The sequence below is a fragment of the Lissotriton vulgaris genome, chromosome 6, assembly GCF_964263255.1.
Source record: "Lissotriton vulgaris chromosome 6, aLisVul1.2, whole genome shotgun sequence".
NCBI lineage: Eukaryota > Metazoa > Chordata > Amphibia > Caudata > Salamandridae > Lissotriton > Lissotriton vulgaris.
The window spans coordinates 73,972,227-74,260,584 of record NC_141694.1 but is presented as its reverse complement, the minus strand read 5'-3'; the positions used below and the strand labels follow the sequence as shown (position 1 = coordinate 74,260,584).

At 46.0% G+C, this 288,358-nt stretch overlaps 2 protein-coding genes across 4 annotated transcripts; both read left to right on the top strand.

Moving 5' to 3' along the window:
- The first annotated feature begins 64,157 nt into the window (after nucleotides 1–64,157).
- WWOX (WW domain containing oxidoreductase) lies at nucleotides 64,158–66,257 on the top strand. Its single transcript, XM_086925943.1, has one exon. It carries the CDS (start codon nucleotides 64,752–64,754, stop codon nucleotides 65,997–65,999), a length of 1,248 nt encoding a protein of 415 aa, XP_086782069.1. The 5' UTR covers nucleotides 64,158–64,751; the 3' UTR covers nucleotides 66,000–66,257.
- A 51,959-nt stretch (nucleotides 66,258–118,216) lies between these two features.
- Nucleotides 118,217–278,473, top strand: LOC147706814 (uncharacterized). 3 transcript variants are annotated; one of them, XM_086925941.1, is made up of 7 exons: nucleotides 118,217–118,571; nucleotides 128,735–128,858; nucleotides 144,054–144,155; nucleotides 176,522–176,638; nucleotides 184,789–184,905; nucleotides 223,913–224,020; nucleotides 276,158–278,473. In XM_086925941.1, exons 1-7 carry the CDS (start codon nucleotides 118,548–118,550, stop codon nucleotides 277,312–277,314), a joined length of 1,749 nt encoding a protein of 582 aa, XP_086782067.1. In that variant the 5' UTR covers nucleotides 118,217–118,547; the 3' UTR covers nucleotides 277,315–278,473. The 3 variants fall into 3 exon arrangements, with proteins under 3 accessions (XP_086782067.1, XP_086782066.1, XP_086782068.1); XM_086925940.1 differs by having other exon boundaries at nucleotides 128,732–128,858; XM_086925942.1 differs by lacking the exon at nucleotides 144,054–144,155 and having other exon boundaries at nucleotides 128,732–128,858.
- Nucleotides 278,474–288,358: the final 9,885 nt, after the last annotated feature.

The window sequence follows — 288,358 nt, the reverse complement described above, 5'->3', positions numbered from 1 at the left end:
TCGCCACAGGAGCTGGTGGTGCGTGCAGTATCAGTGCAGAGGTCATTGGCAGGATTTCATTGAGCAATCGCGTGCTTATGAATAAACATGGGCCATACATTATTCCAACAATTCCACAGCAAGTTATCTCATGAGAAGACCCAGCAGATAAAAGGTATGCGAGGGGGAGGGGCAGTCCAGCGGTAAAGGACATCTTTTTAGTTCTACCGCGCTCATGTGAAAATGTTATACAATGGTGAATGTGCACACTGGTTACAAAATGCATTTACCAATCAGTATAATCTGTTAAGAAACGCATTACGGAAAGAGAAAAAGCAACACACTATAATTTTATTTTTTTCCATGAAGGCACTAGTGTATATTAGATCTTATTACATGTTGCATCCTCACCAGGATATTTTCGATATCAGAAAGTATCGGAGCATCAACAAGGCCCTGCAAGCCTCTTCTCCACTCAATATCACTTTCATATTTAGCCACAAATACAACATATAACTTAGTAACGCGCAATGTTTAACTCTGCAGAACAACGTTGGCATAGAAGTTAACAAACTCTTGGAAAGATAACTTTTTAGTACTTTTATATAGCGCAAACTTGACCCGGTATCGGAGCGCTTTACATAGCACCAGTTGCGTTGCATAAGGACACATTCAGTTTTTGATAGGCACGGGCAGATTAAGTGATTTGCCCAGAATCACAGGATGTTCAGCGTCATTGCCGAGACTTAAACTCGGTTCCCCGATTCAAGGTCGGCCACCATAGCCGTTAGACCAACTCCTCTCCCCATTTAGAAAGATAAAGCAAGAGTGATACGCTACAATAAAAACTACTTTGGATGAGGACATATGGTTGGACTGTTTCACCTAGAAGCAATATCTGCTTACAGAGGAGCTAGTCTAGGTTTTAGACTCACCAGGATGTCTTCAGTTAGGGATAAGGGGTTAAATTCATCAGCATCTGTTAGCGCGAACACACTTCTAGATGTGGCTTGAGTTAGTTGTGAAATACGAAATCTACTTAAAACTCAAAGAAAGCTTAAAGAGTTTGCCTTCATCTTACCACACCAGTCACACTGGGACCAAATTGTTGCTCTTTTAAAAATACAGAATAATTCTTATTTGATGGGTGTCTGAGAAAAAGCAAAAACTGTATTTTATTTCTCATAGAATAATAAAACACACTGTGCATTTAACTGACATCAACAAAAGTACATTTGCAGGCTAAAGAGTCTATAATTGTTCACTCTAATGATTGCTTTTTTATATCCGGCCTAAAGATAGCTTTAGCCGTCTTGCTGGTCTTCCCTTTTCCCAAAAAATAATTATGCTCCCTCCACACAGTACAAGATATTGGGTCGGCAAGCTCCAGCCATTGGATACCTTCAATTTGAGAGACTGCATTTAGCTTTTCACACCACAGCCGCTGAAAATAAATCCCCCTTTGTTAAGCAACTGCAGGGACCTGTATTCCCCAGTGGCTTCTAGTATCTATGTAGAGTAGGGTGTCATCACTTTAATAAAATATTTTTTCTTAAATTGAAGCCTATGAGATCGACTCACTATCTTAAACCAGCTTTGGCACATTTATATTACATGGAAAACGAGTATAAATTAGTCGTGAGTTGACCATCATGGTGTTAAATTTTTAGATCGAGGAAGGCGATGCTAAACTTGCTCTCTGATAAGGTGAATTTGAGTCTGCTACAATTATTATTGAGCCAGTGGAGAAACTGCAGTAATGCCTCAGCCGAAGCATTCCAAATAATGCATATGTCATCTATATAATGCTTCCACAGGGCAATGCCACTTTGGAAGGGGTTATTGGAGTTAAGGATGCATCTCATTTCGAGATCGTACATGTATAGGATAGCTAGATTGGGAGCAAAAACTGCTCTCATTTAAGTACCCCGGACTTGGCCGTAGAACTGCTCATTGAATAAAAAGAAATTACCACTGTACCGCTATAACACTTCCTGTCCTCACTTTGGCCCCCAGGTTTGCCGACATCGATCCTTATCAGGAAGTGGCAATCAACTTTTAACAGTGAAGGGACTAAATACCCGCTGCAGACTCTGGTTTCCCGATTGCTCGGTAAGATCTTCCCACACCCAGCCTTGGTTTTTATCAGCTACGAGCCGAACTCCCGCCTTAACTACGGTTCTTTGAATTGCAGGATCCCGAGTTAGATCTGCAAAGCCCTACCCACCAGCGGCTTGCCACTGAGCCCCCGCCATTGAGTCCCTGTTACTTTCAGTAAATTAGTAACCCTTCGGTTTAATTAATTATGTACTGCATGATCACATTGCGGATTAGAGGCATCACCCTGCTCTCGCTATCATTCAGTTTATCCTTACTGCTCGCGGCTTCACCCGTTTTTAAATTACCAACACACAAGACCCTTTAGCCAAACCAGTACAGCACCTCCCACTGCGGTAGTCACTATGTAATTAGGCTTTGTTGGTTTACACGTGCATCGTGTTCTGTGCATGGATTATAATTCTGCTCACATGTACTGTTTATTGAGACATCAGGTATCACTCTCTCATCGGTGTAACTATAGCACGCCAAACCAAGCTCATGCTCAGGCCTCAATCGGTCTAGAGGCAACTTAAAATGCACCTGTATGAAATTGTCTCCAATGCCGTCAACACTGCGCCGTGACTCTCAATTGTTTTTAATTAGTGTCACCTACAAAGCTTATGATCAGGTCTCAATCATTAAAAAGGCAACTAAAAATGTGTATATGAAAATGTCACCAATGCTTTCAACACTGCCTTACATGCTCTAATTCAGTTTCATTTTTCACTTCTCTTTCCCCCCCTTTTTCTTCCCTTATTGAAATTTTGTATGTAATACTACCCAGTAATTGACCTCACATATCGATACCCTGAAATTGACAAACATGAAGGGCAATGTTGGCACAAAGGCATGTTTATTTTCACTGTCCTGAAGATGATCCCATGATTTCTCCCTAAGGGATCGAAACGTTGTCGTCACTTTATGTACAATATGTGTCTATTAGCTCCGGATTACAAAATACAATGGTACTCCTCTGAGAATCAAGTGTAAAAATACTATTGTACATAGACTTCGTGCTCTTGCCTAAAAACTTTCTCCCGCCCCCTTCTTTATATGTTTCCCTTGTATGTTCTTAAGTTGGATGCAGGTCTCGTCTCACTTGTATTTGTTGTTTAAATTCTTTTGTTTAAACACTAAGGGGGTCATTATGATTGCGGTTTTTCCGCATCCTCGGGCCGGCGGAAGCCACCGCCGGCCCCGAGGATGTGGAAAAACCGCAGCGGACTGACCAAAGACCCACCGCCACATTAGGATGGCTGGTGGGTCCTGGTTTCTGTCCGCAGCTTTTCCGCCGCGGTCGGATTACAACCGCGGCGGAAAAGCTCTAATATGGTGACGGTGTCTCTCAGACACCATCCGCCATATTAGAAAGGGCTATCAATTATGCTTTTCCGCGGCGGTTTTTCGCCGTGGAAAAGCATACGGAACTTCACTGCGGGGGCCCGTTGCGGGCCCCCTAGGTGAAGGGGGGGTGGGGGGTGCACATGGGGGGTACCACCCCCCTGCATGTGCATGCAGAAAGCGGCAGGCACCGCGCGGTGCCTGCCTCTTTCTGCATGCACATGCAATGACTGCATTTTTAACATTGCCGCGGGTGCAGCTTGAAGCCGCACCCGCCGCAATGTTAAAAATAGAGGATGTGACCGCCAGGGTGGCGGTCACATCCTAATTGCACAGGAGGGAACTCCGCATGCCATGCGGAGGTTACCTCCTGGTCTGGGGTCGCGGACGGACGCAAGTCCGTCCGCGATCCTAATGAGGCCCTTAATTTTGAATAAATGCTGTCTGGCTGGACAAAGACCATATTGTCTATTTAGCGTATGTTATCCAAGAAAAAACCTTCTTGTCCTTAGAGGCCACTGTCTTTAATAAAAATCTATACACCCAAGGGCCCTAAACCTATTGCCTTTGGGTTCCCTTGTCCTTTTTTTAATAGGATGAGTTTCATGATGTTACCTCTGTTTAAGATGTCACAATTTCCCTGCATTTCGTATTCTGGGGTCCATATTAGCTGGTACGTTTCCTGGGCACTAGTTGTCATTCCCCTTCTTATGTCTTTATCCTTCATACTCCTAGTCTGAGATTTGACTTGAATGGGAATATGGATGCTTAGTTGACCATCAGAGGGACATTGCTGCTTGGTTTGTATATAATTTTGAGGTAGTGCTGGAGTGCGTTGAGCTGCCATGTCTTTTACTGGATGACGAGGTAGTAAAGTTGTGTTTACTTTCTCAGCATATGTAATTGCCTCAGTAACAGATTTCCAGTCATTGGTATGGTTAGGTTCCCTGAATACCACTAGTTCCGTTCTTTGTTCTTTAGTGCTTATCAAGGAACCTAACTTCATTACAACTCGCCATTTTGGAGCTCCTCATCCTCTTTTCCATCCTTGTTTCCTTCCACCTTTTTCTCCTGTGTAACTTTTAATTTTTACTCAGTCGTCCAAGTCAGTTAGAGATAGAGCATGACTTGACCAAAGATGTGCTAGGTCATCTATGTTTGATTGCAAATCATATTGGCTAACTTCTTGTCCTTGCTCAGCAGTGTGTAAGAAATAGTTGCTTGGTCTATCTTGGTCTCCCTGTAGCTATTACTTGAGGTAGGTAGTAGATGTAAATGTAAATGTAAATGTAAATGTATAGGCATTTATATAGCGCACTACTTACCCGGAGGGTCCCAAGGCGCTTCGACCGCTGCGAAACCCTTCCTGGCTTCCCTGAGAGATGGTCCCTTAATGGGTATCTCCAGGGTGAGACCAGGCATCCCCGGCGGTCTGGTGGGGCCGTTAGTGAAGATGAGGCAAGCTAATGCCCAGAGTTGCCGAGTGTGATCGCTGATCAGAGTGGGCACCGAGGCGAGAGAATTATCGAGTCCGCTGACCCTGGTCCAGAAACCTCATGATGTTGATGTTCCAGAGAGATACTGATGTCCCTTCCTTTAGTATGTATTGTTGCGGTTGTTAAAATGGTGCTATGTGATGGAAATACCCAGACTAGAATAATCATGTCCTGAGTCGCTAGCTTCTCTATCTGTTTGCTCCGGTCCTGTGTCTCAGTGGAGTTTAGATTTGAGTTTGATGTTAATCTCTTTATGGTAAGTTCTTGATCTTCCTCCTCCCCCTCTTCCCCTCTTGATGTATCTGCTTTGCTATTTTTTTTATATATATATATATATATATATATATCAATGAAAAAACCATAGGTTATAGACCATATATAGTTAGGAATTCGCATTTACAAAACCTTATTTTACTCGCACAAAACCATTGAAATTCCATATATAGTTAGTTGCACTAACTATATATCGCGCACCCGCAATCCACTGCTGATGATGTCACATATTACATCATTCATGACATGGTCAGTGACATCACTGATGACATCACTGATGACATCTCAAATGACATCACTGATGACATCACTGATGACAACATCCAGTGACTGTATGTTTCTGTAAAGTTAAAATATGTCTTACATATTGAAGAATGAGTGGATGTATAAGTGTCTGGATGAAGGATTTAGTAGGTGCATGACAGACTGTATGAGTGAGTGATTAAATGTGTCTCACTGAGTGCATGGGTTAGTGACTAAACTGTCTTAATTTGTGCATCATTATGTCTGTTGTTCTGTAAACTGTTGCATGTGTTGATCAGTAGCTATATGAGTAACTATATGGGTTATTGATTGGTTGCCCAAGTATTTGTATGGGAGACTGAGTGTGTGTGTGGGTGGCTGGGAGGTGTATGACTCTGTGCATAGATGTGTGAGCAGTTGATTCACTAGATGTATGGGCTCAAGAGTGCATGTGGAAACAGCTGTATGGGTGGTTGACTGTGTGCATGAGTATATTGGTGAGTGAATGGATATCTCAGTGGTACATGTCAAAGTAAGTACATATGTAAAACACAATACATGTGAGAGTTGAGATATATAAATAACTGAACATAAGAGCCAGTGAATGTGTGAGTGGCTGTATCGATCACTGTGAGCTTGTATCAGGGATTATATAAGAGAGTAAATATGTGTTATTATATGTTTCAATAAGTAAGATGTGTATAACTGTATAGTTGAGGAAATGGAGGTGTGATTGATTCTTTGCATGACTGACTAGGTGTGTGAGTAACTCCATGGATGAGTGACAGTCTGTGAGTGTCTGTTTACACTGATTGTATCTAAGGTTATATTAGAGTCTGAAGAGGTTCATCGTATTATCACATGAATGATATCATCAGTGATGTGATCAGTAATGTCAAATGAGATGTCATCAGTGATGTCATTTGAGATGTCATCAGTGATGTCATCAGTGATGTCACTGACCATGTCATGAATGATGTAATATGTGACATCATCAGCAGTGGATTGCGGGTGCGCGATATATAGTTAGTGCAACTAACTATATATGGAATTTCAATGGTTTTGTGCGAGTAAAATAAGGTTTTGTAAATGCGAATTCCTAACTATATATGGTCTATAACCTATGGTTTTTTCATTGAATTTCAATGGTTTTTTAAAAGCAAATTTCTAACTATATATGGTCTATAACCTATGGTTTTTTCAGTGAATTTCATTGGTTTTTTAAAAGCTAACATCTGTAGCTGTAAAATGTATTATTCTTTAAATCCCAAAATATATATAGATATTTATTGATCATTTTTTTAAAATATTTTTTTCTTCGCTTCTAGTTCGCGAACCGGGAAGCTTTCCGTTAGCTCATCTTGATGCCGCGATCTAGTCCGCGAACCGGTCAACGTTACGTTAGCGGAACAGTGACGCGTCGCGGAAGCGCGACATATCACGTTATCGCGTAATGCGTCTAATGACGCGTCGCGTTAGCGCTCCCGGAAGTGCTCCGGACCGCGAACCGGAAGCGATCTGGGACGCGGCGCGCGCCGCGTAACGTAAGCGGAACAGGTCATGTGACTTGTTTATCAAACTTCTCATTGGTTCATTTCACTTTTGGTTTCCAAATGATGTATGACTAGGTCATGTGACCTAAAAATAACACTTTTCATTGGCTCAGAACTTTTGTTTTCCCCAAATCATGTAATCCCCTCCTTATTTCCTCACTCTGACTTTCATCTTGGTGAGAGAAAGACCATTTATCTGAAGATCCACAATGGCTTCCATTCTTGCTGCAGCTGGTGCACCCCCACCACCACCTCCACCTCCTCATAAGAAGAGAGGACCACCTAGTCAAATTCTGACTAACAGAGAGGAGGAAGATGAGGAAGAAGAAGAAGAGGAGAGAGAGGAACAACAATTTGTTGATGAGTTGCCCCGGGTTTCTAAACGAAAATCCAGTTTTATCTGGCAGTTTTTCACCATCCCTCCTGGAACAAAGAAAGTGAATGCAAAATATGCCACCTGCCTCATCTGTGACTACAGATTGTCGAGAGGCACAGAAAAGAAGTACAGTATGGGGAACTATACAATGCATCGTCACATGAGCAGGTGGCATCCCAATAACTACAGCCGGGCTGAATTAAGGGATCTTGTAGACAATCCGACGGCAACTCCTGTGGCAAGATCTACATCCACATTGTCTTTGACGGGAAGAGAGGCACAAGAGACTGTGCCAAACATCCAACCTAACTTTCAGCACATAAAGTTAACTTGTGTTTACTGTGGTGAAATGCTGTCCTATGGCAACATGAGCATCAACCTCATGAACATTGCATATGAAAATCATAAATGCCCTAATGCACCCAAAAAGTAATTTTCGTTTTTTTGCTCCAGTTGAGCCGTTTTGAAAGCCTGTTTTTTGTTGTCTCCCCTCCATAAAAAAAACAAAAAAAACATAAAACAGTTCTAAAAATACAAAAAAATCAAAAAATGTTCAAAAAATAAAAAAAAAATATAAAACAACAAAAACAAAAAAAAACAGTTCTTTTCAGAACTACCCCCCCTTTCAAACAAAATTGCTAGAATGTTTATCACTCTGGCAAGCTCTATTTCTTTTGGTTCGCTTCAAGTTCGCTGACCGGTTCGCGAACTTTAAGCGAACTAAAAAAATATTTTTTTTAAAAAAAGAAGAGTTAGTATAAGGGAAGTAAACAGAGAATAATGTAAAAAGAAAGACAGCTAGAGAGAGTAAATGAGAGATAGTGTCAATGACATCATCAGCAGTGCATTGCGGGTAAAAAGAGTGGAAAACATTTACCTTATAATTCTTGTTACCTTTTTAAAATATTTTTTCATACTTTCAATCTGTAAAACAAAGAACAAACATTTCAAAAAATATTAAAACATGTATTTAAAAATTAGAAAAGACAAGGGAAAAGGTTCAAAAACAAACAGTTTTTCAACAACTTTAACATTTACAGAAGTCTCTGCTTTTCTACGTCCCCTACACAATCCTAAAGATATATATTCGAAAGAAACTGTATCTTGATGTTGCTGAACTGAGGCCTATTTTGCAACATGATGTTTTTCTTGCACTGCTAATGTCTCACAATAGTGATCCAATAGCAGCGCAAAAAAGATGTAAAGCCATCATAAAATTGTGTCTAACATTGTAAATGATTGTTTTAGGATGCAAATAAGATGTGTGCTTTCAAGAGCTTTCTTTGTGGTGAGGCCTCTTTTTTTTTTTAAAAAAAAAACACTACCCAGAAGTACAGCACTCTAAGCATTAAAATTGATATTTACAGAACTCAGCTTACCCATATGTACCACACATTTCTAAATGTATATCATAAGGACAAAAAGCATAACATTAATTATACATGTTAAATGGTTTATTTTTGCTGTTCTCAGAATGTATCAAATTTCACTTAAATCAGTGACTTGAAGGTATTCATCATGTAACAGCGGGGAAAAAAAAACACAATCAAAATGACTGTGTTTAAAAAACCCATACAACCTAATAAATCTGATTTCAAAACTTCTTAAAATTAACTTACTTTCAATGACGTCAAACGATCTCCTATAAACAGCATCCACTCTGTTGTGCTTTAAATATTTTCAGCCCGCCACTTTCTGAAAGAAAACCTCCATCGATACGTGAAATATGTTACATAGAAAAAAAACTTCTCTCATTATATCACATGTTTCCACTAGGCCAAATCATGTTGCCGCGATTCGCAAATCTTGTAATTCTTCCAATCAAATCCCGACATTTTCTATTTTCGCAACTTTCAAAAATAAAATATTTGAGATTATTTTCACAATCCTGGACTACTAATATCTTACTCTTCTTTGTCACTCATGTTCTCCTTTTCCTATGACACTGATACTGCTTACTATGAAGCAGACTTACTTGCATCAGGTTTATATAGTTGGATTTTTAATCGAGACAGCATTGCAGACTTACATTCCCTCTACTTAAAATTTTGGTTTTAAAAACACCAGGTAAGAATTTTTAAGGTCAAACGGCAATTTTTTTTTGAACGTTACAACAGAATCATTACAGAATGACCAGCCGTTTCCAGACTTTAAGTAAGCTGTATAATGTCCTGATGTTGTTGATGGACCATCGTGATAGATAATTGCTACAGTAACAAAAGTCCTCCCTGATATTGACAGCTGAGAAGCCACAAAATTTTTTATTAAAGTTGACAATTTTGATCCATCAGGCCTACATCGTTGCATCATTAAAATGACATACTGGCCATATCTACGTATAAATAATGTTGACATCATATCACATTTACATTGGCTACACTCCATGTTGTGATCCGCTGCATTTACTAGCTTATTAAAGGAGACTGATTTACTGTCTGGCAAAGTTAAATATATAAATCTTTCTGAGTCTACACTAGTAGTACTTGATACCATACAGTTCTCGCAGTCATGCTGCCATTGATAAGAAAGCCCAAACAGGTGATCTACATCTACACCCTCAACTTGCAATATATCAAGCATATACATTAAAAACTCCTGACAATCTTGCTGATTATTTTCAGAGAAGTCTGTTTGACCTGAACATTCATCTAACAGATAACGAACTTCAGACACACTTTCTACTTTTGTTCGATCAGTGCTACATTTCTCGAAAACAGAATTCAACAAACAGCATAAAATTTGTTCAGAATTCAACAGAATCTGTTCTTTTAAACTCTCTAGTGAAAAGAGAACATTAACCACTACATTTGCATAGCAGTTGACACCAGAACTGTTTTCAAATTGAAAACCGACAACATCTTCAACAGAATCCACTTTCTTTCTGCTAACAATTTTCGGTTCATTGACTTTTAGTCTTTTTGCAACAACCTCCCTACTATTACTGCTATTTCTACATTTGCGGCCTACCACACGTTTCTCAAACAAAGGATATTGAGGCAAATGTGGCGCATACTCTCTTCTTAACCTATTGTATTCCTTAACACAATCTAGATCCGCACAAATGTTTGTGACATCACAGTCAATCAAGTACAATCCCGATAAAGTTCTAACTCGTGACAATGCCACATATGCCATACCCTCCTTGAACACAGAACTGCCAATATTCACCAATGCACAGTCTACACTTAAACCTTGCGATTTATGGATTGTCACCGCATATGCCAAGCAAACAGGAAACTGTTTACGGCGAACATATAAATCTTTAACAAGCAAAAACCTAGCAGAACAACGACCAATTTGCTGTACTTCCTCAATGCCATCAAATTTAATTTTTAAAAATTCTATTCCATCTCTATTTCTGTATTTCTCAAAATCAACAACATTACCCATTGATCCATTTACCAGACCTCTTTCTACATGTAAATTCCTTCTCAAAATAATTCGGCAATTTAAACACACATTCAAAGTCTTTTCAAAACCCGCTGTTTTAGATATAGTCTTCTCTAATGAATCCAATTTTGATTTCAAATTGTCTGACAAAATAATTGTTGATCCCATATGCTCTAATTTGTCGATAGCTTCAAGTTTCACAATCTCTTGCTTTTCTAAATTCAACATTTTGTTGTTGAAGATGGCACATTCTGCAAGAGTTGGCATGAGACATATCCCGGATTTCTTCTCAGTAATTTTCTGAAAAATATTCTCAGGCACGATCTCTTGTTTGGGATACAAATTTGACAGTAACCGTGCATTTAAAGCTTCTTTCCCATGCTCGGTCACTTTTCCAATTCTAATATCTTGTAGAATATTCTTGTAATCTTCATCCTTTGCCTGACGCATATTTTGATGCAGTTCTGCATAATTGAAGTTTAACCATATATTGACGTTGCCAATGCTCCCTAGGCACTTCCTGGTATCTTCATGCGTGAGTATTTTGAACACAGGTTGACCTTTTACTGGTGTCAGCTGTAGAAGATCTCCGAAAACAATAATGTGTTTCCCACCAAATAAGACATCATATTCAGTTTTAAGTACTTCTTGCATTCTCAAATGCACAAAGGCAAGCATGACATTGGAAACCATGCTTACTTCGTCAATGATAAGTAGTTTCATTTTCCTCAAAACTCTTGAAACTTCACAGCAAGCATCTCCAGATAACTTGTTGTATTGTAATTTGTTGTCATGCTCCACCGGCAGCATCAATAGACGATGCAAAGTAATACCTTTAATATTATGTGCTGCCAGTCCAGTAGGAGCGGTGACAACACAAGACAGCGATGACTCAGTCCTTTCCTGCAAATAACAAGAGATTGCTTTAATGAGGAAACTTTTTCCAGTTCCCGCTTCTCCACTCACGTACAGTCGGACAGGCTTCAACGACGTACACGAGCACTCTTTCTTCTCATGACTTAATCCGTGCTCAATTTCCTTGGTAACTTCATCATATATTTTCCTCTGCTCAACGTTGAGTTGTTTTTCCAAGTCTTGTAAGTTAACTGAATCCTCCTGAGCATGTGCCATGGCTCTTTCTACTTCATTCATAGCAGTGGCAGCTTCATTTTCGATAATAGGTCCTCCAAGTGGATCTTGACTCAATGAAACAGAACTCTGACTGTCCTGAGAACTGTCTCTGGCAATCTCGGCTGCAATCGTTGCTTCCTGCTCAATTTCCAAAGTTAGCATTTCTTGATATTTAGAAAAAGCAGGACATTCTATGGACTCCTTGGCTGCATTGAAAGAGTCTTCGTAACAGAGGAAATCTCCAAGCAGTTCCTCTTCTGCACGCCAAGGCTTGAAAAGTTGCAAAAGTGCTAAATAGAAAAACTCCTTTTTTTCTGGAGATTCGCCACTTAATTTTCGATGGTTTACTAATTGGCATTTTCTTTGCTTGACCAGGCATCCCTCACTTCCAATTACAGCATACACTCCTTTCTCAATATCTTCTTTGATGTTCCTCTTGAATATATAATTTTGGAGAACCTCATATAGACAAACATTCTCAAGGTGACTGCTTCGATTTGGATAATATGTATCCAACATGTTGGTCTTCAAAATGTCGGTACTGTTTGGTTCCTTTTCTGCCAAATACTCAATTTCCCGAACAGGTTTTAGAACTCGATTTCGCGTTGCAGCAAGACCAAGACTCGCCCAAACGAGACTCCTGGATTTGGCATAGAGACTTGCTGAAGACAATCGATCAGAACATTCGTAAGCTCCGATTTCTCGATGCGACAACATCTTCAGACTGAAACTTTACAACTTCTTGCTGAGGCTCTTTTCATGGGAAATGTCCTCCCACATATCCTTCAGTTCAGTCTTTTCTTTTTTGGTGATGTAAGATGTCACATACCGAGCCACAGCCATACAGTTGTCAGCCACAAACTGTATATCCATGTTGGCATTCCACATGGACAAAATCACTGGGTTGTAGTCATTGATGTACTTGGACTCTTCGTTCCTTTTCAAATTGTATGTATTCTTGGGTGATTTCCTCGTCACATTATGTCGCAGCGAAGACATCAAACTGTTCACTCTTCCTTTAGAAATCACCGGTCGTGGAAAGTTGAAACGACATTTGGTGTAGAACTTGTCCTTGTTTCTGAATTTACGACGACAGTACTTTCCACAACGATGGCTTTGGAAACGTAGAACTTGTTCTCTTAGACTTTTCTTCTCCGTTGCGTTTGGAACAGCACACGTAGAATACTGTTCGATGAAATTCATCACTAAGTCATCCGGATCTGTTCCAAATTTAGGTGCATCCTTGATCCACAGCAACATATGTATATGAGGGGCACCTCTTGCTTGATACTCCTTTCTCCAGAAGAAATCCAACACCTCTCCAAGAGGTGGATTCTTTTTATTTGTGATGAAAGACATCATAGCTTCAAATCTATGATTGAAGTACCTGCATACATTCACAGGATCCAAAGAACACAGTTCTCCAGGTGTCTTGAATTCAATGTTTTCAATATTTCCATTTGCCTCTCGTAGAAATTCAAGTAAGTCATCCCAGCCATACTCGGCACAGCTCAGAGTGAGGAACCATGTCGGAGTTCCTAAGTTCCTCAGCATACATTTTAAATCACCATGACGACGGTACCAGTACTCATTAGTACCACGCTGACACGCCATGAGATTAATTAAGTGAGAATCCAAAATACTGTCTTGGACATTGACTTTATGCATAAAGTCACTTGCCGAGATGTTTCGCATCTGTATACCACTTTTTAAGATGTGGTTCACTGCATATGACAGTCCAGACAGATCGCTTTCAAACAGGAGATGAAACAAATAGGGAATGCATTGCCGAAACCTAGGATCTTCTGCATACAATCGTAAAGTCCGGTATTCAGACGCAGGAATTTCACGAGGTCGCTCATCATATCTTCCTCCTTGACCTGTGGGAAATAGCTGTGGGAAACACCGAGCTTCCAAACTTTCCTCCCAAACACTAATGGGACTCCCTTTGGCTTGTTTCATTTGAAACAACTCAATAGCATTCCCCATGACTTCCTTGGAATGCAAAGGATGAACACTATAATGTTCATATATTTCTTCACTTTTAGAGGCCTCTACTTTCTCAATTTGGCCAGCACACAAATCGCTATCCTCTTCATCACTTACTTCCTCTTCTGCAACATATACATTCTTATAGTACTTATTATTTTTCTTCAAATACACTGTTGCCTTTTTGACTTTCCTAACATCCACTAAATCTTGCCATATTTTCTTATTCTTTGTCGGAACCCCATTAACCAAGATAACCAGAGGTTCCTCTTCCACTTTTTCTATTCCAATTGTGTTAATGTTTTTGTTCAAATCTAGAGGCAAATAAACAACTCTTCCCTTTAATCCTCTCTGTAAATCTGCTGGAGGCAACTTCCCTGTCTTTGGCTCCATTCTTACAATAGCCTGAAAGGGATGGATACTTTGAATCAAAATAGATTCATAAGTATTTAAATCCTTCAATTCAGAAGGAATCTCAACCAATTCCAGATTATTATGAACTGCCCTAGCAGGCATCTGGTTTTGGTTTAATTTATTACAACAATAAGTACACACACGTTGATCCGATCCCAAATCAAAATAATTTTCTACCATCAAGTATGTGGCTAAATCCTTCCATTCACTATTATTTTCCCTTTCACTTTTTGCATATAAATCCACTACCTTAGTCTGATTCTTATAATAAGTGCGTCGACAACATACACAAGTGAAATTTGGCCTCTCACTTGATTTCATCTGAAACGTGGCAATTTCCTTCTGAAAATTATCTGTACTGGAAACCTGTACATTATCTTCCACATTACCCTCTACTTCAGGGTCAATTTGAACATTCTCATCTTTACTACCAAAGTAACGAAACTCAATTTCTTCACAAAGATTCTTCACATCTATTTCAGAACCATGCAAAAGAGCAGCACATAACTGTTTAAGCATAATTGCTGGACTCTTAGCATAATACAACATTCTCACTAATTTTCTCACTTTATTATGATGCACTGCTAGCATCCTGAAATGATGAAAAACACTCTGGCATACTCTCCTGGAAAGACAAGCCAGTGAATGACCACGCAAACCTGTCATTTGTCTCACTCTGCAAGGATCTAAATCTTGCAACAACTTCATTTTCTGCTTCAAACTTTTCTTATTAAATGTCCGTATAAAATCACAAAGCAAATTGATGGAAACCTGTCGCACACTGCAAATAGAACTACACTTCCAAATGTACACAGGACCCTTAGGACGTCTTCCTAAAACCTCATCACTTAGCGCCTCTTCTGTCTCTGTTGTCACAAGTTGTTCTTTTTCAACTGGACAACCATCCTTCACTTCATAAGCTCGACCACTTATGTCAACTGCATGCACCAAATCATTATCCTGAAAATAAGTCTCCTCATTAAAAAATGCCTCAGAACTTGAACTATGCATCCATTCTCCAGAAAAAACTTCACAAAAGTTAGTACGATTTACTACTCTCTTCCATCTACTTTTTGTTTTGAAATCAGAAATTACCTTGCTTAGTTTCCTAATTCTATTGATTACCAAAATAAACAACTTTCGCTTGATTTCAAAAGCATGATCAATAATTTTCTCTACATTTTTCTTCTTCCTATAAAATGCCGCTTTCTGTTGGCCTTTCTTTTTAATATTTTTCAATAAATTAACTAATATCCTATTACGGAACATTCGTTGTCGAATGTCCCTAAACTGTTGTTTCCTTCTACTATCATGCACAGAGTTATCTCTTCCTCTACCAGTAACATTTGTGATGTGTCTCTCCTTTCCATTTAAATAACTTTTGTTTTTGTGAACAGACACATTTTTTTGAGCAAAATTTTTTTTACTACAAATATTTCTTAAGAATGATTTCGTGCTCTTACCCGGACCTTTCTTGGTGTTTTGACAAGTATTTGGGGAAGAGGACTGCTGCAATAAAACATCATCCTGCTGTCTTTGACGTTTTCTAGCCTTTCGTATTCGACTTCTGGAAGGCATTTTCCAAACTATGAAAGAATCTGCAGTTGAATCTGTGAAAAAATATAATATAAAATGTTATTAACCACTATTACCAAACAGTAAATAAATAACAGTCATCTAAAACTTAATGCCGTACTAATTATTTAACATAGCAAATATTTTCCACCAGCACTGCATCACAAAAATGACACTCAATGGTACAAAACAGGCATACAACACTCATAAATCACTCCCTAATATTTTAAATCATTAATTCAGGATGACGATAAGATGTAGCCTATCTAAAGGTTTGTTTAGGCCCAGATCTTTGGACTGTGGTGAATGTGTGTCATTGATCCACATTCAGTCCATCACCTGTTTTGTTTATTTGAGGTGAGGCCAACACATGGTTGCAGATAAGATTTTCACTGAAAAAAAACCAAGGTAAAAAAACATGTGAAGGCCTACCAATGAAGTAAATCATTAAATGAAAACCAATACATTTCTGGAAATATGCACTACTAGTGCTTCATAAGATGTTTTGGGTCATATTTATAAGTTATTTGAGTATCTAGTATGCTATTTTACATTCTTCATGGTCCAAATTTATTGTAAATACGCTCCCACCTGCGGTTGGCAAATTTAGATTTTGATTATGGGAGTTAGATAGGCATGTTAATAATTTCCCAAAAATGGTATATAACCCCAAACAACCTTTGTAGCAAATGCTCTTAGCCATGTTATCCACCTCCCATTGGATAACATGGCTAAGAAGTGCTTGCAAATGTGATAAAAAAAGGCCTGCAATGCATGAATATCGCAGAAAAATCAGCGATATTCATGCATTTTCCAGCAAATGCTCTTAGCCATGTTATCCACTTCCTATTAAATAACATGGCTAAGAACTGCTCAGGGCACCATGAGGAACGCTTTCCATTTAAAAAGGGAAAAATAACATCAAAGACACTAAAATGCCTTCTAAATATGAACCCAAACAACCTATGAAGCAATGTGGAAAGAACTGCCGCAATGCATGAATATAGCAGAAAAATCAGCGATATTCATGCATTTTCCAGCAAATGCTCTTAGCCATGTTATCCACTTCCAATTAAATAACATGGCTAAGAACTGCTCAGGGCCCCATGAGGAACGCTTTCCATTTAAAAAGGGAAAAATAACATCAAAGACACTAAAATGCCTTCTAAATATGAACCCAAACAACCTATGAAGCAATGTGAAAAAAAACGGCCACAATCCATGAATATAGCAGAAAAATCAGCGATATTCATGCATTTTCCAGCAAATGCTCTTAGCCATGTTATCCACTTCCTATTAAATAACATGGCTAAGAACTGCTCAGGGCCCCATGAGGAACGCTTTCCATTTAAAAAGGGAAAAATAACATCAAAGACACTAAAATGCCTTCTAAATATGAACCCAAACAACCTATGAAGCAATGTGAAAAAAAACGGCCACAATGCATGAATATAGCAGAAAAATCAGCGATATTCATGCATTTTCCAGCAAATGCTCTTAGCCATGTTATCCACTTCCTATTAAATAACATGGCTAAGAACTGCTCAGGGCCCCATGAGGAACGCTTTCCATTTAAAAAGGGAAAAATAACATCAAAGACACTAAAATGCCTTCTAAATATGAACCCAAACAACCTATGAAGCAATGTGAAAAAAAAACGGCCACAATCCATGAATATAGCAGAAAAATCAGCGATATTCATGCATTTTCCAGCAAATGCTCTTAGCCATGTTATCCACTTCCTATTAAATAACATGGCTAAGAACTGCTCAGGGCCCCATGAGGAACGCTTTCCATTTAAAAAGGGAAAAATAACATCAAAGACACTAAAATGCCTTCTAAATATGACCCCAAACAACCTATGAAGCTCTAACAGTACATATCCTGAAATTTAATTCATTTCAAAATTCGTTTTTAAACACAGCATATAAATCAATTGTATACCTGCATTCATGAAGAAATAACTAAAAATGTCCTTGAGACACATGAAAGTGTTTTCTGGAATGCCCTAGCACCATTTTTGGGACACTATTAACATGGCTAGGTAACTCCCATAATGAAAATCTAAATTTGCCAAGCACAAGTGGGAGCGTATTTACAAGACACTTGCCCCATGAGGAACACTTTACATTTTAAAAGGCGAACATAACATCTTAGACACTCAAATACCTTATAAATATGGCCCAAAACAACCTATGAAGCTCTAGCAGTAAATATCCAGAAATGTAATTGATTTCTGAAATCGTTTTTAAAAGCAACATATCTGTTTCAGCTTACATAACAGACCATGAAATGGCCTCCATGTATTACAATATCTTGTGTTACTGCATGCCAGAATGTTACACCAAATATGCCATTATAATTTCTCTATGAAACTAATTCTATTAGTATATAACTAGAGACAAAACCACATTTTAAAAACACAGCTTTCTTCATCATTTTCTCCTTAAATCATACTATTCTCTATCTAAATTAAATAAATCTTTTCTCACCTTAGCAAATATTTTTTGAGTTTTGAAAACAGTCTCAGAAATACACCAAATTGTCTTCAGCAGAAGAAAAAGGATGCACTCCAAAGGCTGCAGCTATTGAAAGCACAGAAATACAGATATTCTTTTCACATATCTATCATATTAGCCAATCATACCTCTTCCCTCACTTTTTTCAAATCAAAACCCTTCCCCCCTCTGCCCTGTCTGCCTTGTTTCCATAGCAACCACCTCCTGGAAGACCTCTCATGTTTGCAAATTCACACAACAATGTTTCAATTGAACTCTGAACTCTCAGTGCACCTGCGTATCCAGTGCAATCTTTCATTAATTGTTTCTTCCTTGACCATTCAAATTACATCTTTCAAAGAACACATCCATGCACCCTAACTTTCTGTTTTCAGAAATGGAAATGCACCAATCACTGCTAATGAATCATTAGCATTGTAAATCCACAGTTTTTTTTCTTTAGAAACTCCTACTGTTTCAACTGCCCTTTCATTACCACACTTCATCTGACTGCAGAACAACCTTCTTCAACCATGTTTAACGTCTGGATTGTTGGACATAGTTACATCCACTGGGCTCAAAGGTATGCTGAGAGCAGAAATTTACACAACCTCAATTTACAAGATGTGGAAATTAAGTGGTTGGGCCAAAGAGGATTAAAATGTCACCAATTGATACCATTGGTGAAAACCTTTATGCATTTGCCAAAACCTGACCTGTTAATAGTGCACTGTGGAGGTAATGATTTGGGCACTTTGACAGGGGTAGGTCTGGAAATGCTTTTAAAGGACACCTTTGAGCAATTAATGGCACTTTTTCCTCAAACTGCCTTGGTATATTCCAATATATGCCAAAGACAGAAATGGAGGTGGTCCAACCAATTTTGTCCACAAATTGAGAAAGCGAGGAAGCATGTAAACAAATCTGTTTCAGCTTACATGAGAGACCATGGAATGGGCTCTCTTTACAACAATAACTTGCGTTACTACATGCAAGATATCTACAGAGGAGATGGAGTTCACTTCTCAGATGAGGGCAACAGAATTTTCATTCTGAATTTAAGACTGTGCATTGGTACCTACTTATAAGTACCTAAATGTACCATAAACCCAAAAGCTCTTCTCAGAGCTACCCTACATCTGATCACTCACAATTATTATTTTTCTCTAACTTTTTTCACTAATTTTCCACAAAATTCGCTCCCCGGAGCGCTACCCGGTTCGCTAACCGAAAGCTAACCTCGCGGAATTTTTTAAAAAAAAGTTTTTTTTTCCGCACATATAAGCCTCCTCAGCCACGCTCAGAAAACCTAGGGGGTCAAGATAAGTCTAACATGACCCCTTCTACCCATTCTAAACATTATTTGCCCTCCATCTTGTATCTTAATGCGAACGAAACACAAAATGGTGGACTCCCGTAACGCTTAAGGTTCGCTAACCGGGCAGCTTCCCGGAAAGCGGTCCTAAAAAAAGGCGGGAAAGTAATTTACAGAAAAACGACTAGAGACACTCTCACCAAATATAGATTAGCTCATACTACATAACATTCCCTTCCATTCTCACAAATTTCATTGAAATTCCATTTAGCCATTTAGCCTGTAGACCTCTCCAAGTACCGTGAGGTAAATTACTTCACAAAACACATCTGAATTGTTGGAATTGACAACCAATGAAAATGTTACTTTCATTTTCTACTTTTATTACCTGACATTTAATTGGTTATATACCTGTATATATATAAAGGGAGAGAAGGAAACACAGCCATTTTGACTACTACTTCTTGTTGTACCTCCTATTTCAATAGCTTCAAAAAACTTCAACTTCTTTGTGAAGGTAAGTTATAATTTAATATATTGTGCACTATGACTTAATATAGTAGACTTTTTCTGCTAGATATACACTATCCCTCTGTAGTAGTAATGTATTTAGATAGACTTCTCTGTTATAGTTATCAATGGAGTAAGGCTTGTCTTGGTTAAATCACATACACTTTTTTATAGTCCTATTTCCACTCTCATACTATACACTGCCAAAAGATAAATTCACTGATAAAAACTGCCTATCTAAAATTAATCCCAACAGTGCCCTATCTCTACTAATATATATTTTTTTAATCCAAATTTCAGGCAAAATGGAAGGCGAGCAGCAAGTTTCTTTTGAGATGGACCTGGAAGAGAGCAGCCAGGAATTAATAGAACCAATTGACATGGAATTTATGGATGAAAGCTTGGATAATGAACTGCTGCAATGTGTCCAAGCAGTAGATGCCCTCCTTGCAAATGAGGACATTTTACAACCTCACAGATTGCAAAGAATATTTCAAGAAAATAATGACATTTCAGACACTGAAATGTTAGAAAGTTTAATAAATTATGAAAAAGAATCAAAATAAAAAAAACACTATAAAAAAAAAAAAAAAAAAAAACAAGAAAAACAACAAACAATTAACATACAGTACTAGAAAAGTCTTTCATTCTTTTATCCATAAAGTTCGCTGCTCAGAAAGCTATCCGGTTCGCGAACTTGGCGCTTACCACGCAAAAAAAAAATTTTTTTTTGGGACCCTCCTAGGCCCTTTTAAAACCTCCACATAAAACCTAGGGGGTCAACGAGGATCTACTATGCCCCCTTATGGTAATTTCCCCCTTTGTTTTGGCCTCCTCTTGTCTCTCGATCCTACCGAGAGACAAGATGGCGGCCGCTCCGGACTGTTTAGAATGTTGACAGACACCGGAGGGCCAATCAGCTTCTCATCGCAAAGTTCCGTTACGCGAAAGGTTCGCTAACCGGATAGCTGCCCGGAGCGCTGTTACAGATATATATCTTGATTTAAACGTTAATTTCTCAAAATCCACTGAAGCACATATATTGAGACCTAGCAAAGGCACATCGGGCTAACAGTCCCTACAATTTTGCCAAGTTTCGTGAAAATCCATTCAGCCGTTCGGGCTAAAAGTGAGTCCAACCGCCCTATGGAAATTAACATGGGAAAAAGGTGTTTTGGGACCCCCCTTTTTTCTCGGCCCCCCCTCCACAAAACCCCCCCAAATTTTCAAGGGCTGCTCAGAAACAAAATGTGCCATTTTCCTGAAAATTTCAGCCAATTCCGTCCACAAACGCCAAAGTTATTAGGCATAGAATTTTCAGAAATCCCATAGGGAAAAAATCCTAACTATATATACCTACTGGCGACCGCCAGTAGGTAATATATATATATATATATATATATATATATATATATATATATATATATATATATCCAAAAATACTGGCTCTGCACCTCCAACACTGGCGAACAGAAAGACCACGGCGAGTCCCACAATTTCAGGCAAGATGTTTATTTAATTGATTATAGCACAACGGTCTGACGCGTTTCGGGCGGATGCCCTTGCTCACAGATAGTTTAAGCCGGTGTGTGCCATTATTTTTAAATGAAATAGTGAACACCATGTGATAATGAACATAGAAGACATACTACTCACAATGTCTAGAATTGTTGAATTCCTAGCAGAAGGGTGAAAAACATGTAAAATCTTAAACTGAATAAATTCAGTATTGTTATTTTGTATCAATTATTCATTTGAGACATGTCGAAATAATTATATCTGCCTAAATGCAAGATAAACGTTATAATAGTCTAATGGATATTTGTGCAAAATTGCAAATGTAAACATATACTCAGTAAACATTATATTTCCACCGATGTAAACATATTGACTGTGCAAATATACGCAGTTTTGATAATATTAATTTATCGATTTGGTAAAAAAATCAATAAATATTAGTTAAAATGTTATCAAAATTAAATAACATACATATGATTAAGATTTGAACAGTTCATAAAAATTTAGAAAATATTTTTTTTTTGTAAACATCAGAATTGTGCAAATACGCAAAGAATAATATAAATATATACAATAGACTATAGCAATATATGTACATGTCTGAAATGGTATAAAGAAATAAAGAAACTTGGGACATCTGTAATGATGGCAACCCTTCTTTATATGTTAAACGACTGTATAGAGATGTATGTGAACAATTATGTGTAATTTATACCAACAAGAAAAAGCCCCAGGTGCATTTTCATGGTGCAAAAAACCCTATAAAGCAGTTACTGCACCTAAATCGAAAATATATACAGTTAAAAAAAGAATGGCTGGGAAACAGTGTCTATGTTTTACTGGTATGGAAGGTGTTAATATTTGAACTGATATTTATAAAACACAAACTAGAATTTAGGATCAGATACAGTTAGAGTTTGGAGACAGTTGCATATGTTATAAAAAATGATAAAGATCTTCCATTTGGGCCCTTACTGTCTAATTCTAGGATCATCTTAGATTCCAATTGCCTGAGCATTTTGTCTCTGTCGCCTCCCCTACGTGGCTTGGGGACAGCAACTAATACAAAGTACGTAAGACAGTCAAGATTTTTGTTATGGACCATCTTAAAGTGCCTCGCGACAGGATAGGCGCTATCATTATTTACAATAGCTCGGAGGTGCTGTAAAATTCTGACATGCACCTGAAGCCCGGTGCTACCAACGTACCTCAGGCCGCAGGTGCATGCCAAAACGTAAACAGCATACTCTGTTTTGCAATTAAAGATGCCCATGATAGGTGACAGAGTTGGACTAAACGGAGTGGCATACTTGGTGGTGTTGATGCCAAACCTGCATGCTCTACAACTGGAACATTTGGTAAACCCCAGCCGGGGTTTTAACCAAGACTCAGGTTTTAATAGTTCAGGGAAAGCGTTAGATACATGCTGGCGCATAGAAGGACCCTTTATACACTATTATTGAAGGTATTAGTTATGCCCTTTGTATAGCTGTTCTGTTATTTTCTGCACATACACATTCTATGTCTCTGCTTCTGTAAACTTCCAGTCATAGAGAAGGTAGGCATGCTAGCCCTGTGCTTTTCACCACACACCATTCAGTGTACAGTCTTTGAATCCCAGTGCCAATCCAGTGTTTCTTTGTTCCTAAGTACGGAGAGGCTTTTCAGTCTGCTTGGCAAATCATTAAGAAATTGGAAATGCTTAGTCTACCTGTGCTGTCCTGATCCTCAGCCACCCAGTCCAGCAACTGATAGACTCTATCTCTCTGTTTCAATCCCCTGAGCCATACATGGTCTAGTTTCAATACCTCAACATCATGTCATCTTTCTCTCTTCTAATGTCTATCCCCCATCCCCTCTCTCTTCCTCTCTGAAGGTGAGTTTTGGTGCCTTCTGACTACAAAAGACCTCAAATTGTGAGGGAAGCTGTAGACTCAAAAAGTGTTGAGGAGATCTGACGCTGTGGAGAGCACTGAATCTCGACCAGCCACTTCAGAAGTGCCTTTGAAAAGTAGTAGCACATACAATGTGCAAGGCAAACTGTACTTTTGAATGGGAAAACTGAATACCATTGCAAGGTTTGAAATGTTAAATAAGTTAATGCGCGAAAATGAAACGTAACACTTAACAACAGTTTCTGTTAAAATGATGTACACAACATTAACCTATTGCTCCCCCAACCAAGTCTTTTAGACAATTCAGCTATCTTGCTTACGATATATTGTTACTTCCTATGGAGGATTTATTGTTAGAAATAAAAAATAGGAACTCTAGGGCTCGTTGTACAAAAGCAATGGGCATAAACCAGTTGTGTTACTTGCACACGGCTTGCTTGAAAACATGGCATCATTTTCAGATGCAACTAATCAGTAATACCACAGAAACTACATTTGCAGGAGGTCACAAAATATCATGTTTCATGAATATTAAGGGGAAGTTTGGCGTCCCCATCCCCATCCCTCTGTGCCTGTGTGTGAATGCAGGGATGGAGACTTATGAGAGACAACAGACCTCAAATCTCTATGTTTGCATTCCTTCCAAAAGATGTTTTTTTAAAGCAAGCCCTGTCTCCAAGAGAGGCTTGGGCTGGTATAATGTTGGCCCCTATACTACATTTTAATTCATGTCACAATGGGAATATTCATAGTACGATAGTGCCCTTGCCGTCATAATGTTGGCCCTGGCTTAATGGTGGTAATATTGTGAGCATTCGTTGTGCAATGGTGCCGAGGTACCAATATAAATAATTTGGGATGCATTCTAGTTGATGCACACTTAGAGAAGAGGGAGGCCAATGCAAGTGAACATAGGCAATGTGTAGACTAGTGTACATGCTGAGTCAACAATCTCTCAAAACCCAGGATGGATAGGTCTTTGCTAATACTTGAATTTTGGAGAGGAGGTTTTGCACAGTCAGACCTATTGCTTCTTCTACATAGCATTCCCCCTCCTACAGTCCCCGCAGTGGTTTGGTGCACCTTGTGATGTCATGAGCAGGGTAGCAGAGAAGAAAATAGTGTCTGAAGTAAAGGGACCAGTAGCCATGGAAGGATACTAATGACGACATGGCCGTCATGAGGAGGGACTAACAGGCCTAAAACCAATTGGATGGCAGCATTTAGGACCATACCAATGAAAAAGATGGGCGGAGCTTCCACACCATACTGTATACTGCATGCCTCACAAAGCGGGGAGCGCATGCGATGCAACACTAGGGTAGATCTAAAAAGAGTTCTTTTTTCAAATTGGCCCACAATTTATTCTTTGAATGTGACTCTCCTTTTTGCCTCTGTGAGTACAACAAATGCTTAGTAGTACGCTGTGATAAGCCTAATTGCTCGCCCACACTACCACAAAAAGAATGTTTTAATTATCTACTTTAGCCTCTGTAAACCAATTGGGGACCCACTGGACTCTCTGCACAGGATACTTCTTGTTAGTACACTATATAGAAAGCCAGCTTCCTACAGAGTCATTCATACTATCAAGGAGCCAATATTAAATACCCAGCCTGGATTGATTATCAATACCCCTGAGCGGCTTGTGTTCTATTTAGACACCACCCCTTTTATTAATAAGACAAAAGAGATTTCGTAAATTCCTCAGACAGGCTATTTGGCTAAATTTGATTTTTCCATTGCCCCAGTGGACTGCAGTCAGTGTTTTAACGGTTTAAAAATCTGAGCTATATTCACAGTGGGTTTAGGCGCTATGGAAAACAAACACACCAGAGGTACCCGGAGCTGGGCAGGCTTATGTGTTAACTCAAGCACGGTGAGTCTGGGCGCTGTCCCCCGCAGAGCGACAGCAGGAAACTCCAGAGCACAACCCCGAACAGAGATGGTGAGGATTTTATGTAGAGCAAAGTGGATCTAGGCAATATTTATTTCAGAGAGAGAACAGGAATATTAAAGGAACAATAAGGTAGGACCAAGAGCAGTTGTAGACGCTACCCAGAGCATCGGGTCTAGGCGCTAATCCACTGCACAGCAAGTGTATGTGCTATGCACAGCACAGTGGGTCTAGGCAATATCTATAGCAGAGTGGATATAGGAATATTAAGGGCATAATAAGATATGACCCAGAACAGAAGATGCCATCTAGGAGCAGCAGGTCTAGGTGCTACCTATTGTGGCGCCAGTGCATGGGCTAGGAGGAACACAGTGGGTCTAGGCACTATGGAGAGCAGAGCGACACCAGGAATAACCAGAGCAGGGCAGGAGTAGTTGATATTTTAAACACAGTGGGTCTGGGCACTCTCTCTCTTTCTCACACAGAGCGACAATAGGAATATCCAGAACACAGAAAGTTACAACCTCGAGCAGAGCGGACGAGGGTCCTATGCAAAGCCAAGTGGATCTAGGCACTATCTATAGCAGAGAGAGAACAGGAACATAAATGGCACAATAAGGTATGACCCTGAAAAGAACAGATGCAAGTGATATCTAGAGCAGCAGGCTTAGGCGCTACCCATAGCGGAGCCAGAGGAGGGGCTATGAAGAACAATGGGTCTAGGCCACGGGTACTCGCAAACTTTCTCTCGGGGGCCAAATCTACAGTGTGGTTTGTGTTCTAGGGACGCACCGGTGGGGGTGGGGTCAGTGGGTGGGGCTAGACCAACAAAAGAAATTGTGATGATGAGGAACCCAGGTCCCTGCAGCGGACGCCTTCGTCCACTGAGCCACCAGACCCGGCATGCACACATCTCTCTTTCTCTTTTTCTCTCTATCTTGCTCTCTCTCTCTCCATCTCCCTCCCTCTCTCTCTCTCTCTCTCTCCCTCTGTCTCCCTCGGTCTCCCTCTCCCTTTCTCTGTCTCCTTCACTCTGTCTCCCTCACTGTCTCCCTCTTCCCTCCCTCTGTCTCCCTCTCACTCACTCTGTCTCCCTCACGGTCTCCCTCACTCTGTCTCCTTCCCTCTCACTCCCTCTCTCTTTCTCTGTCTCCCCCACTCTGTCTCCCTCCTCCCTTCCTCTTCCCTCACTTCCTCCCTCCTCCCTACTGTCTGTCTCCCTCCTCCCTCTCTGTTTCCCTCCTCCCTCTCGGTCTTCCTCCCTCCCTCCTCCCTTTGTCTGTCTCCCTCCTTCCTCTTTGTCTTCCTCCCTCCCTCCTCCCTCTGTCTGTCTCCCTCCTCCCTCTCGGTCTTTCTCCCTCCCTCCCTCCTCCCTCTTTCTGTCTCCCTCCTCCCTCTGTCTGTCTCCCTCCTCCCTCTGTCTGTCTCCCTCCTCCCTCTGTCTGTCTCCCTCCTCCCTCTCTGTCTCCCTCCTCCCTCTGTCTGTCTCCATCCTCCCTCTCTGTCTGTCTCCCTCCTCCCTCTGTCTGTCTCCCTCCTCCCTCTGTCTGTCTCCCACCTTCCTCTGTCGGTCTCCCTCCTCCCTCTATCTGTCTCCCTCCTCCCTCTGTCTGTCTCCCTCCTCCCTCTTTCTGTCTCCCTCCTCCTTCTGTCTGTCTCCCTCCTCCTTCTGTCTTTCTCCCTCCTCCCTCTCTGTCTGTCTCCCTCCTCCCTCTCTGTCTGTCTCCCTCCTCCCTCGGTCTGTCTCCCTCTGTCTGTCTCCCTTCTCCCTCTGTCTGTCTCCCTCTGTCTGTCTCCCTCTCCCTCCCTCCCTCCCTGTCTCCCTCCTCCCTCTGTCTGTCTCCATCCTCCCTCTCTGTCTGTCTCCCTCCTCCCTCTGTCTGTCTCCCTCCTCCCTCTGTCTGTCTCCCTCCTCCTTCTGTCTGTCTCCTTCCTCCCTCTCCGCCTTCGTCCCTCCCTCCCTCCCTCCCCCTCTGTCTGTCTCCCTCCTCCCTCTGTCTTTCTCCCTCCTCCCTCTCTGTCTGTCTCCCTCCTCCCTCTCTGTCTGTCTCCCTCCTCCCTCTCTGTCTGTCTCCCTCCTCCCTCTCTGTCTGTCTCCCTCCTTCCTCTCTGTCTGTCTCCCTTCTCCCTCGGTCTGTCTCCCTCTGTCTGTCTCCCTTCTCCCTCTGTCTGTCTCCCTCTGTCTGTCTCCCTCTCCCTCCCTCCCTCCCCCTCTGTCTGTCTCCTCCCTCTATCTCCCTCCTCCCTCCGTCTGTCTCCCTCTCCCTTCGACTGGGTGTTATCATGAACTGAGTCACTTTAAATGTCTTCAGGAAGGAGACTAATTAAAACATTGATTGACAAGAACGCAGAGTCATCTCAGCATTATTAGTAATGGATGAGTTAAGTGGGCCTGATCAATAAATTGATTGGTTTTTCACTGAGGGACGCTGTATCCAAAATTCTGAGCCACTCAGTAAAATTAACTACTCTCCCTACAATTATAGGCTCTATTTTGTCATTTCAGGGATATCACATTATGGGGCTGAGTTGTGCTTTTATTTAATGACTCTAGGGTTGAGGTGCCATGTAATATTATTTGCTATGATGCCACTGTAGGAAAGTGCCCTTTTCCATGATTAACCCCCACATTTTGCCTGATATTTGATGCACTTATACTGAGTGTGCACTGGGCCCCTGCCAATCAGATTCCCAGTGCCTGTGTTCTTTCCCGAAACTGTACCTTTGTTTCCAAAATTGGCACAACAGTGGTCTACATGTAAGTCCCTTGTAAAAAGTACCAGTGGTGCCAAGGGCCTTGTGACCAGACAGTATCTCTAAGGGCTGCAGCATGTATTGTGCCACCTTTAGAGATCCCTCACCTAACACATACACACTTCCATTGCAGACTGTGTGTTTTGGTGAGATCAAAACTTAATAGTGAACATGGGCCACATCCCTGTGTGCCATGCCCACAACACACTGCCTGCAGTATACGTATGGCACCCCTTTAGCAGGCCTCACAGTCCCAAGGCAGGGTGCACTATACCACAGGTGAGGGCATAGCTGCATGAGCAAAATGCCCCTACAGCGTCTAAGTCCGACAATGTAAGTGCAGTAAAGCATTATTCAGTACATGATCTGGGAGTTTCTCATAATGAGTGCCACAGCGCCATGATGGCTTTACTGAATGCTAAGTAGTTGGTATCATACTCATCAGCATAATAAACCCACACTGATACCAGTGTTGGATGTATTACAAAATGCACTAAGAGGGCATCTTAGAGATGCCCTCTGAAAAACAACCAACTCAACAGTGTGCCACTGACTGGTCTGCACCAGACTGACACAATCAGACTTGTTTCTGGCCCTCCAAGGTGGGAGCCCTTGTGTTCTCGTGGGTCAGGTACAAAGCCTGCTTGGGGTGGAGGTGCTTCTCACCCACCTCCAGACAGGAACAGCCCAAGTGAGCCTCAAAGGCTTCCCGCTCTTTGTTATAGTGACCAGAGCCTCTTCAGCTAGAGGAGATGCCCGCCCACCTGACCCAGTCCCACTTTTGGTGGCAAAGTCAGTGAGAAAATTAGTAGCCAGGAGGGGTGTGTCTCCTCTCTGCCAAGCCCACCCCTCAGGTGCCCTAGGCTGAGGTGACCGCTGCTTAGAAAATCCTCCATCTTGGAGGGTGGGATTTTTGCAATCAGATTTGGGTATGTCCCCTCCCCACAGGGAGGGGGCATTCAAACCATGTGGTCACCCTAAAGGTCAGTAGCCCATTGGCTACTAACTTCCAGTGCTAGTAACGCCCTTAAATTCAGTATTTACGGACTCCCCTGAACCTTGAGCCTCAGATTGGATGGACCAAAGAAGAAGACGACCACTGTCGGGCTAGGAACTGAACCGCTGCAGAAAGAACTCGTCAAGAATCCTGCCACTTGCAACTGGTTAGAGAACTGGACCTGCTGTCCTTCCAGAAACCCAGCAAGGTCTCCAAGAGACCTTTCAACCTTTGCCAAAGCACCAAGAACCTCCCTTTGAACTACAGCCTCTAGTCACCAGCTCCCGCCAGTACAGGAACCGCAGCAGCTGAGGACCGGAACGTGTGTCGAAGCGACTCACTGTTGCAAAAGAACCCCAAGACTGTAGTGACAGAGCAAGTGACCTTGTCAACCTCCACCACCACCACCTGCCCGACCGCTGCCTCTCGGTGGCGGTCCAAAAATGGCAGAACTCACCCATTGCCTGCGCATCTCCATCTCCACGACCGCTGGGTTGGCAGTGCCTTCACTCAATCTACAGTAACCTGCTGACAGCAACCGTGACGGTTACTGTGTTGGCAGTCTACTGAATCCTATCCCGCTTCATTGTTCTCCGCTGACCGCAAGGGTAAATATAATTGCCGGTATCGACCGATGCGGCATAGATACTGGAACTCACACCTTTGTGGGTTCCGACAGTCCCGCCCTTGACTAACATAACATTGTGCCCAGTGTTGGCCCTAAACACTCTGGGACTAGAAGAGTAAGTTGAGTTCTTACCTGCCAATGCTTATAACTGTGTTCTTTCCATAGGATTGCTTTGCCTTACCTTGCCAATCTATTGCAGACAAAAGCTTAACTTGTACTATTGCAAAGTTCTATCGTTTTCAATCCAATACAAAAGTATTCCTATTCCCTGTAAAGATTTGTTCACTGCCTTGCAAAACAATTCCGACTGCATTTTTGTAGAGTATTTTCTACTTTTAAAGAACAAGTTACTTACCTTCGGTAACAATATATCTGTAATAAACATAGGTTATTTATAGATTCCTTACCTTAGAATTACCCTTAGGCATCAGACTGGATCCAGAAAGTTTTTCGTCAGTAGTACCCCTGTCGTTGAAAGGTGGTGCCGGTCGGCTCCGCGTTCATCGTTGCCATCCTGGTCGCCGGGTGAAGTTGCGGTAACTACATAGACGCCGCCCTTGTGTGCGCTGACATCAGTTTTGTACACGACTTTCCACGCCAGAAGCGAAGACCCATGCAAGACACTGACCACTGGTGCACAAAACTAGAAAGGGAGGCTTGGAAGAAAGAGCTTGTAGCTCATTCACCCTGCAGGCAGAGATGATGGCCACCAGAAAGGCAGTTTTCAAAGTTAGAAGCCTGAAAGGACAGTTATGTAGCGGCTCAAAGGGAGCGTACATAAGATATGTAAGAACCAAGTTCAAGTCCCACTGGGGCATTATGAAGGGAACAGGAGGAAAAAGATGAGCAATGCTCCTAAGGAAGCAAATTACAACAGGGGATTTCAAAAGGGATGGCTGATCAGGAAGCCTAAGGTAGGCTGAAATGGCAGGTAGCCCTTAGAGTGGCCAAAGCAGAACCCTGCTAGGCCAAAGAAAGGAGGAACAAGAGAACCTCAGAAAGAGGGGCAAAAAGGGGAACAACAGCCTTTGCTGTGCACCATGTCACAAATTTGTTCCATCTGCAGGCGTATACCATCTTAGTGGAGGGACGCCTAGCTGCCAAGATAACATCACAGACTTCGGGAGGCAGGTAAAACGACGTCAACTGTCGCCAATCAATCTCCACGCAAAGAGGTGGAGGCTGGACAGGTTCAGGTGGAGGACCGTCCCCTGCTGCTGCGATAGAAGATCCCGCTGAAGAGGCAAACAGATCAGAGGATCGATGGCCATGTGTAGCAGCTCGGGATACCAGACTCTTTGTGCCCAATCCGGAGCCACTAGAATGACTTGAGCCCGGTCGCCCTTGATCTTTTTCAGCACTCTGGGCAGAAGTAGTATAGGCAGAAAGGTGTATTGAAGACCACAACACCACTCGCGACGAAAAGCAGCGCCTAGCGAGTGCCGCCTTGGAAATTCCAACGTCGAGAGCTGCTGACATTGCGTGTTCTCTTTGGTGGTGAATAGATCTAACCAAGGCTCTCCCCACTGATGAAAGAGACCTTGCACCACCTCTGAGTGAATACGCCATTTGTGATCCATCATGCAACTGCAGCTGAGTTTGCCCTCCCTGGCATTCAGGGAACCTGCCAGGTGTTGAACCACCAGGGATATACCCTGATGTTCCAGCCATGTCCAGAAGCGGAAAGCCTCTTGACATAGGGTCCACAACCCCAAACCCGCCTTGCTTATTGCAATACCACATGGCGGTTGTGTTGTCCAGGAACACCTGCACTACTCTTCTCCGGACAGAGGAAAGGAATGCTTTGAGTGCAAGACGAATTGCCCGAAGCTCCAGAAGGTTGATATGGAGTCCGGACTCTGCCAGAGACCAGAGGCCTCTGTTCTCCGCCTCCTCCATGTGGCCGCCCCAACCCAGAAGTGATGCATCGGTCACCACTGTGAACTTCAGTTGGGGAAGGGAGAGGGATCTGCTGTTGACCCAATCCTGGTTCGTTATCCACCACATCAATTGGTGTGCAGTGCCCTGCAAGATCTTGACGCAATCTGACAGGTTCCCCTGATGTTGTGCCCACTGGAACTTCAGGTCTCACTGCAGAGCCGGCATATGCCATCTGGCATGGTCCAACAGCAGGAACCAAGAGACCATCAGGCCAAATAGCCGGAGTGTCATCCTGATAGAGGCTGAAAGATCGGAATCATAGCTCGAATATCGCTGTTCTGGAGGATAGACCTGAAACTGTGTTGTGTCCAGAATCCCTCCGATGAAAAGGGGCTTCTGAGAGGGAATCAGGTGTGACTTTGGCACGTTGATGGAGATCAACAGCCAGTCATTGAGCTAGGGGAAGACTGGAACCCCTGATCTGCGCAGATGAGCTGCGACCACTGCCATCACTTTTGTGAACACCCGAGAGGCGCTGGTAAGGCCAAAGGGGAGCATGGTAAATTGAAAGTGCTCTTGGCCTACCATGAACCTCAGGTAACGCCAGTGGGCCGGCAGGAGGGGGATGTGAAAATAAGCGTCCTGCAAGTCCAACGCTACCATCTAGTCTCCAGGGTTGAGGGCAGACAGGACCTGAGCTAGCGTCAACATTTTGAACTTCTCCTCCAGGAAGAATCCGGTGACGTTCCTGAGATCCAAGATAGGACACAGGTCTTTATCTTTCTTGGGCGCCAGAAAGTAGTTGGAATAGCAACCACAACCTACTTCTGGGACAGGAAAGCGCTTGATGGCTCCCTTGTCCAAGAGTGCCGAAACTTCCTGTTGGAGAAGGGCCAGATGATTCTCCGACATGCGATGGTGCTGAGGTGGCATTGATGGAGGGGTAGTCCCGAAGGGGAGGGAGTAGCCCCTTCCGGCTACTTGGAAAGCCACCTGTCTGACGTGATGGTGCACCAGTGGGGGAGGTGATGGCGAATCCTGCCGTTCACTGGCGCTTGGTGGCCCTGAAATTCGGACTAGGAGGGTTTGGAGGCTGCTCTGGAGGGGGCTGTGGTGGACAGGCCGTCCGCTGGCCCCCAGAACAATGGCGGTGGTTCCCACGTCCCCGGCAACACAGGGGCTGGACAGCTTGCGCTGGCCTGGGCTCGACGTGGTGGGGCACCCCTTCCATAGCCACGAAAGTGGCGAAAGGCAGACTGCGCAGGGCGGGTGGTGGAGAGGCCCAAAGACCTGGCCGTAGCCCGAGAGTCCGCTAAGTGCTCCAATGTGCTGTCGCCCTTATTGCTAAATAGGCGACTGCCATCAAAGGGCTTGTCCATAAGGGTGGATTGCAAGGTCAACTAACACTCATGGTTTGGGAAATCTCAGGAGACACAAACAAATTGAAGGACTTTCAGCAGCAGCTGCTGAGTTTATACAAAAGGCTTCGGCTCCTTCCACCCGTAAACGATATTGTGCTGCATGAAAATGTTGGGTGGGTTGGTGCCTTCAACGGGACGGGGATCCGGCGGGATCCTTTTTGAAAGATGCCCTGATTTTCTATCAGAATGTGTAAAATCTGGATTATATTACAGATCAGTGTTGTGACCGGGTTTTTGGTTCTATTTCTAGGTGATGGTGACTTTAAGGTTGCTACCATCCTAGATCCCTATTCTTAGCTTGTTTTGGTCCTTTTCAGTTCTTTTTCCAGACCTAGAAGCATAAACTAGAGGATAGCCGCTTTATATGATGATAGATCCCTTATTTCTGACTCTAATCCATCTATTGCCTATTGGCTTTGACATAATTATGTGTCCTTTCATCATTCTACCTATAGTAGAGGGTGGATCCTGTAGTTCTGACTTTATATTACCTATTGGTAGGGTTTGTGTATAGAGCTAAGTGTCTATTTCATCCTTTTCGGGCCTACAAGGCCCAGAACTAGAGAGACTCCATTTTGCTTTCTGCCTCTGCAGACTGAGATGCATGTAGGTCAAGTGTGATGTTTTAATTATGAGGTGTTGTTCGCTCTTTGCAAACTAGAGAGAACCGTCCGGAGCTGAATCTTATCAAGAAGTGTCCCTGAGCTCAAGTCTCTAGACGAAACAAGCAGTTGATCACTGTGGGGGCGTCTGGAGCAGGGAGCCTGGTGCATGGATTTGGTAGGAGGAGGCTACTGGCTGGAACTTTCCACTAGGAGAGAGCATTCCATATTAGCGAAGTGCAGAAGAGGCAAAGTGGTCAGTTGGTTTTTGGAATGGTTCAGTTCAGTTGGTTTTTGGAATGGTAGAGTGCAGATGGTGTTTGGAGCTGGAGAGAGAAGGCAGATGGTTTTGGAGATGAAGAGAGAAGTCAGATGATTTTTGGAGCTGAAGAAAGCAGTCAGAAGCAGTTACTTATCAGAAGGAGTTGTGATCGGTTGGAACAGGCAGTTAACAGCTGGAGTTTGGAGTGATGCCTTTTGGAAGAGACTGAAGTTATATCGTGGATTAGTCTGTGGGAGCAGCTGGAGTGAGTTGGACATTGGAGCTGGAACAATCAGACAGAGTGAAGAAGCTAGTGGAGCGAACGGTTATCAGAGCGGCAGAAACTATATCATTAGACTGAAGTTGGAAGGTGAAGACAGTTCGTGGGGAGAGGAATCCAGTGCAGAGTGATCAGCGCAGATGTGTGTCCAAGAGTGCAGGGGAGAATCTGAGATGAGCCAAGGCACAGACGAGAGAGGAACCCAGATGACAGCTAGAACAAGACTTCATACTAATCAGGTGGTATCTGTCCTGTTATATTAGTGCCTATATATATATATATATATACATACATTAATCTTGTTCTTTATTTCCTAAGCTATATTCCCTACTGTATTGTTGCATTGATTAATCCTTTTTCTTTCAGCGGTGTGCAGTCTGTTATAATCCATTTCCCTTTTTAGTTATCTACAGTTCCTGTCAGCTATATGTGGATGTGTTAGTAATAAAGCTTTATTCCTTGGATGTGTCTATTCCCCTTTATTTTTCAGGCTATGTCTAGATTGCTAGTTATTGTGATGTTATAATTTACTATTGTCTAATAAAGGAACCCCAGTTCTTAGTGAACAGCTGTGCAAGTGTTATTATTCATGAGAAGTTAACCTTTCTTCTAGCCAGATGCTGTAATGGTAACTGATGGATCAAAAGGGAGAAGGAGCGCCTAAATCAGAAAATAACCTTTGCATATTGTAATTTGGCCATTCTTAGGAAAATATAACAATTGTATATGAGACATCCCCAGTAGATATTAGGTATATAGAGAAACTTCCCAACATAGAAAGAGAGAAAGAGCTGAAGGTATTCATAGGACAGTGATCGTCGTTGTGTAGCGGCTTTAATGAGAGCATTGATTGTGATCAATGTGTATACCCACAAGATTGTGGCTTGAGAGAGCACCGGAGGGACACGGTGTGTAATGAGATCGTCGCTAGGGAAAGTGCCGTTAGTGAGAGCATTGACCGTGGTCAATGTGTATAATCACAGGATTGTGGCTTGTGCGAGCACTGATTGTGGTCAGTGTGTAATGAGATCGCCGCTAGGGAAAGTGACGTTAGTGAGAGCATTGACTGTGGTCAATGTGTATACCCACAGGATTGTGGCTTGTGCGAGCACTGATTGTGATCAGTGTGTAATGGTAAGTTATCGGAACTGCCCCCTTCACTATGAGTAGGAGGGTAGCATAGTCTGGGTCTGAGTTGCCGCGAGATTATAAGGTAGGAGTGTGGTGTAGAGCATGGAAGTCCTTAGTAATCAGTGAGTATTCCTAGTAATCCTATAGATTTAGTAGTGTTTTTGATGATATGAGCTTGTATATTGCTAATTCCCCATCCTCAGGTAGGTACCCAGGTGCCTTGGTAAGTAGGTCCTGAGGAGGGAGGTGGTTACTTTTCGGCTGGATTGGTGGTGTCTTGGTGAGCTGATTCTATCTGGTCTGAAAATCCGGTCGTTACAATCAGTGAACAACTTTAGATCTGCACTGTCAGTCAGACATAATCCCATAGATGGGAAACCTGTTGGTGTTCATCCGGAAGTATGCAAACTTCTAAAAGGAATAAGGGTAGCTCGACCTCCGAGACCCAGATATAATACCTTCTGGGATGTGACTAATGTATTATCACTGTTAGAGTCATGGCCAGAGAATAAAGATCTATCTTTAAAACAACTTTCAGGTAAGCTTATCATGCTTTTGTGTCTTATTTCCTGCCAATGAGTATCAGCTGTGCGCACATTGGACCTAGCAGTTAGGTTATTTTCTCCACATGGTGTATCCTTTATTTAATCCAGGAGAACTACGACTGTCACACTCTATTGATTACCCAGCATTTCCTCACAATGATAAACTGTGTGTGGTTACATGTCTGAAGATTTATGAAGAATGTACCTTGTCTCACAGAACCAAACCCATGGGTCAATTATTTATGTCAATTCAGAAACCTTTCAGACATCTGTCAGCGGCTACATTAGCTTGCTGGGTTTGTTGGGTCATGTCTGAAGCTGGATTAGACATATCTGTGTATGGTGCTCATTCCGCAAGAGGCGTAAAAGCGTCTAAAGCCTTCGTCATGGGATCCCAGTTAGAGGATATCCTTAAAGGGGCTGATTGGTCATCTAACTCCATGCTTAAAATATTCTATTACAAACCTATTGTACGTGCTTTACAGTGTGTTGTTGGTGAGCTTTGAGCCAGCATAATCTGAACCTCCGGTCCTGACACAGAATAGAACATTTTCCTGCATATGCAACTAGAAATTAAGATTCTATTAAGGACACAGAGGCGAGGATTATTCCACCCGTTGGGACAGAGTTGTATTTCAACTGTCATGATGTTATATGATTGAATTTGACATGATTGTTCTCTCCCTTGCTTGATATGCTTAGGTTCATACATTCCGTAGTAGTAGAACGCTTTATTCGATTTCAGAACAATATAAAATCATAAAAGCAAAAATCAATATATACAATTTCATATACATCATAAGCATGCAGTAAAAATAGTATTAAACAATGTGTGTAAGCACACATATAATAAAGCCTTACATCCATACTATAGTTCTGACAGCTAATAATGCAAAGTCAAGCATAACGGTTAACAATGGTCTAATTTTTAAAATTACTGTTGATCTCCATAAGTGGCTCGAATTTTCAAACAGGTTTTTAGATACATGGCTATGCATTTGGCATTTGATATTGTATCTAAGAATTGTAACGCCATAAAGGCAGGACGGCATCTTCTCAAACCGAGGGACAATAGGATAGGAATAATCCATTGTTTGCGTAGTACATCATAATATTTACAGAACAGTAGTACATGTATATTTGACTGTTCAGAGGTACCGTCACATTCCGTAGTATTTAAACTTGCTTCTGATTTCTGGGAAAGATTCGAAAACAAAACTGAGTTCTGGAGATTCCTAGCTAGTTGACAATCGCTGTCACATTATGGAAAAGTTGACTCTGCTGAGACCCTGTTACATGGAGTTTGCTCTCCATTGAGAGTTGGACCTGTATCCTCTTTTGATTGCACTACAAAAAAACTGCTTGTTGCAAAGAAAGAGGCAGTAAGATGGTGCCTCGCTATTTTGTAGACATTGGGACTGTTCTGATTGGTGTTTGATGGAAGCGTGGTTCAAAGGCTCATTGGACTAGTAGAATGGAAATGTTTTCCTGCTTTTTGATTGGCTACTTTGTTAATGAGTAGTAAAGATTGAGAAGCATAATCCTTACCTCCATGCCATTAATAGAATCTAAAATGTTTGTCGCATATGCTGGAAATGTTTCTATTCTGACATGCATTGGCCTAACCGACAAGCGCAATTCATACTGAAGGGGCCACTCATCAGCGATGACCCTTTGGCCTTGCCTTCTCTGTTTGGTCGGAATAAAAAATGGTAATAAAATCCTTTTATTACCTTTTTATTTTTCCATCTTTCTGCGCAGCAAGAGGGGGGCGCTCTTTCACTCCCTGGGTAGGACCGCTATTGCCAGGATACACTAAACATGTGGCACTTATAGGCGTGACATTTTCTCATGACCAAAATCTTGCAAAAAGTCTATGGACACAGACAAATATCAGAAATGACAGCCATTTGAGAAAGGAGAAACGTAAGCTCTTCAGCAGGTGCTTTTATACCTACCCACTAGACACCAGTGGTATCCACGATGGGGTAACTTGACTGGTTCTCACCAGGTTTTGTTACCCAGAATCCCTTGCAAACCTAAGAAGTTGTAAAATAAAAATAAAAATAATAATTTTCCTCACATTTCTGAGGTGGAAAGTTATGTAATCTTCGTGGATCCACATAATTCCACACACTCTCCGTTCCCCAAAGTCTTCCGAGAAAAATGGTACTTCACTTGTGTGGGTAGGCCTAGTGCCCGCGACAGGAAACGGTCCAAAACGTAACATGGACACACCACATTTTCACTGTGAAAACGGACCCTTTTTTGCAAAGCCCCTAGCTATAAGTTTAGAACCCTAGGTCTGGCAGCACCTAGCAAACCTATCCACCTTTGAAAACTGGACACCCAGGTAAATACAGGATGGGGGGACTTGTCTGGCTCTCACCGGGTTCTATTACCCAGAATCACTGGCAAACCTCAAAATTTGTCCCAAAAAAACACATTTACCTCACATTTCTGTGGTGGAAAGTTCTGGAATCTGTGTGGATCCACAAAATTCCACTCCTACCGCATTCCCAATAGTCTTCTGAGTAAAATGTTACCTCACTTGTGTGGGTAGGTCTAGTGCCCGCGACAGGAAACGGCCCTAAACGCAATGTGGACACACCACATTTTCACAGTGAAAACGGACCCTTTTTTTGCAAAGTGCCTAGCTGTAGATTTTGAACCTTAGCTCAGCCGGCACCTAGGGAAACCTAGCAAACCTAAACATTTTTGAAAACTAGACAGCCAGGGTAATCCAGGAGGGGGTGACTTGTCTGGCTCTCCCCAGGTTCTGTTACCCAGAATCTCTTGCAAACATGAAAATGTGTCCAAAAAACACATTTTCCTCACATTTCTGTGGTGGAAGGTTCTGGAATCTGTGTGGATCCACAAAATTCCACCCACCCCGCGTTCCCCATAGTGTTCCGAGAAAAATGTTACCTCACTTGAGTGGGTAGGCCTAGTGCCCGCGACAGGAAACGGCCCAAAACGCAACGCTGACACACCACATTTTCACAGTGAAAACTGACCCTTTTTTGCAACGTGCCTAGCTGTAGATTTTGAACCCTAGCTCTGCCGGCACCTAGGGAAACCTAGCAAACCTATACATTTTTGAAAACTAGACACCCAGTGGAATCCTGGATGCAGTGACTTGTCTGGCTCTCACCGGGTTCTGTTATCCAAAATCCCTTGCAAACCTCAAAATGTGCCCAAACAAAAAACACTTTTCCTCACATTTCTGTGGTGGAAAGTTCTGGAATCTGCGTGGATCCACAAGATTCCACCCACCCCGCATTACCCAAAGTCTTCCAAGAAAAAAGATACCTCACTTGTGTGGGTAGACCTAGTGCTCGAGACAGTAAACCGCCTAAAACGCAAAGTGGACACACCACATTTTCACAGAGAAAACTGACCATTTTTTTGCAAAGTGCCTAGCTATAGATTTTGAACCCTAGCTCTGCCGGCACCTAGTGAAACCTAGCAAACCTATACGTTTTTGAAAACTAGACACCCAGGGAAATCCAGGATGGGGTGACTTGTCTGGCTCTCGCCAGGTTCTGTTACCCAGAATCCCTTGCAAACCTCAACATTTGTCCAAAAAAACCCACATTTTCCACACATTTCTGTGGTGGGAAGTTCTGGAATCTGCCGGGATCCACTAAATTCCACCCACCCCACGTTCCCCAAAGTCTTTTCAGAGAAATGGTACCTCACTTGTGTGGGTACGCCTTTTGCACGTGACAGGAAAAGGCCCAAAACGCAATGTGGACACACCACATTTTCCCAGTGAAAACTGACCCTTTTTTTTGCAAAGTGCGTAGCTGTAGATTTTAAACACTAGCTCTGCCGGCACCTAGGTATACCTAGAAAACCTATACATTTCTGAAAACTAGTCACCCACGGGAATCCAGGATGCTGTGACTTGTCTAGCTCTCACCAGGTTCTGGCACCCAGAATCCCTTGCAAACCTCAACATTTGTTAGAAAAAACCCATTTCCTCACATTTCTGTGGTGGAAAGTTCTGGAATCTGTGTGGATACACAAAATTCCACGCACACTGCATTCCCCAAAGTCTTCTGAGAAAAATGATATCTCACTTGTGTGGGTACGCCTAGTGCCCATCACAGGCAAAGGCCCAAGACCTAGTGAGGTGACATCAAAATTACCTATCACAAAACAACCTGGTTTTGCAAGGGGGGGGTCACCTGGGTTTTTGGTCCCGTGCTCGGTGGCCAGCCAGGGAAACCTACCAAACCCACACATTTCTGAAAACTAGACAACCGGGGAGTCTAGCAAGGTATGGCTTGCATGGTGTTAGAACTAGCTATTTCTGGTTGGCTAAGGCTGACGCCAAAGCTAGGCAGAAACCACCATTCTAGTCAGGACAAGGGAGTCACACGCCAAGATAACCCCTGCTCACCCCCTTGGTAGCTTGGCACGAGCAGACAGGCTTATCCCGGAGGCAATGTGTAAAGCATTTGCGCACGCACACAACAGCAACAACATCCTAGGCACACCACAAAAGGAACTCCACACAAGGTTATATAAAATAACTTTTGTATTGTCAAAACACTTCAGATAGTAATCACACAATATACATTGTGCCAACTGGCACGGGCAATATTCACAAGGGATTATTTACACAGGACAGGGCCAAATGGGCCACTGTCAGAATCAGCACTTAGTAGAAATAGCACTTCTAGAACATAGAATATAGGATATAAAATCACTGTAGCACAAAATAACAATTATAGATCACAACCAGTAACTACTGGTAACAGGTAAGTACCACCTACGCAATCCTAACCACCTTAGGAGACTGTCACGCAGGGAACCAGGACCTCACTAGGACCACCTATACTGGAAAGAACAACCACCTAAGTATCACAATACTATTAGGGGTATAAACAAGAACACATTACACATGATGCATAACAACATTCAAAGGTGTAGGGAAGGAAAACACATGATGCATAAAACATACATTCAGCGGTGTAAGAACATGGCACATGATGCATCAAAAACACATTCAGAGGTGCAGGGAAGGAAGAACACATGATGCATAAATCAACACATTCAGAGGTGTAAGAACAAGGAAGACACATGATGCCTAAAAACACATTCAGAGGTGCAAGAAAAACCACACAGTTGCGCAAAACTTACATAAAGGCCAACTGGCCTTGTTGGGGCTAGGACGCCCCGTGTCCCAAGGGCAGGGGCCTAAACGTGGCAGCTGCCCACTAATTGCTGGGCAGCTGGGAATCAAAACGGCGACAGGGTCCTCACTGACCCTAGAACAGAACTGCGCCAAAATGTAGGAGCCACACAGGCTCTGGGCAATCGACTGCACCCCTGGAGCCCACTGGCCCCTTACACAATAACAGGTGCCCCCAAGAGCCTCTCTGGGGTCGCAAAACTAAAATGTGGGCAGGGAGCCTCTCAGGGCTCTGAATATCCTGGTGCCGCGTGAGCCTCTCGGGGCTCTGAGAACAGCATGCGGCCTTCGCTGGAGACCCTCGTGGACTCGAGATAACAACCAAAATGCCCCCGGAGCCCTCTTAGAGCTTTAAAACAATAATGCCCCAGGGTGCTGTGGCTGACCGATGGAGCGGCCCTCTGCCATCTGGGGCCGCTCTATGACCACTGCTGAGCCCCCAGGCGCCCACACTCACCGGGCTGCTGTGGCGGGGGCTCCTCCTCGTTCCTGAACTGCTCCTCTCCACCTGGGACACAGGAGAGCTCCCGCACCTCGGGACTCTCCTTCTCCGTCGTCAGGGTTTCTTCTTGGCCGGCAGGCAGGGCTCTCTTCTGGCGGAGTGCACAGTAGTGCGGGTTGAGCTCCAGTCAGGCTTCCGGCTTCTCCTTAGGCAATACGTGCAGCCGGCGCCCCAGCCATAATTAGGCCGCCATTTCCTGATGTCCTCGAGGATGCTCCTTCAGTTGCCGGGCAACTCCCAGCGAGCACCAATCCTAGAGCGGCTCGAGGGAACGACGTCACGGGGGGGGGGGGTCCCGGGCCGGCAGCCAGTCACATCGCGGCCCGGGAATGACGTCAGGGGTGGTCCCGGGCCAGCGGCGGTTACAAATAAAGCGCTCCCAGCGCTCGGGATGAAAGAGAAGCGCTCCCAGCGCTAAAGGCAAATACAGCGCTCCCCAAGCGCTTTAAGCAAGATAAAGCGCTTTTAAGCGCTAGAAGCAAAAAGGAAGAGCTCCCAGGCGCTAAAGGGACCACCAAGCCCCCAGAAAGGACAACACAGCAGAAAGCAGGTCCCAGCAACAGGCAATCCCAAGATAAAGCGCTTCCCAGGCGCTAGGGGGGCAGAGATCATCAAGCCCCCCAGGGAGTACTCTCAGCAATGCAGTCCAGCAGGCATCCAGGGGCTGGGCAGGGCCCAGGGAGGCAAGCCTTCCCCTGAGCCCAAGCAGCAGCACGCCCCTGGCAGGATTCAAGTCAGAAACAAGAACATTTTGGAAGGGGACAAAGCCCCTTTTTATACAGAGAAATCCTTTGTCTAGCAGGGTGCAGGCAATGTGAGAACCAGCTAGAACTGGTTATAGGGAATTCCTTTCACTGGCCAGGCTAGGGACATCAGACACACCCCAGGGGGTCGAGCCAGCATTGTGTGGGGAAAACCCAGCCCCATTCAGGACCCTCAAACCAGACAGTCAATCCACAAGCAGGCCCAGGCTCACTCCTGGTGCCAGGCTCCAGCCAATCACACGCCAGGCACAAATTACACAAATATGTCACTTCTAGAAGTGGCACTTCTACACTAGACACAATCATGCCGCATATATCATTGCGCAGCATTCAATCTCACGAGTTCGCACATACCCAACTCGACCCTGCACTCCCCACACATCAGGAACTACCATGGGCATACATATTCCCAATTCATTCCTATGGGAGGGCAGGTCACTCACCACACATACACAGAGAGCTCACACACTTTACACTGTACCACAGTGAAAAAGTGCGCAGAGGCCTAAAATCACCAACACCAGGTCACAGAAACAGGCTAGGAAAAAGCAAAAAGTCTTGGGGTGAACCTGCCAAAAGGGCTGGGTCCAACACAACCCCCTTCCAGCCAAAAAGCAGGGTAGACCAATCACTCCATTGATGGGCTTCCCTGCTTTGGGCGACAAAACATGGACACGGGCCCGCACGGCAGGGACACCGTCCGGTTCTACGCCATTCTGAACCCACATGGTTACCTCCAAACCAGAATTCTCTGACCCAACTAGGATACCCCACTGGTACTCCCTAGTGGTCCACAGCCAGGACCAGGCCCTAGGCCATCCAAATGTCACAGGTCCTGTCCAATCCACAGAGTGGGGGGAAGTAACCCCTGGCACACAATAGCCATTCTCCACTCTCCCTCTCAGTGTAGCTACAACTACCACTGATCCTTCAACCTAGGGACCATACCCTCAGGCTGACCAGAGGTCACGGGCAAGAATGCCCCACCCTACCTCTACTTCTGGGGTTCCGCACCCTCCCAGGGAAGCATCCACCAGAGCACATCTCTCCCACCAGATCAGGACCTCTCTCCATCACTGGTCTACCACCTGGGATCTGGAAACTATTTCACTTCGGAGGTACAAAGCACACAGCAAAGTCCCTCTTCAAGCAGGTGGGGGACACAGCACACAGCAAAGTCCCCATTCCTCTACCTCAGTGGAAACAACAAACTGCAGGTGAGCCCCAGATCACACAGCAAGGGCAGCCCCCCTCAGTCTCTTCAGCTGATCTACTGTGGCAGAGATTCCTTCTTGACCTGGAAGTTCCCTAATCTCCCAACCTAGGATCTAAACCCTCAGGTTGCACCGGGGTCAGAGGCAAGAGCACCATCCCTCTGCACCCCCTTCCAGAGTTCTGCACCCTCCCACCTTGGAGCGGTACCCCTGGAAGCCAAAACCGGCCAGGACACTGATTACAGATGCCCTTCCCTCCAGATCAGGCTGAACCTGAACCTGGCCTCCCCCCTCCTCGGGGAGCAACCTCCAGAGGCCCCACAAATGGTCAAGCACTCTAGACGATATATGCAAGGAAGAAGGGGTATCCCCGACTAGAGTTCCTAATTCGGGATGGGTATGGTATTTGAAAAGAAATAATTAGGAACTAATATTTAGACAAAGGACATAAGCAGACTAGTGACAGCACAAACTGTGATTATACAAAATGCATGGTACAAAATTATTTTATTAAATATTCATTATGGTAAAAAAACATTGTTGTTTAAGTATACATGATTATTGTGTGCATGCCTCCATTATATATGTGACTTTATCTACATATACAGACATATATTGTTAAATCTTATACATATTTCATGATTGACAAAGCGGAGGTTTGTTTTGGCACATATGTACATTAAAACATGGCTAAGTATGTCTTCTACGCGCGTTTCGGCTGAGGGCCTTCGTCAGGGAGCCATGTAGGTATCCAAGTGGACCTGAATGTGTGATAGGTGTAGGTTCTCACACGGTTGTGATCAGAAATGGATAGTCTGTCTTGAAGACTTGAGCGCTTTAATGTGTTTTATCTATCTGTTTCCGGTTTTCTATTTTCACATCTCTTGCTATTTAAGAGTGAGCTTCCAGTATTAAGCTGTGATTCCATCCATCAACAGACCCCCACCTTGAGAACCACTAATCCCAATATACAGGTTATCAACACATCACCTACTGGGCATCAGCAGCACGTAGCCCCACATCAAATAGGAGGTTCCTCACAGCTTAATACTGGAAGCTCACTCTTTGTTGTAAATATTTTTGTCCACCCTAAGCGTGGAAGGGTATTCTCAGATGTGAGACCCTTGCTCATTGCACCATCAGGATTCAAGCAAACCGGGCCGAAGACGGCTGTAATGCCAGAAACCGGTCCCCGGGAGCTTGTTTCCTTCCCAGTGTAAGAATTGGCTTTTGTAGTTTGGTTTGCCCTGTTCCCATCATGCACTGGGACAGGAACAGACTAATTTGCATACAGCCAGGTTCTGAAACTGGGATGGTGCAGTGAGCTAAAAAACGGTGTTGGATCTAGCCCTGATCTCTTGACTGGGTGAGAGCTTTCTGCTTAATTCAGAGACTCTGTCCCTCACCACCCCTTGTTGTAAATATTTTTGTCCACCCTAAGCGTGGAAGGGTATTCTCAGATGTGAGACCCTTGCTCATTGCACCATCAGGATTCAAGCAAACCGGGCCGAAGACGGCTGTAATGCCAGAAACCGGTCCCCGGGAGCTTGTTTCCTTCCCAGTGTAAGAATTGGCTTTTGTAGTTTGGTTTGCCCTGTTCCCATCATGCACTGGGACAGGAACAGACTAATTTGCATACAGCCAGGTTCTGAAACTGGGATGGTGCAGTGAGCTAAAAAACGGTGTTGGATCTAGCCCTGATCTCTTGACTGGGTGAGAGCTTTCTGCTTAATTCAGAGACTCTGTCCCTCACCACCCCTTGTTGTAAATATTTTTGTCCACCCTAAGCGTGGAAGGGTATTCTCAGATGTGAGACCCTTGCTCATTGCACCATCAGGATTCAAGCAAACCGGGCCGAAGACGGCTGTAATGCCAGAAACCGGTCCCCGGGAGCTTGTTTCCTTCCCAGTGTAAGAATTGGCTTTTGTAGTTTGGTTTGCCCTGTTCCCATCATGCACTGGGACAGGAACAGACTAATTTGCATACAGCCAGGTTCTGAAACTGGGATGGTGCAGTGAGCTAAAAAACGGTGTTGGATCTAGCCCTGATCTCTTGACTGGGTGAGAGCTTTCTGCTTAATTCAGAGACTCTGTCCCTCACCACCCCTTGTTGTAAATATTTTTTTCCACCCTAAGCGTGGAAGGGTATTCTCAGATGTGAGACCCTTGCTCATTGCACCATCAGGATTCAAGCAAACCGGGCCGAAGACGGCTGTAATGCCAGAAACCGGTCCCCGGGAGCTTGTTTCCTTCCCAGTGTAAGAATTGGCTTTTGTAGTTTGGTTTGCCCTGTTCCCATCATGCACTGGGACAGGAACAGACTAATTTGCATACAGCCAGGTTCTGAAACTGGGATGGTGCAGTGAGCTAAAAAACGGTGTTGGATCTAGCCCTGATCTCTTGACTGGGTGAGAGCTTTCTGCTTAATTCAGAGACTCTGTCCCTCACCACCCCTTGTTGTAAATATTTTTGTCCACCCTAAGCGTGGAAGGGTATTCTCAGATGTGAGACCCTTGCTCATTGCACCATCAGGATTCAAGCAAACCGGGCCGAAGACGGCTGTAATGCCAGAAACCGGTCCCCGGGAGCTTGTTTCCTTCCCAGTGTAAGAATTGGCTTTTGTAGTTTGGTTTGCCCTGTTCCCATCATGCACTGGGACAGGAACAGACTAATTTGCATACAGCCAGGTTCTGAAACTGGGATGGTGCAGTGAGCTAAAAAACGGTGTTGGATCTAGCCCTGATCTCTTGACTGGGTGAGAGCTTTCTGCTTAATTCAGAGACTCTGTCCCTCACCACCCCTTGTTGTAAATATTTTTGTCCACCCTAAGCGTGGAAGGGTATTCTCAGATGTGAGACCCTTGCTCATTGCACCATCATGATTCAAGCAAACCGGGCCGAAGACGGCTGTAATGCCAGAAACCGGTCCCCGGGAGCTTGTTTCCTTCCCAGTGTAAGAATTGGCTTTTGTAGTTTGGTTTGCCCTGTTCCCATCATGCACTGGGACAGGAACAGACTAATTTGCATACAGCCAGGTTCTGAAACTGGGATGGTGCAGTGAGCTAAAAAACGGTGTTGGATCTAGCCCTGATCTCTTGACTGGGTGAGAGCTTTCTGCTTAATTCAGAGACTCTGTCCCTCACCACCCCTTGTTGTAAATATTTTTGTCCACCCTAAGCGTGGAAGGGTATTCTCAGATGTGAGACCCTTGCTCATTGCACCATCAGGATTCAAGCAAACCGGGCCGAAGACGGCTGTAATGCCAGAAACCGGTCCCCGGGAGCTTGTTTCCTTCCCAGTGTAAGAATTGGCTTTTGTAGTTTGGTTTGCCCTGTTCCCATCATGCACTGGGACAGGAACAGACTAATTTGCATACAGCCAGGTTCTGAAACTGGGATGGTGCAGTGAGCTAAAAAACGGTGTTGGATCTAGCCCTGATCTCTTGACTGGGTGAGAGCTTTCTGCTTAATTCAGAGACTCTGTCCCTCACCACCCCTTGTTGTAAACATATATAATGGAGGCATGCACACAATAATCATGTATACTTAAACAACAATGTTTTTTTACCATAATGAATATTTAATAAAATAATTTTGTACCATGCATTTTGTATAATCACAGTTTGTGCTGTCACTAGTCCGCTTATGTCCTTTGTCTAAATATTAGTTCCTAATTATTTCTTTTCAAATACCAAGCACTCTAGACGGTCAAATGCCCAGCGAACCAGGACTTCTGCACCCTCCACTTAGCAGCGGTACTGCCCAACACAGGACCGCCGGAGTTCTGGTTACAGACACTCCCCGTCCTCTAGACACAGGAAGATCCTCCTCAAATGACCTGTAAGTACAGCCTAGGCCCCTGACCTGGGGCTCCCTTAGGGAACCCTCCAGGCCCTGAGACAGGGTTTTGGGCCAATGTGGGACACACCGTCCCACACTCACTCCGCCTCCACTGAGACAGGACGTGAGCCCCTACACCCCTACCATCCTACTGAGACCTAGCTGGGATACACATGAACCTCTTCACCTACACAGGATCATCAGATACACAAGCCACTACTTTTAGATTCACTTCCTAATGCCTCTGCAAGACATCTCGCACACCGCCAGATGTCCACCTTCTCATCCAGTTGAGGTTCCGTGACGATTTGAACCCGTGTTTTCAACATTGTCGTAAATACATAATTTTGGTATCGGTGAACCGCAAATGATCCATTTAGCATATCCTGGTGTTTACGCTATGCAACGAGCAAGAGCACTCCTGTTATGAACACATTTCTGATCTACCCATGGCATCCATCTTAGATTACGGCAGCCATTTTGTATTTCTTGCCCTCACATAGTCAATGGACACGCAGTGACCTCTTTCACTTAAGGACACGTAAGCTTTAGCCGGAGATTCACCTTGCTAGTGACACGTGCACCTTAGGACAGAACACGCCATGGCCGCATGACTCGGCAGAAGTTGCCTCCTCTGCCTGAGGCCAGTCCTGCTATACTGGTTCTCGTGTTCGTTGGCCTGATCATGATTAGGCGGCCGAAGCTGGTAGCCTTACCCATTTACGACCCACAAACATCTCTTATCCTGCTTTTCTATCTTCTACACCTGGCTCTGCTCCTTTCCTTCTGGGCCTTTATTAGGGGGAGGTAACGAAATTTACGATGAGGCGGTCCGGCTCGTGAATGAAAAGTTGACATGGGATTATGATGGAATAGTGGGAACCCCTCGTTCGTAATGTTTTGACATCAGATATTGTTGACGATTCCTGTGCAACGCCAAATATTTATTGTTTAGGACACAAAGGTTTAGAAATGTACTAGCATGTAAAGAATTTGCCTCAAGCCTAAAATTTAGTATATAAGGAGCAACCCACTTTGTACAAATCGAACAGGCTCCTAGATACTGCCCGTGTGTAGTTTCTGTGACTTCTGTGTCCCTGCAGTAATAAACCTTTGGTCTTTGACGCCACCATCGAGAAGCCCGTGTTTCTGTTTATTTGTGCACCGAGACAGGTAGAACTCCGGGGTCTTCGGGTGTTATCCCTGACACCTCTGGATGGAACCAAAAAGTCCAGAACTCCAATTGGCGCCCAACATGGGGCGACGTCATTCGGTACCGGTCCAAAAGCCTGAAGAGTTCGAGAAGCTTCGTGTGAAGATTCCAGAGGGAGGCGCCCCACTTCATCGATCCCGGCATATCGCAAAAGTGGCCCGACGTTCTCTTCCACGAGGGTTCCCGTTCGGACGGCTGCAGTGGTCCGTTGCCTTGACCGTCGCCCTGTCTTGGACCCGAGGTGCAGTCCTTAGTCCGGCGAGACGTGACGGGTTTCTCCTTGGTGACGTCTTCAGTGCCTCAGTTAAGTATTAAGTGGTTGCTAGTTGGTTACTTCGTAAGGGTTGCTCCTGTTTGGATAATCCTTTTTAGTTCTTGGTTTGGTTTGGTTTCGTAAGATTATCACTGGTTGTTCTAGTTACGATAATCATTTGGTTTAGTTTGGGTATCGATACATTTGTTCGATTTGGTAGGCCTAAGTTCTTGGTTCGAGTGCGCACCTTTTTGTTTGTGTTTGTCTGTTCTGTGTTCCGGGTTATAAAATGGTAAGTCGGAAAAATTGTATGTTGTCGTGTTTTGGTTGCAACAGTGATTCCCGGTTGGAGGACTCATGTCTGGTTCCTCCGATTGGATCTCCTCTTTATGATCTGTATTGTAAGTTTGGAGTGGGTCCTATATCTTATAATGAGGTGTGGATCCGATATACGGAGAAAGACGGTGTCCTTAGTTGGCCACTGCATGGTAGTTTTGAACCTGAAGTTCTAGATAATTTGGAAATGAAATTGTTTAAGACGAAAGCCCGGCCGGCAATGTTTGATTCTTTCCGTTATTGGCGAAAAGAATCCAAACAGAGAGAAATTAAAAAGTTAAAGAGAGAACAGAAAGAGCAAGAGTTGACTTTAGAACAATCTGCTAAGCAGTTGCAACTCAACGAGTCTGAGAAAGCAATGTAAGTGGCCAATAGAGAGCGTAATTTAGCGATAGACAAGTGCTATCCTGCCTTGCCATCAAGTACAGCTAAGATAGTAGAGGACCCCGAAAACGATCCTCTGTTGTCTTACTTGTTACGATCACCCCCACCGTATGCACAGGGTGCTACGGCTCCACCTTTACCGAATGTTCAATTACCGGTTGCTGGATAGCCTGGTATTCCTGCTCCTGCTCCCCTGAATCAAGCTCTTGTACCTCCTGTGGGCAATGCTAATGTTCCTCCGGCACCCCATCTTCCAGGGTTGCCAGCTCCTTTGCCTATGCCTGTATCACTTACACCTGTTGTTTCACAAGCTACTTTGCCTGCTACTCCTACTGTTCCTATTTTATCTGTTCCAACTGCTACTTTACTTACGGCTTCTGCTAGCCTTATGACTCCGCTTTCTGTTCGTCGGAGAATCACTGATTCTGTCTCTAATATTCTATCTCCCTTCTATAAAACTTTAATTAAGACTCCTGCCTCTGACTCGGTGCAGAGACGTAGTCAGCTTCCCAGTACTGAAGAACGGGGAATATTAGATTCCACAGCTCTTAGATGGATTTCAAAAAGTGGAAGATATAGTACTAGAGATGTATTAGATACATTTATGCATTGGAATGAACCGACACAGCGATATGTGTTTGATGAAATGTGCTCCCTTTTGCGTGAGGAATTGGAAGAGGATGACTCTGAATCAAATTTAGACGAATTAATTCATATCCAGAAAGAATTTGCTGCAGGTATGATAGTTGGTCAAAATATAAAGGAAGCGATGGAATGATCCATCCCTTCGTTCACCGAGGGAGTTAGAGAAACGTAGTACGAAGCAGAATCGCCAATATCCAATGAGGGAGGTTCCTCCAATTTGGCGCGAAGCTGTACAAGCTGATGTAGCGAATGGTATTGCTGCCGCTCCGGCCCAATTCCAGAGAGTGTGGATACACATTCCGTGGAAGCGAGCCGAAGTGTTAGCAGTGAAACAGGCCTTGCCAGATCCGCGTAAGAATCCAGCCGGATATTACAAAGAGTTAGCGCAGACAGTTGAAGCTTGTGTGATGAATTTAGCGGACATTGACATGTTATTTGGTAATGTAGTTCCGCAACCGATTTGGGCTAAAATTCGTAAAGAGAATCATCCAGTTGCCCTAGGTGGTGATTGGGCAGCTATAATAGCAGCGGATGGTCAACAAATAGGTGGTTCCAAACCCGAACCTCTAATTGCTGATTTACCGGGTAGAATAATCGATTTAATGAAGACTCTGATGCCAGCATTGCGCGTTAACTGGGACAAGTTGTCCGCATGCAGGCAAAAGAAGGACGAAAGTGTCTCCGACTTTTTCACAAGGTTTGAAGAGACTTTCGTAGATCATAGTGGTCAGGATATGAGCACGGAAGGAGGACAGAGACTATTTGTTGATAAATTTGTACACAATCTGTTACCAGAGCTTAGTAATAAATTGAAAGATTCTGAAAGTGCGTGGGCTGTCTCTACGACTGCGCAAATACTTGCAACTGCCCAGTACTATGAAAATAGGGATAAAGAGGAGAAGGAAAAGTCAGATAAGAAAACGAAAGATTTAAAAACTAAAGTTCTTTTGCAACAAGCATATCCGCCTCGCACGAATCAGATTAATACACAACAAGGGTCATATCAAAGGACAGATTATAGTTCTCAGAGACCGCAATACCAATGGAATTAGTGTGCTTACTGCAAGAAGGAAGGTCATTATAAAAATGAGTGTCCAGTCTTAGCGCAAAATAATGCTGCAGCAGCTCAGAGAGGTCGTGGTGGTTCTATGCAAAATTCTAGCGGTCGAGGACGAGGTGCTATGCCTCCACAAATGAATGATCGCCCTTCTAATCATTTTGATCAGCGAAATGGACAGTCTGCCCAGCAAAATAGATCTCAACAGTATCATGTTGAAGACTACTGTGAAGCTAGTGAGGAATTTCAGCAAAGTGAGTACTAGGACAGCCATAGACAAAGAGAGGGAGTAGTATCAGTTCCAGTAGATCAGAGTGGGCCTTATGTCGCAGTAGCAACATCAGGTGTAGTCGAACCGTTTCTGTTGGATACTGGTGCAGCAAAAAGTTCTATCATACATGCAAAACTCCCTGGCGCACCTTTGTCTGGCTTAACAAATGTTTCTGTAGGTTTTTCAGGCGCCCCTGTTTACAACCCCGTATCTGGTCCTTTGTCTATTTCTGTTGGACCCCGTCAATTGAAAGCACCCTTGATTTTGACGACTGGTTGTAATGAAAATCTGCTTGGTTTAGACTTGTTAAAACGCCTGTACGCGACATTGTACTGTTCTCCGGCAGGAGTACAGCTTACACTGGGTAAGAGAATCATTTCTCTAATGTATTTGTCGATGGATGCGCTCCCACCAGAGCTGCGTTCTCTCCCTGATACTCTTTGGGCGACTGGTCCTAACGATGTAGGTCTTTTAGAAATTCCACCATATGTAGTCACTTTGAAAGCTAATGTCAAATTTCCACTAATCCCACAATACAAGATCTCTAGTGAAGGTGAACGGGCGCTTTTATTGATTGTGCAAGATTTGATCAAGAAAGATGTAGTGGAAGAAACTAGAGGAAATGTCTGTAACAGTCCTGTATTGCCAATTCTGAAACGCACTGATCCTTCAAAGCTTCCAGTCTATAGGTTTGTAATTGATCTTAGAGAGGTTAACAAAATTGTGATCCCACAGTTTCCTGTGGTTCCAGACATTACCGCATTGTTAACGTTGATTCCTGCTACAGCCACATGGTTTTCAGTTATCGACTTGAAGAATGCCTTTTTCAGCATTCCGATAGCCGAAGAAAGCAGAGATATTTTTGGCTTCTCTCTGGGAGGTCGAAGCTTCAGGTTTAAACGTGCTCCACAAGGCTATTGTGAGAGTCCATCCATTTACAGCCAGGCATTAAAAAGTCAGTTAGATTCCTTTGTACTTCCTCCTGGTTCTGCTTTAGTGCAATATGTCGATGATCTTCTAGTAGCTGCCGATGACAAGGAAACTTGCAAAGCAGCTACAATTTCCTTATTGCATCATTTGTCTAGTCTGAATCACAAGGTGTCACCTTCGAAAATGCAATACTGTTGCCAAGAAGTGACCTACCTAGGCCATCTCTTGTCAAAGGAGGGAAGGAAGTTGACCCCAGAGAGAATAAAAGCAATTACGCAGATGAATGTTCCTAGCACACAGAGAGAAGTACGTGCCTTTTTAGGTATTACCTCATACTGTAGGCAGTGGATCCCAAATTTTTCTCTTTTGGCAAAACCATTGGTAGCTTTGACTGGGAAAGGTGTTCCGAGTCCGGTGCCATGGTCTGCCGAATGTCAGCAGAGTTTTTCTGAGTTACGAAATGCATTGTGTTCAGCTCCTGTGTTGGGTACACCTGACTACAGTAAGCCATTCACGCTCTATGTTCACGAGAGAGAAGGTTGCGCGTTGAGTGTTCTGACACAGAGATTTGGTGATAAACAACGCCCTTGTGCGTATTTTTCATCAACATTAGATCCGGTAGCTAGAGCGTTGCCTAGTTGCTTGAGAGCTACAGCAGCAGCTGCGGCCTCCATTCGAAAATCTGCTGGTTTGGTCATGAACAACATGCTAGTGGTTATGGTTCCTCATGCAGTGGACACACTCATGAACCGAACCAAGACTCAGCACCTTACCAGTGCTAGATTATCAGGCTATGAGTTGACACTGCTAGCGAGTCATATTCAGATCAAAAGATGCAATGTATTGAATCCAGCAACATTGTTGCCGACTAATCAGGAGTCGAGTGATTCGGAACCACATTACTGTTGTTTCAGAACCGAGGAAGAGACAAAAGGACGAATTGATCTTAAAGACACTCCGTTGTCAGATCCAGATGGCACTTGTATGTTGATGGGTCTTGTTTTAAATTGGAGAATGGTGATGTGACTGCTGCTTACGCAGTAACGACTTTGAGTACGATTGTGGAGACTGCAAGAGTGAGTCAGAATTCTGCCCAAGCTGCAGAATTGATTGCACTAACGAGAGCGTGTGTTTTAGCTAAGGGAAAGAGAGTAAATGTGTTTACAGATAGTCAGTACGCGTTTGGCGTGGCCCATAGTTTTGGCCGTTTGTGGAAAGAAAGAGGTTTCATTACGTCCCATGGGACTAAGATTCAACATGGTCAGCTAGTTAACGACTTGTTGGAATCTCTAACCTTGCCGACTGAAGTTGCGATTGTGAAATGCAGTGCTCATAAAGCATATTTACAACAAGGGGTGGTGAGGGACAGAGTCTCTGAATTAAACAGAATACTGCAGGGTATACTCAGACATGAGTCCCTTTCTCACTGCTCCATCAGGATTCAAGCAAGCCGGGCCGAAGAAGGCTGAAATGCCAGAAACCGGTCCCCGGTAGCTTGTCTCCTTTCTGGTGAAGAATTGGCTTGGTAGTTTAGTCTGCCCTGTTCCCATGATGCACTGGGCCAGGGACAGACTGATTTGCATATAGCCAGGTTCTGAGCTGGAATGGGGCAGTGAGATAAATAACGGTGATGGATCAAGCCCTGATCTTTGGACTGGGTAAGAGTGGTCTGTTTAACTCAGACACTCTGTTCATCACCACCCCCTTATCTAAATCGTGCTCATAAAGCAATCACGGATGATGTTGGTCGTGGAAATGCTTTTGCTGATGAGACCGCTAAACAGACAGCTAGGAATATTATGAGTAGAATGTATGTTGCAACGTCTGCAAGATGGATTTCTGAGTCTGGAATGTGTGAGGACACAGTGGAAAGCGTGAAAGAAATTCAGAAAGAGGCGACTGAGGAGGAAAAGCTTACATGGAAAGAGAATATGGGTAAATTGGACTCGAGTGGGTGTTGGATTGATTTGTCGGAACAACAGCGTTGAATGTTGCCTGATGCGTATGTGCTTGCAGTAGTAACGATGGTGCATGGAGCAGCGCATATCAGTTCTAAAGGGATTTGTAAGATGTTGGCTCCAGTCTGGAAGAATGATGGGATTAGTAAGTGTGCAGAGAGAGTGGTGAGAAATTGCATGGTATGCCTGATGCATAATCCTGGCAAGGGAATCCCCACACCCGCTGGTCATTTCGCTCCTCCTTCTTGCCCCTTTGAAGTGATTCAGTTAGACTTCATTCACATGGATCGTTGCAACAATCTAAAGCACGTCCTAGTGGTAGTCTGTGCTTTCTCCAGATGGATCGAAGCATATCCACTAAAGGACAATACTGCCTTGTCCACTGCCAAAATCCTTCTCAAAGAATACTTCCCCAGATTTGGAATGCCACGGATTGTATGGTCAGATAATGGAAGTGAATTCATAGGGAAAGTTATGCAGAGTGTGTGTGCCGGTTTAGGGATAAAACAGAAGTTCCACAGTGCGAATCATCCCCAGTCTGCTGGTTTAGTTGAGGGTTACAATGGCACCCTCAAACTGAAACTTGCTAAAATACAAGCATCCACGGGTTTGCCCTGGCCAGATGCACTACCTTTGGCTCTGTTATCCACAAGAGCGACCGTGCATTCTAGAGTAGGACTTAGTCCGTATGAAATAGTTTTTGGCCGTCCTGCAAATGTCTGGGGGGTACCTAGACCGAAGGAATTTAAACAGCTGGAATACCCAATGTTAATTGATTACCTTTTCGATTTGACTGCTAAATTGAGTCTTATTCACCAACAGGTTTTCGATGCATTGCCAAAGCCACCGGAGAGTCCAGGTCATCAGCTGAAACCAGGTGACCAAGTGGTCATCCGAAATTTTGGACGGACAAGAAACCTCCAACCCAGATTCGTCGGACCATTCCAGGTGTTGCTGGCGACGAGAACTGCTATTCGTGTGGCTGGCCGAAAAAACTGGATCCATACAACGCATGTCAAGCGTGTACTTCTGCCGCTTCCTTATGACAACTGGGTGAAGAAAGGAATCGGTGCCTCTGAAACTGAACAAGTCCCCAGGTTCATCCCTTTCAGCGATGCAGAACTAATCACTGACTCATCGAACTTTGACTCCCTTTCTGAAACTACTCCTTTGAACTCTGAACATTTGTCCTCTATATCGAAAGAACATTTGCCATCTGCGAACTTAAACATTGCAACCCCTGCTGAAAATACACTGTTTCCAGATCAAACAGCTCCTGCAAAACTGAGATATAATTTACGATCTCGCAATATGGACAAATAAAGCAGGAAACTGCCTATTTTACACATTTAAAATTCTGATACATTGCCTCCAGCCAGGAAGTTTGCTAATACTTTGTATTGTTTTGTTGTTTTAAAATTGCCTTGCCGTCTGGGTAGCCGTAGGGTCGTGGCTGTGTGCCTAGTTAAATCTGCGGGGGTCAGACACAAGGTCGATCTTTCTGTTGGTTCTGGGAACTCCCAGGGCTGATAGAGGCATTTTCATCTACGTACACATCATCAGTGGTCGCGAGCGGATTGTAGAAGATGGAGCTTCCTGAGCTGCAACGAGAGAATGTAATTTATGTTCGCAGAAATAGACTTTACAAAATTCTTCACAGCAAATGCTTTTTGATGCAATGTGCAGTTACGTTTTTGATTGTTTTAATAACGTTGGTGGGTGGAATCGTCTTTGGTGTGCATTTAATTTTTACACCGGTAACAACTACAGTACCTCTCCTTGATCCTGTTTCTTCTACTGTTGCTTCTATGCATTCTTTTCACTCGTTTCCTGAACATGAACAAGCTTGACGCTCAGAATTCATTAACAACACTTTTGTACAGCTCTTGCATCAACACCAACTGGTAGTTAACACAACAGACTGCTGGGTGTGTGGCCTGATACCCCACACTATGGATAAAGGCATTCCCTATCTAGTCTTGCCTTTCAGCTATAATGGATCATTTCAGGCCTTTCAGACCATTTTTGCCTATGCCCTTGAGACCTATCCTCCGCGTCCACCACGTTCCACTAAGTACAACTCTGCCAACAAAGCTTTAGTCCAGGGAATTATTGACATGATTAAAGACGTCAATAATACTCCATCTTACCCTAGAGATGAATTACGGGTATATTTGAGTTGGAATGCCACAGAGTATCGCATTAGTTTGGGAGAAAGCAAGCGTAAGAGCTCCACTCCAGTCTGGGTCGTACCTCACCGAGGTCAAGTCTGTTTTCAAGGAAATGGGAGAAATCCGAGAGCTCAGCTAGGGAAGAGTGAGTGCGTTGAGACTTACGTGTTTCCGTCTAACTCTTCCCCTGCCTTTCTTACTGCTAGGGGTACCTACTTCATCTGTCAGGACAGAGCGTATACATGGTTGCCTGCTGACTTTTCAGGTTCATGTTATATTGCTCGACTGTTGCCTCCAACATACACTGCTTCTTCAGATTACCACAAGACCAGAGTAGCAAGAGGTGTTTTCAGCAAGGAAGATACCGCTGGTCAGGAAGCTGGAGACTTTTTCAAAGGTTTCCTTCCGTTCTGGGGGCCTATGGCCAATAGTAGAAATCTGCGTCAGCTAACACGGGTAGTTGAATCTACTATTACAGAAACTGCTGGTGCCCTTAGTAATTTAACAGCTGAGCTTCAGGCGGATCGTCTCATGACGTTGCAGAACCGTATGGTTCTAGACGTAATACTTGCAGATCGAGGTGGGGTATGCAGAATGATCCAATCGAGCTGCTGTGTTTTTATTCCCAATAATGCTCCGACTGTCTACGAAGCGATCTCTAAGCTACACAAGATTTCCGACTCTATACACGTAGACAAGGGGAACTGGTCCTTAATGGAGTGGCTTTGGACTCTACTATCAGCGTGGGGATGGAAGGTTCTGATGGTCATTGGTATCATCCTAGTATTCCTGTTCTCGTGCTGCCTTATTATCCAATGTGGTCCCGCTTTGTGTAGTCTTTGTGCTGCAACCTGTTTCAGAAAACCACCTGCGTTTGGAGAAAAGGTGCGAGAAAGGATGATGATACAACAACATGTCACTGACCTGATGAGCATAGAGTTAGACTCGGACATAGACCGAGTAATTGCCTATGTAAGGGCAAAAGGAGGGTCTGAGGTTCCGTGACGATTTGAACCCGTGTTTTCAACATTGTCGTAAATACATAATTTTGGTATCGGTGAACCGCAAATGATCCATTTAGCATATCCTGGTGTTTACGCTATGCAACGAGCAAGAGCACTCCTGTTATGAACACATTTCTGATCTACCCATGGCATCCATCTTAGATTACGGCAGCCATTTTGTATTTCTTGCCCTCACATAGTCAATGGACACGCAGTGACCTCTTTCACTTAAGGACACGTAAGCTTTAGCCGGAGATTCACCTTGCTAGTGACACGTGCACTTTAGGACAGAACACGCCATGGCCGCATGACTCGGCAGAAGTTGCCTCCTCTGCCTGAGGCCAGTCCTGCTATACTGGTTCTCGTGTTCATTGGCCTGATCATGATTAGGCGGCCGAAGCTGGTAGCCTTACCCATTTACGACCCACAAACATCTCTTATCCTGCTTTTCTATCTTCTACACCTGGCTCTGCTCCTTTCCTTCTGGGCCTTTATTAGGGGGAGGTAACGAAATTTACGATGAGGCGGTCCGGCTCTTGAATGAAAAGTTGACATGGGATTATGATGGAATAGTGGGAACCCCTCGTTCGTAATGTTTTGACATCAGATATTGTTGACGATTCCTGTGCAACGCCAAATATTTATTGTTTAGGACACAAAGGTTTAGAAATGTACTAGCATGTAAAGAATTTGCCTCAAGCCTAAAATTTAGTATATAAGGAGCAACCCACTTTGTACAAATCGAACAGGCTCCTAGATACTGCCCGTGTGTAGTTTCTGTGACTTCTGTGTCCCTGCAGTAATAAACCTTTGGTCTTTGACGCCACCATCGAGAAGCCCGTGTTTCTGTTTATTTGTGCACCGAGACAGGTAGAACTCCGGGGTCTTCGGGTGTTATCCCTGACACCTCTGGACGGAACCAAAAAGTCCAGAACTCCACAGTGCCTCTGCAGGACCTCCTGCACACCACCAGAGGTACACCTCCCGTGCAAGCTCCTTTTATCACAAACAAAAAAAACTGACACCAACTCCTCCAGTTCAACACACTACTCATCCACACACTCCCCCTCCAGACTGGTAAGACAGTTCCTCACTGCCCCTGACTCTCAACCTGTACTCCTCTTACCTAGCACCAGGCACCATACTCTTGGAACTGGTAATGGGATTTCACGCACTGGACACATTTTAGCTGCCACCACTGGATCCTACCATACTGTGGAATCCAGACACACACACTACACTCGGGCGATAACCACCCTCCTGAGCTAGTCATTTCTCCTCCACACTCCCTCTCTTCCATCTACCCACACAGGGACAGGGATTGGACACTGGACCCAGCAAGTAATTCCATATCTATGGGAACCTCCCCCTCTATTGGCGTCCCGCCCTGTCATTTTCTCTCATCTGCCACTAAACATAAAGCGCAGGAACACCATTTGAAAATGACACTCTTGAGGAAAAACAAAATCACAAACAATAATCCCAACATGTGACTATCTAAAAAATGCAGACTTTTGTAATGTAGCCAGCTGTCGCTGTGGCACTGCGCAAACACAAGTCCTAATCCTCACCGCTGTCCAACAATGTTAGAACTGGCTATTTCTGGTTGGCTAAGGCTGACGCCAAAGCTAGGCAGAAACCACCATTCTAGTCAGGGCAAGGGAGTCACACGCCAAGATAACCCCTGCTCACCCCCTTAGTAGCTTGGCACGAGCAGACAGGCTTATCCCGGAGGCAATTTGTAAAGCATTTGCGCACGCACACAACAGCAACAACATCCTAGGCACACCACAAAAGGAACTCCACACAATGTTATATAAAAATAACTTTTGTATTGTCAAAACACTTCAGATAGTAATCACACAATATACATTGTGCCAACTGGCACGGGCAATATTCACAAGGGATTATTTACACAAGACAGGGCTATATGGGCCACTGTCAGAATCAGCACTTAGTAGAAATAGCACTTCTAGAACATAGAATATAGGACATAAAATCACTGTAGCACAAAATAACAATTATAGATCACAACCAGTAACTACTGGTAACAGGTAAGTACCACCTACGCAATCCTAACCACCTTAGGAGAATGTCACGCAGGGAACCAGGACCTCAATAGGACCACCTGTACTGGAAAGAACCACCACCTAAGTATCACAATACAATTAGGGGTATAAACAAGAACACATTACACATCATGCATCACAACATTCAGAGGTGTAGGGAAGGAAAACACATGATGCATAAAACATACATTCAGCGGTGTAAGAACATGGCACATGATGCATCAAAACCACATTCAGAGGTGCAAAATCAAGGAAGACACATGATGCATAAAAACATTCAGAGGTGTGGGGAAGGAAAACACATGATGCATAAAACAGACATTCAGCGGTGTAAGAACATGGCACATGGTGCATTAAAAACACATTCAGATGTGCAGGGAAGGAAGAACACATGATACATAAATCAACACATTCAGAGGTGTAAGAACAAGGAAGACACATGATGCATAAAAACATTCAGAGGTGCCAGAACACAACTCAATAGCGCAAAAACACATGATGCCTAAAAACACATTCAGAGGTGCAAGAAAAACCACACAGTTGCGCAAAACTTACATAAGCCACCACCTGTGGCAGTCCCTAGGCCAACTGGCCTTGTTGGGGCTAGGACGCCCTGTGTCCCAATGTCAGGGGCCTAAACGTGGTAGCTGCCCACTAATTGCTGGGCAGCTGGGAATCAAAACGGGGACAGGGTCCTCACTGACCCTAGAACAGAACTGCGCCAAAATGTAGGAGCCACACAGGCTCTGGGCAATCGACTGCACCCCTGGAGCCCACTGGCCCCTTACACAATCACAGGTGCCCCCAAGAGCCTCTCTGGGCTCGCAAAACAAAAAATGTGGGCAGGGAGCCTCTCAGGGCTCTGAATATCCTGGTGCCACGTGAGCCTCTCGGGGCTCTGAGAACAGCATGCGGCCTTCATTGGAGTCCCTCGTGGACTCGAGACAACAACCAAAATACCCCCGGAGTCCTCTTAGGGCTTTAAAACAATAATGCCCCAGGGTGCTGTGGCTGACCGATGGAGCGGCCCTCTGCCATCTGGGGCCGCTCTATGACCACTGCTGAGCCCCCAGACGCCCACACTCACCGGGCTGCTGTGGCGGGGGCTCCTCGTCGTTCCTGCACAGCTCCTCTCCACCCGGGACACAGAGGAGCTCCCGCACCTCAGGACGCTCCTTCTCCGTCGTCAGGGTTTCTCCTTGGCCGGCAGGCAGGGCTCTCTTCTGGCGGAGTGCACCGGAGCGCGGGGTGAGCTCCTGTCAGGCTTCCGGCTTCTCCTTAGGCAATACGTGCGGCCAGCGCCCCAGCCGCAATTAGGCCGCCATTTCCTGACGTCCACGAGGACGCTCCTTCAGTTGCCGGGCAACTCCCGGCGAGCACCAATCCTAGAGCGGTTCGAGGGAACGACGTCACGGGGGGGATCCCGGGCCGGCAGCCAGTCACAGCGCGGCCCGGGAATGACGTCAGGGGTGGTCCCGGGCCGACAGCGGTGAAATCTTCGGGGCAAATGAGAGGTTGACACCCTCAGACGTGGGCAATGTCGGGTGGGCACCGGCCTTTACAAATAAAGCGCTCCCAGCACTCGGGATGAAAGAGAAGCGCTCCCAGCGCTAAAGACAAATACAGCGCTCCCCAATCGCTATAAGAAAGATAAAGAGCTTTTAAATCGCTAGAAGCAAAAAGGAAGCGCTCCCAGGCGCTAAAGGGACCACCAAGCCCCCAGAAAGGACCACACAGCAGAAAGCAGGCCCCAGCAACAAGGCAATCCCAAGATAAAGCGATTCCCAGGCGCTAGGGGGGCAGAGACCATCAAGCCCCCCAGGGAGTACTCTCAGCAATGCAGTCCAGCAGACATCCAGGGGCTGGGCAGGGCCCAGGGAGGCAAGCCTTCCCCTGAGCCCAAGCAGCAGCACGCCCCTGGCAGGATTCAAGTCAGAAACAAGAACATTTTGGAAGGGGACACAGCCCCTTTTTATACAGAGAACATTTTGTCTAGTAGGGTGCAGGCAATGTGAGAACCAACTAGAACTGGTTATAAGGAATTCCTTTTACTGGCCAGGCTAGGGACATCAGACGCACCCCAGGGGGTGGAGCCAGCATTGTGTGGGGAAAACCCAGCCCCATTCAGGACCCTCAAACCAGACAGTCAATCCACAAGCAGGCCCAAGCTCACTCCTGGAGCCAGGCTCCAGCCAATCACACACCAGGCACAAATTACACAAATATGCCAACTTCTAGAAGTGGCACTTCTACACTAGACACAATCATGCCGCATATATCATTGTGCAGCATTCAATCTCACGAGTTTGCACATACCAAACTCGACCCTGCACTCCCCACACATCAGGAACTACCATGGGCATACATATTCCCCATTCATTCCTATGAGAGGGCAGGTCACTCACCACACATACACAGAGAGCTCACCCACTTTACACTGTACCACAATGAAAAAGTGCGCAGAGGCCTAAAATCACCAACACCAGGTCACAGAAACAGGCTAGGAAAAAGCAAAAAGTCTTGGGTGAACCTGCCAAAAGGGCCGGGTCCAACACATGGGTCTCCCAATATTTCCCTACCGTACTGCCCACATATGCCCCCCATTTTTTTAGGGAGGGCAGCTCCCCCCTCCCTGGTGCCTAGTGGGTGGATCCCTGCTTGGGGCATGGATCCACTGGGGAGGGGTACCGTTGGAAAGGGGGATTCTCCCCTTTCCAATGATACCTCTCCCGTCTTTCTACGTGCTCGGTGCTGAGATAGCCCCCTGAGCACCTAGAAAGCGAAACCGAAATGAGCAACTTGGCTCATTTCAGTTTTGGTTTCACTGAAATTACATTAGCGCGACGTGTGCGCTGATCGTCATTTCAGGGAAACCAGGGGGGGAGGGTGGCGCCTCGGGAGCTGGGGAAGCTCTTCCCCAGCTCCCAAGGCTGTTGGGCGGTAAAGGGAATCCCTCTGCTGCCCCCACCAGAGAGATCACTGTGTTATGGCATCGGACACGTTGGAGCCGTCCGATGCACATGACCACTTCTACGTCAGACAGCTCCAGCGCCTCCGATGCACAAAAGGGGTTAACCCACTATAATGAGGTTTGTTTACCTTAACTCATTCAAGTCTGTTTTCTATGTTCATTGTCATTGTGCGTTCCATATCTGGAACCTGCTTTCATGTGTCTATGTTCCACATGCTTGTATCGTTGTAGAGAGTGTATCTTCAAACATGATTATGTTTGAAGATGCATCTCTCGTGATGCCGCTCTCCAGTTGTGATCGCAGCTGTTGGTCAGCCACTCACTGGTTGCTCTTGCTGGAGAACGGCAGCACTCCCGTGAAATGCTGTCTTGAAGAATAAAGCCTACATTTGGATGTATCTTGAACTTGCCTACTACTTCTTTCTGGATTATTATTGGATACAGCATACTTTACACCCACTGACTGACCAATCCATATAAAATAAAGTTCTGATATATGCTGGCAGGCTCTTTGCAGGAGGCACGTTAATCCACTGAGCTATGCATATAAAATACAGTCCTGTAATATGCTGGCAGACTCTCTGCAGGAGACACATTAACCCATCGAGCTATCCATATAAAATAGAGTCCTGTAATATTCTGACAGACTTTGTGCAGGAGGCGCATTAACCCCCTGAGCTCCGCCTCTCTCCAGTGGGCCCCCTCTCTTCCCCTCCCCAGCCTAATTTCTGACTTACCAGGCCTCACAGCCCTTGGAGATAGAGCCCCTTGCTTCGGAGCGCCCCTGGAGCTGCAGCTGAACTGTTTGCAGTAACAGAAGAAGTCACTTCCGGACTGCAGCTCAACTGTACGCGAGTCATGCACACAAGGACTCCACTTCCGGAGGTTGTGAATACAGATCTACGCATGCGCTACCCACTTGGTGCAGGTACCCAGGGATGTCACTTCATGAGGCATGCGCAGCACGAAATTTCCGGATGTAGTCTCACAGAGGAGACTCCCAGAGACGTCACTTCCGGAGCAAGATCGCCCGGGCGCCCCTCGGGTCAGTAGGTTATGGTAAGATTGGAAGTTAATAACTGCGCACGCGGTGAGTGATCTCCTGCTCAGTGGAACGCCTGCTTTCGCGCATAAGAGCTGTGACCCTCGCGCGTGCGCAGGAGAGCAGTGTTGCCTCAGGCTGGGGCAAGAGTGAGTTCTACCCGGGGCGGGTGAATTTTTAAGAAAGTTTAAGTGCGAGAACCGATTATTAACGTGCGTTATGTTTTATCAAAATACAATTCGATTTTGTGAGAATCGCTTTTAAACAAAATATCTTGTTTTTCCACCATACATGGGGCGAAGAGCAGTTTCTCGTCTCTGAGCATGCGCAGGAGGAGTCTTCCGCGTCCACCGACGGACACAAGCCGATTAACTCGACTTCTGTGACCGCCCTCTCGGTGCCAGGGCTGGAGGCGTCCTCTAGGTCAGCAGCAGACAGAGTAACTTCATAGCCAATCCAAGGGGCAGGTGGGAGATCACCTTTCTGCATATCCCAGCTCACCTTAAACCTGAGGGTCACCATCTTTTCAGACACAGCTCCAACCTGAGGGTCACCATCTCATCAGACACAGCTCCAACCTGAGGGTCACCATCTCATCAGGCACAGCTCCAACCTGAGGATCACCATATCCTCAGGCACAGCTCCAACCTGAGGGTCACCATCTCCTCGGGCACAGCTCGAACCACCTGAGGGTCACCGTATCCTCTGGCACAACTCAGTCCTCTCTGCATCAACCATATCCTTAGTAGCATCTGAAGCCCGTGCATCAATGCATCTCTTCAAATACAGCTCGTGTTGTATGTAACCTAATATCTTGAGGCACAGAACCTTTTCTGTGGTGAGGCCTGCCTAACGCTGTGGGCACTTGCACAGCTGCGCCAACATAAGCTACTCATTGCTATCTCTAGAGGCCCCAGCAGACAGCTGCCATCCATGGCTGCCCTGAAGTACGCTGGCCTTGAGGACACTGACAGCGAGGAGGAGCTGCCTCCGGGCTGGGAGGAGAGGAGCACCCGCGACGGATGGGTCTACTTTGCGAATCATGGGGAAGAGAAGACCCAGTGGGAGCATCCCAAAACTGGCAAAAGAAAGCGCGTGGCAGGAGAGCTGCCATACGGTTGGGAGCAGGAGACCGATGCTAATGGGCAAGTATTCTATGTGGACCACTTGAACAAAAGAACAACTTACCTTGACCCGCGGCTAGCCTTCACTGTCGAAGACGGCCCTGTAAGAGCCAGTACTAGGCAACGGTATGATGGGAGCACCACAGCCATGGAGATACTGCAAGGCCTTGATCTGACCGACAAAGTGGCTATTGTCACTGGAGCAAACTCTGGCATCGGCTTTGAAACAGCCAAATCTTTTGCTCTGCATGGGGCAACTGTTATCTTAGCATGCAGGAACCTGGTGCGAGCAGAGGAAGCCAAGCGCCAAATTTTGGAAGAATGGCATAAAGCCAAGGTAGAGGTGATACCCTTGGATCTCGCATCCCTCCGCAGTGTTCAGCATTTCGCAGAAACATTCAGAGCCAAGAATGTGCCTCTTCATCTGTTGATCTGCAATGCTGCCATTTTTGGAAGCTCCTGGAGCCTGACTGAAGACGGGCTGGAATCCACCTTCCAGACAAACCACCTAGGACATTTTTATCTCGTTCACCTTCTTCAGGAGTCTCTGCGTCGCTCATCTCCTTCAAGAGTTGTTATAGTGTCATCAGAATCTCACAGGTTTACAGATATTAAGGATTCCTCTGGGAAACTTGACCTTGGAGTGCTTTCTCCACCTAAGAGGGAGTACTGGGCAATGTTAGCATACAATCGGTCAAAACTTTGCAATATACTGTTCTCCAATGAGCTGAACCGCCGTCTCTCTCCCAAAGGCGTGACCTCCAATGCAGTGCATCCAGGGAATATGATGTACTCCTCCATCCATCGCAGCTGGTGGGTGTATACCCTGCTTTTCACCTTTGCCAGGCCATTTACAAAATCCATGCAGCAGGGTGCAGCAACCTCTGTATACTGTGCCATCTCCCCAGATCTGGAGGGTATCGGAGGAATGTACTTCAACAATTGCTGCCGCTGCTTGCCCTCTCAAGAAGCCCAGACTGAGGGAACGGCTGCAGCCTTGTGGGAGCTGAGTGAAAGACTAATCCAGGAACGACTTGGTGTGCAGGCAATATCATAATGAGGATACAAGGACTCAGGCTTTCAAATTTACTGCTATGGACTAATTGCATGTATATGACTTCATGGCATTCCAATTAAATCAGACATAGATGAGCTTCTATTAATTGTACGCTTTACAAATTAATAATACACTTTAAAGTGCTACTGGGAAATTAGGAATACATTACCAGTGAAATGGGTAATTTTTTTCTGGGGACAGTTTTAGTTGATTTTGATCATAGCCTAATTAAAGTTTAAAATAAAGTGTAACAATGTATATTTGTCTCCAAATAATTATTAAAGCATCTTTGGGTGTACTCTTCTGTGCTTCAGTAAGGTGGAACAAAAGGGGTAACATTTCAGCGAATGGGGGGGTGATCAGCTTTTAATGTTTCCACTTTTGGTAAAAGGATCACTATTTAATTTAAAATTCAGTTATTGTTTAAGACAAGAAACGAGAGAAAGGCCCTTCATTGCCATAAATGTAAAATATTCATATAATGCACAATAATTTATATTGGTGTGTTAACTTAAACGGCTTTATGTTATTTAAATTAGTTGTAAGCACTCCACAAAAGTTATTACATGAAGAAACACAAATGTTATAGATACACATAATGAATTAATAAGAAATAACGAAAAAGGTGCCAACGTGAGGTCACAGTGTCCATTAACCTCATAAGTGCTGCGCCCAGTCCAACGGCCGACGGCACCACTACCTCGGGAGTGCTGCCGTTGGATGTTCCAGCTGCACCTGCGCAATGGAACGTTCAGCACTGGAGCTGGACGTTCCATAGCAGCTAAGGTGTTATTTAACATAGAGTTTACGAAGTCCTTGATAATCAGGTTTCTTATAAAGTGCGACTACTCACCCGTAAGGGTCCCAAGGCACTGAGTGTGTGTGTTTGTGTGTGTGGGTTCTGCAATTCAGTTGAAGAGCCAGGTCTTGAGGTACTCCTTCAACTGTGTCAGTGATGGTGATTGCCTGAGGTGCAGGAGAAGGGAGTTCCAGGTCTTTCCAACAAGGTAGGAGAAGGATTTTCTTCCAGCCGTGGTCTTGCGGTTCCGTGGGATGGTGGCCAGGGCCAGTTGGGCCGAGTGGAAATGTCTGGTAGGAATCTAGAAGGAGAGGCGGTGGTTGAGGTATGCAGGTCCGCTTTGTAGGGGATGCGTGAAGAGCTTGAAGGTAATTCTTTTTGTTGATAGCCAGTGAAGGTCTCTCAGGTGGCCAGTGATGTGGCTGCGGCGTGGAATGCTGAGGAGGAGTCTAGCGGTGGTGTTCTGGCTGTTCTCCAGTTTCTTTAGATGGGTGGTGCCCGCATAGTGTATTTCCATAGTAGAGTCTGCTGCTAGCGCATGCATTGGTGACTGTTTTCCTGGACTCGATGGGGAGCCACTTGAAGATCTTAAAAAGCAGGCGCAGCATGTGGAAGCAGGCAGATGAAACAGCATTGATTTGGCGGTTCATTGAGAGTGAAGAGTCCAGGATGATGCAGAGGTTTTATGCATGGTCTGTGGGTTTGGGGGGGGGGAAGGTCGGATGTTAGGGTTTACCTTTTTTTTTAAAATTAGGTGAAATGCGGTGTGGTCGTATTCCAATGGTCCGCATGAGAGTTCATATGCTTGGAATGTCTTCACTCTAAAATTTAGGGAAATGTCCTGTATAAATCTTACATTCCTCAATACCATATGTATGCTGCTGACGCATTTCGTCCTCCAACAGAAAAAAAAAGAATAATTTTACAGAGGTCATCCTCAGGGTGTTACTCTATTGTATGTGGACAGTGTTCATAAAGCATGAAGTGCAAAATGGAACAATCAACATTGTGCGCATTTTTTTTTTTAATTTACACATTAAACAAATAAATCACAGTACATACCCAGCAATGTTCTAGGATTCGTGAACATAAGAGCTGTGAGTTAAATAGATAGAAATAATCAGTAGGATGCACGCTCAGTACCCATTACACACACTATGTAGGAAAATAACGTGCTCACGTAAATGAGTTTTGTATATTTCAAGACGCTGACTAGGAAAAAGTACCCATTGAACAGTTGAATGAAAAGCCGAATAGCACTCATGAGAAAGAGGGTGGGGGAATTGTTGAGGTTTGTTGCTCAAACTATACCTGAAAGGTTCTTCAGTGGCTGACATCCGGTAATAGTGCTGTCCTTTAATTGCTGCGATAATTAGCTTGAGGGAATCACAGATGCTCCAAGAGCGCACATGTTCAGGTGTTTCTTGTGAGTCCTCAAACCCACTGGTTACCCTTTTCATTATGGTCCACTCTTTCCTTGGTTTGTCACTTTGCTTTTTTATGAAATGGGCTATCCATCTTTCTCCAAAGTGAGGTTCTGGCAGTTTCAGGTGATGTCATTGTGTGCTAGAGGAGTCTGGGAAATGGCTTTGCTGTTCCGCATTAGTGTTGATTGTGTTCAATTGTAAATGGAATCATCACCTGGAGCGGTTATGTTGAGCTAACGGGTGTCCATATTAAAATATATTACTGATTTCTGATAAGTCATTTAAACTTATTTGTCTTAGTAAAGCAGAGTCTACAGCACTGCTGTTACTACAATTTGTCCATTTGGGGTCGAATACAGAATGCTGGTGTTCCAAAAATGATTTACCGTTGGGACTGTAATGTGTTTGTAGCAAATTCTGGATTTATGCTGCCCAATTTTATTTCTTGATTTGATTTGGATTCTCCTTTTAAAGAATACCAGATGGACAAGTTATGCACTATATATCTGTTAGACCTGGCATCCTTGGTGTGGTTGCCCCTGACTTTTTTGCCTCCTAACATCCTGTTTTAGTGACCTTATTTTTGATGGTGTTAGGATTCTGGGCACTTCTAACCAGTGCTGAAGTGCATATGCTCTGTAATCTAAACATGGTAACATTAGCTTATCTACAATTGGCATATTTAATTTACTTGTAAGTCCCTAGTAAAGCGCACTATATGTGACCAGGGCATGTCAATTAAATGCTACTAGTGGGCCTGTTATTAACAAAACAAAATACCTCTAGGACCATAAATTCTTGGATTACTCATTACCATGGATCTAGCTATTTTCCACGGCAGGTTCAGTAAATGAACAGTATAATTTGCAATTTTTTAACATTTAAGGTAGGTACACAACAACACAATTAATTTTTCTTTATCCATCAATGAACACAACAAAACGACCTTTTCTCTTCAAATATTCCATTCATCTTCTGTGTTTTAAAAAAAAATTGAAATATCCTTGAATTTCCCAACAAAGCACAGTTTGATTACTTTTTATATTCTATTTGTACATACAATCTTCATTTCAAAATAATTTTTTGATCGTTTGTGAAAGAATTATAGACAATATTCAAAACCAGTGCATGTCAATATATACAGTGCATTCCACATTTAGCTTGTTTGGTCATAATACTACTTTTTGTCTCTACCAGGATACGCAAAAATAGTACTCCTTGGTAATTTGTCACTAAGTGGCCCTTAAAAATACTAGGCTCAGAGAGTCGTTGTAATAATATTCAAAGTTTAGGCCATCCAATTTTTTGCTAAGCTTGTTGAGTCCTTATTAGTATTCCTATTTGTTACTGATACTCTGAGTCCTATGAAAGTGAAAGGTGAATTGGATGGGTGCTGACGAGTTTAGACCTTCGTGCTGGGGACCAGGAGGATTTCAAAGAAGGTCTTCCTCAGGGCTGGGACTGTGAGTGTAGGATTATTGTGATCTAGTGTGGTTGAGATGCATAGATTCGGGTTTCTCCATCTGGTCATCGGAGTCTTGCATCTTGGTACATTTTGAGTCTTTAATTCTTTAGTTCTTCTGTTTGTTGTTGTTTTTTCAAAGCGACTGTGTGGAATTTCAATCACTCGGCTCCGTTACTTCCTACGGCGGCTTTCATGCCTCGTCAGTTTCTATATTAAAATATAATGCAGATTTCTGATAAGTCATTTAAACTGTTTTGTCTTAGTAAAGCAGAGTCTACAGCACTACTGTTACTACAATTTGTCCAATTGAGGTCAAATACAGAATGCTGGTGTTCCAAAAATTATTTGCCGTTGGGACTGTAATGTGCTTGTAGCAAATTCTGGATTCATGCTGCCTAATTTTATTTCTTGATTTGATATGGATTCTCTTTTTAAAAAATACCACATGGACAAATTATGCACTATATAACTGTTGGACCTGGCATACTTGGTGTGGTTGCCCCTGACTTTTTTGCCTCCTAACCTGTTTTAGTGACCTTATTTTTGATGGCATTAGGATTCTGGGCACTTGTAACCAGTGCTAAAGTGCATATGCTCTGTACTATAAACATGGTAACATTAGCTTATCCACAATTGGCATATTTAATTTACTTGCAAGTCCCTAGTAAAGTGCACTATATGTGTCTAGGGCATGTCAATTAAATGATACTAGTGGGCCTGCAGCACTGATTGTGCCACCCACATCAGTAGCCCTTAAGCATGGCTCAGGCCTGCCACTTCAGATTCTGTGTGCGCTGTTGTAAACTGCCATTTCGACCTGGCAAGTTCACATACTTGCCAGACCCAAACCTTCCCTTTTATTACATATGTCACCCCTAAAGTTGGCCCAAGGCAGCCCTATGGGCAGTGTGCAGTGTATTTTTAAAGGTAGGACATGTACTTTTGAGTTTTACATGTACTGGTAGTGAAAAATTGCTAAATTCATTTTTCACTACTGCAATGCCTATGTCTCCCACAGTTTAGCATTGGGAGTGCCTTAAAACATCTTAAGTGTAATTTCCAATTGGGAAAAGATAGAAGTTTGGTGTCTCTGGATTCACAATTTAAAATCACAACATATGGTAAAATCAGATTTTAAGTTGTATGTTGGAAGACGCCCCTTTTAGAAAGTTGGCATTTGCTTACTTTAATCAGTCTCTGCCTCTGACTGTCTCTGAATACACAACTGGGTTGGGTGACAGCTGAGCTTTGTGCATTCCCCCTATACAGTCACACAAATGGATCTGGGGTGTGACATTTGCTTCCGGATAGCCCATCACCAGGCATATTGGCCTTCCTGGGGAAGATTGGGAGGGAGGAGCTGACACTTGCACCTGAATAGGGCTGTGCCTGTTCCCAATCAAAGAGACGCATACCTCCACCCCCCCTCCCCCACTTGTAGTGCGTCTGGATCCAGGACAAGAAAGGCAGGGACCTTGTTATGGTCAAAGGTCTCTTTGATGTCTCCCCCATTTCAAAGGCACATTTAGGTATAAATACTGGACCACTGACACCACCAATTCAGATCTCTACTGAAACAAAGGACTATTTGCCTGGAAGAAGACCTGCTGTGCTGTGGGAGGGACTGCCACTTTGCTACCTGCTCTGTTGTGTTGGCCTGCTGCTTCTTGTCTGGGAGTGAGAAAGACTGGACCTGTTTACTGCATCCTTCAAACCAAGATTCTCCAAGGGCTTGTTGACTTGCCTCCTGTTATCTGAAGTTTCTAGGTTGGAAAAGACCTCTTACAATTCTGATGGTGTTGTTGGATTCTGCCATCTGTGTTTTACCTTTGCCTGAGGTGCCCCACTCAAGTCCTGAGCCTTAGAAGTGGGTTCTAAAGCAGTTTTCTGCAAAACTTGACGAAGTGACACCTTTTACATTTTATTTATTTAGTGTTTTCTATAGCTAGAACATGACCCAAGAGTGTGTGTCAGAGCGCTTCACAGTTTAATAACATTCAATTTCTGAAGTTATACAAGTCCTTTAAGTAGACTACCAGTCGTAATTATTCATTCTTAAAGTGGCAATCAGCACTTACAAAAAATACACATTCTGATGATTGCAAGAGATCAATTCTTGTTACAATATTACGCGTCCAGTCAATTACACCATGTGGCTTTTTAGAAGTACCTATCCTTACCAAATCACCTATCATCTAGTGCAGGGACTGAATGTATCAACAGAGCTGGTTATAGGAGATAAAGCTAAATCAATGATAGCGATCTGGAATACGCTATCCAATGTTTCATTGCCATAAAATTATAGGGACTATTATCCTTCGTAATGTAATCTACTGGAACGGCCAATTTTAGAAGATCAAGAGATTGTCTGTTGCGCCGATCGGAACCAACGCAGTGGCCGCCGATGCAGTGCGATTAGCAACTGGCCCGGGTTCCTACTAGGAGGTTTGACGGCACTGCTACGATTGTCGACTTCGCAGCGCCGACCCTTTCACACCAACTGCTAGGCTTGACTCCGGTGGATTGACCCGACTGATTAAATCTTAACCGACGCATAGAGTATTTGACCTAGACTCTTGCTCCATACAAAGGTACTTTTTCAGCGGACCCTGCATGGGTTCTGTATCTGGCATGCCCTCCATCGCGGTCGGCCCGAACTTTGTGTTCATCCCGGTCTAGTACGACCTCAAGAAACCTTTCCGCGATATTGACTTCTAAGCACTGTTTTGGCATTTAATCTTTAAAAATTCATATCTTGACTTACACTGATGGGATTTTTGTTGTTTGATCGTGTTCTACTCAGATACATTTTCTTTATTTTTCTAAACTGGTGTGGAGTGTTTTTGTGGTGTTTCACTGGCTTACTATAATTAAAGTATGCACAAATATTTTCCACATTGCCTCTTAAGTTATGCCTGGCTGCTCTGTTATAAGCTACCAGAGGGTGAACACAGGTTAATATAGGTTGTATATCTGACTTACCCTGACTAGGATTGTGGTCCCAACTTGGGCTGGATGCAAACCTCTGCCAACTACAGACCCAGTTTCTAACATTGGTGATCAGCGGTGAGAATAGGACTTGTGTTTGTGCAATGCTTTACAGTAATTTGGTGTACACTACTATCCATGTCTGGACCAAATCGAATCAATTGTTTCTGATCCTCATTGATATTTTTTCCCTACTCTCTCTCATTGGCATTTTTGATTTTTCAAGTCTCCCTGATTTGCATTTTTGCCTTTTACTCTAAAACATGTCTCTGATTGGAGGTTGTGCATTTGGACCTGCAAGAATGGAGTTTGAGCTGGTCAAACTTGAAGGTTACTCTGTAGCCGAACTCAAGGATTTCTACAAGGAGTTTGGACTTTCTATAGAAAACACCATCAGAATGGTAGAGCTGCAAAAGGCACTGAGATCATGGTCTGCCATTCTTTGTTAAATGGAAGAGCTGGATGAGGAGGAGGATTCGGACCAGAGTCTTAAGAGGAGGAGGGCAACTTACTTCCTGGATTGAGGGCCACTTCCAGGGCAGGGGGCAGTGTGTCATCCAAAGGCCTGTCCCCAGAGTAGTTGAAGGACAGGAGGGAAGAAACAAAGTTCATTTTGGAGATAGCTAAGCTCACATTGGAGAAGGAAAAACCTTAAAGGAGAAAATGCTAGCCTTGGAGGAAAGCTAAACGTGATTAGCCTTTGACAAGGAGGAAACGAAAGCCTGGTTGGCAAGTGAGGAAAAAAAACTAATGTTGGCTCAGGAGTTGAGCCTGTGAGAGCTGAACATCAAGGCAAGGCTGGTGAAGTCCACCAGTGATGGTGGCAGAACTTCTTCAGTGCCCTCTGACAAGGTGGTACACATACCCAAGGGTCTGCTGTCTGATATTTTGATGGGAGACGACATAGATCGATGGTTTGAGGACTAAAAAATTGCACTCCAAATGCACAAGGTCCCTGAGGCAGATTGGGGGGGGGGCTAGTGTTTTTAGACATATCCCTAATGAGGGGGGGGACACTACTGGTCTTAGAAGGGAGTGACAGCATGAGGTATCCCCCCACAAAGGAGGCCCTTCAGAACGTTTGATCGGTCCCCTGAGAAATAAAGACAGAAACTCAGGGATAGTCAGAAGATTTACCAACAGACCTGGGTGGATTGTATGGATGTTTTTTGAAAGGCACTGTATGGTTGAGTGAAGGGCAGTGAGGTAAAGATTACCTGGGGTTGTATACTTTGTTTGCAACAGAGCATAATCTCAATCTTTGGTTTCCAGATCTGTGACAACACCTTGTTGATGGTAAGCTCCCTCACCCCAGAGAGCTTGCTAGGGAGGCAGACCACTGGGTTAGTACCAGGATCCACAGAAATTTATCTGGGGAGGGTCCTCACCAGAAGAAGGAGGGGGACAGAAAGAGTAAGGAGTTCTCTAAAGGGCTCCAAACTAGTACTGTGGGTCAGGGTCCCTGTTGATAAAAAGACAAAACAGTTCCCTGAGAATTAGTCTACAGGGAAGGCTCTCATGAAGTTCTATGAGTGCCAGCAGGAAGGGCACTACAAAGGGAATGCCAGGTCTCCCAGGTGGGTCCAGCCCGCCACCGGTAGACAGTCACTGTGGTTGGATAGCGTAGCGCTTGGGAAGGAGATTGCCCAAGATAGTTTTAGGGGGAATGAAGAATTGACCCTAGTGCCCCTGGGAGGTCCCACATGCATAACAATACTATGAAGTACAGTCAGTGAGTGTCTATCAATGGGCAGAGGGTGAAGGCTCTGAAAGACACAGAAGCCAGCATGAAAACCATCAGATGTCATCTGGTACCTTCAGGGCAGGTAGCCCCTAACACGTTCCACCAAGTTGTTGCTGCTGACAACCGTGAGAGACACTACCCTGTGGCTCCCGTTCCCTTTGAGTGGGGGTGGGCCTCAGGTCTGCTTAAGGTAGCCGTGAATCCGTCCATGCCTGTGAATTGTCTGCTGGGCAATGACCTGGAGCACACCATCTGGAAGGAGGTGGAGCTCAGGTCACACTTGGAGATGATGGAGTTACCAGAGTGGGTGTGCCTGACCACACAGTCCATGGCAGCTCGTGAGGGTGGTTAGAAGGACCTGGACCATGGAAGAATGGCCAAGGTACCTGCCAAAAAGAGGAAGAGCAAGGGGTGCTGCAAACCCGCTTTTGAAATTCTTATGGACCGGGAGGAGGTGAAACATGAGGGGGACACCCTCGTACCTACAGAGAAACATGTGGCTTAACTAGAGAACCTGCGTAAACTGAGCAACTGGTAGCTGGAAGGGTGTCCCTCCAAGGAAGAGTTCTGCAAGGAGCAGAAAGAGTGCCAAATTCTTAAGGGAATTTGGCAGCAGACTGAGGCCCAAGCAGTTGGTACCTCTGGGCAGCCCCTGATTTACCGGGATAATAGTCTCCTGTATAGTGAGCCTAAGACTCCTGAGCCTGGTGCAACATGTGTGTTGGTGGTACCCCTGCGCTTCAGAGCCTTCTTACTGGGTCTGGCCCATGATTCCCTCTCTTTCCAGCATCGATTTGTTGTGTTGTGGCACTTGATCAGGCACCAGGACGCCCCTTTGCTGGGGCAGCTGTGCGCCTAATAAAAGTTATTAACATAACATAACATAACATAACATAACATATGCCACTGGCAGGCCATTTGGGGCAAGACGAGTCCCTTCATATAGCGACCGCTGCGCTGCAGTGAGAGCGACCCTTGACCCTGTCTCCAGGCAGGTCATCCCCTACGCCGCGCAGCTCCACCTGACTGCGTCCATGTCCCTGCCCAGCTGCTGCTTCTGCCCGCCTCAACCCGCAGGCTACCACCTGCGCCTCATCCCAGGTGGCCAGTGGTAGACCGTAGGTTTGCTTTCCTGCTTCAGACTTGCATTGTATCTTGTATTGTGCCCCATTTGCTTCTGGGACCGTCCGTATGGTATTTTGTATTTGTATTTATCTGCTTCTGTGACCATTCTTCCCGCTTGCTATTGTCTGCCACTCTCCCCACCGCTGCGGCCCCGCCCTCGCTCTCCCTCTCGTCGTTTTAGACTTGTATTTGTATTGTATTTACATTGTGCCCCATTTGCTTCTGTGACCGTGTTTATTGTAGTTTGTATTTATCTGCTTCTGTGACCGCTCTCCCCGCCTACTATTCTCGGCCACTTTCCCCGCTGCTGCGCCCCCCCCCCCGCGCTCGCCCATTCGTCGTTCCCACCTCCAAGCTGCTCCTCCCTCCCAACTCCCCTTCTTATGGCGGCCACCGCACCGAAGGTCCACCTAAGGCAAGCCCGTCTGCGCCCATCCACGCCTGGACCGTGCCCAGTGCCAGAACCCCTGGTCCACGCGAACACCACAACTCCGGACTCTGCTACGATGCCAGCACCCTCCACGCACTCAACCCCGGACGAGAACACACCTGCTACCAGGCCTCCCCGAAGCGCACCCAAGGACCCTTCACCTGCCAGAACTGCAGCTTTTCCAGCATCCGGCCCACCAAACCGCCAACCAAAGAACCCAACTACCTCAGATGCATCCTCCTCAACACCCGCTCCACCTGCAAACACGTCGTCGAACTCTGGGACCTTCTCGACTCTACCTCCCCAGACGTCGCCCTCCTGACGGAGACCTGGCTGAACCCCACCTCAGCTCCCGACATCGCCGTAGTCATCCCGGAAGGCTGCAAGATCACCCGCAGGGACTGTACCAACGGCGTTGGAGGAGGAATCGCCATCGTCCACAGGAACATCCTCAGAGTCTCGACCAACACCGACGACACCCTCAGCACCGCCGAACACATGCACTTCCAGGTCCACACCGACCCCAACACCACCCCCAGAGGAACCCTCGTCTACAGACCCCACGGACCCCGACCACAGTTCAGCGACTCCATCGCCGACTTCATCAGCACACACGCCCTCGCCTCCACGGACTACATCTTCCTCTGGGACCTGAACTTCCACCCCAAGAACAACACCAACTCCAACACCCTGATCGACAACTTCGCCAAACTCAAACTCAGACAGCTCGTGACAACACCCACCCACGCCGCCGGCCACACGCTCCACCCCATCTTCACCGCAAGCCCCCAAGTCACCTTCAACCACACCACCGAACCCCACTGGACCGACCACCACTGCATCCACTTCACCTTCAGGAAGCCCACCACGCACCACCGCACCCAACAGATGCCTCGACGCGGCTGGAGCAAAGTCACCGAAGACCAGCTAACCACCACCCTCGCCCAGAGCCCACCCGCCAACTCCACCGACCCGGACACCGCCACCCGCAACCTCAGACAATTGATCGACAACTGTGCCAACACCCTCTCCCCGCTCAAGACACCCTCCAACAGCCACACCAGCAAGAAAGCCACCTGGTTCACCAAACGAACATGCCAAAAACTGGAGATGAACTGGCTCCGCGAACGAACACCGGACAGCTGTGCAGACCACAAGAATGCCACTCGCAGACACCATCAACTCATCAGAGCCGCCGAGAGGGCCTCATTCAAAGACCGCCTAGATAACAATGCACACAACAGCAAAGAGCTCGTCAACATGGTGAAGGAACTCTCCAACACCAGCTCCAACACCAACGACATCCCGCCTTCGCAAGACCTGTGCGACTCGCTGCCCACCTTCTTCCACCGCAAGATCGCCGACATCCACGACAGCTTCAACGCCCCGACTGCCCCGACAACCACCGGTCCCACGACCACCACCTGCACCAACCGCCTGCTCTCCTGGACCAGCATCAACGAAGAGGATACAAGCGAGATCAAGAACACCATCCACTCTGGATCACCGTTAGACCCATGCTCTCACCACGTCTTCAACAAAGCACGCACAGCCATCGCACCCCATCTCCGGAAAGTAATCAACAGTTCCTTCGAGACAGCAACCTTCCAGGAAAGCTGGAAGCACGCCGATATCAACGCCTTACTCAAGAAACCCAAGGCGGACACCAAGGACCTCAAGAACTTCCGACCCATCTCCCTGCTCCTGTTCCCGGCAAAAGTCACAGAGAAAATCGTCAACAAAGAACTGACCCGCTACCTCGAGGAGAACAGCATACTGGACTTGTCCCAGTCCGGGTTCCGCAGCAACCACAGCACTGAAACTGCGTTCATTGCTGCCACCGATGACATCAGGACCCTGCTTGACAACGCAGAAACAGCGTCCCTCATCCTCCTGAACCTGTCAGCCGCATTCGACACGGTCTGCACCGCACACTACGAACACACCTACACGGCGCCGGAATCCAAGAGAATGCCCTGGACTGGACAACATCCTTCCTCTTCATCAGAACTCAGAGCGTCTGCCTCCCCCCCCTTCTGCTCCAGTGCCACCGAGATCATCTGCGGCTGCCCCAGGGCTCTTCCCTCAGCCAGATGCTGTTCAACATCTACATGGCACTCCTAGCCCACGTCGCCCGACAGCACAACCTCAACATCATCTCCTACGCTGACTTCATCCAGCTGATCCTCTCCCTCAACAAAGACCCTCACACCGCCAAAACCAACCTCCACAAAGGCATGAAGGCCATCGCCGAATGGATGAGGAACAGCCGACTGAAGCTGAACTCGGACAAGACGGAGGTCTTCATCTTCGGCTCCACCCCTTCAGCCTGGGTTGACTCCTGGTGGCCAACAGCACTAGGAACAGCCCTGACACCCACCGACCACACACCAACCTAGGGGTTATCCTCGACTCCACCCTCTCCATGACTAAACAGGTCAACGCTGTCTCCTCATCCTGCTTCAACACCCTCTGAATGCTTCACAGGATTTTCAAGTGGATCTCCATCGAAACTAGAAGAACAGTCACCCAGGCCCTTGTCACTAGCAGGCTGGACTACGGAAACGCCCTCCACGCAGGAACATCTGCCAAGCTCCTGAGACGACTGCAACGCATCCAGAACGCCTCGGCACGTATGATCCTCGACATCCCCTTCCGCAGCCACATCACACCCCACCTGAGAGACCTGCACTGGTTCCCCGTCAAGCTCCTCATCCACGCACACACAGCTCTCCACAACACCGGCCCAGCATACCTCAACAGGCCGACTCAGCTTCTACACCCCCACCCGCCAGCTCCGCTACACCAGCCTCACCCTCGCCACAGTCCCCTGCATCAAAAGAACGACCACCGGCGGCAGACCCTTCTCCCACCTCGCCGCTAAGACCTGGAACACCCTCCCCACCAACCTACGGCAGACCCAAGGCCTACTGGCCTTCAGAAGACTCCTCAAGACCTGGATCTTCGATCAGTAGCAGCACCCCCCCAGCCCCCAGCGCCTTGAAACCCTCACGGGTAAGTAGTGCGCTTTATAAGTGTCTTGATTGATTGATAGCTACACGCTAGTGTTCCCCAACTGTATTGATTCTCACTCCCAGATAATAGAAAACACTGCCCTCCCACACAGAGGCTCAAACACAACGAAGCAAAAAATAAAATAAACACCACCTGGAAAGGGATTTCACTTTTATAAATTGAATCACATCAAAGACTGTTTTCAGAATAAGGCATGGGGTTTTATTTGTGCAACACTCTCTAACAAAAAGGCTTTCCCAGATGTTAAATGAACAACATTCACATGTATATAGAGATATATATGTCAAAGGTCCAAGGTTCCCACCTGTTGGAGACGCACTCTGACATCCACTGCAGCAACCTTCATGAGGTAAAAGCCGGAATGGCAGGCGGATCAAGTTTACAGCATGCCTGTCGATTCACGCCAGACGCGTTTCATGCTCATTGTACTCTTCAGCGGCGCGACAGTCATTTTGGCATAGAGGCCACACCTCCCACTTAATAATATGAGCCCTCCAATGGGCGACTCGAATGAGTCTGCATTGGTTTGTGGGTCTTGTAGTGTGTCCTTCAGTTATGTGCCGCTGTCTGAAATGTTTCAAGCCCACCAATGGGCCTCCACTCACAACTCCGGCTTGTCAATCCTCCATGGATGCCTCCACATTGAGACTCCATGATTCGGAGCTCCGTGGCCCCAAATTTCCGGGTGGTGCATCTCCCGCTGCTGGGAGGCCGCGTATACATCAAAGCTCCAAGGTTCCCACCTGTTTGAGACACACTCTGACATCCACTGCAGCAACCTTCATGAGGTAAAAGTCGGAATGGCGGGTGGATCCAGTTTACAGCATGCCTGTTGATTCACGCCGGACACGTTTCGTGCTCATTGCACTCTCTAGCCGCGTGACAGCCATTTTGGCATAGAGGCCAAAGAGATATATATGTATATATGCAAGCAATAATATCACAATTATAAGAAGGCAAATGCAACTGTTAAATGCATGGCAGATAATAATATGAAATGAAACACAAGTAGATAATGCTTGACGTCCTGCAAGAAATCAGAAAAATCTGAAAGATATATACACTAAATACATCAGATGATTACAACCGCTGAAGACCTGGATGTGCACACAGACACTCACACATCGCAAAGGGCCATATGTATCATTCCAAATTGCGATTGCAAACACCGAAATTCGCAGAATTTCGCTGTTTGTAATCGCAATTGGGCTTAATGGTGTGTATTAAAGAAAAACTGCCTTGCAAAATAAGGAATCGCAAAATTTGCGATTCCCTATTTTGCAATTGCATTTTAGTGATTGCAAATTGCGATTCCTTAAATGCAATGTAAGAAGCACAGAAAAAGTGCAATTTGGCCTTAAGGAATCGCAAATTACCACCAACTTCAAGTTGGTGGTGTTGTATAGCATTTGAGGACTCTAATGTAATTTTCCCGATTCATGCCCTTATATAGGTATAAATCACCATGTCCTTATATAGGCATAGAAATCATAACCATATTTGGACATAGCTCATGCAGTCCAAATACGGCATGGCTACTTCCACTAGTTCCGAAAATCCACAACGATTTCTTGGAAAACTCAACTTCAGCAGTTAGGGACTTCCCCTTTCTTGAATATTGATTTGTCCAAGAACTCATGGAGTTTTCAAAGAACTGAGACACTTTGATGATGTTATTATGTCCAACTTTACGTCAAAGTCGGCACCTTCAAGGTATAAATATGCCCACACTTGCACTAGCAAACACACATTGGTTTGGAGCAGTTCGACTATCTACTTGCCCGACGCATCCTGCTACAGCAAGTGTCGAAAGAAGCCGACCCTCCAGCAGACGCACTGAGAGAGACGCTATCTCCTGCAGAGAGATCCATCTCCAGTGTTTCCAAGCTCCCCTTGCGGGGTGTTGGGAAATCGAGTCCCGAGACAGAGAGATACCAGACCTCCTTCATTCTAAACCAAGGTACGGAGCTGATTGGACCCCAAGAGAAATCTTGGATAGATTCTTGGCAAAAGAATACTAAACTTATGCTACACCACACTTACTTCTTCCCTCGTACTAGACTTAGGTTAGGTACATCGGGTAGGCGTATTTTAGAAGCACCAATTGAGTACTTTTAGGGCCATATGTATGAAGCTCAAATGGGTTTGCAAACGCCGAAATTCGCATTTCGCTAAATGGTACGTATGAAAGAAATCTGTGTGCAAAATAAGGAATCGCAAAATTTGCGATTCCTTATTTTGCGATTGCATTTAAGGAATCGGAAATTTTGCGATTCGCTAAATGCAATGTATGAAGCAAAAAAACTTTGCAAATTGACCTTAAGGAATCGCAAATTACCACCAACTTCTAGTTGGTGGTAAGTTGCGAATTCCTTGAAAAATGCACATTTTTGCATTTTTCAAAGTGCCATGTGATGCACATACATGCCCTTCGGGCGTGTATGTGTGCCACATGTGCACCTATGTATATTTCGGGGGTGCAACAGGGTGTCCTTTGGATACCCCTGCACCTTTGAAATTATTCTCAATTTGCGATTAGCAAATTGCGAATCGCAAATTGAGAATAACTTCCCATTCATTCCTATGGGCCTCCTGTCCCATAGAAATTAATGGAAAATTATTCCTTAATTGCGATTCGCAATTTGCTAATCGCAATGAAGGAATTTTAAGAAATCGCAAAAAAATGCGATTTTCTACATACATCCCAATTTGCGATTCTGAAATAGCGATTTCTAAAAAATCGTTATTTCAGAATCGCAAATCTGGATGATGATACATATGGCCCTTAGTCTTTATTTATTTATGTATGTATTTTATGGCTTAGAAACCATACTATGCTTTTACAATATTATTTTATAATACTCTTCTGTACGCATTATACTTTACAGTAAGTATTACGATTGTAGCAGTTCATTTCTTCTGCATGAGAAAGAAGACTGTTCAATAAATACTTTTTATTGAAAACGCCCGTCTTTCTATTTTCTCTGCATCTCTGATGAAACGAAGCATGCACGAATGACTGAGTAAAATATCTATCTATTGTTTCCACGACTCTGAAGATCAGTTTTATCTTGGGGAAACAAAGTTGTCATGTTTATGCTGTTGTCAGAAACGAATCCCTTCTTGTGAATTCGAGAAAGTTTCTAGTGACCTCTGAGCTAGCTGGCACTCACAATTAAGTCTAATATATTCGATAGAGACCTAGTAGACATAAGTCCTACGTCAAATCTATAGGATATATTATTCCAATGTGCACACCCTATTGGGAATATAGGAACTACACTACGGTCGTATTTTGCAATTTCTTTGAAAAATTCACTTTTTTGCATTTTTCAAAGTGCCATGTGCCACACATATATGCCCTTAGGGCATATATGTGTGCCACATGTGCACACATGCACATTTCATGGGTGCAACAGGGAGTCCTTTTGACCCCCTGGCACCCTTGAGATTGCATTCTCAATTTGCGATTCTCTAATTGAGAATCACAAATTGAGTATGTCTTCTCATTCATTCCTATGGGCCTCTAGGCCCATATGAATGAATGGGGAGGTATTCCTTAATCACGAATCACAATTTGTGATTCGCAATTAAGGAATATGTAGGATTCACAAAATGATTTGCAAATCCTACATACATAGCGTTTTGTGATTCTCAAATAGCTATTCGCTAAAAATCGCTATTTGAGAATAGCAAAAGAACATTGTGATACATATGGCCCAAATGAAATACTCAAAGAAAACACCTCAGATGATTATATCCAATGGCGACTTGAATGTGCACACAGACACACATTACAATGGCGATTATAGCCACTGGAGGCTTGAATGTGCACACAGACACTCACACATCATAATGGCAATAATCAAAAACAAGATACTTCACCGGCTTCAAACTTCATCTTGGCCCACTCCGGACTGGGGGATTCACAGCCGGGGTCAAGAAACTCCACAAAAGCGTGAGCTGCTGCACTGTACATGCGTCCGTCGTTCAGTCCCAAATCCCAGTTTCCAAGTCAACAAACCCCAGCTTTATAATCTCAAAACACAATAGAATGTTCTGAGAGGCCCTCCTCGGCGCCAAGGAAACTTACTGGAATTGGACACTTTCCACGCAAGTATTCCAAAGGCAATAGACTTTTAACGTTCCATCTGTACTTTTGTTGTATGGCCATTGGGATCATTGTCGACATTGCTAAGTTAGCATGAGCTTCGCTGCCATGATGCTGCTTTTGCGCACGTTACTACAAGGCTCTGTTTTTGCAAGATTCTGTTAATGCCTTTCACATGAGAGCTTTTCACGTTCTTCGTTAAAGTTCCTGGTGCTTAGTCTGAACACAATGTGCAAGGTCGAACAGCAATGCCGCTTGTTATTGTGTTCTGATCAGTCCTTAGTACCTAGACATAACATGCTGCACTCAGCTGCAATGTTGGAGGCTCGTGCTTTGATATTACGGGGATACCAAAGGGGATGATCGACAGAGCACTTGATCAAATCAAACACTCACCCCCAGTCAACTGATCTGGGTTTAATCCATCACCATTCTTTAGCTCACTCCACCACCCCAGTTCAGACATGGCCATATGCAAAACAGTCTGACCCTGTGCCTCATGGGAACAGTCCAGCCCAAATTGCCAAGCCATGTCTTCCCTGGACCGGAAACAAGCATCTTGGGACCGGTTTCGGATTCATAATCCTCATCAGCCAGGCTATCTTGAATCCAGTGGTAGAGTGAGCAAGGGACCCACGTCTGGGCATACCCTGCCAACTTAGGGCGAACAAAGCGATACCAAAGGGGATGATGGACGGAGCGCTTGAGCAAATCAAACACTCATCCCCAGTCAACTGATCTGGGTTTAATCCATCACCATTCTTTAGCTCACTCCACCACCCCAGTTCAGACATGGTCATAGGTAAACCAGTCTGACTCTGTGCCTCACGGGAACAGTCCAGCCCGAACTGCCAAGCCATGTCTTCCCTGGACCGGAAACAAGCATCCTGGGACCGGTTTGGGATTCATAATCCTCATCAGCCAAGCTATCTTGAATCCAGTGGTAGAGTGAGCAAGGGACCCACGTCTGGGTATACCCTGCCAACTTAGGGCGAACAAAGCGATACCAAAGGGGATGATGGACGGAGCGCTTGAGCAAATCAAACACCCACCCCCAGTCAACTGATCTGGGTTTAATCCATCACCATTCTTTAGCTCACTGAAGAGGGCTGAAAGCCCGAAACCGGTCCTAGGATGCTTGTTTCCAGTCCAGGGAGGACCTGGCCTGGCAGTTCGTGCTGGACTGTTCCCATTGGGCACAGGGTCAAGACTGATTTGCATATGGCTGGGTCCAAACTGGAATGGCATGGTGAGCAAAAAAACAATGGATTTAGGCCCAGCTCTCTGTACTGGGGTGAATGTATGACATTGTTCTGCATTCTGTCCATCAATTGTTCTTTTTGCATTTGTCACCCCGAGTGGGACGGGTATGCTCAGACGTGAGTCCTGTGCTCTCCATGCCACTGGAGTAAAGCTATCCTGGCTGAAGAGGGCTGAAAGCCCGAAACGGGTCCTAGGATGCTTGTTTCCAGTCCAGGGAGGACCTGGCCTGGAGGTTCGAGCTGGACTGTTCCCATTGGGCACAGGGTCAAGACTGATTTGCATATGGGTGGGTCCAGACTGGAATGGCATGGTGAGCAAAAAAACTATGGATTTAGGCCCAGACCTCTGTACTGGGGTGAATGTATGACATTGTTCTGCATTCTGTCCATCAATTGTTCTTTTTACATTTGTCACCCCGAGTGGGACGGGTATGCTCAGACGTGAGTCCCGTGCTCTCCATGCCACTGGAGTCAAGCTATCCTGGCTGAAGAGGGCTGAAAGCCCAAAACGGGTCCTAGGATGCTTGTTTCCAGTCCAGTGAGGACCTGGCCTGGAGGCTCGAGCTGGACTGTTCCCATTGGGCACAGGGTCAAGACTGATTTGCATATGGGTGGGTCCAAACTGGAATGGCATGGTGAGCAAAAAAACAATGGATTTAGGCCCAGATCTCTGTACTGGGGTGAATGTATGACATTGTTCTGAATTCTGTCCATCAATTGTTTTTTTTGCATTTGATATTGCGGGGAGGCATGTAGTTTCAACAGACACATGGAGAGATTATTTTCCAGAGAGAAGAGCTACGCTGTTCCTATGATGTAAACCTTGCATCTAGGCTTTAAGGTATGGGGGTCTGCAGTCAAAGCCCAGATATCTTACCTTTTATAAAATAAACTTCATAGTAGCAGGGGAGGGTTGTTAGGTCTTATGGTCCTTGTTCCACTTCTTTATAAAATGACTAGCAGCCCGTCTCGACGTTGTCCGGGTATGAATTGCTACCGGCCAGTAGTATATTGTTTTGTAGGATTTCGTTTTGATAGCATTTCTTATCTGTGACAGGCCTGTGAAACGCTCCGATTCACAGTGCACTGCTGATGCACTTAAGAGTGCGCGTTCAGTAGTGTGTGAACTCGAGTTTCCTTACTTTATTTTTCCTTGCAATAGTATATAGCGCAAACTCGACAACATGGCATGAGCACAATTTATATTACAGAAGAACACATTCATTTGTGGTAGGCACGGGGGGACAAAGCGATTTGCCTGGAATCACAGAATGTTGAGCTGATGCCGAGATTCGAACATAGCTCCCCAGCTCTAAAGTTCGCGATTCTAGAACTTGTGGCGGGAGGTGTGTCTACGGTGTATGTCGGCGTTGGCCATCAATGAGAGAGACCTGTGCATTTTTCAAATGGGTGGTGAAAAAATATGACTTTGTTGGTGGAGATGTTGGCAGCCGTGCCACCAATGTACTTACCGGAGAAGGGTAAACACCCATTATTCCGCAACTTTCTTTCCACATACCATCACTCCGCATACTTTCATTAGGAAAGTACCATGACTCCGCAATGCCATTATAACGCATGGTATTACATTTGATATGCTTTTACCATGCGTACATTTACAACGAAATTCGTTGCAAATGCATGAATGGTAAAAGCATGGTTTTTTTAATGTTTGGATAAGGTAAGTTTGGGTATAGGGCTATATGTTTTGGGGTACTGAGGTATATGTTTTGGGGTGTTTGGGTATTTTAAGGTTTCAGATATAGATTTGGGTTATGGGGTACAGGGGTAGTTTTAGGGTTTAGAGATAGGTATGGGTTTTGGGGTACAGGGGTATTTTTAGGGTTCAGGGCTAAGTTTGGGTTTTGGGGTACAGGGGTATTTTTAGGGTTCAGGGGTAGGTTTGGGTTTTGAGGTACAGGGGTATTTATAGGGTTCAGGGCTAGGTTTGGGGTTTGGGGTACAGGGGTATTTTTTGGGTTTAGGGATAGGTTTGGGTTTTGGGGTACAGGGTATATTTATAGGGTTAAGATGGGTTAGTGTTTAAAGGTGTTGGGGTATTTTAAGGAGTAAGGGTGGGTTATGATTATGGGGTGCAGGGGTATTTAAAGGGAGCAGGGTGGACACCCGGGGCTGGAATGCAGAGAACCTGGGAAGAAAAAACAATTAAATATTGGGCACTACGCTCGTTTTTTCCCCGTAATCCTGCGTCCCGCACACGCCGCCAGCACACGCCCACAGCACACGATATGAGACATGGCATGAAGGGCGGAACGTACCACACGCCCCCAGCATTTGTCACACCCACAGCACAACAGAGACACGCCCACAAGGGACTACTTTGCTGGCACGGTTATTTTAACTTTTAAATGTATATGGTGGGCGTCTGCATAGCCTATGTCCTTCTGCTGCAACTGCCCTTTCCAACGCTGTATTGGGTGTTGTAATTGGTGCTGTGGTTCCTGAGATTATCCGCCTCAAGGGTTTGGGCTCTCTCGTTATTATATTAGTATAGACTTCCCCCCTTTGTGCTTTATTGCATTGTAACCATGCTAATTATTTTGAACTTATGCCTTTTGCTGCTGGTAGTGGCTCATATGCTGTATTACAGAGCACAATAGTTGAAATAAACATTTTAAACTATACAGTGACTCTGCCAAATCTTATTGTGGACAACTACGAGTGAGAGAGCGAAAGAGTACGTATGGCTACCGCGATTCCGGAGAGATTCGGGAGTGTTGTGTCCTGGGTTGTCTAATCATTGGAAGCTTTGTGATGTAGGAGGAGTATCAAATGAGGCACTATAGCTAGTCTGTCTTTGGACTTTGGGTACTAAGGTGGTAGGTTGGTGCACCCCTATGCACCGAAGTCCTGTCTTCCGGCGCATAGTTCTGTGTAGGTACAGAATCCCTACAACACTTTCACATGTTCCAGCCTTTATCTTAACAAAGCTTACGAAAGTCTGTGGCAGTACATTCAACAATCTCCAAAAGCACAGAAAACAAAACAACCTTGAACGTGAATAGCCTAAACAACTTGAGTAATCTGGGGGTCTGCCTTTGCGCAAAGCTCTAGCTAGCTGACAGTCAGCATTCAAGATGGCATGAGGGCATGTCAAAGCCAATAGTAAGAACTTCATAATACTTCTCAATGTACAGCGCAATGCACATTTATGCACTACTGCCTTTAGCACTGCACACTTCCTCTCCCAATGTACAACATAATGTGCATTTAAGCACCACTACTTATAGCACTGCACTTCAAGACCAAGAAGTACATTCTACCTCTCTCTTTCTCCCATGCTTTCAAATGCACATCCAACACGTTCTGTTCCTGGCAAGGCTGCTTCACTCTGTGAAAGCTCTCCCACTGTAAAACTACAAGATTACACAAAAGAAATCTTCAAGGAAATGTTCAAGTGCATGGAAAAATTACGTCATACATTCAAACTAAGAGAAAGTAAAACACCAAAAGTCAATTAAAATAATTTTAGTCAAAGGTCATCACTTGGTTTCAAAACATAGGAGTCCCTCTAGCACTACATTCCACGCCATGACCTTTGACTATCATAACATGTTATGTTTCATTGGCTACCCCAATATAGGCCTGAGTAGTCTCCTGACCCTTCACCTACAGTTACCGTACCATTACACTACATATCAGGGTTTGGTATTGACCTTTTACCTAGTTAAGCACTAAATCAGATGTTGTGTGGTTTTCCCCAAAAACTACCCTCATTAATTTTGTATGAAGATTCTCGGAATCACCGCAGGATTGCCATCTTCTGCATAATAACTATGTATAATGGTTATCCCTTCCGTCATCCTCGGCTGACATGACACAGCAAGGTAGAATCCCCTGAGGGCACCTTTTTGGTATATATACACCATATATTTGCCAAGGCAAGCAGAGGAGAAAGACTTCCATGCTGATACACTGATGCGAGACGCTGAGGTTCCTGCACGCAGACACTCCTGCTCGCAGTGGTCTGACATCCCTTGCGGGGTGTCCATCTCAAGAACAAAATGGGGTCTCACAGTCTCTCACTTCAGGTAATGGGGTTGGCTTCATGCTAGGGGGATTCTTGGCTCTACACGTACATACTTGCTAGATACACTTAGATACATCTAGTTAGGGTTACTTCTTAGGAGTATGCATTGTTACTGTCATGTATTTATATGCTTGCATATATTTATTGTTTTTAGCACTATAGTAGAACTTTACCATACATTTAGTTGGTGCTTATAATCTTTTATATCTGTTTCTGTCTTATGGTTGTTTCAGCACACCTATTTTACACTAGAATGACGCTAGTTCAATAAATACTTATTGAAAACATCCCCACCATTTATTTCTGTGTATCTCTCTGAGACAAAGTGAGAACAAGTGACTGAGCGAAAAGTACTGTACTGTTTTCACGATCCTTGATGGGACAGAGTTGTCATGTTCAATAGTTGCCAAGGACTATTCTCTCCTTGGTAAGAGGAGTGTACAGTGGCATTGCGAGCTTGCTGGTATACAGGCAAACATACCCAGTGGGTGTGTCTGGAATTAGTCAAGACACCAATCCCACAGTCTATGTTGCCTAAACGCGCAGATCCTATATAGGTTTATAGGAACTACATGACAAACATACATATCAAAAAATCAATCGACTGTGTCCCACTCCTGCGCTGCTTCGGGCGTTACAGGATTTGAAAGTAACGTTTCTTGGGTGGGTGCTTCACGGCAGGGCTCACCCCGATGATAGGAGATTGTGAGCAGGTAGCTGCAACTGACTCAACGTCCAAGTTCGCAGCGGCAGGACACCACCACTGCTCCCGAATGTACAAGCCTCAGTCCAGGTACCAACCGCAGTACGCAGCCGTTTGACTTACTTCTAGTGGTGGCTTTGGTGCATGTCCCAGGAAGGGGCAGGTATAATCTGCGCCTCTGGCATGATGTTCCGCAAGTGCCAGCTAGGCGTCTCCTCAGTCGCCGGTCGGGCGCCTCACGTAGAAAACATGTGGGTGCAGCCCAGCAGTGTGGAGTCGTTTCCGCGTCAATAGTCCATTGACCAGGAGGGCAGCATGGGCACCTCCACATCGGCGCAGATTCCAAAACGGTGTGTGCCAGAGTCACCTCCTCGGACCCCCGCAGCGGCAGCTTGGTAGGCCTGCAAGCGCCGTTGTCCCTGCATTTTAGGTGGGGCAGGTGCAAGCCATCATCACTAGTGAGCCAACAGTGTTCACATTGGTCTCAGCAGGTCTCTGTAGTATTTCCTTTCAAATATGACAATCAGCAGAAGAACTAAGTTGAAGATTTATTCCATAAGAAGAGCACATCCAAGTACTTCAGTGGCATATGGAAGAATGAATACAGTGGTACATAACAGAATCGTAACAGTGTTCCAAAGAACATAGAACAACAGTATTCAAAAGGATACACAGGGATGCAAGCATGTAAGAGCGAGACACTTAAAGGGATATACAGGATACTACATATCCTCCCTTTTTCTAAAATAACAAATACCTACTATCCTCCTTTTTCTAAAACAACAAAAACAAAAAAACAACAAAAAAAAGATTGTATAACCAGTATTATTACATAGAAATAACAAATTCCTTCAATTTCAAAGATTGCCAAACAGATCTTAAAAAGAAAAGTTATGAGTAGCAAATACATCTTGAGTAGCAAGTGCACCGTAATCCATCAGCAAGTTGATAGATCTAAACCCATGCTACACATCATGGTACAATTTGTACTTCTTTCGAGATCAAAATAAATTATGTTTCATAAAAACACATTACATTTTTGTTCATCCACCCAGGATTAGTTTTAAATAGCGGCATTCCACATCTCATGAGATTAGACTTAACACTACTTAATATGTTAACCTCAGAATAAGCTTTAAGCAATTGGTCCAAAATAATGCAAGTAAAAACATTGTCAACAGACATAATATTCATAACTGAACAACTATTCATGAATTTCTGTCAGCTTGAACAATTAATGAAACAATGCGGACTTTATGAATTCTGAAACTCACACACTTTCAACCTTATATAATGAGAAAAATTCCTTGAACTTACCAATCTTACCTAAAAAACACTTACGGAAACTCACTAAGGACCCACTCTTTTGCGTCTTCACTCACTCCAGTAACTAAAACTTGTTCAGAACTAAAAGGATCAAGTATGATATGTAAATATCTCTGATCCCTCCACCCTAAACCAGAACAACCATCAACAGCAACACACAATTTACAAGATGCAGAGCGACCTTTACACTTTCAAGCAAAACATTTGAAAACCCCAAACCATTAACTAATTCCTTATCCCACATTTCCTAATTATTAAATATAAAAAGAAAATCAGAATCAATGGAATCTGAAGAATTTCACCAACTAAGACAATGCACAAAGGTTAGCTTTTAACATCCTTGTCAACAACCATCACCATATTGCATTGAAACTTTTCAGGAGCAGAAGATGAAGAAGTATCGATGTCAGACTCATATTCAGAAGAATCAGTATCGTTAATACAGGCTACTTTAAATGACTGTGAAGAACTTCTATTGCAGACTTTAGCATAATGCCCTACAACCCCACAATTGGAACACTTAACAGATCTAGCAGGACATTTCTCGAAACCTGCATTGTGGTTCTTATCTCCACAACGATAACAAGCGAAGGAAAAGGAATCATTGTTATTATACGTTTTCCTGGTGAAAGATCTTGTATCAAAAGACCTTTTTTGAAAATTCTTATTGGATTGAAAATTCTTGTCACCCTTCTTGTCTGAAACCTCTTTGCTGGTTTTTACCGAAATGTTGTTAACTGTAGGAGTAGAAGTAGTAGTTCCAGACTGATCAGCTAAAGCTTTAGAGCTTCTATCAGACAATTCAGCTTTTTTCAACAAAGTTATCACATCCTTTAGACTAGACTCTCCTTCAATCCATAGTCTATCTTGGATACTGTTATTCCTAGAGCATACAACAACTTGATCACGAATAAGTTCATCGTGTAGTACTTCAAATTTGCAATGCATGGCTAGTAATTTTAATTGTGAAACGTACTCCTCAACTGACTCATTTTCCAGTTGTTTTCTTTTAAAGAATGCACGTCTGGTAACACCAATTCAAACAGTAGGAGAATAATGCACAGTCAAATCAGATATTGCATTTTTGAAGATGTCAGTATCGCCTGCTCTTTCCAGTTTCTGCATCTGATTATAAACTCTCAAGCCTTCCGGACCCAAGCTATGTAAAAGCATACGCATTTTGCGTTCAGGAGACAAGGATCCAACATTATCCTCCAAAGTGGCAATGTAATTGAGAAAGTATTCTTTCCATTCAGACCATTTTATGATTGGTTCACCAGGTGATGTCAAAAACTCTTTAGGTGTGCTAATGTTTATATTGATACATGAAGAAGATGTAGGCGTGGAACTATTAGAAGAATTACTAGTAGAAGCAGGAGTAGTGTTGCTCATATTGCCAGTAAAAAAAAAAAAAAAAATATACGAATGAAGAAGGAATAGTAGAAAAATAAAAATAAAAATGGAATAAACTTACAAAGCTGCTTCAAATTCTTAAGAACGCTGCAAAAACCATGAAATTGAAGAAAGGAAACTTGAAGAAGAACGAAGTACTGATGTGCTCGTGTGTAGAAATTCAACTCGGCATTGAAACCGGACGAAAAGAAAAAAATCCAAAATGGAGGTACGTGGGGTAACGCAGCGTGACCTTTGTTTATCCAATGAGAAGCGTTTCCCTCAATGCGTCTGCATCAAGCGTTAAGACGCTGATGTTTGCTGAATATTATTGGCGTTGCTAGGAGACGATGCAATGACGAACAACAGATGACAAACGTATGACGATGCACGTTTGCGCGAGTCAACAGCAACGGAATGAAATTGAAGAAAAACAGAGGAGGCGCGAGTGTTAAGTCTGCACGCGTCGACTCACTGCCGATAGTAGCGCTGAAAAGCATCGGAGGTTGCTTGGCAACATGCAACGTGTGACGTGGTGCGAGCGCTTGATCCGTGCACACACGCGTTGCTAGGAGTCCGACAACAGAAGCATGCGCACAAAAGGGCAAACTTAATTCAGAGGTAAACACTTTCAGAAAAAAATGAATACTACGACGAAAATGTCGAGTTAACTTGAAAATAGAAGCAGAATAGAAAACCAAACAGCTTAGGTCGTACTCACGTTGAACAAAACAATGTCCATGCGAGGAGGCGCTGCACGCGTCAACAGCAAATATTGATTCACAAATCCAGAAACAATTTGATAGTTTGTTGAAGTAAATGAAGTCCAATAATAAAAAAAAAATGTTGGCAGCAATTGTAGTTTAAACCAAAACAATTTTCATGAAGAAGAAAACAGGTATGATGAATGAACAAATCCACTGAGGGTTGGTGTCATGAATCCACGAAGAAAGAGAAAAAAAAATAGTAGAAGTTTCAAAAGGTTGGTTCTTTTAAGGTATCCCAATCGTCGCCAATTTATTGTAGTATTTCCTTTCAAATATGACAATCAGCAGAAGAATTAAGTTGTAGATTTATTCCATAAGAAGAGCACATCCAAGTACTTCAGTGGCATATGGAAGAATGAATACAGTGGTACATAACAGAATCACAACAGTGTTCCAAAGAACATAGAACACCAGTATTCAAAAGGATACACAGGGATGCAAGCATGTAAGAGCGAGACACTTAAAGGGATACTACAGGATACTACAGTCTCCTTGTTGTACATAGCCCCACAAGTGTTCCGGTATACCATCGCCTTAATTCACAGTTTCCTAATTGGTATCTTTCAGGGCACAGCCGGCGTCAAAACAGCTCAAATTAGCACAGCAGGTAGCATTCCAGTGGGGGCACTCTTTTTGGTGTTGACTTATGGGGATGAGTGTGCTGACGGCAGTCCCATCGCCCAACAATATCCTCTGCTCCCAGTATTAAGAGCTGATCAGTTCACACAGTGACCACCTATCAGCAGGGCTGTGGGGGCCTCATCCACAGCGCAGCTCGCCACAATGTAAAGCGCCCAGGACAGCAGCAGGGCACAACCAATGCCAGAGGCACTGCGCTGCAACTCACACAGTCACTGCAGGGCCTCCAGGCCCTCCACATCAGCAGCTCTGCTCTCCGCCGGGGGGGGGGCACATCACCTCTGTTGCTCCTCAGCAGCGGGAGTACACAAAGCACCACCTGCGCCGTGAGGGCAACGGCTGTGTAATCTGTTCGTGCGCCACCTCCACTCATGGCACATCCCCTCCGATGCGGCCGCCAGCAGATGTCCCAGGAGCCGCAACAGACGAAGGTGAGTGGGGGACACAACGGGGGTCCGGTCACTCCGTGCCCCACACCCGCAGTCACCTCGCCAGGCAGTACAAACTATCACGGCTAACAGGCATTCGCTTATTCCGCCTGCGCCATGTCTTGCGGCCTTATGGGCGGAGCTAAGCCCTGGACTTGCCTGAGCTCTGTCTGCCCAGGGGATCACGTCCTAGCCGGGTCACCATGGCGGTGTCTGCGGGGCAGGTCCCAATCCAGGTAAAAACAACAGCTAGGAAAAGGGCCACTCCTCCGCTGATATTGCACCTGACAGGGGACCCAGAGGGAAACTTCATGTTGAGTACAGGGCCTGCTTGGGGGAGCTTCCAGTGGAGCTCTAGCCCAGCACGTCCTGCTCCATCTTGGCCATAGCCCCGCCCCCTTTGACAGACTACTGATGCACTCTGACTTGATGTGCCCATGTCCCTGCCAATCAAGTTCCCAAGGCCTGTGTTCTTTCCCCAAAACTAACCCAAACCAAATTGGCATCTCTGGCCACAGGTCAGCCCCTGGTGAATGGTACCACAGGTACCCAGGTCACTGTGACCAGGGAAGACCTCTAAGGGCTTCAGCACTTATTGTGCCACCCTTAGAGTCCCTGTACCTTTACACTCACACACTGCTTTTGCAGGCTGCTTGTTTTGGTGCAGTACAAAGTGAAGAGTCGGCATGGCACACATCCCTGTGTAAAAACCAAAAAAGGGCATGCAGTTCCTATGCAGGTAAGGGGGGGAGGAAGGGAGAGAGAGTACTGAAAAGTTGATAGGTTATCCTGTTAAGAAAGTAGGGAAAGGGGAATCCCTCCTTTCGGAATTAGGGCCCTCACACACCCAGCCAGCTGGATGTCATGCTTCATCATAGGGCATGCTCCTCGTCAGGTCGGCGCTGCAATACCTGCTGGGCACCCTATGAGGGGCTCTTTGGCGGAGATCTTTTATTCCTTGTCGTATGGTGTCGTGGGTGTGAGGGACCTAAAAAGTGTAGATGTTCTAAAGTGGCTGTCAGTAGACCGTGTGGGTTAAAATAGGAAATGGAAGTCCAGACAAAATAATTTTAATGAAACTGGCTTCCAACCTGGTTAAAAATAGAGTGGCGACTACCTGATGTAATGTGTCAGGATGTTGCGCTCAGTTCCATGTGGTCAACATGTTTCTTGCCTGGATGTCAGAGCGATCTAGTTGCAATTCTTCAGGACCTAAGAGAGATTTTAAATCTACACTAAAAGTGGTGTTCTAGTTCTCCTAACCTTGATCTACCACACAGTACACCTAAAGGTGAAGTACCTGTAGATTTTGTGGCCAGCCTCTTGGGATACAAACAACAAGGTCAAACAGTGGTCATAGTCTGTATTCCCTTATTCAACACCATTCTCTCTTGTGAATAACACCATGTAAAAGCATGTAATTTGTGATGTGTCTCATATGGTGAATTAGTAAGTAAAAACTGGTGACATATTAGGTATGACATTTACATGACAAAAGAAATTGTAAAGTGGTAAAAACTCTGCCAGGATGGATATCCTGTATTAAAAATAGTAGCTTACGTGTATGGCTAATATTGGACACACCTAACAGCTATAATAGACTGGCCCTATCAACTTCCGACAGGTCAAGACACACGGAATTTCCAGTGTCCTAGAGGAAGTAATAGTTGTATAGAGAATGTGATATTGATAACGATTGGTAGACGGAAGCGTTGATCCAAAGGCACCGGCAACACAAGCTCTCACACATAGTGAGTAGGGTTAGTTAAACAACACGTCTAGTCAGGGAGATGTTGTGATCGGTCCGAGGCCCCAACCCCCCCAGGCCCAAGTACAGACACGCGTCTCACCCCCGCATCCCAACTGTGCCATGTACCAGCAGTGTGTGAGGACACTGTCGGAGGAGATGTTGGGGCGGACCGCGTGTCCATGCTGAACACCGGATCCTACGGAGGAGGGTCCCCGGCTGTGTAGCTCGTGTCTGCTACTGCAGTAATTAACCTCCGTAAGCTCACCTTATGGTGTAAGGTCGGCTGTGCGGCCCTAGCGGAATACTGAATAGGAAAAGGGTAGGTACTCACATGTAAGAACCGCGTAGATGGCGGGAGACCTACCCCAGCGCTGCCATAGCCGGGATGTGCTAATCGCCACAGTTGTATCGGCGATATAGTCCTGGAGCCCGGCAGGCAGCCTGGGCGGCCAATCACCCGCGGCCACTCACAAGGACATAAACCTCCCGGATGGAGATGCTAATGCGGCCGCCATGTTGTAGGTATGGGTGATAGGAGGGATTACTATGGGGGCCATCTTGGAGTGTGGAATTAGGCCCCAAGTGATAATCATTGTCACTGGGTTGCGTCACGGATGGAGATGGTGTGGAGGAAAGGTGAGTCACAAGATGTACAGAAAAAGTAAAAGTATCACCATTCACAATAATACTGCCGGGGTGGATGATGGAGCCAGAGGGTCATGAGATGGTAAATCTATTACACCTCCATTCCATTGCTGTGACCACTTGGGTCATGGTTCAAGGGGGTTGTGATTGGTAGCCTATGGCGGAACCAGTAAGAAAAGCACATGCAGGTGCCAGTGGGGGAATCAGAGACATCAGGGCTATGGTCTATTCAATGTGTTCCATGGGATGTCTTCGTTGAGTCCCTGTTTGTCAGTGGCCAGGCGGTGTACCCACCTTTGTTCAATCCTAAACAAAGCCCCTGGAGTTATCAGTGGGTGAGCCTCCAGAATCACCTAGTACGTAGTGTCAGTGCATGTTTGAATGTCTCGAAATGTGTGTACATTTTCGTGGTGACTCGGTGACATGCGATATTACTCACTCTATAACAACGGTACTGTCATGATCCAAGGCAAAGACACCTGTCTCTCGCTCTTTGACCACCTCTGCCCCTCCCTACTCCCCTCCTCAGCGACCGGGTTATCCCCTGACTCTTCTTCTAGCTCCACCCATTACTCCCTTTCTCCTCCCCTGACCCCCGTACACTCCAATAGGCTGCACCGTCGAGAAGCACAGGTCGGCCCTGTTCCCTCCCCGTCTCCTGTGCCCTCCTCTCCTATTCCTCCACCCTCACAGTATGCCCCCCCTTCATCACTTCAGCCTTACCTCTAGCTAATACGCTCCTCGTCCAATCTGCACCATCCCAGTACTCCAATCTCTTCTCCTCTCCCATATTCCTACCGTCACCCCCTTTTTAGTCCACCTCTCATCCAACCTTCTCCCCCAGTTAACTTTCCCTACGCTCCCCTTATTCCTCCCTCCCCCCTCTTCTCTACCCCCTCCTCCCCTCGTTATTCACCCCGATTTCTCCACAAACCCATTGCATCTCTCTCCTTCCTCCCACTCCTCCAGCAATGCTGTGCTACCCCCTTTCCCCCCTTGGTAACCCTTTCCAAATCCCTCCCTCGGGCCCAGCAGAACCCCTTCCTTTCTTCAACTTCCCTTTCTCCCAACCCCCTCATTCTGCCAGATGCCTGTTCCCTCACAGCCACCTCTTTTAGCTGACAGGACCTCTTCAATCTCCTCCCCTCTTTCCCTCCCAAACCTCCTACATTCCCATGACTCCACACAGTCCTCCCCTCTCCTTCTACCCTACTGCCTTGATCCGCACCCATCTCCCCTAAATATGTCCTTAATTTCTTTCCTTCTTGCAACACCAACAAAGACAGCGCTCCCTTCACCTCTGATTCACCAACTCCCGCCCTCAACCTCCACCTTTCCCCACTTTTGAACCCTATATCCCAACTCTTCTCCTGTCCCCCCACCTCTCCCTGCCTTCCACCACCAATTCCACCCCCTCCTGTTTCCATCGAGCCACCCAACCTTCTGTGCTCTGCCTTACTCTCTCTGGAAAATAAGCTAGGCTCTCTTATCACCTCCATCTCCCAGCTTGTAGCTGCCATTTCACTTTTAAGCTCCAAGATTTCCACCTTCCCATACACCTCTACTCCTTTGGAAAACCCTCACCTTCCCGCGAGATGCACCTCGCCCCCTCACCCCACTATAGCCAAGCTCAACCTGTCATCTGCAAACTTCGTTAACTCACACAAGCCCTTGAACGCCACCCTTCTTCAACCTGCATCTCCTAGTAACCCTACTATCTACACTATTCCGACCATCTCCTCTGTCAGAACAAAGCATCCACCTAAACCCTCCCGAGCACCCCCGTATAAGTACAATATCCCGATCACCCTTCAGAGCGCAAGTGCCCCGTCACCAAATAAGTCTTGACAGAGCTGTGCTGTCTGCTCCACAACTGCAGATCTGCAGTAAAACACAAACTTGAAATCTCTGATACCATCACCCTTCACAATATTGACATGCTCTTCCTCACAGAGACCTGGTTCAACGATACCTCTCACTCTATGTTTGATCTCCTATTACCCACAAGGCTATTCTATATTTAGGAATGACAGAATTGACAATGTTGCGGGAGGTGTTGCAGTCATCTTTAGAAACTCCCTTTAACTTAAGGCTTCTCCTATCAGCTCCTCCCACACCTTTGAATGCCTTTCTCTTGAGCTTTAACTGCACCACCGCTCACCCCTCAGATTCCATGCCATTTACCGCCCGCCATGTAGCGGCCCTTCATTTATGGAGGAAGTCACTGACTTCATCAGCAACCAATACTCGCAAAGTGACAATCAGACCTTCGTGGGTGACTTCAATCTCCACTGTGGCTTACCGCAAGACTCTTCTGTGAACTCGCTGGCCACCTTCCTCTCTGCAAAAGATCTTATCCAACACTGCACAGAATCAACACACTCTAAGGGCTCAATCCTGGACCTTGTTATTTCTAAAGCAGGCATGCTTTTTATCTCTACCCCTTCATGTAGACTGGTCTGACCACCTCCTCATCCAACTCTCTCTTCACCTACCACACTCTATAACTCTTGGCCAACCTAAGAGGGCTACCTCCTGGTTCCGTGATGCTAAAAATATTGGTGTCGGTTCCCTCTGTGAATCAGCTTTGTTATCACTTCCAAGGCTAGTTCCAAACCTAGATGTTGACAAACTCACCTCCCAATGTCTCACAGTCCTTGCAGTCGAAATCAATAACGTTGCTCCTCTCCAAAGCAAAAAGATAAGGCCCACTCCCTCAGCACCTTGGTTCAACAAATCCCTCTATGAAGAAAGGAAGCAGCTAAGATTCCTGGAGAAACAATGGAGGCTAGCGCCCTCCACCGATAATTTGGCCACGTTTTGTTCAGCAAGATCCAAGTACCACAAGCACATCTTCCTTGGGAAAGCGTCGCACTTCAGAACCCTCCTTGACTCAGCCAAAAATAGACCCAAAAAACTATTCGATCTCATGAAGATTCCTAACTGCTCTCCCCCAACCTCCAAGTTAGAGGATTCTACAAAGAAAGCAGCGGATTTCGATATATTCTTTGACGAAAAAGTGAAATCCCTTGTGAATCAGGTCCCTCATCCTACCCCTCCAGAGGAGCGCAAATCCATAACCATTTGGCAGAACTTTGACCCCATCTCTGAAGATGCCCTTCTCAATTGCATCCTCGAAACAAAGCCCTTTAACCATTCTCTGGACCCCATCCCCAGTGCCATTGCCATTGACTTCTATACCCATTCTCTTTTCTATTGGACCACTCTGGTCAACCTCTCCCTCTGTCAAGGCTCTCTTCCTGTCTCCTTCAAAACTGGGCAGGTCCCCCCTCTGCTTAAAAAACCCACTGCTGATGCGAATGACCTCAACAACTTCCGCCCCATCACTAACCTACCCTTTCTTGCGAAGAACACAGAAAGATGTGTAGCGAAACAACTCTCTTGTCATATCAAGAACAATGATCTTCTTAACAATTGTCAGTCCGGCTTCCTCCAAAACTGCAGCACTGAAACAGCCCTGCTGCAAGTGGTTGATGACGCACTGACGATACTCGATTCGGGGGGTCCTGTCTTCTAATTCTCCTTGATCTTTCTGCAGCCTTTGACACTGTCAATCATAACACTCTCCTCAACACTCTGCAACAGAGAATGGGCATGGAGGGCACTGTGCTTAAATGGTTTGCTTCCTTCCTCTCTGATAGATCCCAAATGATCAAAATAGCGAACTGTCTTTCCTCCTTTGGCGGTAGATTAAGGTGTTCCTCAAGGCTCTGTACTTGCACCCACATTGTTCAATCTCTATTTAGAACTACTAGGAAATCCGGGATCCACTATCATCTCTACGCAGATGACAATCAAATCTACCTCAAGGTTGCCTCCACTCACGATCTCGCCATCCTAAGCTCTGCTCTCAACTCCATTCAAAACTGGATGTCAACTCATCAACTGATTCTGAATCCCTCCAAAACTGAATTCCTCCTCCTCTCCTCCTCACTTTCTCCTCCCCCGGTTCAATCATGGATGGATCAGATGAATCTACTTAACAATAAACCCATCATTGTCGACAGCGCAAAATCCCTTGGTGTCATACTCGACAAAAAACTCAATCTAATCTCCCACATCAATTCCATTGCAAAGTCTGCTCGATACCAACTGCGCCTTCTTTGGGGAATTCGTCGTTTTTTCCCAGAGCAAGACCTTAAAACCCTGGTGCAATCACTGGTCCTCTCCAGACACGACCACTGCAATTCTCTTCTTACTGGCCTCCCCAAATTCCACCTGTCCCCCCCTTAAATCTGTTCTCCATTCAGCAGCTCGTTTCATTTATGGGGCCAAAAGAAGCGACCACATCACACCGATGTTATCCACCCTCCGCTGGCTTCCCATCGAGGCTAGAGCTATCTACAAGACTGCCTGTATCACCAACAAAGCCTTGCACTCCTCCTCTCCTCGCTACCTGGCGAATAAACTGAAACTCTCTGGAGGCTCTAGACCATCTCGTAATGCTGAAAATTTACTGCTTGAACCTCCCACTTTCAAGAAGGATAGATCGATGGCCCAATCCTTTTCAGGCAACGCAGTGAGAATCTGGAACTCACTTCCGCCTCAGCTCCGGACCACCACCTCCTCCCAGGCCTTCAAAACTGACCTAAAAGTTCTCCTCCTCCAAATGTAATTCCCGCCCTCTCTACTATCTGAAGGAAGACTTCCCATTATTGAAAATTCTATTCTACATGACTATGGAAGTGCCTTCCCAGTGTGTTCTTGTGGTTGGAGTGTTTGCCATTTATTGCAGTATTATCCTTGTACCTGTGTTTGGTACTCTTTTGTAACATGCACACGCCACTTTCTCTTGTAACACACTGTTAGCTACCTCTCAGATTTTGTTTGCTTTAGATACTTGCACAAGTGCCCCCATTGCCTACGTAACGTTTGTTCTTGTGCTTGAGTGTCTGCCATATATTGCAGTATTATACCTTTAATTGTACTTTGTTTTCTCTTTTAACCTGCACACATGTCACTTTTTCCTCCTGTATTGCACCGTTTGCTACCTCATGTATTTTGTTTGTTCACAATTGTCACTTTTGCCTCATGTAACTTAACGTTTGCTTTTGTAATTTGCTCACTTGTAATTTTCTCCTCATGTATCATTACTGTTCCTATTGTGAAGCGCTCTGACGCCTTCGGGTAAAGTCTGTGCTATATAAAAACGCATAAATAAAATAAATGCGTATTTTGATCATCCTAGTAGTCCTGCCGATGAACCAAAGGTTACAGGGGCAGGTGATCATATATATGCAATTAGTGGTATTTCAATTGGTATGTCTTGAAATGAAATCCAAAGGCTGGGATTAAAGAGACTGGTGATGCCAGCTGGCCATTAAGGAACCTAGCGCTTATTTACTTTTTCATTTATTTAATGCATTTTTATAAAGCGCGGACTTTACCCGAAGGTGTCCGAGCACTGTACAATAGAACCAGTGACGTCGAAGTAGGGATGCTACTACAGCTGGGTCGGTGCCATCAGCAGATCTGACGAGGAGTTCTGCATCAGGAGCGAAGGCTTGAAATGAAACCCAAAGTCTTGGATTAAAGACACTGCTGGTGCTGGTGTACTATCAATAGACCCACCCCATCTGTCTTTATACCCCCGCGTTTGCACGCATGCGCCTAATTATGCTCAGCCGCACTATGGTCCATGTCTTGGCCGCATGTATTTTTAAGCTCCCCACTCTTCTGCCGGTTTAGTGTGCATGCGTGTGATTGCACGCATGCGCTTTCAAGATCCTTCGGCGAACACTACTACTGCTTGAGCAGCGTTAACTGCCGTTCACCAGGGAGAGCCCCCTGCCTTGCGCTCAGCTCGGCCGAGGCTCCCAGGAGAGGCCCGCACAAAGGCGAGGAGGGCTGAGGGGAGTGAGGGGGGCTTTTCAAGCTCCCCCGCCGCCAAAGAAAGGCACCCATTCACTACTTGGAGATGCAGCTGCCTTTCCAGCCCCCCCGCCTTTGTTTCACAGTGCGCTGCCCCCCTACCCTTGTTTCACACTCCCTCTCCAATCCCTCTCTCTCTCTCCTCACTCACCCCTCTCTCGCCTCTCTCCCCTCTCCTCACTCACCCCTCTCCTCACTCTCTCCAGGCCTGACTCTCTCCTCCCCTCTCACCACTCTCCCCTCTCAACACCACTCTCCTCACCACTCTCCCCTCTCCTCACCACTCTCCCCTCTCACCACCACTCTCCCCTCTCACCACCACTCTCCCCTCTCCTCACCACTCTCCCCTTTCCACTCACCCCTCTCCTCACCACTCTCCCCTCTCCACTCACCCCTCTCCTCACCACTCTGCCCTCTCACCACTCTACCCTTTCACCACTCTCCCCTCTCACCACTCTCCCCTCTCCCCACTCTCCCCTCAACACTCTCCCCTATAACAACTGTCTTCTCTCATCCCACCTCACCAGTATGCACTCTCACCACTCTCCCCTCTCACCATCACTCTCCCCTACCCTCTCTTTTTCCCCTCTCTCCTCACTCTCCCATCACTTTCCCCTCCCCCTCTATCGCCACTCTACCCTCCCTCTCACCACTCTCCTCTATCTCACCACTCTCCACCCTCTCACCACTCTCCCCTCTCACCACTCTCCTCTCTCTCTCCTCTCTCTCCTCCCCCTCTCCTCACTCTCCCCCTCGCTCTACCATCTTCCTTCTCTCTCCTCACTCTCCCTTCTCTCCTCTACCCTCTCTCCTCTCTCTCCCCACTCTCCTCCCTTTCTCCCCTCTTTCCTCACTCTCCCTTCCCCTCTCCCATCTCTCCTCAAGGTACACACAATTGTCAATGAGCACTAACACAGCATCATTTATACCATTCGGCATTGGTCAACACCACTAGAGCATCACTCAGCACACCAAATCATTAAACAGCATCAAAACACAGCATCATTCACCACCATTACACCATCTTTGATCACCAGCACTGCATTAGGCATTACTAATACAGCATAAATCTGCAGAACTCACACTACAATTATAATATGCCCCTCAAGCGGGGCACAAATTCACCACCACAGCATCACTGAACGCCACAGCATCACTCGTCACCACCACAAAATCACTCTGCGCCACCACAGCATCAATCTGTGCAACCATTCAACAACAACTGGTTCAAATATGTTCTCTCAATGTTTCAAGCTTTATTACAAATGTCGCAAAAAGATGTTAATATTTCACTTCTGTTCTTGGATTTTCGTCACAATTAAACACACTGAGCATAATCTTCAAAAGTTATTTACAAAAGTTTAAGCTATTGCCATTATAAATTACAATAAATGTTATTTAAGTATTAATCATTTTAAAAAAATGAAAGCCAATGTTATTTGTTATATCAATACATGTAAGTCACGAAAATACAAATGCTATAGGTGTCACATTTGCAAAAGTTATAACTAGTGCCAATGTAAATGACAAAGCTATTGAGGTGAGAGAGCTGGGAGGTCTCCGTCGGCGGCACCCGCCTCGGCGCAAGATGGCGGCTACAGCCGCCCGACGCGTTGCTCTAACTACCGGGGCCGCTCCAGACGCCAGGGGATCTTGAATCCCTGGGAACTGCCCTGTCGAGTCTTGCAGGGGCGATTCCGCTTCATTACCGCATATCCACGCCTTGCTGGCCCACTCAGGGATTGTGCGGTGTAACAAACAACGCCCCCCCCCCCTGCCGCCCAGCGTCCACGCCTACGCGAGTCCCCGGCTTTGGGCCTACCGCCGGGGACCGCCGTACAGCTGCTGGTGGTGCCAGGCTTTCTCCACCCTGCTGCAAGCGGCACCTATACGCCACCACCTAACGGCCCACCTTCCCCCTGCCTGATCGAGTGGCTGGAACACAGGGAGGAGGTTTTAAATTATTCACACATATGGATTCGAAGCTCTTTAAGGGACTGCTCCTATTGGTACACAACAACTGAGCAACAGTGTTGTGGTGCAGTAAAAAGCGCTTAAGGCTGGGCGCAGAGTCTACAGAGCTGGCAGGCTGTTTGTTATTCAGCCTGCCTGACCTCAAAATGGCCGACACTTATGACATCTCCTGTTAATGAAACACACTGGAAGAGCTGAGCAGAGCAGGAGCTCGGCGATAGGGTCCTGTGGTCGGAGGAAGGTGATCTACGGCGATCGGTGACACGGAGAAGAGCGGACCACATGGGAACCCGAGGCTGGAACCTTTGGGCCCTTTAACCTTTACAACTGGTTTCATCTCCCCAACCTTGTCGCACTGCGCTAACAGTCAGGAGGGCCGTGAAGGAAGCCACATGACCATCAGGAGGATGCTGGTGCCTCTTCTTCAGCTGTGCAACAAGTAGTGCCAGCTGCACCGTTTAGGCCGTTTACAACTGCGCAGCAATTAGTGCCAGTTGCACCGTTTAGGCCTTTTCAGCTGCGTAGCAAGTAGTGCCAGCTGCTCCGTTTAGGCCTTTTTACAGCTGCGCAGCAAGTAAGTGCCATCTGCTCCATTTAAGCCTTTATCTGCTGTGCAGCAAGTAGTGCCAGCTGCTTCTCTTAAGACAATTTTTTCAATGTAGACAGTTTTGTTTGATTGCGTTATGACTCACGCTGCGTCGCCAGCAGCCTGGACATTATGGACTATGCATTCAGGTCATCTGTGCTGGCCCCATCCGAGATGGCCAGTTGGACAAGGAGTCTGCAAGACTTGTAGGGCGCCAGGCCAGTAGATATAGGTTGGTGTTAGAAATTGCTTTTCATGTAGTATGTTCTCCGCACCCTGCTCTGAGCACCTCTACTGATAGTCTTAAGATGTTGAGGCTGGTGTGCACACCTAGGCTTTGCTAGTCCCAAACGGCACATTAGCTCTGATATCCTCACCTTAACGTCCAAACTATGTGCCCCCTTTATGCCCTTCTATTTCTCTTTTCCACCGCTTTCCCAGTAACACCTTCGTCTTATCCCCCCCACACTCCTTCGCCACATTTTACCATCATGGCCACCCCTAGAGTTAAGGCTGGAACTAATTGCTACAAAATCATTTATCCTCCCAGCCTGTCTAAAGCTGCAACTAAACGTTGGAAACATAACACTATTGAACGTTTCCCAGATTCCCTTTTCGTTGATCAATTTTACAATAGTCGTTTTGGGAGGCTTAAAAATGATTTCATTTTCTTCACTCACGACATCCCCTCCTGGTCCAACAGTTTTTACTATTCCCTTAACGTCACCTCCTCCTCCTCTATCCCCCATGGGAAAAAACTAAAAATTTCCCCCTCTGCTTGCTTCAAAGGTAACCTCACTATCTCACTCTATAACAACTGTACAGTCTTGATCCAAGGCAAAGGCAACTGCCTCTCGCTCTTTGACTGCCTCTTCCCCTCCTTACTCCCCTCCTCTGCAACCGGATTTCCCCATGACTCTCCTTCCAGCTCCACCCATTACTCCCTTTCCCCTCCGCAGACCCCACCTCACTCCAATTGGCTGCTCCCTCGAGAAGCACAGGTCGGCCCCCTTCCTTCCCCCTCCCTTGTGACCTCCCCTCCTATTCCTCCCCCCTCACAGTATGTCCCTTCACACATCACTTCAGCCTTACCACAAGCCAATACGCTCCTCATCCCATCTGCACCATCCCGATTCTCCAATCTCTTCTCCTCTCCCATATTCCTTCCCATCACCCCCATTTTTAGTCCACCGCTCCTCTGTCCCTCTCCCCCAGTGTACTTTACCTATGCTCCCCTCATCCCTTCCATCCCTCCTCCCCACCCCCTCCTCCCCTCGTTATTCACCCCGTCTTCTCCTGAATCCCACTGCATCTCTCTCCTCCCTCCTACTCCTCCAGTAATGCTGCACCACCCCCCTTCCCTGCCCAGTAACCCCCTCCACTTCCCTCCCTCGGGCCGAGCAGAACCACTTCCTTTCCTCAACTTCCCTTTCTCCCAACCCCCCTCACTCTGCCAGATGCCCGTTCCCTCACAGCCACCTCTCCTAGCTGACAGGTCCTCCACAACCACCGCACCTCTTTTCCTCCCAAACCTCCTATATTCTCATGACTCCACACAGGCCTCCCCTCTCCTTCTACCCTACCGCCGTGTTCCACACCCCGCTCCCCCTAAATTTGTCCTTAATTCCTCTCCCTCTTGCAACACCAACAAAGACAACTCTCCCTTAACCTCCGTTTCACTAACACCCGCTCTCACCCACCACCCTTCCCCACTTATGAACCCCATACCCCAAATTACCTCCTATCCTGCCACCTCTCCCTGCCTGCCGCCACCTACTCCACCCCCCCTTGTTTCAATCGAGCCACCCAACCTTCCCCAACCCAACCTTCCGTGCTCTGCCTCATTCTCACTGGAAAACACGCTAGGCTCTCTTATCACTTCCATCTCCCAGCTTACAGCTGCCATCTCACTTTTATGCTCTAAGATTGTCACCCCTTCTTGCACCGCTACTCCTTCCCAACTTCCCACGAGATGCACCTCGCCCCCTCGCCCCCTCACCCCAGTACAGCCAAGCTTAACCTATCGTCGGAAAACTCTGTTAACTCACTCAAGCCCCCGAACGCCACCCTTCCTCAACCGGCATACCCTAGCAACCCCACTATCTACACCATTCCGATCATCACCTCTGTCAGAACAAAGCATCCACCTAAACCCTCCCGAGCACCCCCTAATAAGTACAATATACCGATCACCCTTCAGAGCCCTAGTGCCCCCGTCACCAAAACAGTTTTGACAGAGCTGCGCTGCATGCTTCACAACTGCAGATCTGCAGTAAAACACAAACTTGAAATCTCCGATACCATCACCCTTCATAATATTGACATGCTCTTCCTCACAGAGACCTGGTTCAAAGATACGTCTCACTCTATATTTGATCTCCTATTACCCACAGGCTACTCTTTATTTAGGAATGACAGAACTGACAACACGGGGGGAGGTGTTGCAGTCATCTTTAGAAACACCCTCCAACTTAAGGCCTCTCCTAACAGCTCCTCCAAAACCTTTGAATGCCTTTCTCTTGAGCTTCAATTGCAACACCGTTCACCCCTCAGATTCCATGTCATTTACCGCCCGCCTCGTAGTGGCCCTTCGTTTATGGATGAACTCACCGACTTCATCAGCGACCAATACTCGCGAAGTGACAATCAGACCTTCGTGGGTGACTTCAATCTCCACTGGGGAGTACCGCAAGACTCCTCTGCGAACTCACTGGCCACTTTCCTCTCTGCAAACGATCTTATCCAACACTGCACTGAATCAACCCATTCTAAGGGCGCAATCCTAGAACTTGTTATTTCTAAAGCAGGCATGCTTTCTACCACTACCCCAATTCATGTAGATTGGTCTGACCACCTCCTCATCCCATTCTCTCTTCAACTTTCACACTCTATAACTCTTGGCCAACCCAAGAGGGCCATCTCATGGTTCCGGGATGCCAAAAATATTGATGTCGGTCCCCTCTGTGAATCAGCTTTGTTATCACTTCCAAGGCTCGACCCGAACCTAGATGTTGACGATCTCACCTCCCAATGCCTCATAGTTCTTGCAGCTGAAATGAATAACGTCGCTCCACTCAAAAGCAAAAGGTTAAGGCCCACTCCCTCAGCACCTTGGTTCAACAAATCCCTTTATGAGGAAAGGAAGCAGCTAAGATGCCTGGAGAAACATTGGAGGCAAGTGCCCTCCTCCGACAATTTGGCCATGCTTCGCTCAGCAAGATCCAAGTACCACAAGCACATCTTCCTTGGGAAAGCGACACACTTCAAAACCCTCCTTGACTCCGCCAAAAATAGACCCAAAAAACTATTCGATCTCATCAAAATGCCTAACTGCTCTCCCCCAACCTCCAAGGTGGATGATTCTACAAAGAGAGTAGCGGACTTTGCTATTTTCTTCAATGAAAAAGTGAAATCACTTGTGGATCAGGTCGCTCATCCTACCCCTCCAGAGGAGCGCAAATCCTTAGCCATTTGGCAGAGCTTTGACCCCATTTCTGAAGATGCCCTTCTCAAGTGCATACGAGAAACAAAGCCATCCAACCATTCTCTTGACCCTATCCCCAGTGCCATTGCCATTGACTTCTATACCCACTCCCTCTCCTATTGGACCACTCTGATCAACCTCTCCCTCTGGCAAGGCTCCCTTCCTGCCTCCTTTAAAACTGGGCAGGTCACCCCTCTTCTTAAAAAACCCACTGCTGATGCGAATGACCTCAACAACTTCCGCCCCATCACTAACCTTCCCTTTCTGGCGAAGATCACTGAAAGATGTGTAGCAAAACAACTCTCCCGTCATATCAAGGACAATGATCTTCTTGACAACTGTCAGTCCGGCTTCATCCAAAACTGCAGCACTGAAACAGCTCTACTGCAAGTGGTTGATGACGCGTTGAGGATACTCGATTCAGGGGGGTCCTGTCTCCTAATTCTCCTTGACCTCTCCGCAGCCTTTGACACTGTCAATCACAACACCCTCCTCAATATTCTTCAACAGAGAATGGGCATGGAGGGCACTGTGCTTAAATGGTTTTTATCCTTCCTTTCTGGCAGATCCCAAATGATCAAAATAGCGAACAGTCTTTCACCTCCTGTGGCGGTAGGCCAAGGTGTTCCCCAAGGCTCGATACTTGCTCCCACACTGTTCAATCTCTATCTAGAACCACTGGGAAATCTCCTAAGTAAATCCGGGATTCACTATCATCTCTATGCTGACGACACTCAACTCTACCTCAAGATTGCCTCTACTCACGATCTCTCCATCCTAAGCTCCACTCTCGACTCCATTCAAAACTGGATGTCAACTCATCAACTGATTCTGAATCCCTCCAAAACTGAATTCCTCCTCTTCTCCTCCTCACTCTCTCCTCCCCCGGTTCAATCATGGATGGATCAGATGAATCTACTAAACAATAAACCCATCATTGTCGACAGCGCCAAATCCCTTGGTGTCATACTAGACAAAAAACTCAATCTAATTCCCCACATCAATTCCATTGCAAAATCTGCTCGATACCAACTGCGCCTTCTTTGGGGCATCCGTCGCTTCTTCCCGGAGCGGGACCTTATAACCCTGGTGCAATCACTGGTCCTCTCCAGACTCGACTACTGCAATTCTCTTCTTACTGGCCTCCCCAAATCCCACTTGTCCCCACTTAAGTCTGTTTTCCACTCAGCAGCTCGTTTCATTTATGGGGCCAAAAGAAGCGATCACATCACACAGATGTTATCCACCCTCCGCTGGCTTCCCTTTGAGGCTAGAGCTATCTACAAGACCGCTTGTATCACCCACAAAGCCCTGCACTCCTCTTCTCCTCGCTACCTGGCGAATAAACTGAAACTCTCTGGAGGCTTTAGACCTTCACGCAATGCGGAGAATCTACTGCTTGAACCTCCCACTTTCAAGAAGGAAAGAACGATGGCCAGTGGCGTAACGAAACTTGAGGGGGCCCCCCTGCAAAGCACATGGAGGGGGCCCCCCTCCCCCGGCGGCCCGGCCCACCACCTACCACTTTGCCCTACCACCCTGAAATCTAGTATATTTTGATTTGAAACCTCCAACAGTCGTCCATTCTGAAAATACTGTGCCTACTGTTTAAAGTTAATGGTCCTGAGTAGGCATAGATTAAAGAGTGCACAGTGAGTGATGCAACAGTGTGAGTTGGGTAAGAGGAGCGACTGCAGAGTGAGTGAGGTGATCATATGTAAGTGCAGAGTTGAACGAAAGAATGCATGGTTAGTGATGGGCTTATTTGAGTGAGATTGCAGATTAAGCAGTGAGGGGGACAGGTGAGTGAAGTGTGACATGAGTGCAGGGTGAGTATGTGCTTGTGTGCCTGCAGGGTGAGGGACAGGGTGAACAGTGCAATTGCATTGTGAGTGCAGAGTGATGACTGTGAGTGCAGGGTGAGCGGGTGAATGGTGTGAGTGCATGGTGGTCAGTGTGAGTGCATTGTGATTGCTGCGAGTGCAGGGTGAGCGTAAAAGTGAAGGGTGAGAATGAGGAGTGGTACAAGTTAAACTATTGTTATTCTGGCATTAATAGTGATCAAGGGTGTAAGAAATAATGTGCTGATCCTGCAACAAACTTCTAGTATTATGATTAGGGTTGCCAGCTCATTATTTTGATGCCTCATACAGGACAAAAATAAGCAGTCACCTAAAGCTGTATTTTCAGCATTTATCTGTGCATACTTCGAACAGCAAATAGAAATAGAAAACACTTTTAACTGTGTTTTAGGGCTGCCTGAATGATCCATGACTGATAATTAAAGGGAACAAAGACAGAAAAGTCACATTACAAATGAATACATACATTTTTATTTATAACCCTATTTAGTGTTAAGACTAGGTCATTCAGTGTCTTTAAACAACAAATGGCTGGCATTTTTCTTTTATCAACCTTACTTTATATTCCATTTCATGAAATGCCTTCTCACACTACAGCAGTAAACGTAAATGTCAAATGTAAGGAATAGGCCCAGGGAGTACTGGAACCAGAAAAGCTAAGCCTCTGTAACCAGTTTACAAAGGTTTGTAAATACAAATGGTCTCTGTCCTCGAGGCAGTTGCCTTCAACTCCCTTGTTTCTGGGCCTGGAAGCTCAGGTCACCTGCACCCACCGCACATGGCACGCACCTTTTAATGTATGAGGTAGGACCCGGCGAGAGAGTGTAGCGATGCCTGTGTGCGCTAGAGCGCTGATGGGGCCCCTAGAGGCTGGAAAACAGGGGCTGCTGCTGGGGGCATAGCTGCCAAGGTTTCAGATTGCCATGTGTGACTGTTGATGTATGTTGGATCCCATCATGCGGTCAGTTGTCTATTACTGACACTTCGGACAAGTGGTTCTGTAATGTTCAGCAACTGTGTCCCCGTGTGTCTAGCACTGAATGGACACATAGATGCAAACACAGCGTTTCAGTGGAGGCGAGTGTTTAAGGAAAGGAGCATACAGGAGTTGATGGACACAGCACGTGAGACAATAACGTGTGCTACAGACATCGATTTAGCCTCACACGTCTGTGAGGGTGAAATACGAACACCCCATGTGTGATCACTAACATCCACAGATGTAGCGCCTAAATGTAGCAATGAAAGGGACTGTGAGTGCCACAATCACAATCTCTGCGTCTGTTGACGAAACCACCACTAACACACTTCTAGCAACCACACGCACTTGCCATTGGAGAATTTTTGTAAAAAAAGAACTTGCATGCCCCTTCTATTCATCAAAATTATGGACAAAGGAGGTAAGTTCTTGTAAAAGTGTTTGATTTCTACACAGCAACACTTTCTTTTCTGAAATGCAGTAAAACGTGCACCTTTTAATAACGTGGAAAAGCAGGAGTTAATGCTGCGATAAACCCAAATTTTATGTTCTAGTATGAATCAGGGTGTGTAGATTGGTAATTCAATGTTTGATGTTACTGTAACTTCATTCAATGAAATCAACAAGAATAAAATGCCAACAACTGTTTGCAGAAAAATGTGAGGTGGCATATTTATTTACCGGGCATAAAAGAACATTATGTGATATTTTTGCACATAGGTTGGTGATATAGCGATGCTAAACATTCTAATAATATTTTATGAAGCTAGCTGAAGATACAGATGCCTTAAGTGGTACCTCTAAATCTGAGCCCGCTGGGCAAAGGTGAAGTATGGCATATGACAGTATTTCCACCCAGCGTGCGCATCCTGCTGTGATATTCTGCCAGATGCAACAGCCATCAATGTGTACCTTGCTATGTGTAAGCAATATAACTAATGTTGCATTGCTATATTTAAATAGTATTTACAGCAAATGATGTCACATCATCATCATACCTGACTTTACACCTTCAGTTGATGTCAACCTCACCATGCGGCTTCAATGTTTCAATTTCCATAAAGTTACCAGATGACGTCATCGTGGATACTATGTTCACAGTCCTTGTCTTTTTCATTTAATAACCTAATGCATTCTGGGAGTTGTACTCTGATTTTATTTTAGCTGAACTAGTTTGACTGACACAACTGAAAACAATGGTTTGGAAAACAAAACTGTGAGACTAGATAGAGCATGGTGCCCCTTTTGACATGCTGCCATCTGGGGGCCTTAGCTTTACAGCAAGGACAGACAACCAAACTGTATTTGTTCTCCAGGCCTAGCTGTGGTCAAGACACCATCTCAGCTCTAGAGCCACCAAAGTAACTAAGATCTGAGTACGACCTTTACAAATGAACAAGGTCACCGAGATTATTCGGGTCTATGGTGTTTTCCTCATTCTCATGGGTTTGTCCCATAATTCAGCATCTGCTGTATAATTTACAGATTTCACCCAAAAAAAAAAGTCGCTGCACATGCTTCCACATACCTGGTTATCTTTGAGTTGCTGATAGCTACATTCATGTGTTAAACTAGCACTAAGGCAGGCAGGGGTTGTGCATTGAAAAGGAGGTGGACTGTCACAGGTTCAAATCTCGGTGGGTTCACTCAGCCTTTTATCCTCCTGAGGTCGACAAAATGAGTACCATTGAGTTGGTAACAATAAACATCTGTTATTCAGCACCAAGAAGCCTACGGGTGAAAGTCCTCTATAAATATACGTAATGGTATGTAATTGTGGGGAGGGGCATCTGTATGCACAGAGCATTCACAAAGGCTGGGAGGCTGCCCCGAAGTGAGGTGTGCTGCAACCTCAGTGGGTAGGGCCTGCTTCTACTCTGCAGCTACTGGGGGGCGGAGGGGGGGGGAACCTTATCAAGAGAGAGGGTCACAGATTAAGATCTCATTCTTCCACAGGTGATGAAAGGATTACCATTTTAGAGAATACCCGTTTTTTACTGTAGCTTCAAAGCACAATTAAATGTGTGGTCTATATTGTAAATGGTGACAGTACGCTCCATTCTCCATAGTTAGAACAACTGTGATCATGTGAATCTGCGGCTGCAGCATTTTCTGCAAAATTATGTATTTAGTTCACTGTCCGCATAATTTACTAATTGCTGCATAATTAGCAGATTTCAACCTTTTATTTAATTTCTAGCTGAAATGGACCAAGGATTGCTGAAAAAGAAACTGGTAACGTTTCAGTCCTGCTTGCTGTGTCCAGGTATTAAACGGGCATGAATGAGGTTAAACTTTTTCCTCAGACAGCATCAACAAGATTTGAAACGACAAACTAGCAAAGTAATACTGCCACAGAATAAGATGCGTTATGCAACACAATTTACCTTTTTTGCCTCATAATTTAGCCAACCATGCTGCATAATTTGGTCTACCATTGCCACATAATTCCAGTGGCCCTGTCCATTAACTTGGGGAATGTAAAGTGGAACTCACTATAGCGTTTTCTGAATGTAACATGCACACAGCATAAATAGTCTGGTTAATGTTCTTCACACACAGAAACAGATGCCTAACTACTAATGTGAGGGACTATAATCTGGTGAGTGTGCAGTGCACAGACTACAGCTTAGTGAATGCTCAATATAGCCTGATAAATGTGCAATGCCAGCTATGTAGTGTACACTCTGGTCTGACACCATGTTGAATGTACTCTATATTTTTTGTGAGAGCACTTTACTAGTCCCAATAACCAACAATACCACCTGATTAACCACTGACCGTGGATTCAGAGTAGTGTACTACTCGCCATAAAGTTCTTCCGCGCCTGATCAAGGGTAGCAAGCGCTATATAAATGCAATTAGATTTGCAATTACAATATAATATAGACTGTGAAACGTACAGAAAGTGAGCTATAGTTTGGTGAACAGACAATGCAAACACTCACTTAGGGAACGTACAGGCTGAAGTCTGGTGAATGTACAGCATAAATGAAGGTAAGCATACAATCTAGTGCTGACTGTACAATACACCCTGTATGGACTGGTGACTCACTGCACACATTGCATAGTGAATATCTCTGCCTACTGTATACCCTGGTGAATTTACAGCTTATGCACAGACAGAAATACTATCTAGTGGCAAATACCTGGGGCTGTCTGGTGAAAGTACAGTGTGCTAGTGCTATGCACTCGTGAAAGTACAGCATACACATAGGAAGATAACTATCCACTGGTGAATATGTAGTGGCGCCAAGTGCACACTCTGGTGAATGTAGAATGCATGCATTAATGCATGTTAATGTCCAGGGCTTGTCTAGTGAACATAATGTGGCACACTCACAAGAGACCACTTCGAAAACTAACATAACTGGCAGCTGTCGGCGTTAAGAGGCCAAGGCACTGGCAGACACTGCACCCCACCTTAGAACATCAGCTAACCTTGGCAATACACTAGCCAGGTGGAGACTAAACTGATCACAACCAGGTAGGTTGGTGACTGTTTAGCACATATTTTTTATTTATTTTAGAGTTTTATAGAGCGTGAACTTGACCCGTGAGGGTATCAGAGCGCTTTACAGGAATTATCACAGTGTACAAACAAAGTCAATGTGCAGAAGTATACAGAAACTGTACAAAGGGGTGTATTTACAATTAATTCAAACACACTTTTTCATACCATGAATTCTTAATTCTATTAGTAGTCTCCCACCCTTTCGTTATCTGATGTTGTTACGCCCATGGAAAGCAAAGGTCATACTTTTCTTTGAATCTTCTGCACAAGCATTGTTTTCTCCTTCGTTACTCCATACTCTCTTAAATTCCTCTGTATGTGTTCCCCCACCCCAAATTATATCCCATTTTCAAAGGCATCCTCTAGCTATGTATGTTTCTTTCTCCGCCCCTGTGAACCAATCTAAGTCTTCCTCCCATCCCCGGAGATATGGTGGTCTGGATGCCCCCACATTTTGGCTATATTCCTTTTTGCCACTATTGCCACTACTTTAACCCATATCACTGTGTACTTGGGCTGTATTGTTTTCTTGACTATAAAAGTGATGGTGTTTGAACTCAGCCATCATCTGGAATTGCTTGTGCCACAGCTACCAGGGGTTGAACAGAGTATCAACGAGACTTGAATTAAGACATAAGCAGTGTATGTTTATTAAGTAGGTAAGGGTTCCTACATCCCAAATTAATACCAATTTATGAAAGTCTGAACTAAGATAAAGCAGTTGATTTTACTTTATTTCGCACACTACATTGAACTTAGAAAACATACTATCAAGCTGGTGTCTTATGTGCAAAAAGCTCTAAGTTATGGACTGGGCTAAATGATGTAAGAAATGTGTGAAGTTTTCCCTGTACACTAAACAATGTCTATTCGAACAGAAAGCTATCTATAGAATCTATATAACACGCAATTGCAAACATATACAAGAGGCATGGAGAAGCGATATTCAGATATGCAGACAAATGCTATTTGTTACTTCAGAAGTGAGCCTATATAAAAATGCGTAAAATTAATTAGACAGAGGTTTTTTTTAGCAAGGTTTGACTGCCGTGGTTACTGTTTAATTAAACTTAAAATCTTGCAGCCACTTTCGTTAAACTCAGGCATTCATGGAATGTAGGGGGATCACCAAATCTTGCCATTTCCTTCACAAAAGAACTTGCTTTCAGTTATTCAGAGCACCATTTCATAAATAAAAAGACTCAGAGGCCCGGACCAGTCGGGGCCCTGAAGTGCGCACCATTATTAAATGAAGAGGCTTTAACACCCCCCACCCCACTGTAGAAACACCCCTCCCCCCCCCCAACCTGGCAACCGGGAACCTGCATCACTTACTGTCTGGCAGGGGACGGTCCTTCTTAGTCTCTGGCGCTGCGTGGCTGAGTCTGAGACCTGGGGCTGCCTAACATCAATTCCGATTTGCCGCGCACCCACCACTTCCTATTTCATTAATGAAGACTGAGGCCCGGCTGGGGGCCCGCGCGTGCGCAGTTGAACTTTCACACCTTTTGAGAAGAGCCTCTGAGGCCCGGGCAAATTTCGTACCATTTAATTTATTAAGAAGCCGGGGCCGGTGTGTGGCCCGTGCGCACAGATTCATGATGTTCATTATGAAGCTTGCCACTTGCTGCCTGGCTCTGCTGCTGAGTGAGCCGAGGGGGGCCCCCACCCGGAGCATTGGGGCCCCGAGGCCCCCCCGCAATGCGGGGGCTGCGGGGGCCTGTGTTACGCCCCTGACGATGGCCCAATCCTTTTCAGGCAACACAGTGAGAATCTGGAACTCATTCCCGCCTCAGCTCCGGACCACCGCCTCCTCCCAGGCCTTTAAAAGGGACCTCAAAGTTCTCCTCCTCCAGAGACACCTCCAAAAGTAATTCACGTCCTCTCTTTTATATGAAGGAAGACCTCCCACTACTGAAAATTTCTTCTTTTCATGTCGATGGAAGTGCCTTCCCAGTGTGTTCTTGTGGTTAGAGTGTTTGCCTTTTATTGCAGTATTATCCATGTACTCGTGTTTGGTACCCTCTTGCAACTTGCACTCACCACTTTGCCCCTGTAACACACGGTTTGCTTCCTCTCACATGTTTTTTACCTTTGATACTTGCACAAGTGCCACCTTCACCTACGTAACGTTTGTTCTTGTGCTTGAGTGTCTAGCATATATTGCAGTATTATACCTCAAATTATACTCTATTTTCTCTTGTAGCCTGCACACTTGTCACTTTTTCCTCCTGTGCACTTTTTACTACCTCATGTATTTTTGGTAGCTCACATTTTTACTACCTCATGTATTTTGTTTGCTCAGAAGTGTCACTATTACCTTGTCTACCTCATGTATTTTTGGTTGCTCACAATTTTTACTACCTCATGTATTTTTGGTTGCTCACAATGATCACTTTACCGTATGTAACGTAACGTATGCTTTTGCAATCTGCTGTTCGTGTAATGTTCTCAGTTTGTATCATTTCTGTTCCTTTTGTAAAGCTATATAAAACTGCATAAATAAAAATAAAATAAATAAAAAATAAATAATGCTTGTTTAGGACTTGTGCCCTGATTGACATGGCTCATCAACTCCGAGAAATGTTTGTCTGCCTGTCACAAAAAAGAATGATGAAAATCCTGCAAACGGGGCCATGATATTGTTCCGCTTATGGGTATTTTGAAAGTGGTTTAAACAAAAACATGTAACCATCCTGCCTTGAGCAGTCGCAATTACAGCAGGGGATAGAAGAAAAATGCAATGTAAAATAATTAACAGAAACAAAAACAGTTTCAATGGTTGACGTAAATTCCAATCCGCAGCCGAAAAGGCAACAGCATTGGTACAAAACATCAGCGTCCAGCCCAGATAGGACGGTGGAAGAACGGTTTCTCCGTGTGAGAAGATGTGACATGCCCGAGTTGCTGACTTTGGAACAGGGTTCGAGTCTCTGTCTCAGCTCGTCATACTGTGATTCTGGCAAAACAAAGTAATCATCCCAGTGCCTAAAATATATATATATATATATACATATATATATTCCTGACACCTTCGGGTAAAGTCCGCGAGAGATAAAAACGCATAAATAAACCGAAGCACGCATGCGCAAAGTGAGTGACACGCGTAGGGTGTGCACAGCCAGACGGGGAGCACGAATAGACAGGCAGAACCTCCATGAATCGGCACCCCTCTGACGTAGAGGTGTACAAAACGACGGGGGTGTAAATATAGTTAGAACACCGGCTTGCCATTAATGATCGCAGGGCTTCGAGGCGAGGGATCCTTGGGGCGCATGCGCCTGGGATTAGTATGGTAGGTCTGCGCATGCCCAGGAGGCTACAGACTGTCTCCGCCTCTGTCAGAGTTTAGTACCCCGCACGGCCCCTCCTCGCGGCGCTGTAAACTCTTGTTGCCACCCCAAACGTGTATGGGGTGAGGGTCGTTTTCTGGCTGGGGGTGTGTGTAGTGAGCCGCGTGCCCCCTCTCGGTGCTGTGCTAAGGGCCTGGCGTCAACTGCAGGGTTCAGACCCGTCTCCCAGCTGGGTGGTTTCTCTGAACTCGCCCAGTCTAGCCCCCCCCCCCCTCTTTGTGTGAAGGGGCCCAGCCCCCCCTCCAGACAGAGGCAGCGAGGGGCGCCTGTCAGCTCCACTGGCAGCCTGGAGGTGCACCGTCGCCATCCAGCATGTCCTAACGGGAAAGTACTACAAGTACCAGCATGCAGTGCGATCAGAGCAGCCGAATCACTGCCCTCTTGTGAGCCAACCCACCGGTGCCAGGCAGAACCCCCACCTCTGTGCAGGCAGGGTGACCCCCAACACAGATCCGGCAGGAAAGAACCCCACCACAACCTCGCCCATGTCCAGCTAAGTCCACATCTGCCCCGGTGCCACCCACCACTGCCCAGCCAGGTCCCATCCCTACCCTGGTGTAACCACTGTCCAGCCAGGTCCCATCCCTACCCTGGTGTAACCACTGCCCAGCCAGGTCCAATCCCTGCCCTGGTGTAACCACTGCCCAGCCAGGTCCCATCTCTGCCTTGGTGGAACCCACACTGCCCAGCCAGGAGTCCTGCCTCTGTCCAGACAAGGCGCCCACCTCACAGCTCTGCACCTGTGATGCCAGTGGCTCTGATCGCAGGAGCAGTCACAGCTACATTCGGGGTCTCCAGGGACAAAGCAGCCCAACCATGTTCAAGAGACAGTCTGTGCAGGTGAGGGGTGCCTGGGGGTGCACTGGGGGGTGTGCCAGGGAACGCGCAGAGGATTGCGCCAAGGGGTATGCCAGGGTGTGTGTTTTTGGGAGTGTGGTCTTGTGAGTGTGCGCCAAGGAGTGTGCGCTTAGGACTGTGTGCCAGGGACAGTGCCATGGTGTATGCCAAGCGCTGTGCCTAGAAGTGTGCCAGTGCCTTGGGGTGCACCTGGGAGTGTGTGCCTGGGAAAGTGTGTCTGGGAGTGTGCAAGGGATGGTGCCAGAGAGTGTTAATGGGAGTGTGCGCCTGGGGGCATGCCTGAGACAGTGCCAGAGGCAGTTCCTAGGAGTGTGTGCCTGGGAGTGCGCCTGGAGCGTGCAAGGGACGGCGCCAGGGAGTGTGTGCCAGGGAGTGCTCATGGGAATGTGCATCTAGGAGTGTGCCTGGGGGCGTGCCAGAGACAGTGCCTGAGAGTGTGTGCCCTGGGACTGTGCCCTTGGGAGTGTGTAAAAGTGATGGTGCCGGGGAGTGTTAATGGAAGTGTTTGCCTGGGACAGTGTGCCAGGGATAGTGCGTGGGAGTGTGTGCACTGGAACAGTGTGCCTGGGAGTGTGCCAGGGATAGAGCGTGGGAGTGTGTGCCAGGGGGTGTGTCAGGGACAGTGTGCCAGGGAGTGCGCTTGGGGGCATGCCTGAGACCGTGCCAGAGACAGTTCCTGGGAGTGTGTGCCAGGGAGTGTTCATGGGAGTGTGCTAGGGATAGTGCAAGGGACGGCGCCAGGGAGTGGGCCAGGGACAGTGTGCCAGGGAGTGTGCCTGAGACAGTGCCAGGGACAGTTCCTGGGTGTGTGTGCCTGGGGAGTGTGTGTGCCTGGGGGAGTGTGTGTGCCTGGGGGAGTGTGTGTGCCTGGGGGAGTGTGTGTGCCTGGGGGAGTGTGTGTGTGTTCCTGGGGGAGTTTGTGTGTGTTCCTGGGGGAGTTTGTGTGTGCCCCTGGGGGAGTGTGTGTGTGCCCCTGGGGGAGTGTGTGTGTGTGCCCCTGGGGGAGTGTGTGTGTGTGCCCCTGGGGGAGTGTGTGTGTGTGCCCCTGGGGGAGTGTGTGTGTGGTGTGTGTGTGTGCCCCTGGGGGAGTGTGTGTGTGTGCCCCTGGGGGAGTGTGTGTGTGTGCCCCTGGGGGAGTGTGTGTGTGTGCCCCTGGGGGAGTGTGTGTGTTCCCCTGGGGGAGTGTGTGTGTGCCCCTGGGGGAGTGTGTGTTTGCGCCTGGGGAGTGTGTGTGTGCGCCTGGTGGAGTGTTGTGCGCGCCTGGTGGAGTGTGTGTGCGCGCCTGGGGGAGTGTGTGTGTGCCTGGGGGAGTGTGTGTGTGTGTGCCTGGGGGAGTGTGTGTGTGTGTGCCTGGGGGAGTGTGTGTGTGTGCGCCTGGGGGAGTGTGTGTGTGTGTGCCTGGGGGAGTGTGTGTGTGTGTGCCTGGGGGAGTGTGTGTGTGTGTGTGCCTGGGGGAGTGTGTGCGTGTGTGTGCCTGGGGGAGTGTGTGTGCCTGGGGGAGTGTGTGTCTGTGTGCCTGGGGGAGTGTGTGTCTGTGTGCCTGGGGGAGTGTGTGTGCGCCTGGGGGAGTGTGTGTGTGTGTGCCTGGGGGAGTGTGTGTGTGTGTGCCTGGGGGAGTGTGTGTGTGTGTGTGTGCCTGGGGGAGTGTGTGTGTGTGTGTGTGCCTGGGGGAGTGTGTGTGTGTGTGCGCCTGGGGGAGTGTGTTGATTCGAGGATGATTCCCAGGTTGCATGCATGGTCGGTGGGGTCGGGGCTGCCCCCAGTGCCGTTGGCCACCAGGAGTTGTCCCAGGCTGACGGGTTGGAGCAGAGGATGAGTACCTCCGTCTTGTCCGAGTTCAGCTTCAGACTGCTGATCTTCATCCAGTCGGCAACGGCCTTCATTCCTTCATGGAGGTTGGCTTTGGCGGTGATGGGGTCCTAGGTGAGGGAGAGGATCAGTTGAGTGTCGTCTGCGTTGGAGATTATGTTGAGGTCGTGCTGTCGGGCGACATGTGCGAGCAGGGCCATGTAAATGTTGAACAGTGTCGGGCTGAGGGAGGATCCTTGAGGTACTCCGCAGATGATCTTGGAAGCTTCGGAACGGAACGGCGGGAGGCGGACGCTCTGGGTTCTGCTGGAGAGGAAGGAGGCGGTCCATTCCAGAGCCTTGTCTCGGATTCCTGCGGCGTGGAGGCGTGCGCGTAGTGTGCGGTGGCAGACGGTGTTGAAGGCGGCGGAGAGGTCTAGGAGGATGAGTGCTGCAGTCTCCCTGTTGATCTGAATTCTTCTTCCTCCCTGTGGGAAAGGGTCTCCACCGCTTCAGTAAACGAGGTCACCCTCTCATGCAGCTTTGCCACATCCAGGCCCAAGTCCTCCAAAGACTGCTCGTGTCGCTTAACTGTATCCACCGACCTTGCTGTGGTCGTCTCGCAGGAACCCCAGATTGAAGGAGACCTGGTCTATTTTGTGTTCCAGGACTTCCCTAGAGGAGTTTACAGTGGTATGGTCGCGATCTAGCTTGTGTGCCGGTGTCACGGCCTGTTCCCCTCTTGTAGGGACCCTCGGCCCCTCAGCTCAATGCAAGGTCATCTGTCGCTGGGAGATCCTGCCAGGGGGCTGGTCCCCTCACCGGGCACGTGTGGCCCATGTCAACAGCTGGGGCCCACACTGCCCCCAAGGTGCCGTGTGTCACAGAGACCATCGGGTCCAACAATGCTCTCTGTCCACTCTGGGAGGTCCGCCACCTCTTTTTGTGCCAACAGCGACCCATCGGCCACTCAACACATCCTCGTCATGGGCAGCAAGTTGAGGCCCTCTCCAGCCCCAGCATGGCCGGGCTGGGTCAGTCTCCTCCTGACCCTACGTGGCCTGCACAAGCTGTCTCTACACTCTGACTGGGCACTGTAGGCGGCACAGCGCCTCCAGTGTCAGCAGCAGAGGTGGGCTAAGGGACCCACCCACTGCTTTACTTCTATCGGGGCCCACCAGGAGTTAATTGATTCAGCCTGCCCCAGGCTGCAGTGAGCCCCACAGTTCTGACCTTGCTACATGAACCTTCCTGATAAACCTATCCCTAAAGAGAATATCTGCCTTCATGAGTCCTGTGGCATCTGCTGTGCTTCTCGGATATCCTTTGGGATTGATATCATTGGGTTTCCATCTGATCTTTTTCACTCTCTACGCAACTCTTCTGGGACTGTGGTGTATTACGCCCTTGAGTCTACCATCAATTGCAGTCCTTTCTCATTTACCTTGAAGGTCGCTCATGGTGGACAGTACTCACCAGATCTTTCGTTTGCTCCACCTGTGCTTAGTATTCCTTATACCGCCACTCCTTCCTCACCCACTATCGCCATACTATCCTTGCCGCTCTTGTCCCTAAACAGTTCACGAAGTGGCCTCTCCTGCATCATCTGCACTCCCCCTTGACTGGAAAAAAGGTTTAGACTGAACGGTGCCTCTAACTCCAGAACTTGTGCACCCTTCTGACTTCCACTATATCCGTTACCTCCTCTCTCACCGCCTCCCAGTTTGCTGCTATCCTTGGTTTTGACTATGCTCGCTTACCCCTCGCTACTACAGCCTGCTCCATTCCATTCTTCTGCTCCACACTTTCTGCTTCCTTCATGCAGCAAGTAGATTGTGCTCCTATCTAGGCCGTTTCAGTGGCCTCTTTTAAAAGGGAATCCTGGTCGCCGACAGCTGCCCCTGTATTTTCTTAGTGGAGCAGCAGAGTTGATCCTTCGCTAGTTTGTCCATGGCTGAACTGGCATTTCATCTCAACTCTTGCACTCTGGCCACAGAGTCATCCATGGCCTCATTCCTTCTCTGCGACTGGGGGCAGTATTTGTGATGCACCATTGCGAAGTTGACTGGTTCTGCACATCTGTTGTTTACCTTTGTCTCTGCTCCCTGATACACATCTGGGACGCCATGGCTTTGTTTATCTTTAGTAACAGTGAAGTACTTGAAGATACGTAGCCTTACCCTACCTAAAGCTACTGATTAACAAATTCTTTTTTTCTCCTAGAGATAAAGTTTTCTTCATCAAAGCAACTAGGTAGTTATCAAATAATTTCACCTATTCCTCCCAGTCGATTGGTGGTGGACCTCACCTGACAGAAAACACAGAGGGTGGGTGATTCGTGAAGAATCCATTGCAACTTAAACAACTCTGATAGTGTCTGTGTCCTGAAGTTGCTGCTGCTGAGTTTTCCTTTAGTAACCTCCACGTGCCTGTGAAGGCGGCGTGGATGATCACATACTTCCAGGAAGTAGGTGGTACCCTTGCTCTGAGGTTGGTGACACGGTGTTGAAGGAAATGGCACAAATAGGGTCACCCGGGTCACTCACGACCACCTCTCAGCCTTCCATACTGAATGAAGAGTCGGTCAAATAGTAGAGTATACTTGTTTATTCAGGTACACTCAGAGTGGAGCCCAGTATGCCCAGTTGCTTAGGAGTGCTGCAGAGGGACTGACCACAGCAAGCATAACAATACATTATGTACACTTCAAAACCAATCAAAGCACGGCCATTATGGAATTTTCAAAGGAAATGCCGCTGGACAGTAAATTATAAAGGAGTAAGTTTCGATTCTGAGGCCAGGCACACATTATCTGCTATTCAAGGTCACTCTGCCTGTGCCCACCACTAGACAAGTGGGAGAAGGCCTACACCTAAAAAGAAAGGTATGCGCTAATAAGAACAGTGCATTCATTAGTGTAACGAAACTCCGCTCCGAAGAAACATAACTAAGAGAAGGCCATTTCTCAGAAATGACAAAGGATTAGTTTCGGTTATGATTCAAAATGGTGGCCATTCACAAAATGGTGCAGCGAATGCTAACTTTACATAAACAATGCTAAAGCATATTTTTCCATTCTAACATAGATCCTGAGTGTGTAACTGCCTCAAAATATCAACCGGAACCAGCAGCCTAAAAACATTTCAATATCAGCAAGAGTCATTACAGTAGAAGAGGAGGCTTCTGTTAATTTCTTATAATATGCAATAGGATTTTTCCTAGGGTCAGGCAAATGAGTCTTAAGAGACAAAACTTCACTTCTTTTCCACGGAGTATTAACCCATTGTTCCTGAGACCTAGTAACATTGCCACAACCATCCGTTAATTCCAGTATTTCTGGATGATATATGGGATGAACCTCCCGCATCAGAAACTAAGACACTGACCTGGGACTTTCCTCATGCAGTCATCCCCTATAAGCTATTATTGTTGCAACATTAGAAAAAACCTGTCCTGTCCCCGATTTAATAATATACACCCAATCTCTAATGTCATTTAAAATTTGAGGCACTTCCACTTCAAAGTACTGTTGCCAAAGACCAGTTAATGTAGCAAACATGTGTTTAAGTGCATGCTGGTGTATAAAGGGCTCAAAATCTCTCATAGTTGCCCAGACATCATCTACACTATGAATAGGATTACGGGCCCACTGTGCAGCCTGATTAGCTATTACCCGTTTTTCGTCATCTTCCAATTCAGATCGCACTAACTGACCAATGCGCTCCTTAAATTTCGTCCAGTCCCTGTCCTGAAATCCACGTACTGGTGTCCCGCTTATTACTAATGCCGGAGGATGAAAACCATAGTAGGAGAAGCAACAGAAGTGACGGGCACTAACATCACTGATGGTTGCGTCGCAGGAGAAAGATCTGGCAAAAGGGAGGCTGAGACAATAGGTGTGGCAGGGGTACTAACAGCCACAGTCGCCCCAGATGTCAAAGACACAGAAGGAAGAGGAGGAGCCAAAGCCACAGCCGTTGACTGAACAGTAGATATATGGACAGAAACAGTAGACTCAACTGTAACGGGTGGCTGTGAGGGCACCGGAACAGTGAGATATATTCTTTGTGGGGCATATGGAGCCGTGGGTTGGGTATTTCGCAATTCTTCCATGAAAATATCTTCTTCCTGCACCACATATGAATTATCTATTTGCAATCGGAACCTTCTATCTTCACATTCAACAGCTTTTTCCTGTTTCTCCTTGTCATATGAAACCACTTTTTGAGTTAGTGTCTGCATTCTTCCCTTCCGAGCTTTCTTTTCTGCCTTCAATCACTTCTGTCTAGCTGCTCTCTGCCATGTTCGAATAGAATCAAACATAAATTGCCTACTTCATCTCTTAAACAACTATTCTTGTAAATACTTAATCTTTTGTTCATCGAAAGTGTCCGTCGGAGGCCACTGCAACTCAGCTTTGTCCCTCGTATATTTGTGCCATAATGTACTAAACATAATAAGGCCAAGACCATGCTTCACATACATATCAAAATTCAGAGTGCCTTCTGGAGGTGCCGGCTGACTTTCTCCCAATCGAGCATCAGCAGAGCAACAACGACAACACAAGGAAAACAACTTACTTACAATAGGCATTCTCAAAAGAAAACAAGTTCACTATTTTATGCCTAGCAAAACAATTTCAATTGCTTCTGTCCCAAAGACAGTCCTTAGACTGTACCAAACACAAACCAAAATGGTACCATATCCACAAAGAACTAAAACAAACTCACCTGGTATACGCAGTTCAAACAAATGAATTCTCCACTGCCGACTCTTCAGACCAAACGGTCAGATCCAAGGGTTATGCCGTTCAGGACTCCAGTCAGGATGACCACTGGGCGAGGCATTGTCCGGCAGGGCAGAAGGGGCAGCTGTGAGTACCAGGAATTCTTTGTGCAGGGATCCCTGATCCGTCCCTCCGACCCGACGATGGCCTCGACCTCCCCCCCCCCCCCCCCCCCCCCCCATCCGCACAAGGGGATGGATCACTCACCTGAAGGAGTCCCTGTTTGGGCACCAACTGAAGGAAATGACCGAAATGGAGTCACCTGTGTCACTCACGACCACCTCTCAGCCTTCCATACTAAATGAAGAGTCGGTCAAACAGTATAGAACACTAACCAATACTTCTTTATTCAGATACACTCAGAGTGGGGCCCAGTCTGCCCAGTCGCTTAGGAATGCTGCACAGGGACTGACATCAGCAAGCATAACAATACATTATGTACACTTCAAAACCGATCAAAGCACGCCCAGTATGGAATTTTTGAAAGGAAATGCAGCTGGACAGTAAATTACAAAGGAGTAAGTTTCGATTCTGATGCCGGGCAAACATTATTTGCTATTTAAGGTCAATCTGCCTGTGCCCACGGCTAGAAAAGTGGGAGAAGGCCTACATCTAAAAAGAAAGGTATGCGCTAATAAGAACAGTGCATTAATTTGTGTAACAAAACTCAACTCTGAAGAAACATAACTAAGAGAAGGCTGTTTCTCAGAAATGGCAAAGGATTAGTTTTGATTACGATTCAAAATGGCGGATATACACAAAATGGTGCAGCAAATGCTAACTTTACATAAACAATGCTAAAGCATATTTTTCTATTCTAACTGTGCACTGCTGTATGGTGCATGAGTGGATGGCTGATTGGTACAAGAGTAGCGCTAGATATAGTTTCCTGATTGGAAACAGGGAGACTGTTCTCAGTCCTTCACTGCCTAGGATGTGCTGTAGAAGCTGAGGTCCTCTGACGCGTCAGCGTGTTTCTTGGCGTACTGATTCCTTGGTCTGGGAGAGTAGAGCTGTGGAGAAGCGGAGAAGTGTGGCTCAATGATTAGAGCGGCAGACCCTGATGCAGAGGTCTAGCCCGGGACCAGGGTTCAATTCCCCGCCTCGGCAGGTCTTGGGCTCAAAATTCCACGGACCTGATAATTCTCGCGTCGGTGCCTATTCCAATCATGGAGTCCCACTCTGCAACTCTGGGAAATAGCTTGCTTAATCTCCACAACGGCCCCACACAACGCTAAGGATGCCTGGCCTCCACCTCGGGGGTGCCCAGGAGTGGACGCCTCACAGGGAAAGCCAGGATGGGTTCCACAGCGGTATTCGTACAAGCGCCTTGAGACCCTTGCGGGTGAGTAGTGCGCTATACAAGTATCAATTTACATTACAATTACATTTAGAGCTGACTGTTGGAGGCCTGTATCACGGGTGGGACTCGCAGCCCCTAACTAGCTTTGGCAATAGAGGTGCAGGCACGGAGTGCTAGCTCTTGACCTGTCCTCCTGATATTCAGGATGCTCCTCCCAACAGAGCATCTGGGTTCAGAGCCACCATATTGTGATCTCTGGCCACCAGTTACCTCAACTACTCCTGCGGGTTGGGTGCCAACTCATCGCCAAAATACTTTGAAGCTACTGGGAGGCAGGACTTACCAGGAACGTATTAATTGAGCTGAGCAGTGTGGTGGAGCCACTCCCTGGCCATTCAGGAGACAACTGACAGCGAGAGCTCTCAGCACATTAATCATGTACGTTCCTAGCATGGAAACTTAAGCCCTGAACACCCCTCACCTCTTACATTACAGCAACATTCTGATCACATTTCTATACATTCCACAATGGCATTGGAGGGAGGGCACTTTTATGTGAAGTGTTGTTGTATCCCCAAGTTCCATTGATTTTCAGTGGAGCTCTCCTGCCATATATCAGTAGTGTTTTAATTGAGCACAATGTTTGCTTATCACTTCTTGGTGGTAAAAGATTCTATACTGATTGCTGGTAACTAGAAATTCAGACCATGGTAAAGAGGGAAGTTGTTAGTAATATCCTAACATTGGACATAAGAAGTTGACTTAGAAGAGAGAGAGGCAGCGTATTCCATGTCCTTGTGGCTGCCACAGAAAAGGATCTACCCCTGTAGCAGACCTGCAGAATTTAGTAACAGTTAAAAGTAACTTGAGCTACGATGGGTGAATCTAGTAATTGTATGCAATTTAAATTTGTTTGCCGTGAACTCTGTGATGCCTGGGTAAATAGCATTGTGGTAATATATAGTATATAAATAGAATAACGTTTTAAAAGGATTTATTTGTGAACCGGTAGCCAGTGCAGCTTTTACAGGTTGGTGGGATACAATCCGAGAGCCTGATTTAGATCTCGGTGGATGGGTTACTCCATCATAACGGTGATGGATAATCTGTCCGCCAAAGTATACATTGCATTACATCCTATGGGATGTATATCTCAGTGGAGGGGATAGCCATCACCGTTGTGATGGCGTGACCCGTCTGCCGAGATCTAAATCAGGGCCAGTTCTTTGGCTGGTTCTCAGATATTCTCAGTGAGCCAAAGACGGGCAGTGAGATAGCTGGATGCAGATAAAGCTACAGCATCCTCATAGTCCAGTCGCTGTTGTACCAATGCTTACACAACAGGTATGTCAAGATTTTCGTCTGTGAAAGAAGGGATGCTAAAAACCTTTCTAACTGAAAGAAATAGGGGCTGGTGATTTTTTAGACCGGAGTCTTTAACCCCAGATTAGAGTCAAGCTGGATGTCTACGTTGAGGACTGAAGATGAGGGAACATGCGAAGGGCCCAGGATTGCTGCACAGGGCAGGTGTTCAGTAGTAAGGGTTCCTCAAGTTTGCAGCAGCTCAGTTTTTGTAGGGTTGAACGTTAAGTAGTTGGTGGCCATCCAACAGCAAGTAGAGGATACGTGGTCTGCTGCTAAAGAAGTTTGTGTCCCCTTGAAATGAAGGAGGAGATACCCCAAGAATCATTTGTGTATTGTGAGAGTACAGGTAGAACTTCACTCTGATCTGAGGAGCAGATAGCTTTTATTGATTGTGCTACCTTTGGGTTGAAAACTAAAGGTACCTAGAGGTGCCTAGAGGTTCCTAGAGGTGCCTGGTGCCTCTTCAGCTCTGGATGGGATTGCTTGTGGATTCTTACACCCTTCATTGACTTTTAGCAGACATGGCAAAGTCAGGGAATTCCTGATGGGGCTTTGGGGATGGTGGACCCATGACTGATTACCCCCACACCCTTGAACCCCCACTGAACTCTTGAAGAATCCGTGTTTAAAAGTGTGCTGTGGATTGGGTGTAGTGCCTCATGCTGATGCAATGCTGGCGCTACCCACACCTCGCTGCTCTGCTGGTAGCATGGCGTAATTGAACCTGACCACTCTGAGTTGACCATCTTGGTGATACTCCAGTGAGATAAACATGCTGCTTCTCTCATTCTGTACTTTTTTTGGAGATTTAAGTTGCATATGTGGCTCTTAAACCTAGAGATGCCGTTACGAGGGTGGTCAAAGAAAAGTGTACTGAGGGAATAACTTCCTACTTTTCAGGAGCCGGTGACCTTCCATGACGTGGCCATGTACTTCCTGGAAGAAGAGTGGCGGGGACTGGAGGAGAAGCAGAGGCAGCTCTTCCGGACCGTGATGGAGGAGATTCACCAGGCCCTAGTCTCGCTGGGTAAGGACGCGCCAAAAATATGAAGAAGCCAAAATATACTGTGCATTTACCTCCAGTGACATTAAACTGTTCACCTAATAACAGTACATTGTTAGAAAAAGGGAAGGGAAGGGAACAAGAGATCACATAATCCCCCTGTGCCATTGAAATGAAGAGAGAAACACCTACCCCCACTGCCATGCCACACCCTTGGATGCAGCAGTCAAGGCCTTTCCCCTGATGTGATCACTCTGTACTTTGTCCACTCTGGATTGCCCAGGTCTCTCCTTGGGATGGGTATTTAGAGGTTTGGGAAAAGATCACGGGTATCTTAGGAGTTACTGTGGAGCTGAGCTTTCTGTTAAAAGCTGTAGACAGTGAGAGGCTCAGCTGTGAGATGTTTGTGTCTCATGTGAGTGAATGAGGGTCTGGGGTTAGCTGAGGCTGTTGTATGTTTTGGACCAGTCCGCCATTTTGGATCTCTAGAAACGTCTTTCCCCTGAGGTAGCAAAATGGAGGCTAGACGGAGAGGGACTTGTTGGCAGAGATTTGCTGCTATGCTCTGTTGTGGGGATGTGATCCTCTCCTAGGAGTCCGCTCGGTTCCACGCATGTGCAGTGGTACATGGAAGAGGTCGGTGCCATCCTGTCCCAGCCCATCCCTTTAGACAGGCACACCTCTTACCCCACCTATATTCTATTGTGATACTTTGTCGTTGTGGTGTAGAAACACTCAGGAAGGAATTATCGAGGGTTGAGTGGGCTTTCCTTGGATATAATTTAGTCTGCGAGGCAGAGAGGGCTCGGCTGGCTCTGGTCTCCATAATGCGGAGGGAAGGCGGTTGTCAGCACTTCCTTGAAGTCCGAGGCATCGATGTCTTGGATTCCACATGTGCTCAGCGGCGTTAGGATGCAAGCTTTGGGGCTGTAAATCATGTACTCCTAAGGATCCCTACTTTATTATTATTTACTAGTTGGTGTAGTCTTAGGTTTAGAAATATAGGGGCACATGCATCAAGCATTTTTGTCTTCACAAACGTTTGCAAACATAAAAAAAGCTTTTCAGAAACAGCAAACTCTATTTTGCGATTCGGTAACCTGTTACCGAATAGCAAAATGGGTTTGCGATTCGCTATTAGGAAGGGACGTGTTTCGGGCATCCCTTCCTAATACCGAATTGCATCGGTATGCATGAATGTTTTGTGACCAAAATGCGTTCGCAAAACATTCATTTTTTACCACCTATTTTAAGTAGGTGGTAACCCATTCACAAATAGGAAGGGGTCCCCAAGGGACCCCTTTCCCTTTGTGAATGTTTGTAAAAGCTTTTTTTAAGAGCAGGCAGTGGTCCCACGGACCAGTGGCTGGTCATAAAAAATGAAAGGAAAACGTTTCCTTTTTATTTTTGTAAAGCAGCCCGTTTTCCTTTAAGGAAAGCGGGCTGCTTCACAAAAAAAAGATTGCTTTATTTAAAAGCAATCATGAACTTGGTGGTCTGCTGACCCAAGCAGGCCACCATCCCTGCAATATTTGCAATTCCTAGGGAGTCTCAAATTGCGACCTACCTCATTAATATTCATGAAGTAGGTCATTTGCGACCCCTAGGAATCGCAAAAAGTGTTCAGCACACTTTCATGCATGGCATTTTGCGCTTTCCTAATTGCGAAAGGCAAGGATTCTCAAATAGGTAATCGCAAAACTATTTCCTCATGCATCTGGCCCATAGGGAATAGTTTTCTAGAACCTCTGTTTCTTCTCCATTGGTTGATTTGGGTTTTCAGACCTAGTTGAAGGCAAACTTTCTTGGAAGGTGATATCTGGTGATCTCAAGAGATGGCAGTGGGGTGGTCTTGTCCAAGTGAGGGAACAACTCAGAAATCTACTTGTCCCTTTTGACGCCTAACAGTGAAGTGGCAGATTATGGCAGATCACTCATGGCATCAGATCTCTGCTGACACCCCCTTTTGGCAGACTTCATCTTCGGAGGAGCCAACCAAAGATTGCAAAGGCGTAATAATGATATGGGCGAATAAAGAAGGTTCAGGGCAGGATTGCCCAATGTGATATTGTTTAAGGGCTATCGCCAATGTGGATTGCGCGTGAAGTAGCAAGTGCGACCACAGTTTGAGTAGAAGGAAGGCTGAAGAGAGGATGGTCTGTGCTAGAGGTGGGGTTTATTGGTGATGTTCTCATTGTTCTTTTGCATCTGACAAATGCTCCAGGTACTTCTCAAGTTCAAAGCAAGTTTATTTAGACCAATGGCCTTTAAACGTTTTTAAAACTACATTAATACAAATTATAGTTCTTAAACATCATAAAAAATGTCAAGTGAAAACACGCAATTGTCCTATCCACAATACATATACACAGATCACCTAAAACTATAAAACAATCTTTCAGCTGTATTCACTTTTGAGGAATTCTTTAACTTTTTGAATAAACTTTCCCATGGCACAGGCTATGTCCAAGGTACTCATTTCTGTTAAAAGGTTTATTGCCTGGCCTCTATTTATTAAATTGCACTTTTTAAAAATAGGGCACAACAGTTCTTTTCGTATGTCTACCACCTTCGGACAATCTAGAAATATATGTAAGATGTCACAAGTTGTTCCCAAGGTGCAGCCACACTTACCCTTATTATCAATCATAAATCCAGGTACTTCTTTGTAAAGTGAGAAACAGTACACTACACTACACCACAACAAAGTGAATACATTATTTGATGCAAATTACATTCATCCCCATTGGAAAATATTACTTCACTGTGCTGAAATATTTTGTGATGACTCCCCATCTGATGCCATGTTAAGGTTTATGACCCTCTCTGATTAGGGCAGGGCGCTAATATATCCAGGTTTGGATTCGAACATGACTCTGATTTTGCCACTTTTCCTCAAATCTACAGACTCTGCAGCCAGGACACCCTCCGACTGCAGACCAAGTAGTGTAAAGAAGAACAATAAACAAGGCGGTAGCCTCTGTGAGCACAGGGTCTGAACCCACGCCCCTGTTTTCATAAGATCCGCCCCAAGACTGCTTCAATTTAGGAAAGAGTTAAAGATCCATGTGGTTCTGCTGCAGCGGCTGAGGGATGCAGGGGTTGAAGGGACTGCCCTGTCCCTAATGTCCTCTTTTCTGGAGGCTAGGGAGCAAAAGGTGTTCTGGGATGGCATACAGTCTGAGAGTTTTCATCTCCCCTGTGGAGTGCCTCAAGGATCTGCGTTGTCACCAATCCTTTTTAACTTGTACATTGGCCCCCTAGCTAGTCTAGTTAAAAAACACGGTTTTGGACTGGTATCATACGCTGATGACTCTCAGCTTATCATCTCCATCACCGATGATCCAGAAGTCATTGCAGTTACGTTTCATGCCTGCCTCACTAACATTATGAGATGGATGGGCCAGAACTATTTAAAAATAAATACAGAAAAGACCGAGGTGATGGAGTTTGGAATAGGTCAGTCTATTTGGATTCAAACCTGGTGGCCTAAGCAAATGCATTTTTCCTGGGTATTGATAAATTTCAACTACAAAAACTGCAATCCTTGCAAAACGCGGCTGCCAGACTTCTTCTGGGGCTGCGTAGAGGACAACCAACATCAGCTGGAATCAGATCACTACACTGGCTCCCTATTAAACAACGTATTGAATTTAAAGCGCTAACTTTGGTATATAAAGCAGTAAATGGGGGGAGTGCAGCTGATCTTCAAAAGCTTTTTATAGCCTATGTTCCCCCACGAGCACTTAGATCGGCTACTCAAGGATAAATAAAAACGGCAAAATTTAGAAGAGCTAGATGGGGCGGTCGAGCTATAACACACTGTGCAACTACGCTCTGGAACAAACTACCTGAGATGTCAGCTGAATCTCCAGCTTTTCAGGAACAATTTGAAAACCTGTGTTTTTTACAGCTGCATAGGTCATAAGCATTCTCACTGTGTCTCTACCCTCTCACTTCAGCGCCAAGACACCTCGGTATTCAAGCGCTTTACAAGAAAAATAAACTTAAACATAAACATCCACCTCTTAAAGAACCCTACGTCACTAGGCAGCCACAAGTCAATAAATAGAGACCTTTCCCATCACTCATTACTGTATGCTTCCCTTTCACCTTGTACAGCGCTCCGATGGTGTTTTGTGGCTACGTTTGTGCTATACAAATAACAAATAAATACATACAATGGCTGGAATCAGTCCGGAGGCGGGAGCTCCAGGTTTGGAACCCCCTGTCAGCTTGTGCACAACCACAAACATTCATCTTTAAGGCTATTTTGCAACACGTCTGAAATCTCTTTCCACAGTGGAAAAGACTGGAAATGTACTCCTGAAAAGGGTGGGAGTAAAAGTTTTTGCCATGATGGGGAAAAGGGGGTGTAGGGAACATGAACTTGAAATCACTCAGCAAAAGTTTTCATATGCAAATGTACGCATGTATATATCCTCATGCAAATATCGACTTCAGAAAAGTTTGGTTAGAGTTAGGGTTCCAGGCCTTCTTCTGTAAAACCCTGAGAATGCATGGAAGGTGTAAACCTGCACCATATGCAAGGGCGTATGCCAGCCGGTAAAACTTAACTTCCTTTAGGAATTCAGCCCATGATTTATTCTCTTGTTCCTTGTAATGGCTTCTCACAGATTCTCCATTGTTTATATTTTTTAACATTGCATTCATAAACTCATTTTGCTAAATGAGACCTTGAGCAAATGGTAACTAACGTTGCCCTGTAGATAAACAATTTTTTTTTCAAGTTTCACATTTTTGTGTAAATTTTAAATTGAAAGCAATCACCAGTCTTGCTTTCCGGCTTCCTCAGGGACTTCTCTGTAATCAGGTAGCGTCTGGGACCATTATAAGTAGGGCTCCCGGTTTTATATTATTATTTTTTTTAACATTCCTGTCTGTATCTACCCATATCTATATGTTAGCTATCTCATTGGCATTTATCTATATGTATCTTGAGAATTAATGGAGTCATAAAATTGTACAGTTCCACATATATCTAACTGCTCAACATGCACTTGTACTTTAATGCCTGCCTCGTTTCAGCAAATTAAGCAGCTGAATACAACAAAACACAATAGCCACGGCTACATACTAACAGTAGATACAAATATATGATGACAGATTCCTGTATTTAAGGAACTCTCATCCTGTTTTTAGGTCTCGCGACCTATCAATGCGCGCAAGCGCATTGAGCGGAGCGAGAATTCATGTCTCGAAAATCCTCGTCAAACCAAGTGCTTCGTTCCTGCGGTTTTCTTTAAGTTCACGTGAATCACGTGACCAAACAAGCACGCGCATTCACGGCCAGCCCAGCACATCAAAGGGCTTCTCCTCCACTAATTATTCATGGCCGGCCGCAGCACATCAAAGGGCTTCTCCTCCCCTAATTATTCATGGCCGGCCGCAGGCCGGCCATACTTTCAGTTTCCCGGCCGCTCTCCCCAGCCAGCTTCACACCGTGTCGCATTTCTCCTCCCCCCTCCCCTTCTTTGCCTTCCTTCCGTCTTGTTGTAATTTCTGTATCTTTCTTGCTGTTACTTGGTGTCTATAATTTGTTTAACAAGTATTGTTGCATTTGTTTTGCTTTGTACGTTTCTTCTAGTCCAACCCAACTAGTTTTATCACTGAGGGCATTTCCAGAACTTTAAAGAAGGAACACTCGCTGCTTCGATCCCGTGCCCCTCAGTGTCTGCTCGGACTTTGGGTCCCACTCCAAACCTCTTCGACGTCCTGACATCTGCCCTTTGCACACCGTCTCTTCCAGCCTTTCACCCTTTGTATTTGCCCTTCCAACCACTTACACTCCAGTGTGACACTCGCTGCCATCTCGTGCCTCTGGTCGTTCATTCTCCGGCTCCCCTTTTAAAATCTGCCCCTTCCTTCTCGTGCTCTTTGTTACCTGCCCGTTTGTCACATACCCTCTCGTGTCTGCCCCTCCACGAACCCCGTCTGATACCTGTGCCCCCGCTATTTCTTTACTCACACCTCTAGGGTACCGCTCGGCCTCATTTCTCTCTTGCCCCTGATATAAATACACCCGCCCGCAGCCTTCGGGAATGTCGCGACGCCCTTAGCACACTTTAGCAAATCCTTTCTCGCTCTCGTTTCTGTTGAAGGAACGGAGATGCTTTCAAGTTAAAAGGGTTGTTCCACGTGGAACAGTTTCTTGTGGGAATGTGGTCAGTTCTGCAGTCAATTATTTCCAATTCGAGTATTTACCTCCCCTTTCATATCAGCGTAAACAAAATGCTGACTTTGTTTCAAGGCACATCCTTGTGTTTATATTGCTGCTTCCTGATACAGGAGGGCGTCATTTCCCCCTACTTTCTCACCCAACACAGCCTTTACTTTCATTTATCCTCCCCCTCCCCAGCCAGCTTCCCCCAGGCCGTAGCAGCACTCCTCCCACACCAGCACCTCCCCTCTCTCTCCCCGCAAACACAGCCCGTGAATACATAAACTGTACTGCAGCACAATTCGAGTATTTACCTCCCCTTTCATATCAGCATAAACAAAATGCTGAGTTTGTTTCAAGGCACAGCCTCGTGTGGAAGAGAAAAAGACAGAACATGTCCTATGTGAGGAGAGTGGTTGGGTCCCACGTTTCGGCGGGAGCATCAGCTTATAAAATAAGTCCAGCTTCTAATTCCTACATTCATCATGGACGCGTCTTTTATCCATGCTGAACAGTGCCAAGAGCGCTCCCTGTCTGCGTCTTCCCCCGCACATCATGCCACACTGTTCACACACAGCTCAACAGCACAATGGCTGAAGGTTTGCAGTCTACATTAGCTAGAGTTCGCCTGGCAAACAGCAGGCAGGTGTGGGAGCTGGGGGTGCAAGGAGTGAGGCTTCTACTGGGCACTCAGAAACAGAAGATCGCCCACCGAAGCAGCAGAGTGATAGCTGCAGGGTGTTAAATGGGCCGGGTCCAGCCGGTGCTCAGTACCGACAGTTCTAAACAGCAACTGCTGAAAGGGGTCCATATCGGGCTCTTCATGTTTGCCCTCAACCGCAGGGTGAAAAGAAATCTTAACTCTGCAGTAGTAGCACCTTTTATCTGTTCATGCATCTTAAGTCAGGTGTTAAGGACGTGTGTACATGCTAACGCTCAGCCCCTCCTTTCGACTGTCAAGAGCCAGTCTATTTTGCAAGAGCACACTCATCTGCCATCTAACTTATCTTTTATCCAACCTAAGTAATTGGCCATGGCAGGGGTTACTTCTTCCAGTATTTCAGCAATGAGCCTAGTCTCTCATATGGCCTGGCCTGCACCGTAGTTGGGAAACAAAGTTAGAAGAATCTGTTCATTTCAGAGAGTTTGCCTTTGGAGAGGATGCACAGCAGTATAGCAAGGACAATGTAGCCAGTGTAGCAGACCCGACCCATGCCACTCTTGAGTGAGGTAGTCGTGGATAAGCCCCCATTCCGCAAAAGAAAAGTGCCTACCCTTCTTGATGTATGCATCTCTGAAACACCATACCAGTGGGAAGACGATATTTACGAGGGAGTAATTCGAAATGGTTTGCCTCTACACCAATGTCAGACTTGCTCACTTCTGCCCATAAATATACTATGGTTGCCTGCTTTCTGGCATTTATACATAGAAGTATGAAGCACACCTTGGTATCAGGATAAAGTCCATCTGCAAATGCACAAATCAGCTTGAAGGAGGTGTGAGCAGTGGGAGTGATCTTGATCCATTTTACAGCGTTATGGGACTGACAGGTGACACAGGACAGTCTAAGAAAACAAGCACTGGCGTTGCCAATAGTTCTCGCAGTAGGAAAGTTGGAGCCATTGGTTTTGTAAATGACAAAGCCCTTTATGTTTTTAAAATGAAAACAAAAATAAAAGGCATTGTTTTTTGCAATTGAAATAGCTCCAACTTTCCTGCTGCGAGACCTATTGGCAACGCCAGTGCTTGTTTCACTCTCCATGGTCTTTATCTGCTCTGGGCCTGGAATTCATGAAGGACTCACAAGAAGCATTATTTTCTTTATTTTTTTCTCTTTTAAAAATAAATACAGAAAGGAAACACATTGTTTTCTATCTGTAAAAATCAGTAAACACTGAACACTGGAAGCCTTAATTATAAGTAGCCTCAGATTGTTACATTTTACAAGCACACACTTTTTAAAAAACTCTGAAACCGCAGTGCGTAATGCAAGCATAGTTTACAGTTCGATGCATGTTCTCCCGATAGTACAGGCTTTGAACTACAAATACAAATCTTGTCTCCGTTGCAGGCCATCCTCTTCCACAGACCCACATGGTCTGTCTGTCTGTAGTTGGCGCCTATGGGGTTGGGTCTCCTTGTCCAGTCTCCGCTGATAGGAATTCTGCACCCCATGATGGCTGCGCACCACAGACGCCCATCTAACCTAAACATACAAAGGGTGACCAGAGTCCTGGATTTGCCGGGACAGTCCCAGTTTTTCACCAGCTATCCCGGCAGATTTCGGGGAAATGTATCTCATGTCCCGGTTTCTAGAGAGGGTTGACTGAAAACGGTGGGAGATGCCTTTTTTATGTTTTCTAAATCAGGGATAGTTAGCACCTGTATTAAGAAAGCAATTTAATGAACATGCCTGCTCCTGGCTTTAAAATGCATTTGATATATGTTCTTACTGCCTCTTCTGAGCCTTTCTGCTGAGGAGCGCTGTCATTCTCTGCACTTAACATAGAGTAACATTCTAGTCCTTTTTTTATTTTTGTGAAATGTTACGGTTTTTGGCTTTAAAATGTTTGTCACCCTACATATACGGCTTGTGCCTTAGAGGACTGTAGTGGACTTCAAGAGAAATAGATATGTACAGTGAAGCAAAGCTGCAAAAGTCTCCCTTTGTGTCACCCAAACCAATGAGGGATCCTAATGTTTGCAGCTCAAGCAGGCAGGGAAAGGGCTTGCTTTCAGTGACCATGAGCAGGGCGCGTGGTCATTCATGAGATGTGTCCTTCAGAGCATATAAGTGCATCCCATACTGAGTCAGCCGCACACACTAGCCTGGACACAATCCTTGGTGGTACTAGGAGGTTATGGCTGCCAGGGGCCCCATTGCAAGCACAGAAAATAGACCCCGGGGCCCTGCAGTCCCTTAGTAGAGGGGAGCTCACCCCTCACATACCTCACTGGTGGTTAGAGGTAAGATTATCAGCCGGGTATGCGGGCTGACAGCTTTCATGCCAAAACATGCTTCACAAGTTCGAGAGATGGCTTTAGTAAAGATTCAGTGCAGCATGAGTGGGTCCATCGACTCTTTGGTGCAGGCCCAGAGTGGCAAGATCCGCAATGAGCTGACTTGCCTCCATAGTACCATTTAGTAGAAATTTATTATAAACAACGTTTTTGCACAAACAAGTTAAAACCAAGGGCTTCACAAAATGCACAGACTCCCACAGAAGGATGTGCAAACCTGTGGGAAGGCTGCTTTCCTCAGCACGACACTTACAGAAATGAGACTGCAAGGAAGGGACAGTCTTCCATCATGCTTTGATGGGATGTCACAGAGGGCATCCAGGGACCTGCCACATCCCTGCCCTTCCGGTATCAGACCCGCCAAAATCTGGAGGCAGAGCTCCCATGAAGCCACCTGAATGGGCGAACGGTGTCAGCCGCAGCCCTGTCTAGCACACGTTTCCTGGTTAACAGAGATGCCTGCAGATCACACCCCAGAGAGAGATGAGGCATGGCCTCTCCTTTACGGGCCATGGCGCTTGTGGCACATGCATAGTCCTTGGCTACTGACCTGGTGCTCGATTCAGGAACGAACTTGGCAAGTAACTTGTGGATTACGAGTGACTGGGTCAAGACAGCAGAGCCGTTAGGTTTGAGGCTGTCGCGGGGCATCGGTTCACTGCATGTACCCCCTCACTGCAGTGACGCAGACCAGATAACATGTATCGAGGTGCACAGGCTGGTATGGCCTTGGCTCTGACACCCTTGTGCCAGTGTGAGCAGAGCTGGCCCTGCAGTCCCACCCTTGAGTTGCATGAGATCCTACGCTGTGGAGCCCCCCCACCCCGATGTCCGTGAGCAGTGCCTCTGACCTGCCCATCCCATCCCTTCCCCAAAGACTAGGCCCAGGCTGATGTGGGCCTTGGCCCTGACACCCTTGTGCAGGTTTGAGCAGATACCTCCCCCTGCAGTCCCACCCTTGATGAGCACCAGTCAGGTCCATGCATTGATCCTTGCTGTAGAACCACCCCTATGCCCCTCAATTTCTGTGAGCATTGCCTCTGGCCTTCTTATCCCCTCCCTGAGGTCAAGTCCCAGGCCGGTGCTCTCAAACCCAGTCTGAGAAGGCAACAAGTAAAGCAAATGGTGGTAGTAGAAGGCTTGTTGGGCCCTCTCCTCCCGGGCCCTGGTGCCATTGCACTTGCTGCACCACCGTTAGCAACACCCCTGAAGGGAAAAAGAAGGAGCTGAGTGATGAAAGGCTGACTCTTAGTGCAGACTTTACACATCATAAGAAGATGCATTTCAGGAGCAGGGACAATCTTTGAACTTGAAATGAAGACTAAGGATTCAAGCAGTGGAAGAAATACCCATTCCAACCACATTTGCACCTGGACAACTCCACTGTTTCCTGCCCAGCGCCTGATCACTCTGCAAACATGCCACTGAGATCTCAACACCATCTTCCCTTACGCCCAACGTCGCCTTCCTCACCAAGACCTTGGTCAACACTGCATTCACACTCCACATTGCCATGGTCACGCCCAACAGATACAGCACAGCACACCGAGACTGCATCAGCGAACGCAGAGGTCGAATCGCCATAATCGGGAAAGAAAACATCCACTTCACCACCACAGCATACAACACCCCCTGTTGATGGAACACCTCAACTTCCTACTCAAACAGACCGCAAAACCACGATCAGAGGCACGCTCACCTACAGACCTCCAGGTCCGCACCCCAGCTTCTGCAACACCATCGCAGAATTCATTGCACCACAAGCCATCGACACCGAACACTACATCTTCCCCAGTGGTCTCAATTTCCACCTCGACGACCCTAACTACGCCCACAAAACCAACCTCCTCAAAAGCATGAACAACATCGACCTCTCCCACCTAGTCACCAGCCCTGCACACAAGGCAGGACGAATGCTCAACTTTATTTTCACAATCCGGGACAGAGTCAAGTACAGTCATGTCACCGAAGTCACCTGGACAGACCACTCAATCTTACAATTCACCGTCACGGGAGCAGCCAGCACAGACACCAAGTGCTCTGCACCGCACACCCCAGCTGGAACAAAGTATCTGAAGGCCAATAGGCCAATGGACTGACACCCTCAACACCTCCCACCCTGACCCCACAACCAATCTTGATCAGGCCGTCAAGAACTTCACCGCCTGGATCACCAACTGCGCCGACAGTCGCTCAAATCAAACCCACCAAACTCAAAGATCCACCAAACATGTCAGTTGGTACACCTTGGAACTGAGAACAACGAAACACAACTGCAAGCAACTAGAAAGAAAATGGCTCCCCAGCAAGAGGCCCACAGACTGCACCTACTTCAATACACCGCTCAGCCACTACCACCAACTCCTGAAAGAGACGAAAAAGAATGTCCTAGCCGACCACATCGAAGCCAGCCCCAAACACAGCAAAGAACTGTTCAGCATAATTAAGGAGTTCTCCAACCCCTCAGCCACCGAAAACATCCTCACCCCTTCCCAAGAACTCTGTGACACCCTGGCAGACTTCTTCCACGACAAGATCTCCACCCTCTACAAACACTTTGAACGCCAACCCGTCACCTCTGACATCCTCCGCCTCCACGCTCCCTCAGATGCAAACTCCAACCACCGGACCATTGTGTGGGCCCAGCTTTCCGCACAGAGCACCACAGCCATCATGCACTCTGTCCACTCAGGAGCACCCACGCACCTTTGTCCCCACCACACGTTCAACATCTGAATCAGGACAATCAGCAATGAGCTCACCGGCATCTTGAACATATCCATCACCTCGGCCACCTTCCCAGAAGAATGGAATCCTGCTGAAGTCGGGCCCCTCCTCAAAAAAAACGTCCATCGACCCCAACGGGCTGAAGAACTACAATCTCATCTCTCTGCTCCCTTTTCCTGCCAAAGTCCTCGAAAACGCAATCAAACGCAACTTACGGAATATCTAGAGAACAATGATCTTCTGGACTCATCCCAATCAGCATTCCATATGAACAACAGCAGCAAAACCATTCTGATTGCAGCCACGGATGACATCAGAACCCTCCTAAACCTGATCCTCCTTGACCAATCAGCAGCTCTTGTCACCATGTCCCACGGAACCCTGATGAAGAGGCTTCATCGAATTGGAAGTCAAGAGGAACCCGTCAAATGGATCGCATCCTTCCTCCTGGTAGAACCCGGAGAAACCACCTGCCATCTTTCACCTTGGAACCCAAGAACATCCTCTGCAGCATCCCTCAAGGTTCATCCCTTAGCCCAATGCACCAAACATACCGTCACTCAAACGCTTGTCCCTAGCTGCTTGGACTACTGCAACACACTCTACCTAGTAATTACCAGCCACCTTCTGAAGAGACTGCAGACCCTACAGAACTCAGCGGCCAGACTCACCTCGACCTCCCTAATTGGACCCACATCACCCGCACTTCAAGAAACTCCATTGACTCTCCGTCCACGAGAGATGTCAATTCAAGATGCTGACCCACGACTATAGAGCGCTGCATGATCAAGGACCAGAATATTTCAACCAACGCCTGAACTTCCACCAACCCTCCAGACACCTGCGCTCCACGTCCCTCTCCCTCGCACACACGCCCGCATCAGCTGCCGCAACAGTGGAGGACGCTCCTTCTCCTACCTCGCCGTCCTGGAATCACCTCCCCCTGCACCTCCGGACCTCACTCTGTCTTCAGGATTTCAGAAAGGCACGCAAGACCTGGCTGCTTAACCAGTTCCACCCGAGCCGCAGGGCTATCAGCGCCTGGATACCCTCGCTGGTGAATAGCAGTGCTCTATAAATCCTGTTTGAGTGATTGATTGATTGGACCACAGTGCTCTGTGTACTGAAGGCTACTTTCTTGGTGTCCCATCGTTGCTTTGATGAAAACCCATACTATCTATCACCCCTTGCACTAGCGCCTGCTAATATATATATAGTAATGGTAGTTTTAGTACAAAGAGTGTTGCCAGCTGATCAGCGGATGCCTGTCGAGTAATGTGTTGAGGTGAAGGGCGGGTGGGAATCAGAAAACGAATGCGTCCTCGTAGGAGTAGTCCGGCAAACAAGGTGGTTTCTTTGATGTTATGTAGGTAGGTTCCAAGCAGATGCACAAAATCTAGGGTTGTGCTTTCACCCTTTATGTGCTGTTTGTTTAAATATTAAGTTGTACTCCTTAACATGTGAAATCAAGGAAGAGGGGACTTATTAAGATGTACTTAATGTGAAGAGGGCTTTTTTAAATTGAAAAAGTGTGAATATATACTTTTGTTCTCAGCAGAGATAGACTGCATTGTCTCGCTGAGAGTAGAAGGTGGCGCCATGAAACAGTCTGAGGGTGGCATTTCTTTGTTTGCTTGGCTGTGCTACTTTGGAGTTGTGTTGAAAAAGAATTTGAATTCGCTGGTATGTAGAAAGTCATTGTTTATTGAGGCAAAATAGGCCAAACTCTGAAGATTCAGTGATATAAAATGGGAAAGAAGTTGGCAGAAGAGCAGAAGTGGTTGAACGTAGACTCTGGTAGTTGTTGCAGGAATACACGTCTCAGAGTAAGTACGCAAAATACTCTGCAAAGCTGTAGCACAGGGCTCTGAAGCCGCTCTACTCACTGTGTTCTTACAATATATATATATATATATATATATATATGTGTGTGTGTGTTCCTGCATGGTGTGTCCATAGGAATATTGTGTGTGTTCCTGCATGGTGTGTCCATAGGACCATTGTGTTTGTTACTGCATGGTGTGTCCATAGGACCAATGTGTGTCTTCCTGCATGGTGTGTCCACAGGACCATTGTGTGTTCCTGCATGGTGTGTCCATAGGAGCATTGTCTGCGTTCCTGCATGGTGTGTCCATAGGAGCATTGTCTGTGTTCCTGCATGGTGTGTCCATAGGACCATTGTGTGTGTTCCTGCATGGTGTGTCAATAGGACCAGTGTGTTTGTTCCTGCATGGTGTGTCCATAGGACAATTGTGTGTGTTCCTGCATGGTGTGTCCATAGGACTATTGTTTCTTCCTGCATGGTGTGTCCACAGGACCATTATGTGTGTTCCTGCATGGTGTGTCCATAGGACCATTGTGTGTGTTCCTGCATGGTGTGTCCATTGGACTATTTTTTTCTTCCTGCATGGTGTGTCCATAGGAGCATTGTCTGTGTTCCTGCTTGGTGTGTCCATAGGACCATTGTTTGTTCCTGCATGGTGTGTCCAAAGGACCATTGTGTGTTCCTGCATGGTGTGTCCATAGGACCATTGTGTTTGTTACTGCTTGGTGTGTCCATAGGACCATTGTTTGTTCCTGTATGGTGTGTCAATAGGACCATTGTGTGTTCCTGCATGGTGTGTCCATAGGACCATTGTGTGTGTCCCTGGATGGTGTGTCCATAGGACCATTGTGTTTGTTACTGCTTGGTGTGTCCATAGGACCATTGTTTGTTCCTGTATGGTGTGTCAATAGGACCATTGTGTGTTCCTGCATGGTGTGTCCATAGGACCATTGTGTGTGTTCCTGCATGGTGTGTCCATAGGACCATTGTATGTGTTCCTGCATGGTGTGTCCACAGGACCACTGTGTTTGTTAGTGCATGGTGTGTCCATAGGACCATTGTGTGTGTTCCTGCATGGTGTGTCCATAGGACCATGGTGTGTGTTCCTGCATGGTGTGTCCATAGGACCATTTTGTTTGTTCCTGCATGGTGTGTCCATAGGACAATTTTGTTTGTTCCTGCATGGTGTGTCCATAGGGCCATTGTGTGTGTTCCTGCATGGTGTGTCCATAGGATCATTGTGTTAGCTACTGCTTGGTGTGTCCATAGGACCATGGTGTGTTCCTGCATGGTGTGTCCATAGGACCATTGTGTGTGTTCCTGCATGGTGTGTCCATAGGACCATTTTGTTTGTTCCTGCATGGTGTGTCCATAGGACCATGGTGTGTTCCTGCATGGTGTGTCCATTGGATCTGTGCTGAGCACATGGTCTAATCCTGAGTGTTTTCTTCTCTTGTGAAAGGCCATGCCATTATCAACTCGGACGTCCTCATCAGGATTAAGGCTGAACAAGGGACGGATCTCTGCGATCGGCGAGTGCTGCAGACACTAGATTGCAGAGCTGGTAAGTTCCCATGTTGTGTGTAACCTAGTTAGGCATGATTGGCCTCGGACATGTGCAAATAGTTCTTTGTCTGGGCTTTTTGAAGCTGTCTTTTAGCCAGAAGGCAAGACAACTCCTATCTGTTTGTGTAGCCTGTACATGCAGTGCTTGTGGACCCTTCACCAAAGCACTTTTATAACAGATTGAGATGCACTAGCATTAAGGGGACACTTAGGCGTGATGCAAAACAAGGTAGAAAAAACGGGATCAAATCTGTTTCTTTTGCTGAGATATTTAAAATTACCATGTGGAAGACTCCGCTAATATGGAGGCAAGTCAGCTCTTTCGGATCGAGCGACATTTGGCCTGCACCAAATAGTTAATGTACCAACTCATGCTGCAGGGCACACATTAGACTTAATCTTTACTGATTCCAGCTCTCTAACTTGTGAACAACCCCAGCCTTTACTCTGAAGAGAAGACTCACTTATCTGGTTCAGGTTTCCTAAGCTAAGTATGATTGATAAAATGTCCAAACCCATAAAAATGTATCCAGACACCACCGGAAAATTACTCCGGACTCTTTCGCTGAGGAGTTTGAGTATATGTAACACCAGCAGATTCTGATGTCAATCAAGTGCTCTTAGATTATCATAGAGCTTTAAACTCGGCTCTTGACAAGATTGACCCTCTTAAATTGTGTACCAATTCCAAACTGGGGTCTCATGGGCTTTGGTACACACCAGACCTAAGGACAGAGAAAGCGTCTTGTAAAAAATTCAGAAGACGGTGGCGATGAACCAACAATTCAAGTGGTGAGGAGGCTTACAGAGCCGCTTTAACACTGTATCATCGCAACACAAAAACAACTCAGAAAACCTTCATCTCCAACCAGATCTTCCAGGCCCAACATTTGTCCAAAGTCCTATTTAAAGTACCTAATGATTCCATAAACCCTGGAGCCTTCTCTCAAGAAATGCAAGCGTCGCAAGCACTCTGTGATTCGCTGCTCAGCCAGTTTGAAGACAAAATCAAATATATTTACCAATATTTCCCTACCCCTCCTGAGGAGATTAATTTCATTTGACCCTCCTCTGGCAGTGCCACAAGCTTAGGGAAGTGCAAAGCTTTTTCTTTGGAGGAATTTCAGAAGGCGCTTGCATCAACCAAATCAGGTTCTCCATTAGATATCTATCCTCCCAAGATCTCTGCTGCTGTCTTCAAGCAGCCTGCCCCTACTATCTGTTCCTTATTTATTTTTATTTTAAGTTTTCTATAGCGCGAACCAGACCCAAGTGTAGGGTAACAGAGCGCTTTACAAAGTGAGCAAGGAATGAAAAGTACATTTGATAACAATAAAACCAACAGTAACAACGGAAAATAAGACATAAAAAAACATAATAAAGTTAAGGGGATAAAGGTAGGGTAGATAACCGCTCAACGATAAGGAGTCAATTGGAGCTTGTGCAAGTCTTATCTTCTAGATGTCATAAGAGGAAGAGTATAGATGAATTAGAAGTTGAAGCTGGCATGGTGTTTATGCGGATTTTACAGGAGGAATTCGCTCATCAGGAAAGCTTTTGCTTCTTTTTTGAAGAGGGGCGTAGAGGCGATTTTTCTGATGAATAGGGGAAGAGAGGTCCAAATTATTGGCGCCATTCCCGAAAATGCTCTGTTGGAGGTTTTAGTTTTGTTGAACCTTGCGGGTTTCAGGAGTAGATTATCTGTGCTCCTAGAATGTCTGTTTCCTCAAGATGGTGTGAGTTTTTGGGCTAGGAACTGTGGGGTGTTGTGGTGTAGCGCCTTGTGAGTAATGCAAGCCATCTTTAAGTGAATACGAGCTTCATAGGGTAGCCAGTTGAGTGCCGTCAGGTTTGGCGATATGTGGTCAAATTTCCTTGATCCTGTAATTAGTCTTGCTGCGACGTTGAGACAGGCATTTAGGGGTGCGGTAGAGATTTTGGGAAGCCCTGAGAGGGTGAAACACCCTTACTCCAGCCTTGAAATGGCCAGGCCTGAACTGCAGATTTGAGGTCGGGGATCTCGATAAATGGCTTCATTTTTCTCCGATAGTTGAGGTGAAAGCGGGCATTTTTAGCCATCAAGTTAATGTGCGCTTGCATGTTAAGGTTCTTATCCAGAGTGATTCCAAGTGATATTGTGGAGTCTACCAAGGTTGGCGTGCAATTCAGAGCAGTGATCATTTTGGTCCATTCCTTTATTTCTTGTGAGTTATTGGGGGGGAGATTAAAAGAAATTTAGTGTTTTGTGAGTTTAGCTTGAGGAAGTTGAATGTTAGCTACTGTACGTCTTTTTCGAGGGCTAGATTCATTAACTTTATCTCTTCATGTTAGGTGATTTTAATGTAAAGTTGGGTGTCGTCCGAGTACATGCGGAGGAGATGCTCGCCTGCTGTAGTAGATCAGTTAGTAGTTCGACATATAAGTTGAATAGTGTGGGTGACCAGATAGAGCCTTGTGGCACTCCTAGTAGGTTAGGTGAAGAAGGAGAAAGGATCTTGTTGGTCATGAACGATTGTGTTCTATTTTCCAGAAAGGATTTGAACCTTAGAAGGACTGTGCCAGAGAAGCCCATCCTGTCCTCTAGTCTAGCAAGCATGTTTCATTGCGGTCAAGAGCTAATAGAGCGTCGTATACTATATGTAGGATGGCGGTTTCAGTGCTACGGTCAGGTCTAAAGCCCGATTGGTAGATGTTCAATAAATTGAAGTTTCTGATGTGTAAATTCAGTTGTTACTGAACACATTTTTCCAAGACCTTTGCTAGCATGGGAATGTTGGTTATGGGTCGGAAGTTGTTTGGGTCAGAGTTGCTAGCTGTCGTTTTTTTTAGGATAGGCGTAACTTGACCAGATTTTAGGCAGTCCGGGATGTGACCTGTGATAGCGAGGCATTATTGATCTTGGTCCAGAGAGGGGATATGATATGATAGATGTGGGGTCGGCACTTTGCTGGGACAGGGTTATTATAGTGGTTGTTGAGTTTAGTGGTTGCTAGAATTTTGGTGAGATCATTGATATCATAACATTTGAAGTTGGACTAGTGAGAGTTATTTTTGGGTAGATATCGCTTAAGTAGTACCAGGTTAGTGGTTTGACTGATCTTTGGGGTGTTTACGTTGCTTGCTGCCATATTGAGTTCAAGTTCGAGGGAATTCATTTTTGCTGTGAAGAATGTGGAAAATTCGTCACTACTTAGCTGTGAGGTTGATGTTAGGAGTAAAGATTTAGCCAATTTGTTTGATTGTTGATTTAGAATTTCGAAGAGTTTTTTTGGTCTATTTTTAGCATTCTCTAGTTCTGATTTGAAGAAGTATTTTTTTGATTTTAGAATGCTTTTCTTGCTTTTCGGAGTAGTTTCAGCGGGGGGGTGGAAGGGGTGTTGCCTCCATTTCTGTTCAGTTGATCTGAGTTTGTGTCTCTCCTCATTCAGGGCTTCTCTGAACCATGGGTTTTTATCCTTGTCAGGAATTCTTTTGAGTTTTGGCGGTGCGGCTTGGTCGAATATTTTGGTCATCGTGGAGTTATAGTGATCATTGAGGGCATTGACGTCTCTTATGTTATTAGGGGGGATATAAGCCTTCTCACATTCGGAGGCAAGCTTGTTCCAGTTGATGTTCCTTGTGTCTCTTATCCATTGTTTAGGTTTAATTTGTTGTGGGAGGATTTTCTTGTTACAGGAAGGGATTTGGAAGGTGATAATGTGATGGTCTGACCAGTCACAAGGGGTAATCGAGATCGATTCAATAGTATTTAGTTTAGAAATGAGCCAGTCTAGCGTGGCACCTTTTGAGTGAGTGGGCTCAGCGACCGCTTGGATCAGGGAGATCAATCTAAAGAATAAGTGGCAGAAGATTTACCAAGGGAGCCTATGCCTTAAAAACTCTTCTTCTCCTCTTTAACTTAAAGCAGTAACTTGTGGCAAAAAAACCGTGGGACTGCCATCAGTGCCTCTTCAACATGGAAGGCGGGTCCGGTCATGCTGATTCAAGGAAAAGAAAAAGCCTGCTTGGTTCTGACCAATCTCAACACTATCATACAATCCTGCTGCTGTCCCTGCTGGGCAAGTGCCTGGAAGGACTATTCCACACCTCTTAGGTTACATTCAAGTAGGATTCCAGAATGGAATGCACAACATTACGAAGAGGCAAATGGAAAGTCTAAAGCAAGAAGTGCTGAGAAGTATGAGCTAAACAAAACTAAAATACGACAGTAAGTTAATAAGATTCTGGACAGGTCCCAATCTGGGCTTTAGGCCATCACACAGCACAGGGGCACCATTGGTAGCAGTCACTGACCATATTAGGCACTCTCTTGATGCTAAGTGTTAGAAATGGGATCTCTGGTTCTCTAAGGCTTGCCCCAAAGCTAGGCAGAGACCACCACTCTAGTCAGGGCAAGGGAGTTACACGTCAAAGGTAACCCCTGCTCACCCCCTTGGTAGCTTGTCACGACCAGTCAGGCTTATCCCGGAGGCCATGTATAGAGAGCGGACGCACTTTACCCTGGGCCACAGTGCTAAAGTGCCTGGAGGCCTAAAACCACTAACACCATGTCAGAGCTTAAGGCAAAAAGTTCAGGGGTGAACCTGCCAAAAAGGGCCAAGTCCAACACTAAGTTACCATCCACGCTTGTGCTGCTGGACTTGTCCGCAGTGTTTGATTCTGTGACTCGTCCTAGGCTCCTTCACAGGCTGCAGGAGATTGGAATTCATGGGACAGCACTACATTGGCATGGTGATTACCTCTCCAAGAGAACCCAAACCATCACTCTGGTTCTTATAAGACTTGCACCATGATGCTAGCCAAGGGCGTGCCCCAGGGCACTTGTCTCAGCCACTATCTTTTTAACATATATATTGCTTCCCTTGCCAAGACCGTAAAAGCCTTTGGTTTCGAAATAATATTGTACGTGGACGATACACCGCTTATAATCTCCTTTGACAAAGATTTGGGCAAAATGAAAGAATGTTTTTCCGCTGGGATGATAGTAATTGCTGCCTGGATGATGGAGAACTGTCTCTAGTCGAACGCCGGAAAAACAGAGATTATGCTGTTTGGCAAGGCCCAACAGTTATGGGCATCTGATTGGCAAACCTATGAACTTGGCACAGATCCAACATCTAAATAGGTTGTCAAGTTCTTGGGAGTCAGTCTTGACCAACCTCTTACCATGAAAGAACAGGTGAGGTCCATCACAGGCTCCTGTTTTCAAACCATGCGCTTGTTGAGAAGAGCCTTCCTATTCCTCCCCCTCACAGTGACGAAAACTTTAGTTCAGGCTCTTTTTGGTAGCCGACTGGACTATGGGAAAGCTCTGAAGTCCTCGGCAAATGAGATGTTGTTAACAAGTTGTGCAGAACACTGCAGCACGTCTCATTTGCAATCTTCCATCAGGGACTGAATCTGCTCCCCTCCTGCATTCCCTGCATTAGCTACCTATCCAGAAGAGAATTATTTTAATAAATTGCTGCCCCACCTAGCTTCGAAGCTTGCTTACTATCGCCCTTCTTGACTCCTCAGGTCCAGTGATAAAGCTCTGCTCACTGTTCCATGGGTCAGTAAGTCCCGATCTGGGCAGGTCATTCTCTTACCTAGCCCCTCTCTATTGGAACGAGCTGACGCTTCATATTCGAACATGCTCTGATCACTTTCTGTTCAGGAAAGCACTTAAGACAGCACTGTTCTAACTTAGCTGCCTCCTCTTGCCTATGACCTGTTGTTGCACCGAAATACCCCTCTCGGGGTGATTCGTAACATAACATAATAGTAGTACAAGAGTTTGGATCTGCCATGTTTTCTGGGGGGCAGCTGAGTACGGGAACCTGGATAGGGTGCAACCTTATACCATGCACTCCTGAGGTGAGCCCTTACACTCGCCTTCAGGATCTACAGTCGGGGACCAGCCTGGCACTGAAATGCTTCTTTCTTGTAATTATAGACACATGCTTGTCCGGATTGGCCACTCCAGGGTGATTTGTTACCTAAACAAAAGGGTCCAGTTCTGGTGAGAAGCTTGCGTCTTGGCCCTTGCTTAAGAAGCTGTCAGAAAAACAGGCAGTTTCTCCCAATACTTCTTTACCCAGTGTTGTACCCCATGTGGGAGAGCACAAGGCAAGCAGGGGCGACTGGATCTCCGCTGTGGAGACTGCAGTAGCTTTCCTCAGTCCTGGGGCCCGTCCTAGTACAGCTTTAAAAACTGGGCGACTACAACTCCTTTAACACGTGGCCTTCTGGGGTAGCAATGGCGCGCGGGGACCGGCTTCTCAAGGAGGTTAGTGTGAGGGTGCAACAAGGTTAGTAATCGACAATACAATGAAAGCTCAATGTCTGATTGTTCAACTCAGTCCTTGTCTTTAAAGAAAAGAAAGTGCTTTAATCCACTTTAAAACAAAGCGCTATACATTATAGGATGAAGGAATCTATGAATCTCTGGTTGAGTAACCACTGTGCCTTGGGTTAAGGGTACTCCTGATGCTCACCGTCCGACTCCCCTTCTATGATTAGGTAGGTGGCCAGGCTCAGGTTCAGTGCTCCCCCCCCCCCACCCCCTCCATGCAGAGTTGTGCTCTCAGTCATAGTGTTCCTCACCAGTTTGACTTCTCGTGGTGGGCTCACGGTCATGGTCGCAGCATGAGTCCATCCTCCTCTCCCTCTCCTCTGCAGACCAATCAGCGGCCCTGGTGCTCCCATCCCAGGAGCAGATGCAGTGACCCCTCTGCAGAGGCAGACAGCAGTTGCAGACAGGATTGCTGACATTCTTTGGGGAAGGCAGGTCATCCATCCACCCATCCATCCCTCTATCCATCCATCCATCCATCCTCTGTCCATCATTCATCCATCCATCCCTCATCCAGCCACCCATCCCTCCCTCCATCTGTCCCTACCTCCATCCTTCCATCCAGTCCTCATTCATCCATCCATCCCGTCTGGCTCACAGTTTGATGCCAGTGTGGGTGGTGATTATCCCATATCCATCCGCTGATTGTGGTGTCATATGTTCTATAGCAATCCAAGCTGGAGCAGGTGAAGTCCTGCTTGGATGTCCCGCTCTCCTGAGATCCATCGAAGCTCCTCCCAGGCCTCATCATCCAGTAACCTACATCTCATGTCCACCTTTCTTTTACCTGTGTTCGCTCCTCCTGGAAGTTATTCATTAATGTTTTCTAAGTCAATTATATATTTTTATCCCTCACTGGTTCCACTGGAACTCCATTTTCTCAAAGAGGATGTTTCCTGTATCTCCCTAAATTGCATGTGTATTGTCCTAGCATTTGAAACAACAGCACATTTTTTAATTGTAGAGTGTCTTGCAGGACATTTTCTTACTTTCATTGTTTGAATGACTTTATACCCTCTGTACCACATATGTCCCCACCGTTGAGATACTTATATCCTGTTTCTAAAATCTATACGTCATACCTGTCCCGCAGTGGGGTTTTCCTTCTTATAACCTTCTACCATCCTATCTCCGGCGTGGCTGCTCTCCTTGCCAGTCTTAATCATGTCGGATCTGGCCATGTGTGTGTTGGGTCTCTACTGCATATGAATGCAGGGTAACACCACGGTGCCTGCTCTCCATGCCAGTCTTAATCATGTCGGATCTGGCCATGTGTGTGTTGGGTCTCTACTGCATATGAATGCAGGGTAACACCACGGTGCCTGCTCTCCATGCCAGTCTTAATCATGTCGGATCTGGCCATGTGTGTGTTGGGTCTCTACTGCATATCAATGCAGGGTAACACCACGGTGCCTGCTCTCCATGCCAGTCTTAATCATGTCGGATCTGGCCATGTGTGTGTTGGGTCTCTACTGCATATGAATGCAGGGTAACACCACGGTGCCTGCTCTCCATGCCAGTCTTAATCATGTCGGATCTGGCCATGTGTCTGTTGGGTCTCTACTGCATATGTATGCAGGGTAACACCACAGTGCCTGCTCTCCATGCCAGTCTTAATCATGTCGGATCTGGCCATGTGTGTGTTGGGTCTCTACTGCATATGAATGCAGGGTAACACCACGGCGCCTGCTCTCCATGCCAGTCTTAATCATGTCGGATCTGGCCATGTGTGTGTTGGGTCTCTACTGCATATGAATGCAGGGTAACACCACGGTGCCTGCTCTCCATGCCAGTCTTAATCATGTCGGATCTGGCCATGTGTGTGTTGGGTCTCTACTGCATATGAATGCAGGGTAACACCACGGTGCCTGCTCTCCTTGCCAGTCTTAATCATGTCGGATCTGGCCATGTGTGTGTTGGGTCTCTACTCATGCCAGTCTTAATCATGTCGGATCTGGCCATGTGTGTGTTGGGTCTCTACTGCATATGAATTCAGGGTAACACCACGGTGCCTGCTCTCCATGCCAGTCTTAATCATGTCGGATCTGGCCATGTGTGTGTTGGGTCTCTACTGCATATGAATGCAGGGTAACACCACGGTGCCTGCTCTCCATGCCAGTCTTAATCATGTCGGAACTGGCCATGTGTGTGTTGGGGCTCTACTGCATATGAATGCAGGGTAACACCACGGTGCCTGCTCTCCATGCCAGTCTTAATCATGTCGGATCTGGCCATGTGTGTGTTGGGCCTCTACTGCATATGAATGCAGGGTAACACCACGGTGCCTGCTCTCCATGCCAGTCTTAATCATGTCGGATCTGGCCATGTGTGTGTTGGGTCTCTACTGCATATGAATGCAGGGTAACACCACGGTGCCTGCTCTCCATGCCAGTCTTAATCATGTCGGATCTGGCCATGTGTGTGTTGGGTCTCTACTGCATATGAATGCAGGGTAACACCACGGCGCCTGCTCTCCATGCCAGTCTTAATCATGTCGGATCTGGCCATGTGTGTGTTGGGTCTCTACTGCATATGAATGCAGGGTAACACCACGGTGCCTGCTCTCCATGCCAGTCTTAATCATGTCGGATCTGGCCATGTGTGTGTTGGGTCTCTACTGCATATGAATGCAGGGTAACACCACAGTGCCTGCTCTCCATGCCAGTCTTAATCATGTCGGATCTGGCCATGTGTGTGTTGGGACTCTACTGCATATGAATGCAGGGTAACACCACGGTGCCTGCTCTCCATGCCAGTCTTAATCATGTCGGATCTGGCCATGTGTGTGTTGGGTCTCTACTGCATATGAATGCAGGGTAACACCACGGCGCCTGCTCTCCATGCCAGTCTTAATCATGTCGGATCTGGCCATGTGTGTGTTGGGTCTCTACCTCATATCCATGCAGGGCAACACCTGCGTGGCTTATCGTGTAGTTTCTATATATCCTATACAGGATCTGCGCGTTCCGGATAACATAAACTGTGGGCTTGGTGGCAGACTGGCTCTGAGCACCCCCACCAAGAATGTTAGCCTTTCTGTTTTCACTAGCTCACAGTGCCACTAGAATCTCCTCTTATCGGGGAGAAAATAGTTTCTAGCATCCTTAGAACATGACAACCCTGATCCCCCCAGGATCGTGGAAACATTGTACTACTTTTGGCTCAGTCACTTGTGCTCACTTGTTCGGTCTCAGAGAGATAAACAGAAGAAACAGTTGGGCGTCTTACAATAAGAATTTATTGCACAGTTGTTCTTCTAGTGTAAAATAGATGGGCTGCAACAACCGTTAGACAGTAGCAGATATAAATGATTAGCAGTGCAGTAAAAATAAAAGGATAGTACAGATGTACCATCTTTCAATAATCATGAATACATACATGAATATAAAATGCATGATAAAAGTGCACGTACTCCTACAATGCCTATCTAGATGTACCTAAGTGTACCTAGCATGTGAGTAGGTGTGAAGCCAAGAATCCCTATAGGATTTAGTCTAACCCCATCACCTGAAGTGTGAGAAAGTAGGAGCCCATCCTGGTCTCAAATTGGACACCCCACGAGGGATGTGTTAGACCACTGTCAGCTGGAGTGTCTGCATGCAGGAGCCTCAGCATCTCTGGTCATTGTGTCGGCTGGAAGTCTCAGTTCCCTCTACTGGACCCTAGCAAGATGTGTTGTATTTATACAGAAAGTATTTAGGGTTTCTTTGCCCCTTGTTACTTGTATTCGATGTTGCTGGATTTGAGGTTGACGTGTGGGATGAACCTTGTACGTAGATATTATGCAGTTGTTATAGCCTCTGCCAGGTTTCCAAGAATCATCATGAATATTTATTCATACTGTGTGTGTCTATTGATAAAGTTATAGGACGCTCCTTCTACACCCAGGACTGGAACTAGGTAAAGGTTCAATCCTAAAGGCTCTTTACTGTGTAGTGTAAGGAAGGTAATGTAGGGGAAAGTGTATGATATCACCTGGGCCTATAATTGGGTACCTATTAAAAACATAACACCCACTCTTCTTTCTAACAGTCAACAATGATAAAAATGCTAGCGAACTACTCTGTCTACTAGGTAGCAGCGCATAAAACTATCAGTGAGCTTCATAAAATATTGTCCTTAAAACCATTTAAAGCCTAATAGGGCGGAAGAAAAATTATTTCCGAAAGTTAGTATTGGAAATGTCACGTTAAGCCAAAGTCCTAGTTGAGTATGTTTATATAAGTTGAACCACTGCTAACGTCAGAAGGGCATGCTTTTTCAGCAAAATTGTCAGTTTTAGGAAATGTTCCAAATTTAGTTGAGTTTTGAAACTAAAAGGAAAAATCTGAATTCTTTCCCAGCAAACGATGAGCCAATTATAGAGTAAGTCTCCTGTCTGGGAGACGCAACATCGTTGCTTCCTGCCGTTACAGAGGAATGGTCCCTGTAACACCTCCAGAGTACGTCAATGGAGCACATATGATATTCAGAACTGCCAATAGCTAGTGCGGAGGCAGCTGGTGCTGTAGTCGAAAACTGAGTGCTAGTGGGTGAACTGATGCTCAACTCAGTTGTAATGAAAGGCACCTGCAGGTTCTCGAGGAATGCAGCCATCAATATAGGAATACACTGGGGACATTGCCGAGCATGGGAACTCAAAGGTTCCAGCCTGGCATTCAAGTCCGTAGGCGTGTCTGATGCAAGTTTCAGACAGAGGTCCAACACGCATTCTTCTCCGCAAAACAGGCATCGTAGAACAGGTAAGATGCAGGCCATCCAGACTGGTTTAAAAGATAGAAACCAAGAGGCGCTCAGTTCCTGTAGGCGAGATGTGCCCAGATGATGTACCATGCGCTCGCCGTATTTGCGCTCCAGGAGTGCTTTTGCCATCTCATTGGTGATTGGGCCGTTCATTGAGTAGCAGAAAAATTACAATCCGGATTCCTGCTATAGAGAGCAGGATCAGCGGAAGACCACCAAAAATGCTTCCCAATATGGAATGCATAAAATTTGGAATAACTCCAAGAATTGTCTGAAAGGTGCTTAGAAATCCTGACCCTATGGTCTTAAATAGGTGTACAATATGTTATGTTATGTTATGTTATGTTATGTTAAGGGCATTTATAAAGCGCGAACGGTTACCCAAGGGTGTCCTGGCGCTAGCTGCTTTCTTCTAGGCTTTAAGGTGGACGCACATTTACAGGTTAAAGAGCCATGTTTTGAGTTGTTTCCTGAATGATAGGAGACTGGTGGTGTTTCTCAAGTGGAAGGGGAGATCTTTCCAGGCCTTTACTGTACCAGCAATGAAGCTTCTTCCTCCCCATGAAACACTTTTTATGGGCGGTACTGATACCAATTTTGCCCCATAGAGTGGAGTGTTCTTTTGGGCTGGTACCACTGCAGCTGCTGCTGGAGGTAGTCTGGGCCGTGCCCTGCAGTGCCTTATATACGATGCACAGAGCTTTAAAACATAACCTTTTTCTCACAGGCAGCCAGTGGAGTTTTTTGATTTCCTTTGCAATTGGCATACATTTTGGTGTACCAGAGAGCAATCTCGCTGCTGCATTTTGCAACAGTTGGAGCTTGTTCATGAGGCGTTCTTGAATGTTTAGGTAGAGACTATTACAGTAATCTAGCCTAGACATAAGTGCTGTGACAACTGTCTGCTTATTGTCTACCGGCAAGAAGTGTAGTATTTTCTTAATCATTTTGAGGGTATAGAAGGTGGTTGAGGCTACAGCATTTATCTGGTCACCAAAGTTGAGTTTATCGTCAACTATCATTTCAAGGTCCATAGCCTTCCTGGTAGGAGTGGGAAGGGTGCCCAATGCATCTGGCCACCAATTTGGGGCCCAGAAATTGGAATCTTTCCCAAATAAAATGAACTCAGTCTTGCCTGAATTATGTTTTAGGCAATTTTGAGACATCCACCCCCAACTGCTTTCATACAGTCGTGGAACCGAATGTCAATTCCTGCTTCCTGTCCAGGACACAGAACCACCACAATTTGGGTGTCATCTGCGTAGAAAGTAAGGTTAAACCCAAAGGAGCCAATTAGGTATGCTAAGGAAGAGACATACACGTTAAAAAGTGTCGGACTAAGGGAGGACCCCTGTGGTACTCCTCAGGGCAGGGAGAAGGGTTTGGAACAGAATTTGCCCAACGCCACAATTTGGGATCTGTCACTTAAGACGGATTTCAGCAACTTCCATGCCTTACCCTGGACCCCACCTGTTGACAGACGGTCCATCAATAAATTATGGTGGACCGTGTCAAAGCCCGCTGATGGGTCCAGCATAATCAGGGCGGCCTTACCTCCCCTATCCAGAACTTCTCTAATCCCTTCGGTGGATTTAATGAGGGCGGACTCTGTGCTATGTGCCTCTCTGAACCCATATTGAGTTGGATATAGGACTTGGGTTTGTACATTCATTGTTTTCTCGACCAGTTTAGCTGGTAGCGGAAGGCAAGAGATTGGACAAAAGTTATTGGGATCTTTAGGATCGAGGTTGGGCTTTTTTAGAAGCAGCAGTATTGAGGCAACCTTCCAAAGTTTCGTAAACTCCCCAACTTCGAATATGGTATTAAACAGGGAGGTGAGTGAAAGGGCAATGGTCCCGGAGCACCTTTGATAACCAATACCGGACAGGGATCATAGGGGGAGCCTGATCTTGATGTCAGTTGGAGCTTCTCAGTATCAGAAGTGGATAGTGGCTCAAACTTGTCAAGGACAGCCTGGGGGATTGCAATAGCGCTTCTTCCTTCCTTTTGAGCTCCCATCCATGTAGAACTTGGGTGGTGAAAAGCCGAGAAAATATCATCCACCTTATTTAGAAAGAACCTTGCAATTTCCTCACATAGTTCCTGGGTTTTCTCAATTTCTGCCGGACGGGGGGGATGTCAGGCTTGAAACTATTTTAAAAAGTTCCTTGGCCGAGTTTTCTGCAAGACTGATAAGGTTTGAGAAGAAATCTTTCTTTCCATTAAATATCATTTGCTTATAAATAGCAAGACTTTCTTTGTAGCACTCTTTCTCAGTTTCCTTATAGTCTCTCCTGCAATTCCGCTCAAGGGATTTGCAAATACCACTCGTATCAGACATATTAAAGATACGACCTACCATTCCTGCAAAATGAAAGGGGCAGTTTGTACGCATAAGTGTATGTATCTCAGTCAAGGTCCTTGCGATTTGATGTTCAAAGGTTTCTTGAGCGGAGGTTAAGGGTATGGTTTGCTGTAAAAGCAAGGCTGTCAGTCTGCTCAAAGTATCAAACTGTATAAAGGAACCATTCAGCGAAGGCCATAACACCGCCTCCCTGATTGTATTCATTGGGGGAAACAATACTCGCAAACAGCAAGTAACCCTGGCGTTCACAGTGATCATATAGGCAATGTACGGAAGCATCCCACAGCAACCTTTGACTGTTTAGCATCAAGTAACTCCCATTCAAGAGCAGCCTGAATACCGGAGTAATTGCGGCCGCTGGAGTCCCTTTGATGTGGCAGGACAAGTTCGCTACTGAACCATTACATGCTCCGTGCAGTGAAATGACCTGGCACATGAGAGAACTGCTTAAATCGTTCTTGCAGTTTGTACCGCTTAGAAACACTTCTCAATCCCCACTCCGTCATCAAAATCTGTATAGTAACTCCCAAAATTCCTTAATGTATTCCTTACCCATTTTTAGGTCTCGCCTAGGCAGCGCGCATGCACTGTTCTAGGAGATGACCTTTAGAATTTGGTCAGCTCTTTTCAAGCACTTGTGCTTGTGCTAGCATCCACATTGTGGGAGCCCACACGCCGATGGCAGCACAAGCACAAGTGCTTGAAAAGAGCAGTTTGTATTTGCCAGCTCGCGGTCATGTTCTTGTACTGTACTTGAGCTCCATCTACTGGCATTGTCTGCAAAGTAATGGTGAAATGTTTAACTTTTACACTCTGCCACGTTACAAATATCTGTGAATAAATAAACTTGCAAACGGCGTCCTCTACAAATGTTGGGCCACAATGACATTATTAAAGATAGGTGCTGTGTTTGGTGTTCAATTTCCTGCTTTTTACTTTCATAACAATAGTGATGTTTAGACAACCTATGCTTATAATTTGTTGCACAGATACATCATGATTATTCTCAAATTAAAAAAAATCAGTTTAGTGGCTAGTCTTGTTTGGAAGGTTTCTTGCATTCTCGTATAAATAATTAAGAGGTAATATCTTGTTTTTCATGCTCAGCAGAGATATACAACGGTTATTGTAGAATAGTCTCTTATGCTGAAACTTGCTATGAAACGGATGCTTCCATTCTTCGAAATTAACAAATTAACGAGGATTTATTGCTTATTAGTAATTTCAGAGGAATCTTATATTATTTGCAAATCTTAGTCACATCCATTCTTTATCACTCTTTCCGGTTTCCAGTCACTGCAAGCTGTGCTTCAAATATTATAACATGCGTTTTTCTATAAAATGGACTTCTGAAATGGGATGAACAATTTTAAACCTATTGAATGGCCACTGCTCACTCACCGTCTGTTATATGTTGAATGGGCTTTCCCAAAAATATTTTTCTAATTGCTTCTTACCTATATGTAATGTAGATCAAGTTATTAGTGCGGAGTGTCGCAAATTTGATTGAATATGTTTTAAGTTTCAATTGATAACGAGGCCAACTTTATAACTTTTGTAAGTGAACAGATTTTGCCTTGATCTGAAATATTTCAATTGCTGTTATACAACTTATATGGCTGGGAGGTGTACGGAGGTTTAAGACAATGGTTAGAAGAGCCTTGGAACACACTGGGGTCTGTCAATCTTGCAGCATGTACTCTGGGCTACATTTTCTCCTTCAGTCTGTAGTAGTGCTTTGCTGCCAAAGGGGATGATGGATGGAGTGTTAAACAGTGCAAGCACTCACCCCCAGTCAACTGATCTGGGTTTAATACATCATCATTCTTTAGCTCACTCCGCCACCCCTGTTCAGACGTGGCCATATGCCTATCAGTCTGACCCTGTGCTTCATGGGAACAGTCCAGCCCGAACTACCAAGCCATGTTTTCCCTGGACCGGAAACAAGCATCCTGGAACCAGTTTATCCTGCAAAGAGTAAGGAGAACGTTGATCGGAACCTGAAAACGATTAAGTGACTTAATAGTAGCGCGGTCGCGCAAATCATATGTGCACTCAATAGAGGCAGGTATTGGTGAAGCAGGACGTGACCCCTGTTTCTGTTGCTGTTTCCTCTGTTTCTTATTCTTATTGCAATTCTGCTTTGGAACATTGGGGCGTTCATCTTTATCAGATGTCGTCGCCTGAGTTTGCTTCTGCGCTGCTTTGGCAAAAGACTTAACAGCCAAACTATAACGGCCAATGGTCTTATATGCCGCTGTTCTAATTTTTGGTAACTGACTGGGTTTATCAGCCTCGGGGACATTGCGTAAAGCATTCGACACCTGAAAGCTCACCGTACCCCCCTGACATTAGGAAGGATGAGATCGGAAACTACGTCAAGCACTCCCACGAGTGTCATCCACAATTCAACAGCCGCCTCCGCTCTGTGTTCATCTTGGACATGCTTAATGGCGAAGGGTAGGACAGCCATGGATGGAGTGCCGAAGCACTTAGCATAGACTGTCGCAAAAATCTTGCCCCAGGTTTCACAATTTTGGAACCTCCGGTATTAAGTCTTTCTGCAAACTAATGGTGAGAATCCTGTGTTTTTCAACAAGAGTCGTGTTAGGAAATGCTGCCTCCAGTTGGTCAGATTACTCAGCAAGCCAGAAAGGCATATCATCCTTATCTTGGGGGCGCTTCCCCATATCCGAATTATTCATGACCAGATTAATTTTGATCCCGGCCGTTCCAACTGGACGTGCCGCAGCACCAGGTGCCTCCACCTGGACGTTGCGTGTCACATATTGTACCAGAGTCCAGTGCACTCTAACCAAAGAGGTATAGAGCACACACAACTCCTCAATAGTGACCGTGTTATAATGCGGATGCGGCGTGTAGCCGGCCAAAACCGGCCACGTGGCCCCTGGAATAGACAACGGGCCCAACCGAACCGCTGTTAAAGATTGGGGAAGGGCGCCATCAAACCAAACGCGTTGCTGCCAAGCATTAATAGGGATCTCCAGAGTCCTATACGGGTAGTGTAGAGGCACGGCTGTGGGAGTATAAACGTGAAACAGACCAGAATTTGCGTCAACAGAGGAAACACATACATGCCCTAGGGCATGTATGTGTGCCACATGGCACGCAAGCCAGAATCAGGGGTGCAACAGTGTGTCAAAGTGACACCCTGTCCCCCTTGACAATTCGGTAAATTTACCGAATCGGTATTTACCGATGCGGTAATTGACATTGATTCCTATGGGCTTCAAGGCCCATAGGAATCAATGGCAATGTGGCACACATACATGCCCTAAGGGCATGTATGTGTGCCACATGGCACAGGTGTACATGCACAGATGTGCATGTACACAGAAATTCGTTATTTACCATGCCATTGTATTTCATGGTAAAAACCAAATTCCTAAGGGCCTGTGGCACTGTTTCCAGTGCCACCTACATCCCATATTACCGATTCTATACATTTACCGATTCGGTAATTTACAGATTCGGTAAATTTACCGATTCGGTAAATATACAGAATCGGTAATTTTCTGGCCCCCTACATCTGAAACTACAAATACCGGTCGGTAACGGCCGAAATCGGCCGTTACCGACCGGTATTTGTCCACCTACATATGGCCCTAAGTTGGGTGCGGCATGTTGCAGGGATTCTGCTCAGACACAGAACTCTGCACAGAGACCCAGCACCTCAGTGAATTGTGGTGGACCAAAAAACTCACCTCAGTACCTAGGAACCCCCGACCGACTGGCATCAGTGTCACATTAGCTCTTCGTCCTATAGCAAAGAAACTAATGATTAGACAACCCAGAACATGCGACTTAGGTTGTACTCGGGAATGGTGGGAATCAAGAACACTCTTTCGTTTGCTATTCTCATACCAGTCCACAACAGGAGTAAAAAGAGACACAGGAAATGTTAAAATATTTATTTTAACGATGTGCTCGCAGTATTTTTGCTAACACAAGCAGACCTATGATTAGAAATAATATGATTTCTCCTTTTGTGTTTTATGGAATTGTAACAATGCTGATCATATTACAATGATGGTAAAAACCGGTCTTATAGCGCCTAGTATATCACCCTCCCTAGCTAGGAACTATAGGCCAGATGTAGGTAGCCAAATACCGGTCGGTAACGGCCGAAAAATACAGAATTTCGTCCGTTACCAACTGGTATTTGGATATTGAGATGTAGCGGCCCAAAGAAGACTGATTCTGTAAATACGAGTCAGTAATTTACTGAATCGGAATTTACCGAATCGGAATATTCCGATTCGGTATTTACCAAATTCTTATTTACCGAATCGGTAAATAAGAAATGGTAAAAAATTAGTTTTGAGATGTAGCAAACTTCTAAAACACCAAATTTCACGAAATCTGGTATTTAGGAGTCAGTATTTATCATGGATTGAAAGCAGGTGGTAACCAGGTGCAGGCTATAAAAAAGGCCTCAGAATGCAACATTGTGACCAGAATGGCGGCATTCTACATGATAGAAAGGCGGCTACGGCTACAGGCAGCAGGAGAGAGGGTCCGGAGAAGGGAGGAGCAAGTCTACAGACAGAGGATAACGCTTTTTCAACTTACTGAGCCAGAGATATTGCAAAGGTACAAGCTACACCCCCCAAACCATCCTGGACTTGATCAGGGACCTGCGCCCACTTTTGGAGCACCCAACCCCAAGGGCGTATGCCATCCCACCCCGTGTGCAGGTGCTCTGTAGCCTACACCTGCTTGCATCTGGGAGTTACCAGGGGGTGATTGCTGAGGTAGGTGTGGTGTCTCAGAGCTGCCTGTCCCGTTTCTTCAGGAAGTTCCTAGAGGCCATGATGCAGAGGATGCATCATTACATCTTCTTTCCTGACACACACGTGGAACTACTGAAGACCAAGACTGACTTTTATCAAATTGCACATTTCCCACACGTCATTGGCTGTATTGATGGCACCCACATCCCTATATGCCCACCTGCTGCCACAGAGTACATTTACAGAAACAGGAAGTCAACCCACTCTATCAATGTACAGGTAATCTGTGATGCCAACAACATAATCACAGACATTGTGGCCAAGTTCCTAGGATGTACCCACGACTCCTACATCTTTCAGAACAGTGGGATCTACAAACGCCTGACAGCGGGGGAATTTGGCGAAGGATACCTGCTAGGTAAAAAACACTAGGATACACCCTGATAGATATAGCAGATGTATGTGTATGTGTGCATGTGAGTAATGGTTTTCTCATTTACATATAGGGGATTGTGCATATGCCGTCCACTCATTCATCCTGACATTCTACCTCAACCCTTCAACCCGCAGCCAGAGACGATACAACGTGGTGCACAAATCCACTAGGAACGTTGTGGAGTGCACCTTTTGGCCTGTTAAAAAGCAGGTTCCGCTGCCTCCACAAAAGTGGAGGGGCACGGCAGTACTCACCAATCATCTGCTGTAAGATAATTGAAACGTGTGCAATGTTACACAACCTTGCTACAAAGAAGGGCACAGAGGTGTAATTGAGCGACTATGAGGACCACGATGATGAACATGCACTGCCTGACCCAAACGCAGCAGGAGTTGCGCCACCAACCGATGGCAGACAGAGATCACACAGAACTTTTTTTGAGTATGTGAAGAGACACAGACAGGTGGAGTATGCACCCAACGTAGTTTAATATTTGGCACTACGCAGGTACTCAAACGCACAAATGTGCAACACAAATGTCATCCATTTAATAATGGTAGTCCTGGCTCACTTCCCCATTTAAGGTCATGGAGTGTGGGCTGTATACGTCCTTTCCGCCCACGCCTATCAGTGCCAGATGAAAGTGGCTGGCTGTCCTCACTGGGTGTTTGGGGTGTTGGCTCACCATGGCGCCTGCTGCTCCTCCGTGTCTCAACTACAGGGGGGGCTTGTCATGCTGCTCCTACTGGTGCTTTCCTCACCTTCCGGTACATCCAGAGCAGCAGTTTGTGCTGTCTGTGCATTAATCAGCACCTCTACAGCACTGGTCACCCTTGCAAGGCTCCTAGACACCTCATTGCTGGTTTGTGTGTTAGTCCCTCTTGCATGTTGATGCATCCTCTGCATAGAAGGGAAGTGGCTGTGGCCAGGCGGTTCATAGCCTTAGTTTGTTTCTGCGCATGTTGCCTGTCCTTGCGCCTTGCTAACCTGTCCTGGTCCAGTTTTGTACACAGGAGCTGCACCGATTGTCATGTCCCGCACACCTGTGGCCATCTCCCGCATTCCTGCAGCCATCTCCCTCATACCTGATGCCATCTCTTTATTCTCATCGACCAGTGCACTGATGCCCTTCCCTATGTTTTCCATATGTGTATTCAGGTGCCTCATCTGGCGTTGCACAGACTGGATGGCCTTCCCCTGCATTCTTTGAATCTTTACCATGCTACCCTCCAGCCCACGGAAGACACTGGGACCCTCCACATGTTGAGCAGCACTCATATCTCTGGGCCTGCGGCGTCTGGTACCTGTATGGGCAACCTCTGCACTGGACTGCTGTGTGGCAGCGCTTCCTTCCACAGCCAAGGTTTGAGTGTCACCCCCTTCCATTTCACATGTTGAGGTTTCCATTTCAACCAGTGGAGCAAATGCATGCCTCCTGCTCTTTTGAGGTGCAGGTGTTGTTTGCGGCAGTGACGCAGGCAGTTCAGGTGAGGACCGTAGCAGAGGGGATCCTGAACATTCTGGGGACGCCTGCAGATGTGGAGACGGTGGCAGTGGTGTTGGTGCACCAGTGTCCTCTGTGACATTCTCTGCACTTGTGCGTGCCTCCTGGCTGTCATCCCTCTGTGGTGCAGTGCCTTCCTTCTCCCTGGTACGCCTGCGAGATGTCTCGCCTGTGGACATAAAAGCATACATTAGCTCTGTGCTCCTGCCTCACTGCTTCTACAATTAAATAATTTTCACTGAAACACTTTACATATTGCCTCAGCCTCATTATGACTGATATGTTTTGCCTAACTTGTTGACTGCTGTGCTGTGAGACATGGTATGTCTTTCAATTACTACATGTCCCATAATTCATTGCTCCTGTACAATACTACCTCTACTGGAGTGGGGTAAACTTTGCCACATAGGGAAAAGGGAAGGCTGATGGGGTGGGGGTGATTGCTGTGCATGCATCTTACCTTTTCTGGCGGCAGCTCTGGCTGAGCTGTCTGCATCTCCCAGTCCACAAACACTCTCTGGTTCAATGGTGGACCCCACCAACTCCTCCAGCTCAGTCAGGGGAGGTGCACGGTTCTTCCCTCCTCCAGTCTTGTTTGCCTCTTTGTGGAGCTCTGCTATTTTCTTCTTGGTCATGCTCCTGAGGTCATACCACCTCTTTTTTCAGGTCATCTGTGTCCCTTGGAGTCACTCCCACAGCATTCCCCTAAGACTGTATTTCCAGCCAAATCTTTCTTTTGGCAGATTCAGCCACAGTCAGGGACTGCTTTCCAAACAATTTCTGGTGTTCTTTAACCACCTCCTCCACGAGGACCTGCAGCTCCATGGTGCTAAATTTTATTTTTCTCTTCCTCTCTGGAAGTTCCTTTCCACTCCTGCTTGCCATTTTCAAACTTTAAAAGTGCAAAAAAGTTTTCCTGTGGCTCAGGGACTCGGCTCTGCTTTTTCTGCCTCTCCAGAAGCTTCTAATTACTTCCAGCTGCCTGGGCGTAGCCACTTCCTGGTTGGGAGGGGGTTTGTGATAGCACCTGATTGGCTGACTCCTACGTTTCACTTTCTTTCCTTTCCGATTCCGTATTTACCGAATCGGTATTTCCCATTCATTCCTATGGGCCAAAAGGCCCATAGGATTGAATGGGAAGTACCAATTCGGTAAATACCGAATCGGTAACTACCGATTTGGTAAATACCGATTCGGTAAATACCGAATGGCAGATACCGAATTTTACCAAATCGGTAAAAAATACAGATTTTTTACCTACATCCCAATTACCGATTCTAAAATACAGAATCGGTAAAATTCGGTATTTTAGAATCGGTATTTTTAAATTACCTACATCTAGCCCTTAGATTTATAAAATAAAGAAGGATTCTTAGGCTTCTGTGGGGGACCCCATACCTCTAAGATCAGCAGGAGTGTATCACATCAGGATCTGCAAAAGCTCTCTGTCTCTCTGGAAACGGAATTCTCAAGTGTCTAAAATCATGCCTACAGTGCAATATTAAAGGCGCCAGAATCTCAGTAGACTGCAGCTGCATGTATGTTATGTCTAAAACGTGAGCCGATCAGCCCGAACAACAGCTACCTTGTTATGATAACCTTAGAGACTCTAGCACTCACTGTGCAGACTAGGGTCGGGATGTAAGTCTAGGTATGCCGAAAACAAGCCCTTCTCATGTGAAATATTTCACGCAGCATAACTTAAAACAACAGCTATATTCAGTGTTGTGTGCAAAAGCAGCAAAAGGTAAAATGGCGTTTAAATCTCTAATAAGCCTATGCTAACATAGCAATGTGCGCAAACAAGGCCCAGCCCTCAATACAAAACCGGGCGCCCGACGTCGAAACAGCACTCTGCAGCCGGCTGCCCCAGTGCCGCTGAGGGTGCACCTTTTGTGCTACTTTGTTCTCCATTTGCCCTGACCTTAACCCTTGGAACTTTGCTCCCACAACCCAGAGGCCTGCTTGCCAGCAGCCACCAACCGGAGGCCCCCTATTGGATAAACTGGGTGCAACAACAGTGCATCACTGATCCTGGGGGACCCATGAGTCTAACCTCAGAACCTTAACTCCCACAGTCATTTACTTACCTTTGAACCGTTAACCTGTTTTCCTTCTATAGGATGACATTGACACTTTTTCTCCAAAAAGTTTTCAAGTGTGGAGTTTTAAAATCTAAAAATAATCCTTAAAAATTGCACAAATAACCAAAACGTGTTTACTCACCTGTTTGCAGGAAATGTCCCAGTGCTGAATACAGGTATCCAGCACGGAGTTAAAAAAGTAACGTGAAAAGTAATTTACCTGCAACTTACCTGCAGTTTACTGTAAAAGTCTATTCATTTCAATGTACTGCTCCAAAAAGTTTCTAAGTGTGGAGTTTTGAAATCTGAAAATATTCTTTAAAAATCATGTGAATAACCAAAACGTAATACTTACCTGTTTCCAGGAAATGTCCCCGTGCTGAATCTAGGTATCCAGCTCTGAGTTAGAAAAGTAACGTAAAAAGTAAATTAACTGCAATATACTGAAAAAGCCTATTCAGTTCAATGTACTGTATTTGCTAAGTGTTGCCTACTACTGCTCTCCTGTAAATCAAACAAAGTACAATTTCTATTGCATTTTCAAACTTTTCTATATTCATCAACTTATTACTGAAACGTATTTAATGCTTACCTGTGGCAGGCTTGCTTGGTTCTAAAAAATAAAACAGTATATTTTTATACAAAAAACTTTGGCCTAGTGTTCAGTACTTGAGTGTGTGAATTCATTTTCTGACTGAGTGTGTGCACCAAATGCTTAACACTGTCCTCTGATCTTGTCTTACTGCTCGACCACACTACTACAAACAGAGAGTAAGGTTCGATCTAACTTTAACCTCTACCTACCTCTGGGGTCACTTGGACTCTATACACACTATACCTCACTTTGGTGTAGTATATATAAAGCCAGTTTCTTACAGGCGGTGAACTTGTCTCTTGCGTTGGAGGTCTTGTTCGAGAGGGAGCGGATGAGTTGTGAGTCGGCTCTGTAGGAGAGGATGTTGATTTTGTGTGTACCAATGACATTGGCTAGAGGAATCATTTATGTATTGAAAAAAGAGAACAAGAGCTGCTGTGTCTGCGTGGTGAGAGTGGTGTTTCTGTACTGTTTTAAAAGCTTCAGAGATCATTTTCCACCCAATCCACTTGTGAATATCAGCACCGTTGGCTCGTCAAATCAAACACAATCTTCGAGCTCTTCTTCAATGCACAGTATTGTCTCTTTACCAAGCCTCTCTACTCCAACTGCTCACTTGTTCCTTCACCAGATGTTTATAATTAAATGTAACCATAATGACCACTGCGCCATCTTAACCTCCATTTTAATCCTCATCATTGAACATCTTCCAGATTGCTAGAGATCCCCATTGCGTAAGTGGTTGGATTCTGCTGATGGATCCTGGTGCGATTGGCTGCATTTTAGTCCTTCTTGATTAGTTTCAAATACATCCTATGCTCTATGAGGCTTTATGTGAGGTTGGTTGTTCCGAGTTTGATTTTGGTTTAAATTCACAAAGAGGCGGTTGTTTCTTGCAAAACTGTTGGTTCTGGTATTGTTGCAAAGAAAATTTCAGCCTTCATTTCCTCTTGAACGTAAACAACTCAGTGTCCGTGTTAAGTAATGTTGAATCACTAATTGGAATAAGCAATTTCCCTGTCTGTAGTAGTTGTTCATGGAATGGTGAAAGGTTATATTGTGAAATATTGACTACTCATTTTTGTTTTGTCGATTAATTTGCGTTTTCTTTCCTTGTCCGGCCTTTCTTTTTAAGTGGGGCCTAACTCTAAAATCGATATATCTGGTGGATCCAGTTGGTGAACTGAAGATTTGTTTTTTCTAGATTTCATGCTCAGTGCATTTTTTCTGAATATGTATAACTGATATTTGTCCACCTCTTTCTCTGATTGGCCTTGTCTGTGTTTCCCTTTCATCAACTACAGAGACTGGTACATTAGATGCTTCAGGTTGGTGCATCTGTATTTCATTGGGTTCACTGCTGTCTGAGAACCCTTTTGCTCTTATTTCCACATCACTACTGATATCAGCGTTGTTGGAAATTTTAAATCTGTAATCTCTTCTCCCGTAATGCTCCTACGAAGTGCATTCAATGTCTGGTTTGTAATCAAGAGTGTACCTTTTAAACTTCTTTCTTCAGTGTACTTTTTCTACTTATGCAGCTTTTATTGATATCATCCAGGTACATCTGCGATTCATCTGGTTTAACCCCTTCGCCGCGGTGTTAAATTTGCTGGGGGGCGGGGGTGTCTGTGGCGCTTGGGTACTCAGGATGGCTCCCGGCCGTCATGAGTCACAGTAGGCGTGTGCTCATGACGGCCGGAAGCCGTCCGAACTCCGCCCACTAATTAATTCGCCCGCACAGGCGAATAATTGCGGGGAATAATTGCGCGTGGGCTGAGCGGCAACATTCGGACGGCTCCCGGCTGTCATGAGCACATGACTACCGTGACTCCTGACGGCCCGGAGCCGTCATGAGCACGGAACGAGTTATTGCATTTTGGGTTCTCATATTTTAACGGGATGTCTTTTCCAGTCCAACCAGTACATACCTTCTCCAATTCTTTAGTTGTTAGAATGAAGAAATCTAGAGTACCCTTATTGAGAATTGCAATCCATCTTTTTTTATTGAAACCCTTTGGTCACTGCATAATGTAAGTTTCATATTTATTCGCACACCCAGTGGAATCCTAGAGTCCTTCCCATTGTAAGCCTCCAGCGGGGCATCTTTTCGTATCTAATAGGCATAAATGTAACCATCAGTGCAAATAATAATGGGGACTGCAGACATCCCTCTCTAGAGCCACGGTGGTGCGTGAACTTTTCCGACATTGTTTTATTTATCTTTATTTGTGATGAGGAGTGTTTGTACTTTGAAAAATTTACATCATTATGGGCCCGATGTAGGTAAATCTTTTTTACCACTTCATAAATACCGATTCATACCGAATCGGTATTTAAGAAGTGGTAAAAAAGAGAAGGGCAGATGTAGGTAATTTTATTTTAAAAATTACCGAATCGGAAGGAATCGGTATTTACCGATTCGGTAAATACCGAATTGATAATGCCCATTGATTCCTATGGGCATTGAAGCCCATAGGAATCAATGGGCATTACCGAATCGGTATTTACTGATTCGGTAATTACCGATTTCTGCAAGGGTGCAGGGGGTGTCACTTTGACACCCTCTAGCACCCCCAATACTGGCTTGTGTGCCATGTGGCACACAGACATGCCCTAAGGGCATGTCTGTCTGTCACATGGCATAGGTGTGCATGCACACATGTGCATGCACACCTGGATTCGGTATTTTAACACCCAATTGGATTGGGTGTTAAAATACCGAATCTGAAGGGCCTGTGGGACTGAAAGTAGTCCCACCTACATCCCGAATTTTAAAAATCGGTAAACTTACCGATTCTGTATTTTTCCGATTCGGTAATTTTACCGAATTGGTAAAATACTGTATCGGACAAAAAAAGGTCCCCCACATCTCAAAAGGCCAAATACTGGTCGGAAACGGCCGAATTCGGCCGTTTCCGACCGGTATTGGCCACCTACATCGGGCCCCTAATGCGCAAGCACTTTTAGAATACCAAAAGAACATATACGTGAAAAAAGCACATTTCATGTGTTTCATTTTTTAAAATATCTACAATTGTAGTAATATAGTCATTGTATCCAAAGTAGCTAGAAATAGTAGTCACAAACCTCTTTCTTTAAAAGGAAATTTAAAGGGAGCTGATGATATGGTATTGTGATCATTGCAAAGTCTGGGGGTAGCTCCTCTGTCTCAACGGCTTCCTTATAGAATTGTCGAGCTACAATATTACTGGATCTGCTTTTAGATAGTTCCGCTCGCAGACGGTTCTATGACAGAGCTCTCCCTGTCTGCATTTGAGACATGAACGAGGCAAGTTCGTCGGCCTCTGTAATCTTCTTTTAGGCGAGTCGGTGCCCTGGGTTCAACGCAGACGCAGGCACGTCCCTTACGAAGTCCTCTCTGCCTCCCATCCCATGTTGTGATCCGAGTCCATGCATTTCTTTGTAGTAATTCACAAAGCTGCTAGCAGTTTCACTATCAGCCCCCTTATTATAGTCCTATTGTTATCTCTTATCCACTTCTCTCTTAACCAGCCAAGCCAGTAGTTTCCCTGCCTTATTACCTGCTGTTTGTGTATTTTGTTATAGACATTTTCAGCTGTGGCCCTATAGTCTGTGTGTTTTACAGTAAGTGTGCGGATTGATCTGATGATAGCTCCTTTATTTAGCTTTCCCTCATCTCTAATACCTCTGATTACGTAGATTCCAGTGGTTGTATCCTGACCTTTTTAGTTCCATATTTTAGAAATGTTCTGTCCCCGGAGGATCGCCTTCACCGCCTCCCATAATATTGGGCTAGTTGTGTGCTGGTATGCCAGGCAGTGTGCTCTGTCCTCGGTTGTGATTGGCTTCTTGATGACTGCATTGAATATGAAAGAGCGCATGTAAAAAAGCTGTGTAGCTGTTGGAAGGGTAATGCTCACGCTCTGTAGAGTCCATTTTGGAAGGAAGAAGACCATTTATTAGCTTAACTCCTTCCGTGCTTGTGACTGCTCCCGGCCGTCATGAGTCACGGTAGGCGTGTGCTCATGATGGCCGGGAGCCGTCAGAACGTTGCAGCTACGCCCACGCGCGATTAATTCCCTGCCTGTGCTGGCGAATTAATTACTGGGCGGAGTTCAGACGGCTCCCGGCCGTCATGAGCACACGCCTACTGTGACTCATGACGGCCAGGAGCCGTCATGAGCAGCAAGGCGCCACGCCCACCCCGTCCCCGCGCCGAAATTCGAGCCGCGGCAAAGGGGTTAATTAATTCCCGTATGGTTCTGGAAAGGGTCGTTGTTTGCACATTTTTGTAACAAAACAAAACAGGAGACGGGCATAGGGGAACCCCTCCTCTGCCCATGAGACATCATTAGTGCTAAATGTATATGTGGTACCAGTGCTGGACGAGGTCATGTACATAAACTGGTCGCTGAAGGGAGATGCTGAGGGGCTGAAATCGGACCACTCTTGTGGTGGCAGAATAAGGTTCACAGGGAAACTATACATGGCTCGGCATGGTTTGAGATTTAGAGAAGCAATACAGCCATATAGGTAAATGGCTAAACAACATTGTAGACAGTTTTGGTGTGGAATAAACAAATAGATTAGGGACTTCTGATGAAATATGATCGGGCTTATATAACAATTACCCTAGTTTACATAATGACTGCTGACTTCGTTATAATAATTATCATCAATCTGATACGCATGATTGGTAGACGTATAATGAATAATTGTGAATACCAACCATTGTATGTGTCTAGTGATTGTAGGGTAGACTGGCAGGGCTCCAGCACCCATCCCTTGCAGAAAAGAGATTCTCTGACAGGTTTGCCCCACTCCTAACACTTCTTGTCTCATGGAGAGGAGATGGCCTAACTGCTAGGACGGTCGCCCTCAAATCTGGGGAACCGGGTTCAAGTCTCATCAATGACGCTAAACAGCCTGTGATTCAGGGCAAGTCACTTAATCTCCCCGTGTCTAACAAAAATGAATGTGTCCTCATGTAACGCAACTGGTGCTATGTAAAGCGTTCTGATACCCGATGCCTTCGGGTCAGTTTCGCGCTATATAAACTCCGTAAAAAAATAAAATAGAGGGCTCCACTCCCTTGAGATAAGAGATTTTCTGATGGGTTTGTTTGACTCCTAACACTTCTCATCACATGGAGGGCTCCATCCCTGCAGATAAAAGATCCTCCAACAGGTTTGTCTGACTCCTAATGCTTCTCATCTCATAGAGGGCTGCATCCCCGGCAGATAAGAGATCCTCTGACAGGTTTGTCTGACTCCAAATGCTTCCTATTTCATAGAGGGCTCCATCCCCTGCAGATAAGAGATCCCCTGACAGGTTTGTCCGACTCCTAATGCTTCCTATCTCATAGAGGGCTCCATCCCCTGCAGATAAGAGATCCTCTGACAGGTTTGTCCGACTCCTAATGCTTCTCATCTCATAGAGGGCTCCATCCCTGCAGATAAAAGATCCTCCAACAGGTTTGTCTGACTCCTAATGCTTCTCATCTCATAGAGGGCTCCATCCCCGGCAGATAAGAGATCCTCTGACAGGTTTGTCTGACTCCAAATGCTTCTCACCTCATAGAGGGCTGCATCCCCTGCAGATAAGAGATCCTCTGACAGGTTTGTCCGACTCCTAATGCTTCCTATTTCATAGAGGGCTCCATCCCCTGCAGATAAGAGATCCTCTGACAGGTTTGTCCGACTCCTAATGCTTCCTATCTCATAGAGGGCTCCATCCCCTGCAGATAAGAGATCCTCTGACAGGTTTGTCCGACTCCTAATGCTTCCTATCTCATAGAGGGCTCCATCCCCTGCAGATAAGAGATCCTCTGACAGGTTTGTCCGACTCCTAATGCTTCCTATCTCATAGAGGGCTCCATCCCCTGCAGATAAGAGATCCTCTGACAGGTTTGTCCGACTCCTAATGCTTCTCATCTCATAGAGGGCTGCATCCCCGGCAGATAAGAGATCCTCTGACAGGTTTGTCTGACTCCAAATGCTTCCTATTTCATAGAGGGCTCCATCCCCTGCAGATAAGAGATCCCCTGACAGGTTTGTCCGACTCCTAATGCTTCCTATCTCATAGAGGGCTCCATCCCCTGCAGATAAGAGATCCTCTGACAGGTTTGTCCGACTCCTAATGCTTCTCATCTCATAGAGGGCTCCATCCCTGCAGATAAAAGATCCTCCAACAGGTTTGTCTGACTCCTAATGCTTCTCATCTCATAGAGGGCTCCATCCCCGGCAGATAAGAGATCCTCTGACAGGTTTGTCTGACTCCAAATGCTTCTCACCTCATAGAGGGCTGCATCCCCTGCAGATAAGAGATCCTCTGACAGGTTTGTCCGACTCCTAATGCTTCTCATCTCATAGAGGGCTCCACTCCCTTGAGATAAGAGATTTTCTGATGGGTTTGTTTGACTCCTAATGCTTCTCATCTCATAGAGGGCTCCATCCCTGCAGATAAAAGATCCTCCAACAGGTTTGTCTGACTCCTAATGCTTCCTATCTCATAGAGGGCTCCATCCCCTGCAGATAAGAGATCCTCTGACAGGTTTGTCCGACTCCTAATGCTTCCTATCTCATAGAGGGCTCCATCCCCTGCAGATAAGAGATCCTCTGACAGGTTTGTCCGACTCCTAATGCTTCCTATCTCATAGAGGGCTCCATCCCCTGCAGATAAGAGATCCTCTGACAGGTTTGTCCGACTCCTAATGCTTCCTATCTCATAGAGGGCTCCATCCCCTGCAGATAAGAGATCCTCTGACAAGTTTGTCCGACTCCTAATGCTTCCTATCTCTTAGAGGGCTCCATCCCCTGCAGATAAGAGATCCTCTGACAGGTTTGTCCGACTCCTAATGCTTCTCATCTCATAGAGGGCTCCATCCCTGCAGATAAAAGATCCTCCAACAGGTTTGTCTGACTCCTAATGCTTCCTATCTCATAGAGGGCTCCATCCCCTGCAGATAAGAGATCTTCTGACAGGTTTGTCTGACTCCTAATGCTTCCTATCTCATAGAGGGCTCCATCCCCTGCAGATAAGAGATCCTCCAACAGGTTTGTCTGACTCCTAATGCTTCCTATCTCATAGAGGGCTCCATCCCCTGCAGATAAGAGATCCTCCAACAGGTTTGTCTGACTCCTAATGCTTCCTATCTCATAGAGGGCTCCATCCCCGGCAGATAAGAGATCTTCTGACAGGTTTGTCCGACTCCTAATGCTTCCTATCTCATAGAGGGCTCCATCCCCTGCAGATAAGAGATCCTCTGACAAGTTTGTCCGACTCCTAATGCTTCCTATCTCATAGAGGGCTCCATCCCCGGCAGATAAGAGATCTTCTGACAGGTTTGTCCGACTCCTAATGCTTCCTATCTCATAGAGGGCTCCATCCCCTGCAGATAAGAGATCCTCTGACAAGTTTGTCCGACTCTTAATGCTTCCTATCTCATAGAGGGCTCCATCCCCGGCAGATAAGAGATCTTCTGACAGGTTTGTCCGACTCCTAATGCTTCCTATCTCATAGAGGGCTCCATCCCCGGCAGATAAGAGATCCTCTGACAGGTTTGTCTGACTCCTAATGCTTCCTATCTCATAGAGGGCTCCATCCCCTGCAGATAAGAGATCCTCCAACAGGTTTGTCTGACTCCTAATGCTTCCTATCTCATAGAGGGCTCCATCCCCTGCAGATAAGAGATCCTCCAACAGGTTTGTCTGACTCCTAATGCTTCCTATCTCATAGAGGGCTCCATCCCCGGCAGATAAGAGATCTTCTGACAGGTTTGTCCGACTCCTAATGCTTCCTATCTCATAGAGGGCTCCATCCCCTGCAGATAAGAGATCCTCTGACAAGTTTGTCCGACTCCTAATGCTTCCTATCTCATAGAGGGCTCCATCCCCGGCAGATAAGAGATCTTCTGACAGGTTTGTCCGACTCCTAATGCTTCCTATCTCATAGAGGGCTCCATCCCCTGCAGATAAGAGATCCTCTGACAAGTTTGTCCGACTCCTAATGCTTCCTATCTCATAGAGGGCTCCATCCCCGGCAGATAAGAGATCTTCTGACAGGTTTGTCCGACTCCTAATGCTTCCTATCTCATAGAGGGCTCCATCCCCGGCAGATAAGAGATCCTCTGACAGGTTTGTCTGACTCCTAATGCTTCCTATCTCATAGAGGGCTCCATCCCCTGCAGATAAGAGATCCTCCAACAGGTTTGTCTGACTCCTAATGCTTCCTATCTCATAGAGGGCTCCATCCCCGGCAGATAAGAGATCTTCTGACAAGTTTGTCCGACTCCTAATGCTTCCTATCTCATAGAGGGCTCCATCCCCTGCAGATAAGAGATCTTCTGACAGGTTTGTCCGACTCCTAATGCTTCCTATCTCATAGAGGGCTCCATCCCCTGCAGATAAGAGATCCTCTGACAAGTTTGTCCGACTCCTAATGCTTCTCATCTCATAGAGGGCTCCATCCCCTGCAGATAAGAGATTCTCAGACAGGTTTTCCTACTCTTAACACTTCTCATCTCATAGAGGGCTCCATCCCTGCAGCAGGTTTGTCCCACTCCTAACACTTCTCATGTAGAACATGTCACTAGTAGAGCATCTACCAGAGGCACATTTCCTTTTAAGGGTAAGTGTATCCTCAGGCTGTGGCCCCCATAATATTAGGGTGAATGCTGAGTATTAATTAAAAATCCTAATATAAGTGAACCATTGGGAATGAACAAGTGCTGGAAAGATTTGATGCCTCAGCTATTCAGAAACTTGTAGAGTGAGCTAGCCAGGTATTTCATCAGCACATACGCCACGCGCGAGTCCCAACCATACACGGCTCAAGTACTAACTAAGATGGGAAGACATACTCCCAGGAGTAGACGCGCGCTGAACAAATACCCTGTAACATAACATAACTGTCCACAACCTCACTTCCTGTTACTAACCATTGCAGAGGTCAGATGAACATAGGGCAAGTATGGCCGCACATTTCTGTCCTCTTGAGCATGTGGTTTTAGGAATGGGCGTAATACTCACCTGGTCCATCAGGTAAAAGCGACTGCATTGAGCAGCTGGGTGGCAGGGACAGTGCATGAAGCAATTCATGCTTATTTCATGTGAACTGTCTTGCAGTTGTTGGCAGGACTGACCAAATATGTCACCAAAATGAAATCACATAACATTGTTTGCTGTTTACCTGTCTGCCAGCAATAGACGGGGCTTGATTCATTTTATTTTAAGCTTTTGTATTGAGAGCAGCCTTGAAAAGATTGCTTAACTGCAGCTATATTTACTGACTTTTTATAAATGTAGTAACTTTAATCTCTTTGAACCACTTAAGTTGATTTTACTTGATTGTTCAGACTTGTATTTGACATACTTCAGTCATTTCTGCTCTCTCACCCAGTTCTAGTTTCCACCTGGCCCAGGCCCTCCCTGGGTGGTGCAGGTGTATTCTGGATGAGGTCTATTCAAGGTGTAAAAAGCCATTGTGATGATCCCAGAATAAGGGTCTTCACACTTTTGACAACCCAATATCCCTGTGTTCATGTAATTTTTGTTTTCATTTTAGTAGGTCCTGCTGCAACCCAGACGGACAGTCGTTTGCAATGGACGAAAGGGCATCACTCTGATGACAAAAGTGGGGTGTTCTGGGAGAAAACTGACTTGGACAGATACCTCTACGCAGGTGAGTGACTCTGCCCCTCCGAGGTCTTACATGTCTATTTCATGGTTCTTTAACAGGCACGTACTTATTATCCACGCTTAGCTGTCTCTGCTGGGATCTGGATGAGTGACTGGCAGGCTTCAGTGGCCAGTATTTGACACACAGTCTCAGCACACTGGCACAGTGTCTTGCAGTCAGTGTTTAACACACCTCCTCAGCACATTGTCTTACTGGCAGTGTTTAACACACCCCCTGTGAGAAAGTGGCTCTATATATACTGGACTAAAGTAAGGTACTGTGTGTATAGAGACCACAAAACCCAGAGGTATAACAGAGGGTAACGTCAGAGCTGACCTTACTCTCAAAAGTGGTAGCATGGTCGAGTAGTAAGGCAGTACCAGAGGACAGTGTAAAGCATTTGTTGTACACACTCAGTCAGCAAAAGGGTTCACACACTCAAGGACTGAACTCCAGGCCAATTGTTTTTATATCAAAAGATATAGTTCCTTTATTTTTAGAACCAACAGGTATAAAAATATACTTTTCTCAATAATGAGTGATATCAGGTAATTACTTTGCAGAAAGGTAATGACTTGGTAAACACAATAGGTACAGGGGTTGCAGTAGGCAACACAGTTCTAAAGACAATTAAGCATTGAGCTCAATGGGTTTTTCTACACAAACACAGTTGATTACTTTGTAGATTTCTTTTGTAATTCCAGGACTGGATCCTAGATTCAGTCCTGGGGTCTAAGCTGAAAGCCGGTTAGTAAAAACGTTTTAGTTATTGCAATGATTTTTAAGGAATATAAAGGTATTTTAAAAGTTCACACTTAGAAACTTTTCAGTGAAAATCTAGCAATGTTATACAATGGGAGAAAATTCAGGTCACAGGTAAAGTATGTTCTCGTTACTTTTGTAATCCAATACTGGGCTCCTAGGTCCAGCACTGGGATCTCTACTTAAGACAGGTAAGTAGTTACGTTTCAGTAGTTGGTATGATTTTTAAGGAATATTTCAAGTTTTCAAAAGTAGACCGAAGAAATTTCACAGAAAAGCAGACCATGGATGTCTATGGAGAAAATTCAGATTACTAGTAAACCCGGTTAGGATTACTTTTGCGATTCAGTACTGGGCTACAAGGTACAGTACTGGCTTCTCTCCTGACCACAGGTGAGTAATTCAGAATTCGGTATTCGGCTGATTTTATAGGAATATTTTAGAGTTTCAAAACTTCACACTTAGAAGATTTTTCGAGTCAAACCAGTCAATGTTATCCAATGGCAGGTGGTAGACCTGGCATCATTGGCGTGAGTCTCCCTTCCATTTTTGACTGATTGCCTCCTCCGTTTTGATATGTTTTTGCTGGATTTATGCTTTGGGCACCTTGCCACTACTAATCAGTGCCACAGTGCGAGTACTCCCTATGTTAAATGTATGTACTAATTGGTTATTCCATGATTGGGTTATTTGATTTATCTGTCAGCCCCTAGTACAGTGCACCATGTGTGCCCAGGGCTTGTAAATCAAATGATGCTGGTGGACTTGCAGCACTGGTTGTTCCACCCACAGAAGCAGCTTGTAAAGTGTGTCTCAGGCCTGCCATTGCAAGGCCTATGTGCAGTCTAGCACAGCCATGTCGACTTTTCCAAGTGCACCCACTTGCCAGTCCCTAAACCTTCCCCTTGCTTCATATTAGACACCCCTATGGTAGGCCCAAGGGCAGGGTGTATTGTAAGTATAAGGTAGGGCATGTTCTGATGTGTGTAGCATGTTCTAATAGTGAATTACAGCCATTTTCGTTTTTCACTATTGAAGGCTACCTGTTCTCCATAGGCCAGAATGGGCAGTTAAGATTATTACATTCTTATAATCCTAACTGACTCAGGGAACATGGTAGAAATTCGAATTTACTATCCCTGAACTCAGAATAATAAAGTAAATCTTTTAGTAAATGTTATTTTAATATTCTGTGTTTGCAAATACCACTTTTAGAAAGTAGGTATTTGCTTGCCTAACCATTTGAGCCTGCCTCTGCTGAGTTGTGTATTCCTTGTCTGGGTTTGTGTGTGACAGGGCTGGGGAATTCCAGGAGACAGGCTGGGGCAGCCCAGTGGTGAATATAGAGATCTGCATCTAGATGGGAGGGAGGAGTTGCATCTGGGACCTGAATAGGGCTGGACCTTCCCTCTACAATGCTGGCTCCACCCCCTGTGGCTTGTCTGATGTCTCTGCCCTGCACTGTGAAAGAAGAGGAGGAATCATGTCAACCGAGTGCTCCAGAGCTGTATCTTCCCTCCCCTGTGTTGGCTCCACCTCCTGTGGGCCGGCGGATGTCTCTGCCCTGCACAGTCAAAGGAATAGGAGAGTCATGTAAACAAAGTGCTCAGGAACTGGGTTGGTCTAGGCAGAGGCCTCTCTGCCTTCAGAGAACAAAGGATTTTGGGGAATAAATATTGGGACCCTGATCCCAAGAAATTAGATCACTTCTGGACAAGAAACCTTTCTTCCAAGGAGAAGAACCAATGAAGCTGTATGAGTTTGGACTGCCCCTCTGCCAGTGTGCTGTTTGCTGGGTTGGCCTGCAGTGGTTGCTTCATTGCCAAAGGGAGATAGGACTTTGTAAGGACTTTCATCTACAGAATATTCTCCAAGGGCTTGGACTGTGCTTGCCTCCTGCTGAAGTCTCAGGAACAAAAGACTTCACCTCCAGCTCTCCCCTGAATTTCCTTGCTGGGAATTCTGACTCCAGACACTTGCGTGGCGCTGGGAGCTGGAAGCGCGACGCATCGAGAAGAAGCGTGTCGCCGCCGTGGCTGAAATCATTGCAACGCCGGAGAAGCGAGCCTTCGCAGCATCTCCCTGGAAGCGTGTGTTAGTCGAAGCTGCCTGCTGTTGCATCACCGGAGAAGCGTGACTCCATCGTGAGAGTCGCCATCGCATCACTGGAGAATTGTGTTGCAGGGCCTGTAACGGCTCTAAAATACAAAGTCATCGGAAGACTGCCAGGGCGTCATTGCATCGTCATCGCATCGCCGCATCAAGGGCGCCATCTTCTCGCATCGCAACCGCAACGGGCCCGCAGGCCGAGAATCTACGCATCACCTCCGCACCGCTCATGGCCTCCCCTACTCTGTGCAAGCATTGAGGAAGGACGCAACTGTTCCCCCTGGTCACGGAACCGACTCATCTTCCCTTTTGTAAGCCTTTTGTTCACTTAGCGTTACGCATCCAGGTACTTTGTTCAGAACTTTGTCGTATTTACCAACAACTTGAACTAAGAGACTTTAATCATCTTTTAAGTAATCTTAAGTGTAGTATTGTGGATTTTTGTCGTTTGTGGTCTTGTGTTTAAGTCTATATAAAGAATACTTATTTTTATAAAACCTGTGTTGTGTCCATCTGTAGTGTTATCACTGTATTACTGTGTATATTCACAAATGCTTATCACACTGCCTCTGAGATAAGCCTGTCTGCTCGTGTCAAGCTACCAAAGGGGTGAGCAGGGGTTATTAAGGAGTGTAATCCCCCATTTCCTGACTTAGATGTAAGGTATCCTATTTGGACAAAGGTGAATGCCATTGCCAACTAGAGACCCCCAGATCTAACAGCAGGTAAGTGAGTTATCGGTTTCCAGATGAGTACTCGACTGGCAGAGTTACGGTTCTGGGCATAAACTCAGGGGTCCTCCAGGGCCAGGAAGGTACAGTTAGTACACCCTCAGCGACACAGGGGCAGCCGGGTGCAGAGGTAGTTAGGCCTAATGTTATCCAATGAGAGGAAGGGGACCTTTGGTTGGTGGCTGTTGGCTAGCAGGCCACGCGGCTGTGCGAGCTGGGCTCCTGGTCACTTGCTCAGGGCAAAGGGAGAAGTAGGATAGGACACAGGGTACACGGCCAGAAGCACTTGGGCGGCTGGGTGCAGGGTGCTTTTGAGCCGTCGGGCACTCAATGTTATTCAATGGAAAAGGTAAAAAGGGAACAAAGGCTGCAGACTCTGGGACGGTGATTCTAACACACCTCATCAACACACTGGCACACTGTCTTACAGGCAGTGTTTTACCACACTGCCTCAGCACACTGGTACACTTTCTTACAGGCAGCATTTAACACACCCCCTCAGCATACTATCTTACAGGCAGTATTTAACACACCGCCTCAGCACACCGGCACACGGCCACACGGCCTATATAAGCACCGCAAATGTCATTTCCGGCACGTATGATGTCAATGACGCCACGTGGAGCCACACGATGCACCCATACCGGTGCACAGGGGTACTGCTCATGAAAAAATTCTGGATCCAGCCTGATGCCTTGGGATAATTTTAAGTTAAGGAACCTGAGGCTAGAAGTCGCTATCAGATGTTTTGTTGAAGTAAATGCAGGGTCTAGGCACGGACACCTCCATGGTCACTGCAGCAGTTCAGGGACCTGGGGTTTGGGGGAGTTGGCTAGTGCAGCTGGAGCTATGCGAGGGTGCCTTACTAAACATGATTTTCTATTTTCGCCCCAACCCTCCACCCCCAAAATAACAGAGGATTTCTCTGTGCACCTGGGGAAATGTCTTCTTCTTTTAAGTGAAGGTTTATTAGAGTTTTAAGTAAAAGTGTACACAGATACCAATAACTTAGGGGCAGCTCTTGATTATGTTGATGTCTTAAAGCATCTGAAAGTTATTGAGCAAATAACTGGCCCTACCTCCTCGAGCCCCCATCAACATTTGCTAGCATATCCTGCGTATTTTACCCAGTAAAGGATCCCTCCATGCTGAACAACTTGCGCTCCTTACAATAATTATCACATGCCCGGTGAGTCCATTAAGATAATTCGGCTACCCACCTGCAACGCGAAGAACCTGAGTGCTCAAACGTTTGGAAGGTTTACAAAGCTTGCCAAACCTTCCAACATGTAATTAAGCGATGATTTCCAAATCTTATCAGATTTGTTACTTTCACCTTCAGTATAGCTTGAGAGTTATTCCGTTGCTAAGATGGTCCACAACTTCCACCCCACTGGCTTGCCTTGGCCAGTTTGCCTGCACCAAAACAGTGCCGTACTGAAGATCTATCAGATCTTGGGGCACCTTCTAAGCCCTGCGTTCTCAAGCCCAATATCGCCACATCCTGATCTTTCCAATAGGGTGGTACAAGATCTTTCTGAATATGGCTAACCTCTTCTTCCAAACGAAAGACCACCAGATGTGCAATGTGTGACACACTGGCCCTCAACCCCTTCAACAATTTGTATCCTATTTGAGACTATATGATGTACGTGGGGGCCGTACCAGTTGTACAGTAATTTATAATGGAGCTCTTTGGGTTTCACTTATCTCAGCAGAGCCTCTTCCAGTCTCCTCAGGATAGGTTTTCTGAGATAATGTTTCCAGTTCAGTTTAGAGGTCCCAGTAGAGGATTGCTGTGAGTGGAATAGCGTTGTAGAGACCCTAGTGATCGTTCATCTAGGTCCAACGAATGAAGAAAAGAAGGTTTCAAGCAGAGACTTCTCTTTAGTTGCACCAGTTTAAGCTGGGCTGCATCATCTTTAACGCTCGGTCCGGCTCAGCCCCGGCTTTTATCACTTCTGAAATTCAACCTTATGTTCCTCCCAGGGAGCTACGTTCCTCTACCCAACAATTGCTCGTAGTCCCTCGTTTCAAACACAAAAAATGGGGAGGCTCCAAATTCTCCACACTCTCCCCTGCATTCTGGAACTACCTTCCGGCCCACCTGAGATCCTGCCCCCAGTATACACTCTTCCGTAAGGCACTAAAAACCTTTCTCTTTACACAAGCTTTCTCCCCATAAACCCCCTTTCCCGTGTTCCTGGTTTCCTGCCCCTCAGGGTTTCAGTACTGTACAGCGCCATGAAACCGCCTGGTGTACGCGCGCTTAAGAAATATTTTAAACTCAAACTCAAACCTACCTTTAAATCGGGCTCTAGAACCAGTAATGTAGTCTCTTCTCTTCCAATCTAACGTCTTCTTTGTAAATGTGTAAGGATTTAATTTAATAATGTTTCTAAGAAACAGATCTGTTATCACTCCGCATCCTCCTCGTCACCAGATGTTGCGTCTTTTCTCTGGGTAAGGACAGGGTTCCCAATCAATCAGTCTGGGTGAAGGAGGAAAGATGAATATCCCCAGCATGAATGTTGCTGTGTCCTATACCTTAAGCACCGTTCTCATGGGGCCGCTTCAGTAGATATGGAGTGGTCGCCTACAAGTGGTTAATGGAGCTATTCATTACAGTTTGTTCCATGTGAATCTATGATTCTAGCAGGATGCATTCGTCCATAACTGAGCTTCTTGGTAATATAGTTTTAACTCCAGGAATGACTCCTCTTCTCAGACCTAGACTTCTGCAGGAGTTTTAAAGGAATTCTGGGCTGAGATTCCGTCCACACAAATTGTCATATGAATTTTCGAATGGCCTTAAAGAAGGTTGCTTCGGCCACGATTGTTAACCCCTTCGCTGCGGGGGTTATTTTCCCGCTGTGCTGGGGGGAGGGGGGCGCGCACGTCGCCCGCATGCTCATGACGAGCTGAGCTCGTCATGAGGCACAGCGCTCCTGTGCTCATGACGAGCTCAGCTCGTCATGACCACACCCGTTCCTGTGGAACGCTCAGCACAGCAGCGGAATTATCCCCGCATGCGAGCGTTCCACGGCTCATGACGAGCTGAGCTCGTCATGAGCACCGGAGCGCCGTGGCTCATGACGAGCTCAGCTCGTCATGAGCATGGAAGGAGTTAAGGTCGCACATTGGTACAAAACTCTTGCCAGATGTTCATTGAATCGTGGCCGATCTTCCAAACCACGTTAGGAAAAGTGAGAACCACCCATGTAGGTCTCTGAGGAATCAACCAACTAAAAGCGCCTTTGACCACAAATAGTTCATCAGCCCCCTCCATGATCTTCACCCAAAGATGCTGGACATGGAGGGATAGCCATCAACATGTCAAAAAACTGTGTACTTATTTTGTACTTTGCCTTTTCTTCATAGGCACAAAGTTGATACATTAACCCAAGGAGATAGGTTGCCAGACGGGTCAGAGTGAGAAGAGGTTTGACCATGAAAAGTCAAATTTTATGCTCTTTCTCTACAAATATTTCTGCTTTTCACTGCCAGGCCTGCTGTGCCCTACATGTAACCGCACACCATATACACTTAGGGGGAGTGAAGGAGTCCAGGGATGACATACTGCATACATTTATAAGTGAATGTGATTAGGCAGTCCCTCCACTAGGGTAGAGGTTAAACGATGCCTGTGCATATGGACGTTCTTCAGTGTGCTGATAGGAGTCCACTTTGTGTGGGCTTCAAAACCCTTACATAGCCTAGGACTCGGCTGGACACTAGACTGACAATCCTATGGAGCCCTGGTCTGGAGTTATGGTGATGCAGACCACTGCAGCAGAAAACATGCGGGTCTATCAGAATGATAAAATTAGGGGCAGGTTGTCACACGGACACTGTCTCAAGAGGCTTTCGATGCTCCAGACATTATTAATAAGTGAAAGGAAAAAGTTGGGTCACAAATTGATACTGACAAATTTAAATACTTTTGTTCTTCAAGGGACGAATCTTTGTCACATCTAATATCTGTGTTTATATTTTAACCCTATTTACATTTATGCACTACATGCCACCACTAATAAAACCTGGAGTTGCTGCAGTATTAACTGTGGCCCTTCAGAAGATGTTCTCTTTGCTATCTTACGATCTCCTATTTTTCAGAAGATGTTCTCTTTGCTATCTTACGATCTCCTATTTTTAAGATGTTGTGTTTAGTGAGATAAGTAAATTGATTGGGTGATTAATTCAGATGAGTATGAAGCCAGTGTTGTCAGGAAGTCTTAAAGATATTGGAAATAGATCACTAACTTGGGTTTTCCCAGATTATGATAGTTCACAAATTTGAAATATTGGGAATTTGAGAAAACCTTGGGGCATTCTATACAGTGATGTTGAAGGATTTTTAGATTATGGATGCAGTGTTTATTTCTTGGGTTGTCTTATCTTGATGTAAGTAATGTTTAAGTTTTGATATATTGATTGTTCTATACAGAATATGGTCCTCATGTAATAACAGTAATAGAAAATCTGTGGCTATGAGTAGAAAGGGATCAAACTGCAGTGAAACAGTAACTCACAAACCCCTCTTCTGAACAGGAGAGGATGAGATGCTGAACCCAGACCTTCTGTTTCGCGTCAAGGAAGAGGTGGAGCCGTGTCCCATATACAAGGAGGACTCTGATGACGGCGAGTGCATGGATCTTTCCAATCCAAGTGAGTAACCGTCTTTCCCAAGCACTGCCATCACTTTCAGTGTTCAAAGGTTTTCCTTCAGGCCTTGAAGGCTCTGCTTTGACAGATGATCACTTATGCAGATCTTTTATGCAAGAAGAGCCCTATAGTGATTGCAATGATCTTTAGTCCTGCTTTGAAAAAAAGTGCTTGGGACGTGCTCCTAAGGAAATTCAACAGCATTATCAACTTCTGAAGCATAGTAGGGACTTGAATGTCATATTTACCATTATGGAGGGTTACCCTTGGTTTTCGAAATGAGATAATGTCCGCAAGATTGTTGCGTGGCCCAGTGTATATCTCTACTGCGTATAAGATATACACCAAGTAAATCAGTTTGATCCCTACATCTTGTAGGACATATTGTTGGGTCCTCACCCACACGTCCCACCTGTGGCCTGCTTCATCATTAGACCCACGTCCCAGTCACCTAGTGTGAATGGGTGGGCTCTACGCGTTCCTAAGCTGAGCACTTACTATAGATGGTTAGTGATTGAAGTCTAAAATTGGCTGACAGATCCTTTTTAAAATTCTTTAATGTGTTGGTCCTTTGGAAATGTTAAAAAAAAGAGCGATGTTACGAGGGTATATTGACCCCTTACATCCGTGGTCGACATGTTTCAGCCTTATCAAATGCCTTCTAGGTCACTCGGCTTTCTTCAGGACTGGTGGTGGTTGTTAACCCTTATATCTCAAGGTAGCCTATTGCTCCTTCAATTATACGTTTTCATACAGTGATATGGTAAGAAAAATATGCATGCAACTGATACTGACCATGTTTTAGGACTTCTTCCTTTGTTATGATGTAAACTGAATAGAGAAAGAAATAGGATAACATTGATCAGGTTTTTTATGCATTCTTCATGTTCAATGTTTATTCTCCAATGCTATTGTGATGCTCTGCATGCACTCGTGTGGTTTATTCCCTCTATCTATATTTTTATGTGCTATTAAAAACATTTTAAAAGGCACTAAGGATGAACAGTGAATGACAATACATACATATACTATACAACATATACTATACAACATGCATTGGTTGTTCGCTTCGTTATCGGGAGTAAAATGTAATCCTGAATTTCACCTACATGGCCTATGTTTTCTTAAGGCTACAAGGGATTATAGGTAAGGATCGTCCTTGTAGTCACACTCTGCTAAGAAAAAGTGTAAAAGAAATTAGTGTAAGAAAATTAGCGTTGCTTGTTCCGTGGTGACATCCTCTGATCTCCAGAGGTACGTTTTACACTTACTTCATCAAAGAATGTGTCCACATCCTCACCTAACTCATGGCCCGATACACTGCATGTTACGGTTCGGTCTGTCGCTTCCGTATTTGAAAGCAGCAGCGTATCCTGTCACGTAATTGGGAAATATCACATGGTTTCGCTGTGCTCCCCGAAAAACGTAGTCAAATTAATACGTTTGAAAAAAAAGAAAGTGTTTCAAGAAAAAGACAGTGGTATTGGTCACCCCAATTATTTCCTGCTTTTTAGGTCTCGCCTGGCGACGCAGCGCGAAAGCGCTATCGCCAGCGAGATCAATTGTTGCTGACTTGCCTCCCAAGGGAGACAGGAGATGGGCATGCGCAGGACGGACTGGAAATGTGAACGCGCCGTGCACATCTCCTGTCCCCCTTTCCGTCCTCAGCAGCCTTATGCACTTTCACTTTCCATTCTCCACGTCGGCTGCACGGCGTGAAATACACAAAATGCCCAAGACGTGTCAGCGCAGTGGCGCTTAAAATAAAATATGCCCCCGATGGAGTGGCCCTCAACGGCGGGACCGCTCAGGACAGGCAGTCGCTAGTGCCAGCATGCAGCCCCACTCACCGGGCTGCTGTGCAGAGACTCTTCTCGGCGGCCTGCGCGGGGTTCCAATGCGACACCCTGCAGGGACTCCCTCAGCATACGGGAGCCCTGCAGAAACACACCCCGCCTCTCCACTTCACCCCGGTCCCCTCCTGGGACCCGGGACTTCTCAGGACTCCCACCGCTACCGCGGGCTCTCCCTTCCCCATGGGAGCATCGCATCAACGAGCCACACTGGCCTCTTCCGGCTGCGTCACAGGCCCCGCCCATGTCAAGGGCAAAGATGCCTGACTTTCTGGTTTCGCCGTCACCTCCCCCCCTCCAAACCTCCGGCTGCAATGGTTATTTTGTGCTTGTTATATTTATGTTCTCGGTGTCTGGCTGTTATGGATACAGCCTCTGAGCGGAAGGGTGACTGGAAAGTCCTGGGCGGCCATTAATGCTAAAGGGCACTGGAGCCGTGAGCTGTGCATTGTTAAGGGTATTCTTGATTTGTGGCCTGGAGAAAAAAGCAGACGTGACTTCTGAAGCAGTAATTGGCAGATGAGCAAGAACACAGTCGAACAACACACATGTTCATTGAAACGTCAATCAAAGTGTGTTTGGGGGCGATTGCATTTCTTTAAAGACAGTGACCTTGACTGCCGATGCTTGTTTGATAGCAGTTGCTACGCGGGTTGAAAACAGGCCGCAGGGCCCCTTAGATGTCATCACTTCAGCACATACGGGAAACTCCGTGCCTTTACTGCACACCACATTCCACCCCACATATTTCCTGTGAAGGGGCACGTCGTCAAGCTCCTGCCTTCAGGGCGTTCCCAGCGTGCCTCTGATTGGAGGAAACTCATCGGGCGTCCTATTAAACCCCCTTTCACAGTGCACTCCAGTGAGAGTATTCATGAGCGTATCATGGGAATGTGACTGCACTTTTTAAAATGCTTACAGAGTGTTGCACCAAGCACACCCTCATTGGTAGATAGTGGACTACTGTCCCTCTTGTGTGCTTAGCACATGCGGGTGGGGGGCAGCGTACCATGTTTTGTGAATTCATAGTTGTGAGCAGCCTTTTTATTGATGTCACTGGAGTGGAGGCCTACTGGCCCACTCATGTAAGGTTCAATTTCTATACTCTTAATGCTAACATCCGAAGTGTATGCTGTGCATGTATGTGGGTGTAGCCTGCGTGGTACAATTATGGTTTGTGTGCAGGGCCGGCTTTAACGCTGGCAGCCCCGTGGTGCGGCAATATTTTTTAGAGCCCCCATATGATCTCCTCATCAGATCCCACCACTACCACCTGGCAAAAAGTGCCCCTCTCACTCCATAGCCTTCTCCCACATACATTTAATTAGTTTTAAAGCACTGGTAAAGGAAGGCTTTACTAATCCATTCAGCTATCCACATAAAATATAGATCTGTTCTTTGCAGCAGGCATATAGACTCTCCGTGCTGCCCTATGGCGATTCAAAACTGCAACTAGACAAAACTGTAATCTCTCTCTCTAGCAGGAACATAATCACAAGAGTTATCTTGATATTTTTATTGCAGCCTGAAAGCTGGATGCACAAGGAACTGTGCAGCAGGTGCTTTTAAAACTGTAGTTATTGCCAAACAGAGCGCCCCCACTGAGGTCAGTGTACCCCCCTCCTGGTCAGCGCCCAGTGCATCGCACCGTCGCTCCACTCTAAAGCTGGACCTGTTTGCGTGAGTGAGCCTGAGCAATGGAGGTCTGTAGAATACATTTTGGGTACCCCAGTTCTGGCCTTCTGCACAAAATTGAGGTGAGATGCTTTTCTCAATCACTGGAAATGCATTTCTGACCGTCAGAAAACTTGAGGGAGGACACCCAGACAGTGAAGTGAGGGAACAGGATACAAGGCTCCTTTAGGAATTCCGTTAGACCTTATCGATGAGCAAGGAGCTGCAAATTAGTCTTCCTGCATTGCTGTTTGATTAACTGCTGGGTAATATTGCAGACTTGTGTTCAAAGTAAAGAAGCTCCTTTGGATGAGGCCCAGCCTTTTATCTTTCCTTGACCACACTTTCAGTCTGTCTGATGACAGCCAACTGATGAAATCTCACCCCTCTTTGTGCCTTTGTTGTGGGTGCTCCTGACTGGAGACAACCCTGCTGTGAGAAGAATCACTGTGCTCAAAGGCTGTCTCTGGAGAGCAGCTTGGAAGGGACACTCGAAAGGTGAATTGGTTCTGAAAGTGCATACAGTCGAAACACATCTCCAACTAGCTTTAACTGTGTAAAACTGGGAACCCCATTGGTTGTTCCAGTTCCAAGTCCTCAGTGGCCAAAAAGGGAGGACTGCTGTGCAATCAGAGCTGGTGTCTGCCTGAAAGCTAGTTTCCCAGAGGTGAGGACAACCCACCCAGGTCAGACCCATATTTATTTATTCATTTATTTATTTATTTATATTCTTATATAGCGCCAGAATTTGACCCCCGAAGGGGTATCTCCGCGCTTCTGCTTTACCAAAGGAGCTAAGACCTAGTTCTGAGCTGTGAGAGAGATTGGGAGAAATTCTTAGCAGGCAACAAATAGAAAAGTTTTTAAGGTCTTCTTGAAAGATTGGAAGTTAGTGGTATTTTTAAGAGTAAGGGGCAATGAGTTCCAAAGAATGGGGCCTTTGTGGGAATGGGCTCGCCCTCCCTGCCTAGCCTTTTGTATCCTTGGAACCTGGAGCTGTTGCTGACTGCTAGAGCGCAGGGTGCAAATAGGTTTATAGAGAGTGAATTTTTCTTTTAAGTATTTAGGTCCACTGGCAAACAGACATCTGTGAATAGTGCAGCAAATTTTGAATTTTACACGCTGCCTAATAGGCAACCAGTGAATTTTGACTAGGAGGGGGAGCGAGGCAGACCTTGGCTGGGCGTTGAGAACTAGTCTCGCAGCGGTGTTCTGGACCACCTGTAGTCTCTGTAGTTGGCCGAGAGTAACAGGCCATTACAGTAGTCCAGTCTACTGATTACCAGGGCCTGGACGAGAATTTTCCTGTAAGAGTCTGATAGGAACGGGAAGACGCATCGTAGCAGGCCAATGACCCGGAAGCAAGATCCTGCTTCTTGATTTGTGTGCTCTTTAAGCAGAAGTGTTTTGTCTAACCGCACACCGAGGTTTTTTACGGTCTGTTTGGGGCTTGGTGTTGGTCCCAAATCCGGGGGCCACCATTCAGGGGACCACAAAAGTGTGGCCTCCCCGAACAGCATGACCTATACATGATACACTACTGCTTTCGAAAAATAAATAAATTAAGAAGATGTCACCTGGTAATCCAGGCGTGCTCAACCGTATACTGTCAGTGCAATGGTAAGGGATCCAACATGTAAAACAAACAGACAAACAAACAGATAAAACACTATGAATACAAACAATAACGATGTGAATAACTTTTCGTGTTTTATCTGTTTGTTTGTCAACAAGTAGTAGTGTAGCAGTAGTGTATCATGTATAGGTCCTGAGGAATGCATCAAGAAAATCTTATGAAATGCTGAAACATGTCGACCACCAATAAGTGCGGTTATTATTTAAAACCTGCACCCACACCTGCCTTTTAACCTTAGGGTTTGGGGGTTACTAATAAAATTCTTTTTTCCACCCATTCACCTAATTTTAGTACCCTTCACTTTTCCACTCCAATCACCATACACTGCTTTTTTCATTAGCCACTACCACACTCCTCTGTTCTGCTCTCATATCACATTTCGGTCACGGTAATGTTTACCGGCCGTCTTGTCTCCTGGGTAAGGAGATCCCATATGATGACAACAAGGGCGGTACAGTGTGGCTTCTGATGGGAACAATACATTTTTCTCCTAGTACTCTTGAGTCTCGACTTGACCATTTACTAATTATTATTTCTCACTGACACTGTTCTGTGCGCAATTGGTATAGTGGTTCTTACTGTCAAACTCTCCTTTCTCTTTTGACCCCCAGATATTATTTGTTGTGAAAAAAAAAAAAAAAAAAAAAAAGGGTGTAACGATGTGTCAGAGATCGTTTAAAGCAGACTAAGGTACTGTGTCATGAACAGACTAATCACTGTCAGGCGTTTTAACGGTTGCTGTTCACCGGAAACAAGGGCATTTTCTATGACCAATGAGCGGATTATTTAACGATTACTCCACGGCCCTGGTTTATTCCTAGAACAAACAATACTATTTCATAGCTCTCACAACTGTAAGCTTTTTCATTTACTTCAGAAATGTGCTCAAACAAACGTAAACCCATTAGATCATGTGCATGTCACATTATGTGGGAAAGTGCTTAGGCAAAGTGACGAACTGTGAATCAACACAGATTTATAGAAGTCTTAGGCTGCATTTAGATTTGTGGCAGCCTTGCCTCGTTCTGTGAATCCCTATCGCTCCTTGACAACAACATCTCTTCAATTTCTCCACCAGTCACATTACCTGGCGGCCATCGTGCAGATTCCCAAGCCCCCCTACTGCCAAAGATCTTTCTAGGTAATAGTAAATGCTGAGAACAAATGCTTCCATTCGCTCTTCCTCTAGCTTATCGCGCCTTGATATCGAGGGAAGCACAATTCCCAATCATTTGGATAAACTTGCAATTAGCAGAAAACCAATGGTGCTTTATATACAAAAAGAGCAGCCTTGAAAAACCTAGTGTGCCCCCGTCACAATAAAAACACTGAACATAATCTTCACAAACGTTATTTACAAAAGTTTAAGCTATTGCCATTTCAAATTAAATAAATTATTTAAGTATTAATTATTTAAAAAAATTAAAAGCCATTGTTATTTGTAATATCAATACATCTAAGTCACGTAAATACAAAACATGTTGCATTACAAATGCTATAGGTGGCACATTTGCGAAAGTTATAACTATTGGCATTGTAAATGACAAAGCTATTAATTTAGCTATTTTAAAAAATAACACTTAAATTAAAAAAAATTCATTTATAAGACCAATAGCTCAAACTTTCCTATTGCGAGCCCTATTGCATTTCCAATGCTTGTTTTTCCACTCATTGGGTACAGATCCTTCCCTGAGAGAATGGTTGATTAGTGCTTGGATATGGGGTCCAAGCAGAGTTTGCAGGGAGGCAGTTGTTTTGGCTGACAGAAAGTCATCTGGAGACCCTGATTTTATGTGGCTCATGAGGGAGGTGAGATCTGAGTCATTGACTGCTGGAAATGCCGTAAGTGTGGTATTTCTCTTTGTGGGTAGAGTAGAGGGAGAGAGAAAGTTGTCACTCTTTTGACTGGAGGCCTTTATGATTTTTTCGTAAATCAAGTTGATTTTATTTTCGAAGAACAGAGAGATTTCATCACATAATTTTTGAGAAAAATCGTTGGGGCTTTGTTATGACCAGATTCTCAGACCAGATAGAACCAGCTCACCAGAGCAACACCAACCTGGCCAAAACGTAACCACCTCCCTCCTCAGGACCCATCTATCCAGGCACCTGGGTACCTACCTGAGGATGGGGAACTCGCAATATACAAGCTCATATCATTAGAAACACCACTAAATCTATAGGGATTACTAGGAATACTCACTGATTACTAAGGACGTCCATGCCCTACACCACACTCATACCTCATAGTCTCACGACCATATGGGTCCAGACTAATCTACCCTGGGGCAGTTCTGATTATTTACCATTACACACTGATCACCATCAGTGCTCACTCGACACGCAATCCGGCGTGCCTTACACACTGGGCTGCAGCCCCAGTGCTCTCTTCCTCCCAATCCGGTCCACAATCCGGCGGACCTAGACACTGGTATCCACCCCAGTGTTCTCTCACTCACAGCCCGATCCGCAATCCGGCGGATCTACACACCAGTCTCCCACCTGGTGTTCTCATTAACGCCGCTTACCAACGACAATCACTTTCCTATGAATACCTTCAGCTCTCTCTCTCTCTATGTTGGGAAGTTTCTCTCACTATTCACTAAAGGTTCGCTACTACAATAATATTATGGGATGGCCGAATCACTTAGTGTATCTATTTTCTTAGCTCAAGGGCTCCTCTCTCTCCCTAATTATTCAGTGCCTACTTACCGGATCAGGGGCAGCATCTGTTCTGGCTGTAACACCTGACTAGAAGGAAAGGTTACCTGTGCTTTAAGAACAAGAGACACACACTGTATGCAAGAGTTATTCCCTGATTTAAACGCTCCTATTTCCTTTTGCTCCATCAGTTGCTAAAGCATCTCATTAGAAGAAAGGCTAGTTTTATCATAAGAATAACACATGCACACTGGTTCACTAAGAACTGGGGTATCTTTATTACAATAACAATAGAATAGTAATAGGCACATACAAAGATCTGCGGGGTCTCTGTAACTAACAGGAACTGTAACACACCACTGAAAGGAAAGGGATTAGACATATAATAGGGACAATGTTATCTGCGGGGTCTCTGTGACTAACAGGAACTGTAACACACCGCTGAAAGAAAAGGGATTAGACATACAGTATAAGGACAAGGTTAATGTTTGAAAAGTAAAGAACCATATCACCTGAGGGGTATGAGGTCTTGCTCTAGCTGTTATCTGGGCTCCTCTCTCGTCTGTGCCTTAGCTCGTCTTAGATCCTCTCCTGCACTCTTGGACACACATCTGCGCTGATCACTCTGCACTGGATTCCTCTCCCCCACGAACTCTCTCCACCTTCCAACTTCAGTCTAATGGTTTCTGCCACTCTGATAATCGTTCGCTCCACTAGCTTCTTCACTCTATCTGATTGTCTCCATGCCAATTTCCAATTCACTCCAGCTGCTCCCACAGATTAATCCACGATATAACTTCAGTCTCTTCTAAAAGGCATTACTTCAGACTCCAGCTATTCACAACTCCTCCTGATAAGTAACTGCTTCTGACTGCTTCCTTCAGTTCCAGCTCACTGACTGTTTGTCTGTCTTCTCTCTGTTCCAAGCATCTTCTGTCTCTTCTCCTCCTGCAACTCCACTCCTCTCCTCTGCTCCAATTCAACATAAACTCTTTCTGATTCTCCACTCCTTCTGCAACTCCACTCCTCTCCTCTGCTTCAATCCAACTCAACTGCTTTCAGCTCAAACTCTTTCTGCTCCTCCAACTCAACCAACTCCAGCTCAACTAACTAACTCCGCCTCTGCACTTCACTAATATAGAATGCTCTTCCCTCATGGAAATTTCCAACAGAGGGCTGCCTCCCACCGAATTCCTGTGCCAGCTCCAGGGCCCCTCGCGCAACCGCAGTGACCATCTGCATGATACGTCTGAACCCAAGAGACAAACACATTCTTCCGATAAGAACCAGTCCTGGCTGGTTTTCCCCTAGCAGACAACAGGCTTAACTATAAACATTACCTTTACCCTTCAAGCATCTCAGCTCTGCAGGGATAGAAAGCAAAATGGAGTCTCTCTAGTTCTGGGCCTTGTAGGCCTGAGAAGGATGAAATAACCCTTAGCTCTGTCAGAGTACCTACACAAACCATACCAATATGTAATATAAAGTCAGGACCACAGGATCCACCCTCTACTATAGGCAGGATAATGAAAGGACACATAATTATGTCAAAGCCAATAGGCAATAGATGGATTAGAGTCAAGAATAAGGGATCTATCATCATATAAAGCAGCTATCCTCTTCTAGGTCTGAAAGAAAGGGCTTAAAAGGGCCAACACAAGGTAAGAATACAGATCCTAGATGTGAGCAAGCTTAAAGTCTTCATCACTCCGAAATAGAGCCAAAAACCATGTCAGGACAGGCTTTCGCATGCAGTGGGTTTTACAAACTCCTGAAGAATTTTAAATAATTCCTTAGAGTGGGTACCTGCTTCTGCAAGTTGTTGAGAGAGGCTATTCCTCCGTGCAAGTTTGATATTTTTGTAATATTTAGTCTGGGCCTCATGATGTGCTTTCTTGTTTTCTTCAGTTCGCGTTTTCCTCCATTTCTTTTCTATCTTCCTACATTTTTGTTTCTCTATTCTAAGTTCCTCAGTGTACCATGTTTCCTGTTTGGTAGCAGGGTATTGTTTATGTAGCTTTAGAGGGGCTATTTTGTCAATTGCTTCTGTAAGAGAGTTGTTACATTTGGTCAGTGCGGTCTCCACACTATCCAGATCTATGGGGATGGGCTGCTTCCATACCCTTTGCAATTCCTCTACGGTGACTTTATGCCACTGTCGACGACAGACAGGTGGGAGGGTGTTTTTATGAAAGAGCTTATCTGCCTCAGATAGAGAGAATTCCACGATAAAGTGGTCGGACCAGTTAATTTGGGCTGTGGGAAGGCATCGTACTTTGGGGCAATTGGTGAATAGCAGATCTAGTAGGTGACCTCCTGTATGGGTGGGTCCATGGTTCTGCAGATCTAGGCCAAGGGAAGATAGATCCGAAACCAAAGAGATAGTTTCTGGATGTGCAGAAATATCAGCGTGAATATTAAAATCACGAGAAGGAGAAAGTCTTCCTTAGCTTTGAAATGTGGGGATAGGAGTTCCAGCAGTGCAAGGGAGAAGCCCTCACTGGGTCCCAGAGGGCGATAAACTAATGCTCCTTTCCAGAATCTGTTTGTGGCATAGTGCATTTTAAAAATCATCATTTCAAAAAGCGGGCAGTACTTTTGTTCTAGTATTGTAATCTTCAGGTGTTCTTTATACATAGCTGGAAAAACTAAGCTATAGTCCTAACCTGAAGTACCTAGAAGCCGACCTGCTCCTGAGAGAGTGAGGATTGACTGTCCAGGAGGAGCAAGCATGTCGCTGCATGTCCTTGGTGGTGATGGGACTTCCAGAAGAGAAGGACTGTGGAGAGCGATCTGTTCCCCGATGCCACAGAATTTACACTCCCCTCTAAAGGCAGTTCCTCGTGAAAAATGTGCCACTTTACCTTGAGATTGTCGCAGCCCAGTTCGGGCTGGGATGCCAGTCCGGATCTCACAGTAGAAGTGCCCCCTGTGTTTGGCTGTATTGACCTGAAGAAGTGAGGCATGTCTGTGGCTCTGTTGCCCAGATAAAGTGAGGCCTCTTCATGACTATGTTGCCCAGAGGCAGATTGGCATGTATATTGTCATGGTGCCCGAAAAGAGATGTAGCATGTGCGTAGCTGCACCACGAGGAAGAAATCGAACTGTGAGGGCAATATCCACCTGGGAGCACCTGCCCGCTTGTTCTGCACTGTGGTTCAGAAATTCTGTAGGAATCACCAATCCAGCTTGCACAAGCACAGCTGAAAAACCTTGGAGATATGCAGCAGCAGTAGAGCTTGAAGACTCGGCGGCCAGCAAGGAGACCCTGACTGAGATCCCAGTGACCACACTTTCTCCCTGCAGCAGGAAGGAACAGGTGCACTGACATGAAGCTGGACGGCTGCTTGAAAAGACTGTTCCACCCTGTGTGGTAAGAACTGAGCACCTGAACAGTATGAGTACAGGACAGATTGAGCTGTGAGAGACAGAGCGCAAAATACATTAGATGGGGAGGTCAGAATCTGGGCCTTAATCCCAGCCCGACACCTGGGTCAAGATCAAGCTGGGAGCCGAGACAAACGTCTCAAGGCAAATCAACACCTCCACAGGCCTAAAACAAGGGTGTGTTCAAACCCCCATGCTGTTCAACCTCTTTTCAGCTGCCCTTCTAGGGGAATTGGACAATAGTCCATCGCACGCCCCACGCTTAGGAAATATCTTGCTGTCCAATCTCCTATACGCGGACGACTTGGTGTTAATAAGCAGGACACCAATCGGCCTCCAACACATCCTGGACACCATTAATAAATTCTCGCAATGCGACACATTACACATTAACTTAAAGAAAACTAAAATTATGACAGTAAATTACAACAAGACCAAGAACATGTTGTGGTACCTGGATGGGAGCAGCCTAGAACGGGTACAAGTATCTCAGAGTTATGCTCGAGAGCAGAGGTTCGTATAAACCCCAACTGGAGGCCTTGCGACTGAAGGGCACCACAAGCTATCTCGCAATGAAGCCCCTGAAGAAATTCCTACTAGCCGGGACATTATATTCCCTATTACAGGTGATTCGAGCACTATTGCTGCCAATGCTCACATATGGGAGTGAATCAACGCAAGGGAAAGATGTGATAGTTTTAGATAAAATAATTGGTAGGTCATATAGAGCAATCTTTCAGCTACCAAACTATGTGTCACCTACCCAAATATGCCTGGATTTCGGCCTCCAGAAGCAAATTGTGGAATGAAGGGGTGCTTATATAAAAAGCTGCAACAAGATCAGAGGTGCTGAGCAGGGATCTCTAAATGTGCATCTATGGTTTGAGCTGTCGCATCAAAAGAAATCACCCACCAGAGAGTACCTGGTCGAATCACTGGAAAGGCTTGAAATGACTAACCTCTGGGAATCCCCCATAGACCATAAGAGCTTCAAAAGGGTCGTAACTAAAGTAGCAAAATTGATATCCACAATAGAAGACAAGGAAACTTTGGCCAAGCGGGCTCACGGATGGGCAGTACTTAATGACTACTTAGCTCTTACGCCACAAGCTTATCTAATAACGGGAGTTAAACAAAAAATAAAATATATATTTTTTTAAAGTTGCGCTTTGGCATTATACCACCTCTCCCTCACCTGCCACCTTGGAAAAGGAGACCAGGTGAACAGTCCTGCCGTCTTTATGGATCAGGAAAGGAGGACCTAATACATATGTTCGAGGCATGTGGGCTGCTGAATTCATATCTGTGCATAGATCGCTGCCTAGTGTTGGGTCCGGATGATTGCACATTGTTGTCCTGGGAGAGTCTTCGAAGTATCACGAGATAGGTGGCTCCTCTCCTGGACTACAGTGCGGATGGGCATCCTCTCCATCCTTAGATTGTTTTTTTCCGCCATTGGGTTCGGATGTGATTTCCAACTCGGAGTTCGGAATCAATAAAAAACTTTTCTAAAAGGCCAAAAGGCCTTCGGGGTCGTCAGTATTGTTATTCGATCGGTGCCGACAACTTTATTTCTGTTGTTTTCTACTCAGAATGTCGAATCGGGCCGCGTGGCCTTTTCGACACCAAGGGACCGATCGTCGATGGAACGAAGTCCATTCAAAAGATGCCCCAACTGTAACTCGAAATTCCCACACACAGATAAACACCCTGTGTGTAACAAGTGTTTATCTCCAGAACACAATGAAGCCGACTGCTTAGCTTGTGCGCAGTTTCGATCAAAGAAGACACTTCGGATTCAAAGAGCAGCGAGGCAGACGATGCAGAAGCCAGCGCCTGACCCAGAAAACATCTTTGAAGACGACGAAGAGGTCGTCGAAGCTGAGGACTCAGACCAACAGTCGGAGCAGGGGTCGGAACATGACTCCAACTACTACGTCGACGAAGAAGACGACATCGTCGAGGTAGGGGACAACGATCCAGGCATCGGAGCCGTCGAGGACGACTCCGGCGAGGACACGGGGCCAACCGTGAGTACGGAGCCCAGTACATTTACTGATATGCTTCCAGAGGCTCAGGTCGAGGCATCACCGAAAGGCCTTAGCCAAGACCCTAACATCGATTCTATAGCCCCGCAATTCAGCCCGGCTAAGAATATAAGACAAAAGCCATCAGTGCACCATTACCATTCCTTGGAAATATCAAAACCGAAAGTAAAGGAAGCAAAACAGAAACCGAAACTGATAGACTTTACAGTCTTCGGACTGAAAGGTGCGGATCCATCGGCGCCGACCAAACCCAAAATGGTCGTCGACCTGGCTGGGTCGCATATAAGGGTTGTCGAGCCGAGAGCCAGTACACCCAGGGACATGCCTAAGCTAAAGGCCGTCGAACCAACGAGATAGATGTCGACACCAGGCAACACAAACAAAGGACTCCAGCAGAAGATGGTTTTCGAACCGAAACAGAAAGTCGACAAGCCAAAGACGGTGCAAACAAAGACACTCGAGCCGAAGGCAAGGGTCGAAGCGAAGGGGTCGGTCGAGCCGAGGCAGCAAAACATCGCTCCGAAGCAGCAAGCTCCGAAGACGACACAAGGCCAAAAAGTGGTTATTGAACAAACGAGAACAGTCGGGTCGATAACAATTATGGCACCGAAGAAGTTCATACAGCCTAAAAAGACTGTTGATGCACAAAAGTCCCTCGGACCGATAACATTTGGACTTCCAACGCACATGAGGCAAAAAGCGGTCGAACCAACAACGGAAATCGAACCGACACAAACAAGAAAGGCGATAACTGGGAGAAGAGCTCAAGCACATGAAGAGCAAGAGCCCTCGAAGAAGAACAGTCAAAACTGTATGTTGACCCTGATACTGGCAGAGTTACCCTATTAAAAAGGAAAATCAGACCAGACACTTACGCTGAGACCTATAAAATACCACTAAAAAAGAAAAGAGACTCTTCTACATCTCCAACTCTCTTTGAGCCTATCAGACCACATGTGCAAGAGACTTATACATATTCTCCCACACGCACAGATGAAGATGTGGAATATGAGGAAAATGAACTGTACAATTATCCTGTGGATAATGACCAGGACAACCAAAATCAACCATGGTCTGACCCTGTAGATCCTGTAGACTCTCAGCCCTTTCAAGACAATACTGCATACCCTGTTAAAACTTTGCCTACAGAGGACACAGCTGCTTTCAATGCATTGATAGAAAGAGCAGCATACAACCACCACGTGGAAATGCATGCATGCATACCCCATTGAGGAAGACTTCCTCTTTGACACTTTCAACACTGAAAGATCAGTCAAAACATTGCCAATGTTAAAGGGGGTGCTTAAACACTCAGGGGACATATTTAAGGAAACAACCAGGGCATGAGTCATTAACCCCAAAATAAAGAAGAAATATAGGCCAGCACCAGTGGACCCTACATACATTAAGGGACAGCTGCCTTTAGACTCTTTGGTAGTATCCAATGCACGTAAACGTGCTAATTCTCAGACTACTGGCGAGGCTCCACCTCCAGACAAGGAGTCTAAAATTCTGGAGGTTTCAGGCAAAAGGGTAGCTGCTCAAGCAGCTAACATATGGAGAATTTCAAACACACAAGCCCTGTTAGCTAGGTATGACAGGGCCCACTACGACACACTAGAGCAAATTCTCCAGCATCTACCTGACCTTTATAAGGAACAGGCAGAGTTCCTAATACAAGAGGGAAAGCTAATATCTAACGCCTCCATCAAATGTGCGCTAGATGTGGCAGACACAGCAGCCAGGGCTATCAATACCAGTGTCATGCTCAGAAGACATGCGTGGCTCCGCATCTCTGGGTTTAAAAATGAGGTTCAGAGCACTTTACTCAATCAACCTGTCAACCCTGATTACTTGTTTGGCCCTAATGTGGACACAATAGTAGACAAAATGAAGAAGGATACAGAGACAGCCAAGTCTATTGGAGCCTTGCAGTCACAACAATACAGAGGCGGTTCCTTTCGTCGCTCCAGCAACAGAGGAGCTGCAAAAGGAGGCTCAACACAGCAAACCTCATACAACAAGGGGAACACGCAAAACACCTACAACAAAAACAGTAGAGGTGGATACCATGGCAATAACACCAAGGGTAGAGGACGAGGGAATAACACCTCCAGATCCTCTACCAATACCAAACAGTGACTTCTTGTCACTACCCCCAGACCATGTAACAACGGTCGGGGGAAGATTACAGCAGGTCCTGCAAGTCTGGGAAAACATAACTACAGACAGGTGGGTGAGGCAAATTATCCAGCATGGCTATTGCCTAGAATTAACATCCACACCACCCAACATACCTCCAAGACACCGTCCTATGTCCGCAGAATACCTACACTTATTGCAGCAAGAAGTCATCAGCATACTACAAAAAGGGGCCATAGAACAAGTACCCTTAGAACACCAGGGTACAGGGTTGTACTCGCTGTACTTCCTAATCCCCAAGAAGGACGGGTCTCTCAGGCCAATTTTGGACGTCAGGCCCCTAAACCAATACATTTTATCAGAGCATTTCCACATGCTCACTCTACGGCAGGTATTACCACTGTTGCGTCAAGGAGACTTCCTCGCAACACTAGACCTCAAAGACGCATATTTCCATATATCAGTACACCCAGCACACAGGAAATATCTCAGGTTTACAATACTAAATCAGCACTACCAATTCAAAGTCCTTCCTTTCGGGGTGACAACAGCCCCAAGAGTATTTACCAAGTGCCTAGCGGCAGTAGCTGCACATCTGAGAAGACAGCATATTCATGTCTATCCATATCTGGACGACTGGCTAATACAAGCACAGTCAGCCCAGCAATGTGCCAGCCACATGTCACGCACTACTCACCTCCTGCACAGTTTAGGTTTCTCGCTGAACTACCCAAAGTCCCATCTTCAGCCTGCCCACTTACAACAGTACCTGGGAGTGGCTATAGACACTCTGGCAGGGAAAGCACAGCCAATTTCTGTCAGAATAAACAGCATTCAGACGCTAATCGAAAGGTTCAGGCCCCAACACTCGCTCCCAGCCCGAGTGTTTATGCAACTAATAGGCATGATGGCCTCATGCATTTTCATAGTCCCTCACGCAAGACTACACATGCGTCCGCTGTGTAACCAGGCTCAAGGACAATTAAACGACCTAGTGTTGGTGACCAGTCGTGCATACAGCTCTCTGCATTGGTGGAATCCACAAAACCTTTGCAAGGGACGACTGTTCCAAGAGCCTGTACACAAATAGCCTTGACGACGGATGCATCCCTGATAGGGTGGGGAGCCCATGTCCTCCACTACACAGTGCAGGGCTTATGGACCACTTAACAGAAGAAAATGCACATCAACCTACTGGAGCTGATGGCAATTTTTATGGCAATGAAAGCTTTCAATGTACATCTGTGTTGATCCGGACGCACAACATGACTGCGATGTACTACATACAGAAACAGGGAGGAACACACTCTCCACAGCTGTCACATCTAGCACAGAGCATGTGGAAGTGGGCCATTCAAAGAAACATTTTTCTCATGGCGGAACACCTCCCAGGCAAGGACAATCAAATAGCGGATCTGCTCAGCAGACACAGCCAACAGGTGCACGAGTGGGAGATTCATCCAACAGTGCTTCAACCAGACTTCCAAAAGTGGGGACAACCAGAGATAGACCTGTTCGCAGCAAAACAACCAGTACTTCGCCGTAAGGTTCCCACACCCGCAGTCTCAGGGCAATGCGATATGGATGAACTGGACAGGCAAATTTGCCTACGCTTTTCCACCAGCTCCGTTGATACCTCTAGTGGCACACAAACTGCGCCAGCCCTCCATGACGCTAATCCTGGTTGTTCCAACATGGGCGAGGCAACCGTGGTACACCACGTTCCTAGAACTTTCCGTGGTGCCTCATCAAATACTATGACTAACACCCAGTCTTTTAACGCAGAGCCATGGAGACATTCAGCACCCAGATCCGCAGCAGCTGAACCTTGCAATCTGGCTCCTGAAGTCCTAGAATTTGGCTACCTAAACTTACCTCCTGACTGCCTGAACATTATCAAGGAGGCAAAGTGACCTACCACAAGAGCATGCTATGCGGCAAAGTGGAAACGCTTTGTCATTTATTGTAACAACAATGACATAAACCCACTAGACGCATCAACTCAAAATATCATAATCTATCTTTTGCACCTACACCGCTGCAATCTAGCCTATACATCCATAAGGATACACTTGGCTGCCATAGCAGCTTACCTTCAGAACAGGCAGCACCTTTCGCTATTCAGAGTGCCTGCAATTAAAGCATTCATGGAGGGGCTCAAACGAGTGATCCCCCCAAGACACCCACCTTCACCTGTCTGGAACCTAAACGTTGTTTTAACCAAACTAATGGGACCACTTTTTGGACCTTTACACTCGTGTGAAATTCAATTTTTAACATGGAAGGTGGCTTTTCTCGTAGCGATTACTTCGCTTAGAAGAGTTAGCGAGCTGCAAGCCCTAACTATTCAAGAGTCATTCTTCCAAATTCACGCAAATAGGGTCGTGCTTAGGACAAACCCTAAATTCATGCCGAAAGTGGTATCCCACTTCCACATCAATCAAACAATAGAACTACCAGTGTTCTTCCCAAATCCACAGTCAGTACCTGAAAGGGCCCTACACACACTAGATGTTAAGAGGGCTCTCCTATATTACGTAAACAGGACAAAAGATTTCAGGAAGACAAAACAGTTGTTTGTTACTTTTTCACCACAATACAAAGGTAACCCCATTTCTAAATCCGGGTTAGCCAGATGGATAGTTAAGTGCATTCAAATATGTTATCTTAAGGCAAAACGCACTTTAACAGTTCCCCCAAGAGCGCATTCTACACGCAAAATGGGGGCATCCATGGCTTTCCTAGGAAACATTCCTCTGGAGGAAATATCTAAAGCAGCCACATGGACTACCATACATACTTTCCCAAAACACTATTGTGTAGATGTACATTCCAAACAGCAAGCTGCTGTAGGACAGGCTGTTCTAAAAACTCTGTTTCAGACTGCTGCATCTGGCACAGGTAGCCACCACTAAGGGAGAGACTGCTATACATTCTATGCACAGATATGAATTCAGCAGCCCACATGCCTCGAACGGAATATGCTACTTACCAGTATGCATCTGCTCTTGGCATGTAGGGCTGCTGACATTCATATCGCCCGCCCTCCTCCCTGGTGCCTGTCGCAGCTGTAGCATTCATTCTAACTCTCACTTTCTTGCATGGACATCTCTTACTGTACAACACTCCACCTATGCCACAATGGCGAAAAACAATCTGAGGATGCTCATGCGCACTGTAGTCCAGGGGAGGAGCCACCTATCTCGTGATACTTCGAAGACTCTTCCAGGGCAACAATGTGCAATCATCCGGACCCAACACTAGGCGGCGATCTATGCACAGGTATGAATGTCAGCAGCCCTACATGCCAAGAACAGATGCATACTGGTAAGTAGCATATTCCTATCTGCACCTCCCCAAGGCTGTTAGACATAAGACGTACCTTACTTCGACCAACATTGAATCAGAAGGGCATCAGGACCTGCAGGCAGGCAGTAAAATTGTTTCTTATCTTATCTTAAGTGAAATTTGTAGAGCGCACTGACACCATAGGTTTCCTGGCGCTGAAAGAAAGAGTGCAGGAATTGCTATGGCGGACTAATCCGTTAGAGTGAAAAGCCGGGTCTTCAAAGATTTCCTGAAATTCAGTATGGAGCAGCTTGACTTGACTAACAAGGGAAGAGAATTCCAGAAATTAGGGGCCAGATGGGCGAACCTACGGCCACCAAATTTTTAAAGTTTAACTGTAGGGGCGACCAACAGATGGAGATGAGCCGAGCGAAGGTTGCGCGCCGGACGGTGAAACTCAGGGCTAATGCAATGGAGAGCCTTGAAAGTAAGGCAGCCGATCTTGAAGGCCGCCCTTTGCTCAACTGGCAACCAGTGAAGTTTGCACAGTAGTGGCTTCGCTGATTGCCACTTTGGAGTTTTATGGATGAGTTTTGTACAATTTGGAGCCGGCGGAGCAATGATTGTGGGAGTCCATGATATAGAGCGTTCGAAAAGTCAAGGCGGGATAATACCAGAGAGATCACAACCTGGACCAACGCCGCATGCGGCAGTAGGTGGGCTATTTTGCGGATTTTACGTAGTTGAAACATCCTGGAAGAAATCACAGCACCTACTTGAGCCTTGAGAGAGAGCTCCGCATCGATAACCACCCCCAGGCTCTTCACTGAGCTTGCCGGGGCGGGGGGGGGGAGCCCAGTTCCTTGGGCCAGAACTGGGGACCCCAGTAGGCTGGACTCTTACCAGGGAGGATAAGCTCTGTTTTTAATTTTAATTTATTATGGTTCATCCATACCTGTATATGGGTCATCACTGCTTGAGAACTTTTGGCGGCATCGGGGGAATCAAGAGGAAAGATGACCTGCAAATCAGCGTAGTTGAACACTGTGATGTCCCACCTCTTGAACGAATGGATCAGTGGCCGAAGGTATAAGTTAAACAAAAGGGGAGAAAGAGAGGAGCCCTGAGGGACTCCGCAGGTCGTGGGTACCCTGGCTGCCGTAAAGGGGCCCAGGCGAACAGCTTGAGCTCTGCCCGCAAGAAAGGACTTGATCCAGTTAAGGGCAGGGCCCTGAATGCCGGCCTGTCCGACACGGTGGAGAATAATGTTATGGTCCACTGTGTCGAAGGCGGCCGACAGATCTAATAGCACCAGGGCCTGAGGTAACCCTTTATCAGCATTCCTCCTCAAGGCGTCCAAAACTTTCAAGATGACGGCCTCGGTGGAGTGAGCCGGCCTAAAGCCGGCTTGATTAGGTTCAAGATAGCTGGAATTCTCGACGAAATTGGAGAGGCATCTGGTAACATGAACCTCAAGGAGTTTGGATAGATAGGGCAAGAGGGAGATGGGACGATAATTGGAGGGATCGGAAGGGTCGCACCTGGTTTCTTCAACAAGGGCACCAGGATGGCCTCCTTAAAGCAACTGGGGACTATGCCGGTGTTGAGGGAGGCATTCAACAGGGGCAGTATGCAATCCGGTAGGGTGAGACAGATGTCCCGAAGGACAGAAGGGGGGCAGCAATAATTAGGGCACCCTGATTTGAAACGGGTCGCAAGCTCGCCCAGGGAGTTGGGGTTAAGAGTAGGGAACTGAGTAAAAAGCAAGTATTGTATTGTATTGTATTGTATTGTATCGCATACTTTTATAGTGCAGACTGTCACCCGGAGGGTATCCTGGCGCAAGTGATTAGTGAGAGAAGTGTCCGGCAAACCCGAGAGGGTAAAGGGAGAAATGTACTTCTTAATCTTGGCTATTTTTTCAATGAAAAAGGAATTCAGAGCATCACAGGTCTCCTGAGTTGGAACCTGGATGGGGAGGGTTCTATCATCCATGGTGAGCTCATTCATGATTTTAAAAATGTATTTGGATTTATTATGAGCAGAAAGAATTCTGTCAGAAATGTGTGTGATTTGGCCAGGGAAATTGCGTCTTTGTAGTCTTTGCGGGCCGCCACAAAGAGCAGTCTGTCAGAGTTGGAATAGTTCCATCTCCAGATCCGCTCTAGCTGACGCACCTTCAATTTCTGTTCTTTAAGGACACTAGAGACCAATCTGTGTGAGTTAATGTGTCTAGTGCGTGGAAATTTGGTGAGAGGAGCGAACTGGTCACTGGCCGTTTTAAGCCAGGTGCAGATGTCACCTTCCATTGCCTCGACACTGGCATCAATGTCAGCGGTAGGTCCAGTCTTGGCCAGAGCAGCAAGGAAGCCTTGGGAGTCCTAGGAACTCCATTTACGTGATGACCCGCCTGCCAAGATAGGGGCTTTGACCCTACCTCTGATAGTAATGGTAGTGTCGATTAGATGGTGATCTGACCAGATGCAAGGAGAGATGGCTGGAGAGGATGAAGCTAACTCATGGGTCCAGATATGGTCGAGAATGTGACCCTTAATATGAGTAGGCACGGAAATTTGTCGAACGAAATTGAGGCTGGTTAGAGCTTCAAACAGTTCCGTGGCGTGAGGGCCAGCTTTCTCATCATTGAACCAATAGTTGAAATCACCAAAGAGGGCGATTCTGGCATGATCTGTCATTAAGTTTGCCAACTGTTCACTTAGGGAAATAGGGAACAGAGGCACTGGATGGGGAGGTCGATATAGAAGTACACTTGTAAGGGCCCCCGCCTCTGTTTCCAAACTGATGACCAGATTGTCCACCTCAGAAATGGCAAGAGAAGCAGAGGAAATGAATTTGAATTGTTTTAGTATGATGGCTGCCTCACCACCCCCAGTGCGACCAGAGGGGCGGTCAGCATGAAGGATGTAATAATCAGGGGGAAGGGCCGCCAAGATGTCTGGAAGAGAATCAGTGGTAAGCCATGTCTCTGTGATTAATAATATATCCGGTTTTTCAGTAGTGAGGATAAAGATGTCTAAATGGTGTTTTACCAAAGAACGTGTGTTCAAATACATTACACAACAGGTGTCTCATTCCTAGCAGGCTCCACATTGTACTTACGGCTCTCAGGAGTGCTGGAGGCCGTCCGAGCGATACCAGCGGTATTAATCCGCCTCACTATACCAGGGGAGAGCGGCAAATGCAAAGTTTGTAATTGTCTGAGGGAGTCTACTGAGTATGAGAGAAGTTGACCAGCGTCCCTGGCCCCTGGGCCCGGTCTGGCGCAGACGGGCGCAGACGGGCTTTCCTTTGGCCCGCCGTCGGCGCGCCCGCTGCACTCCCTATAGAGGGGAACCATTTTATAGTTGTTGGGACAGGAGGGGCCGAGCACTAGACCGCTCGCCTGCTCCACATTCAAGATGGCGGGCGCTGAAAGATCAAACCCCAGGCAGCGCCTAATCGGCTGCAGTGGGGCTGAGGGAACAGAGACCGGGTAAGTGGGCGGCTGAAGGCCGGTCAATGCAGCGCACGAGTAGCTGACGATTTATCTAATGCCACAAGTTAAAAACGAGGTTATGTGCAAAACTAAATAAAGAGTGCAATTTTAAAATACCCAAGCATACAATACAGAACGAGCACACGAGTCCCAGCTTCCGCCTCAGGACGATTACTAACACACTGACATGTTTTAATCCAGAAGAGATCTAGCTAAACTGCCGTTTTCAAAGTATTTTGGTAAAGTGGCAGAAATACTTCAGCTTAAGTCACAAGCGACATTAGAATAGAAGGCAGCCGGTCTACTTTTACTGAGCACTTTAACAGTCAACCTACATATACCCCCTCTTTCGTCCAACTCGTTTGCATTTTGAAACACAAACACTTTATCCTCGCTCTCACACACGTCAAAAGGCTTGAACAGGTACTCTGAAGCATTGGCACTTTATCCATATTTATATCCACCTCAAAAGGGCTGAACAGAGAATTCAGCTAAAGGGCTGAATTCAGCGAAGCCCTCGCAGACTTAGTCAGTCCGCACGCCCTCACCTCCTCTGACTACATCCTCCTAGGGGACCTCAACTTCCACCTGGAGAACAACAAGGACGGCAACACCGCCGCCCTGCTGGACAACCTCGCCAACCTCGGACTCAAGCAACTGGTGAACACCCGCACCCACTACGCAGGCCACACGCTTGACCCCGTCTTCTCCAGCAAGCACATCTCCTTCAGCCACTCCACCAGACTACACTGGACAGACCACAGCTGCGTCCACTTCAACTTCAGGAGAACCACGACCCACCACCACCCGCAACAAGCTCCCAGCAGAAGCTGGAGCAAGATCACCGCTGACCAGCTCACCACCACCCTCAGCCAGAACCCGCCCACCAACACGACGGACCCCGACGAAGCAGCCCGCAACCTCACACAGTGGCTCACTGACTGCGCCGACGAACTTGCACCACTGAAGAACCCCCCCAGCAGACCAGGCAGCAGGAAAGCCTTGTGGTTCACCACCGACCTCAAAAACTCCAAGAAAACCTGCCGCACCCTCGAGAAAGCCCACATGACCGCCCTCAAGAACGCCACCCGCAAACACCACCAGCTGATCCGCACCACCAAGAAGACAGCATTCAAAGAAAGACTGGACAACAACACCCACAACAGCAAGGAGCTCTTCAGCATTGTCAAAGAGCTCTCAAATCCCAGCGCCTGCAACACCGACATCACTCCCTCGCAAGACCTCTGCGACTCTCTCGCCTCGTTCTTTCACCGCTAGATCGCCGACATTCACAACAGCTTCGGCGCACAAACCACGCACCCAACCGCCGAACCAGCGCCCCCAACCACCACCCTCTGCACCTGGACCCCTGTCAGCACCGAAGACACCACCCACATAAATAACACCATCCACTCCGGCTCCCCCACCGACCCCTGCCCACACCACATCTTCAACAAAGCCGTCTCCACCATCACAACCCAACTCCTGAACATCATGAACAGCTTCTTCGCATCCGCCACCTTCCCGGAGAGCTGGAAACATGCCGAGCTGAGCGCCCTCCTTAAGAAACCCACTGCGGACCCCACGGACCTGAAGAACTTCCGCCCCATCTCGCTCCTCCCCTTTCCAGCCAAAGTCATCGAGAAGACCGTCAACAGACAACTATCCGCCTTCCTCGAGACCAACGGATCCCTCGACCCCTCACAGTCCGGCTTCCCAGCAAACCACAGCACCGAGACCGCCCTCATCGCAGCCACTGACGACATCAGGTCCCTGCTCGACAACGGGGAAACGGCTGCCCTCATCCCCCTGGCCCTCTCAGCAGCCTTCGACACCGTCTGCCACCGCACCCTGATACAGCGCCTCAGCAACACCGGAATCCAAGGAGCGGCCCTGGAGTGGATCATCTCATTCCTCTCCGGAAGAACCCAGAGAGTCCGCCTCCCCCAGTTCCGATCTGCGGCCACCGAAGTTATTTGCGGCGTCCCGCAAGGATCCTCACTCAGCCCCACCCTCTTTGTCTACATGAGCCCTCTCGCAGCCATCGCCCGCCAACACAACCTCAACATCATCTCCTACGCCTTCGACACCCAGCTGATCTTCTCCCTCACCAACGACCCCGCCACCACCAAAGCCAAGCTCCAGGAAGGAATGAGAGACGTCGCAGAATGGATGAAGATCAGCCGTCTGAAACAGAACTTAGACAAGACGGAAGTCCTCATCCTCGGACCATCTCCCTCCACCTGGGACGACTCCTGGTGGCCCCCTGCCCTGTGCAACGCACCCATACCAATGGATCACGCACGCAACCTGGGCTTCATCCTGGACTCCTCCCTCACGATGACCAAGCAAGTGAACGCAGTCTCATCATCCTGCTTCAACACCCTGCGCATGCTCCGAAAGATCTTCCGATGGATCCCCACAGAAACCAGGAAGACGGTCACCCAGGCCCTCGTCACCAGCCGTCTGGACTACGGGAACACCCTCTACGCTGGAACCACAGCCAAACTCCAGAAAAGACTCCAGCGCATACAGAAGCTTCGGCACAACTCATCCTGGACATCCCCCGTCACAGCCAGATCTCCGGACACCTGAGAGACCTGCACTGGCTCCCCGTCAGCAAGAGGATCACGTCCAGACTCCTCACCCACGCACACAAGGCTCTCCACGACACGGGCTCGAAGTACCTCAACAGCCGCCTCACTTTCTACACACCCACCCGCCAGCTCCGATCCGCCAGCCTCGCCCTCGCCTCCGTCCCACGAATTCGGAAATCCACCGTCAGAGGAAGATCCTTCTCCTACCTGGCAGCCAAGACTTGGAACTCCCTCCCCACTCACCTACGGCTGACCCGGGATCACCCCTCCTTCAGGAAACAACTCAAGACCTGGCTGTTCGAGCAGTAGCGACTCCATACAAATTCTTGTGATTGATTGATTGATTGAACAGACAACAAAACCGAGATTCGATACAACCTCTACCTAAAGCATAACAATTAGAAATACTGTATTTAAAATGTTAAAGCATAAATTGAGATAATGGCTCAATATTCTATTCCTGGATTTGCCATACCTGCGTAAAGGAGGACTCTGCATCGCCTTGAACTGGGGCGTTTACCTTCATACTTGGAAGCATTACTGGGACCTGCGGGAGAGTGAGGACGGGGCCAGGACTGCGAGGCCCAGCATTCAGAGCGGCCTGCCACTCGCCGCAGCTGGAGCCTCTTCCCGCCCCTCCCCCCTGCAGCACCTGATAACGGCTCGCGGCCCCCGCTCCACGGGAGCCGCTCGCAAGCCGCGAACACTGTGGTGATTTCTGCTGCCTGTTATTCTATTCCTGGATTTGCCATACCTGCGTAAAGGAGGACTCTGCATCGCCTTGAACTGGGGCGTTTACCTTCATACTTGGAAGCATTACTGGGACCTGCGGGAGAGTGAGGACGGGGCCGGGACTGCGAGGCCCAGCATTCAGAGCGGCCTGCCACTCGCCGCAGATGGAGCCTCTTCCCGCCCGCCCCCTCCTATATTATCCCCGCCCCTCACCGCGAACGCGGGACGCCCGCGGGACTCAGCCCGGGGCTAAGCCCGGGCAAAGGGCGGGCCCTCTGAGGCCCTCAGAGGCTGGAAAGGCTGGTGCGGTGCGGACCCCTGCACCATTTATTGTTTGTTCTTCTTTTAGCACATTGTATTGTATCCTTTTGTGCTAGCACCATTGTGGGTAAAGTGGCCCGACCTCTTTAAGTCATGACTGCCAAGAAATTGAGGTCTGGGAGACTATTGGTAGGTAGGTCCTGCTCAAAAACTAAGTCCAACCCTTTATGTAATAAGGACGGCCAGGTGTCTTTTGTAAAGGGAAAATCTCAACTATTTAGTCTATGGGAAAGAGGCAAGGATAAAATCCTTACTGGGATACCCTCGCTAAAGGATAGCCCACAGGTTGGAGATGAGGCGGTACAATATGTAGAGAATAGGGATACTATTCCATCTCTCTCTACTCTCGTACCCATGAGGGTGGAATGTTTAGGCCCCTCGAAAGAGGAGCCAGGGAATCCTCCAGTTTTATCAAAAATTTCGACACCAGGTCGGCAAATTGTCGACTCTTTAAATAAATTTGGCCTTCCCCCTCTCTTAGACTATCCGCCCCTAGTATAAGCACTACTGATGTCATAGTACATAATAAAACGTTTAACTCCGGTGTATCCCTAACTCCCATAGAGAATGCTTCTGGGGTGGTACAACATATCGATCCCCTTTGTCTTGATATAGATATGGACTTATGCAAAAGATATATAGAGGATGTAATTGATGTGTCATTAGATCCAAGGAAAACCCCGGTGGTACCTGTTCCATCTGGGCTTCATCTATACAATAGTACTCCCGCCAATAATTCTCTCCTCTCTATGCCCCAGCTAAATATTTCCATTCGTCCTCAATTTAATACAACAAATAATGTCCCAACTGGGCCTGTTAGTCATGATAATCCAGTCTCAGAAACATTGGGTTGCATTGAATGTTTGCTTGCTTCTATTCTGTCCCTGCTGGAAAAGTTTGTTGGCGGCTCCGATTGTGTTTTGGAATCTGTGACTCAAATACTAAAGGTTCTATTAGAGCGAGAGGGGGGGGAAGGATACCAGCCCTTCCCCCCATGATTGCTCAACCTGTATCAGAAGAAATTGTAACTATCGCTCCAGTCCAAACCGATTTGATGGAGAATCATCCTACTTTAGATATAGAAAAGGTATTATCAGTCCAGAGGATTTCTCCAATAAATCAGGCGGATGTCTTTAGGAATAACTGTGTGGTGGAGGGTGCTTTGGAAATTGAATCTATCTGTGTTCCGGGAAAAGGAATATCTCAAGAGTTATTTCCCATCTTTTGCCCCCCTATTAAAGTTGAAATAAAGGAGGCTTCGGTGGTATCTAATAAGGGAAAGGTAACGCATTTAAAAAAGAACGGTGGAAAAAGGAGGAAACAGCTGCGTAGATTTGCAAAAAAGAGGCGGAGGAAAATTAATTTTGAAAACAACCTCAACATTACAGTTAATAATTCCACTGAGGAAACTCGGGTGGAGAAATCTCTGCATGAGACACCGGGTGTTGCTCCCCCTTCTTCTCATAAATCCCCTCGAATCCCTTTTCCCTCCATTTCTATGCAGCCCATATCAGGCTTTTCTTGTCCGACTCCTGGGGGATCTGCTAATATAGTTCCTCCTCTGGAGTTAATAAAACCTGTCGATCAAGTGCCAGTTAGCCTTAACCCCTTAGCGAGGCCATTCCCTGCTCTTGCAGGAGGGGAAATAGAATCAATAAGGCCAACCATGATAATTGAGGAGGAAAACATCAATACTTTTATTTTAGACTTTTTTCCGTTATTTGATTCTGATTTTATTTTAAATAGATCTACGCTCCTTCAATGTCTTCACGAGACGGATGGTTTGAAACTGTTACAGACTAACGATATAGATTTAGTAAAAATCTTCAACACTGATGCTGGGTCCCTAACCAGAGTAAGATTCCATTCAAAGTTAGTTGTCAACCTTATTCTCAAAAAAACTGAAAGCTTTCAACGCAGAGGGATTGATGTAATGCCTTTTTTGGTAGAGCCTCAATCTAATAGATTAATGGGCAATCCTTGGTTCTCTCAAGCTGTAGTTGGAAATGGGGTTATCCCTCCTGACTTGGAAGATTTAAAAATTAGTATTGTAAAAAATGGGCGGCAGGTGGAGTATCCAAACCCCCCTCGCTCCCACTTCCAAAGCGCTCCTGCAGAGGTTGGTCATCAATGGAACTGGTTGCCTGGAATCCTAGCTAGTAAATCCTCTCATAAATTCTAATCACAACCGTATCCTTAACAATGATTTCAGGATTTTATCCTGGAATGCTGCAGGAATACGAAATAGCCCCGAAAAACTACTATTTTTACTTTCATTACAATTTAGCGTTATATGCCTTCAAGAAACCTGGTGTATAGAGAATTTTCCCACAGGAAGGGACTATTTTGTTTTGGAGGGCAAAGCAAGCCCCTCTAGGAGAGGCCATGCTAGAGGGGGAATAGCATGCCTTTTGTCCTCCAAGATACAATGGAATTTTTCCCATTTTTTTTAGACCCTAGTAACCTGTTTCAAGTAGTTACGCTATTTAGCTCTGCTAATTCTAAAAATAATCCTATTATTCTAATAAATGTCTATATTCCACCTGATGTCTGCTATAATGAAATTTTATTTAGGGTTTTCTCTTATATTAAAGCACTTTCGGTAAATGATGTCTCTCCCCACATAATGATATTAGGTGATTTTAATTGTAAAGTATCCAACTCTAGTTTGGAGATCTTTCGTAACGCTCATAAAGAGGATTCCCTACAGATACCTCAAACTCTTTTTCCCGGGAATATTAAAACAACAAACAGAGGGAAGATATTCCTTGGAGAGCTCTATGAAATAGATTGAATCATAGTGAATGGTAGGCTCCCCTCTGATACTCCTGCAAACTTTACGCACAAGTCCATCACTGGCGAATCTATTTTAGACTACGTGGTGGTAGATATGCCAACTTTCGTCCTTCTCAAGGACCTCACGGTTACTCGTACACCTCTCAGTGACCATAAAATAATAACCATCTCATTAGACTTAAATCCCCCTCTTATGGATCACTGGTCCTTGGATGGTAATTTGGTTAATTTTGGAGTTTATAGTGGGAGATGCTTTTGGAATTTTAAAGCAATCAAGGGCATCAAGAGCCTTTTAGATAGTGCAGTAAATGACGTGATCAATTGGAAGGGTTCCGAACTAATCTGCTTATCTAACTTCCTGAATAAGGTGTTATTGGTCGCAAAAAAACATCAAAGTAAGACCATATTAAAAAGCTTCCTATTTCTCCGAAGTTGCTTAAGGTAGAAATAAATAAACTCATAAGAGAACAATATCTTAAGTATTGCCATTTAAGACATCACAGACTGGCTCTACTAAAAAGAAGGAGGACAAGGCTAAAAATTAAGCAAAAAACGGAAAGAGAGGACTCGATATGGATCAAACTGCGGGAGGCTGTCTTCAATGGCAAACCTAGACTATTCTGGTCCCTGATTGGGGAAGGTTGTGGTCTTAGATCCAGATCCTTACCTGTCCTGATTGAAGAACAAAAATGGGTAGAATACATCTTGAACTTGTATGCTGGTAATGGAAGGGTAGTTGTTCCCAATAGGAAAAAAGAGAACAATTCCAGCCTTGTTCCACCCTCCGAAAAAAATATTGAACTAGCCATCAAGGGTATGCGTTCGTCTGGAGCAATGGGCCTGGACGAACTCCCCATTTCTGTATTAAAACAGAATAGTGACATCTGGAGTAAGATTCTCTTCCCGGTGTTTAAATTTTGTTTTCTGCATACCATAATCCCTCCATCCTGGAAGAGTAGCATACTGGTCCCCCTGTATAAGAAGGGAGACAGAAATGTACCCCAAAATTATCGACAGATTGCCCTCCTCGATGCTGTCGGCAAAGTTTTTTCTAAATGTCTCTTGCAATTAATTAATGATTGGGTAGCCGAGAATAATATATTGCCTCTTGAGCAGACGGGGTTCCGGAAAAAGCATGGCACCATGGATAACCTGACCGCTTTACAAGTTTTATTGGAGAAATACATCAAGCTCCGGGGAGGGAGAATATATGCAGCATTCATAGATTTCTCCACAGCCTTTGATAAGGTGGATCGCCCTTTGCTGTGGAGAAAGTTATTGGATCTAGGCATGCCCCCCGAGCTTTTAAACTTGGTCCGGGAGCTTCACTCCGACACATGGTGCAGAGTGCTCTTGGGAGGGGAAAGAGGTCTCTCTCAAGCTATCTGTCTGCCAACGGGCTAAAACAAGGATGCCTTTTGGCCCCACTATTGTTTTCGTTATACCTATCGGACCTTCCGCAAATTCTATCGTCAAGTGCTGGTATTGCCCCGACTCTGGGGGGCAAACCGATAGTATGTCTGTTATACGAAGATGATATACTAATCTTGGATTTAACCCCCACTGGATTGAATAATCGGTTGCATGCGCTCCACGGATTTGCATAATCACACCATTTAAGGATAAATGTATCCAAGAGTAAAGTCATGTGAATTGTAGGAAGGAAAAAGCAAAAATATGGGAACTTTTTCTGGAATATAGGGGGCCTCGGATTGGAAGTTGTCCAATCCTATACTTTTCTGGGGAAAATAGTTTCTAGCACACTAAGTGATAAAGCCCATATAGCTAACAATATTCGGAAGGCAATGTCTCATGAGAGGGGATTAAATACCCTCTATAGATCTACTGGACAGAGGCATTTTGCCTACCTATTGGAGGTTTTTAGAGCTAAAGTCCCTTCCACCTTACTATATGGCATAGAATTACTCGAAGTGGGGAGACGGGGTTTTCTGAACACCACAGAGGGAAACATTCTACGGAAATTGTGTATGGTTAATACTGCGTGTTATATAGCAGCCTTTAGGTTGGAATTTGGTATACGAAGTGCTTGGGCCCAGGGTCTTGCTGGGGTAGTACGGTGGGTCTCCAGCTTGGCGAACGGTGAACCTGGTACCTTAAGATATCTGATCCAAAAAGAACTTCTTGGACCCCTAAAAGAGCATTCCACTATTGTAAAGAATTTTAGATTAGCAGTTAAACTTTTGAAATTAGATGAATTGACACTTTTTTCTTTATCTACTTATCAGTTAAAACTGACTCTAAAATTGGCCTCATGGAACCTAAGTTTTGATTTAGATAAAGAGGCCCTTACTGCAAAAAGGGGTACCAAATTAGGATTTCTCAACCTTATGTTTCCTGGAATCTCCCCCATGAGGTGCGTCGTTTTTTGTTTCTCCTGAGGCAAGACCTACTCCCTTTAAATAATTTATCAAAATGGTATGGCTCATCAGTGATGTGCGATCTTTGCAACAAATGCAAACAAGATGTTAAACGTGTTATTCGTTTGTCCGGCCTTAAAACAACATCACCTCAAATGGTTGAGACCTATCTGTCTAAGACTAAATATCTTTTCCGCTTCTGCTTTTCTCGATGCTATCTGTAATCCGCCAAATGAGAGGTTTTGTTGTATACTTTTTAACTTTTTTAAAAGTTTCTTGGATATATATTAGATTTGTTTTTTGTAAATTGTTGATAATGCTTCAAATATCAATGTTGGATGATTTTATGTGGACCTCTGTTAAGAGTTCCAAAACATAAATAAATAAAAACTTGAAACTTTTATCTTCTCTTGTTTATGTACTTGTCATGCCTCGATGGTTTTTCTTTTTTAAAAATTGTGAGTTTTAATTAATTGTACGATAAATTACTTACTATCTCAGTGCCCAGGACACTAAATTGTACATCACTGGTGTGTGTAGTATTCTTTCGATGCTAATGTGCATTCAATGCCTTTTCTTTCTTGAAAGTAAAGCACTGGGGTGCACAGTGTGTGCTGCGTTGCTGTGTGATTGTTGAGTCCAGATCTCGAGCGCCCCCTCACGGCGTCCCTGAGCAGCAGCTGGCCGCCGTCGCTGCTGCTGAGAGTCAAATGCTGAAGGCCTTTGTGCTTGGCCCCGTTTGCAGAGCCAAAGAAGCTGTGGCCCCGGGACATTCGATGGAAATGACCTCCAGCCCCATGGGTGATGCCATGATTACAAAGTAGCCCCCGAGAGGGGCCTGACAAGGATGAAAGGCTGAGATGGTCCACAGGGATTCAGTCCTCCGGTTTGTTGATTGCTCACATGTTGTCTGGAGCAGACACAGAAAACCTCAAGCCCTTCGACGAGCAGCTGGTTCGGATCGTATGTTGGGCCCTTCACAGCACAGCTGGCGAACACCACATCCCCTGTTAGGGTGACAGGAGTGAGTTCACGATTCCTGAATGTGTTGTCTGTTCTCGGGTGAGAATTCAAGGCGCCCCCTGCAGAGCTCCACGCATCCTGGCTACAGGGGATGGAGAGGGCTTGATGAGCTGGGGAGTTTATTTTGGCCTCAAGGCAAGAAGGGGTCTCCTGATCTCCCCCCACCAGGCAGATTTGGGGCTTTTATGGCCATGTCCTTTGAAGCTGTAGCTTGCGAGGGGTTGATGCCTAAGATCAGGACCCTCTGAGACTTCGTGAGTCTTGATAAGATTTAGTCGAAGGCGAATGAACACAAACCCGTGCGACACAGAAATATGTTAACTAAAATGCAATCATTACAGAAAGCAAAACGTCATTATTAATCATGAATTAGCTCAAACAAAGTAAACTGAAGTCCTAATTTACAAGAGGGCTAACATAAGTTAGGCTCTTAAAGAAGCCAGTAGCCAGAACCAAAAATAAAACACAGACTGACATCGTCCGATCAGTTAAAAGGCCAAAGAAAGTCGAAGTATCAAATAAATGAACCGAAAAGTCCAGAGTCTGCTTTTTAAGAAAACCCAGAAAGAAACAGGAATATCTCCAAAGTCCAGCAAGTTTCATGAGGTTTTATGGTACAGAACAACATGCATTTTGTTATTTCTAATGGCATGATAGGGGTGGACTGGCAGTGTTACAAGACATTTACCAATCAATATTCTAGTAAATACGAGAACCTACTTCTGACTGCATCCCATTGGCCAAGCTATGCAAAACGATTGAAGGAAATGAATTGTCATTTGAGCTAATGAATTATATTCATAGAACCTCAGCAGGAAACCTTGGAATATTACAGAGTAAAGGAACATCTGAACACTGTTTCCTAAAATATAACATTGCGGACACCTCTGTGGAGCCTTCTTTTCAATGATTTTACTGAAATGGAAAAACACACCAAGAGGTAGGCTTTGCTTACATAAACTAAAGATGCACTATTCTGCAAACGCATACAGATGTCCGTGCAACCTAAATGAGGCCTAGTCAGGTTAACTCGACAATATCTAAATCAGTAACAATTAATCATTATTTCAATTTGTGAGAATGTTGCACAGCTGCTCGTGCTCCCCGTTGGATGCTGAAGGGGACTTTATATAGGTGAATGGAAGGATAACTCTGCTCGTCTTGGTTACTGAAAGCTGTTTAACATAAAGAATAGTTCTGCCTTGTTGGGCTACGTCAGGCTTTAGATGGCAATGGGTGTGTGCTGAGGAACCCATGTAATGTACTATAAGGTATGGTGGATTTGTAGAGCGCTGCTTGTCACCCGTGCGGGTATCCGGGCTCTGAGTAGGTGAGTGTAGGCGTGTGGTGAGGCTGGGCCTGAGTCCAGGCAGACTTGATGGCCCCTCGAAGACTAATTGACTAGCGAGGCCTTCAGCTTCTTGCGGAGTTCAAGAAGTGAGGAGAAGGCCCTGGTGTGTTGGGGAAGGTCGTTCTGGGATTTGGCTCCCTGGAAGGAGAAAGACGACCTCCGGTGCTGCTTCTGTGGATGCGATGTGTGTGTGCGAGTTAGAGGGATGCTGAGCGAAGTTGCTGGTGCGTTGGTGGAAGTAAAGCCGTGGATTGAAGTATGACAGCCTGTGTTGTGAGGTGACTTAAATGCGTGTGTGGAAAGTTTTAACTGGCTGTGCTTGTGGATGGAGAGCATTTTGGATGTTTGAAGTCTGTGGAGAAGAGATGGGCTGGGATGCCGGTGTAGAGTACGTTGCTATAGTTCAATCAGCTTGTGATCAGGGCCTGCGTGGTGGTACGTCTGGTATCCAGTGGGAGCCACTTGCAGATTTTACGCAACATGCAGAGGATGTAGAAGCATGAGGAGGTGTCGTCGTTGGCCTGGGTCTTCATGGCGAGGTTGGTGTCCAGGATGAGGCTGAGGTTCCTAGCGTGGTTGGTTGGGGTGGATGTAGAAGCATGAGGAGGTGTCGTCGTTGGCCTGGGTCTTCATGGTGAGGTTGGTGTCCAGGATGAGGCTGAGGTTCCTAGCATGGTTGGTTGGGTGGATGTGGAAGCATGAGGAGGTGACGGCGTTGGCCTGGGTCTGCATGGCGAGGTTGGTGTCCAGGATGAGGCTGAGGTTCCTAGCATGGTTGGTTGGGTGGATGTGGAAGCATGAGGAGGTGAAAGTGTTGGGTCTTCATGGCCAGGTTGGTGTCCAGGATGAGGCCAAGGTTCCTAGCATGGTTGGTTGGGGTGGATGTGGAAGCATGAGGAGGTGTCAGCGTTGGCCTGGGTCTGCATGGCGAGGTTGGTGCCAGGGTGAGGCCAAGGTTCCTAGCATGGTTGAATGTATTGGGGGATACCAACCTAATATGGGCGCACTACCTAAACTTCAGGGTACAAGCCGTAGTTATTAGCAATAATCCAGAGGTGCTTCTAGAGGAAAGATGCGTATCCTACATCTACAGCTTCATATGAAGCAACAATGCATACTGTAGTCTCTGAGCACACCCACAATTCATATATGTAATTCAAACAAAAATATGGCAAGCAACTCCAATCTCCAGGAGCCGGAGTGATGTATATATTCTCCAAAGTCAATGCGCAAAAATTCCACTTTCAGAATATGGAGTCCATGTATTTTATTCCACAAGTTGATCAAACCAGCCAACACGTGTTTCGTCGTGCATTAAATAATACTTCGACTTCTTCAGGGCTCTTATCTGTCAGTATTCTCTCCTTCTAATGTAATCCTCACAACTTCAATAAATTAATCAATCTTCCAATTCTCCTCAAAATTCGTCCAGCAATATACCCATTATCTTTCGATCCATTCATCTACAATTTCCACCAGTAAATATCATCTGGTGAGTGTTCCTGTTAAACAATCTCTGAAACTTCAAGTATCCTCTATGGTAAGTATTCAAATAAATTGTACACAGGATCGTCGTCGTCTTATGGTACAAAACACGGTTATCACTTGTCAGTGTCTCCAAATATCTCGACTCCCTGTGTTACATTCATTCTCTGCATATCCTAATGTCGTCCGATCTGTCCAAATCTCGGCGTCTAGCTAGACGCCGAGATTTGGACAGATCGGACGACATTAGGATATGCAGAGAATGAATGTAACACAGGGAGTCGAGATATTTGGAGACACTGACAAGTGATAACCGTGTTTTGTACCATAAGACGACGACGATCCTGTGTACAATTTATTTGAATACTTACCATAGAGGATACTTGAAGTTTCAGAGATTGTTTAACAGGAACACTCACCAGATGATATTTACTGGTGGAAATTGTAGATGAATGGATCGAAAGATAATGGGTATATTGCTGGACGAATTTTGAGGAGAATTGGAAGATTGATTAATTTATTGAAGTTGTGAGGATTACATTAGAAGGAGAGAATACTGACAGATAAGAGCCCTGAAGAAGTCGAAGTATTATTTAATGCACGACGAAACACGTGTTGGCTGGTTTGATCAACTTGTGGAATAAAATACATGGACTCCATATTCTGAAAGTGGAATTTTTGCGCATTGACTTTGGAGAATATATACATCACTCCGGCTCCTGGAGATTGGAGTTGCTTGCCATATTTTTGTTTGAATTACATATATGAATTGTGGGTGTGCTCAGAGACTACAGTATTCCTAGCATGGTTGGTTGGGGTGGATGTGGAAGCATGAGGAGGTGACAGTGTTGGGTCTTCATGGCGAGGTTGGTGTCCAGGGTGAGGCCAAGGTTCCTAGCTTGGTTGGTTGGGGTGGATGGGGAAGCATGATTAGGTGTCGGCGTTGGCCTGGGTCTGCATGGCGAGGTTGGTGTCCAGGATGAGGCCAAGGTTCCTAGCATGGTTGGTTGGGGTGGATGTGGAAGCATGAGGAGGTGACAGTGTTGGGTCTTCATGGCGAGGTTCAAATCAAATCAGGACATTTATAGAGCGCACTACCTACCCATAGGGTCTTGAGGCGCTTGGGGGGGGGGGGTGGGGGTGCCGCTACTGCTCGAACAGCCAGGTCTTGAGCTTCTTCCTGAAGGAGAGGTGGTCTTGGGTCAGGCGCAGGTCGGCCGGGAGGGAGTTCCAGGTCTTGGCGGCCAGGTAGGAGAAGGACCTTCCTCCTGAGGTGGCTCTGCGGATGCGTGGGACGGCGGCGAGGGCGTGGCTGGCGGATCGGAGGTGGCGTTTGGGAGCGTAGAAGTTGATGCGGTTGTTGAGGTAGCTCGGGCCTTGGTCGTGGAGAGCTTTGTGTGCGTGGGTAAGGAGGCGGAAGGTGATTCTCTTGTTGACCGGGAGCCAGTGCAGGTCTTTTAGGTGTCCGGAGATGTGGCTGTGTCGTGGGATGTCGAGGATGAGTCTGGCTGAGGCGTTCTGGATGCGCTGGAGTCTCTTCTGGATCTTGGCGGTGGTTCTGGCGTAGCGTGCGTTGCCGTAGTCCAGTCGGCTGGTGACGAGGGCCTGGGTGACGGTCTTCCTGGTCTCCGTGGGGATCCACCAGAAGATCTTCCGAAGCATGCGCAGGATGTTGAAGCACGACGAGGAGACGGCGTTGACTTGCCTGGTCATGGAGAGGGAAGAGTCCAGGATGAAGCCCAGGTTGCGTGCGTGGTCCGTAGGTTTGGGTGCGGTGCCCAGGGCGGGGGGCCACCAGGAGTCGTCCCAGGCGGAGAGCGAGGAGCCCAGGATGAGGACTTCCGTCTTGTCCGAGTTCAGCTTCAGGCGGCTCGTCGTCATCCACTCGGCTACCTCTCTCATCCCTTCGTGCAGGTTGGCTCTGGCGGCGGCGGGGTCGTTGGTCAGGGATAGGATCAGCTGGGTGTCGTAGGGTGAGGCCAAGGTTCCTAGCGTAGTTGGTTGGGGTGGATGTGGAAGCATGAGGAGGTGTCGGCGTTGGCCTGGGTCTTCATGGCAAGGTTGGTGTCCAGGATGAGGCCGAGGTTCCTAGCATGGTTGGTTGGGTGGATGTGGAAGCATGAGGAGGTGTCGGCGTTGGCCTGGGTCTTCATGGGGAGGTTGGTGTCCAGGATGAGGCCAAGGTTCCTAGCATGGTTGGTTGGGGTGGATGTGGAAGCATGAGGAGGTGACAGTGTTGGGTCTTCATGGCGAGGTTGGTGTCCAGGGTGAGGCCAAGGTTCCTAGCGTGGTTGGTTGGGGTGGCTGTAGAAGCATGAGGAGGTGTCAGCGTTGGCCTGGGTCTTCATGGCAAGGTTGGTGTCCAGGATGAGGCCGAGGTTCCTAGCATGGTTGGTTGGGTGGATGTGGAAGCATGAGGAGGTGTCGGCGTTGGCCTGGGTCTTCATGGGGAGGTTGGTGTCCAGGATGAGGCCAAGGTTCCTAGCATGGTCGGTTGGGGTGGATGTGGAAGCATGAGGAGGTGTCGGCGTTGGCCTGGGTCTTCATGGCAAGGTTGGTGTCCAGGATGAGGCCGAGGTTCCTAGCATGGCCGGTTGGGGTGGATGTGGAAGCATGAGGAGGTGATGGCGTTGGCCTGGGTCTTCATAGCAAGGTTGGTGTCCAGGATGAGGCAGAGGTTCCTAGCATGGTTGGTTGGGTGGATGTGGAAGCATGAGGAGGTGTCGGCGTTGACCTGGGTCTGCATGGCAAGGTTGGTGTCCAGGATGAGGCCGAGGTTCCTAGCATGGTTGGTTGGGTGGATGTGGAAGCATGAGGAGGTGTCGGCGTTGGCCTGGGTCTTCATGGCAAGGTTGGTGTCCAGGATGAGGCCGAGGTTCCTAGCATGGTTGGTTGGGTGGATGTGGAAGCATGAGGAGGTGTCGACGTTGGCCTGGGTCTTCATGGCAAGGTTGGTGTCCAGGATGAGGCCGAGATTCCTAGCATGGTTGGTTGGGTGGATGTGGAAGCATTAGGAGGTGTCGGCGTTGGCCTGGGTCTGCATGGCGAGGTTGGTGTCCAGGATGAGGCCGAGGTTCCTAGCATGGTCGGTTGGGGTGGGTGTGGAAGCATGAGGAGGTGACGGCATTGGCCTGGGTCTTCATGGCAAGGTTGGTGTCCAGGATGAGGCAGAGGTTCCTAGCATGGTTGGTTGGGGTGGATGTGGAAGCATGAGGAGGTGACAGTGTTGGGTCTTCATGGCGAGGTTGGTGTCCAAGATGAGGCCAAGGTTCCTAGCATGGTCGGTTGGGGTGGATGTGGAAGCATGAGGAGGTGACGGCGTTGGCCTGGGTCTTCATGGTGAGGTTGGTTTCCAGGATGAGGCCAAGGTTCCTAGCATGGTTGGTTGGGGTGGATTTGAAAGCATGAGGAGGTGATGGTGTTGGCCTGGGTCTTCATGGTGAGGTTGGTGTCCAGGATGAGGCCAAGGTTCCTTGCATGGTTGGTTGGGGTGGATGTGGAAGCATGAGGAGGTGATGGTGTTGGCCTGGGTCTTCATGGCAAGGTTGGTGTCCAGGATGAGGCCGAGGTTCCTAGCATGGTTGGTTGGGGTGGATGTGGAAGCATGAGGAGGGGACGGCATTGGCCTGGGTCTTCATGGGGAGGTTGGTGTCCAGGATCATGCCAAGGATCCGAGCGTGGTTGGTTGGGGTGGATCTGGAAGCATGAGGAGGTGACGGCGTTGGCCTGGGTCTTCATGACGAGGTTGGTGTCTAGGATGAGGTCAATGTTCCTAGCGTGGTTGGTTGGGGTGGATGTGGATTCAAGATCAGTGGGCATCAGGTGGAATCACAAGGGGAGATCTTATTCCTGAAGATCAGTACTTCAGGTTTGTGCTGACCTTGAGACAGTTCTGTTTCATCCAATTGGCCACGCTGGTCATGCTTTGTTTGAAGTTTGACTTTGTGGTGCCGTTGTCGTTTGTTTATTTAAAGACTTGTTAGCCATCCTCTCATGTGCAGGCGTTGTGTAGATACGGATATCATGTAAACACTGTCTGCCTGTCTGTGCATCGTTACATAAACCTGCTGCGTTTCAATTGTCCCTACGTAATTCCCAGCCTTGTCTTTGATTTTACACTGTTGATCTGTTGTGTTCTTCAGATTCTTCCCAAGAGAAGGCTGACCTGGTCATTATCGTGAAGAAAGAACCCAGTGATCCTGAGCTGGACGATACTGATGTCATCAACATCCCTAAAAGCCCCATAGAAGGTGAGGTAAAACCTCAGTACATGTGCTAGTGTACACACACGCTTACCAGGCCCGGACTGGCAGTTGCGGGCACCGGACAATCCCCTGGTGCGCCGCATGGGTGGGGGGCCGGTTTGGGGCAGCTGCAAAATCTTTAACAAAATCTGCCGAAAACCGGTCCTGGCAATGAACTCAGTCGCACCCCCGGACCCTCGCCAGGGGGGCCGGCTGAGCACTTTGCCAGGGCCGGTTTTGGTTCCCAGTCCGGCACTGACGCTTATGGCAACACAAGACAGAGAAGTACAGGTGAAATGGGTGGGCGCAAGGCGTGTTTTGCTGTTCTGAAGCATGCTGTTGTACATCAGTAAGGCCTTTGGGGCAGAAGGTCAGAAGAGGGAGTGGAGGTCTATGATCCTAACCTTGACATTGATAGTGTGGGTTGATTACTGCGATGGTAAGTCTCGAAGAGGGAGTGGAGGTCTATGATCCTAACCTTGACATTGATATTGTGGGTTGATTACTGCGATGGTAAGTCTCGGAAGAGGGAGTGGAGGTCTATGATCCTAACCTTAACATTGATAGTGTGGGTTGATTACTGCGATGGTAAGTCTCGAAGAGGGAGTGGAGGTCTATGATCCTAACCTTGACATTGATATTGTGGGTTGATTACTGCGATGGTAAGTCTCGGAAGAGGGAGTGGAGGTCTATGATCCTAACCTTGACATTGATATTGTGGGTTGATTACTGCGATGGTAAGTCTCGGAAGAGGGAGTGGAGGTCTATGATCCTAACCTTGACATTGATAGTGTGGGTTGATTACTGCGATGGTAAGTCTCGAAGAGGGAGTGGAGGTCTATGATCCAAACCTTGACATTGATATTGTGGGTTGATTACTGCGATGGTAAGTCTCGTAAGAGGGAGTGGAGGTCTATGATCCTAACCTTGACATTGATATTGTGGGTTGATTACTGCGATGGTAAGTCTTTGAAGAGGGAGTGGAGGTCTATGATCCTAACCTTGACATTGATATTGTGGGTTGATTACTGCGATGGTAAGTCTCGGAAGAGGGAGTGGAGGTCTATGATCCTAACCTTGACATTGATATTGTGGGTTGATTACTGCGATGGTAAGTCTCGGAAGAGGTAGTGGAGGTCTATGATCCTAATCTTGACATTGATATTGTGGGTTGATTACTGCGATGTGGAGGTCTATGATCCTAACCTTGACATTGATATTGTGGGTTGATTACTGCGATGGTAAGTCTCGAAGAGGGAGTGGAGGTCTATGATCCTAACCTTGACATTGATATTGTGGGTTGATTACTGCGATGGTAAGTCTCGGAAGAGGGAGTGGAGATCTATGATCCTAACCTTGACATTGATAGTGTGGGTTGATTACTGCAATGGTAAGTCTCGGAAGAGGGAGTGGAGGTCTATGATCCTAACCTTGACATTGATATTGTGGGTTGATTACTGCGATGGTAAGTCTCGGAAGAGGGAGTGGAGGTCTATGATCCTAACCTTGACATTGATATTGTGGGTTGATTACTGCGATGGTAAGTCTCGGAAGAGGTAGTGGAGGTCTATGATCCTAACCTTGACATTGATATTGTGGGTTGATTACTGCGATGTGGAGGTCTATGATCCTAACCTTGACATTGATATTGTGGGTTGATTACTGCGATGGTAAGTCTCGGAAGAGGTAGTGGAGGTCTATGATCCTAACCTTGACATTGATATTGTGGGTTGATTACTGCGATGTGGAGGTCTATGATCCTAACCTTGACATTGATATTGTGGGTTGATTACTGCGATGGTAAGTCTCGGAAGAGGGAGTGGAGGTCTATGATCCTTACCTTGACATTGATAGTGTGGGTTGATTACTGCAATGGTAAGTCTCGAAGAGGGAGTGGAGGTCTATGATCCTAACCTTGACATTGATGTTGTGGGTTGATTACTGAGATGGTAAGTCTCGAAGAGGGAGTGGAGGTCTATGATCCTAACCTTGACATTGATATTGTGGGTTGATTACTGCAATGGTAAGTCTCGGAAGAGGGAGTGGAGGTCTATGATCCTAACCTTGACATTGATAGTGTGGGTTGATTACTGCGATGGTAAGTCTCGGAAGAGGGAGTGGAGGTCTATGATCCTAACCTTGACAATGATAGTGTGGGTTGATTACTGCGATGGTACGTCTCAGAAGAAGGCGTGATGGTCTAAGATGCTAACCTTAACATTGATAGTGTGGGTTGATTACTGTGGGCCTGATTCACAGAACTAATTTAAGACATCCCCAGCCCTGCAGGACAAGCCTTACTCCATCTCGGAATCACAGGTATCTCCTTGACTCTGAACTTAATTCTGGGCTCCTTGCCCTGTTCATTTATAAGTGCACACACCCATGCCACTTGAGGTTAACGGACCCTCGCTACGCTCACCTGCGACCGCACCCTCGTGGACACTCACCACTGCCACTGCTCTTCGGACGCCTTACCACCACCTAAACTATACCTTCCCTCCAAGATAGTATCAATTGAGGTCAACGGACCCTCTCAACGCTCACCTACGACCGCACCCACGTGGACACTCACCACTACCACTGTTCTTCGGACGCCTCACCACCCCTTAAACAATATCTTCCCTCCAAGCTAGTATCATTAAGATCATGACTGGCTCCCAAATTGAAATCCCCTTTCTTAAAATAGACCACTCCACTGGAACATCACTTTTGAGATCACGCATGCCACAACTAGTTGTTCCCATAAGGAATACTCACTCACCCACATTCACTTGATGTCACCGATACGTCTTGTTCTAATGGAAAATTCTTACTGATGCTCTCCTTTTTCCTCCCTCTTTAGGCTATTGTGTAATGTAATTTTTAGGCACAAATTGTTGTCCTGATGATGATTCCTTGTATCTTTGTTATGGAATCGAAACGCCGTCGACCTACTTTTACACCATATGTTCAATGTATACCGAATGAGACATGCAACCAATGGTGTAATTGAATTTCTGTTATTGCATAATTTTTCAGAAATCTCTCACTTTCTGCCTAAACCATTCTCTTGTTTCTTACCTCTTCTTATCTTTCTATTTTGCCGATTTGTAAGCGTGAGGGCACAGGCTTGTGTCTCACTCCTTGTGAATGTAAGATAATCCGTGTGTTGAACTTTCTTAATAGTAAAAAAATTTTGTGATCATTGTCCGGCTGGATAAATCACACCAACCAATATAGTTCCATTGTGTCTATATTTATTTTACTTGCCACTTTTCTACACATAGGACCACTGTTGTTGAATATAAACAGGTCTAATCACGGCATCCAGTGGCCGGTAGCAGTTATGTTTGATTTTATAGTGATAGTGAACCTCACAGGGACATCTAAGACAAAGCTCTGTATCTTACAAGCATACAGTGTTAGAGGGAGCTTTATGTGCCCCTGAGCCCAATAACATCCATCATAGAGGCAAACATTCTGAGAGGATGCTATCTTCCACCACTCATAGCAACAAGAATCCTACAGGCACAGAGTGGAAGAGAAAGCTCTGCTTCTCAAATCCCTTACAGGCACGCTGTGTTAGCAGGAGCTGTTTGTGTCCCACAGCCTAGTGAGATACATCATACAGACGCATTGATAGCGGAGCTGCTTGTAGTACCATGCATTGTAAAGGGACTGGGTGTGAGAGGAAGCTCTGCTTCGGAGAGCTCATAGTAGCAAGCATCCCACAGGCACAGAGTGGTAGATGGAACCCTTTGTCTCTCAGAGCTCAGTAACAAGCTTCCCAGAGGCACGGGGTCTGGGATCGGCCTCAGTGTCCCGCAGTTCATAGTAACATGAATCTTACAGGAACACACAGTCCAGGGGCGATCTGCCTCTGAGAGCACAGTCAAGTCCATATTACAGGTACAGTACCAGAGTGAGATGCTGCCTCTCTGAACCCAGACACCTGTATGTTGCTGGCATAGCTTGTTAGAAGGAGGCTGCTGCCTCTCAGAGCTCATAGTGACATGCATCTACCAAGGACCGGGTACGAGAGGGAGCTCCCTGCCTCTCAGAGCACAGACTCACATGCATCTACCAAGGACAGAGTACAAGAGGGAGCTCCCTGCCTCTCAGAGCACAGACTCACATGCATCTACCAAGAACCGGTACAAGAGGGAGCTCCCTGCCTCTCAGAGCACAGACTCACATGCATCTACCAAGAACCGGTACGAGAGGGAGCTCCCTGCCTCTCAGAGCACAGACTCACATGCATCTACCAAGAACCGGTACGAGAGGGAGCTCCCTGCCTCTCAGAGCACAGACTCACATGCATCTACCAAGAACCGGTACCAAGAACCGGTACGAGAGGGAGCTCCCTGCCTCTCAGAGCACAGACTCACATGCATCTACCAAGAACCGGTACGAGAGGGAGCTACCTGCCTCTCAGAGCACAGACTCACATGCATCAGACTGGTTGGCCGAAAGCCACCTAAAACTAAACACCCTCAAAACGGAATTCCTCCTAATCCCTCCTCCCTCCAAAGTAACCATAATTCAAGACTGGCTGAAAAACCTAACAGCACTCAACTGCCAAACTCTTATTATCGACTCAGCGAAATCGCTGGGAGTAACCTTGGACAGAAATCTAGATATGCAAAAACACATCAGCGCAGCAACAAAAGTAGCAAACTTTCAGATCAACACCTTGAGAAAACTAAAATCCTTCCTGCCCGAAAAGGGCTTCAAACGGGCTGTTCAACCACTAGTTATTCCAATAGTGGAATATGGGAGTGTCTCTGTTTGCAGCCTTCCCAGATCCTCAACAGCCCCTCTAAGAGCTCCCTGCCTCAGAACACATACTGACATGCATCTAACAAGGACAGAGTACAAGAGGGAGCTCCCTGCCTCTCAGGGCACAGACTAACATGCATCTAACAAGGACAGAGTACAAGTGGGAGTTCCCTGCCTCTCAGAGCTCATAGTAAAATGTATCTACCAAGGACAGGGTAGGATAGGCAGCTCAGGGCAGATACTAACGTGTGTCACAGGCAGAATGTGAGAGGGAACTGTGCTCTGCGAGCTCACAGAAACAGACCACGTGCAGCCACAGTGTCTAACAGAAGCCACTGTCTTTTTAAATTCTACAAAATGTCTATTCGAGGCATATGAGCTGCAGATTACACACTGTGCTTAGATCACCACCTAGTGTTGGGCCCGGATGTTTACAGTTGTTTTTGTCCTGGAAAGTCTTTGGAAGTCACAAGATAGGTGACTTATCCTTTGGATTACACTGCGCATGGGCATCAGCTCCATCCTTAGATTGTTTTTTTCCGCCATCGGGCTCGGATGTGTTTCCTGCACTCCGGTTTGGAACGATTCTCCCTCCGCGCACAATCCTCACCCTTTTCAATGGTATTGTCTTGAGCGCGTTTCCAATCGACACGACTCTTCACAACTTCGAAGTCTTCGATTCCAGTCTTCGATTCCAGTCTTCGATTCCAGTCTTCGATTCCAGTCGTTGACGTCCTTTCCATGAGCCTTACCTTCTGGCTCATGGAAAGGACGCCATTTAAGAAGTGTCCTCAATGTGGGTCAAAGTTTCCCCACACCGATCTCCATGAGGTGTGCAACATTTGCCTCTCACCGGAGCACGAGGCCAGAGACTGTTCCGCTTGTGCCTCCTTCCGCTCCAAGAAGACGATTCGGGACCGATGTGCTCGAAGAACCATGATTTGCTCGTCATCTTTGATCTCAGACGACATCTTCCAAGAGGGTGTCGACGTGCCAGAACAGGAGCAAAAACATGATGTTGACCGCAACTCCGAGGCAGACGACTCAGACGTTAAGGACATCACTCAGGCACAGCGGGTCAGAAGTACACACGTCGACCCCGACCCTTCCTCGACACCTCCAAAAAGCTTTGGTCACACCCTCACCTTTGGGCCTGGGTGCACACCGAGAGACTGCTTCCCATGCCCCGCCTTCGAGCTCAGCAAAGAAGACTAATAAGCCTTTAGGCGACTCGGGCTCGAGTCAGACTACCCCCGGTGCCGGCACTAGCCTACCAGCACCGAAAATGAACCCATCTTCTTCTTCCTCCACGCCAGCTGCTTCCACATCTAAGCACCCGGCGCCGAAGACTGGCACCTGCTCCTTGGCACCAAAACAATACTCGGAGCCGAGCAAAAAATTGCCACAGAAAGGACCCGACTCCCATACCTCGGAGCTGAAAAAAGCCTTTGAACCGAAAAAAATCACACGTTCCACAGGCCAAAGACACTGCAAAAGAACATGTCTCAAAGCCAAAAGATGCTACCGGTTCGGTGCTGAAAAAGCCTACGGAACCAAAGACCTCGGCACCGAAGGATCTACCTCCCACAGAGGAACTATTTCATCCAGATCCTACACAAAAGACTCTTGTAAAGGATCCCAAAACTGGTCAAAAAACTTAGTTATAAAAAAATGACTATTAGACATGCCTGCACCGGCTCCTCATCCTAAGAATAAGGACATTGCAACCTCTCCTCCAAGGATACCTTCTCCACCACCTCCTCCTCCTCCTCATCCTCCTCCTCATCCTCCTCCTCCTCCTTCACCACCTCCTCCCCTGCCACATCACTCCCCTACACCATCTCCTATTCCATTAGAAGATGATGATGACGGGGATAACACCTCTGATGACACAGGGGGTGGTGCAGATAATGAGCCACTAGATAATACTAGTCTTCCTGGCTCACCTAACCCTTGGGATGATTATAGCACCCCAGACGTCCCTAACATGCCACAAGTTGACACATACCCCTCCAGGCCTTCCCCACCAGAGGACACTATGGGATTTAACCAACTTGTCCATAGGGCTGCCCATTACCGTGGGGTTGACCTACATACTGACCCAATAGACGAAGATTTCCTTATGGATACCTTTGACACCACACAAAGGCCCACCTCAATTTTATCCATGCGTAAAGGGGTCATTAAACATGCGCCAGAGGTCTTCAAAGATCCAGTCAGGGCTCGAATCATCAACCCCCGAATTGAGAAAAAGTATAAGGCTGCCCCCTCAGATCCAGCCTACATTAAAGGGCCTGCACCACTAGACTCCCTTGTAGTCTCCAACGCACGCAAAAGAGCCAATTCTCAAACATCAGGCGAGGCTCCCCCAGATAAAGAGTCTAAACTCCTAGACACCTCAGGCAAACGAACGGCGTCACAGGCAGCAAACATATGGCGTATTGCCAATACTCAGGCACTACTAGCAAGGTAGGACAGGGCACATTATGATGAGTTAGAATCCATAATGCAGCACCTTCCAGACAATACAAAAATAGGGCCAATGAACTTATACAAGAGGGTAAAACCATCACCAATACCTCTATTCGTTGTGCCCTAGATACAGCAGATACTGCTTCAAGGGCAATTAATATCGGTGTCCTTTTGCGTAGCCAGGCATGCCTACGCAATTTTAGGTTTCAAACCTGAAGTACAAAGTGCCATTCTCAATCAACCCTTCGATGCGCAACACTTATTTGGGCCTAATGTGGACGTATCCCTTGAAAAAATAAAAAAGGATACGGACACAGCTAAATCTATGGGAGCCTTGCAGTCGCAAGCTCCCAGACGCTCCTTTCATCGCTCATCCTACAGAAGCACCACCAGGGAATACTCCTCAGATAGTCCCTCCACTTCTTACAAAGCCCCTACCCAATCCACCTTCAGTGGGGGCTACCAAAGAGGGGGTTACAGGGTAACAACAACAAAGGCAGACGCAAAACGAACAACTCCCGCTCTGCCTCCACCCCTCCCCAATGACTTCCCTCCACTTCCCCCACCACATTTCACTCCAGTTGGGGTAAGACTGCAGCAATTCCTTCCGGTCTGGACCAACATCACATCAGACAGGTGGGTGCTACAAATAATTCAATCAGGTTACTGTCTCGAACTAACATTTACCCCCCCCAAACATACCACCCAAACAGCACCTATTGTCACAAGAACATTTGCTTCTGCTAAAGCAGGAGGTAATATCCCCTATACTTTCTTATCCCCAAAAAGTAAGGCTCTCTAAGGCTTATTCTAGACCTCAGACCACTAAACCTGTACATACAATCAGACCACTTCCATATGGTCACACTCCAGCAGGTCCTTCCTCTCCTTTTACAAATCCTACAGAAGCACCACCAGGGAATACTCCTCAGATAGTCCCTCCACTTCTTACAAAGCCCCTACCCAATCCACCTTCAGTGGGGGCTACCAAAGAGGGGGTTACAGGGTAACAACAACAAAGGCAGACGCAAAACGAACAACTCCCGCTCTGCCTCCACCCCTCCCCAATGACTTCCCTCCACTTCCCCCACCACATTTCACTCCAGTTGGGGTAAGACTGCAGCAATTCCTTCCGGTCTGGACCAACATCACATCAGACAGGTGGGTGCTACAAATAATTCAATCAGGTTACTGTCTCGAACTAATATTTACCCCCCCCAAACATACCACCCAAACAGCACCCATTGTCACAAGAACATTTGCTTCTGCTAAAGCAGGAGGTAATATCCCCTATACTTTCTTATCCCCAAAAAGTAAGGCTCTCTAAGGCTTATTCTAGACCTCAGACCACTAAACCTGTACATACAATCAGACCACTTCCATATGGTCACACTCCAGCAGGTCCTTCCTCTCCTTTTACAAAAAGACTTCCTTGCCACTATAGATCTCAAGGACGCCTATTTCCACATTCCCATTCACTCAGCTCACAGAAAGTATCTCAGATTTGTACGGTCAGCATTATCAATTCAAGGTACTCCCATTTGGAGTCACAACAGCACCATGAGTGTTTACCAAGTGCCTAGCAGTGGTAGCAGCACACTTAAGAAGACAGTACATTAACATCTTCCCATATCTCGATGAATGGCTCATAACAGCCAGCTCATACAGTCAATGTCTACAACACACTCGCAACACCACCTATTTACTCCACATCTTGGGGTTCACAGTAAACCACACCAAGTCATATCTGCAACCGTCCCACGTACAACAATATCTCTGTGCCACAATAAACACCTCAACAGCGCTAGCTTATCCCTCTCCTGCCAGGATAACACATATGCAAGCTCTTTTAACAAAATTCCAACTGCAACACTCTCTTCCAGCTCGAGTGTTCATGCAACTCATGCATATTCATAATGCCTCATGCAAGACTACAGATCCGTCCTCTTCAAGAGTGCTTAGCACGCCAATGGAACCGGGCTCAGGGTCAATTAACAGACCTAGTGTTGGTAGTCAGTCGGACTCACTGCTCTCTGCAATGGTGGGGCACCAAAAACCTTTCCAAGGGCCGACCATTCCTAGAGCCAGTTCCTCAAATAGTCATGACAGCGGACGCATCGCTCTCTCCGGCTGGGGAGCTCATCTACTGCACCACACCATGTAGGGCAGGTGGACACCGCAACAAAAGTTCTCTTCCAGGGGATCCTCATCAATAGTCATAAGCATTAGAATATTCCCGCCCATGCGCGGGACCCCGGAAACAATATATTATATGTGCCCCACATATACATATACATATATATATAAAAATATATATATAAAAATAAGCAATTGCAGCCAAATAAAACAGTAGAGCTGGAATATGCTGTGAAGAATTTCCACCATACATGTGTATTAGCATTAGAAACATGAGAAACAACACCAATGCTTGTTTAGAAATTGTTTTAATGCTTAGAAAGCAGTAGAAATTCTTATAACACACTGTAAGCATATACAGCTCCCAGGCTGCATTGCAAATACCCAGCCTAAAAAGACTGAAAAGCTAACTCTGTAGCTGCATGTACCAAAACTGACGCTGTGCCTTTAAGGCACCTCTGCCCCTAGCTTCCCATCATGCCTCAGGGGTTACAGTTAGGTCAGTTGTTCTTTCCGGCTCCTTCAGGAAGGACCCTGGATACACAGCTCCACATTTTTTCTGCCTTTTTCAGTCAGAAAAGCTTCAAAAGAACAATTTTTTGATTTACTTTGACTTTTAACATCAGGGTCAAGTAAATAACTGCTTAGCAGTCGAATTTTTGTGAGGTTTTCCTGTCAGGATGCCCTCATTATTTGATGATTGCCCTTCTTGTGGCCACAAGAAGGCAAAAACGGACTCTCATGAGGTCTGTATTTTATGCTTGCCAGAGGATCATGATCCAAAAGACTGTTCCCATTGTCAAAATCTGTCTGACAGGACTTTAAAAGACAGAGAGAGGAACAGGCTCTATGGTCTGGCCCAGAGATCCATGAGAGGAAGATCTACAGAGAGGAAGAGTTCGAAGAGACCCAGAACTCCCTCCAAAGGCAAGCCAGAGCGTCCATCAACCTCAGCGTCGGGCTCGGCGCTGAAAAAACGGCATCTGATGGACAGTTCGAAAGAAAAAGCTCCGTCGACGTCGGGACCGGCGTCGACGAGGAAATCGTCGTCGAAAAGAGGTTCACCGACGTCGAAGAAAGCTCCGCCGTCGTCAACTAGGCGACGATCGGCGTCGAGAGAAGCCACGAGATCTCCGTCGACGAGAAGATCGGCGTCAAGACGTAAGTCAACTCCGCCGCCGTCAACCAGGCGACGGTCGGCGTCGAGAGACAGAACACACTCGCCGACGACTCAACGTCGACAGGCTTCGAAGAGTGTGACACCTCCGCCGACGTCTCCACGGAGGCGCTCGGCGTCGAGGAGCAAGAGCCCCCTCGGACGATCGTCGTCGAGGAAGGGATCATCGTCGAAGGCGTGTCGGCGCTCGACGTCGAGGATGTCCGATCCTCCGCCGTCACCACATGCCAGGTCGACATCAAGGGCATCGTCGACGACAGGACACCGTCGATTGCCATCTCCGTCGCCGACAGACCAACGTCGGTCGACGTCGAGACCTCCGTCGACGGCAGGGCAACGCCGTTCGACGTCGAGACCTCCGTCGACGGCAGGGCAACGCCGTTCGACGTCGAGACATACGTCGACGGCAGGGCAACGCCGTTCGACGTCGAGACCTCCGTCGAAGGCTGGGCGACGCCGTTCGACGTCGAGGGAGAAGACTCCGTCATCGGCTCGACATCACAGGTCGACGTCGAGAGAACACAGGTCGTCGTCGAGGCGTTCGACGTCGAAGGTTATCCCACTGTCGACGCCGCAGAGGCGTTCAACGTCAAGGGAAAGACTTTTAAGACGTCTTCCAACACCGGTGAGACGGAAATCTCCTTCAGTGCCTTCAACTATTTTGGTGACTCAATCGGCTTCTCATCATTCCTCCTCAGGTACCTCTAGCTCATCGAGGTCCTCTTCCAGGAGTAGAAGTCCGTTGCCCCAGCGAAAGATAACGCTTTCGCCAAGATGGAATGCTCCGTTGAGCAAGTGGAAGGATTCTGGAGCGACGGAGAGGCTGCAAAGATACGTAAGCCCACTCCTCAGGTCACCTCTTCAGAGACTGATAGAAGAGGCAGACAGACAGAGTCCTATCAGGCACAGATCACGTTCTCGGGAGAGGAGAGCGGAAAGGTCGCATACCCCCAGGGTCTCCCGATCACCACGGAGGGAGCATCCCAGGTCTCGAACACCGAGAAGGGAGGTACGAACTGAGAGGTCGAGATCTCCACGAAGGGAGCATCGGAGAGAATCACGTTCTCCTCGAAGGGAAGAGCGACCGAGAAGATCGCCAGTGAGGAGGGAAAAATCTCACCACAGGAGAAGGAGAACACCATCGTCCTCCTCCTCATCTTCTTCGAGATCTTCTAAAGGGGATTACTCCCCAACGCTGGCAGACAGCCCTCGCTCCAGAGCTTCCCCGCTTGACGACGTCAACACATACCTGGACGTTTTACAAAGGGGCGCTCACAAACTTCAAATAGAAATGGCTGTTCCAGAAGTTTCCACTACGGTGATTTTTGAGACCCTTCGTCACAAATCATATTCACGGCCTTTGCTCCCATTGGTTCCAGGGATAATGGACCCAATCAAAGAGGTTTTCCTCACGCCAGCAGCGATCAGGGCGGTACCGGCACGTATCCAGAAAAAGTATAGGCCGGCCGACTCAGATCCAATCTTTGTTAAAGGAGAGCCTGCGGCGGACTCAGTTATCGTAGCCTCAGCGAAGAAGAATCACACAGTCGCTCCTTCTTCTTCAGTTCCTCCTGACAAGGACAGCAAGACCCAAGATTCTTGGGGACGCAGAGTGTGCAGCACAGCAGCTTCGTCCCTGAAAGTCTCTAGTGCATCAGCACTTCTCGGCAGGTACGATAGAGCGCTGTGGGACTCCATGGAACGATTCAAAGAGAAATTGCCCAAGGAGGACCAGAAAGACTTTGAGGAGACAGTGACGGAGGGCTGTTTGGTGGCGAACCAAATGATTAGTTCTTCTGCAGACAACGCCCTTCTAGCAGGACATGCCTACTCACATGGGGTATGTGCGAGGAGATCTTCTTGGTTGCGGTTAACTGGTCTCAAACCAGATGCCCAGCAACGCATCCTCAATCTGCCCTTCACAGGATCTTCACTCTTTGGGGAACATGCCGATCAGGAAATGACCCGCATGAAAACCGAATTGGACACAGTGAAGGCGGTTGGTCTAGAGAAGAAGAAAGAGCCGTTCAAGCGACGCTTCAAGACCAACAAGAACCGGGGAGGCCAACAGAGGGTTCAAACCCCTCAATGGTCCCAGAACAAACCACAAGGGAAGACACAATACAGAGGAGGAAAATCGGGCAGAGGCAGAGGCGGACATCATCAGTCCTCTACCACGCCTAGAGGAGGCAAAGCCTGAGCAGTGGCTTCCTCTGGCGCCGTTACCCACTCCAGTGGGAGGAAGTGCTTCGCATCACCTGGCAGAGTGGGTCAGCATCACAAGAGATCAGTGGGTGCTGAATATACTGCGCAATGGATATGCGCTACGTTTCCGGAAGAGACCACAACCGATTCCTCCAAAAAAGACTCGTTCGTACCATCTAAACCTCCTCAAAAGGGAGGTGAGCGTCCTCTTAAAGAAAAACGCAATCGAAGAGGTACCCCCACCCCAAAGGGGGAGAGGAGTGTACTCAAGGTACTTTCTAGTCCCCAAAAGAGACCAAGAGGACAAGTTCAGACCGATTTTGGATCTTCGAACCCTCAACAAGGTGGTGGTCAAAGAGAAGTTTCGCATGCTGGCACTTCATCAGATATGTCCTCATCTACAAATTGGAGATTGGATGTGTTCAGTGGATTTGCAGGACGCGTACTTCCACATTCCTATAACACCAGGTCATCGGAAGTACTTAAGGTTTCTGGTAGGGAACAAGCATTACCAGTACAAAGTACTTCCGTTCGGGCTAAAATCCGCGCCAAGGGTGTTCACCAAGTGCATGGCAGTGGTAGCGGCATGTCTACACAAGAAAGGTCTTTTTGTGTACCCATATCTAGACGACTGGCTCCTGAAGAGCCCGTCCCCTCGTCAAGCCACCAAAGACTGTCATCTGTGTCTTCAACAACTACACAGGCTTGGGCTCCACGTGAACACAGAAAAGTCAGTCCTGCATCCCACACAAACTATCCACTATCTGGGAGCAGTTCTAGACACAAGTTTAGGAAGAGCGTTTCCTTCGCGGGAGAGACTATCTTCCATGGGGCAGAAATGCAGAAAGTTACTTCAGTTTCCTCGTCCAAAGGTGCGAGAAGTAGCTTCTCTACTGGGCTCCATGGCGTCCTGCATCTTTCTAATTCCAAACGCCAGGTTGAGGATGCGACCTCTACAAGAGTCTGTGGAAGATCAGTGGGACCAAGCGACTGGAGATTGGGAGGATCGAATCATCCTATCTCAAGCAGCACTGACCTCAATACAGTGGTGGACTCGCCCTCGGAATGTCTTGCAGGGAGTCCCTTTTCAGCAACCTCTTCCTTCGCTGTCTGTGGTAACGGACGCATCTCTGGAAGGTTGGGGTGCTCATATGGGTCATCTTCAGATCCAGGGTCGCTGGTCGACCAACCTTCAGACATACCACATCAACATGCTGGAACTTCGAGCAGTTCATCTGGCGCTCAAAGCGTTCCTTCCAGCAATCACAACGGACAAAATCCTGGTTCAGACGGACAACACTACAACTATGTTCTATCTGAACAAGCAGGGAGGAACTCGGTCTCGCCCTCTGTCTCAGGAGGCCCAGACAATCTGGCACTGGCTTCTGGCTCGGGGACTGTCGGTGGTGGCAGTACACCTTCCAGGCGAGCTAAACACAAAAGCGGACGCACTCAGCAGGCACTTCGAAGATCAGCCAGACTGGGTGCTAAACGACGAAGTAGTCGAAGAACTCTTCCGTTGCTGGGGCCGTCCAGACATAGATTTATTCGCGGACGACGAAAACGCCAAATGCCACGCCTTCGCATCCAGGTTCCACCGGCCAGGGACACAAGGGAACGCTCTCCTGCTGGAGTGGACAGGAATGTTCGCCTATGCGTTTCCTCCTCTGGCACTGATTCCGAAGGTGGTGGCCAAGCTCATCAGATCGAGCATGGACATGATCCTAGTTGCTCCGGATTGGCCGCGACAATGGTGGTATCCAGACCTATTACATCTGTCGCTGTGTCCACACAGACGTCTGCCGTGCAGGCCAGACCTGTTGAGCAAAATGAACGGGAGGATCCTGCATCCCAACCTCCCGTCGCTGAACCTGACTGCATGGCTCCTGAGGTCTTGCAATACGGACACTTAAATCTGCCTCCAGAATGTATGAGTATTTTAAGAGAGGCAAAGAGACCTTCCACAAGGGTGTCTTATGCGTTCAAGTGGAAAAGATTTTTCATTTGGTGTAAGGACCATGGCTTTGATCCCACCAAAGGACAAGAAGAGGTAGTCCTCCCATACCTCCTTTACTTAGCGACATCAGGGTTGAAATACGCTTCTATTAGGGTTCACCTATCTGCCATAGTAGCGTACAGAAAATCACCTACACAAACATCGTTTTTTCAGGTCCCAGTGGTTAAGGATTTCCTTCAGGGATTGAAGAAGGTATATCCCCCTGTGAGAAATCCTTCTCCTCCCTGGGAGTTGAACCTGGTTCTCTCCAGGCTGATGTCTACACCGTTTGAGCCTATACACAAGGCCTCCTTGCAGCATCTCACTTGGAAGGCGGCCTTCTTGGTGGCAATAACCTCTGCTCGCAGGGTTAGCGAGATTCAAGCACTCTGCACCAAGGAACCTTACACTGTGTTTCACCACAACAGAGTGGTAATGAGGGCTCATCCATCTTTCCTTCCAAAAGTGGTATCGGATTTTCATATAAACCAAGCGATTACCCTTCCTTCGTTCTTTCCTAACCCATCGACCCCAGCTGAGAGGTCGTTGCACTCGTTAGATCTTAAACGGGTGCTAAAGTTTTACCTAGAAAGAACGAAGGGCACCAGAAAGACAGACCAACTCTTTGTCAATTATGGTTCAATGAGGACCGGGTTTGCAGCAGCCAAAAGGTCCATCTCCAGATGGATTGTTTCATGTATCAAACTAGCATACCAGCTGGCTGGCAAACCTTTGTTGCAATCACCCAAAGCTCATTCCACTAGAGGGAAGGCAGCCACGATAGCATTTTTACATGACATTCCCATGTCAGAAATTTGCAAGGCTGCGACATGGAAATCAGTCCATACCTTTACAAGGCATTATTGCCTAGAGTCTGATTCCAGAGCGGATTCTCAAGTAGGGCAAGCCTCCTTGAGAAACCTATTTGGGTAGAATGAGGCCTACTTTTGGGCCTACGACTATGAATGTTACCTGTTGATTCCTTTGCCCGCAGGGATGAGGTGAGGCTCGCTACTCTATTCTAATGCTTATGACTATTGATGAGGATCCCCTGGAAGAGAAGGATTAGTTACTTACCTGTAATCCTAGTTCTCTTCCAGGGGTATCCTCATCAAAGTCATAAGCAACCCTCCCGCCTCCCCGGGCAAAGGACTTTGTTTATTAAATAGGAGATGTTTTAACCTGTTATTACCATGGTTTTGTTTTCAGTCTCCGAAAAGAACAACTGACCTAACTGTAACCCCTGAGGCATGATGGGAAGCTAGGGGCAGAGGTGCCTTAAAGGCACAGCGTCAGTTTTGGTACATGCAGCTACAGAGTTAGCTTTTCAGTCTTTTTAGGCTGGGTATTTGCATTGCAGCCTGGGAGCTGTATATGCTTACAGTGTGTTATAAGAATTTCTACTGCTTTCTAAGCTTTAAAACAGTTTCTAAACAAGCATTGGTGTTGTTTCTCATGTTTCTAATGCTAATACACATGTATGGTGGAAATTCTTCACAGCATATTCCAGCTCTACTGTTTTATTTGGCTGCAATTGCTTATTTTTATATATATATTTTTATATATATATGTATATGTGGGGCACATATGTTATGTTATGTTATGTTATGTTATTTTATTTTGTAAAGCGCAACGGATGCCGCAGCCAAGAGGCGTCCCGGCGCTTAGGAGAAGGTAAAAAACACAACACGGAAGCTAGTGACCAGAAAAGACTAAACAGTGGAAAATAAAAAGGTCTTCAAGGCTTTTCTGAACGGGAGCAGATCAGGAATGGAACGAAGAGAGGCAGGCAGGGAATTCCAGAGAGCTGCTGCCATCACAGCAAAAGAGCGTCCGCCCATCCTTGCTCTTTTAAAACGTGGCACTACAGCAAGGTTAGTCCCTGAGGATCGGAGAGCTCTAGATGGCTCATAATGACAGATTAATTGAGACAAAATAGGGGGAGAAGCCAACTTCAAGATTTTAAAAGTTAGACAAAGGGTTTTAAATTTGATTCTTTGCCCCATAGGCAGCCAGTGAAGATCCTGAATAGTGCGACGCGCAGAAACAAACTTCGGAAGACCCATCAACATCCTGGCGGCCGCATTTTGCACCCGCTGGAGGCGAACTAGTTCTGCTTGATTAACGCCTAAGAACAAAGAGCTGGCGTAATCTAATCTAGCCAAGACTGTGGCCTGGACAATGATCTGTCTCGTGTCAGCATCAAAAAACTTAAAAATGGGTCGCAAACACCTCAGGGCACCAAAACAAGTTCCGGCAACCCGTTTAGTGTGGGCGGTGAATGAAAGTTTATCATCCAACCACACCCCAAGGTTCCTAACTTCAGCCACTGGGGTGGGAGCAGGGCCTAATTCAGATGGCCACCACTGATCGCCCCAAAGCTCACTTTCCCTACCAAAAATAATAACCTCGGTTTTAGAGGCATTCAGTTGGAGGCGATTGTTCGCCATCCAGCCCGCCACAGCTTTTAACGCGGTCTGAAAAGAGGCAGCATCCATGTTGGTCTCTCCATTAAGTGCCACCGCCAGCTGCGTGTCATCGGCGTATGACACCATGGAGAGACCAAAACTATGGGCGACCTGAGCCAGCGGTTGGACATACAAATTAAATAAGGTAGGGCTTAGGGCCGACCCCTGCGGGACGCCCTGCAGGATCGGACGAGGAGCAGAAACAAAAGGGGGAGTGGAAACTTTAAAAGTTCGATCAGTGAGAAAAGATCGAAACCACTCGAGTGCTCTCTCTCCAACTCCGGCCTCCTCGAGGCGATGGAGGAGGATCTGATGGGACACCGTGTCAAACGCGGCACTAAGATCCAATAGGATCAGTGCCGCCGTTTGACCTTGGTCCAGCATCTTCCTGATGTTCTCCACCACTGCTAGAAGAGCCGTTTCGGTACTGTGACCCGCACGGAACCCGTTTTGCGATTTATCCAGTATTTTCGCTTCCTGCAGATGGAGTGACAGGATGCGGTTAGCGTGAGATTCTGCTAATTTCGCTAGCCAGGGAAGCAGGGAAATCGCCCGATAATGTTCCGATTTAGTGGGGTCGAGGGCCGGTTTTTTTAGAATGGGAATGATGGTAGCCTGCTTCCAAGCACTAGGCACACAGCCGGTGTTAAAAGACAGCTCGATGAGACTGTGCATGGCCGGGTAGCAGCACTCAGCAAATTCCTGGAATTGAATGGGTCTCATGGGGTCATCAGGTGAGCCGGATTTAACCTTCGTTGTCAAGGCTTTAAATTCCTCTAGCGTAGGGCTGGGAATAGTCAGCAGTGGTATGGAAGCCTTAGGTGTTGTGTTATTCTCCTGGGTGATAGACTGGGAGAATGACTTATAAATGGCCTCGACTTTTTCAATAAAGAATGACGCCAGATCCTCACAGTGCTCTAGGGAGGCTGCCAGAGTGGCAGATTGATTTTGTTTACTTGTAAGGTCTTTGCAGACCTTAAAAATTACTTTTGTGGGATTGGAACTATTTTTTATCTCCCGGGAGTAAAAGGCTGCTCTGGCAGAGCAGATGGCCCGATGATAGACTCTCGTGCAGGCCCTGTAGGCGGACTTAAGATCCGCGTCGTAAGTTTTACGCCATGCACGTTCAGCTTTTTTACAGGTAGATTTGAGCAGTCTAAGGGATTCATCATACCAAGGGCTGGAAGGGCTAGATCTAGTCTTGCTCCACCTAGCTGGTATTAACACATCTAGGGAGTGATTAAGCCACTCGCAGAAGTTGTCATACCCAAGAGAGACCTCCGATGGAGGTTGAGGATGATGTTCCATCAACAACTGATGGAAATGTTCCAAATCGAGTTTTCTCCAAGGGCGCTTAAAGGGCGCTTAAAAAGACCCGGGGTATTATTATTGTAGGAGGGATTAGGGATGGTGACATGGGCTTCTATCAAACAGTGATCAGTCCAAGCCATAGGCTTAGGCGAGAGCACAAGAATATTAGTGGTAAGATTCGTCAGAACAGGATCTAACAAATGACCACCTATATGGGTCGGTGATTGCACCAGTTGATTTATTTGAAAGGCTTCAAGATCAGCCAACAAGTTGGAGACCAGATTAGAAAGGGGGGCGTGTGTAAATTCAGGTCGCCGATTATCGTAAAGTTGGATGATTTCAAAATCAAAGAGGAAACAACCTCTAAGAGACTATGGCAAAAGGAGCCCTCAGGGCCAGGTGGCCTATAGATTAATAATCCCGATAAAGAAAAATTGGGATTAACTGAGATATTAAAATGCGCGCTCTCACACCCAGCTATAGTGATGGGCTTCCACACACATGAATAGCAGGATTTTAGTGCAAGTGCGATACCTCCACCTCTGGTAGTCCGGTGTAGAGAGTGCATGGTGTATCCCGGCGGGAGGGCTAAATTTATAACAGCGTTGGATTGATCATGCAACCAAGTTTCAGAAAAGAAAAATATGTCCGGTTTGTCGTCAGTAATCAGGGTGAATACATCTTGGTAGTGACAGGGCAAAGACCTGACATTCAGATGGAATATTTTAAGACTTGGTTGTCTGGCGGCATCAGTCGCCAGCTCCGAGTCACGAGTAATAGGAGGACTAGAGAGTAAACTACAAATAGGCTGCGATTTTGGGATATTAAAACAACAGGTGGGACACTGAAAAGGCCCACATAAAGGGTCCAGAGAGCCATGAGGACAATCTCTTACCTTACGACGCAGTGAGCGCAAAGTCGCCGCCGATAGCATCCGGCGAGAGCCAGAGTCCCCCCGCCATAGCCCTGCCGTAGCGCTGACGGGCGCAGACGGGCAGGACTCTGGCTTGACTCCGGCGCGAGTCAGGCGCTACCGCTGCGCGTCACCGCTGCGCGCCTGTAGTGAGCTTTAAATCTTGGCTCACTTGGCTCGTGAGGAGCGCTAGAGCGCTCTGACCAGTGGCACGTCCTGTACTCGCCACTCCCAAGATGGCGACAGGGTTGCCTGCTCTCCGAGCAACACGACAGGTCAATTTCGAAAACAGGTGGGGGGCCCAATTAGAGTGCGAGTGTGTGGGCAGGTGCTGTGTCTAAACCAGGCCAGGTTCCAATACAAGTGGGGGGCCCGATTAAAATGCAAGTGTGTGGGCAGGCGCGGTCTTAAAACCAGGGGAGAACAACATAAAATAACATAGATGCAAAAAACGGGGTTTTTTAAAATTAGAACAGCGCTAAGCAAAACACACAGCAGCAGCGTAGCGCGCGTGCGAGCTTTCACCACTCCAACATATATAATATAATATATTGTTTCCGGGGTCCCGCGCATGGGCGGGAATATTCTAATGCTTATGACTTTAATGAGGATACCCCTGGAAGAGAACTAGGATTACAGGTAAGTAACTAATCCTTACTCCACATCAACCACCTGGAGTTACTAGCCATATTTCTAGCCTTAAAAGCATTCCAAAGGGAGATATCTGGCAAAGCTGTCTTTGTCCGCACAGACATGACAGCCATGTACTACATAAATAGGCTTTCCTGTTTTCAGTTTCTATTTTTGGTAAATTCTGGTGGTGTTTTTTCAGTGTTTTCCAGTGATTTTAATACCTTCAAAAAATAGTGCTTTTCAGTGGTTACTCATTTTCGCGCCATAAAAAACAACTGGAACAATGTTTTACTGGTGTTTATGGAACGCTTTGCTTTTATTATTGCTTGCTTTCTTAATTTTCAACATGATATATAGATAGTGTACGTACAGTGTTTATGAGGTCCAAATACATTTTTACAAGTCTGCTTATTATAGTACACCGTACAATATTTCTTCAGTGAGTCTTTGGTCATTCGCGCTCTCTCTTTCCTTCCCATGTAAATGTTTATTTGTGAAAAGGCCCTCTCGACTTTGGCTCTTGAGACTGGCAACGCCAAAACAGCCAGTACACAATTTGCCAACTCTGGCCACTGACGTAGCTTTCCATGCCAATACTGGTGCACCTGAAGGTCTCTGCGACAGGTTCTGCAACATATGCTTTGAACTGGGTGCATATGCCCTCAGAGGTATTAAAGCGGTCAAAAATGAAGCTGTACTTTTCAAAGTCTGGAGAAATTCCCCTTTACGGAAGGGATCTAACACTTGTGCAGAGTACCACAGTGAGGCTTCATTGACTTCAAACGACATGGTTGAGGAAGGGACATTTCTATGCATCATTGCTAGCCATTTCTCATGCATAGTAAAATAACATTTCCTGAATTGCTCCTCAACACTTCTTTTCTTACCAAGTGACGAGCATTCTAACACGGAACATGATGCAGTGCCAAATTCACTAAAAGTGTCGCCCAGCCTACTCTTGAGGAGATGTTTCACATCTACACCAATTATGCTGAACACCTGGTAGACAAGGGTGTTTCCTGACTCTAGTTTTTTTATTCTGTCCACTACAGCAGTCCTACAAAAGGGGGTGGTGATGGACGGAGCATATGAATCAATCAAACACTCACACCCAGTCAAAAGATCTGGGTTTAATCCATCACCGTTCTTTAGCCCACTCTGCCACCCCAGTTCAGACATGGCTATATGCAAATCAGTCTGGTCAGGGCCTATGTTTATGGTCAGGGCCATAAACATAGGTTAGCTAGATCTACCAATAGGGCCATTGAAAGTCCTGCTTTCCTGGAAAAACCCAAGAATGTAGTAGAGTCTACTTTTTTCACATCACTATCAATATGCGACCGAAGATCAACACAATAAAGAACACTTAGAAACTGGTTGCATACTTGAGATCCCACTAAACAGGCTCCCAACCAATTGGTGAAATTGAAGAACACATATTTGAGGCATAGGCTAGCATAAGAATCCATTTAATTTTTAAAGCCTGATGACCCCAAACAAAAGTCTAACCAGCCACCCAAAATGAGACTCTCAGTCCAATCACATATGAAAAATTAAGTTCGAGGCATGTGGGCTGCTGAATTCATATCTGTGCATAGTCCGCCACCTAGTGTTGGGTCCGGATGATTGCACATTGTTGTCCTGGAAGAGTCTTCGAAGTATCACGAGATAGGTGGCTCCTCCCCTGGACTACAGTGCGCATGGGCATCGCCTCCATCCCCAGATTGTTTTTTTCCGCCATTGGGTTCGGATGTGTTTCGGTTCCCTCTGTCGGAACCGATAGTTGTTCAACTTCTACTCGAGACCAAAAGGTCTTTAGGCTGGGCGTCGGTATAGTTGCGTACGGGTTTCTTTCTGACTCTCAGCTCCGATCTCTTACTGCCCTTCCACGTGCTTTCGGCGCGGACGGGCCTACACTACACCCTTTGCTATGGAGCGGACTCCATTCAAAAAGTGTCCGCTGTGTCACTCCAAATATTCACACCTCGACGTGCACCCTGTGTGCAATACCTGCTTGTCACCGGATCACCGCGAAGACACCTGCATGGCGTGTTCGAAATTCCGAAGCAAGAAGACTTTAAAGATTCGCCGGGCCAATCGGCTCCAGGCTCAATTATCGGCTTCGGCACCCCCACCAGATGACATTTTCCAGGAATCTGTCGAGGGAGAAGACGACGTGCGAGGGTCGGACTCTGGCCCCGCGTCCGAGGAGGAGACCTACGACGCGGGTGAGGAGGACTATGACGAAGTCTCCGACGAGGTAGGGGACGGCGATCAGGCTTGTGCCACGATGGGAGATAGCTCAGAGGAGGAGCATCCCCAACCAGACTCAGGGGTTCTTCCCCTTCATACGGCCCAGGTCGAGGGATCGCCTTCGGGACTTACCCAAGATCTAACTATGAGTCCTACGTCCCCGCCTCCGGGCCCGGTCACGGACATTTCTAAGCCATCACTTATGTTGAAGAAAACGAAAGTGAAGCCAACTGGTCACGCACCCTCGGATGCGAAACCGAAACTGAAAGTTGCGTTGGTAAAGAAGGTTCTGGAGGCGTCAACTTCCAAGAAAACCAAAATGGCCGACTTGAAGAGCCACGCCAAAATGGCCGACCCGAAGCCCTCGGGGTCGGCGCCGAAGGCGAAGGCCTCCGACGCGGCTGCGTCGGTGCCGAAGGGGGTCGTGGAGCCGAAGACGGCTCCGAAGAAGCGTCAGGGCGACGACGCGCATAGGCATGGGGCGTCGGCCCCGAAGAAAGTGCCTACCGGCGATCAGGCTCTCGAAGATGAGGTGTCGCTCGAGCCGGTCCAGCCCTCTGCAACCTTTACGAAGAAGGTGGGGGAATCCTTACAGCGGATCCGGAAGTCCACTGTGGTTCCCGCTCAGGACACTGTAGCGCCTACGCTCACGCCTAAGCCTACTAAAGAGCAAACGCCTATTCGTTTCACCCTTCCACCCAAGTCGGCGCCGAAAGCCTTCGCGCCGAAACAGGGCGGACACGCAAAGGAGGTATTGACGCCGAAAGCTGCCTTGGTGGTGTCGAAGCTTCGGCTCCAGCCGCTTGCGGTGGAGGAACGTCGTGAGGTCATCATCGACGCCAACACCGGGAAACTGTCGCTCCTCAAAAGAAAAATCACGTCGGAGCCGGCGTTGGAACCTTTTAAGATCCCGCTCAAAAACAAGAAGTACTCTGCGGACTCTTCGGCTCTGGTGGAACCTGTGTCCCCACAGGCCTTGGAACACTCGCCGACGTTTTCTGTCGCAGCCGATGCGGACGAGGAAGATGCCGAGTACAACTATCCTGCGTACTCGGATCCGGAGGAGGAGCATGTACCTTGGGCCGCAGGAGGCGACACAGAAGACCCGCAGTCGGGTCAGGACACTCAACTTTTCGCCGCCAAGACGTCCCCGACAGAGGACTCGGCGGCCTTCAATGCTTTGATAGAGAGAGCTGCGGCTAACCACGACGTCGAGCTGCACTCGGACCCCGTGGATGCGGACTTCTTATTCGACACCTTCTCGGTAGCCGAAAAGCAAGTCAAAACGCTACCGATGCTTAAGGGGGTGCTTAAACATGCACCGGAGGTTTTCAAAGAGCCCACCCGAGCGCGTGTGGTCAACCCTCGCATCGACAGGAAATATAAGGCAGCGCCCACGGATCCCACTTATATCAGGGGACACTTGCCATTGGACTCCTTGGTTGTTTCCAACGCTCGGAAGAGGGCGAATTCGCAGACTACTGGTGACGCTCCTCCCCCAGACAAAGAGTCCAAGATCTTTGAGGCCTCAGGCAAACGCATTGCTGCACAGGCAGCTAACATCTGGAGAATATCTAACACCCAAGCCCTGCTTGCACGTTATGATAGGGCCCATTATGACACACTAGAGGCCATTCTGCAACACTTGCCTGACCAATACAAGGAGGCAGGAGAGATGCTCATTCAGGAGGGTAAACTCATTACAAATGCATCCATCAAATGTGCCCTAGATGTGGCAGACACAGCCTCCAGAGCTATCAATACAAGTGTGTTACTTAGACGCCATGCCTGGCTTAGAATTTCGGGGTTCAAACCCGACATCCAAACCACGATATTGAGTCAAACAGTGAATCCTGACCATCTGTTTGGCCCTGAGGTGGATGCCTCCCTGGAAAAGATGAAAAAGGATACTGAAACTGCCAAGTCAATGGGGGCTTTACAAAGTCAGCAGTTTCGGGGTGGTTCCTTTCGCCGCTCAAATTCAAAAGGCACCTCACGGGGACAGGCATCCCAGTCTACACAATATTACAAGGGTAACACCCAGCCCTCGTATAACAACAAGGGTAGAGGTGGTTACAGAGGCAATAATATCAAGGGCAGGGGACGTGGAAACAATGGCTCCAGGTCCACCACCACCAACAAGCAGTGACGTCTTGTCACTGCCCCCCGATCACACAACACCGGTCGGGGGGAGACTCCAGCAGTTCCTGCCAGCGTGGAGGTCCATCACCACGGACAGGTGGGTGAGGTCTCTTATCCAGTACGGGTACTGTCTAGAGCTTACGTCCATTCCACCGGACATACCGCCAAGAAGCCGTCCTATGTCCGGCGAGCACTTGACCTTGTTGCAGCAAGAAGTTCTAGTCATGCTGCAAAAAGGGGCGATAGAGCTCGTTCCATTGCAAGAGCGGGGAACAGGGGTTTACTCCCTGTATTTTTTGATCCCCAAAAAGGACGGATCCCTCAGACCGATCCTGGACCTCAGGCCCCTGAACTGGTACATCCTCTCGGAGCACTTCCATATGCTCACGTTGCAGCAGGTGCTTCCCCTGCTTCAACAGGGGGACTTTCTGGCTACGTTGGATCTGAAGGATGCCTATTTTCATATCCCCCTGCATCCTTCCCACAGGAAGTATCTCAGATTCACGATCTTAGACCAGCATTACCAGTTCAGAGTTCTGCCGTTCGGGGTCACCACGGCACCAAGGGTATTTACAAAATGCCTGGCGACTGTGGCGGCGCATCTCCGTCTCCAGCACGTCCACGTCTTTCCATACCTGGACGACTGGCTCATTCAAGCCAAAACAGAACAGCAGTGCGTAGACCACGTGTCACGCACCATTCGTCTCCTGCACGATCTGGGATTCTCTCTGAACTACCCAAAGTCCCATCTCCAGCCCGCCCACGTGCGACAGTATCTGGGCGCGACAATCGACACTCTGGCAGCCACTGCGCAGCCGAATTCAGTGAGAATCGCCAGTATCCAGGCGCTGATCCAACGATTCAGACCCCAGCACTCGCTTCCCGCGAAGGTGTTCATGCAGTTGATAGGCATGATGGCCTCCTGCATCTCCATTGTCCCGCACGCGAGACTACATATGCGTCCGCTTCAGGAGTGCCTAGCACGTCAGTGGACTCAGGCTCATGGGCAACTGACAGACCTAGTGTTGGTGAGCGGTCGGGCATACAACTCTCTGCATTGGTGGAACCCACAAAACCTTTGCAAGGGCCGACCTTTCCAAGAGCCTGTCCCACAGGTTATCCTGACGACGGACGCCTCTCTCCAGGGATGGGGAGCGCATGTACTCCATTACACTGTGCAGGGACTATGGACACTACAGCAAAGGAAGATGCACATCAATGTGTTGGAACTGATAGCAATCTTCATGGCCTTAAAGGCGTTCAAAGTACATCTGTGCAACAAGGTCGTGTTGATCCGGACGGACAACATGACGGCCATGTACTACATTCAGAAGCAGGGAGGCACACACTCTCCACAGCTGTCTCATCTGGCTCAGAGCATGTGGAAGTGGGCCATTCAGAGGAACATCTTCCTCATGGCAGAGCATCTCCCGGGCAAGGACAATCAAATGGCAGATCTGCTCAGCAGGCACAGCCATCAGATGCACGAGTGGGAGATACATCCATCAGTACTCCAACCGTACTTCCAAATGTGGGGTCATCCAGAGATAGACCTGTTCGCCACAAAGGAGAACGCAAAATGCCAAAGCTTCGCCGCCAGGTTCCCACACCCCCAATCACAGGGCAATGCGATGTGGATGAACTGGTCAGGCAGATTTGCGTACGCTTTTCCCCCAGCACCTCTGATACCGCTGATGGCACGCTAGCTCAGGCAGCACTCGATGACGCTCATCCTGGTTGCTCCAACGTGGGCTCGCCAACCATGGTACACCACGTTTCTGGAACTCTCCGTGGTACCGCATCGAAGGCTTCATCTCACTCCCAGCCTTCTGACGCAGAGCCATGGCGACATTCAGCACCCAGATCCGCAACAGCTCAACCTGGCGATCTGGCTCCTGAAGTCCTAGAGTTTGGCTACCTCAATCTTCATCCCGATTGCATGGACATCATTCGGGAGGCAAGGAAGCCCACTACTAGAGCTTGTTATGCGGCTAAATGGAAGAGGTTTGTCATCTATTGTGCTAACCACAACATTGACCCGCTAGATGCTTCCATTCAAAACATCATCTGTTACCTTTTTCACCTGTATCGATGTAATCTAGCGTACTCTTCCATCCGCATTCACCTGTCTGCTATGGCAGCATACCTCCAGAATAGGCAGCACCTGTCACTCTTTAAGGTCCCTGCTATCAAAGCCTTTCTGGAAGGACTCAAGAGGGTCATTCCACCAAGGACCCCACCAGCTCCAGAATGGAACCTCAATGTGGTTCTAACCAGGCTGATGGGTCCTCCCTTTGAGCCACTGCACTCTTGTGAGCTCCAATTTTTAACTTGGAAGGTTGCGTTCTTAGTAGCAATTACATCGCTACGGAGGGTTAGCGAACTGCAGGCGCTCACCATCCAAGAACCTTTCTTCCAAGTACATGCTAACAGGGTGGTGCTCCGCACTAACCCTAAATTCTTACCCAAAGTGGTCTCACAATTCCACATAAACCAGACAATTGAATTGCCGGTGTTTTTCCAAAACCCAGAGACGCTGGCGGAGCGCATGCTCCACACCCTTGATGTGAAAAGGGCCTTGATGTACTATGTTGACAGGACGAAAGATTTCCGCAAAACCAAACAACTTTTTGTTGCTTTTGCCACACAACACAAGGGGAACGCTATCTCCAAAGCGGGGATTGCTAGATGGATAGTAAAGTGCATTCAGATCTGTTACGCTAAAGCTAAGCGCACTCTCACTATCCCACCAAGGGCCCACTCCACTAGGAAGTTGGGGGCCTCTATGGCTTTCCTAGGTAACATTCCCTTAGAAGATATCTGTAGAGCAGCCACATGGTCTACCACACATACTTTCACTAAGCACTACTGTGTAGACGTGCATTCCAAACAGCAGGCAGCTGTTGGTCAGGCTGTTCTAAAAACCCTTTTTCAGACTGCTGCAGCTGGCACGGGCGGCCGCCGATAATGGAGGGACTGCTATGTATTCTATGCACAGATATGAATTCCAATATGAATGGGGGGGTTATACCCAGTAGAAGTCACGGGGACCTGGGCGAGCAATTAGTGATAAGAAGGGGTCCCAGTAGCATAGGAACACAATTTACACAGTACAATATAAATCAAGCAAAAATGCAACTTGAACCACAATGTTTTATTCACAATGTGGAGGCATATTCAATATACATAATTCAAAACAATCAGTGGTTATTGTACAGTGCCCCAAATTGGTAGAGAAGAGGGGAGGGTGTGATTGTGTAAGGAGGTAGTGAAGAAGGAGGGGAAATTCTAGATACTGGTGTAATCAGTAAATATGACAATTATTTACATATGTTACATAGAATTGTACATAGAAATAGGACCGTTAGGTTCATGTAGCTAATTTAAGCAAAAATCATACTCCACAAGGTTCATAAATGAAAACAGTTTGGAGTGGAGTTGATATAGACAGACTGGTCGTAGTCGACGTTTCGACCCTTAAAAATGCAGACAATGATATTCTTGCTGTAGGGTCTTCATCAGGACATGGGTAAGGGACACGGAACCTATTTAATGATAAAATATGGTTTTAGAGTCGGGTAAATTATCCCTATGTTAAATAAGAACAAAAAGCACAACAGCAAATGGGGAATGGCATAATCCCGCCCGAATATTACTAGGGCCAGGAAAAATCACAATTGGTTGACACCTCATAATGGATAAAAATAGTCTAATTTGAATATTTTCGCCTAGACTCTGCCAACACTAAAGTTAGGAAAAGACTGATAACATCGCAAAAACGTCACAGTTATTTAAATATCTGAAGCCGAGGGCCGTTGGGAAAAGGCTGATCGTTATCGGTGGATATGGACAACACACTTATAGAAGAAAACAATTAGGGGTTAGAGCCAGTAAAATCATAGACAATATAACATCTGAGTAGGTTCAAAAATACTCAACCACTAATCAGATGTCGCACTCACCACAAGGTGGTATGATTGGGAGCTGATGCCGTCTGATTTAAAGTCGATCTAGTAGATCTGTGGGTTAAAATAGGTAGAGGGACGATATAATCGTAATAAAATACAACGGGGTGTAGGTACGTCACAGGGTTGGTCTGACAGGGTAGGGATGACTCACCATTGTGCAAGGTCTCTGTTGTTGCAAATGTAGGTCATATTTCGGATTTCCACGATGAAGCCAATTCTGTCAAATACAATAATAGTTGGCCATTTTAGGGAATCCGGAACAATTCCAGATAGCAACTCGTCATTACGCAGGCAAGAAAACCACTCACCCTATCGTCGTATTGAAACACGTCCGACGGGACTGGGGTTGGTTTTTTCAATTACAATCAAGAGATATCTGAAAGTAAGGATTGGATTTCAGTTAGGGACATGGCGAGTGTACCCGTGAGAAAGGACTCTGACTAGCCAGTACGATGGTTTAGGGATTATTAGTGATGCTTACCAAGTACGGAGTGAATCACGTCCTGATCGCTGCTCCAAATCGCAATGGCGAAATTGGGTTCCGGCTTGGGAGATATCACCAAGGGAACGGGATCACGTGATCCATTGGACCGTGTCAACATGGTAGACAGACTATTTGGGATTGCTACGTTACAAAAAGTCATCTATAGGCATAGTGAACAGACTGTGCGCGTTGCTCACAATCATACACACATTAGGAACATATAGTCAGAAAGGGTTGATATAACGTCTAAGCCTAGACGTGATATTTTAGAAGCACAGCACGGGTCAGCATTACGTATATTGCGCGGTAGTTTACAGAAGATGGAACGCACCAGATATATTAATACTGACATTTATAATCGCATCTTGTCAAAATGATCATTGGAGAGGAAACTTAATAAATACTGTATGTACAAAACATGGGGTACCTCTCAGATGAGGGTATAGGCCACATATTGGATCCACAGTGGTGTACCTCTCCCATGAGGGTAAAAGACCACATCATTTAACAGAAAAAGCAGGGAATTGAAAAACATAAGTATCAGTTGTAGAAAACCTGTAAGGTTTGTTACACAGGAGATCTGAAATAATTATGCGATAGTACAATATCCCAATTTACGAGAAATGACGTACCTCTCACATGAGGGTAAGGTCAAATCACAATCTGATCAGGGTTAATTAAGACAGGGTGGCTAATTGGGAGAAGGAGCTATCGAGTTCATTGAGCCCAGATTCAATTGAGTCTAATGTGTATATCCATTTTAGCTCCCGGGTGTTGAGGATGTTGGCGATATTACCTCCTCTAGGTCCCAGCATGGCCTTTTCAATAATAACCCATGTGAGGCTCTCAGGTGAATGTCCAACTGTGGTGAAATGATCAACCAATGGGGCCCCTGGCACTTGGCACCGAATTCTGCTCATATGTTGCAATATTCTTACTTTCGCTTTCTGCTGTGTCTGGCCAATGTATATCAAAGGACAGGGACACAGGATGGCGTAGATGATATTGACTGAATTGCAGTTGGTATGCGTCTTCATTTGGATCTTATGATGACGGTAAGTGAATTCTTTGGTTTGGATGGTGCTGTCACATGCTTTGCAGCTGCCACATCTGAAGTGGCCGACTATCGGGGGTAGGTTCCACAATGTAGTGACAGTAGGATCCATCGGTGTTTTGAGAAAGGAATGGACCACATGATCTTTGATGCTTCTCGCTTTTTTGAAAGCATGTAGAGGGGGGTTTTTTTGCTTTATATCATCGGATATAAGTTCCCAATGGTGGTTAATTATGCGTTTTATTTGGTTGCTTTTAGTATTGAAAGTAGTTACACATACTATTCTCTGTTCCGGTTGATCTGAGTCGACTTTGGGGGTCAACAAGTCCTCTCGGGGGTAGAACCAAGCCCTTTTCCTTGCTCGTTTGATTAACTGCTTGGGATAACCTCTGCTTACGAGTCTCTGTTTAAGTTCTTCCGATTCTCTGAAATAGTCATCTTTGTTTGAGCAATTTCGGCGTATACGTAGGAATTGCCCGAAGGGCAAGTTGTCTCTTAGGGCCCTCGGGTGATGACTGTTATAATGTAACAGTGAGTTCCTTTCCGCTGGTTTACGGTACAGTTTTGTTAGTAGGTATCCAGAGTTTTCATAGATGGTAAGGTCAAGGAAATCTATTTGATGGTTGTCGGATTGAATGGTGAACTTTAAAAATTGAGACTGTGAATTCAACCAATCAAAAAACATTGTTAGTTCCTCCAAAGTACCATTCCATATCAGCAGAATATCGTCGATGTATCTTCTCCAGAGGCCAAGACGGTCCCGGAATGGATTCACCTGATTTAGCACAGTGTCTTGTTCGAAAGCAGCCATGTATAGGATAGCTACGTCCGGTGCAAAGGGAGCTCCCATTGCTACTCCCGATGTTTGGATATAGAATTTATCCCTGAAAATAAAAAAGTTCTTGGTCATAGCTATACGTAGTAGAGCCACAATGAATTCAGTAGGCACTTGAACAGGTGCTGGTCGTTGTTGCAGGCAGCGAGTAATAACCATCAAGGCTTCCTGTTGAGGAATGCACGTGTATAAAGATACGACGTCGCAGGTCGCCAAACGTTGTTTTTGTACATCAAAGGATAAGTTTTCGACCATATTTATGGTGTGCATGGTGTCGCGAAGGTATGCTGGTGTGGCCTCTGCAAGCGGTTTGAGAAAGAAATCAATGTATTTTCCCAAAGGCTCCAGTATGGATCCACAGCCCGAAACTATTGGACGACCCGGAGGGTCTGTCATGGATTTATGAATCTTTGGGATGGTGTAAATTGTAGCCAGACGGGGGTGCTGTTTGTTAAGAAAGTTAAACTCCAATTCCGATAGGAAGCCTAAGTCCAGGCCGGCCTTAGTGATCTCAAGGATTTCTAGAGCAATGGCTTTGGATGGGTCTGCTCGTAGTTGTTGATAGCTTGTACCATCATTCAATTGGCGATAGATTTCGGATTCATATGAAGTGACGTCCTGCACCACGATAGCACCACCTTTGTCCGCAGGTTTGATAATTAATTGCTCATTGCGAGCTAGCGATTGCAAGGCCAATTTCTCATCTTTACTAGTATTGTATCTTGTAAAGCACTTAGTGGTAAGTAGCTGTAGTACATCACGTAATACCACCGATTCATAGGCCAGTATTTTGTGAGACATGACGCTGTTGAATGGTACAAAGGTTGATGGAGGTCTTAGCCCAGTTACTGAAGATTGCGTAGTTAGAACTGAGTTACGGAAGAAATATTTTAACCGTATTTTGCGGAAAAACTGAAATAATTCCGCACGGATGGTGAAGTCATTCGGGTGGTTGGTGGGTACATATGATAATCCTTTACCCAGTACCTTGATTTCATGCTCGTTCAGAGTATGCTTGGATATATTTACAACAGGGCTCGCGGCTGTTGCTGGGGCGCCGCCCAATAGTCTTAATCGAGGATAGTTCTCATCGTTGCCTACCATCTGTAAGTTTTGTTCCTGGTGACACGTTCCCCATGTTGGGGTTCGGTCTGAAAATGTACCTGCTTTTGTGGTTGGCCACGACCTCCATTCCATGCATTTGTGTTCTGTTGAGACCCACGTTGTTGGCCGCGTTGCCAAGTATTGCCTCTGCCGCGAGGGGGTCGCCATGTCCCCTGGCGTTGTCCTAAAAAAGGGGGGTTTTGATACTGATATTGCTGCTGATAAGCGGAGTCTGGATAGTTTTGCTGGAAACTGGGTCCCGGCTGTTCTTGCTCGCCCTCCGAGCTATAGGAGGAGTCCGAGAAGGTGTAGTAGTTTCGTCTACCTCTTGGTGCACCACGGCCTCGGTTGGTGAATCTACCTTGGTTATCTTGTCGGAAATAATCCTCCTGAAGATAGGGATAGGTCTTCTTTTTGTCGTACAACCTAATGTCGCGAGCCAATTTCTCCAGTTTTCGATTCTGAGTTGTTAAGTCGAAATCCTTTAGTGTTGATTCTAAGGTAGTCAAAGTCTCCTTAGCGCTTGCAAAGTTTGCATCAGCCGCTATTTCTTCTTTTAGGGTCTTGATTTCTGCAGTGATTAGATGGATTTGCTCTGCGGCGGTTTCCACGCCAAGGACCATCCAGTGACGGGAGCAGTTGTTTGCAACGTGACTGAATCCCTCTCTGAATTTTGGTACTTCCACAAATATGGCAGGTTCGATCTTTATTTGTAACCCGATAGGGATAATGTTTTCTTTGAGGTACTTGGTGAGGAGGTGACCATGCCACCGAGTCCGGACCAGCTTCTTTTCCAGCCGCTCAAGACGGGAAATTTTATCTTTAAGTGTGAAATCAATAGTAGAGATATCAGAGGAAATGAATACGTTTTTGGGATCCTCTAGTAATTTATCTATGTAATCCTCCGAGTAGGATAAGAGTTCAGCCATAATGTGCTAGGATCAAATAAATTGAACATGAAATGAAACCTCGCAGAGCATTTTCTGCACGAAGTACAATATGAATGGGGGGGTTATACCCAGTAGAAGTCACGGGGACCTGGGCGAGCAATTAGTGATAAGAAGGGGTCCCAGTAGCATAGGAACACAATTTACACAGTACAATATAAATCAAGCAAAAATGCAACTTGAACCACAATGTTTTATTCACAATGTGGAGGCATATTCAATATACATAATTCAAAACAATCAGTGGTTATTGTACAGTGCCCCAAATTGGTAGAGAAGAGGGGAGGGTGTGATTGTGTAAGGAGGTAGTGAAGAAGGAGGGGAAATTCTAGATACTGGTGTAATCAGTAAATATGACAATTATTTACATATGTTACATAGAATTGTACATAGAAATAGGACCGTTAGGTTCATGTAGCTAATTTAAGCAAAAATCATACTCCACAAGGTTCATAAATGAAAACAGTTTGGAGTGGAGTTGATATAGACAGACTGGTCGTAGTCGACGTTTCGACCCTTAAAAATGCAGACAATGATATTCTTGCTGTAGGGTCTTCATCAGGACATGGGTAAGGGACACGGAACCTATTTAATGATAAAATATGGTTTTAGAGTCGGGTAAATTATCCCTATGTTAAATAAGAACAAAAAGCACAACAGCAAATGGGGAATGGCATAATCCCGCCCGAATATTACTAGGGCCAGGAAAAATCACAATTGGTTGACACCTCATAATGGATAAAAATAGTCTAATTTGAATATTTTCGCCTAGACTCTGCCAACACTAAAGTTAGGAAAAGACTGATAACATCGCAAAAACGTCACAGTTATTTAAATATCTGAAGCCGAGGGCCGTTGGGAAAAGGCTGATCGTTATCGGTGGATATGGACAACACACTTATAGAAGAAAACAATTAGGGGTTAGAGCCAGTAAAATCATAGACAATATAACATCTGAGTAGGTTCAAAAATACTCAACCACTAATCAGATGTCGCACTCACCACAAGGTGGTATGATTGGGAGCTGATGCCGTCTGATTTAAAGTCGATCTAGTAGATCTGTGGGTTAAAATAGGTAGAGGGACGATATAATCGTAATAAAATACAACGGGGTGTAGGTACGTCACAGGGTTGGTCTGACAGGGTAGGGATGACTCACCATTGTGCAAGGTCTCTGTTGTTGCAAATGTAGGTCATATTTCGGATTTCCACGATGAAGCCAATTCTGTCAAATACAATAATAGTTGGCCATTTTAGGGAATCCGGAACAATTCCAGATAGCAACTCGTCATTACGCAGGCAAGAAAACCACTCACCCTATCGTCGTATTGAAACACGTCCGACGGGACTGGGGTTGGTTTTTTCAATTACAATCAAGAGATATCTGAAAGTAAGGATTGGATTTCAGTTAGGGACATGGCGAGTGTACCCGTGAGAAAGGACTCTGACTAGCCAGTACGATGGTTTAGGGATTATTAGTGATGCTTACCAAGTACGGAGTGAATCACGTCCTGATCGCTGCTCCAAATCGCAATGGCGAAATTGGGTTCCGGCTTGGGAGATATCACCAAGGGAACGGGATCACGTGATCCATTGGACCGTGTCAACATGGTAGACAGACTATTTGGGATTGCTACGTTACAAAAAGTCATCTATAGGCATAGTGAACAGACTGTGCGCGTTGCTCACAATCATACACACATTAGGAACATATAGTCAGAAAGGGTTGATATAACGTCTAAGCCTAGACGTGATATTTTAGAAGCACAGCACGGGTCAGCATTACGTATATTGCGCGGTAGTTTACAGAAGATGGAACGCACCAGATATATTAATACTGACATTTATAATCGCATCTTGTCAAAATGATCATTGGAGAGGAAACTTAATAAATACTGTATGTACAAAACATGTGGTCCATTCCTTTCTCAAAACACCGATGGATCCTACTGTCACTACATTGTGGAACCTACCCCCGATAGTCGGCCACTTCAGATGTGGCAGCTGCAAAGCATGTGACAGCACCATCCAAACCAAAGAATTCACTTACCGTCATCATAAGATCCAAATGAAGACGCATACCAACTGCAATTCAGTCAATATCATCTACGCCATCCTGTGTCCCTGTCCTTTGATATACATTGGCCAGACACAGCAGAAAGCGAAAGTAAGAATATTGCAACATATGAGCAGAATTCGGTGCCAAGTGCCAGGGGCCCCATTGGTTGATCATTTCACCACAGTTGGACATTCACCTGAGAGCCTCACATGGGTTATTATTGAAAAGGCCATGCTGGGACCTAGAGGAGGTAATATCGCCAACATCCTCAACACCCGGGAGCTAAAATGGATATACACATTAGACTCAATTGAATCTGGGCTCAATGAACTCGATAGCTCCTTCTCCCAATTAGCCACCCTGTCTTAATTAACCCTGATCAGATTGTGATTTGACCTTACCCTCATGTGAGAGGTACGTCATTTCTCGTAAATTGGGATATTGTACTATCGCATAATTATTTCAGATCTCCTGTGTAACAAACCTTACAGGTTTTCTACAACTGATACTTATGTTTTTCAATTCCCTGCTTTTTCTGTTAAATGATGTGGTCTTTTACCCTCATGGGAGAGGTACACCACTGTGGATCCAATATGTGGCCTATACCCTCATCTGAGAGGTACCCCATGTTTTGTACATACAGTATTTATTAAGTTTCCTCTCCAATGATCATTTTGACAAGATGCGATTATAAATGTCAGTATTAATATATCTGGTGCGTTCCATCTTCTGTAAACTACCGCGCAATATACGTAATGCTGACCCGTGCTGTGCTTCTAAAATATCACGTCTAGGCTTAGACGTTATATCAACCCTTTCTGACTATATGTTCCTAATGTGTGTATGATTGTGAGCAACGCGCACAGTCTGTTCACTATGCCTATAGATGACTTTTTGTAACGTAGCAATCCCAAATAGTCTGTCTACCATATTGACACGGTCCAATGGATCACGTGATCCCGTTCCCTTGGTGATATCTCCCAAGCCGGAACCCAATTTCGCCATTGCGATTTGGAGCAGCGATCAGGACGTGATTCACTCCGTACTTGGTAAGCATCACTAATAATCCCTAAACCATCGTACTGGCTAGTCAGAGTCCTTTCTCACGGGTACACTCGCCATGTCCCTAACTGAAATCCAATCCTTACTTTCAGATATCTCTTGATTGTAATTGAAAAAACCAACCCCAGTCCCGTCGGACGTGTTTCAATACGACGATAGGGTGAGTGGTTTTCTTGCCTGCGTAATGACGAGTTGCTATCTGGAATTGTTCCGGATTCCCTAAAATGGCCAACTATTATTGTATTTGACAGAATTGGCTTCATCGTGGAAATCCGAAATATGACCTACATTTGCAACAACAGAGACCTTGCACAATGGTGAGTCATCCCTACCCTGTCAGACCAACCCTGTGACGTACCTACACCCCGTTGTATTTTATTACGATTATATCGTCCCTCTACCTATTTTAACCCACAGATCTACTAGATCGACTTTAAATCAGACGGCATCAGCTCCCAATCATACCACCTTGTGGTGAGTGCGACATCTGATTAGTGGTTGAGTATTTTTGAACCTACTCAGATGTTATATTGTCTATGATTTTACTGGCTCTAACCCCTAATTGTTTTCTTCTATAAGTGTGTTGTCCATATCCACCGATAACGATCAGCCTTTTCCCAACGGCCCTCGGCTTCAGATATTTAAATAACTGTGACGTTTTTGCGATGTTATCAGTCTTTTCCTAACTTTAGTGTTGGCAGAGTCTAGGCGAAAATATTCAAATTAGACTATTTTTATCCATTATGAGGTGTCAACCAATTGTGATTTTTCCTGGCCCTAGTAATATTCGGGCGGGATTATGCCATTCCCCATTTGCTGTTGTGCTTTTTGTTCTTATTTAACATAGGGATAATTTACCCGACTCTAAAACCATATTTTATCATTAAATAGGTTCCGTGTCCCTTACCCATGTCCTGATGAAGACCCTACAGCAAGAATATCATTGTCTGCATTTTTAAGGGTCGAAACGTCGACTACGACCAGTCTGTCTATATCAACTCCACTCCAAACTGTTTTCATTTATGAACCTTGTGGAGTATGATTTTTGCTTAAATTAGCTACATGAACCTAACGGTCCTATTTCTATGTACAATTCTATGTAACATATGTAAATAATTGTCATATTTACTGATTACACCAGTATCTAGAATTTCCCCTCCTTCTTCACTACCTCCTTACACAATCACACCCTCCCCTCTTCTCTACCAATTTGGGGCACTGTACAATAACCACTGATTGTTTTGAATTATGTATATTGAATATGCCTCCACATTGTGAATAAAACATTGTGGTTCAAGTTGCAGATATGAATTCAGCAGCCCACATGCCTCGAACTGCAAATGCTACTTACCAGTATGCATCTGTTCTTGGCATGTAGGGCTGCTGACATTCATATCGCCCACCTTCCTCCCCGGCGCCTGTAGCAGCTGCAGTATTTATTCATATATACACATATGCTCATAGCATGGTCATCACTCACATTCTTCACTCCATCTCTGCCAATGGCTAAAAACAATCTGGGGATGGAGGCGATGCCCATGCGCACTGTAGTCCAGGGGAGGAGCCACCTATCTCGTGATACTTCGAAGACTCTTCCAGGACAACAATGTGCAATCATCCGGACCCAACACTAGGTGGCGGACTATGCACAGATATGAATGTCAGCAGCCCTACATGCCAAGAACAGATGCATACTGGTAAGTAGCATTTGCATTTTAAAGAACGGCACATTGTGGCTCAGGTTCCTAGCTCTGGGACTCTCTCCCTCGTCCACTTGGCCTTGAATTGACTAAGGATTGGAAAGTCTTGAAAATATGTTTGTTCCTATTGCTGATCTTCAAGCAAAATCTTCAGCCATCAGGACTCTAACAGGCACATTCACGAAACTGCCAAATTGCAGTTTCTAAGTGCTTTTGGTTTAAAACTTTAAAAGTCTGTATGCTTGGTACCCTAAATGCTTTTTAACCATCATGGTTTTTTAACAGAGGGACACTCAGTTATTTCTCAGAGAGACGAGACATAATGTATATCTTGAATTATTCATATTGTAGTGTAGAATACGGGTGTCCAATGTCAAAAGAGGTTGTAACGCAACTGGTCCTTATGTAAAGCTCTCTGATACCTACGGGTCTTGTTTGCGCTATATAAAACCCTCCTCCCTAAAAAACTATGGCACAAGAATTCACACACATCAATTATAAATGGAACTCTGATTTGTTACTCCTGGGCCTACCTTGGTTTAGAAGAACTTGCGGGGGCTCTCCATCCATTTAACCACAAAAATGAAAAGCTATTAACCCCCAAGCTCTCTGACTTTGATTGGAACCTCTGAATCGCAGGCCGTAGACAGATCGAGTGCACCAAGAAACTCGTACTCTTAAACAAGAAACATTATGCGAGCAATACTTGTCATTACAGAATGCTTCATCTGAGGCCCTCAGGATTGTATATGCAGATACTTCATTCTACCCAAGCTTGGCACTCTCTTCTGAAATGCTGCAATTTTTGCCCACTGGGTGAAAAATATTATTTTCAGGGAGTATTACTTCTGGAAATGAAGTGAATATGTCCAGCAGTTACATAGTATGCACTGCAGACCGAAACATGTATGGTGCAGAGGGACAGAGCAGGGTGTTTCTGTGCAACAGTAGTGCCTGGTCCAGTTTGGCTTTTGAATAATGCACAGTTTCAGCAACTGTTTAGTCTGTCTGTGTTCCTAAAGATTTTCCTAGAGGTAAGTGGGAGCTGTTCCTAGCGAGTAGGGCTGCTGACTTTGAAGCTGCACTTTACAACAGGAGAACCAGGTTCGAATACCAGCTTCACCTCATCATCCTGTCATTCTGGGCAAATTACATAACCTCCAGGGTGCCTAAAAATGAATAATACTTGGTGCTTGAGTTCCCTTAGGCCATTTTCATGCTTTATAAAATTGCAATGAAATGCGGTGTATATACAGATGCAGGCCAGGTAACCTATTGGCTGGAGAATGTTCAGCTTAATGAAAGGGGAATGTCGAATCCATATGTGTCCAGTATGAAACATACATACAGAGTTCAACAGTAATAAGGACCAGTGGCGAAAATATTCTTACATAGCTCCCAGAAGCGCAACTACTGTCAAATTTCGGGTGGGGGTGGGGGGAGATTCTTCCAGCAATCTGCAGAATGGAGATGCAGGGGCTCTAAGAAGGGGTGAAAAACAAGAAATCCTCGTTAGGAAAATGGTCTTTTACAGACCTGTTAAGTACTCGGGTGTGGCTGCAGTAAGACGGACACCAGGACACAATTGCTCCTCTCCCCTCCCCACGTGAGCCAGGCAGTGGGCCTGGTGTTGCTCTGGCCCTTTGGCCATTCACACCTCGGATCCCCATTCTCTTGTCTGTCTTCGCCCCGTGCACTCTGTGTTGCACTTAACAGTGGGACACTCCATTAATTCTCCGAGAGACGAGACGTAAATAATGTATATCTTCAATTATTCACATACTGTAGAGAACGGGTGTCCAAAGTCAGAAGAGGTTGTAACGCAACTGGTGCTCATATAAAGCACTCTGATACCTCTGGGCCTTGTTTGCGCTAAAACATTAATAATAATCAGCACTTATTTATTACTCCTGGGCCTACCTTGGGTTAGAAGAACTTGCTGAGGCTTTCCATCCATTTAACCATAAAAATGAAAAGCTATTAACCCCAATGCTCTCAGTCTGGTCCTGGGTGACTGATCGATAACCATGACACACGCTTCTTGCCTGCAGCCCTGCTGTGTGCTCCTGGCTGCTCTGAAAGTGAAGACTGCAGCCCTGTCGTGCCCGCCTCGAATACGCTCCAGTGAGTGACAAGGCTGACACCGACCCACAAGATTGCCAAGGGGATTACGCTGCTCTGAAGATTAAGGCTGTTGCGTCAAGGCACTATATTCTGAACTAGCGCCTGGCAGCGGACGCACTGTAGACCTCAGTGCTGCATCAGATTGCTGCCATCATGCTCCAAACAGAGCTTAGAAGTACACATTCGTCACCGGGCTCCATTTCTGCAGAAAAGGGCAACAAAACCGGCCCTATCCCTGAAGGGCCCAGCACGACGGACAGGACTGATCAGAGGTAAGAGAGGGGAACCCTTTCAGAACCAGTGATGGGTATGGCCCCATTACTGAGTTACCAGACACTCAGTTTCAAGGGCCATAAACATAGGTTAGCTAGATCTACCAATAGGGCCATTGAAGTTTTTAATGTGGCAATATTAAAGAATTCCAAACTTTATCTATTTTCAGAAATGAAATTAAAACTTAAAGTTCCCCGTCTTTTTATGGCTCTGGGCCCGAGCTCAACCACCCAATAATTAGAGTCTCTTATACAATATTAAATGATGGTAATACAATAAAAATCATAGGAAATTACTTTATTCTTGATCCGTACCCTAAAGATCTTAAAGTGAAACTTTTGGGTATTTGGATATCTTTAAAAAACTCCCTAGGTCAGTCGCTTCCTCTAATATTCATTTGGGGAAGGATCTAATTTTCAAAGGTATGTAAACAATGATAATAGTTAATCGAACAAGTGTATTTGCTAAAGCCGATGAACCATCCCTTTTAGCTTACTCAGTTTCTAATTTGTCTGGCGGTATTTGAGGTCTTTTATTCTGCCAAACAGAAGCTTGGAACAATTGTTCAATGTGCTTTAAAATATTTGAATGCGATCTACAAAGAACATTTAGAAAAGTAAACATAAACAAAGGTAAGTTCGAAATGCTGATCAGATCCACTCTCTCAGCAATAGAGCAAGATATTACTGTTGGTCTATAAGTGCCTTGGTTTTGGGATTTAACGTGTTTAGTTCTTGATAAACATGTAATACATAAATGCCTAGATATGTGTTCGCATGATTTAAGTTAGAATGTGTTCTCAGCTCAAGTTGTAAAACCTCTGGTGTTGCGTAAACATTAATATTTCTGTCTTTGACTGGAATTTTCTCAGCTGCAACAAGAAATAATTTAGATTTTGTTTGGAGTTCCCAGCATAAACAAGTGCAATAGTTGATTTTCATTGAGAATTCAAGACCCACCCTAATAAAATACACAACTCAATCAGAAACTATAACACCTGCCTAATGATGTGCACAAGACGAGACTTAATCGGGTATATGAGCCTCCATATGAGGATATGACACCGGAACTCATGATGTACACGAGGCTCCAGCTAAGGCTACTGCATGCAATCCCCATTGTGTATAAGAGCATCCATATGCCTGGCACCTGCTCTTCGTAAACGGTATACTTATGACCTTCAGCAAGTGTTTCTAGGACACAAGTCCCCCCGTACCCTCCCAAAATTGGCATCTGAACATCTTCCATTGTTTCAGTACGCTGCCGATGCGTCACTTTTCAATGTAATCCAAACCGAGCTACAAAGGGCTCTTAATGCTCGTTCTCGGGCCAAAATTGGAGCTTGGCTTGTAATGCTTTGGCTCCTTCAAGTGGCCAAAAGGTGCAAGTGGCCAAGTGGTGAATAAAATTTTAAAAAATCAGCGATACTCTGTTTAAACCGGGTCAGCTGATTTGCAGTCAGTAGGGTAATGTCGGGCAGAGTCGGTTTTAACCGAAATCCGTACAGCCTATACATAAACAAACAAGGCTGGACACACTCTCTGCAACTCTTTCAGTTAGCACAGCAGATATGGAGATGGGCTATACGTCTAAACATTTTCCTCTTAGCCCAACATGTTTCAGGGGTACAAAAACACCATAGCTGATCTGTTAAGCCGCCAGACACAACAGATCCACGAACGGGAACTTCATCCACAAGTTCTTCAACCCTTCTTTCAGATGTGGGGACAACCTCAGATCGACCTCTTCGCCACCCATGAAAATGCCAAATGCCCAAGCTTCGCCGCCAGATATCCACACCCACTGTTCAAAGGCAATGCGATGGGGATGAACTGGTCCGGCAAATTTGCGTACGCTTTTCCACCTCTCCCACTGCTTCCACTAGTGGTGCTCAAACTACAGCAACATTCCCTAACTCTCATTCTAGTTGCTCCAACTTGGGCCAGGCAACCGTGGTACACCACCTGCTGCAACTTTCTGTGGAACTGCATCAAAAGCTATGGCTGTCGCCACGCTTCCTATACCAGAATTATGGAGAGATCAGACACCCAGACCCATCTCAGCTCAACCTAGCGATCTGGCTTCTGAGGTCCTAGAGTTCGGTTATCTGAACTTCCCCCCTGACTGTATGAACGTTATTAAAGAAGCTAGACGTCCCACCACTAGGGCATGTTATTCAGCCAAGTTGAACCGTTTTGTCATATACTGTCATAACACGACATCACTCTTCTAGATGTGTCTATTCAACACATCATAGGATACTTACTACATCTCCAAAGATGTAACTTAGCGTACACATCTATTAGACTGCATCTTGCTGCCATTGCAGCATACCTACAAAATAGACAACATCTATCACTGCCATATAGGCTTTTATGGAAGGCCTCAAAAGAATAATTCCTCCCAGAGCACCACCTTCACCTGTGTGGAATTTAAACCTTGTTCTCACACGGTTAATGGGACCTCCCTTTGAACCTTTACATAAATGTGAACTGCAATTCTTAACTTGGAAATTTGCTTTCCTAGTAGCGATTACTTCTCTAAGGAGAGTTAGTGAGCTACAAGCATTGACCATTCAAGAACCTTTTCTGCAAATGCATCATAATAAGGTTGTTCTGTGAACCAATCCTAAATTCCTTCCAAAAGTCATTTCGCCCTTCCATCTCAATCAATCTGTAGAGCTGCCCGTATTCTTCTAGCAGCCACAAACAGTCGCAGAAAGAGCTCCTCATTCCTTAGATGTCAAAAGAGCATTGCTTTACTACATTGAAAGAACACAACCCTTTCGTAAAACTAAAAAACTTTTTTTGTCTTTCTCACCACCACACAAAGGCAACCCCATATCAAAATCTGGGATAGCTAGGTTAATTGTCAAATGCATACAGATTTGCTACCACAAAGCTAAACATACGTTATCTGTCCCTCTTAAAGCCCATTCTACAAGAAAGATAGGGGCTTTAATGGCATTTTTAGGGAACATTCCCTTAGATCACATCTGCAAAGCAGCTACATGGTCTACACTGCACACATTCACAAAACACTATTGTGTAGATGTGCAAACTAAACAACAAGCTACAGTGGGCCAGGCTGTACTTAAAACACTGTTTCAAACCACTGCAACAGATACGGGTGGTCGCCGCAAAAAGTGGGTACTGCTATACAATCTATGCACAGTGTGTAATCTGCAGCCCATATGCCTCAAACAGAAAATGCTACTTACCAGTATTCATCTGTTCTTGGCATGTAGAGCTGCAGAGTTACACATGCCCACCCGCCTCCCCGGCTATCTTTATCTGTTCCAGTATTATCTTAATTAGATACAGCTTACATGACCATCCTTACTGTTTCTTACAAAGCTCCATCATTTCTTTGCTGGTGAAAAACAATCGAAGGATGGAGCCGATGCCCATGCGCAGTGTAATCCAAAGGAGGAGTCCCCTATCTCGTGACTTCCAAAGACTTTTCAGGACAAAAACAACTGCAAAAATCCGGGCCCAACACTAGGTGGCGATCTATGCACAGTGTGTAACTCTGCAGCTCTTCATGCCAAGAATAGATGCATACTGGTAAGTAGCATTTTCCTTTTCAGCCACCTAGATCTCAGCAATGTGTATAATAATGTCAGTAACATTGATTTTTCAGGCTCGGGGTGAAAGGTAGTTCTCTTTAGTGTATTTGTTTTAAATTCATAATTTCAGTGGCTCGTCACAACAGAGTGAGCTCCCTCCAGCTTTAAATCATGCAGATATAGGGGTTGTGAAGGTGCAATGTAGAGATATATCAGCATCATATCATGGTGACAGAGGGAGAGCTGTTTCAGAGGTATGGGAGTGGGAGGGAACTCCAGACGTATTACATTATGCGCATGATGTGGTAAGGACAGTATGAAGTAATTGAGGTATGGGCTAAGAGGGAGCTTCCGACACAGATGAAGTATTTGAGATGTGAGGAGAGAGGGAACTCCTTCGAAGGTTACAGATTAAAGCACTCCAGCCAGCCGAATGAAGGGAAGCTCCTGTCACATTGAGCATGTTCTTATTGATGTTACAGGCATTACAGGCTCAGATAATTGATGTACAAGAGTTGGAGGGAACTCAACACATTACACTATATGGCCTTTGATATATCGAGATGACACGATCTGCTTAAAGGAATTGAGGAATGGCACTAAAACTGAGCTCTCAATGCAGGTTACAGTATCAAGTCATCACAGTATGAGGGTGAGAGCAATGTATGAGATAGAGATTACAGTAAGAAGTCACAGTGGTATGAGGGTGAGAGCAATCTCCGGAGATACACATTACGGTATGAAGTCATCGTGGTATGAGGGTGAGAGCAATCTCCGGAGATAGAGATTACAGTATGAAGTCATTGCGGTATGAGGATGAGAGCTATCTCCTGAGATAGAGATTTCTGTATGAAGTCACCGTGGTATGAGATGAGAGCAATCTCTGGAGATAGAGATTATAGTATAAAGTTATTGTGGTATGAGGGTGAGAGCAATCTCCGGAGATAGAGATTACAGTATGAAGTCATTGCGGTATGAGGGTGAGAGCAATCTCTGGAGATGGAGGTCACAGCATGAAGACACCGTGGTATGAGGGTGAGAGCAATCTCCAGAGATAGAGGTCACAGCATAAAGTCACCGCGGTATGAGGGTGAAACCAATCTCCAGTACGAAGTCACCACGGTATGAGGATGAGAGCAATCTCTGGAGATAGAGATTACAGTATGAAGTCACCGTGTATGAGGGTGAGAGCAATCTCCAGAGATAGAGGTCACAGCATAAAGTCACCGCGGTATGAGGGTGAGAGCAATCTCCAGTGATAGAGATTTCTGTATGAAGTCACCACGGTATGAGGATGAGCGCAATCTCAGGAGATAGAGATTACAGTATGAAGTTATCGAGGTATGATGGTGAGAGCAATCTCTGGAGATAAAGATTACAGTGTAGAGTCATCGCTGTATGAGGGTGGGAGCAATCTCCTGATATAGAGGTTACAGTATGAAGTCACCGCGGTATGCGGGTGAAGCAATCTCTGGAGATAGAGATTACAGTATGAAGTCATCGCGGTATGAGGATGAGAGCCATCTTCAGAGATAGATTATAGTATGAAGTCACCGCGGTATGAGGGCGAGAGCGATCCCCGGAGATAGAGATTACAGTATGAAGTCATTGTGGTATGAGGGTGAGAGCAATCTCCGGAGATAGAGGTCACAGCATGAGGTCACCACGGTATGAGGGTGAGGGCAATCTCCAGTGATAGGGATTACTGTATGAAGTCACCGCGGTATGAGGATGAGAGCAATCTCTGGAGATAGAGATTACAGTATGAAGTAATCGCGGTATGAGGGTAAGAGCAATCTCGGGAGATGGAGATTACAGTATGAAGTCACTGCGGGATGAGGGTGAGAGCAATCTCTGGAGATAGAGATTACAGTATGAAGTCATTGCGGTATGAGGGTGAGATCAATCTCTGGAGATAGAGGTTACAGTATGAAGTCATTGCGGTATGAGGGTGAGAGCAATCTCCAAGATGGACATTGCAGTATGAAGTCACCACGGTATGAGGGTGAGCGCAATCTCCTCCGGAGATAGAGATTGCAGTATGAAGTCATCGCAGTATGAGGTGAGAGCAGTATGAAATCATCACCGTATGAGGGTGAGAGTGATCTCTGAGATAGAGATTACAGTATGAAGTAATTGGCATACCGGGTGAGGCAAAAATTACTAGAAGAATGAGGTTGAGAGTTAATTCAGAGATTACACTATTAATTACATTAGGTACAGGGTGAGAGGGAACTCCTGACAAAGATTACAGTATGGAATAATTGAGTTTGTGGTGAAATAGAGCTCTTGACAGGTTACAGTATGAAGTGATTGAGGTGTGGCCTGAAAGGGATCGTATGTATAGATTGCAGTATAAAATGTGAAAAATGGGTTAAGAGGAAACATCTGACATTTTAAACTATGGGGTATGTGGCGAGGGAGTCTGACACAGATTACATTATAATTTAATTGAGTTATGGGATGGGCGAGAACTAATTCAGAGATTACAGTATCGATAACTGCACATTCAGAGATTACCATATTAGTAACTGCACATTCAGGGATTACAGAATCAGTAACTGCTTAATCCGAGATTACAGTATTGGTAACTGCACATTCAGAGGTTACAGTAACTGCATATTCAGAGATTACAGTATCGATAACTGCACATTCGGAGATTACAATATTGGTAACTGCACATTTTAGAGGTTACAGTAACTGCACATTCAGAGATTACAGTATTGGTAACTGCACATTCAGACATTACAGTATTAGTAACTGCTTATTCAGAGATTACAGTATCGATAACTGCACATTCAGAGATTACAGTATCGGTAACTGCATATTCAGAGATTACAGTAACTGCAAATTCCGAGATTATAGTATTAGTAACTGCACATTCAGAGATTACAGTATCGGTAACTGCACGTTCAGATAGTACAGTATTAGTAACTACAAATTCAAAGATTACAGTATTAGTAACGGCACGTTCAGATAGTACAGTATCGGTAACTGCACATTCAGAGATTACAGTAACTGCACGTTCAGAGATTACAGTATTAGTAACTGCACATTCAGATATTACAGTATTGGTAACTGCCTATTCAGAGATTGCAGGAGCTGCACATTCAGAGATTACAGTAACTGCACATTCAGAGATTACTGTAACTGCACATTCAGAGATTACAGTATCGGTAACTGCATAGTAAGAGATTACAGTAACTGCACATTCAGATATTACAGTATTAGTAACTGCACAGTCAGAGATTACATTATCAGTAACTGCACATTCAGAGATTACAGTAACTGCACATTCAGATATTACATTATTAGTAACTACAATTCAGAGATTACATTATCAGTAACTGCACATTCAGAGATTACGTAACTGCACATTCAGAGATTACAGTATCAGTAACTACACATTCAGAGATTACAGTAACTGCACATTCAGAGATTACAGTATTGGTAACTGCACAGTCGGAGATTGCAGTAACTGCACTTTCAGATATTACATTATTAGTAACTGCCCATTCAGAGATTACAGTATTGGTAACTGCACATTCAGAGATAACAGTATCGGTAACTGCACATTCAGAGATTACAGTAACTGCACATTGAGAGATTACAGTATTAGTAACTACACATTCAAAGATTACAGTATTAGTGACGGCACATTCAGATAATACAGTATTGGTAACTGGGTCTAAAACCTTTGGACCAAGTAGTGGGTGTAAAGCCTCTAACCTTTTGGAGAAGATTATGGTCTACTCCTGAGTTAGCCAACTATAGGCAGGAATTGCAGGAAATTCTTGCTCTTCCTAATATAGAGAACATCCCGTGGTTTAAATATCTAAAAACTGAGTTTGCCCGGCTGGGTCTTCTGACCATGTGGAGTGATCCTGAAGTGGCCTGCCAGGGATTGTCCCGCAAAAACCTGGTGGCAACCTTCCATGCATGCAATCTTGCATCCCACACACATGGTACACGCCCAGATTCCCTGGCCAAAACTTTTCTCGGGGTGAAAGATTCTTACAAGTTTGAGTCAGTCCTTGATGACATTTTCCCGAATCTGGCCAGGAAATTATATCTCCAATGGCGGTACGGTACTCTTCCGCTTAGAGCATTTACCAGTAAATGGAAGCAGCACTCCCTGGAAAACAGTCCTTGCTGCAATTGTAGACTTGAAGATGAATTGCACTTAGTCTTCTTTTGTCCGGCCAACATTGCGGCTAGAAGGTTCTGGATAATTCCACTATGTAAAAATCTAGGGTTTGCCAAATGCTCAGAGGCCTTTAGAATTCTTAAGACTGACCTTTCAAAAGTAACTTTTTTGCAATGGCCAAATTTCTTGAAGCAGCATGGCATAAGAGATTGCTTTTAATTCCTAGGGTACTCCATCTCTGACCCAGATTACGTATTAGTGAGTGTACAATCTTTTTGTATTAAGTCATTTTATGTAACATTTTAGTCATACTGTTAAATTTTTTCAATTTTTACTTGTAATACTATAGATTCTTTTTAAATAATTAATTAGTACTGATCTATTCAATTGCTTTTATATAGGTTGATGTGTATTGGGGCATTCTCTCGTTCTATTTGCGTGCTATCCTGCTATTGATGTAACACTGTTGTCTGATTTTTGCTTGTAGTAATTTTATGTTTATCTTTTATGGCAAAATTGCTGAAATAAAGATTAATGAAATGAAGTATTGGTAACTGCACATTCAGGGATTGCAGTAACTGCACATTCAGAGATTACAGTATCAGTAACTGCCCATTCAGAGATTACAGTATTGCTAACTGCACATTCAGAGATTACAGTAACTGCACATTCAGAGATTACAATATTAGTAACTGCACATTCAGAGATTACATTATCAGTAACTGCACATTCAGAGATTACAGTAACTGCACATTCAGAGATTACAGCAACTGCACATTCAGAGATTACAGTAACTGCACATTCAGAGATTACAGTAACTGCACACTCAGATTATAGAATCACTAACTGCACATTCAGAGATTATAGTAAATGCACATTCAAAGATTCCGGTATTGGTATCTGCACATTCAGAGATTGCAGTAACTGCACATTCAGAGATTACAGTATCAGTAACTGCACATTCAGAGATTACAGTAACTGCACATTCAGAGATTACAGCAACTGCACATTCAGAGATTACAGTAACTGCACATTCAGAGATTACAGTAACTGCACACTCAGATTATAGAATCACTAACTGCACATTCAGAGATTATAGTAACTGCACATTCAAAGATTCCGGTATTGGTATCTGCACATTCAGAGATTGCAGTAACTGCACATTCAGAGATTACAGTATCAGTAACTGCACATTCAGAGATTACAGTATCGCTAACTGCACATGCAGAGATTACAGTAACTGCACATTCGGAGATTACAGTATCAGTAACTGCACATTCAGAGATTACAGCAACTGCACATTCAGAGATTACAGTAACTGCACACTCAGATTATAGAATCACTAACTGCACACTCAGAGATTATAGTAACTGCACATTCAGACTTTACAGTATTGGTAACTGCATATTCAGAGATTACAGTAATTGCACATTCAGAGATTACAGTATTAGTAACTACACATTCAAAGATTATAGTATTAGTAACGGCACATTCAGAGATTACGGTATTGGTAATTGCACATTCAGAGATTACAGTATCGCTAACTGCACATTCAGAGATTACAGTAACTGCACATTCAGATATTACATTATTAGTAACTGCACATTCAGAGATTACATTATCAGTAACTGCACATTCAGAGATTACAGTAACTGCACATTCAGAGATTACAGTATCAGTAACTGCACATTCAGATTACAGCAACTGCAGATTCAGAGATTACAGTAACTGCACACTCAGATTATAGAATCACTAACTGTACATTCAGAGATTATAGTAACTGCACATTCAGATATTCCAGTATTGGTAACTGCACATTCAGAGATTGCAGTAACTGCACATTTAGAGATTACAGTATCAGTAACTGCACATTCAAAGATTACAGTATTAGTAACGGCACATTCAGATAATACAATATCGGTAACTGCACATTCAGAGATTACAGTAACTGCACATTCAGAGATTACAGTGTTAGTAAGTGCACATTCAGATATTACAGTTTTGGTAACTGCCTATTCAGAGATTGCAGTAACTGCACATTCAGAGATTACAGTAGTGGTAACTGCACATTCAGAGATTACAGTAACTGCACATTCAGAGATTACAGTATCGCTAGCTGCACATGCAGAGATTACAGTAACTGCACATTCAGAGATTACAGTATCAGTAACTGCATAGTAAGAGAGTACAGTAACTGCACATTCAGATATTACAGTATTAGTAACTGCACAGTCAGATTACATTACCTGTAACTGCACATTCAGAGATTATAGTAACTGCACATTCAGAGATTACAGTATCAGTAACTGCACATTCAGAGATTACAGTAACTGCACATTCAGAGATTTAGTATCACTAACTGCACATTCAGAGACTACAGTAACTGCACATTCAGAGATTACAGTATCAGTAACTGCCCATTCAGAGATTACATTATCAGTAACTGCACATTCAGAGATTACAGTAACTGCACATTCAAAGATTCCGGTATTGGTATCTGCAAATTCAGAGATTGCAGTAACTGCACATTCAGAGATTACAGTATCAGTAACTGCACATTCAGAGATTACATTATCAGTAACTGCACATTCAGAGATTACAGTAACTGCACATTCAGAGATTACAGTAACTGCACACTCAGATTATAGAATCACTAACTGCACATTCAGAGATTATAGTAACTGCACATGCAGAGATTCCAGTATTGGTAACTGCACATTCAGAGATTGCAGTAACTGCACATTTAGAGATTACAGTATCAGTAACTGCACATTCAGAGATTACAGTAACTGCACATTCAGAGACAACAGTATTGCTATCTGCACATTCAGAGATTACAGTAACTGCACATTCAGAGATTACAGTATTAGTAACGGCACATTCAGAGATTACAGTATCTCTAACTGCACATTCAGAGATTACATTATCTGTAACTGCACATTCAGAGAATACAGTAACTGCATATTCAGAGATTACAGTATTAGTAACTGCATATTCACAGATTACAGTATCAGTAATTGCACATTCAGTGATTACAGTAACTGCACATTCAGAGATTGCAGTAACTACACATTTAGAAATTACCGTATCGGTAACTGCACATTCAGAGATTACAGTAACTGGACATTCAGAGATTACAGTATTACTAACTACACATTCAGGGATTACGGTATTAGTAACTGCACATTCAGGGATTACTGTATTAGTAACTGCACATTCACAGACTACAGTAACTGCACATTCAAAGATTACAGTATTACTAACTGCACATTCAGGGATTACAGTATTAGTAACTGCACATTCAGTGATTACAATATCAGTAACTGCCCATTCAGGGATTACAGTTTTGGTAACTGCACATTCAGAGATTACAGTTATCAGGTACTAGTCGTACGTGAGTGAAAGGACACATTACAACATCTGCCAATAATGTATGTTGACAACAGCAATCTCTCCACATTGAATACAGTATCATGACGTTGAGGGATGAGTTCAGAGGGAGCTCCTAACAAAGATTACACGGTGAAGTGGTTGAGGTGTGGCTGACAGGAGGCCCTGATACAGATTACAGTGAGAAGTAATTAAGTTTTGGGGTGGAAGGCATCCTATTCAGAGCTGACCGTATTACATCTGTGAGGTATGGAGTGAAAGGGAACTCTGGATACAGATTACAATATGAAGTAATTGAGATATCGTGGAGGGCGCTACTGACACAGAGTGCTCTATGGAGTAATTGAAGTGTGGAGTGAAACAGGGCTTAAAGTAATTGAGGTATAGATTGTGACTGAACTCCTGACACATATTACAATATGAAGTTATTGAAGAATGAGGTAGGAGGGAGCTGCTTCAGAGACTACAGTATCAAGTACTTGATAGTGAGGTCCCAAGATTACAGTATGAAGGAGTTTAAGTATGGGGTGAGAGAGTGCTCCAGACAGAAATTATAGTATGAAGTATTCACAAGTATGGGGGTGAGGTGGAGCTCTTTTCGAGCTTACAGTACCACGTGTGTGACATGGAGGAATGAGCGGTAGCTCCTGACACAGCTCACTGTGTGAAGTAATTGAGGATGTAGCCCTACTGACGTTTGCCAGTGCTTGTTTGTGTAATTTTCTTAGTGGAGCTGTGCCTTGTTTGTTGCACTATCTAATGGGGTTTGCATTGTGGGAACCAGCGATGCACGTGAAGGCCAGTTTACCTCACCAAGCACCCTTGCTGATGCCGGCACTTAAAGCCATGGTGCTTATTGTAGGTTGGTGGTCTAATAATGTGGACAACGCCCGACTGAAACCTGTCTGAGGTCAATAGTTTATTAATGGTAACTAGAATCTTTTTTTTTTGTTGCTCCCAGCAAATAGGGGTGCCGAGATGGCAGCCAAGGATATGAAGACAGCCGAAGACCTACTGTTGGATAAGATGCAGACAGACCAGGGTCCAAGATCTAAGCACACCAGTGATCCTGGAGAGAGGAGCCATACAGGCTCTTCTGAGCAGTCATTCCCTCTCATTGACAACGGAACCGCGATAAAGCTCTTTAATACAGAGACCGAGCAGTCACAAGATGTCCCAGTGGACTGGTCAGCATACGTAGACCTCTTTCCGTCACAGGCACAATCTGACAGAGACCAGGCGGCTTATGGAGCTGAATCCCTGTACAAGTGCCTGGAGTGCGAGAAGACATTCAGCAAGAATTCAAATCTTCTGCGTCACCAACGTATCCACACAGGGGAGAGACCCTACAAGTGCACTGAATGTGAAAGGAACTTTCTGCACAAGTCCTCCCTAATCCAGCACGTTCGGATTCACACGGGTGAGAGGCCATACAAGTGCATGCAGTGTGAGAAGAGTTTCCGGCTGAGCTCCACTCTTGTGTATCATCTCACCACACACCGGGAGGAGAAGCTGTATAAATGCACGGAGTGCGAGAAGACTTTCACAATGAAGTCCACGCTGGTGAATCACTTGAGGGTGCACTCGGGGGAGCGTCCCTTCAAGTGCACTGATTGTGAGAAGTGCTTCATTAACCACAGAAACTTACGGAAGCATCAGCGCACACACACTGGAGAGCGGCCATACACCTGCCCCATCTGCCCAAAGACCTTTAGCAACTTCTCCAACCAGCGGAGACACCAGAAGACGCACACAGGTGAGAAACCTTTCCGATGCCCTCAGTGTGCCAGGTTCTTCAGTGAGAAGTCCAGTCTTATCAAGCATCAACAGATGCACAGGTGCGATAGGAAGCAGAAGTATCACTGCACTGACTGTGAGAAGACTTTTACCAACAACTCCAAACTGCTCCAGCACATGAGAACACACACAGGTGAGCGTCCGTTCAAGTGCACAATATGTGACAAGACCTTTGGACACAACTCCTCTCTCACCCAGCACCAAAGGATTCACTCTGGAGAGAGACCCTACCAGTGCAACGTGTGTGAGAAATACTTTCGGACCAGCTCCACCCTTCTCAGACACAGCCGGAAACACACCGGAGATAAACCCGACAAGTGATACAATTCAAGAAGTGTCAAATCTTTTTGGACCAGATCCACCCTGCTCAGACACAACCGGAAACACACCAGGGATAAACCCGACAAGTGTTACAATGCAAGAAGTGTCAAATTCTTTTGGGCCAGCTGCACCCTGCTCAGACACCGCCGGGAACACACCGGGGATAAACCCGACGAGTGATACAATGCAAGAAGTGTTTCAACCACCGGTAGCTGCTGCTTGTACACCTAGCAACACACAACCCCTAGAAATGTTATGTGTCTCGCATCAAACAGTAGACTCTGGTGTATCACATACTAAAAGGCACGTTATGATTGTGATATCCTAAGGGGAGGTCCATTTGCACGTGAAGGACTCACCCACAGACCTGGAAGAAGCCTTGCACATGTTTTACCTGATGCTGCCTACAGACTGAAGTACTGTCCAGGTGTTCAGATGCCTTGGGAGGACACCCTCTGGCCATTGCTACTGGGTTTAAGTTGTGCTTGGTCTTGACTCAGTACCTTTCTGTCGGAACGTAAAGAAAGAGATCACCTGCTTCATTGCCCATTTGGTCGGAGGCACTCTGACTAAAGAATCAATGCACCATAGGGAGTTACCTGTCTCTAGGCGCTATCTATGAGAGGCAGTCTGCAGAGACATGTACTGATCAGCCTTTCTTTCTATACCTTGCCTCTTCCACAAGCATTTGACTTTGTTTATTGAGCAGTGGGTCGATATTTGCTGAACACTTCCGCATATGGCTGTGCATGTAGAAACTTTTTAATCATGGAGAGGAGAGCGGTACTCCACATCAGTCTGCCTCCCTGCCAATAACACATTATACTCAAGGACTGATGTTCAGCATAGAACGTGCTCCTATCTAAGACCAAGGGCCCCGCTCAATTGAAGCAATGCCTCACCCACTTTCCGTGGCATGCTGTCTCATCAGGCATGCTTCAACATCCTTTGTGTATATTTTCTAAACAAGTGTGCAGCTCGGTTGTCCCTTAAGAGCCCAAGATTATATTTAGGGATCTGGATCAACGGTCCTAAAACTGTTAAAACTGTTTGGAAAGGATTCCTGTTCCCATTTTATTTATTCGTGGGTTTCTATGTCAGGATACAAAATGTAACAGTATGGATGGTTGATAATAAAATAAATGATAATTACGCACTACCCGTAGGCATGTCAGTGCTTGTACGAATACCGCAGAGGAACCCTTCCTGGCCTTTCCCTGTGAGGAGCCCACTCCTGGTCACCCCCAAGGTGAAGTCAGGCATCCTAAGCGTTGTTGGGGCCGTTGTGAAGATTAAGCAAGCTATTGCCCAGAGGTGCAGAGTGGGGCTCATGATCAGAATAGGCACCGAGGCGAGAATTATCCGGTCCGAGGAAATTGAGCCCGAGACCCGCTGAGGCAGGAATTGAACCCTGGTCCCGGCCAGACTACTGCATCAGGGTCTGCCGCTCTAACCATTGAGCCACACTTCTCTACTAGGGCACTAATCACCCTGCCATCCATAGGTTTGTGTCAACATGTTTGGGCCCCTGTTAAATGCCCCTGTGGGTCGACTGCCTTCTTCAGGACATCAGGATACCTACTCAGTCTGTGCTGTGGTATCGATCTGCACAAAGGTCATTAAGTTGTGTTAGTAACACAAAAGTAAATGTAAAGTACTCGCGGTTTTAGCAACACTAGAGAATTACTCTGCAGTGGAAACATAAACAATGTCAATGGAGAGTATGGGAAACCCACATAAAATTTATTGCGTAGTATGCTTAGTTATTATTATTTTTTTTATAAAACCGTTTTTATTGCAGGTCCAAATCATACATACATCATGCACTTATGAGCACCTTACGTGGTTATTATCAACGCTCATTTCTTGTATGGGTGATTCGTTTACACGGCCTATAAGCCCACAACCCGGGCGTCGGGCGGCGTCAATCAGTGGATCACCTCATCTAATAACCCCAGAGCACTTTCAAGTCCGCGTGCAAGGATTCTTTCAGTCTGCTTTTACATTTTTCACCCCTCCCCTCCACTCAAATCCCTCCTCCCCCCCAACTTCTTAACTCCCTGACTCCTCCCCCCACCCATCTTCCAGTGCCTACGCCTACGCCTGGACTTGCAGTCAGTGTATGTGTGTGAACAATGTCAGAAGTGAGTTGTTATTCACAGAGAAAGTGCACCTGGTGTGTCAGTGGGATTCTCATTTCCTGAGTCGGAGAGCCCTTCCTCCTCCCCTAGCATGCTATCTCGTAGTGCTTGCACTAGCGCCTCCCATGCTGCTGCCGCCGCCTCCAGCGCCCTTTCGTCAGAATTGCGGCGAGCCAGTTGATATCTGAGCGTGCTTTCACTCGCCGCCCATTTGAGGCATTCATTAAACCATCTTTTGTGCGTGGGACCCGTTTTTGATTTCCAGTTCCTAGTGATTTCCCTCTTAGCCAGTATTAGCCCCATATCTATAAACTTGCTCGTGATCCTATTCTTGGGTGTGTGCAGAAACCAATGCAGCACTCCAACCGCCTTAGTGTATTGTAGTCCTCTATCCGTTGCGTTGTTCAATGTCTCGCCAATCTCCTGCCAATAGTCTCGTAAATGTGAGCAGTCCCATAGCATATGGCCTAAATCCGCCCCTGCCATATTACACCTGGGGCAAGCTGCGTTTTCCACCCCGAAATATTTCCCTATTTTCCCTGGTGTGAGGTAGGCTCTATGGAGGATATAAAAATGTATCAATTGGAAACGTGCATTCCTCGTGCTCTTCTTTGCCCTCCTAAGTAGCTGCGCCCATGTCGTGTCAGGGATATCCAGCTGGAGATCCAGCTCCCATTTGGCCTTCAGTGCTGTCAATGGTTTTAAGGGTTCTCGCAGCATTCTAGAATAGAGGCATGTTACTGCCTTATAGGTACCAGCTGCCATCATAGTGTACTGGCAGGCCATAGACGTGGTGGGCTCCAACAGCCCTTCCCCCCAGTGAGCCTGCATGGCCCTGGTCACAGCGGCGTGCATCAGATAGTCACCTCTCGGAAGGTCGAACCGATCCTGCAGGGATTGGTACGGGAGTAAGACCCCATCTTCGTACAAATCTCCCAGCACTTGTAGTCCTGCATCTTCCCAACCCTGCAGTCGCGACCAGTCACAGCCGTGGGGGAGTGCTGTCACCATTCCCAACGGTATCTCGGGTGCGTACATACGCTGCACTCCCGCTCTTCGCCGTGCTCGATTCCAGCAAAGCCTAAACGTCTGCTCCTCTAGGGCTAAGTCTCTGAGGATGAGTCTCTGCTGTAGTGTAATGTACGCAAGCACATGTCGGGGGGTGCCCCCGTCCCTAGTATGCTTAGTTATTATGTTAGTAGAAATGAAAAATTGTGAATCACTGCACACAAAGGTGAGGTACACAAAGTTAAAAGACAAGTCTCATAGTCAGGGAACTTCCTATTTTACTTTGCCCAGTCTTTTTTTTTCAAGGTGCTCCTAATCTGGGGTGAGGCATCGCCTTGTAGTCAAACACACATAGAAAACATATGAAGGAAAATGTTAGATGTGCAAAGGGATTGCTCTCCTTCGTCTGAAGTAACCTAATAGAATGAGGAAATCAGAAATATTATCTGTCCATGCAAATGTTTAAAAATGAGGGAATACCTTCGAGCTAAAGTACAAAATTAATTTACCATGAATCTTCCCAGGCATATCGAGCTAGAAAAGGAAAATGTAACTTACCCTTTAAGCATCTGTTTGTGGCATGTAGTGCTGAAGATTAACATGCTGCTCATAGTCTCCTGCCGTCCAGTGTTGGGCTTGGACATGTGGTAATGCAAATCTGCTCTTTTGTGAGATCCTTTTTCCGCACAGCAGGTGAGGATATAATTGGAGCAAGGAGTTACAAAAGAAGACGAGCATGTGAAGAATGAAGAAAGGCATCTGCAACAACCAAAGGCTTCCAGGGAGGAGGGATGGTGCACCTAAATGTACAGCACTACATGCCACAAACAGATGCTTGCAGGATAATTAACATTTTCCTTGCACAGACTGTAAAGCAGTTCTTCCCTAAGTGGTGGCTAGCCAGAAGATGTGGCAGGGGACTGGAAAAGTGTACGTAGTACAGCCTGGCCATTGTTGGCTTATTGGGGTGTTTGGACATCCACACAATAATGAATGGTGGAAGTGTGAGGAGTAGAACAGGTAGCTGCCTTGCAGATTTGAGGAATACAGATGTTACATAAGAAAGCTGTTCAGGCCCCATTTTTGCAGGTAGGGTGGGGTGGGTGGGAAAGGCAAGGGTTTTTTACCTTTGGCGTAACAGGTCAGGATACATTTGACCAACCACTATGCTGTTACCACTTTAGAGAGAGCACTGCCCTTGTGTGGTTTGAAAAAGATGCAAAGGATTGCTGTATCTTGCTGAAGGGTTTTGTTCTGTCCATGTCATATATGAGGGCTCTTTTGACATCTAGCATGTGAAGAGCCCGCTCTGCCACTGACTCTATATGTGGGAAGAAGGCTGGGAGTTTGATAGTCTGGTTTAAGTGGAAAGAAGAGACCACCTTGGGGAGAAATTTGGGGTTTGGTCTAAGGGCTACTCTATCATTGTGAACGCGGAAGAAAGGCTCTTGCAGGGAAAGAGCCGTAAGCACACTCACACAACTGAGGGGGGTGAAGGCCAGTAGGAAGGTCACCGTCCAGGAAATGAACTGTAAAGGGCATGAGTGAAGTGGTTCAAAAGGAGGACCCATAAGTCTTGTGAGAACTGTGTTGAGATTCCAAAAGGGGGCTGGTGTCACCATAAGTGGAATAACTTTTTAGTCTGTCCATAAAGGGCCTAATGAATGGAACACTTAAGAGTGAAATATGTTCCCACTCAGCCCCACCCTCTTCAACGTATACATGAGCCCCCTTGCGGCCATCGCTCGCCAACACAATCTCAACATCATCTCCTACGCTGACGACACTCAACTGATCCTCTCACTCACCAAAGACCCTAACACCGCCAAAACCAACTTACACGAAGGAATGAAAGAAGTAGCCGAGTGGATGAAGCACAGCCGTCTGAAACTGAACTCAGACAAAACAGAAGTCCTCATCTTAGGCACCTCCCCCTCCGCCTGGGACGACTCTTGGTGGCCAGAGGCCCTTGGAAAAGCACCCATCCCGACGGACCACGCACGAAACCTGGGCGTCATCCTGGACTCCTCACTCTCGATGACCAGACAAGTCAACGCCGTTTCATCATCTTGCTTCAACATTCTTCGCATGCTCAAAAAAACATTTCGCTGGATCCCCACTGAAACGAGAAAAACGGTCACCCACGCACTGGTCACGAGCCGCCTGGACTACGGAAACACCCTATACGCCGGTACCACCGCAAAACTCCAGAAAAAACTCCAACGCATCCAGAACGCTTCAGCCAGGCTCATACTAGACATCCCGCGTAAAGAACACATCTCTGGTCACCTGAAAAACCTCCACTGGCTCCCCGTAAATAAGAGGATTACTTTCCGCCTCCTAACCCACGCACACAAAGCACTTTACAAACTTGGACCCGAATGCCTCAACACACGACTGTCCTTCTACACCCCCTCCCGTCAGCTACGATCCTCCAACCAAGCCCTTGCCACTATACCTCGCATCAACAAAACCACCATGGGAGGTAGATCCTTCTCCTACCTGGCAGCTAAAACCTGGAACTCACTTCCCACTCACCTTCGCCTTACTCAGAACCACCTAGCATTCAGAAAGCAACTTAAAACTTGGATATTCGACAAGTAATTCCCCACCCGTCCTCAAGCGCCTTGAGACCCTATGGGTATGTAGCGCGCTATATAAATCTCTTGACTTGACTTGACTTCTGAAGGTAAGCAGCAGCTGTGGCTAAATGAGGTTTAAGTATAAGCGAGGCCGTATTTTTGCAAGTGAAGCAGATAGACTATGTTTTGGACCGCTGCTTTGAGAGACTTGATGAGCTTGGGTATGCAATAGTGCACAAACGTCTTCTACATGGCTGCATATCAGGATCTCGTTGTAGGTCTGTGGACCTCCTAAAGAATGGACATGCACTCTGGAAGACGAGTGAGGCAGCCACATTCTAGGACCTCAGGAGCCAAATCGCAAGATTTAGTTGCTTGGGGTTTGGTGCTTCAGCATGCCTTGGCTCTGTGTGAGCAGGTCCAACCATTGGGAAGCTTCTCGTGAGGAACTAATGACAGGTTGAGCAGGGTGGTGAACCAGAGCTGTCTGGCCCAGGTGGGAGCCACCAGGATGAGTGATGGAGGTTTCTTGATGGCCCTGAATGACGAACAGAAGGAGTGGGAGAGGTGGAAAAGCGTAGGCACATATCTTTGACCAAAACATCCATAGTGCATTGACCACGGATTGTGGGTATTTAGTTGTGAAGTTTGGGCATTTCTTTTTTTTTTTTTAAAGAGGTCTACCCCAACGATGGAAGTACAGGAATAGGACTTGCGGCTGGAGTTCACACTCATGGACTTGTTGCTGCATCCTGTTGAGCTGGGTCTGAAAAGTCGTTCTCCACTTCTGTCAGGTACCTTGCCAGTAGATGGACTCTGCGATAGAGTGCCCTATGCCAAGTGCCCTGATCTAACGCAGACAACTGTGGAGAGTGAGTCCTGTACTGCTTCTGTAGGTAGAACATGGTGGCCATGTTGTCAAGCGAATGAGGACTACCTTGTCCTCAATGTGACCGGGGAACAACTGGAGTGCTGGCTGAATTCCCAGCAGATCCAGCTAGTTGATGTAGAGGCCTTGTTGATGAGGTGATGTTCAAATCCTGTCTGTTGTGATGGTCACTTGCGGAACTGGGATGAGTAAAGGCCGACCGTGTAACAGATTGCTGCTGTTCCACCACTGCAGGGAGCGATGAGTGCAGCCTCATATCAACACTAGATCTTCCCTGTCACCCTCCGCTTGTGACCACTGTCCAGCTGGTCACTCTTGCAACAGGCGCATGTGTAACCCGGCATGGGGAATTAAGGCGATACAAAAGGCCATCATGCCAAGGAGGCGCATGACCGTCCAGACAGTTACTTGGAGATCCAGCTGAAAAAGGGGGAGCAGAGATTGGAAGTCTTGAATCCCTGCTGTGCTGAGATAGGCTTTCCCAGTGGCAGAGAGTAAAACCCCAGTAAGGGCTGGGCCTGAAAGGACTGGAGGTGGAGCTTTGTTGTGTTGATGGTAAACACTAGACCGTGTAGTAGGTCTATGGTGGCCCGTGGGTGTGCCAAACACTGCTGTTGGGTGGCACTCTTGATCAGCGAGTCATTCAGGTAAGGAAAGACGTGGCTGCAGGTCTTCCTGAGATGAGCGGCTACCAGGGCAAGATACTTTGGGCCAGATGTAGGTGGGCAAATACCGGTCGGTAAAAGTGAAATTCGTTAAATTTTACCGTTGCCAACCGGTATTTAGGCATTTCAAGTCAAGTCAAATTTGCTTTATTCGAGGTTCACTCATAAAAGCATAAAAATTCCATTATGATACAGTAAAATAGAGGCTGGTTAAAATTTGATGTACAAGCAAGTAATTTAAAAACAAAGTATGATTGCATCATAAAAATTAAATATAAAATGCAGATACTCATTTAATACATTATCTTACTAGATCAGTGATAATTTAGAAAGAAGACCGACTCGGTGATCTAGGAGCTTCTGTCGAACAATCAATGCCCATCCTAAATATTTAGCAGTAGCTATTGATATAGGGAGTAAAGTGCTAGTGCGTATGATTCTTAAGGCTTCAGTACTACTAGTAGTACCTAAAGACTTACGCAGTGGAGTTAACCAGATGCAGGCCGAGCAAGCAAATAGAAAATGGCCAGTTGTTTCCTTATGTACTCCACATGACCGACAATTGCTGGTAGACGGGCTGCCCCACCTACCAGTCAAAGATCTAAGGGGTAGGGCACCTGCTCTAAGTTGGAAGAGGAGCTTCCTATCTCTTGGTATAGTTATAGCATCCCAATAAAGCTCTAAGCTGGGGTTGGGCTTTGCTTCTAAAAATCCTCCAGCCATAGTCGAGGAGCTGGTACCACTCCAGTTTCGATAGGCCACCTTCTCCCAATAAATATCTTTTAAGACTTTTTTTGATGGAAATAGTGCTGTCTCTGGGTGTTCCCACAGCATTTGGAGACCTAGACCACCCAACGTTTCTCTGAGTACATTTAACCAACTAACTTTATGGAAAACGTCAGACTTGATAATGTCTAGGAATCCTACCGCATAGTGCGAACGTTCTGGAGTAGTCCAGAGCCTACGCCAATGCAAGATTGGACGGAGCCTAGCTGAATCTACAATAGCCTTCCTGCCAAGATCGTACTTAAGTGGCAGCAAGGGAGTACCTGTGGGAAGACCAGTAATCGATCGGAAAAACTTGTTTTCTGAAATTTGAAGTGGCTGTAATTTCTCAAAACCCCACAGTTTAGCGCCGTACAGCGCTGAGCTGAGGACATTAGCCTCATAGACCTGAAGTGCTGACTTTATTGGTTTACTTAAAGATTTTCTATGTTTTATACCAAGCTCTCCTGCTATTTGCCTATGCCTTAGTACTGCAGTGTCTATATGTTGGGCCCATCTAAGATCCTTTGCCACATGAATTCCTAGGTATTAACCACCTCTAAGGGCGACCATTCATGGTAAGTTTATTTTTAAAACTACGATGAGTATTAAAAATCATGAGCTTAGTTTTGGCCACATTAACTTCTAAGCCATGATCCCCACAGAATTTTTCAAAAATAGATAAGGCATGTTGCAGACCACTCGGGGTCTTTGATAAAATCAGAGTATCATCTGCAAACATTAAAATAGGTGTCTTAATGCCAGCTAAAGAGAGAGCATCCACATTTGCAGAGAGCATACGGGCAACAACACCAATAATGTACAGCGTAAAAAGCGTGGGAGCCATCGCGCACCCTTGGCGGACACCACGCTGCACTGGGAAGTCTGAAGTAACCTTACCCTGCCCTCCCCACTGTATCTTAGCAAAGTTTGCTTCATGGAGCCTCATCAGCATTGTTAGCAGTTCTACGGGTAGGCCCAGTTTCTTCAGAACTAGCCACAACTGAGACCTAGGAACTAGGTCAAAGGCAGCCCGCAGATTGACAAATGCCGCATACAGGCTGCCCTTGCCCAGTAACACAGTCTTCCATTGCAGTAGAGTGAAGCGGAAGACCTGATCTACCGTGCTGGTAAACTTTCAAAACCCCGCCTGGAAGGGCGACAGAGCGTTATTCTCCTCGGCCCAATCAAGTATCCAGTTGACTACCATCCTCCCAACCACCTTTTGGATAATATTGATAAGGCTTATGGGCCTGTAATTTCCAGGCTGTGATTTGTCTCCTTTCTTAAATACAGGGATTATCAAAGCGCCCTGCCATGATGTCGGGACAGCAGCACCCTGAGCCACTGCATTGGCGAGGAGAACAATATACTTGCCCCAGCGCTCTTTATCATGAATAAAGACGTCCGCCAGTACCCCGTTTAAACCCGGTGCTCTACCGCTAGCCACTGTGCTAAGAGCCATTGTGACTTCATTAATTGTGAAAGAATTTCCTTTATAAAAGACAGGCCTGAAGCCATCCATCATATTATCAAGCTGATTTTGGGCGTACTGAGGTTTAAAATAATTCACCCAGTCCTCCTGTGATACATTGTTATTAGGAGGGTCAGATACACCCCACCTACCCCACTTGACGATATTCCAGAATTGCCTGGAATCTTTTCTATCATTGGCTTCCTTTAGATCTTGCCAATGGAGCTCGTCCCAGTTTCTTGGCTTTTGTTATGCACTTCCTATACTCCTTTCTGGCGATGCAAATGGTCTCCAATTTCCTCCCCTTGATAGCTGAGCCTAGGGCAAATCTAGCATTCCTACATTCAGCATTGTACCACTTAACCGGCTTGGAGGTTACACCAATATTCTTCTTAGCTGGTTTTAGAAAGTGATCCCTAATGCTTGAAAAGAGGCTGTCATGGATTTTGGTTGCATCATCCGATCCTAGATCAGAAATATTCATTTGCTCAATGGCAATATGGCTTTATCAACCTCCTCAGCAATACTATCCAAGACCTGTTGGTTGGCCATGGCATGCACCCATTTTAGCCTGCTCATATCATTTTTCGGGACAATCATAGGTGTGCATACCACGTCCAAGTTCGATTCTACTTGTTCAGATTTCCACCATTCATGCACTACACACAGCGGATTATGGTTGCTTTCAATTCGCCATTTGAACTCCATGTCGCCAACCAGATTCCACAATTTCATGCTACAGAGGGCATAATCAATTCTACTGCTATGACGCCCATTGTCAAAAGTATTTGCCCCCATCTTATCGCTCTGTCCTCCCGTTTAATGCCCTTAGTCCCCTTTTATAGCAGATCGCATTTATACATATAACATCCTCAGACCAGCGAATAACCGGTTTCAAATCCAATTTGGGAACACCCCATTGCCTATCCTCCTCGTCTCCAGGAAAATCATCATAGGTAATCAAAGGCTCGAAAGTTCGATTTAGATCACCAGCTATGACAATGTTATTATCTATAGAGTTGGTTTCTAGGAGGGAATCCAAAGCCGCTAAAACTACTGACCTCCCTCCCTTGTTACCCCTAACATAAACATTGTAAATATCAAGCCATCCCAAGGGACCCAAGTCAGCTCTAATGAGTTCGATGTCTTTACTTTTGGTGGCTACCTCTTTGATATGGAGTGATAAACTCTGCCAGACCCATATGACCAAGCCACCCATTGGTTTCCCCTTGGGTCCTTTAGTTGCCGGGACAAAGTAATTTAAATAACCCTGGGCAAAATGAGGTTCGCACAGCCAAGTCTCCTGGAAAATACACATGTCGAATTCGTTAATGAATGTTAACCAATCCGGAGACTGCTGTCTAGAGTGTAAGCCAGCAATGTTCCATGAGATTAGCTTACCCACACCAACCCTATTGCTGACAATTGTGGTTGAGGAAGTGGCAATGGCAGGGATACTACATGGCACCCTCTCTACCTCACAACTAGATCCTGGATATAAACAAGTTGGAGGATTCTCC

Bases quoted from the DNA above. Each gene is read 5' to 3' on its own strand.
- WWOX (XM_086925943.1), top strand. From the start codon at position 64,752: ATGGCTGCCCTGAAGTACGCTGGCCTTGAGGACACTGACAGCGAGGAG.
- LOC147706814 (XM_086925940.1), top strand. From the start codon at position 118,548: ATGTTCAAGAGACAGTCTGTGCAG. The intron at 176,639-184,788 runs GTGAGTGACTCT...TCTTCTGAACAG, and splicing joins GGACAGATACCTCTACGCAG to GAGAGGATGAGATGCTGAAC. The intron at 184,906-223,912 runs GTGAGTAACCGT...TGTGTTCTTCAG, and splicing joins CATGGATCTTTCCAATCCAA to ATTCTTCCCAAGAGAAGGCT.